General features: G+C 41.5%; 1 protein-coding gene and 1 long non-coding RNA gene across 2 annotated transcripts; one reads left to right on the top strand and one right to left on the bottom strand.

The window, feature by feature from the left end:
- Nucleotides 1-63585: 63585 nt before the first annotated feature.
- On the top strand, nucleotides 63586-64584 carry LOC126417181 (uncharacterized). The gene is made up of 2 exons (XR_007575535.1): nucleotides 63586-63841; nucleotides 64141-64584. It is a non-coding gene; the product is annotated as an uncharacterized LOC126417181 (long non-coding RNA).
- Nucleotides 64585-90023: 25439 nt separating this feature from the next.
- On the bottom strand, nucleotides 90024-243483 carry LOC126416966 (signal-induced proliferation-associated 1-like protein 2). The gene is made up of 21 exons (XM_050084847.1): nucleotides 243359-243483; nucleotides 229422-229718; nucleotides 195701-196063; nucleotides 191502-191770; nucleotides 170844-170971; nucleotides 170531-170655; nucleotides 165637-165875; nucleotides 165113-165216; nucleotides 155536-155693; nucleotides 155333-155439; nucleotides 154650-154784; nucleotides 153495-153774; nucleotides 147190-147439; nucleotides 143836-143951; nucleotides 137835-138096; nucleotides 118951-119238; nucleotides 116086-116209; nucleotides 106053-106351; nucleotides 104770-104975; nucleotides 103504-103785; nucleotides 90024-92859 (listed from the first exon to the last, which is right to left on the bottom strand). Exons 1-21 carry the CDS (start codon nucleotides 243481-243483, stop codon nucleotides 92655-92657), a joined length of 4362 nt encoding a protein of 1453 aa, XP_049940804.1. The 3' UTR covers nucleotides 90024-92654.
- Nucleotides 243484-255722: the final 12239 nt, after the last annotated feature.

The raw sequence follows: 255722 nt of genomic DNA, 5'->3' as shown, positions 1-255722 counted from the left end.
ACATTAAAGAAAAGCATCGATACATTCACCATTATAATCTACACCTAAACTAATTGGTGTGAATCACTCAAACAACTGCTGATGCCTGATAACTGATCACAATAACTCGTGAAACGGTACACGTTTCGCAGTACACCCACGTGAACACATGGTTTGTGGAGACGCAATTTCTAGGTATCGTGGCCAAGTTGCAACAATATCGCATAACACAATCATGAACAGTTAAAATTCTTTAAAACAAACATGAGACCGGACAGTTAGTGATGATGGTAGCCCAACAAACTCTAATGTTCAACCACGTGGTCGGCTCCCCACGGACGAAAGATACATAAAGCAAGGAAAATTTATGAGAAGGCAAAGCTATAAATATTTAGAAAAATGAAAGCTTATACAGGCACAGCTGAAGGCAAACAGACATTCATACAGGAGCGAGTGCTCACTTCTTATCGATACCTTTGTATGGCGCTCTTCTGGTGGATCCAAGTCTGCTATAGAAATTTACTAATAGAAAAATCTGTCAAAGTTTTTGCATTCCTTGCTGCGACAAGGCAAAGCAATCTTTCAGAGCTGAAAAGCGATACCAAAAGCTAACAGCTCTTCCGTCGCCAAGTAACAACGCGCCACGCGGTCAGTCTAACTCACCCTTCTTCGACTGGAGCACAACTGTGGACGCTTCCCGTACCGGTGGCAGGCTGCTCCCTTTTACATCTCCAGCCTCCTCCACGCTCCGCGTGGCCCGGAAAACCCAAGGATGCCATTTCCGCCACCAGCCTAACGCAGGTGGATTTCTCACCAGTAGCGCAAACCTCTTTGCCTACTTGACCACTACGAGAGTTGGCTATTCTGTACAATTGCTGCTGAATCTGTGTCACTATCGCAGACTTTCTGCAGCAGACTACGCCCCCGTCTAGCAGCGTGACACACAACCACATTAGTTCAATCACACCAGTATGAGTTATGAGAAAATATAACAAGGAAAAGAAAGAGAAATGCTAGTGAAAATGGTCTACCGGACTAATGAAAGGTGGCTACAGGACCCTTTCATAGTACACTTCACTGCATTTCACACGCGACAGCCTCGACTGTACCTAGCAACATTCTAAAGGATAATTATTCAAGTTGAGTAGGCGCGCCTCTCAGCCATTCTGCCAAGTCAACAACAATCTTAAACTTTGTATAGAAATTTCATTAGCGAATCCTATCCTTGAGAGGTAACTTCACATTTCGAAACGAACCAGGATATAACTTGTTCAATTCATAACTAAATGTGCTATTGTGATTTCTCAGAATTTTTGCAAAATAAATTATAACTTTCGTCAGTTTCAAGTTTTTCTTAACACTAACTAGCACTACTCCAATACCCAAGTATCCCACTACATACGTAAGAAATTTTGTGAACTTCTGTGTCATTTCCTTACAGCGGACGACTCCAGAAGGTATTTATTGCTGAAGGTTTTTCAGGCATTTCTCTTTAGAACGTTAGGAGCGTCTGTCTGACTTCTGTAGTAGTGTGAGGGTGGAAATTGCATCTTGCAGGAGCCACAGGGTAAAGGGTACATCTCAGATTAATCCATTGCGCAGAATGACAGAATAGCACCCACACGCTCACAGAAAATGGCGACCCTGCCAGGATGGGTAAAATAGGTAAGCTACCAGGATAGGAAAGTGTCAGGATAGTTAGGTATGGCAGGTCGCAGCAGTACCACTTTGAAGAACTTTCTTTCATGTATTAAATAGCTATTTGCAAAGATTGGGATCAGAATAGATACAGGTAGTGAAGAAAACAGAATTGTTAGGAAAAGGGCGTGTGTTATTGTGTTGGAAAATTTTGCATTTTTTTACTATTTTTGTGTAGCTGTTAGACATTGAATTTTCAGGTGATAAGCACAGACGCAGAGTGAGGCAGAGACGCAATGTGACGCAGCATCATATAAATTAGAATTAAGAAGTAACATTTTTCTCCCTTTGCAAGCGCACAGGTAGAGATTGGAGACTGTAGCAGAGCAGACAGAGCATTAGCTGAGAAGTCACGACGTTGTTGTTGTTGTTGTTGGTTCAACCAACTGGTAAGTGGTCGTACAGTTTTATAGATAGGGTTGTGGTGTGTTGAAAGAATTTCCATGTTAACGAGAGCACAAGCCAAAAGGTCACGTGAGAGACAGCAATTACATAAGATGGGGGAGAATCTACCAGATAGACAGCAAGGAAACGAGCTTATTGAGAATAGGATAGAAGGTGAACCTGAAAATAGGACAGACGGTGAATCAGAGAATAGGACAGTCGGGGAGCTGCAGAATCAGCAGGCTCAGTTAGACTGGGATAAAATTGAGACAGATCAGACAGATGGGAATCGAAGGGATGAGAACATCGAATTTCCAGAACACGAAATTCCAGGTAGGGCACATTCTGAGCCACAAATAGACAGCCGACGTAGGAAATAGCAATTATTAGAAGCGAAACGAGCACAGGAAACGCGTTTGCTTGCCGCATATTCAGGGACAGAATACGCGTCAATACAGTCAATGAACCGGCAGTTAGCTAACGTTCAAAGAGAAGTAGACAGTAAGGAAGAGGGGGAACATTTAGAATACGTCGAACCTATCGTACACATTCTAAATATGCCCCAACAGCAGACACAGAATTTTGCGGAGTTAACGAGCGCCACGAAAAGGTTCCGTAACAGACGCAACTGTACCTGCAGACACAAGACATACACAACAGAGAGGGCAGAATGCGGAGTTGTTTGCGCCACGTAATGGTTCAATGACAAACGCAACTAGTCCTCAACACAGGCAGCATGGGTTATTGCAGTTATCAAACTTAGAAACGCCACAGCATAGCCCAGTAAACGACGTAACTGACCGAATGGATAACAATAGATCGAGAATACATAGTTCAGCAGAAGCTAGTGTTACAGGACAGGACGCGATCATGGAGATGTTACAAAAAATGAATGCTAGTATGACGAAACAGAATCAGGATATTAATAATATTAATACACAGATGACAAAACAGTATCAAGAACTGAAACAGGATAATCAGGAATTGAAACAGGATAATCAGGAATTGAAACAGGATAATCAGGCTGTTAAGACACAGATCGAACAGGATAATCAGAACTTGAGACAAGAGATTAAGACACAGATCCAACAGGTTAAAATCCAAATGGATCGCCAGAATTGATAGTCAGATCACTCAGATAAACAAAGACGCGAAAGAATCTAGAGAAAGAATTCAGGTACTAACACAAGGTCAGCAGCAATTACCCATTGACGTGGACAAGGTCCAATTGGACATCGTAAACGTTGACAAAAAGGTGGAACGTTTTACGAAAAAAGCCACTCGAACAGCAATACAAATTTTGGAAGAACAAGCAATTCAAAGCAAGGTCGCAAAGGTTGCACTGAAAAAATATGATCAGCGGATCAATAAAATAGAACATAAAAACAAAGATCAGTTTGAAAAGCTTCGAACAGAGTTGATACAAACTACCGAAGAAAAGATCGAGACTGATTACACCCGTAGTGAAACAACTGACGCATCAAGCATTAATTCAGTACACGAACACGCGCCGTCTAAGAAAGTTCTAGTAGAACCAAGGATAGACGTAACACTCGCGCAGAAATCGACACACAAAACCCCGATTAAAGAAATACATGACATGTCATAGGACCAGGCACAGTACCTAGAAAAACGTAACACATACATTCAGCAGATACCAATCGAAAGACGGGCAACTGAACCAATAAATCCAATGACACAACATAATAGCAGCACAGGTACTACATCATGAACGACGAGAGTAGAAACACACGAACAACACTTTTGTTTACCAATGCTACGATATGACGCGGATATGAGTCAGGAAATTGAGAATAGGCAGACAGGCAGTAGATTACCAGAGAATAAACACGACGACACAAGCAGTGGCAGATTATTTGAGTCCATGAATCAGCCACAAACCGGAGTAGATATGATACAGACCACTTCCTTACAGTTAGAAAATTTCAACATTTCACGGAAGAAAGCGGTAGCTTGCATGCACGCACATTCATCGATCAGTTTCAAGTAGGCTTACCAAACCACTGGAGCGTAGCTCACAAACTTGACTTCATTTGTGCACACATGTCAGGGACAGTAGCACAGGTGATGCAAAAGATTGCGGCTACCTGTACGTCTTACCTACAGTTCAGAACAGCATTTCTCCAAAGATATTGGACCAAGGACGCACAAAACAAAATTAAATACGAGTTACTTCAGATGACACCATATGAGAACCCAGAAGAGAAAAGCGTGGTAAAATTCTTTGATACCATGGACAAAAAGAGTCAATGCCTAGACAAACCATACAGTAACGGAGAGCTGATACGTCTGTGTAGAATGAAATTACCGGTAAAGTATCAACAGGCGACAGTAGGAAAAAATGAAAATACCGAAGAATTCAAAGAGGTTTTAAGGGAACTTGAATTTATGTTTAAAGAAGACGAGGTGAAAGAAAAAAGAAAGGAAAGGGAACAGCAAAAGGAGAGTACTAGGAACGAATATTCCAATAATAATAATCGTAACCCTAACACCAATAATTTCAGCCAATTTAACAGACAAGGACAGTGGCACAATGGAGACAATTGGCATAAAAACGATAACCAGAATTAATGGTACCAAAATAGGAACGGTAATGGAAACTCACACAGTGGCGGATATGGATTTAGGTATCAAAATGCCAACGGTCAAGGGTACTTTGAAAGAGGTCACGATGTTAGAAACAGCAACTGGCGAGACTAGGGCGCGAATAATTACCGAGGAAATTATGGTCCACAGAGACAAGAACAACACAGCAAAGGGAAACCAGAAGTAAAAATTAGGCCACCAAATCCTGAAAAACGTAAAGATTGACGGGAAAATCCGGAAGAGGTTAGGCAAACTGACGTCCATTCATTAAAACAATCAAAAAGGACATTCATGTTTGAAAGTAGCTAGATCAAAATTAGAAAAAACTGAAAAAAGCCGAAATTCAGACAAACAGGGACTTAGGAAAATTTCTGATAAAGTCAGCACCAGATACACTTGAATTACGCTACATAGCCTGGGAAAGCAGCATAGAATGGGAAAACTCTGAAAGCGAGGATGAACTACCACCACTTCCGTGTATTAAAGAATTAAGCGATGAAGAATTGTTAACCGGGCTTAGCAATATATTTGATGAGAAGCAAATAAATGAACGCGATAAAACAGGGCAGAGTATCCTAGATAGAAACAAAACACAGACGCCACGAACACAAAAGACGTATAATGTATACAACATGGGTGACTATGAGGAGATAGAGTACATTCGGAATGTTTGGAAATGAAGGAAAAGGAGAGACAGGAGCTGGAAAACAGACGAAAAGAGGTAGATAGGTCGCAAACGGTTTTGCTCACGGAGTTAACACCAAAGCAAACACAAACACAAAGGGAAGGTACAATTATCCACAGGTTAAGCTATGAATCTATAGCAGAGGATTTGATGCAAGAAAAGGAAATCGTAACATCCACAATTATACAACCCATATAAAAGACAAACATTGGTGAAATCACGACACAAGCAATCATAGATAGTGGGAGTCAAGTGACGGCTATATTAGAAAGCCTATTTGAAACGTGCAATAGAGAGAAATAATTACCGATTTTAAGGACAAAAAGAATAAGAGTTTTTGGAGGCGTAGGAAAAAATGCAACAGAGGTGAAATACGAAACACATCTTTCATTCAATTGCCAAGGGTACGAATTTGAAAACAATTTTATAATCGTACCAAAACTTACGGCTGATGTGATAATCGGTGTAGATTTCATTAATGAGCGCAAGGTTCACATTGGCATACCACAAGGCTTCGTAACAGTAGATGATGTAATACTATATTTTATTCAAACTTTGAACGATGAAAAAGAACAGGGAAAAGTAAAGCAATTACATTTAAGTGAAGAAGGGAATGAAATAGAGGAGGAGAGACACCCTAGATATAAGTTCGAGGAAAACCTTGACCCACTCCCACCAGAAATAATAGAAGAAATTCATCAAGAAATTAGTAAGAAGATAGAGGAAATAGATGATATTTCGCTCCACGATAAAAAAAAATTAGAAGGCATATTGAGATCACATGCAGAGGTATTTGCACCAAAGACAGGTAGCATTAAAGATTTTCAATACAAATTTGAAGTCAAAGATCATAAACCCTTTTGTGTTCCACCTTATTCCATACCATATAGTTATCGAGAGCAAGTATTTCTTGAAATCAGAAAAATGTTGAATGATGACATAATTGAACCCGCCAAGTCAACATATAATTCACCCTTACACGTTGTAAGTAAGAAGGATGGGAGCAGACGTTTGGTACTCGATTCAAGATATATAAATACAATTATAATTTCGGAAACAGATAGACCAGAGAAATTGGATGAGTTGATTCAGAAGTTTCATGGAGTACAGATTTTTTCATCCATTGATTTGCGTTCAAGTTTTTGGCAAATAGAATTGGAGCCTTCATGTCGAAAATACACAGTCTTTATCGTCTTTGGCGTTGCTACGAATTCAAACGTTTACCGTTTGGCCTCAAAATTTCGTCTATACTAAATCTCGACATACTTCAGAAAATTACTTGCTATGTGGACGATGTTCTTGTGGCCGAGGCAACTTGGGCAGAACATAATTATATACTGGATAATTTCCTACAAATTATGAAAAAACATGGGGTCACCGTCAACATCACTAAATCGCATTTTGGAAAATCAGAAATTATAATTTTAGGACATAACATATCTACAAAGGGTACAACGCCAGACGAGAGGAAGATATACGCTATTCGTAATCCGCGCGACCGCTACGGTCGCAGGTTCGAATCCTGCCTCGGGCATGGATGTGTGTGATATCCTTAGGTTAGTTAGGTTTAAGTAGTTCTAAGTTCTAGGGGACTTATGACCACAGATGTTGAGTCCCATAGTGCTCAGAGCCATTTGAACCATTTTTTTTTTTTTTTTTTTTTTTTTTTTTTTTTTTTGCTATTCGTAATATTCCTACTCCCTACAACAAGAAAAGTCTGAGGGGATTCTTGGGATTGATAAATTTTTATAAAAAATTTATATGGATAGACACACTTGAATCACCGAGACTGTGTGCACTGACAGGAAAAAACACACCCTGGATATGGGATAAACAAGCAGATGAAGAATTTCATAAGTTGAAGGAGGGTTTGAATAATGCTCCAATTTTATCACACCCAGATTTAAGCCAAGAGTTCTGTCTAGTACTATTTCAACAAATTGAGGAAGACGGTAAGAAAATACATAAAACAATAGCCTTTGCAAGTAGAGTACTATCGAAAGCAGAAAAGAATTATTCCATAACAGAATTAGAAGCTCTAGCCATAGTATGGGCATTTCAAAAATTTCGACATTTTCTGTTTGGCAGAAAACACAAGTATATACAGACCATAAAGCATTAGAGTCTTTAATCTCCTCCAAATTAACCCACGCACGTTTGGCAAGATGGATGCAAATACTGCAGGAGTATTACTTTTCAATCACATACATAACAGAACCTGAAAATATTCTGGCCGATGCATTGTCTCGTTCACCAGAGAGAATGGCAGAGGACCAGAAAATCGACATTGAAGATGAAGAACGGACTATCTATTATATAAAAAACGTACCATTCGAAAATTTTATCACAAATTCTTCAAAAAATTTATCTGATGAACAAAACAAAGATCAGACCCTCCTCAAGATCAAACACCAATTTACCGATAAAACCAACACAGAAATTAGAAAAAATTACATAGTAAAAGATAATATCCTATTTTTCAAACGTAATAATGATACTGCACAATGGTTAGCATGCATCCCGGACGAACTTATTAATAAATACATTTGGTACACCCACATTAGCAGTGGACATTTTGGACCCAAGAAATGGTATCTAAAAATGAAACAAACAGTACACTTCCCAAATATGGAGCGACCTATGCGACGCGTTCTTGAAAGTTGTAAACAATGCATACAGTCAAAACATGTGACATATCAGACCAGATCCCCAATGTTTCCTATTATCCCTGATAAATTAAGACAGATTGATGCAACCGATATTTATGGTCCAATTCCACGAACAAGGAAAGGCTTCACCTACATATTAGTTGTAATTGAACTAGCATCAAAATACACTACACTTACACCCTTAAAGAAAGCCACTGAATTTACGATTAGTAAAGCACTTCAAAAGGACTTTATACAACAAGTTGGGAGAGTGAAAAGAATCATCTGAGATAATGGACCCCAATACAGATCAGTGCATTGGAAAAACACAATAGACAAATTAAAAATCAAACCCACCTTTATTTCCAAATATAAACCAAGAGGAAATCCGGCAGTACGTACCATGAAAGTTTTGGGAACACTTTGTAGACTGTTTTGTAGAAAGAACCATTGTACTTGGTACCTATATCTACGAGACTCCCAAGAGGTAATTAATGAGACACCACTACGACTTATTCACCAATTACAGTATTAAAGAACATAGATCCACCAGAAAAAATAAAAGAAATCATTAAATTTCCAGTTATTCCCCGAAAGCAACATAGACGAATCGTCGCTTCTGCCCTACAAAACATTCGCTCAGCAGCAATGAGACGTAAAATCACTCAAGACAAATCTACCACAAAGAAACGCTTCACACTGGGCCAAGGGTTTTCGTAAAAAATTATTACCTTTCACATAAGAGTCAAAATAAATGCAGGAAAATTTTTTGCAATCTATAAAGGGCCAATGATAATTTCCAGGCTCACTCACGAAAATCCCGTAGAGCTAACGAATCCAAAAACAGGTAAAAGTATTGGCATCTACCACGTGAGCCACCTAAAAGAATGTGAATTAAAGAAATGGTAAAAGAGAAGAAAGGGAAACAGACAGAGGGGCAATCGCAAATCGTGTACTAACCACTAAATCAAAAAAATTAATTAAGAATCAACAAAATAACACATTAATTAAAAGAAAAAGAGACACAATACACACTAACAATTTCTTGTAGTATCAAGTACACTACAACATGCACACAAACAATAAATGGTACACAACAATTAAAAGAATTAAGAAGTGGTAGGACATAATTAGAATAAAAAAAGAAATCATATATATACAATAATTTTTGCCACTATCAGAAAATTTTTGCATTATATAAAATTAGAGTTTTTTTGTAAATAACAAATATATGTAAAACAAAAATTGTAAATATTTCTATGCATCAGAGGGACATCGGCATCAACACCAATCACCAGCTCCCTTAACAACAGATGCTTCCAGATAGCGACGGAGAGGGTACAGACATGTTGAGAAAGCACTTAGGCGAATAAAAACAACATGAAGACCAACGCCACACTGGAAGTGCAGGTTCAAGCAGGTTGGACTTCAGGAGGACAACGCGCAGCACGGACATTTCATATGTCACGACACGGCTATACAACAGAAGAGCGTGGGGAGAATCATAATATGACGAGACGGCAATGAAGGTACAAAAAATTACTAAGATCTACAAACTCATCAAGTAACAGTTGGAAAGGCAGTCAGATCCTACAAATCCTATATCACTCCTACACTAAAATTCACGTATTCCTAGCCCAAGAACAACAGAAGAATGCAAGAAAGAAGAGAAGAACAGAAGATGCAAGATGAAGAAGGGCAGAAGACAGCAAGGTACCTTTCTCTCCTATCCTACAAAGCAAATTGCTACAAACGTCTTTCCATGAACTTTGAGGCACGGCAACTACTACAACGACCGATCCAAAAATAAACCTTGAATCGTCAAACAAATACACTCCTGGAAATTGAAATAAGAACACCGTGAATTCATTGTCCCAGGAAGGGGAAACTTTATTGACACATTCCTGGGGTCAGATACATCACATGATCACACTGACAGAACCACAGGCACATAGACACAGGCAACAGAGCATGCACAATGTCGGCACTAGTACAGTGTATGTCCACCTTTCGCAGCAATGCAGGCTGCTATTCTCCCATGGAGACGATCGTAGAGATGCTGGATGTAGTCCTGTGGAACGGCTTGCCATGCCATTTCCACCTGGCGCCTCAGTTGGACCAGCGTTCGTGCTGGACGTGCAGACCGCGTGAGACGACGCTTCATCCAGTCCCAAACATGCTCAATGGGGGACAGATCCGGAGATCTTGCTGGCCAGGGTAGTTGACTTACACCTTCTAGAGCACGTTGGGTGGCACGGGATACATGCGGACGTGCATTGTCCTGTTGGAACAGCAAGTTCCCTTGCCGGTCTAGGAATGGTAGAACGATGGGTTCGATGACGGTTTGGATGTACCGTGCACTATTCAGTGTCCCCTCGACGATCACCAGTGGTGTACGGCCAGTGTAGGAGATCGCTCCCCACACCATGATGCCGGGTGTTGGCCCTGTGTGCCTCGGTCGTATGCAGTCCTGATTGTGGCGCTCACCTGCACGGCGCCAAACACGCATACGACCATCATTGGCACCAAGGCAGAAGCGACTCTCATCGCTGAAGACGACACGTCTCCATTCGTCCCTCCATTCACGCCTGTCGCGACACCACTGGAGGCGGGCTGCACGATGTTGGGGCGTGAGCGGAAGACGGCCTAACGGTGTGCGGGACCGTAGCCCAGCTTCATGGAGACGGTTGCGAATGGTCCTCGCCGATACCCCAGGAGCAACAGTGTCCCTAATTTGCTGGGAAGTGGCGTTGCGGTCCCCTACGGCACTGCGTAGGATCCTACGGTCTTGGCGTGCATCCGTGCGTCGCTGCGGTCCGGTCCCAGGTCGTGCACCTTCCGCCGACCACTGGCGACAACATCGATGTACTGTGGAGACCTCACGCCCCACATGTTGAGCAATTCGGCGGTACGTCCACCCGGCCTCCCGCATGCCCACTATACGCCCTCGCTCAAAGTCCGTCAACTGCACATACGGTTCACGTCCACGCTGTCGCGGCATGCTACCAGTGTTAAAGACTGCGATGGAGCTCCGTATGCCACGGCAAACTGGCTGACACTGACGGCGGCGGTGCACAAATGCTGCGCAGCTAGCGCCATTCGACGGCCAACACCGCGGTTCCTGGTGTGTCCGCTGTGCCGTGCGTGTGATCATTGCTTGTACAGCCCACTCGCAGTGTCCGGAGCAAGTATGGTGGGTCTGACACACCGGTGTCAATGTGTTCTTTTTTCCATTTCCAGGAGTGTACAAGCGAATGGCAAACAGAATATTAAGTAGTATCAACCAACATTATCTAGAATCTAGATTCAGCAAAATAAACAGCATTCTCCCTACCACATCATCAAATTGCTATACCGAACTAGGTGTGAAGTACCAAGACGTCACAACACCATATTGGGTGACGATCATCGGTAGTCAACTACAATCATCGAACTGCCGTACCGTCCCAGGTGTGACAGCAAAGGAGTACCAAGACATCACTGTTTATGCAGTAAACCACAGTCATCATCATCGGTTAAAAGTACCACTCCATGATGACAATGTCAATACCTTAAACCTTTTGTAAAGAACCTTAGTTAGTATAGTTATATAATCTCACAAACTCATGGAAAGTCTACTTATTTCTTTTATATGTAAAATTAGAAAAGGATTTGTGCAGGATTTTTCTTCTTTAAGTAACATTCAAAAACACCTTTTCAATGTCGATTTTCTGGTCCTCTGCCATTCTCTCTGGTGAACGAGACAATGCATCGGCCAGAATATTTTCAGGTTCTGGTATGTATGTGATTGAAAAGTAATACTCCTGCAGTATTTGCATCCATCTTGCCAAACGTCCGTGGGTTAATTTGGAGGATAGAATTAAGAGGAAACGCTTCTTCATTCTTACAAAAAAAAAGCAGTGACGCATAAAGAAAAAGATAATGCCTAAATAAATAAAACAAAGTAACACAACAAAGCTTTTGCGAACATTTACACAAGCTTAACTAAAGAAAATACATAAGCACACTAAAACATGATACACTGTACACTTACGAGTTTAGAAAAATTAGTATTGTAAAAACAAATTTTTGGAAATGAAAAAGAAAGTCAGTGTTGTATGAATTCATGTAAACGATATCAAATAACAAGTAAGTGCACCGTGGTTGAAATACTCGAGGCTGGCGTACACACATACATTCCGGACACGACAGTCACAGGAGCTTTTAGTTGGAGAGAGGTAGACCACACACCGGAAGGCCGGTCTCTTCAGAGGACGACCCAGCCTTTGTCGGCCAGTGGCCGCCCGTGGAGCGGATGGAGCGGACAGCGTGGGCCCGAGTGAAAAGGGGGAACGACCCCGTGTTTGGCTTAAAAGCAAATTCCGCTACATTGTGTGGGACCGGCCAGCCTATTCATTCTTTACACATAGCACGTAGTTTCAGAGATTTTCACAGGGAGGCAGCAAACGCCAAACGCCAATGCTACAGGTTTCCGGAATGGTCGCCTTAAACGAAATGTCATTCTCCCGTTTTAGAAGAGCAATGCCGATTGGCAGACGATATTTCTGACACCTTGAGCTGAAGGAGTAATGGAAGAGACCGAAAGATATACGCTGTTAGGATAAACGGCTGTTCCCCAATTTGGGTCTCAGATACTCAGCGTAACTGTCTCAATGCAGGGTCGTACGCTGCTTGAAAAACTCTTTTACAAGAACAGTGACTGTGCACCAGTAGTTCTGCAGAAGTTCTGGGCATTCGAGGGTACGAAAAAGGCTGTTGGTCCGATGGTCTGCCAAGGGTCTAGAGTAAATGATAAGATATTCGTGAAGAAATTTTCTGCATTGCTTGGGGACTCGAGTACTGGTGTGCAAACATCGAGTGCACGGGGAATTACCCGAAAATTGCACATATCTGTGAGACCAATGCATAAAATTCTACGAAACATCCTGCATTCCTATCCACATAAAGTTACCCATGTTCAAGAGTTGCTTCATGCTGGCCTGGAGTTAGACTATCGTTTGCTCTAGAATTCCTCACTCGCATGGCAGTGTACAATGAGCGACCATGGAACAGTCTGTAGACGAAGCTCATTTCCATTTCCAAGTATCTGTCAACCGGTGGTACAAAGCTCCTATAGGAGTAAAAAAAATTCGAATATGTTCCTGTTTATTTAAAGGACTCTTAACTGAAAAGCAGCATACCAACTGTATCATTTTACTTTACTCAGTACCTTTAAAAGTTTTCCTAAAAATTGTGTCATGCGAACATACGCCGGCTTTTACTAACATGCAGCTTACTTCAGACTGCCACAAGCTCCCCTAACTGTTACTCACTCACACACACCAGACCATCGCTGTAAGTTGCTCATACCCATCCATTCCCAGTTGCCCTTTCTCACTCGCTCATTCAGCCCAACTCACTATCAGTGTCTCTTTGTGTCCCTCTGTCATTGTCTCCTGTGTCACAGCCACAGTCCCCTCACTGTCTCTCCCCTACTCTCGATTACTGCTAATATCGCGTTCCTTCCTTCCCACTGCTGTTGTATCTTCTCATTGTCATTATCTCTCTCTTCCTCGATGTCAATGTGATATAATCCGGCTTGCACCCAATTCCACATTCTCTTTCCCTTTATTCCTCCCCCATGGCATTGTCTCCTTCACTCTTTTTCTTACGCAGTTCTGTCACTGTCAACTATGTTCCACTGCCATTTTGTCTCTCTCTGTTTTCCTCACACTGTTATTCCCTCCTTCCCTGTCTCTGTAACACAACTACTGTCTACTATCTTCCATAACTTATTACTTTTTCGTCTCTTTGCTTCTACCAATTTCTTCTTCTCTTTCAGCATAAATACAGGGCGAGTCAAAAGTCCTTGGACACCTTCATAAGTTGGAAGATTAAAGGGAAAATTGAAATGTGATGAGGGGAACATAGGTTTGATGTGGGGCCGCAACTTTTGGAGTGAATGTCATTCATGGCCGTCATCTTCAAATCCGCCATTTTGGATTCAAGTCATTTTTTTTTAAATGGGAAGGGGGTGTATGGCACATCAAATAACACTCGCTTGAGCTCTGGAATTTAGTGGTGTAATTTGTTTTTGTCTATCTTGTGCCGTTTAGAGGTTATTAATGTTCAAAGTTGGGAAATTACCTTCATACCGACTGCTACAACACATGGTCTACGTGTTCTCCATTCCAAGACAAGAGACGGTATCAAGATAACTTTGAACATTATTAACTTCTAAACTGTACAAGATAGACTAAAACAGATAACACCACTCAATTCCAGAGCTCAAGCGAGTGTTATTTGATGTGTCATACATCCCCCTTCCCATTTTAAAAAAATGACTTGAATCCAAAACGGCGGATTTCAAGATTGCGGCCATGAATGACATTCACTCCAAAAGTTGCGGCCCCACGTCAAACCTACGTTTCCAACATCACATTTCAATTTTCCCTTTAATCTTCCAACTTATGAAGGTGTGCAAGGAGTTTTGACTCGCCCTGTATTGCAACTACGTTCACGTATTTCTCCTTGTTACGTCCATTTATAAGCTGCATTTTCGCCTCATAACGTGATTTTAGTTGAGTATTTTATGTGTAAAAGTTTGGTAACTTTTAACGTCTGAAACTTCGAATCAGATAAAAATATGAAGAAAATTTTCAATGGTGTTCGACATCGGGATCGTAGGAATGCATCGTAAAAGTTACAGTCATTGACGTGCACACCCGTCTCTGAGTCCTCGGCTGGGTTTTGGTCCTCTGTTGTCAGCGAAGACATAGCAAAGAGCTATTTTTGTGGGGTTCTCCTAGGAACCTCCCCTGAACTAATGGTGCCTCCATGAGTCCCCTCAGGCTCACAGCAGACCACTTAAATGCAAAAAGAATCAACCGATTTGCTCCATTTGTCCAAGCAGGAGGAAATATGTAACATTCACACTGTGGCCCTGTACTGTAGGATAGTGACACGGAAACGCTCCTCCTGTTGGATGTGCAAATGGTCTGTAGCGCAACGGCTGTCCAAAGCACTTGACCCTACCTTTTTACACTACTGGCCATTAAAATTGCTACACCAAGAAGAAATGCAGATGATAGACGGGTATTCATTGGACAAATATATTATACAAGAACTGACATGTGATCACATTTTCGCCGGCCGCGGTGGTCTCGCGGTTCTAGGCGCGCAGTCCGGAACCGTGCGACTGCTACGGTCGCAGGTTCGAATCCTGCCTCGGGCATGGATGTGTGTGATGTCCTTAGGTTAGTTAGGTTTAAGTAGTTCTAAGTTCTAGGCGACTGATGACCACAGCAGTTGAGTCCCATAGTGCTCAGAGCCATTTGAACCATTTGATCACATTTTCACGCAATTACGGTGCATAGATCCTGAGAAATCAGTACCCAGAACAACCACCTCTGGCCGCAATAACGGCCTTGATACGCCTGGGCATTGAGTCAAACAGACCATAGATGGTGTGTACAGGTACAGCTTCCCACGCAGCTTCAACACGATACCACAGTTCGTCAAGAGTAGTGACTGGCGTATTGTGACGAGCCAGTTGCTTTGCCACCATTGACCAGACGTTTTCAATTGGTGAGAGATCTGGAGAATGTGCTGGCCAGGGCAACAGTCGAACATTTTCTGTATCCAGAAAGGCCAGTACAGGACCTGCAACATGCGGTCGTGCATTATCCTGCTGAAATGTAGGGTTTCGCAGGGATTGAATGAAGGGTAGAGCCACGGGTCGTAACACATCTGAAATGTAACGTCCACTGTTCAAAGTGCCGTCAATGCGAACAAGAGGTGACCGAGACGTGTAACCAATGGCGCCCCATACCATCACGCCTGGTGATTCGCCAGTATGACGATGACGAATGCACACTTCCAATCTGTGTTCACCGCATTGTCGCCAGACACGGATGCGACCATCATGACGCTGTATATAGAACCTGGACTCAACCGAAGAAATGACGTTTTGCCATTCGTGCATCCAGGTTCGTCGTTGAGTACACCATCGCAGGCGCTGCTGTCTATGATGCAGCGTCAAGGGTAACTGCAGTCACGGTCTCCGAGCTGATAGTCCATGGTGCTGCAAACGTCGTCGAACTGTTCGTGCAGATGGTTGTTGTCTTGCAAACGTCCCCATCTGTTGACTCAGGGATCGAGACGTGGCTGCACGATCCGTTACGGCCATGCGGATAAGATGCCTGTCATCTCGACTGCTAGTGATACAAGGACGTTGGGATCCAGCACAGCATTCCGTATTACCCTTCTGAACCCACCGATTCCATATTCTGCTAACAGTCTTTGGATCTCGACGAATGCGAGCAGCAATGTAGCGATACGATAAACCGCAATCGCGATAGGCTACAATCTGACCTTTATCCAAGTCGGAAACTTGATGGTACGCATTTCTGCTCCTTACACGAGGCATCACAACAACGTTTGACCTGGCAACGCCGGTGCACTGCTGTTTGTGTATGAGAAATCGGTTGGAAACTTTTCTCATGTCAGCACGTTGTAGGTGTCGCCACCGCCGCCAACCTTGTGTGAATGCTCTGAAAAGCTGATCATTTGCATATCACAGCGTATTCTTCCTGTCGGTTAAATTTCGCTTCTATAGCACGTCATCTTCGTAGTGTAGCAATTTTAATGGCCAGTAGTGTATGACCAATAGACCTCGATGTATGAGTACCGGAAAATCCCGATTTCATGCGTAGCGTTTTAGAACATTTTAGGTACGCATGCTTTCTCATGCATACTGATACAAAAAACTGCAGAATATGGGCAACGGAAAAAAGAAGGTCCTTAGCCGTGTGGTTTAGCTGACAGTATTGAAATACACCCATTGCAATAACATCTGTTTGGTTCTTAACACAATATTAACGAAGTATTGCTTTTGAGGACGAATTTTCGTCGAACTGGCAAGGAGAAATGAGCATAAGGAACGACACGGTCCCACGAGGCTGCGAGGTCGTGAGCAGTCACTGTTGAGCAGCATGGATCTGTGACGACACGGTCCCGCTACGACTGAGCGGTGTGGTCGTGGGCAGTCACATGTAGATCATGCGATGCAGTGCCCTCGGGAGTGGCTGACGGAAGTCATACGTCGAGCGGAGCTCACGGCGACGGTGAGCAGTCACAGTGCGATGGGTCGCAGCTGCGGCCCGTTTCGGATAAAAAACGGTGACTCGTGTTGGCTGAAGCCCGGAGCGTAACCAACCCTCTGAGGACGGACGCGCGGCCTATCATTCGCGACGTATCGTGCGGGACTCATCTGCGGAAGGCTACATGCGCGGTGTCACGTGGACACGTGACCACCCAGATATGAATAGATACCCGCGACTGCAGCGCCTGTACTACGAGTATACAGCGATCTGCACGCCCTCTGACGATGTGGAGGTTGCAAGAGGCTTCTATATCTACATCTATACTCCGCAAGCCACCTGACGGTGTGTGGCAGAGGGTACCTTGAGTACCTCTATCGGTTCTCCCTTCTATTCCAGTCTCGTATTGTTCGTGGAAAGAAAGATTGTCGGTATGCCTCTGTGTGGGCTCTAATCTCTCTGATTTTATCCTCATGGTCTCTTCGCGAGATATACGTAGGATGGAGCAATATACTGCTGGACTCCTCGGTGAAGGTATGTTCTCGAAATTTCAACAAAAGCCCGTACCGAGCTACTGAGCGTCTCTCTTGCAAAGTCTTCCACTGGAGTTTATCTATCATCTCCGTAACGCTTTCGTGATTACTAAATGATCCTGCAACGAAACGTGCTGCTCTCCGTTGGATCTTCTCTATCTCTTCTATCAACCCTATCTGGTACGAATCCCACACCGGTGAGCAGTATTCAAGCTGTGGGCGAGCAAGTGTACTGTAACCTACTTCCTTTGCTTCCGGACTGCATTTCCTTAGGATTCTTCCAGTCTGGCATCTGCTTTACCGACGATCAACTTTATATGATCATTCCATTTTAAATCACTCCTAATGCCTACTCCCAAGTAATTTATGGAATTAACAGCTTCCAGTTGCTGACCTGCTATATTGTAGCTAAATAATAAAGTATCTTTCTTTCTTCTTAGACTCTTGTCTACATTGAGATTCAATTGCCATTCCCTGCACCATACGTCAATTCGTTGCAGATCCTCCTGCATTTCAGTACAATTTTACATTGTTGCAACCTCTCGATATACTACAGCATCATCTGCAAAAAGCCTCAGTGAACTTCCCATGTTATCCACAAGGTCATTTATGTATATTGTGAATAGCAACGGCCCTACGACACTCCCCTGCGGCACACCTGAAATCACTCTTACTTCGGAAGACGTCTGTCCGTAGAGAATGACATGCTGCATTCTGTTATCTAGGAACTCTCAATCCAATCACACAATTGGTCTGATAGTCCATATGCTCTTACTTTGTTCATTAAACGACTGTGGGGAACTGTATCAAACGCCTTGCGGAGGTCAAGAAAGACGGGAACCCGTGTCTATGGCCCTCTGAGTCTCGTGGACGAATAGCGTGAGCTGTGTTTCACACGATCGTCTTTTTCGAAGCCCATGCTGATTCCTACGGAGCAGATTTCTAGTCTCCAGAAAAGTCATTATGCTCGAACATAATACGTGTTCCAAAATTCTACAACTGATCGACGTTAGAGATATAGATCTATAGTTCTGCACATCTGTCCGACGGTAAACAGCTCAATGACCATTCAACTGACAGACAACCTCCGAGGTGAGGCAGGGGCTGTAACTGGACCGCGAAGCTTACATGTAAGTGTGGTGGCCGAATATACAGGTGTGCAGCCCTGAATACACGGCAGAAAATCCGCTCGCGCTTCAACCGATACCGCTTCATAATGCTAAGATAACTGTCTGCTGTGGGCTGTCGGCATCGCTTACAGTAGGGCCTTATGTTTTCGAGGATTTGGGTCCACTTACAACCAATGTCCTCAGTTATTTGCTGGACGTATACCAATCTCAGTCTTTCTCTACTAGGTGCGCAGGATTCCTTAACTTCATTGTGATCCCATAATTCTGGTGTTAAATTTCTCACGGCTCTCCTTTCTGCCACTTCTCATTACTTTCATCTTTCTTCGATTAATACTCAATCCTTACTCTGTACTCATTAGACATTTCATTCATTCAACACACCCTGCAATTCTTCTTCAATTTCACTGATGGTAGCAATGTCAATCTTATCACTGACAGTTTTTCAACTTGAATTTTAACCTCACTCTTCAAACTTTCTTTTATTTCCGTGGTTGCTTCTTCGATGTATAGATTAAATATTAGGGGCGGAAGACAGTATCTCTGTCTTACACCATTTACTTCTTCATCTTCCAGTCTTATTGGTCCCTCTTTGTTCTTGTACATATTATATATTATCCGTCTTTTCCTACTCCTGTATTATCCGTCTTTTCCTACTCCTGTTGCTTTTTCCATAACGTCATCAGAGAAGTCCTCCCTCTTACAGAGGCCTTCGATGTAATCTTTCCACCTATCTGTTCTCACCTTTTCACTTAACAGTCGGATTTCCATTGCGCTCTTAATGTTAACGCCCTTGCTTTTAATTTCATCGAAGGCTGTTTTTACTTTTCTATATTCTGAGTCAGGCCGTTCGATATAAATTCATTTTCCGATTTTTCTTGAAGTCATTTCACCTTTGGTTTCCCGCTTTTCCTATTTATTTTGTTCCTAAATCGTTTGCATTTCTGTACTCCTGAATTTGCCTGAACATTTTTGTATTTCCTACTGCCGCCCATCAGCTAAAGTATTTCTTTTGTTACCCATGGTTTCTTCGCAGCTACCTTTCTTGTACCTAAGTTTCTCTTTGCAGCGTCTATGACTGCCATTTTTAGAGACTCCCATTCTGCTTCAGCTGAACTGCCTACTAGGCGATTCATGATAGTAGTATCTTTAGCCTCAGAAAACTTCAAGTCTATATCTTCATTCGTTAGTACTTTCGTATCCCACTACCTTGCGCACTGATTCTTCCTGTATAGCCTTTTCAATATTAGCCAACTCTGCATCATTACTAAATTTCAATTGTCCTGAGCCCAAGAATCGCATAAAAAGCAACAAAGAAATTGGTTTTTAACTGTAGAGCGACTGGCGCCAAGACATGTTCAAAATGCTGCCCACCGTTTTCTGCACAAGTTGAGTCTGAGAGACAGCATGTTCCGCAACAGACCGGAGTATCACAGGGGTCACGTTCAGAACGTGTTGCGCAATTTGTGCCTTCACTTCAGATAATTTCGTAATGGGAGCACTGAACACAACATCTTTCAGATACCTCCGCAACCAGATGTCCACCAAGAAAACTAGTTTTGGTTCTCTTGTGTTTATATTGTTTATTTTTGGCGACTGCACTTTAAACGTGACTTAACTCAGAATCATCAAGTCTTTACATGCATGGCGTCAAAAAACTACTTGCGCATTATCACTTTCGTTTTCAATAACGAGGTAAAATATATTGTTGACAATTTCTCTTATATTTGTGTCAATTTTGTTCAATAACCTAATAGGAAACATTGTTAATATTCACTACGCTAATACAACTGGTGTCTCATCATAGTACCATCCAATCAATGTCTCAATTCGGTGTGAAGTCTTTCGTCATACGTAGCTTTATCGGACTAGGGCGTAAATACAAAAATGGCTGTGAGAGTAGTTGCTGAATGAAACATAGTTAACAGAGTATTCAGTGATACGATTTCGTTAAGAGATTTTATATTTTCCAGTATTTTACGTTTCTTGCCCATAGTTCGACTGGTCACTGAACGTAGTGAGACTTCTTATAATGACAAAAGTTCTAAAGTTGTCGTTCTGAGTTTGATATAGCTGTTCCTATCTCTGTCACAGAGGAGATAAAGTGTTTCTCTCGCTCCAGTTTGGAACTGAGACCTACTGCCTCCTACTCTGTACAGTGCGACGACATTTTTATGGAGCAAGCGACTAACTGAAGCGTCCATCACATCTTTATTGGCCTTCTGATGGCTGGTACAAATAATTCGCTATGTAGACAACGAAATTAATTTCAGTTGGTGCATGAAAGTAATCTCTCCTGTCTGTAAATATTTATTTGATAAGTCGATGAGACACTAAAGTGGATTCATTCAGAATGTTTGATTGGTATACCATAAATACGCTACTGGCCATTAAAATTGCTACACCACAAAGGTGTGCTACAGACGCGAAATTAAACCGACAGGAAGAAGATGCTGTGATATGCAAATGATTAGCTTTTCAGTGCATTCACACAAGGTTGGCACCGGTGACGACACCTACAACATGCTGACATGAGGAAAGTTTCCAACCGATTTCTCATACACAAACAGCAGTTGAACGGCGTTGCCTGGTGAAACGTTGTTGTCACGCCTCTTGCAAGGAGGAGAAATGCGTACCATCACGTTTCCGACTTTGATATAGGTCGGATTGTAGCCTATCGCGATTGCGGTTTATCGTATCGCGCACGACATTGCTGCTCGCGTTGGTCGAGATCCAATGACTGTTAGCAGAATATGGAATCAGTGGGTTCAGGAGGGTAATACGGAACGCCGTGCTGGATCCCAACGGCCTCTTATCACTAGCAGTCAAGATGACAGGCATCTTACCCGTATGGCTGTAACGGATCGTGCAGACACGTCTCGATCCGTGAGTCAACAGATGGGGACGTTTGCAACACAACAACCATCTGCACGGACAGTTAGACGACGTTTGCAGCAGAATGGACTATCAGCTCAGAGACCATGGCTGCGGTTACCCTTGACGCTGCATCACAGACAGGAGCACGAATGGCGAAACGTCATTTTTTCGGATGAATCAAGATTCTGTTTACAGCATCATGATGGGCGCATCCGTGTTTGGCGACATCGCGGTGAACGCACATTGGAAGTGTGTATTCGTCATCGCCATACTGGCGTATAACCCGGCGTGATGGTATGGGGCGCCATTGGTTACACGTCTCGGTCACCTCTTGTTCGCATTGACGGCACTTTGAACACTGGACGTTACATTTCAGATGTGTTACGACCCGTGGCCCCACCCTTCATTCGATCCCTGCGAAACCCTACATTTCAGTAGGATAATGCAGAACGCATGTTGCAAGTCCTGTACGGGCCTTTCTGGATACAGAAAATGTTCGACTGCTGCCCTGGCCAGCACATTCTCCAGACCTCTCACCAATTGAAAACGTCTGGTCAATGGTGGTCGAGCAACTGGCTCGTCACAATACGCCAATCACTACTCTTGATGAACTGTGGTATCGTGTTGAAGCTGCATGGGCAGCTGTACCTGTACACGCCATCCAAGCTCTGTTTGACTCAATGCCCAGGCGTATCAAGGCCGTTATTACGGCCAGAGGTGGTTGTTCTGGGTACTGATTTCTCAGGATCTATGCACCTAAACTGCGTGAAAATGTAATCACATGTCAGTTCTAGTATAATATATTTGTCCATTGATTACCCGTTTATCATCTGCGTTTCTTCTTGGTGTAGCAATTTTAATGGCCAGTAGTGTGTGTATATCAAGCGAATCTTGCAAGATAACACTATCATTCCAGGAAGTAACAAAACCATTACAGTATCACCAGATATGGTGCACTGTGTTGTCATGTGTCTACCATAGCTGTACCAGGACGAATATGTTTCTACAGGCAATGTCTTTCATGTGTGGACTAATAATTTAGGAGCGCCTCTTGTGTATCAACGATGCAAAGGCTTAATTACTTTTCGTACGACATCGTGAGAAGTATTCCAGTATTCATGGTGAGGGAGAAAGAAGGAGAGTTGCACAGACTAGTGGTCGCTTTACCGGTTCCGCTGCCACATGCCTTGAAGGGTTAAAGCGATCATATCGCACATCCCACTCTGGCAGGAACCACGCAGTGTGCGTACGAGCCTTACGAGATGTGGACAATGGTGATGTATGGAAGTTGAGTCAGTCATGGAGGCGTGCACAGATAGCCGAAGCGATTAAGGTGACCGCTCTCGCAAAGTGGGAAATACGGGCTCGAATCCTGGTCCACCGCAAACTTTCACGTGTCACCAATAAACACTACAGCTGCAGTCAATTTAGATTTGCAGTTTATGTCTCAAATTTCTTAACACTGTGTAATGTGGTGGTTAGTACTATTTTGTCGTGCAAACATTGCCATTGCCGGCCTACTTCAGTACCCACGTTTTCCCATTGCACAAGCCTGGAATTTTACAACAATATCCTATTTGGCTGAGTTCTTTCCTAAGCAGAATTTTGCGCGTCATTGCTGTTGCTTTCTTTGTCTTCCTTGCTACAGGTGGCGCATATATTTAATGGATGGTTGCTATATTTGGGTGGAGGGGACCAAACAGAGAGGTCACCGGTGCCATCGGATTAGAAAAGGATGAGGAAGGAAGTCGAAATGCCCTTTTAAAGGAAACACCCCGGAATTATTTGCATTCGCTGCCTGTGCCCCTGCCCCTTCTAGCTGGATAACAGTAGATAATTTCCATTGTGTAATCAAACATTTCATTCAGTTTTCAAACGCATCAAAAGAACACCCAGTTTTACTTATATATGACAACCATGATTCACATCTGATTGTTAAAACCATTGATCTGGCAAAAGCAAATAATGTAACTACTCTGACATTGCGACCACATTGCAGTCATAAGGTTCAGACTTTAGATAGAACTGTGTATGATCCATTCAAAAAGTTTTCTAACAATGCCTGTGACAGTTACATGTTGATGAATCCAGGAAAAACTATGACAATACTTGAAATTGCAGGACTTGTAGGAAAGGCATACGCATTAGCATTTACTTCAAAGAATATTGTTTTTGGTTTTCACTATACTGGTATTTGGCCATTTAATGCTGATGTTTTCTCTGATGAGGATTTTTTGGGCCCATATGTTACTGACAGGATAGAAGAGAGACAGGTCATATATGGTCAACAAGGTGCAGTAGTTGGAAGTGTACCAGAAAATATCGTTGATGATGCCAATGGGACAAATATAACAGACTGCAAGAATACAAGCACTGTTCTAGCAGTAAGACTGCCTGCAAATAGTAGCAGTTCAAGTACGTCAGGCTCCTTGGTATCACCAAAGGTAATTCGACTTCTTCCAAAAGCATCCATCCGTAAGACACCTCAGCATGGAAGAAAAAGAGGAAGGAGAAGAATTCTTACTCACACCCCAGAGAAGCAGGAGCTCCTAGAATCTGAGAACATTAGGGAAAAAAGAAACAAACCAAACTCTACAAACAAAACAGCCCAAAGCCCATTTTTTAAAAAGTCAGAAGGCAACTTCAGCCAGAGAGTAGCTCATTAGACAGTGAAGGCTCTGCTATTCTTCATGTTATTGGTAGTGATGATAATTTGAGTCTTCACAGTGAAGAAGAATTTAACATGACTTTGTTATTGTGAAAGTGCAGCCGGCCGAAGTGGCCGTGCGGTTAAAGGCGCTGCAGTCTGGAACCGCAAGATCGCTACGGTCGCAGGTTCGAATCCTGCCTCGGGCATGGATGTTTGTGATGTCCTTAGGTTAGTTAGGTTTAACTAGTTCTAAGTTCTAGGGGACTAATGACCTCAGCAGTTGAGTCCCATAGTGCTCAGAGCCATTTGAACCATTTGTGAAAGTGCCAACGAAAGGAAAAGAAATACCATTTCGCTACTTTGTTGCGCATATTAATTCAATGAATAAAAATGAAGGCGCTGCAATTGTGACTTATTTGCGATAGCCACGTAAGTTTGACAGACATTTTTCACTTCCTGCAGGTGCAGAAGCAGGTGAAATTTGTTTAACAGATGTCATTTGTAAATTACCAAAGCCTTCCGCAGTTGGCGGCACAAAACGAACAGTAGGAATGTTTGTATTCCCCATTGACATGATTGTATAGTGTAACAATTCAATGTACCAAATAATGTTTAGCAATAAAATAAATGTTTTCAGCATGTGTGAGGATGTTTTTACTAGTGCTCACTGTGCCCTATACCAATGCTCACAGTGCCCCATGATGGGGGCACAGTGGGCACTTTTACATGTCTTTGCTTTCATTTATTTTATATGTAAAATTTTTATCAGAGTGAAACAATTAAATTAATTTAGACACTAGATGATTTAGGCTTCCTGCCAGACAGGAAATTATCCAAAAATATATTCAAATTTCATCACAACAAATACCTGAAAAAAAGTGCCCACTATGTCCCAGTCTCCCCTACTTCCACAAATATATGTAACACTTGGGCAACAAACATTCAGTAACACGTGAACAAACTACTTCAGCGAAACAAAAGTAAATACTAGCAAAGATAATCATTTACAGACACTATAAACCTGCACTGTTACCAACATATACAATGTATCATAAGTATAATTGCTGGAAACAGGAAGATCACAGTTCTTTTCGAAATAATACTAATTTCTGTAACAGAAATAAAGGGGGCGTGGTGGCATACATGGCCATAACTTTAAAATTTGGTATATATAGGTCATTTTTCATTCGAAACCCTGTAATGTATGTACCAATGTAATCAGGAAAGACTATAGAATTTAATAAAGTCATAAAAAATCCATTTTTCCACCATTCATAAGTACCCTGTATCCTTAAGTTTATAGTTATAGCTATTCCTTCTTTCTTCCTATATGTATATATTTTTTATAAATATGTGTGTGAGTGAGTTGCGTTTAATTGCGTTAACTGGCGACCGTTTATGTCACTCAGAATTCTAATAATTAAACCTTTTGGCGGCCGGAGTGGCCGAGGGGTTCTAGGCGCTACAGTCTGGAACCGCGCGACCGCTACGGTCGCAGGTTCGAATCCTGCGTCGGGCGTGGATGTGTGAGATGTCCTTAGGTTGGTTAGGCTTAAATAGTTGTAAGTTCTAGGGGACTGATGACCTCAGAAGTTAAGTCCCATAGTGCTCAGGGCCATTTGAACCATTTTTTTGAAACCTCTTGCGGCCGTGTTTACAACCGCATGCGCTGGAGTTGCTTTCACCTGGACTGCTGACGTAGCTCACGGCTACGATCACACTACAGTGCTCTTCTCTGCTTCGCCGCTCTTCGCTTCAAGCGAAGCGCCGTATCGTTTAATATCCCTCTTAATTTCACTTGCCCGTTACTTTATATATCAAGATACAAGTAAAAATCTCTTATATCTAAACGTGTTTCCTTAACACTAGTATTCCAAAGAAAACAGAAATTAAATTACTATTATGTACAGTCATTTTCTCTCTCATTTGGAACAGACACGCCCCTAAACCCCGGAAGAGGCGTCTGTGGACACACAGAAGTCCTCCATATCGGTGTGACTGGTGTGCGGACAGTTGCCACGCCGGACATTTGCCACGATTTTACATGTTCCAAAGGGCTGGATCCCTTGTCTCCCCCTCCTCCTCCTCCTCCTCCTCCTTACCCACCCGCCCAGTTTGCTTTCGAAGTTCCTAACGTGACCTTCAGTATGGAAGTTATTACAACGAACAAGGGCAGGCCTCCTGCTAATTACAATGGTTACGCGTATCTCAAACAGAGGGAATCTAAAGAAGGTGTTGTTACGTGGATGTGCTTACGACGAAAAGCGGATCGTTGCAAGGGAAAGCTGTTTTTGAAGAACGGATAAGTGTTGAACGTTTTAGAACATCTCTGTGGATCACCTGACGATGCAGCTCTGGACGTGAGAAAGCAAGTGGAAAGGGCGAAGAGAAGGTCTCGAGAAGAAACTACACAGTTTTCGGAGATATACGAGGTTGTAATGGGAAATCTACATAATAAAGAATTTATAACTTTATTACAGTGATGCCCAATTCAGAATCTATGAAGAGAACCATGCGTCGTCGATGGAGTCAAGCGCGGGGAAACCAACAAGAGCCTAAGAACTCTTATGAAATTGATCTTCATGAAGATCTATTAAAAATTGAAGATGACAGTAGTTTTCTTCTAGAAGACGATAGATTAGAGGAGAGAATAATAATTTTTAGTGCAAGCAATGGAAAAGAAAGTTTAAAAGCATGTTACCATTTTTTTATGGGTGGAACATTTGAGAGCTCCAGCAAGCAGTTTGCACAAATCGACACCATACACGTAGACTTAGGAGGCCCGATTAAAAAAAAATGGTTCAAGTGGCTCTGAGCACTATGGGACTCAACTTCTGAGGTTATTAGTCCCCTAGAACTTAGAACTAGTTAAACCTAACTAACCTAAGGACATCACAAACATCCATGCTCGAGGCAGGATTCGAACCTGCGACCGTAGCAGTCGCCCGATTAAAGAAACAAACATTCTTCCTACTGCATTTGCACTGCTCCCTAATAAGAAGAAGCACATATGTTCGTCTGTTTCGTCTGATAAAACAGGCAGTCCCTGAGTGGTGTCCTAAACAAGCGAATGTCGATTTTGAGGCAGCTCCGATATCGGCCATTCGTCAAGTTTTTCCCACAATTGGAATAAATGGATGCTATTTCCATATGAAGAAGAGTTTATGGAGAAGAATTCGAGTTCTCGGTCTAACTGGGGAGTACCGCCAGAACGAGGATTTAAGACCTCACGTCAGCATGTGTGCAGCGCTGGCGTTTGTAAAACCGGAGGACGTAAGCAATAGATGGATTGAGATTCATGCAGAAGCTCCTGCTAACGGAAGGCTCTCTCAATTTTTTGACTACTTTGTAGACAACCGGCTAGATATTAAGGGGGATATCCCAGTAGAAAAGTGGAACTGTTACAGAAAAAGGCAGCGAACGACGAATGCTGTTGAAGGGCGGCACAACAAAATAAATAGTATTATTGGAAACCCTCACCCTAGAATCACCTATTTGGTGGAGTGCTTGAAAAAGGAAGCAGAGCTCATAAACCGCATGCACATGAAATTGGAAATGAATCTTGAAAGTAAGAAGAGGAAGAAGAATTACTTGAAGCTGGACGATAGGATAGAGAGAATCGTAAAGAATTATGAAGAGACTGGCAACATTAGGCCTTGCTTGATAGCCATTGTCCACATTCAGAAACCGGACTAAAATACGTTAAAAATAATGTATTAAAAACTATGAAGACCACTGAGTCCTCGCAGATTACTGAGTTAAAATTATTAAAACATCGAAGCAGCATTATCGGCGCTAATATTAAGTTGTAATTGTAAATAGAATGTACATTAGTTCAGCCTGTTTAGGCTGATTTTAAAAACGCCAAAATGGCAAATGGTCTTTCATCATTTTGACGGTCCAAAGCCTGTGCTAAGTGTGATGGTAATCAGCCTTTAATCTAAAAATTAAAGAGTGTTTCAAGCCTCACAAAAGTATCGCTATTTTGCCACCTTAAGATAAACTTTTTCTACCTTCCAATATTATGGCCATACTATTAAATAATTGTGAGTTCTAAAATTATTTTCTGAAGCTTCAGAGTCGCAACTATCACCTAAAATATCATGGTTTGTTAAACTGATAGTATACGCTTTTGTAAAAGAAAATGGGGACTGAACCTTTGAATTGCACCTAAAATTGACATCCCAAAACTGATCTGATCCTAAGGTTGACAATTTTGGCACTTCAATATTTTTTTAATTTAAATTTAGCTGCAAGCATTTATAGTAGATGTAAATCTACTTAATTACATTTAGATATAGTCCTTTAAAAACTAAAATTCCTTACTTAATTGTTGATTATATTTAAACAGGCCAGTAAAAGCAACTGAAACTAGGCAAGGAGCTTACTACTGAAAATCAATTGTTACTAAAGATCATTTCCTCTATCACTGACAGTTCAGGCACCTCTGCAACATCAGTTATTTGATAGTGTAATTTGAGTTGCTTTGCAACACCAGGAATATCTACTTCTATATTATGTTTGCAGCTGTTCTCATTTCGAATTCTGGAATATTTACTTCGTCTTCTTTGTTGAAGGAATTTCGGAAAACTGCATTTAGTAACTCCACTTTAGTGGCACTGACATCAGTAACATTACCGTCGCTGTCGCGCAGTAAAGGTACTTACTGAGCCTTTACGCTGGTTTACTTAACATAGGACCAAAATCTCTTTGGATTTTCCGCCACATTTCTAGAGCGAGTTTCGTTGTGGAAACTATTAAATGCATCTCGCATTGAAATCCGCACCAAATTTCGAGCCTCAGTAAAACTTCACCAATCTTGGAGTTTTGCGTTCGTCTAAATTATACGTACCTTTTTCGATGCTCCTGCAACAGCTTTCTGTGTTTTGTGTACCATGGGGATCAGTTCCGTCTCTTATTAATTTATTTGGTATGAATCTCTCGAGTGCTGTTGATCCTGTTTCTTTGAACTTATGCCACATATGGTCTTCACATACATAGTTTGGAAAGGCGTCAACCGAATTTTTAGCTGGTTTTATAAATAGATATATTTCGCTTTTAGTTTTGGTGAATTTCTTTGTTACGGAATTGAGCCTCGCTACGAATGTGTGTTCACTAATCCCTGTATTCGTCGTGATGCTCAGGATTATTTGTGGCTAAGAGGTCAAGTGTGTTTTCGTAACCATTTACAATTTGAATGGCCTCGTCAACTAATTGTTTAAAATCATTTTTAAAAAAGCATTTAGAACAATTACGGAAGTTGTTTTCTGTTTACAATAGCGCCTGAAAATGTATTTTTGTCAACATATGGAAGATAGATTGAAGGCACTGCCCACTATAATTCTATGAGTAGTGTACCTATTTGTGATGAGACTCAAGTTTTCTTTGAACTGTTCAGCAACTGTTTCATCTGAGACAGGGGGTCTGTAAAAGGAGCCAATTATTAATTTATTCTGGTTCTCGAATATAACCTCTGCTCATACTAAGTCACAGGAACTATCTGCTTCAAAGTCGCTTGAGGGCTGGAACACACGCTACATTATTTTTCCTTAAGTTGTGCTTCTTGTTTCTGTTGTAGTGCAGATCATTACAATTACGGCTTTTCCTTCCAAAACCCAGGATGCTCTCTCTGTGACCCAGTAAATACCAGAGCTAAACACTGAAGAACAACAACGTACGTTACAAGCATAGCATTCTGTATTACTTCATTTCCTTATTTCTAACATTTTAAAATTGTACGTCGACTTTAGATGACATGTCAAGTATAGACGTTCTTATCTCTATTTAGTGAACGTATTTTCAGTCATGTTTTGAACATTGTCCTGCTACACTTTAGTTAATAATGTTTCACCACAAGGGCTATCTGATTTTAGAGAGTAAATTAATATGGAGTATGTCGTTCTTCTTTTCAAACATTCACATACCCATTTCTTCTTTCCTTATTGTCTTTTGGGCATGGAGTTGTAGTAATTAAAGTAGGCACAAGTGCAGTGATAAAAAAGAAATGATTAGCGTACATTCTCTTCACATCGTTCCTTTCTTGTTGCTCCCACGGCGATGGACTGTTTCTATCGCAATCAGTAAGCGTGAAAGGAAGCTACCGTACAGACAGAGAGACCTATATTTATACTTGGCAGAACTAATTACATACCGACATAATCGTCGGTATTCCTTTCGTTCCCCAAAAGTTATAAATATTTCGATTTCGGAAAAGAAGCTCTGTATTTCGCCAAGATGTCGAAAAAGAAGGTCCCATACGTACTGGTATCGAGTAAGATGTGGAGACGGCGGTTTGAAAGCGGAAAGAAGAAGTACGAGGAAGGGCGTCCCTTACCTGAGGGATCCCTACCTGGCGAAGGGGCAAGTGTGGCAAATGTCCGGCGTGGCAAATGTCCGGCATTCATCATCAAATATCCCATTCCTTGGACGAGAAAAGAGTCATTGCTGAATGCAAATATGCACAGTCACACAAAAAGTCTCATGTGGGCAAACATCCATCTTGTATTGCTAATCCTTGATAATTCCGGTTTGTTTTCCAAATACATGTGCATACTTAAATACCAGATCTGCAAGTTCCTGTTGTTCCTGTTCATTTAGGGTGCTGGACTCACTTACCTTTTGCTCTACCATTTCATAGTCTACATCTGATTCCGGCACTTGTTCAGTGTAGTGAGTGTTTACAAATAATACAGTAGGAAATACAAATTGATTTGTCACATCAGACTCCTTCTGCTTGACGTTCTTGTCTGACGTTTTTATTAAATCGACAGAAAATACCTGTTCGTTTACACTGATGTAGCAATTGCCACTTCCTATGTCAATTTGCGTATTTTAAGCTCTAAATGTGCCTATCCCAAACAAAAAAATTACTATTAATTTGCCAATGATGAGGAAATTACATTTGACAGTAAAGAGTCCTATTTTCTATGGAATAAGTGCTTGTAACCTAACTACTTTTGATTTGCTTCCAGTGTCCATCTGTATTCTACAATTCTTCCCTGGGGACTTGAGAATTTTACCTCTTTTCTTTAACTCTTGGAAAAATTCAGTTGACATTAAGTTAGTCGTTGCACCGTATCTAGAACTAAGTGTACTTCCATGTCAAATATGGTTGTTTTTATAACTGAATGTACCTGTTCTTCGTACAAGTTTTCTTGAACTTCCTCCTCATGCCGGTATAAATCTTCTTTCATGTCACCTTATTCATCGTATCTCATAAAACTTGTGTTTATAAGTATATTGCCACCACTCCCTATCTGGTCAGCAGTGTGAGGCCTGCGACCGGTTGCAGTTTTCCCCCAGTGCAGGAACATTGACCTCAGTGACCTGAATAATTGCAGCGTGCTGTACAGCGTGTGTTATGTTACGCCAATTCGTGTCATTGGCTGCGCTTGAATTATAGTTCGCGCTATTATGTTGACCAAAGATTGGCTGCAACATAGCACGCGGCATTCGATTGTTGCCAACCGCTTGCCACTGCACCAACTGGCTGTTACCACTTACGGGAGGCGGATAGCTTTGTTCTGGCGGACAGTAGTTCGCTTGCCCGCTGTAATTGTTCCTGTTGTTTTGAAAACCTCTCTTAAATCTTTTGTTTGTCCCATTTCCATTCCCTTTTTGTATGTACTGTGTCGGATATGGTTGCCATGCTTGTTGCGTAGTAACATTATTATTTAAGGTTGGTTTCCGAAAACGGGTTGAGGTGTTTGCTTATCTGCTGCTTTATGTCGCCGTGGTGCCTCTTTGTAAATCAGGTCTATAGAATTCAAAACTGACAAAAAGTACTCATTGTCGTGTTCTGGTGTGGTTATTGATTTTTCCTTTGTGTGGCGGAAGACGGCTCTTTAATATCTTCAGTACATCCATCTGTGATCAGGATTGGTCCAGTATCTGGTCTTATTTATATACTTTTCGAAATAACTCCGCAAACTGCCATGCTTGCTATTTAATGGATGTGGGTTAAAGACTCACGTCTTTTCTCTCTTGAACAGCTTCCGACCAGTATTGTCTAAGAGAGCACGTTCAAATTGCTCGTAACTGTGACAACGTTCTGCCATTTCAGTGGCCCACGAAAGAACGTCACCTTGGGTGTAACCAACAACGAATCTTATCTTTCGAGCCTCTGACCAGTTACGCGGAAATACGTTGCGGAACGCACTGATAAAAACTGTCGGGTTCATCTACTTCCCATCTGTCGAATACGTGGGAAACTGCCTATGTCTAACCAACCCTTCATCAGCGAATATGAATGATAAACGAGCGGCATTATCTGACATCGGTTTATTGTTTCGAAGTGTGCTTAGCACTGTGTGACAATTGCACATGTGTTGTAGGTACTGCTGTAGGTAAATTACGAATTTTACAATCTTCCCTTGCGCTCGCATCGGACTTGTCAGAAGATGTGGATAACTACTACACGCATCCATCTCGGGCACAGGTAGTTGAATATTAGCAAACTGACTTAATTCATTTGATGATTCGGTTTCCCTTTTCTTCATGGCCTCTTCTAACGCGTCTACATACACTACATGATCAAAAGTATTAGAACACCTGGCTGAAAATGACTCACAAGTTCGTGGCGCCCTCCATCGGTAATGCTGGAATTCAATATGGTGTTGGCCCACCCTCAGCCTTTATGACAGCTTCCACTCTCGCAGGTATACGTTCAGTCAGGCACTGGAAGGTTTCTTGGGGAATAGCAGCCTATTCTTCACGGAGCGCTGCACTGAGGAGAGGTATCGAAGTCGTCGGTGAGGCCTGGCACGAAGTCGGCGTTCTAAAACATTCCAAAGGCGTTCTATAGGACTCAGGTCAGTACTCTGTGCAGGCCAGTCCATTACAGGGATGTTATTGTCGTGTAACCACTTCGCTGCATTATGAACAGGTGCTCGGGCGTGTTGAATGATGCAATGGCGATCCCCGAAATGCTCTTCAACAGTGGGAAGCAGTAAGGTGCTTAAAACATCAATGTAGGCCTGTGCTGTGATAGTGCCACGCAAAGCAACAAGGGGTGCAAGCCTCCTCCATGAAAAACACGACCACACCATAACACAAACGCCTCCGAATTTTACTGTTGGCACTACTCACGCTGGCAGATGACGTTCACTGGGCATTCGCCATACCCACGCCCTGCCATCGGATCGCCACATTATGTACCGTGATCCGTCACTCCACACAATGTTTTTCCAGTGTTCAATCGTCCCATGTTTACGCTCCTTACACCAAGCGAGGCGTCGCTTGGCATTTACCGGCGTGATGTGTGGCTTATGAGCAGCCGCTCGACCATGGAATCCAAGTTTTCTCACCTCCCTCCTAACTGTCATAGTACTTGCAGTATTGGACTCGCATTCGGGAGGACGACGGTTCAATCCCGCGTCCGGCCATCCTGGTTTAGGTTTTCCGTGATTTCCCTATATCGCTCCAGGCAAATGCCGCGATAGTTCCTTTGAAAGGGCACGGCCGGCTTCCTTCCCCGTCCTTCCCTAATCCGATGAGACCGATGACCTCGCTGTCTGGTCTTCTCCCTCAAACAATCCAATCCAGTCCAATCCAGTACTTGCAATAGATCCTGATGCAGTTTGGAATTTGCTGTGTGATGGTCTGGATAGATGTCTGCCTATTACACAATATGGCCCTCTTCAACCATCGTGTCAGTCAACAGACGAAGTCGGCCTGTACGCTTTTGTGCTGTACGTGTCATTTCACGTTTCCCTTTCACTATCACATTGGAAACAGTGGACCTAGGATGTTTAGGAGCGTCGAAATCTCGCGTACAGACGTATGACACAAGCGCCACCCAATCACCTGACCACGTTCGAAGTCCGTGAGTTCCGCGCAGCGGCCCTTCTGCTCTATCATGATGTCTAATGACTACTGAGGTCGCTGATATGGAGTACCTAGCAGTAGGTGGCAGCGCAATGCGCATAATGTGACAAACGTATGTTTTTGGGAGTGTCCGGGTACTTTTGATTGCATAGCGTATACGTTGCGTTCAGATACTATCTTCTGTGCTAATGTACTACCTTGATCTAAGGTGCCTGCTTCTGCTCTTTTGGTTACGTCGTCTAAATTTTTCCCTATCTCAGTTCGCCTGCTTAGCTGAGTGGTAAGTGCTTGCCTCCTACCCACTGGGCCCGGGTTCGATTTTCGACTGGGTTGGACTGGGTGTTGTGTTGTGCTCATCATCATTTCATCCTCATCATCGGCCGCAAGTCGCCCACTGTGGCGTCGACTGAAATAAGACTTGCACTTGGCGCCCGAATGGGACATCCCGGCCAACAATGTCATAAGATAATTTCGTTTCTCTATCTGAGTTCTTTCTCCTTTGGCACATTCAGACTCTAATTCCAAGCTTTCTGCTCTTAATGTTAGCTCCTATACTGCAGTGGTAAACCTTCATAGTCCTTGTGTAGCTTGTTGACAGTAGTGGTTACTTTATTCTCTTCTTGTCCAAACTATTTATCGTCCATGTTTCACTTCCATACATGGATACACTTCATACAAATACTTTCAGAAACGAATTCCTGACACTTTTATTCATTATTAAACCTACTCCTGCATTACCCCTATTTGATTTTGTATTTATAAAGCTGTATTCACCTGACCAAAAGTCTTGTTCCTCCTGCCACCGAACTTCACTAATTCCAATTATATCTAACTTTAACCTTTCCATTTCCCTTTTTAAATATTCTAACCTACCAGCCCGATTAAGGTATCTGACATTCCACACTCCAATCCGTAGAACGCCAGTTTTCTTTTTCCTGATAACGGCGTCCTCCTGATTAGTCCCCGCCCGGAGATCCGAATGGGGGACTATTTTACCTCCGGAATATTTTACCCAAGAGGACGCCATCATCATTTAATCATACAGTAAAGCTGCATGCCCTCGGAAAAAATTACGGCTGTAGTTTCCCTTGGCTTTCAGCCGTTCGCAGTACCAAAACAGCAAGGCGGTTTTGGTTAGTGTTGCAAGGCCAGATTAGTCAATCATCCAGACTGTTGCCCCTGCAACTACTGAAATGGCTGCTGCCCCTTTTCAGGAACCACACGTTTGTCTGGCCTCTCAACGGACACCCCTCCGTTGTGGTTGCACCTAAGCTACGGCCATCTGTATCGCTGAGGCACGCAAGCCTCCCCACCAACGGCAAGCAAGGTCCATGGTTCATGGAGGTAGACCCACTTAATATTTACCAAAAATGTGGGTATAGGCTTGAGTTTAGAACGACACTTCTCCTCTAGCACATCCGCAGCTCGTGGTCTAGTGGCTAACAATGCTGCCTCTGGATCATGGGGTCCCCGCTTCGATTCCCGGCCGGATTAGGTGTCTTCTCTGCCCGGGACTCGGTATTTGTGTTGTCCTCATCATTTCATCATCATCATTCGTGACAGTGAGTAGATTGGACTACGAAAAAAAATGGACAGTGTAAAAACTGGGTTTTTGTACGGGCGCTGATGATCGCGCAATTGAGCGCCGTACAAACCAAACATCATCATCATCATCATCCCCTCCAACGTTCGGCATTCCCATACAGCACTCTGAGTGACCCCCCATCTTTGCTGCTCTCCCCTCGCTTCCCCAGCCGACTGCTCATCTAGCGGTCATGGCATTTTGCACGCACTTTAGTCCCTCCTGTTTATATTAAATCTTGTATTTTTATTGCTTTGGTTACAAAAAATAATGTTGCACAAACCTCAGTTTCAGACAGTATCTGGTAAAAAAAAAAGATTTCGCGATGTAAATTTTATCACAAGTTTTCTAAAATCGCAAGTTGTGATTTTTATGGCTGGTGGGAGGGGGGAGAGAAAAGAGTCTTGTATGGTTGAAGAGGTGCATTCTTTCACCTAAAAGTGTATAAATTAAGTACTAGGACAGAAGTTTAGAATAAATGAAGAATGAAGAGTAATACATTATGTTTTTGTTTACTTAAAGATATGGTTAACATTAGGATATTTTTTAGCTTTCTTTGGGAGGAGGGCACACGGTTTTAGCTGTGCTCACGTCCGTGACAGATATAAATTTGCAACTGTCTTCTATAGAACGTTGTCGTCCATCAACAACGGCCATGCGTTTCTCTTCGTTTGCTTTAACCTCCAAGCATTAATAGTGCACACTATGTATCATAACGTATATCATCCTCACTACTAGATATAATGTAGCAATTGATGCGATTACCCTACAACACAAATTTTCAATTCGAAACTCTCAGTACATGATGCTGTTCTCTCTTTGGCTCATTTTTTCTTCTTTGCTCCGTGGTTACTGTTTAGTGTTACGTAGATTATGTGGCCCAAAAATTCTAATTATCTTCCAATGTGGTACAGCTAAGCTAAAAGGTTGGAAACTCCTACTGCAGACGATGCAGATTGCTACGGGAAATATCTGCCACCAGTGGGAGCACAGGCTAAAAACATAGTCCACACCTCGTATCTGTTCAGGGACAGTCCCGCAACGAAGAGTCGTGCCCACACTACAAGGGGCTGTTCCGCTAGAAACGTCTCGGGAACTAAAGTCTGCGTCATCTAGGAAGGCGGCCCAATTTTCAGCCGTTCTGCGAATCCCCCTCTGTCAATCACTGGCAACCAATATGATTCGTTCTCTTTCCGAGAGAACAGCAGCGAGTTACAGCTAAAGCCCGCATCAACTTAGACGGTGCTTGCGTGCATAGAAGCGGAGGGGAAAGGAAGCATAGGGGAAATGAGCACTGCGCATGCGCGGCAGCAGAGAGCGGGCAAACTAAGTCCACATTGCCGAACTGCATTGCTGCAGATAACTGTCAGGCTCGTTTGCATACAGTACATTGTATTACCCGTTCAAATCAATGACGGGAATAATAAATACTGAAACCAATTTCGATCGATTGTCATGAGATAAATATTAATTCACTTCATTAACTTACGACCACTGCTCCACAGGTTTACTCTGCATGACGCTGGGAGGCGAAAATAGCTGACACAACTTTCTGAAGAAATGAAGCACAATTTTTCTCAAAACGACGTTGTTACTGCTTGCAATAATTACCATTTATTGTGATCTGAACTGCATTATAAGAAAAAATTTAATACACTACAAAATTAATTTCAATCATAAACCAAAATCATTATATTTGCTTGACAATTGCTTCTGCTCAATAGAATTGTTAAAAAAGTGTAAGGTGTGTGTGTGTGTGTGTGTGTGTGTGTGTGTGTGTGTGTGTGTGTGTGTGTGAGTGTGTGTGTGTGTGTGTGTGTGTGTGTGTGTGTGTGTGTGTGTGTTTGACGATAGTTAAGTGTAATCACTGGGTGTAAAAAAGAATTTGTGGTTCAAAAGACTAATGTAAAAGACTATCATAAAAATGGTCAGTAAATTGTCATATTTTTCGCTGTTAAAGGCCATTATGAGTGTAAACTAACATGTTCGGTATTACAGTGAGAGGCCGCATTTATAATCCATTAAACAAGCAAACAATTAACCGTTATCTGTGAATAACTCCAGAGAATCTGACCGATAATATCGAAAACTACCGATATGTCGATAAGTAACAGTTACTGTCATTTTAGGGCCTTACCCAGTTCATGCCTTGAAAATGACAGAGGTTTACAACATGGTGGGAGAAGCTTAACTTCTCCTTGGGCAATATGTTGAACATTATAGAAATTCTTCCAATCCGTACGTGGCATACAGCAAACCAGTGCTTAACAGTATTGGTTAAAAACAGTCATGGTTGCAATTTTAGTTTTTTTTTTATTTTTCAACGACGCACTTCGCCTTATTTAGGCATTTTCAGGTTATCTTTTCTAGATGGACGCGAGATGCACCAAGATCTGAATAACGCGTTCCCGTTCACAGGAGCGAGTAACAGTAAGATGGGAGGCTCAGGTAGTAACCATAATGCGCCACAGCGTCGTTAAACTCGTTATGCAGATCTTGATGCCTCTCGCGTCCATCTAGAAAAGATAACCTTGAAGATGCCTAAATAAGGTGAAACGCGTCGTTGAAAAATAAAGAAACTAAAATTTCAACCAAGACTGTTTTTAACCAATATTGAACATTATAGTCTGCATAATTAAAAGGATACAAAGTCTTAATCAAAAAGGCTAGGAAGTTCTCATCATTATGTATGCAACTGATAAGTTGAGAAAAACATCTTTAAACCATGAGTGTTTAAAACTAAGAAATATTATTACTTTGTTACTAAGAATACATCATAATACCATCGTCACTTCTGTTTGAATCTGTTTTCGAACAATCTGATTTTAAATTTAAGATGATAGGTTCAAGGCTTATATCCGTCATCACTTCCCTGTCATTCTTCTTTCTGAAGCTTTTCAGCATGCCACACAGTCTGTGCCCACGCTACAGGTGGGATGTTGTCTGTTGCCTCATTGTCTATTGCCTCATACACAAGGGATTCACTGAACATTATCTTGAATGTTTTTGTTTTTCCTCCCGCATAGCCTTAAAACCCTTTGCCCAAATTAATTCCATGGGGCTGACAGTGACACGTGGGTAAATGCAAACCTGTGTGATCCCATTCATGTGCGAGGAAGTCAAGTTTGTACGTTCTGTCACGTGACTTGTACAGTATAAATAAACGGGCTGCAAGAGATCGGCACGAATCTGGTTTATACAGTGCTTAAAACTATTATTTTTGAGCCAGGGAAAAATATCCGCTTTCCTGGTGTTAGTACTTGATTTTTTATCTATAAGAGTTGAATTGTAACTGGCAATGACCAAATTCGAAGCAACGTATGACAAGAATCGTGAATTACGTCACGAAACTGAGAGCGTTCATTGCCAAATGGTAATCACTCCTGTTTTTCTTGCATGTAAATACAAATCTATTCTCAGACATCAAACCAGACGAAGTCAGCATGCAGAATAATTATCCAAGAACCTATCCCTTTGAGAACTTTCACCTGGGTCACTTCTTTGAACTAAAAACTCTCTTCGTAACGTATCTGTAACCAACGTCTTTTAAAATTCTTTACCTTGGCGAAGCGCTTACCGTTGAAGCCTGCATAACTGTAATACGTTTTTGTTATGTCAGGCATTCATCATTCACATGGAATACTTTAAAATACCCTTCTTAAAACTATAAATTTGTGTTACAGGTTCCTTGCGATTTCGACGCTTCCCAGGTGCCACGAAACCAACTGTTTCTACGGTTCCTACAGCTCTGACACTTTAGAAAATAAACAATTTTTTTTCAGCCTTCAGTTGCAAGGTAATTTTTACTCGTTTACCTAGGTTTCGATTCCAGTAATGGAATCTTCTTCAGATCAAAAAATTAAATTATTTTGAGAGCCAAACACTGGCCATGTCACAGATTAAAAATTAAAACAATAAAGACGCATAATCATAAGATTATGTCTGTCAAGATTAAAACCGTTAAGGCGAACGTAATCAAAATAATTTAATTTTTTGTTCTGAAGAAGATTCCATTACTGGAATCGAAACCTAGGTAAACGAGTAAAAATTACCTTGCAACTGAAGGCTGAAAAAAATTGTTTATTTTCCATACATTTAGGGTTGCTGACGCGCTGCATGATGTTAAAGATTTGTAAACTCTGACATTTTCCTTTACAGTTCTCTTGGCCGACACCACATGGTTCTGGAGTCCGTTCTTGTGCTTTACAATGTCAACAGTAGTAGACCTGTTTTTAAATTCATGTTTGAAAAAAGTTATAAATGAGGTCAATAATCCGCCTCAGCTGCTTGTGAAGTACTTCACATTTATTGCCATCACCTGACTTTTTTTTAAATCGCACTTAAACATTTACAAGATACACATTCACAGCTATACTGCTGCAAGAAAAAAAAGAAACAAAAAAATTAATAGCAGCAGAAATTAATGCAACAGAGTGGTGGTCAGAAGAAATAGAGGTCCTCGTTAGAGAAAAACGAAATGCCTTCCTTCAGTGGTTGAATGATAAATCAGAAGAAACAAGATTAATATACAAGGAAAAGAAGAATGAAGTGATGAAAAAAATAAGGATGGCAAAAAATGAAGCATGGGAAAGAACATGTACAAAGGTGAATAGCAAATTAGGATTTGGGAGAGCAAAAGAAGCACGGTCAGTATTAAAAGGGCTTCGACAGGATACGAAAAGCAAAACCAATATCCAACTGATAACACAAAAGGAATGGGAAGAGTATTTCCAAAAATTATTAAATGAGGACAGAGAAGAATATCGAGAAGAAGGAACAGTGGAAGAAAAAGGACATGAAGATGATGAGATCCAGGTTTTGGAAAGTGAAGTACGTCAGGCTTGAGAACAGGAACGAATGGTAAATCACCTGGACCAGGCAATATCAATCTGGAGTGTCTGAAATATGGTGGTGACAAAATTGTGAAACTGATAACACAACTCTTCAACAAAATGATACAGGGAGATTCAATACCCAACGAGGTGAAGCTAGGTTACATTAATACGATATTCAAGAAAGGGTATCGCAAAATTTGTTCAAACTATAGAGAAATTTGTGTTACAAACACATTAATGACAATTTTTGCGAAAGTAATTAAAAACAAACTGGAAAAAAATTTTAGAACTCAAGAAGAACAATGTGGATTTACGGCTGGGAGATCACATGTAGACCATATTTTCACATTACGACAGATTTTGGAGAAACCTAGGGAAAAATCAAAAAATATACTATTAATTTCCATAGATCTAGAAAAAGCGTATGATACTGTTCCAAGGAAATTACTTCGGAGAGTACTACATATGGCAAACATAAACCCTTCCTTGATTAAAATAATACAACAGATGTATAAAGATAACATTTGCCAAGTGAAAGTAGGTAATAAACTTCCACAGAAATTTAGAACAACCAAAGGCCTTTTACAGGGCTGCTCATGTCACCATCATTATTTAAAACCTATTCAGATATTAGCCTTAGAACATGGTCTCGTAAATGTAATAGTATGAGATTAGAAATAAGAAATGGAGTTTACCTACATCATTTATTGTTTGCTGATGATCAAATAGTCGTAGCACAAGATGGGGAGGATGCTAACTATATGTGCAATCAACTAGCAGTAGCATACGAAACTTGGAGTTTGAAGATTAATTGCCAAAAAACAAAATACTTGACTAATGATTCAGATGAGCTGTACATTGAAGGAAAGAAAATCAAAAAGATAAACACTTTCTGTTATTTGGGATCCATTTTAGAAATCGAGGGAAAATCAGAGTCAGAAATCAATAAAAGAATTAATAGCGGATGGAAGGTCATTGGGATGCTTAACTCAGTCTTATGGAGTAGGAATGTAATGAGCAGAACTAAAAAATTAATGTACAAATCCATATTAGAGAGTGTGATCTGTATAGAACGGAGACCTGGACAATTAACCTAAAGCACATTAAAAAATTACAAGCTCCAGAGATGGACTTCTGGAGAAGATCAGCAAGAATCTCCAGGAAAGAAAAGATAAGGAACACCGAAATAATAAGGAGAATGGAAATAAAAGAAAGAATATATGACGTAATGGATAGGGAGAAATTAACAGTGGTATGGGCATGTAAAACGAATGGAGAAAGCCAGAACACCAAAATTGATACTGGAGTGGGAACCGGAGAGGAGAAGAAGAAGGGGACGACCTATGACCACGTGGCTCCAAAATGTGCAGCACACAATGAGCAGAATGGGCGCAGAGGAAGAGGATACACAAGATCGAAACACCTGGAGGAATATTTTGAAAATATAGTTTAAGAGCGTTTATTCTTTGTATCGTAATTTCCGAGTAAATTATTGTGTTGTAGATAAACCACTTGGTTTAAATCTTCATGGAGTCCATCCCTCCAACGCTTCTCGGGTCTCCCTGGCGGTCTCTTTCCTGTAGGTGTGAAATCCAGGAGCTTCCGAGGCCATCTGTGATCCTCCATCCGGGCCACATGGCCGGCCCACTGCATTCGTTTGGCTTTGACAGTTCCTGCTATGTTGGGCTGCTGGTATAGTTCCTCAAGTTCTTGGTTGTATCTGATCCTCCATTCCCCTGTATCTGCATCCAGAACCGGACCGAAGATCTTCCGAAGCACTTTTCTCTCAAAAACAAGGAGCTTATGGAAGTCCTGTTTCCGGATACTCCATGTCTCACAGCCATATAGAACAACAGGCTGGATCAGGGTTTTGTACAGTCGAATCTTGAACTGTCTGGAGAGATATTTGGACCGAAGCAGTTGTGCTAGGCTGTGGTAAGATCTGTTTCCTGCTTGTATTCTGGCATTGATCTCTGCTTCATATGACGAGTTCTCAGTGAAAAGTGCCCCTAGGTATTTGAATTCTTACACTCTCATGTAGGACTGGTCCCCAACCTGCAGTGATTGTAGATGATCAGCAGTCTGACAATGACCACGCGTCATAGCGAGGTACTCTGTCTTGGCTTCGTTTATGGTTAGCCCAAATTTGCTGGCAGCCTCTTTTAGTGCTTTGGTCATTTGCTCCAACTCCTCTTCCGACCTAGAGAGTTAACAGATGTCGTCTGCATAGGCTAAGTATGCCAGTCTCTTTCCTTCGATTTCAATCCCTTCGTTCTCTTGGAAGGCCTGGCTTACGATCTTCTCGAGGGCAAAGTTGAACAGGATAGGGGACAACCCATCTCCTTGTCTGAGTCCTGTCTCAATTTCAAACTCCTCAGTTACGCGATTTCCCATCTTAACCTTTGCACGTGTTTCGTTCAGACAGATCTTTATCAGATTGATGAGTTTCTCTGCTATGCCAAACTCCCTTAAACAGTTGAGCAAGCTCTTGCGATGTATGCAATCATAGGCCTTCTTAAAATCAACAAATAAAATATGCAAATCTTTACCATATTCACCCAGTTTCTCAGTGAGCTGCCGGAGACTGAAGATGTGATCTACTGTTGACTGTCCTGGCCGGAAACCTCCCTCTTACTCCCCAATCACCGATTCTGCCACTGGCTGAATTCTATGTATGAGGCAATTGGACAGGATCTTATAGCAGACGTTAAGCAGGGCGATTCCTTGATAGTTGTCACATTTCAGTTTGTCGCCCTTCTTATGTATTGGACAAATCAGAGCTGTTTTCCATTCTCCTGGTAGTTCTTCTTTGGTCCATATTGCCTGTATCAGTCGGTGTATTTTTTCTGCAAGTCTCTCTCCTCCTGCCAGGATCATTTCAGCCTGTATTCCATCTTCACCTGGACTCTTATTCTGTTTAAGGTGTCTGATTCTGGTTTTTATCTCATCCAGGGTAGGTGGGGGATAGTCTGCATCGTTTGTAATTGGGTACTGAAATCAAACTGCAGTTCAGGTTCATCACAATTTAGCAGCTGTCGAAAGTACTCTTTCCATCTCTCAGCTATGTCCCTATCGTTCGTCAGGATCTTATCATGGGAATCTTTGACAAATTTCTGCTTGGCCTGGTGACCTTTGCAGAGGTACTTCACCCTCAGAAACACTTTCCTAGTCTTTTGTCCTCTGAAGTCTGTTTCTGCTTCAGTGATGATATTCCTTATGTATTTCCTCTTTTCTCTTCTCAGAATTGCTTGTGTAGTCTTTCGGACCTCCTCAAATTGTGCTTTGGCCTGTGCCAGATTTGTCCCCTTCTGCCATTTGTTCCTGGCTTCCTTCGCCTTTCCAGGGCATCTGCACATTCCTTTCCAAACCAGATCTTCTTGCCCACTGGGTTTCCCATGAGTGTTTCCTTTGCTGTATCCCTAACTGAGCTCTGGAATTTTCTCCACATTAGTTCGAGGTCCTGATTTGCGTCCATTTCACTGAGTGCTTCAAAGCGGTTACTAAGTTGCAACTGGTATATCTGGTCTTCGTTGCCTCATCTTACAGTTTCTCCACATGGTACCTTTCCACTCTTTGTAACTTAGGCCCCGTTCTTCCTTTACACTGTATGTTTAAACGGCCTCTGACCAGGAAATGATCACTCCCACCTTCGGCACCCCGCACTGTCTTAACGTCTAACACCCATCTCTTGGCTCTGAGATCAATGGCAACATGGTCTATTTGATTTACAGTTCTCCCGTCTGGTGATACCCAGGTCCTTTACGTATGTTTTTCCGCTGGAAGTTTGTGCTGGAGATGAACAACCCTAGTGACGTGGCGAAGCTGATTAACCTAACTCCACTGTCATTGCTTAGGTTGTGTAGACTGTGCCTACCTGTTGTGTATTGGAATGTTTGTTCTTTCCCAACCTTGGCATTCATATCACCAAGGAGGATCCTCAGGTGTCCATTTGGTATAGCGTCCATCACTGCCTCTAGCTGTGAATAGAACTCGTCTTTCACTTCACATTCGCTCTCCTCCGTGGGAGCATGACAGTTCACAAAAGTCGCCTTAATAAGCTTTACGTCCAGTGTTAGAACAGATATTCTTGGGTTGACTGAAACGAATTCTGAAACATTACTGGCCAACGTCTTACTGACGCAGAAACCAGTGCCTAACGCAAAACCTTTTAATTTATTTGTAATATGCCAAAACAACTATGCGTACAATTTCAGAACCTTTGGATGTTGGCAACCCGTGCCAACTTGCATTGAAACATGTCAGGTTGGTTGTACTTGGTAAGAAAGGCGAAAGCGCGCGCCTTCGTGTCGGAGTGTCCCTAACGTTGTTAGTCTAAATTGTTATCAGTAAGTGAAAATGTCAGTGGAATTACGTAGTAGTTCTAAAACGCGTATTTTTTTAATAGGTGTGGTAAAACATCAGATAAAAGGTTCAAAACTGCCATCTAATGGACAAGTTCTAGCAGTTTTATTTTGTAATATCCGGGAAGTGAATTTAACTGTCAGTGAAATTGCAAAAAAATGGTTCAAATGCCTCTGAGAACTATGGGACTTAATTTCTGAGGTCATCAGTCCCCTAGAACTTAAAACTACTTAAACCTAACCAACCTAAGGACATCACACACACCCATGCCCGAGGCCGGATTCGAACCTGCGACCGTAGTGGTCGCGCGGTTCCGGACTGTAGCGCCTAGAACCGCTCGGCCAGCTCGGCCGACAGTGAAATCACAGATCTCACTGTTCGAGAATGTATGATATTTTTGGAAAAGGCGCGTATACCTACCAAATCTGTACCTAATTGTGTGAAGAAATAATGAACCTATATCAAGTTGCAAAACAAATGCACAAAAACCCAAAAGGTATTTGAGCAGCGCCGACAAGAGTTGTCAACAAGTTGGATGATTTGTTCGACATTGCATATGCCGATGCACTTCAGTTAATTAAAATAAAGAAGATAAAAATCTTTTTACAGCGACAGAGAGCCAGATCGGCCTGGTCACTTAGCTGGAGTGGACAAGAAACTGGCTAATAAAGAGGAAAGGTCGCGCATCAGAACTATTGAGGAAGAAAACCGACGTGCTAAATACTTTTCCACGTCAGCTCCTTCGACAGAATCTTATGAAGCATTACGAAAGACTCAATTTCAGATTGTAATGAAAATGAGATGTGTTTGCAAGAAAATTTCCCAACTGTGATTGAGAATATAAAATCTGGAACCAGTAAAACAACTATGCGGATAAATTTCATTACTCCAAAATTAGTAGCAGCACTAGATAGGTGTCAGTTGAATGTGAGAGATTCAGTGTATATTCTTGAAGCTACCATTGAGGCACCTGGATATAATACTGATGAATTTCCTATGATTAAGTCCTCGATTCAAAGAATTCGTACAGAGAAACGGAAAGAGCGTGCGGAAGCTATAAAAGTTAATTTTCAAAACGAGGTACCAAATGTTGTGACTGTTCATTGGGATGGCAAACTGTTGCCTGCTACACATGATCGGGAATCAAAAGAAGAACATCTTCCGATAGATATTTCATATAGAAATAAAGAGCAACTTATTGCTGTGCCAAGGTTGGAAAATTCTTCAGTATGTGAACAGGCGAAAGCTGTTTAGAACGCGATTGTGGACTGGAATCTCGAAGACAAAGTGCAGTTTCTTTGTTGTGATACTACGGCTTCAAATACAGTTCATATCAATGGAGCCTGTGTGCTACTTGAGCAAAAACTTAACAAAAGTGTCATTCTCTTTCCTTGCCGCCACCACGTGTATGAACTAGTGTTGAAAAACGTGTTCCAGGAAAAAATCAGTTCAGTGACAACAAGTCCTGATATTCCACTCTTCAGAAAGTTCCGAGATGACTGGAAAAGTGTAGATCCCGATAACATACAGTGCTATAAAGAAAATGTGCAATGCACCTGACTGTTTCAGAAATGGACAATCTGCTTGAGTTTTACCGCTGTGAACTGACAAAAGAAATAATCAGAGATGATTACCGAGAGTTGATAGAGCTTTCTGTTATATTTTTAGGTGGAGATACAGACAGAAAATTCAAGATACGGCCTCCAGGTGCCATACACCAAGCTCGATGGATGGCGAGAGCTATATATTCCCTAAAAATATCATTACTTTGTGCTCAGTTAAAAATTTCGAGCAAGGAGAAGGTAGCGCTGTTTGACGTTTGCCCGTTCATCGTGACATCCTACGTCAAGCCATAGCTCCAGTGTATTTTGACAGTAAAGGCAAGACTTATGCTTTTTAAAGTCGATACCGGCCGGTGTGGCCGAGCCGTTCTAGGCTCTTCAGTCTGGAACCGAGCGACCGCTACGGTCGCAGGTTCGAATTCTGTCTCGGGCATGGATGTGTGTGATGTCCTTAGGTTAGTTAGATTTAAGTAGTTCTAAGCTCTAGGGGACGGATGACCTCAGAAGTTAAGTCCCATAGTGCACAGAGCCGTTTGAACCATTTAAAGTCAATGAAGACGTACGAAAAAATAGATAAAGACGTCTCAAAAACAGCTCTACAGAAGATAAGCCAGCATTTATGGTACTTGACTGATGAAGTTTCTGTCTTGTCACTGTTTGATGCCGGCCGGAGTAGCCGTGCGGTTCTGGGCGCTACAGTCTGGAGCCGAGCGACCGCTACGGTCGCAGGTTCGAATCCTGCCTCGGGCATGGATGTGTGTGATGTCCTTAGGTTAGTTAGGTTTAATTAGTTCTAAGTTCTAGGCGACTGATGACCTCAGAAGTTAAGTCGCATAGTGCTCAGAGCCATTTGAACCATTTTTTTCACTGTTTGACGATGATGTGGATCTAGAAACAAAAGTAAAAACGGTTGAAAATTTGCTGTTTGAGGCTCTCCCGGCGCTGCATCTGCATTTTTACAATATTATCCGGCGTAATTCCTGGGAACCTATCAAAAAGGGAAGTAGGAGTAATCCGCTGAATTACAGACCTATATCACTAACGTCGATTTGCATAAGGGCTTTAGAACATATACTGTATTCGAACATTATGAAGTACCTCGAAGAAAACGATTTATTGACATATAGTCAGCACGGATTCAGAAAATATCGTTCTTGTGAAACACAACTAGCTCTTTATACTCATGAAGTAATAAGTGCTATCGACAGGGGATGTCAAATTGATTCCATATTTTTAGATTTCCAGAAGGCTTTCGACACCGTTCCTCACAAGCGTCTTCTAATCAAACTGCGCGCCTACGGATTATCGCCTCAGTTGTGCGACTGGATTCGTGATTTCCTGTCAGAAAGGTTACAGTTCGTAGTAATAGACGGAAAGTCATCGAGTAAAACAGAAGTAATATCCGGCTTTCCCCAAGGAAGTGTTATAGGCCCTCTATTGTTCCTGATCTATATTAACGACATATGAGACAATCTGAGTAGCCGTCATAGATTGTTTGCAAATGATGCCGTCATTTACTGTCTTGTAAAGTCATCAGGTGATCAAAACGACTTGCAAAATGATTTAGATAATATATCTGTATGGTGCGAAAAGCGGCAATTGACCGTGAATGAAGAAAAGTGCGAAGTTATTCGCATCTACATCTACATCTACATCTATACTCCGCGAGCCACCTTACGGTGTGTGGCGGAGGGTACTTATTGTACCACTATCTGATCCGCCCTTCCCTGTTCCATTCACGAATTGTGCGTGGAAAGAACGACTGCTTGTAAGTCTCCGTATTTGCTCTAATTTCTCGGATCTTTTCGTTGTGATCATTACGCGAGATATATGTGGGCGGTAGTAATATGTTGCCCATCTCTTCCCGGAATGTGCTCTCTCGTAATTTCGATAATAAACCTCTCCGTATTGCGTAACGCCTTTCTTGAAGTGTCCGCCACTGGAGCTTGTTCAGCATCTCCGTAACGCTCTCGCGCTGACTAAATGTCCCCATGACGAATCGCGCTGCTTTTCGCTGGATCATGTCTATCTCTTCTATTAATCCAACCTGGTAAGGGTCCCATACTGATGAGCAATACTCAAGAATCGGACGAACAAGCGTTTTGTAAGCTACTTCTTTCGTCGATGAGTCACATTTTCTTAGAATTCTTCCTATGAATCTCAACCTGGCGCCTGCTTTTCCCACTATTTGTTTTATGTGATCATTCCACTTCAGATCGCTCCGGATAGTAACTCCTAAGTATTTTACGGTCGTTACCGCTTCCAATGATTTACCACCTATGGCATAATCGTACTGGAATGGATTTCTGCCCCTATGTATGCGCATTATATTACATTTATCTACGTTTAGGGAAAGCTGCCAGCTGTCGCACCATGCATTAATCCTCTGCAGGTCCTCCTGGAGTACGTACGAGTCTTCTAATGTTGCTACTTTCTTGTAGACAACCGTGTCATCTGCAAATAGCCTCACGGAGCTACCGATGTTGTCAACTAAGTCATTTATGTATATTGTAAACAATAAAGGTCCTATCACGCTTCCCTGCGGTACTCCCGAAATTACCTCTACATCTGCAGATTTTGAACCGTTAAGAATGACATGTTGTGTTCTTTCTTCTAGGAAATCCTGAATCCAATCACAAACCTGGTCCGATATTCCGTAAGCTCGTATTTTTTTCACTAAACGTAAGTGCGGAACCGTATCAAATGCCTTCCTGAAGTCCAGGAATACGGCATCAATCTGCTCGCCAGTGTCTACGGCACTGTGAATTTCTTGGGCAAATAGGGCGAGCTGAGTTTCACATGATCTCTGTTTGCGGAATCCATGTTGGTTATGATGAAGGAGATTTGTATTATCTAAGAACGTCATAATACGAGAACACAAAACATGTTCCATTATTCTACAACAGATTGACGTAAGCGAAATAGGCCTATAATTATTCGCATCTGATTTATGACCCTTCTTGAAAATGGGAACGACCTGCGCTTTCTTCCAGTCGCTAGGTACTTTACGTTCTTCCAGCGATCTACGATAAATTGCTGATAGAAAGGGGGCAAGTTCTTTAGCATAATCACTGTAGAATCTTAAGGGTATCTCGTCTGGTCCGGATGCTTTTCCGCTACTAAGTGATAGCAGTTGTTTTTCAATTCCGATATCGTTTATTTCAATATTTTCCATTTTGGCGTCCGTGCGACGGCTGAAGTCAGGGACCGTGTTACGATTTTCCGCAGTGAAACAGTTTCGGAACACTGAATTCAGTATTTCTGCCTTTCTTCGGTCGTCCTCTGTTTCGGTTCCATCGTGGTCAACGAGTGACTGAATAGGGGATTTAGATCCGCTTACCGATTTTACATATGACCAAAACTTTTTAGGGTTCTTGTTTAGATTGTTTGCCAATGTTTTATGTTCGAATTCGTTGAATGCTTCTCTCATTGCTCTCTTTACGCTCTTTTTCGCTTCGTTCAGCTTTTCCTTATCAGCTATGATTCGACTACTCTTAAACCTATGATGAAGCTTTCTTTGTTTCCGTAGTACCTTTCGTACATGATTGTTATACCACGGTGGATCTTTCCCCTCGCTTTGGACCTTAGTCGGTACGAACTTATCTAAGGCGTACTGGACGATGTTTCTGAATTTTTTCCATTTTTGTTCCACATCCTCTTCCTCAGAAATGAACGTTTGATGGTGGTCACTCAAATATTCTGCGATTTGTGCCCTATCACTCTTGTTAAGCAAATATATTTTCCTTCCTTTCTTGGCATTTCTTATTACACTTGTAGTCATTGATGCAACCACTGACTTATGATCACTGATACCCTCTTCTACATTCACGGAGTCGAAAAGTTCCGGTCTATTTGTTGCTATGAGGTCTAAAACGTTAGCTTCACGAGTTGGTTCTCTAACTATCTGCTCGAAGTAATTCTCGGACAAGGCAGTCAGGATAATGTCACAAGAGTCTCTGTCCCTGGCTCCAGTTCTGATTGTGTGACTATCCCATTCTATACCTGGTAGATTGAAGTCTCCCCCTATTACAATAGTATGATCACGAAACTTCTTCACGACGTTCTGCAGGTTCTCTCTGAGGCGCTCAACTACTACGGTTGCTGATGCAGGTGGTCTATAGAAGCATCCGACTATCATATCTGACCCACCTTTGATACTTAACTTAACCCAGATTATTTCACATTCGCATTCGCTAATAACTTCACTGGATATTATTGAATTCTTTACTGCTATAAATACTCCTCCACCATTGGCGTTTATCCTATCCTTGCGGTATATATTCCATTCTGTGTCTAGGATTTCGTTACTGTTCACTTCCGGTTTTAACCAACTTTCCGTTCCTAATACTATATGCGCACTATTTCCTTCAATAAGAGATACTAATTCAGGAACCTTGCCCTGGATACTCCTGCAGTTTACCAATATTACGTTAACTTTTCCTGTTTTTGGTCTCTGAGGACGGACATTCTTTATCAACGATGATAATGTCCTCTCTGGTAAGCCGTCAGGTATTTTATCGTTTCGCCCAAGGGGGGGTCCCTCTAACCTAAAAAACCCCCGTGTGCACGCCACACGTACTCTGCTACCCTAGTAGCTGCTTCCGGTGTGTAGTGCACGCCTGACCTGTCTAGGGGGGCCCTACAGTTCTCCACCCAATAACGGAGGTCGATGAATTTGCAACCATTATAGTCGCAGAGTCGTCTGAGCCTCTGGTTTAGACCCTCCACACGGCTCCAAACCAGAGGAGTACTAAAAGAAATCAGCTAAATTTCGATTACGCGATAAGTCACTGCTGTAAATTCAACTAAATAAGGTACTTAGGGATTAAAATTACAAATAACCTAAATTGGAATGATCACTTAGATAATATTGTGGGTAGAGCAAACCAAAAACTGCGATTCATTGGCAAACACTTAGAAAGTGCAACAGGTCTACCAAAGAGACTGCTTATACCACGCTTGTCCGCCCTATTCTGGAGTATTGCTGTGCGGTGTGGGATCCGCATCAGGTGGAACTGACGGATGACATCGAAAAAGTACAAAGAAGGGCAGCTCGTTTCGTATTATCGCGAAATAGCGGAGATAGTGTCACGGACATGATACATGAATTGGAGTGGCAAACATTAAAACAAAGGCGTTTTTCGTTGCGACGGGATCTTCTCATGAAATTTCAATCACCAGTTTTCTCCTCCGATTGCGAAAACATTCTGTTGGCACCCACCTACATAGGGAGAAATGATCATCACGATAAAATATGGGAAATCAGGGCTCGCACCGAAAAATTTAAGTGCTTATTTTTCCCGCGTGCCGTTCGAGAGTGGAACGGTAGAGAGACACCATGTAGGTGGTTCATTGAACCCTCTGCCAGGCACTTTATTGTGAATAGCAGAGTAATCACGAAGATGTAGATGTAGGCGGTTGAAAATTTAACCAAAGATAATTTATCAGCTCATGCTAACCGTTACATCCCTTCGAAGGAAGAACTTCGCAGTCCATTGTACACTCCTGGAAATGGAAAAAAGAACACATTGACACCGGTGTGTTAGACCCACCATACTTGCTCCGGACACTGCGAGAGGGCTGTACAAGCAATGATCACACGCACGGCACAGCGGACACACCAGGAACCGCGGTGTTGGCCGTCGAATGGCACTAGCTGCGCAGCATTTGTGCACCGCCGCCGTCAGTGTCAGCCAGTTTGCCGTGGCATACGGAGCTCCATCGCAGTCTTTAACACTGGTAGCATGCCGCGACAGCGTGGACGTGAACCGTATGTGCAGTTGACGGACTTTGAGCGAGGGCGTATAGTGGGCATGCGGGAGGCCGGGTGGACGTACCGCCGAATTGCTCAACACGTGGGGCGTGAGGTCTCCACAGTACATCGATGTTGTCGCCAGTGGTCGGCGGAAGGTGCACGTGCCCGTCGACCTGGGACCGGACCGCAGCGACGCACGGATGCACGCCAAGACCGTAGGATCCTACGCAGTGCCGTAGGGGACCGCACCGCCACTTCCCAGCAAATTAGGGACACTGTTGCTCCTGGGGTATCGGCGAGGACCATTCGCAACCGTCTCCATGAAGCTGGGCTACGGTCCCGCACACCGTTAGGCCGTCTTCCGCTCACGCCCCAACATCGTGCAGCCCGCCTCCAGTGGTGTCGCGACAGGCGTGAATGGAGGGACGAATGGAGACGTGTCGTCTTCAGCGATGAGAGTCGCTTCTGCCTTGGTGCCAATGATGGTCGTATGCGTGTTTGGCGCCGTGCAGGTGAGCGCCACAATCAGGACTGCATACGACCGAGGCACACAGGGCCAACACCCGGCATCATGGTGTGGGGAGCGATCTCCTACACTGGCCGTACACCACTGGTGATCGTCGAGGGGACACTGAATAGTGCACGGTACATCCAAACCGTCATCGAACCCATCGTTCTACCATTCCTAGACCGGCAAGGGAACTTGCTGTTCCAACAAGACAATGCACGTCCGCATGTATCCCGTGCCACCCAACGTGCTCTAGAAGGTGTAAGTCAACTACCCTGGCCAGCAAGATCTCCGGATCTGTCCCCCATTGAGCATGTTTGGGACTGGATGAAGCGACGTCTCACGCGGTCTGCACGTCCAGCACGAACGCTGGTCCAACTGAGGCGCCAGGTGGAAATGGCATGGCAAGCCGTTCCACAGGACTACATCCAGCATCTCTACGATCGTCTCCATGGGAGAATAGCAGCCTGCATTGCTGCGAAAGGTGGATATACACTGTACTAGTGCCGACATTGTGCATGCTCTGTTGCCTGTGTCTATGTGCCTGTGGTTCTGTCAGTGTGATCATGTGATGTATCTGACCCCAGGAATGTGTCAATAAAGTTTCCCCTTCCTGGGACAATGAATTCACGGCGTTCTTATTTCAATTTCCAGGAGTGTATGTTGACTTACATAAATGAATAGAGACGTTGTTTCTTTAGTTTTCTGTTTACATCACAATTTTGTTAACTGGTTTGCACCCTCTTAATTACAGAGAAAAACGTCTACTTCATTTCAGTCAGAAGCAAGTCGTTGTTCCAACGTCTTAAAACTAATTTTTCTCCACCACGAATGTCCTACCATGTGGTCAAACAATGCTTCCTCTCAAGAACCCAGAAAGAAGGTTTCAGCACTGAGAGCAGTGAGTGATACAGCAGAAAGAGCGGTCAAGTTGATGCAAGTCTTTCATGGTTTAATCTCGGTTGGGGAGGAACAAAAACAATTTTTGTTACATTGCGTACAAGAACACCGAAAGATTTACCCTGACTGCAGAGAACAAACTTTGAAACGAAAATTTAGAAACTAATGTTTTTACATGTTAAATAGTGAATAAACACGACTTGGGCAATTTGGTGTTTTCTTTACCAAACAATCATTAAGTTCCAGAATCCCTCCATTCCCACATAGTAAAAATTTTCAAGTCTCATGTATAGCGTGAAGTCGGCACGTGTTATAGTAATTTAATTGTAATAATATTTAGTATGTGAGTTATTAAGGTCAAATAGAAAAAAATAGAGGGTATGCGTTTTCGATTTCACGAAAAAATATCCCCATTATATCTTGGGACACCCTAATCTGTATATGTTTTAGTGCGATTAATGAAAAAATCAGGTGATAACAAAAAGCATGAATTGCTTCACAAGCAGGTGGAGGGATTATTTATGGCATTTATAACTTTTTCAAACGTGAATTTGAAAGCAGGACTCATACTGCTGACATTGTAAGACTCAAGAATGGACTGCAAAAGCATGCGGTGCCAACAAGGGGACTGTAGAGAGAACTGTAAACGAAAGTGTCAGAGCTGTAGAAACTTTAGGAAAAGCTGGTTTTGTGTCACTTGGAAAACATCGAAATCGCAAGAAACCAGTACCGCAAATGGATGGTTTGAACAACGATTTTTTTAAAGTGCCCTTTGTAAACGGTGAATCCCTGACATCACAAAAACTTCTTACAACTATGCATGAGAATATTGGCTTCGGAGTTAGCGCTTCGTCAGTGTAAGAATTTTAAAATATATTGGTTTCAAACTTGTTAAACAGAGAAGTTTTAGTTGAAAGAAGTGATATAGGTACGGAAGAGCCACATCCCTTATAAAGACGCACGATACAAAAGAAGGAAGTAGTACAACATTGTATTTACTTGATGAAACATGGGGTGAATCAGTATTATTCCAGCAAGACCTGCTGGAAAATGATTGTGCTACTGGCGGTTTTAAAATTCCAGTAGGAATAGGTTTTTGGACAATTGTTCTGCGTTCTGGTTCTCCTTCTAGTTTTGTTCCTGTGAGTAATCATATATTTAGGTGTAACAAAAACAGCAGTGACTACCATTTGGAAATGAACACTGTCAGTTTCATGAAGTGGTTCACTGAATAATCTTGCCATAGCACGCTAGTTATCACACAACTGTTACCGATAAAACACCAGGAAACCGGATATTTTGTCCTGGCTTAAAAATAAAAGTACTTCATACAGTATGAACCAGACTCGTGTCAACGCCTGCAGTTTGTTAATTTATATAAGTTACACAACATAACGTACAGACCAGATTTTCTTGCACATGGATGTGGTCATACAGCTTTGCGTTTACCCACATATCACGGTCAATATATGGGCGCTGATGACCACGCAGTTGAGCGCCCCATAAACCAAACATCATCATCATCAATGTCAGTATAATTCCGTGGAATTCATTTCAGCGAAGGTTAAAAGCTATGGTGGGGGAAAACCACAAATCATTCATGATAATAGACAATGAATCGCTTGTGCATGAAGCAATAGACGACATCCCCCTTCAGCGTGGGCACAGTCTGTACGGTATGCCGAAAAGCTTCAGGAAGATGGCTTTGCTGGTGAGGTGAAGATGGATAATAAGCCTTTAACCTATCATCGTAAATTTACAGTCAGCTGATTTGGATATAGACTCAGCAGACAGCAGTGACTGTGATATTATGAGGTACTCTTAGGAACAAAGAAAAATAATAATATTTCGTGGTTTTAAAGACTCATGGTTTAAAAATGTGTTTGTCAACATATCTGTTGCAAACGTAGCGTATGAGAACTTCCTAGCCTTTATTGATTACGAGTCTGTATCCTATGTAATATGCAGACTATGTGTCCAATATATTGTCCAAGGAGAAGTTAAGGTTTTCGAAGCGTGTTATACGCTCTAATAACTTGCAAGAATGTGGTCGGATAAATTCGTCATTTTCAAAGCATGAATTGGAAAACGCCTTAAAATGACAGGGACGGTTAGCTGTTGAGAAATCGGTGGTTTTCAATGTTATTGGTCAGTATTCCCTCGAATTATTAGCAGAAGATGGTTAATTGTTCGCTTTTTCAGTGTATTATAAATGCAATCTCTCACTGTAACATCGAACGAGTTAGTTTACACTCATAACGCTGTTGACAGTGAAAAGTATTGCAGCACATTGACAATTTTTGCAATAGTTTTTTATATTAGTCTTTTCTAATAGTAATTCTTTTTTACACACAGTGATTACTCTTAATTACAGTCAAACACATTCACAATCACGCCTTATACACATTTTTAAAAATTCTATGGACTAGAAGCAGGGGTTTTGCTTGAAGTTTATTTTGTCGTGTATTACATTTTTACTTACAACACAGTCCAAATCGCAATAAATGACTATTATTGCAACCAGTTTCAATGACCTTGTGTTTAGACAGTTGTACTTTCGAGAAAAATTGTATTTGACGTCTTCACAAAGCAGGGTCAGCTGTTATTGCCTTCCGACACTATGTGGACCAAAGCTGTGGAGCAGTGGACGCAAGACGTGAAGTAAGATTTCTCTAAAGACGATTGATTGAAATCGGTTTTAAAATTTATTATTCTGGTTATAGACTTGAACGTGTAATACGATGTACTGTAGGCGAATGGACCTGATTTTTGTGTGCAACAACACAGTCCGGCAACGTGGGCTTTTGTCTGTCCATTCTCTGCTACCGCGCACACTCAGATTTCATTCCCTCCACGCTTCCCTAGCATTCTGCCTCTATGCGCAGAAGTGCCATCCTACCTGATGCGGGCTGTAGCTTATGCAGGTGTCTCTGTTTCACGTTTATTTCTGATCGAAATAAACAAAAACGGAAAATATGGTGGATACGGAAGCTATTCAGTTCTACCAGTGAACCATGCCATGATCTCCTACATACATTAAGACTGGAAGATGGCAATAGATTGATCAGTTTTTAAGGATGATACCAAGTGATTTTGAACACTTTCTATAGATGGCTAGATGTCAGTTCAGTAATCAAACTGTCACCTGAAGGTTCCGTGCCTTGGCAGGATGAAAAGATTTGAAAAAAATATACACGCACTACCTTTTCCTAATTCCTGTTCTGCATTTCTAAAAATAAGATATGTCGTCTTAAGTTCATAACAGGTATTAATTTTGGAAACCCTATATTCTTTTACGTCAATGTTAACGACTTCCTCTTGATTGATTGGCAGGTAGGAGAAACTTGAGAGGTTTGAACTACTAATATGTTTTTTAGTATGTTTCACCGCCAGACACCACACTTGCTAGGTGGTAGCCTTTAAATCGGCCGCGGTCCGTTAGTATATGTCGGACCCGCGTGTCGCCACTATCAGTGATTGCAGACCGAGCGCCGCCACACGGCAGGTCTAGAACACTTCCTAGCACTCGCCCCAGTTGTACAGCCGACGTTGCTAGCGATGGTTCACTGACAAATTACGCTCTCATTTGCCGAGACGATAGTTAGCATAGCCTTCAGCTACGTCAATTGCTACGACCTAGCAAGGCGCCATTATCCTTTGCTATTTATCTTGTGATGCATGTACCGTCAGACCGATGTTCACCAATTATGGATTAAAGTATTCCAACAGCTACGTACTTTATTTGCTAGACTCAAGTCCTTTAACTGTTCCAGACCTCACGCCAGCCTGCGTGAGCTTAAACGCGTGCCTTTCGGCTTCACCTCCTAGTGGCTTGGCTGTCTTGCCAAGTCACAACACCCTCTACTCCTGCTTTCTTCTAATTTCTTGTGCTCCCATCGGAACTGCATGTTCAAAGTGTGATTCTCTTTTTTTTTCTGCTGCTGAAACGCCGAAAAATTTAGTGCCTGTCCTCGTTTGTCGCGGTTCCTGTACCCGAATATATGTGATATCCCACTTCATTTGAAGATGTTTATTTAGTTTCAAAATAGCTTCAGTCAACCACATATTTGAAAACATTTAATACAGCCACGTCAGACGAAGGCAGTAACACTGACGACTATATACCACATTTAGCCAAATTTCCTCTGAACACGTCTAAACTTTCAGTGTTGAACAATATTTTTTCAGAGAATCCCATTACGTTGAGATTCAATTCTTGTATCACTGTAGACCCCCAGTACTCTTCGGGAACATTAGAGTACGTTTGTAGTCGGAATCAGGCTCGATTCAGCCGCGCATCAAACACGCGCAGTGGCTTCACCCTGAAGTGGTATCATGGCGTGCGTCAGACTCCACAAGTTTACTATTCATTTATGCAATACTGTCCTAACTTATTAATTGTTTATTGGCCTCAGCTAGTTACAACATCTCTCTCCAAACATATGAAAGCGAAATATCACAAGAAAATTAACAATCAAGAAGAAAATGCAGAAAATAGGCAAGAGATGTTCCGAAAAAGTGGACTTCCCTGAGTTTCTCAAAAATCAAGAAATAAAACCTTTGTTAGTAATCCAGTGCTATGCCAGTTTTTCTTACACGGCCAAGAATCATAAACAGAAACAAAACTGCTGGAAATTTTGAAGAATAAATTTACGTTACGATGTTAACTTTAAAATTTTTTAGAGGACACCGTGCAAGCGCTGTATAAGTACTGGGTCCTGGTGTCTGTTATACATACAGTCTTTAGCGTATATTTCGCCAGTTTTCCAGACAGGTACATCCGAAATCTACACCGAACACCGAAAGGCAACAGCATTTCATCAGTACACATAACACAGCCTGGGGAGCAACACTGCAGACAGTTCACAACAAATCCGTTAAAAACGATTGACACTACACCACTCACATCTTCTTCTTTCCTTTCTGTCCTGTCATTTGGATTCTCAAATAGAAGAGCTACCGATATGAACAAACGCTTTTTCTTACAGTGCTATAAAAAATAATACGTCCGGTTCCACCCACTGAGAAAAAATTATCTACGGATTCATTGCCAGATTTAGAGACTGCTGTGAATACAAGTAGGCCAAAAGCTTTCAGTTCAGTAACATCAGTATCGTGTTGCAAAGATATGTTCTTTTGAGAATACCTTTGATTCACCGATTTTATTCTTCGGCCACTATAAAATCTCATCTAAAATTATATGTTGAAAGTAGACCGCATAATTGTTTAGCATCTGGATTCCTACCCGAGGCATTAACTTTAAGTCTCAGAATAAGAATCTGCAACACTGTTACGTTGTCTTGTTCTGGTATTTGTGGGTAGTTGTGTTTTCTGTGTTTGAAGCAGTTTGGTTCAAATGGTTCAAATGGCTCTGAGCACTATGGGACTCAACATCTTAGGTCATAAGTCCCCTAGAACTTAGAACTACTTAAACGTAACTAACCTAAGGACATCACACACACCCATGCCCGAGGCAGGATTCGAACCTGCGACCGTAGCAGTCCCGCGGTTCCGGACTGCAGCGCCAGAACCGCTAGACCACCGCGGCCGGCTTGAAGCAGTTTCCCCTACCGTAAAAGTAGAAATCACAGCGATATTTGTGTTTTTTAATCAGATGACATTCACCTGTTTGTACGTTCCCTGTTCCATAATCATCACCATCCTCATCCACTTCCTGTTTTAAACTCGTATCGTCATCAGTTTCTATCTTGTATTTGGATCAATATTACTGTCTTCCAAAACTTCATTAATCATTTCTTCCATATGCATTTCGATGGACCTTAAACAGGCTCCGTACCATGTTCATTAATTACAAGACACAGTGAGTAATAACCATAACATGTTACACCAGATTTGTCACAATGAATGCGGAACGTTGTTAAACACGTCTGGCGAATAATAATCACGCAGTTGGTCTGTGAGACGTCACGGCGACTTTAATTTGGATCAAGTGAAGCTCAAATAGCGCGATCAGCACCCCACTTTCACAGGAAGAAGCCAGTACTGAAACTGAAAGGTACACGGAGGGAAAAGGCGAAGCGACCCAAAAAGTGGAAGGAACGTCCACCAGAAAGTCCGACAAGCGTCTCACAGACGTATAGCATCAGCTCAGGATCAAATATGTTGCAAATACAGAGAGAGTTACGTCTGGCGGTAAATGGACATGAGCGTACGGCATTGTGGGCCGGGAGCCCCCATTCGGGGAAGTTCGCCGAGAGCAAGTACTTATTGCATTCGACGCCACATTGGGCGACTTGCGCGTCGGAGATGGGAATGAAATGATGATGAGGACAACACAACACTCAGTCCCAGAGCGGAGAAAAATCTCCTGCCTCAGCAGGGAATCGAACCCGAGCCCCTTGGCGTGGCATTCCGCCACGCTGACCACTCAGTTAACGGGGGCGGACTATGTCTGGCGGTGTCGGTGCATTTCAAAGTAGGGTTACCAGACGTCCGCACTTACGCGGACATGTCCTCATTTTCGACGTGAAATGTAGCGTCCGCATACATTTTTGCGATTTCTGTTAAGGTCCGCATTTTTCGATATACACTGTCCGTGTAGAGTCACTAAAGAATTTTTGTCATTTTGTCGAAATAGAGTACCAACAACTTCTCAGCCATAGCAAGACTCGATGGCTGTAACTATTTCTAGCCATTCCCGCTCTGAAATCCTTCTTTCTGTCACAAAACAAACCTCCAACAGTCCTGAAGAATTTTTTATGGACGCTATCAATGAGCTATATCTGTGGAATATCTAATCTTTAGTTGGCATTTTTCATAATTATGTTAGTATCTTAGGAAAGGAAGAAAACTCTCTTATCGATGTCATGAATGTACTGTATTCCCTTCGTGGTGTTCTTCAGCACAGAAAAGATGAAAATTTTATATGTTTGAGTGTGAAAGAAAGATTGTTTCAAATGGAAAATGATGGTTATGCTTTGAAGGTGAAGGATTTTGGTGCCATGTTTGGAGTACCTGAATATGTCGATCGAACCATTTTGTGAATTTTCTTGTTTTAAGTGGCTCGATTTTTCAGATATATCGTGGTCTTACGTGGAAGAATCAATCAAATTTTTGTTGAATAAATATATTAAAATTGACGATGAAAAGTGCTTTGATCAGTTTTCGAGTTTACAAAAATTCATAGCTACATATGATGGAAAATCAGAACCGGCGCATAAGAAGTGGTGCAAGTATGTTCAGTCGTGTAGCAGTGAGGAACAGTTTAGCGAGTTAATTAAAACTGCACAATTCTTCTTCGCGTTGCCAGCACATAATGCTTGTGTGGAGAGGTTGTTCTCCTTAACAGAGGTCAGTGGACAAAGGAGAGAAATAGACTCACTATTGACACTGTAAAGGGGATTGCAATGGTGAAATTTAATTTTAGAAATTTGAATTGCAAGAACTTTTTTAAATATTTGTGCCACGAAAAGGAACTTTTAAAAAAGATTCAGTCAAATGAAAAATACGTAGGTGTGTGAGATGTGTGTAATGTTTTTATTTTTTTCTTATGTAATAAATTTAAGAAATAGAAAGTGTCCTCTTTTTTCATCCTAAAATATGGAAAATGTCCTCTTTTTGGCATTCCGAAATTTGGTAACCCAAAGTTCAAAGTAAACAATGTTTCTGACCAGCTACCACATATCGTCGCTACCCGCTCGGCACTATACTGCCTGATCATTTATAAAACCTACAAACTGCGGGGATTCCTGACTGGATATGCAAAACAAAAGATCCTATCAACGGGTGTCCGGAAATACACCGTTGCCACTGTAAATGGCGCTGACGAATGGATATTCGTCTGATCACATGTCGTGCGTTCCTTGTGTGCTGCCGGCCGCAGTGCCCGAGCGGTAGTAGGCGCTTCAGCTCGGAACCGCGTGACTGCTACGGTCGCAGGTTCGAATCCTGCCTCAGGCATGGATGTGTGTAATGTCCTTAGGTTAGTTAGGTTTAAGTAGTTCTAAGTTCTAGGGGACTGATGACCTCAGATGTTAAGTCCAATAGTGTTCAGAGCCATTTGAACATTGTGTGTTGCAGACCGTGTGATCGACGCAGCGTACTGTAAGCAACTGGACCAGTATTTACGTCGGAAACAAGCCGAGATGGTGTTTGTGTATGGCCAAGCAGTTGGAAACGGTCGAAAGGCAGCACTCCTTTACCACAACAACAGACCCCAACAACATCATACAACATTTCAAGCCCTACTTGGGCGTTTGATCATGGGTCCTTTGAGACAGTCGAACGTGCGAGGGGGAGGAGGAGGGGGCTAGCTTATACCAGATTTGGAAGACCAGGTTCTACAGGGTATTGAGACGAACTCTAGTAGCAGCTACTCTCCCTATCACTTGCAATCCAATGGAGGCCACTTTGAACATCTGTAATGTCATGGATGCGATGCAGCTCTGTGTGTGTTTCGGGACGATTTGTTTCGTAGCACGCACTGTCCATTTCCGGTCACAAGTTCATAGGACCTTTTTACTCCATTTCCAGTCAGGTATCTGACCCTGCCGTTTGTCAGTTTTATCCATGTTCAGTCTGAGTAAGTCACGCATGGGCATACCCACCTGCAAGGGGGGGGGGAGGGAAGGGGGTGGAAGGGGGGGTACAAAGAACGTAGAGATCAGCCTAAAGTGCCCCTACGATTATCTGTAGGGGGAGGGGGTGTAGACGTGTGGGTACTGAGTATTTTTAATATTTTGGAAGACGAATGGCGTCTTTTAAGTAGTTGTAAAAGAGTTCCAGTCCCGACCCTGTTAAAAATCTGCGTAATACCGACTTTTAAATCATTTTATTGAAAGAAAAACACCTGACTACACTCTATTTTTTCCTTTCCCTGAGATCTAGGATGAGCGCCCATGGACCAGGCCCCCTTTTCCCCAGGAAAAAAATATATCTTCACGAAATGAGCTCGCATTGCTTACAGAGGGACAGGTCAGTTGAATATCAATTTGAAGAAAGACGGAACATATAATGGACACTGGACTAGCAAGTGTGCACAAAGTATTTGTGGTGGTATCTCGAAGGGTACTTCTCCATGCATCGCGAGTTTAATACGAGTTGCTCTGTAGGTAGAATCTAGGGTGACCAGATGCAATTGTTTAAAAAAGGAGGTCAAAATGCTTCAAAAAGAAGGACAAAGGAAGAAAAAAGAGGACACATCACACGAGTCAACTGCAGATGAGGATACCACCCGTCAGCTTTGGACAAGTCACGTAACTGCCGGGTTCAAAAATGGCTCTGAGCACTATGGGACTAAACATCTGTGGTCATCAGTCGTGACTGCCGGGAATTACCGGTAAAACTAGTAGTTAATTTTTAGTGGTGGTCAACTGGTGATTACCAGAACAATATTTTTTACGAAAATTTTAAATAATTGATATTTGTATTCGCTTATAGGTTGATCAACGATAACATTGACGATCCTGGTGCCACCTACTAACACCACCTTCGTGCGTCTTTATCACGAAGGCTGTGCCAATAGTTAAAGTATTTAAGAAAAGAGCAATAGAACGGGGCGAATTGTGGATTTAACTGTATTACGCTCAACTTTGCGAAAAAGCCGGATACTGTAAAAATCCGCCCGGACTCCGGACAAGGAGCTAAAAAGGAGGACATGTCCGGATTAAACCGGACGTCTGGTCACCCTGGGTAGAATCCAGAATGTTATAGCAAATGGAAATACTTGTGAGATGCAAGTTACGTTGCACGTATTGTACACAAGCCATTTACATTTCTATTAGGTTTGTTATCTTTCTTCTTATACAGATTTAACAGTGACTACAAAATGAAGATGCAAGGGAGACAAACTCGGGAAGAAAGCAGTTATAACACTGAAGAGCAGACCACAGCGTCTGGAGGCTTTGTGAATTTTGCAGAACAGCACAGGGAAGTGAAACAATCCCAGGAAGGATGAAGTGTGCTATCAATAGCCACATTACTGTCGCAATCTTACCGGGAAGAGAAAAGATGAGTTCCTGCCCACACGTATGTTAGGAGCAGGGCATGAGGGAATCAAGACTCATACTGTCATCGTTTTCTTTATCTAACTTCCGCTTACCCAATGGTTAGGCATAAATACGGGCTTTCAACTGCCACGCAAAACAGTCGGTCGTCAGGAAGATGGGGTTAAGCGGTGCCTTACTTGTACTAGCTGTGTTCGGTGCCCTAACCCTGGCTTTGCCACTAGATCATGTTAATAACAATGGCCATAACGACATTGATGAATCGAACCAGACACACGGGTACGTACAGTTTTCTTTCGTTCTTTTTTCCTTTCTTTGCACATAAAATAAGTTGTCTAGATGAAAGCCTGCCCAAGTCAACCAAAATACGCGTTTACCAAAAGAAGCGAATTTAACAGTTACGAGTTGTGGAATCGTCTGGAAAACATGTTTTAGTGCAAAGTTCTTATGGATAATGGCACAGACGAACCAGTTTCTGTCGCTTAATTTTGTTTGTATTACTTCTTTCATATCATTAACTTTACAGTTTAGCAGAAGCACATGATAATAAGAACGTGATGTATGCATTTTCTGCACAGATCAACTGGTCAGAAATTGTCAGCAGCACAGATCCCGTATGAAACAATAGAGGTCAGTTGGTCTCTACGGAAGGTAATGGCTCGGCCATTTCCTATTGATTGCTACCAACCACAACAAATTGGCCACTGTAAGCCTGGTTATCAGGCAATAGGCGACAAGTGCTGCCACTTTGACGAACTATGAAGTACGGAGCCAGTGATTTTGAGGAGTGCTGTATTGTTTTTGGCCCTTGGATTTGACTTACTGAAAGCAGAGGATTTACTTAAGAAAACTGTGTGAGAGCAGGTTTTACGGACTGGTATCATATTTCGCAAAATATTGATAACTTGTTGAAGGTAATTAGATTTCAAGATCTCTTATTGTAAAAACAAGACTGTAAAATCTTTTGCAACTATTTGTAAAGTTTAATAAATAATGCATGGAAGTGCACCAAATAACTAAAAGTTGCATTTTCGTTCAAGATAATTTACCTGCAGTGAAGAATTAACAGAAAGGTTCATGACATACTATTTACTGAGTCAGTTACAGCACAGTACCATGAATGTTGCCTCCACATATGATGTTCTTATTACTGCTTAGAGAATACTATTAATTTCTTTATAATACTGTGTGAAACAAGAAATAATGGGAGACACTTTGAAATAAGATCTTTAAGTAGCCAAATTAATGCCTGATAATTTCATACATATAATATTTAATAGTAACAGGAAATACTGTACTTTGACACAGGAATTGATACAATATGTCGATCCTATAATATTTAGTAGTAACAGGAAATATTGTACTTTGACACAGGAATTGATACAATATGTTGACTGTACCACAGTCGTAACAGCAAACAACATAGCAACCCATGCTGAATGTATAATGCATTCCCCAACCTTCAGCATTCACAATTTGTGTGTGTCACAAAGCTTACACAAATGAAAGGTAAGGGCAAACAGAACTGTATGTAAGATCACAACTCCACTATATGGTCTCAACAGTTATATTTACCTAAGAAAATTAAAGATTTAAGCAGCATGTAGTGCGGACTTGCATGTGCATGTTGTAGGGTGAAAATAACTGCAGAAAACTGAAAATATATACTTTTGATGCATTACAAAATGCAAAAAATTAAAGCCATAGTAATGCTAGTGACACATTTCCCCACTTCCTTTACAAGTATTATCATCATTGTTGTTGTTATTTGTTATTCGCCTAAGTTGTTGATGAAATATAAAAAAAAGGTAACACAGTTCCTCATTTTATCACTTCACAAAAATAGCCCCAATTTGTTCTTGTATCCATTCTGGTTCAGTGGGCAAGTGTCACCTGAAATCCAAAACTGTAGGATCTGATCACTAGTTAGTCCTTTGACTTTCTACAACACTTAACTTGATTTTCACCTCTGGCTGTTTTATCACTACCCTGTCGAAGTATGTGCAAAATGAATAATTTTAGATATAATTAACACAGCATGGTGATTCACAGCACAAAATCTATAAATGATGACGATAGAAATGCTAGAGATAAAATTAAATTGAAATATTTATTTTTTGTAGCAAGATGTAATGGTCTGGGATCTTTTGCAAAATAAAGTGACGAGAAATGCTTTCATTTTCTGTTTACGGCACAGGCAAAAATATACAGTCAGTCATCACCATTTCAGTCCTAAGTCACAAAAAAGTCTTTTAGAATGTGCTGGTGTTCACGATGGGATCGATAAATAACAATTACGTCATCCATACTACTTCTGTTCACACAATAGCATTACGTCATACACGCAGGATTACAAGAGAACAACAACAAAGATAACCCACTGCCTTGTAGACAGTTACAGCAAAGATGACATAAGGTGCCAGATTACCAACATACTAACACTACCACTCATTCTGTCAACAATTTCAGCTTATGGGTAAGATATATGTGTTGCTTTCTAGCAAGTGGTTTAGTTAATACAAAAGCAGGCATTTCCTTTGACTGCAAGCACTTACATTGTGTAATAAAATGTCTTTTAGCACAAATATGTTTCAATCTAAAATGCAGCACAGGATTTTGTGACAATCTAACAGAATTTGTTGTGAGGAATTATAATAGGAATTTCATGCATATTATTTAACAATTCTCCTGTCAGCCTCCTTGGTTGCAGAATTTAAACGTGCATATTCAGCTTTAGTGATTGATGTGGCAACAACCGTCAGTCTTTTGCTTTCACAGGAATTATATTTTTCCCCTTCGTAAGTTTAATACACCCAGTAGTTAAATCATATACAAATATTAAGTTAACAAAACCAGTTACATACATTTATTTAAAATCCCCTTTGTAAAACAGAATGCCATAGTTCATAGTACACTTGAGCTACTGAAGGACTCTTAGTGCTGTCCTACGCACAGTTGTAAACTTACAGTTATACTGACTTAAAATACTTGCTTTTTAAGATATGTTAGGTCTTCTATTAGTACTGATTTACAACTAACTTCTCACACTTCCATGTGTTGTAATTAACCCTGTCTTTCAGTTTCTCTACCACTAGAGTGGTGGATTTCATCAAACTTAAATTTGAGTTTTTTTTTAAACATTAATTCTCAGGAATCACATAACTGATTTCTTCAAGGGAAAAAAAAATCAAATTAAAAGCGGATGAGTCTGATGATCCAATAAACCATTACAAGTGTCACAAGCAAGTTGCTTGTTCAGTTATTTACATTTCTTAATTGATAACCAAAAGTGCCCATTGCCTACCAAAAATCATATAACAATGCCAAAAACCCAAAAATACAATCCACAGATCGAGAAATTCACATGTATTGGATCCTTTATTACATCCTAGTATCGAGTGTGTCATTGTGGCTTGACTGAGATGATTACATTTCAGAGTGCACTAATGTGATGAATGCTGAACTTAACAGTTGTTTTGATTCTGATTTAGAGCTCTTAGTCAGAGACATTCTAGTAGCATTTGAGGACCATGCGCACACACAGGTAACCTTATGTGATCTGAGCAAAGCTTTTGACTGTGTTGACCACTCACTTCTGCTCTCTAAACTTGAGTACTATGGAATATGTGATAAAAGTTTAAAACTCATCAAATCATACCTCAATAAAAGGAAACAGGTGGTAAGTTCAGGAAGTCATCTGTCAAACACACTCGAGGTTCAACACGGAGTGCCCCACGGATCTAAATTGGGACCACTTCTTTTCCTTGTACACATAAATGACTTACCAGGAAATATACACTCCTGGAAATGGAAAAAAGAACACATTGAAACCGGTGTGTCAGGCCCACCATACTTGCTCCGGACACTGCGAGAGGGCTGTACAAGCAATGATCACACGCACGGCACAGTGGACACACCAGGAACCGCGGTGTTGGCCGTCGAATGGCGCTAGCTGCGCAGCATTTGTGCACCGCCGCCATCAGTGTCAGCCAGTTTGCCATGGCATACGGAGCTCCATCGCAGTCTTTAACACTGGTAGCATGCCGCGACAGTGTGGACGTGAACCGTATGTGCAGTTGACGGACTTTGAGCGAGGGCGTATAGTGGGCATGCGGGAGGCCGGGTGGACGTACCGCCGAATTGCTCAACACGTGGGGCATGAGGTCTCCACAGTACATCGATGTTGTCGCCAGTGGTCGGCGGAAGGTGCACGTGCCCGTCGACCTGGGACCGGACCGCAGCGACGCACGGATGCACGCCAAGACCGTAGGATCCTACGCAGTGCCGTAGGGGACCGCACCGCCACTTCCCAGCAAATTAGGGACACTGTTGCTCCTGGGGTATCGGCGAGGACCATTCGCAACCGTCTCCATGAAGCTGGGCTACGGTCCCGCACACCGTTAGGCCGTCTTCCGCTCACGCCCCAACATCGTGCAGCCCGCCTCCAGTGGTGTCGCGACAGGCGTGAATGGAGGGACGAATGGAGACGTGTCGTCTTCAGCGATGAGAGTCGCTTCTGCCTTGGTGCCAATGATGGTCGTATGCGTGTTTGGCGCCGTGCAGGTGAGCGCCACAATCAGGACTGCATACGACCAAGGCACACAGGGCCAACACCCGGCATCATGGTGTGGGGAGCGATCTCCTACACTGACCGTACACTACTGGTGATCGTCGAGGGGACACTGAATAGTGCACGGTACATCCAAACCGTCATCGAACCCATCGTTCTACCATTCCTAGACCGGCAAGGGAACTTGCTGTTCCAACAGGACAATGCACGTCCGCATGTATCCCGTGCCACCCAACGTGCTCTAGAAGGTGTAAGTCAACTACCCTGGCCAGCAAGATCTCCGGATCTGTCTCCCATTGAGCATGTTTGGGACTGGATGAAGCGTCGTCTCACGCGGTCTGCACGTCCAGCACGAACGCTGGTCCAACTGAGGCGCCAGGTGGAAATGGCATGGCAAGCCGTTCCACAGGACTACATCCAGCATCTCTACGATCGTCTCCATGGGAGAATAGCAGTCTGCATTGCTGCGAAAGGTGGATATACACTGTACTAGTGCCGACATTGTGCATGCTCTGTTGCCTGTGTCTATGTGCCTGTGGTTCTGTCAGTGTGATCATGTGATGTATCTGACCCCAGAAATGTGTCAATAAAGTTTCCCCTTCCTGGGACAATGAATTCACGGTGTTCTTATTTCAATTTCCAGGAGTGTAGATGTAAAGACATATATGTATGCAGATGACACAACTTTTCTATCTGTAAACCATGTACTTGATAAGCTTGTAAGTGATATGAAATTGGCAAAAGAAAATGCAACATCATGGTTTAATGCCAATGGTCTGCTATTAAATGAGGAAAAGACCCAGAATATGTGGTTCAGTCTATCAAAGACTACAAAAATAGAAAAACAAAAGGCAAAGTTTTTAGGTATTGTACTTGACGACAGTCTAACATGGAACTCTCATGTTGATCACATAGTGGTTAGGCTGTCAAGAGTTATATATTTGTTGAAGAGACTGATGTGTTGTGTGACATTTGAGTACGTAACGACAGCGTACTTTGCCTTTTTTCAATCTGTATTAAGGTATGGGATAATACTCTGGGGAAACAGCAGAAAAATAAATGAAATTATGGTGATCCAGAAGAAAGCAATCAGAGCTAAGGTAGATAATAGAACACATTGTAAACCATTGTTCATTAAATACATAATTTTAACAGTAATTAATTTATATATTCTTGACAATGTTAACTACATATTTGCTGAACTACCTAATTTAAGTGTAACAAATGAAAGGCATGGCTACTATACAAGATCGTGTACTTCTCTGCTGTTGCCACAAAATAGATTAGCTAAAACTAACAATAGTCATAATTATATTGCAATTAAAATATATAACAAATTGTCTAAAAATGGGTTAATCAAGCCTGACAAATTATTTAAAGACAATGTTGATAACTCCTTGTTAACTAATCCATTCTATTCATTAGAAGAATTTTTAGAAATGCCCAATATCATCTTAAATGTGTAAAAATTTATTTTGTGAAATTAATAGGTTAAGTGAACTGATGAAGTCTATTGTATGTAATAATGCTGAATGACTAATAAAGAATCTGAATTATTTGTTTACCTTTGCCGTGAGGTAGGTGAGCTGGTTCTGGAGCTGTAGGAAGGCAACAGCATACTATCTCCAATGTCAATGAAAGCAATGTGGTGTTCAAACTTACTTTTAGGTTGATGCAGCATTACCTTTTTTGATATTTTCTGATACCCTATGCAGTACTTCACATCAATGTTATGCAACATAAATGGATATTGGCTTTCAATAAGCAAAAACCCTTTAGCAAATAGTGTGAAATATAAATAAAGGAGTGAGAAATGTGCACATTATAATTACACATAAATAAATGATAACCCATTAAAAGCAAAGATAACTGTTAATAAAATGATCAGATTTAATACTAAGTACTGACTTCAATATTTCAGGAACTATTTGTTACATCTACATACATACTCTGCAAACAGCTGTTTTTTGTGTGACAGAGAGTACTTAGCATTGTACAACATGTTTGGGTTTCGTCTCATTCCTAATACAAATGGAGTACAGCATGAATGGCATGTTGCAATTAGTTTAATCTTGTCTACTCAGTCCTTATGAGATCAGTATGTAGGGGGATGAAGAATATCTGTAGATACTTTGTAACTAGGCTTTTGCTAGTTAATTGGTGCCTATCATCAAGCATCTGCCTGTTTAGGTTTTCCAAAATTTTTGTACTTTCAACATTGCAGCCCAGTGAGCAATCGTGATAATCTAATATATAAGAAACTATCAGCCTCGATTGCAGTAATGAAACCAACCCTTACCTAGGTTTCTCCTCAAATAATTGAGCCTTCTTCAGAATTATGCCTGAATCTATAATTTGTCTAAGAGGGCATGGTCTAGAAATAAAACTAAAACAGCCTGAATAGGCGTAGTCACATTTTAAAAATGCGGTACATAAGTACTAAGTCAACACCAAGCTGTAACTTAAGCTCTGGCGTGCACCTTGTCTCCATGGACGCCGTGGTGTGGGCCTCGAGAGCTCACATGAAACTAAGTGGGACTAGATAACACACTGCAAAACAACATGGTGGGGAACATTGTGCATGTCTAACTGAGACCATGACTGTGAAAGATAATTTCCCTGAGACTCTCTTAAGAACCAAACAAATCTGGCACCATGTGTGCCAGCCCACTTTGTATATTTTCAGTATCCCCTGTTAGTCCTATAAGGTAAGCATTCAGTATACTTCAGAAATATTCAAAGATTGGATGCACAAGTGATTTGTAAGTAGTCTCCTTCTTAGACTGATTGCTATATCCTTCCAATGGATCAAAATTTGTCACTTGCCTTACCTAGGTATTCGATTTCATATTCCCCCCCATGAACCATGGACCTTGCCGTTGGTGGGGAGGCTTGCGAGCCTAAGTGATACAGATACCGTACCGTAGGTGCAACCACAACGGAGGGGTATCTGTTGAGAGGCCAGACAAACGTGTGGTTCCTGAAGAGGGGCAGCAGCCTTTTCAGTAGTTGCAAGGGCAACAGTCTGGATGATTGACTGATCTGGCCTTGTAACAATAACCAAAACGGCCTTGCTGTGCTGGTACTGCGAACGGCTGAAAGCAAGGGGAAACTACAGCCGTAATTTTTCCCGAGGGCATGCAGCTTTACTGTATGATTACATGATGATGGCGTCCTCTTGGGTAAGATATTCCGGAGGTAAAATAGTCCCCCATTCGGATCTCCGGGCGGGGACTACTCAAGAGGATGTCGTTATCAGGAGAAAGAAAACTGGCGTTCTACAGATCGGAGCGTGGAATGTCAGATCCCTTAATCGGGCAGGTAGGTTAGAAAATTTAAAAAGGGAAATGGATAGGTTGAAGTTAGATATAGTGGGAATTAGTGAAGTTCGGTGGCAGGAGGAACAAGACTTCTGGTCAGGTGAATACAGGGTTATAAACACAAAATCAAATAGGGGTAATGCAGGAGTAGGTTTAATAATGAATAGGAAAATAGGAATGCGGGTAAGCTACTACAAACAGCATAGTGAACGCATTATTGTGGCCAAGATAGATACGAAGCCCACGCCTACTACAGAAGTACAAGTTTATATGCCAACTAGCTCTGCAGATGACGAAGAAATTGAAGAAATGTATGATGAAATAAAAGAAATTATTCAGATTGTGAAGGGAGACGAAAATTTAATAGTCATGGGTGACTGGAATTCGAGTGTAGGAAAAGGGAGAGAAGGAAACATAGTAGGTGAATATGGATTGGGGGACAGAAATGAAAGAGGAAGCCGCCTGGTAGAATTTTGCACAGAGCACAACATAATCATAACTAACACTTGGTTTAAGAATCATGAAAGAAGGTTGTATACATGGAAGAACCCTGGAGATACTAAAAGGTATCAGATAGATTATATAATGGTAAGACAGAGATTTAGGAACCAGGTTTTAAATTGTAAGACATTTCCAGGGGCAGATGTGGACTCTGACCACAATCTATTGGTTATGACCTGTAGATTAAAACTGAAGAAACTGCAAAAAGGTGGGAATTTAAGGAGATGGGACCTGGATAAACTAAAAGAATCAGAGGTTGTACAGAGATTCAGGGAGAGCATAAGGGAGCAATTGACAGGAATGGGGAAAATAAATACAGTAGAAGAAGAATGGGTAGCTTTGAGGGATGAAGTAGTGAAGGCAGCAGAGGATCAAGTAGGTAAAAAGACGAGGGCTAGTAGAAATCCTTGGGTAACAGAAGAAATATTGAATTTAATTGCTGAAAGGAGAAAATATAAAAATGCAGTAAGTGAAACAGGCAAAAAGGAATACAAACGTCTCAAAAATGAGATCGACAGGAAGTGCAAAATGGCTAAGCAGGGATGGCTAGAGGACAAATGTAAGGATGTAGAGGCCTATCTCACTAGGGGTAAGATAGATACCGCCTACAGGAAAATTAAAGAGTCCTTTGGAGATAAGAGAACGACTTGTATGAATATCAAGAGCTCAGATGGAAACCCAGTTCTAAGCAAAGAAGGGAAAGCAGAAAGGTGGAAGGAGTATATAGAGGGTCTATACAAGGGCGATGTACTTGAGGACAATATTATGGAAATGGAAGAGGATGTAGATGAAGATGAAATGGGAGATATGATACTGCGTGAAGAGTTTGACAGAGCACTGAAAGACCTGAGTCGAAACAAGGCCCCCGGAGTCCCATTGGAACTACTGACGGCCATGGGAGAGCCAGTCCTGACAAAACTCTACCATCTGGTGAGCAAGATGTATGAAACAGGCGAAATACCCTCAGACTTCAAGAAGAATATAATAATTCCAATCCCAAAGAAAGCAGGTGTTGACAGATGTGAAAATTACCGAACTATCAGCTTAATAAGTCACAGCTGCAAAATACTAACACGAATTCTTTACAGACGAATGGAAAAACTAGTAGAAGCCAACCTCGGGGAAGATCAGTTTGGATTCCATAGAAACACTGGAACACGTGAGGCAATACTGACCTTACGACTTATCTTAGAAGAAAGATTAAGGAAAGGCAAACATACGTTTCTAGCATTTGTAGACTTAGAGAAAGCTTTTGACAATGTTGACTGGAATGCTCTCTTTCAAATTCTAAAGGTGGCAGGGGTAAAATACAGGGAGCGAAAGGCTATTTACAATTTGTACAGAAACCAGATGGCAGTTATAAGAGTCGAGGGACATGAAAGGGAAGCAGTGGTTGGGAAGGGAGTAAGACAGGGTTGTAGCCTCTCCCCGATGTTGTTCAATCTGTATATTGAGCAAGCAGTAAAGGAAACAAAAGAAAAATTCGGAGTAGGTATTAAAATTCATGGAGAAGAAATAAAAACTTTGAGGTTCGCCGATGACATTGTAATTCTGTCAGAGACAGCAAAGGACTTGGAAGAGCAGTTGAATGGAATGGACAGTGTCTTGGAAGGAGGATATAAGATGAACATCAACAAAAGCAAAACAAGGATAATGGAATGTAGTCAAATTAAGTCGGGTGATGCTGAGGGAATTAGATTAGGAAATGAGGCACTTAAAGTAGTAAAGGAGTTTTGCTATTTGGGGAGCAAAATAACTGATGATGGTCGAAGTAGAGAGGATATAAAATGTAGGCTGGCAATGGCAAGGAAAGCGTTTCTGAAGAAGAGAAATTTGTTAACATCCAGTATTGATTTAAGTGTCAGGAAGTCATTTCTGAAAGTATTCGTATGGAGTGTAGCCATGTATGGAAGTGAAACATGGACGATAAATAGTTTGGACAAGAAGAGAATAGAAGCTTTCGAAATGTGGTGCTACAGAAGAATGCTGAATATTAGATGGGTAGATCACATAACTAATGAGGAAGTATTGAATAGGATTGGGGAGAAGAGAAGTTTGTGGCACAACTTGACCAGAAGAAGGGATCGGTTGGTAGGACATGTTCTGAGGCATCAAGGGATCACCAATTTAGTATTGGAGGTCAGCGTGGAGGGTAAAAATCGTAGAGGGAGACCAAGAGATGAATACACTAAGCAGATTCAGAAGGATGTAGGTTGCAGTAGGTACTGGGAGATGAAGAAGCTTGCACAGGATAGAGTAGCATGGAGAGCTGCATCAAACCAGTCTCAGGACTGAAGACCACAACAACAACAACATTCCCAAAAATTGTTACACCTAGATATCTGCACAAGTTGACTGATTGAGAAGTGGTAGTGACCGGGTACCACTTTTCCGCATTTTGTGAAGTGCACATTTTTCCATTTCTCAACATTTATAGTAAGTCGTCTGGGCTTTGAGGTTGTACTTGAATCACTGGTCGATAATAGCAGCATTACTCATGGAGCTTCAACAAAGTTCATTATCTGCAACATTGTCCCCAGAATAGATCATGGCCCCCTGGTTCTGACTTGAGTGAAAGGCTTGAAGCAGACTTCAAGAGTTCTGCTATAAGCTAGGTTGCAACTTCCTAGACTTGTGCCATAGGGTTTTGAATTGAGCTAGATGTGCAGTACTCATCAAAAGCTGCTACCCATGTAATGACTGTGTGTAGAGTGCACACTCTCCATCCAGTCCAGATAAGGATAGCTATAGGAGACCTGGAAGTATCAGTGTAAATTGAAAGAATGCCACCCCCAGGTGAGAGTATTAAAATCCTGGTGGTTATCTACTGAAGCATTCGAGCAAACTGTCATAGTTTGAAGCACCCCTAAAAAGTAGTGAAGCTCACATAATACTAGGTAAGCTGGTTAAAACCCACATTTGACAACAATGAAATTTTTTGATAAAATGTAAGCGCATATAAAGAATAGGTTAATGGAAAATGGAGATGGTGTATTTGTTGCAGTAAACCAGAAATTTGCATCTGCCAATATAAACTGAAGCTGTGTGAGAGATTGTTTGGGCTAGACTATGAGGGGTGGGCATAATTCATAATTGGGTCCTTCTATCAACCATCAGATTCACCTCCTGATGTGACCACAAACTGGGGAGTAAACTTCATTCCCCAGCCATACTGTAATCATCTGAGGAGACTTTAATTATTGAGCAGTCAATTAGGATAATTATAGTTTTGTTAGTGATGGGTGTGACACAACATCCTGTAAAACATTAATAAATGCCTTCACTGAAAGCTATTTATAATTGACAGTCCAAAACTCCATTCGTGATGGACATATATAATGGCAACAAATAGACTGACATATTAAAGGATGTTCACATGGAAGCTGGTACCAGTGACAATTAAGCAGTTGCAATCACAATTATTACCGAAATACAGAGGGCAACTAAAACAAGTAGAAAGATTTATAAACTGGATAAAGAAGCAGCAAGGAAATTGAAACTTTTAGTTATATGGAACAGATTATGAAGGGTAGGACAAATGGTCACAGGTTTGTTTGACCCATGGGAGACGCTGAAGAAATTGAACTTGCAGACACTTGAAAATAGACGCAAACTATTTTGTGAAAGTCTTCTTACAAAATTTCAAGAACCAGCTTTAAATGGTGATCCTAGGAATATACTATGACCCCTTACATTTTGCTACCATAGGGATTACAAAGACAAGATTACACTAATTATAGTGCACACAGAGGTGTTTAAGGAATCACTCACTGTGCCCTCGTTAAGTAAATGGAGTGAGAAAAAGCCCTAATAACTCGTACAATGGTATGTACCTTTTTGCCATGCACTTCACAGTGGTTTTCAGGCTATAGATATACAGGGCATTCAGAAATTCCCATTACAAACTTGTAGAGGACTTGAAATAGGAACCCATGCCAGGAAATGTTATCCAATGATGCTACAGAGCATCAAAGTTATAGACATTGGCACTTGTAAATGTTTGTATATACAGGATAATTCTGTGATGATGTTACAAACTTTCAAGGCTGATGGAGACAAGAAATGTATCAATTTGAGATAAGGCTCTCTAGTTTGAAAATGAATGAGTCAAAAGTTACAAGTGAATTTCATTACATTACCTCTTGACAGTGGAATACATGTACCAGTACTGCTAAGATTGTAGGTTATGCAACTTTCAGAGATATAATATGGACCAAAACAAGAAAAAGTATATAATAAACAGGGACTCTAAAAGGCGTACCCAAGGATCTATGAGCACTTGTTTATCTTCACTAGTGTTTATCTTCACTAGTGTGAAACACACCTCCTCTATTGAAGAAATGCTCACAGTTTTTAAGGTATACATTTTAGAGCCTATGTTTACTAGACATTTTGTCTTCTTTGGTTCACACTACCACATCTGAAAGTTTCCTACCCTACAATCTTAACAACAACAGTACTGATACATGTATTCCACTGCCAAAGGTATCAGAAAGTTTTTTTTAAAAAAGGCTGTCCTCATGTCCTCATCTTATAAAATTTTGTTCTTGAATTGTTTACTGTCCTGTTTCTTGGCACTGGACTTTGAATATTTAGACAGCATTGGTGTAAATTTTCTCACCATGTGCCTAAGTGACACATGCCCAGTCAAACCCCTATTCTTGTCACTTCTCAATTACCCATAAAAGGGAATAAAGAAGACTGTCTACTTTTATTAAAAAGCAGGTTGTAATTCATGCTGAATTTATCATGCTTTCACTTCAGAGAAAGTCTTGCTATTATGTCTTAATTTCATTTTCACAGTTACAGTTGATTTCGCCACTGCATTCAGATTTAAGGAGGTCACCATAAGGAGTAGACTGTTCTTTCTACAAAATTTGAAACTAATGTTTATCCACAATTATTACACTTTTGTCTGGTGATTGCATACATTGCGTTCGCCACCCAACCCACTTGGTAAGCTCACCCAGACGCAATTCTAGCAGCTGCCCACTATAGACGGACTGAATATTTAATTTTGTTTGAACTAATATAGAAGAGATATTAATCCACAAATATTAATTTCCTCACAAAATGTTGCTCACTTCAATGCATGATTACACGCACCCGTGATCGACGCTGCAGGCTCACTCGTAGTAGAATGACTCATTTGCGTCTGCCTAATCATACATTAAACTGGGATAGTAGAGCATCCCCACACCATCTCTGCTGCTCTGGTTTGGCACAGATAAGTAAGGGCCAGAATTGAAATATAGGACAGTACCAGTATTTCAACCTTTACATGGTTCAAAAAATAATACATTTTTGCTGTTAATATACAGCTACTCATTTACTTAAGTAGCTTGCATTTTGCCTGAATCTACATTTTTTTGTTAACTAAAGCATATATCTACAGAAATATATTACCTAGAGCAATACATCAACAAAAATAATCAGTTTTTGAAAATATAGCTTAATTGGACACACAAAAAATCTACTTCCCAAGTGGCAGCAGGAGAACACACATACAAAGGTGTTAAAGTTTGCAAGCTTTTGGAATCATTGGCTCCTTATAGCAGAAGGGTTGAAGGGGAAGGAAAAGGACTGATGAGGTTTGGGAAAAGTGTAGAGTTTAGAGAAGTCACCCAGAACCCTGGGTCAGAGGAGATTTACCAGATAGGATGAGAAGGAAAGACTGATTCAAAGCAAGTTTTCAAAAGGAATCAGTGTTATATGTGATTGGACAGTCTGGAATGTTAAAGATGGTGGGAGTGGCGAAAAGGAAAAGCAGAGGGTGGTAAAAGATAGAAAAAAAAAACAGAAGAAAAGCAAGGAAAAAGACGGGAAAACTTCCTAAGAAAATAAAGAGAACAGTCAAAGGGTTAACAAAAGGTAATGAGTGGATGAGAATTTCTCACAAGAAATGCTGCCTTTGTGACACAAAAAGTTATGATCGGGAAAAAAATTCAATCGGGAAGGCGTGAAAATGGACAACATTTTAAAAACTGGGCAGACAGAAAGATGAAGTAATTTGGAGAAAATGTAATCTACTGTGTTTAGCAAATAAAATAATGTAGCAAATGGCAGTAAAAGTTGATCAGGGTGGTTTGGTGAAAAACAAATGCTCAAAAAGAGAAAGAATCACATTTAAGCAAAGTAAGTGGAGGATGGGAAAGAAAATGGCTGTCAAATACGCAAATAAATTGGCAAACGACGATCTGCAGAATGCCCTCCATTGTAGTGAACCATAAACAGATTGTTAGGTGCAAATTCGTAAATAACAACAGATCCATCTACATGCACAGAAATCGGTACTAGAAAGATGTAGGAGTAAGATGTTACTTAATATAGATGGTACAGATAGATAAACAAGTGAACTAGCACATTTGGTAGAAAACATATGACAGTTTGAAAAAGATAGACAACAAAGACTGACAAAAGGGTTACACAAGAAGGAATTATGGATGCATCTGGTAATACATCTATGAGAATAATCAATTTTTTAAAAATATAATGTAATTGGATGGACAAAAAATCTATTCCCCATGTGGTGGCAGGAGAACAAACATACAAAGGTATTGAAGTTTGCAAGCTTTTGGAGCCAGTGGCTCTTTCTTCTAGCAAATGGGTTGAAGGAAAAGGACTGGTGAGGTTTAGGAAAAGGGGTAGAGCTCAGAAATGTCTCCCAGAACGCCGAGTCAGGGGAGAGTTACTGAATGGGATGAGAAGGAAGGATTGAAAAGTAATTTCCTTTCTAATGGCCACATTTAAGTCATCAACACACCAATATCTGCAGTGCGAAGATGTGTGGATCCGAGATTGATTGCCATTATCTGTACTTGTATCTGAAGATAGAACTAGTTGTGGCTTTTGGCTGAAGGCAACACGTGTACAGCTATGGGTTGATTAACCAGGCATAAGACAAATTTTCCTTCAGAGTATCTACCAGTGAGTTCTCCTCCATCAAGAAACAACACCTAGTACACAGTCAGCTACGAGGCTGTCAACAGTAAGGAAGATGTTTCACAGCATGTTCCTTAAATTTTCTAAAAGCCTGCAGCTTAACAGCATTGCTTTATGCACCTAAAATCCTACATGCATTAACAGGCAATGTACCTTTTGTGTTTAGAAGTCCTTCTGACCAAAGAAGTCAAAATTAAAGCCATTTCAGTTTCACAGTCAGGTCATCCTTTGTCTGTCTTTAATTCAGGACAGTCTTCAGGATTCCACTGCAGATTGTCAAATGTATATGCCATCATTATACTGCTGCATATTTACATCAAAATCTATGTACCCACTGGAGCAAACCTGTGTGGTCGCAGTTAGTTTTCCTGTGTATTCAGTTCACTGGCCTCATTGGACTGATGATCCTTGATTCCTGATTGTGTGCCCTACTTTGGTAACCTGGTGGTAGTGCCTGTTTATGGAGTTCTTCCAACACCCAGTATTATTGTGAAGCAAATTGCTTTCATTGTTGTTAGACTTGCCGAACTTCCTCACTCAGCACATTTTCACAAGGCAGCAGCATTTGGCAATCACAAGAGCTTTTCTCGCAAACTTTACCTGTTCTGCTTCGTCTTTCTACAGTAGCTTTTTTTGTTGTAGTTATTCTGGGTTTGAGAATTATTTTTGGCAGAATGCCCAACTTCTAGGAAACCTATTGTGTCAGTTGCAGATAAAGTTCATCTACATCACTATCAAGAACAGTTTTTAACTTTTCCTGTTTACTGATTGGATGTTTTACTTTCAGTACATTTTGTATGTCGGTGGGAGACATTTCCTGTTCCTAGTATTTGGTGTTATTGAGGTATTTCTCAAAGTAAGGATGCAAACTGCCTTGCTTACTGTTATATGTAGCTTGACTGAACAGTTCTTTGTGTATGCATTTGTGAAAAGGTGGAATCACATTTCCAGCTGTATGGCTTGGTAACAAAGCACCCACTACCATACTTCCTGCCCTTACCCTGCCTAAGGCATTAGCTTCATTCTTACTGCAGGTGTGATTTGACTTTTTTCTGCATGATGACAAGGAAGTAGTTCTGAAATGATGATAGATTAATGGTAGGAGGGGGTAGCACAGCTCTATTGAAATAAGTCAACTACAGATTATATGAAACAGGTGTAATTTGAGAAAGGAAAGGCAGCAATTACATCAGCAATGGAATTCATACTAGAAAAAAAAAACACTGAAATCTGTGGCAAAGGTGCCATGATGCAAGACAGACAATACAGGATTGAGAAATAATGCTAGATCAGTCGAAACAAGCTGTACACACATTTATTAAAGAACACTTAACAAAAGGTAGAAATAGAAGACATAACTGAGGGCAAGCCATAGAGAGTGAGACTAATGATGGCACATGGCAGCAGCACAATGTTGTATATCTTTTTGACTGCATGGAGGCATTGATGATCCACTGGCAGTTACCAGTAACCATTGTAATTCCAGATAGCCAGTTTGTCACAACTAGTAATTAACTAGCCTATGGATTGATTATCCGAATAGTTGGTAACATCACAATGACCCCTGGTGCCTCTAGCATTCAGTTATCTATGGCCACATGGCACCTAAATAGGAGCGTGTGGTTTGGAGATTGATTGTGCCAGCCATAGAACACATCTAGACTGCACAAGAAATTTGCTCCAAATAAGGCTGAGCTCTTACTTAACACCTTGGTTTCAGTGAAAAATCATTGAGTATGCCAAGATTCTACTTTTTATAGCCAACATAACAGTGCTCATTTTCACAGGACGGCACAGGCTACAAAGTTAAGTTAGATTCACTAGCAATGACTTCCTCATGCTTCTCTGGCACCCTCAATGCATCCATGGGCAAAGGGCCATTCAAACTACACACAATGAAAAACACCATCTTGGTGAACATTAAAGGGTTCCCTTGGAACAGAAAACACCATCATGGCGAAAATTATCAACTCTTGAATTTATAGGAAACACAAGCTGTAAAACTTGACAATACTACTGTAAGGTGGTATCATCCATGTCTGTTTAGTATCACTCATCCAAACCCAGCAAAAAAAACACACACACACACACACACACACACACACACACACACACACACACACACACACACACACACAAAACCTAGATTTGGCAATAGTTTGCCACTACAGAGAGGGGACGGCGAGACTGTTAAGAAAGCAATCTCAGAGTCATTGCATGCGGTACATTTTTCTTGTGTTCTAGCGACCAAAAGTGTAAAATCGCCTTATATATCTCCTTCTGCAATCTTGACATTTCACATGTCATTCCAACTACTGCAAATGAAGTCACTAAATGGCTTTCTGAAGACAACAGGTTGGATATGCAGTCATCCTGGTGTGAATGTAAAAAAAAAAATTTCCTTTGCCTAAGCATGTTTACTTCCATTGTGTAGGCAGGGAAAGAAGGATCTGTCCAATAGGATAATACATTTTATGTATTTCACTATTTCTCAGCATATTAGCACTGATTGGACTATGATTTATTGTATTGCAGTTTTGTCTACTTACGATAGACGCACTGTCCTCATTGAAGACAGATGTGCCTGCATCTAATAACTAAGTTGTTCCTTACTTCTGTTTTTTCTTGATACATAGTACTAATTTCTTTTTGGAAAAAGTCAGCACATTCATTGTGATTAACTCAGATTTTATTCATTTGTTTATCCATTACTTCAGACACATACAATGAGTACTTACATGTCCGTTCAGAAGGAGGAGGTCCGTCTAACCTTAACAATAAAGAATGCTTTCCCCACACATGAGGAGTTGTTGAGTTCTCAGTTTGTGTGTGTTATTTATAGTTTTGTTTACATGCCTTACACTATTGTATGGTCTACTCTAGCTGTAATTTTTTATTTCATTATCAACCAACAGACCATAAATAGAAGAAAATTTAACTAAAACATGACTGGAAATGGCCATTACAGTAAAGGCATGGTTGTATATTGCCTCTGTAAATACAATTCACAAGAAAATGGGGAAAAAAAAATTGAAACTTTGATTTTCTGGGGTACATTTTACAACCCTGCATTGGAAATACTGAACATTTAAAAAAAATTGTTTCATTTAGTTGTAAGGGCATGACAGTTTAGAGAAACTTGTGCTGGAATGGTGTATCCAAATGGCCCATGTAGTGAAGCAGCTGTTAAAGTCATCAGTATTGTGGTGTACATTATTTTTGGTAACTGGACGGTAAAGTTTGCAGTTTACCACAGTTTGGCAGTAGCTACTCATGCAAGGCAGCAGTTGGTGTTCTATTAAATGTTTCTGTATGCCACATGCCAACCCCTCTACAGATAATTGGTTGCCTTTCCTTTATTTTACCCATTTTCCATCCAGGAATTTCCATTATTGTTATACGTTGCCGATTTGGCTGCCTTCCAACCTATTCGCCTTTACCTTTTTTTTACTGTATTTCTTTACTTTCCTATAACCCAGTTGTCCATTCTTCATCCCTTACAATGTCTATACTTTCTTTTTCCTCTATCACCCTCTGTTTTATAACCTGAATGCCCACTGATGTGATGGCTCCCCAGGTTAATAAGTGCTACAATTACTCATTCTCACAACTACTGCCGCTTCTTGAAATTTAATTCCAGGGCTTTCTCCACTACCACTTCAGGCTGCCCAACTTGACTGTTAGCTGATCATGCACGATTTATTACTGTTGCACTTGTAAATTTTCCATCGAGCGTATCTATTTATGAATGCCGCTGTTACCTCCTGCTTCTTCAAAACATTTTCTGACCTTACACTTCCTACATAGCTTTATATACTGTGCCTATTATTTATTTCTGTTATAACACTTCAGCCATAAGTTTTCAGTCAAATTTCAACTTTTTCCAAGTCACACTTAGCCCCCAACTATGGTACCATGAACCCCTTCTCATTCTACCAATGCCAATTTCTAAAACTCTCCTTTTCCCTAGTGAAACTGAGCACACACCCCCTTTTTGAAATCTGGTCTGGAATATGGTATCACACACAATGGGCTTAAATTGGCATCTCTGGCTGTCACTTATCCTACTGCAGGAATACATTTCTCCAATTCCATCAGTCTGTCACCCTCATCAATCTGGTCCTTCATAATCATACACTTGAAGCTTAAACTGTGCTTGACCGTCTTACTCATTTCACAAAATCATTTTACTCTGTGACTATAACTTCATAATTTTTATTACTGCAACAGACTCTTGCCCTTCAACATTTGGAACAGTATTCTCATCATCATCTGAGGAAGCTGTCCCAGCTACTCTTGTCCTATGCCCTCATGGGATTATCTACAGCCAAGAAATAGCCTACCCCTCTGATGCAACCTCCGTCAATCCGTTACTGAACCGACCATGCCTGCTGACTTTAATCTGCCTTCCATATTCCCAAAACTTCCTTCCATCCCTCCATGAAATACACTGCTCCTACACATCCAACCTGTATCACTGTTGTCAGTCTTTCTGCCACAACTCTGACCCCTTCAGAAGTCTCGGTATATTCTCAAGACCTCATCTTTAGAATAAAACAATTCAATTATGTTGGGTTAATAAATGACCTTTCCTTTATTTGCTCCTCACAATGGAAACACACATTCGCCACACATCACACTAACAGCAGCCAACCGAAACCTCACATAGAACCTTGCTTAAAGCACTTTTATCATACCCCCAACTATGATCCTCCTCCTGTTCAACCCAGTCATCCCTTGGTTATCTTTCAGGAGTTCTTCTCTTCTAACCTGGCCTCATCTTTCTTTCCTAAATCTCTCCCCAGTGAGTTCAACAGCACTCCTAATGAAACATACAGCCATCCATAACTCTAAAACCAATCCAGACATTGTCATCCTTCCTGCACACAAAGATTCCAACACAGTGATCATGAATCATACTGACTAGTGGCTGAGAGTCTCCACCAACTTTCAGACACCTCTGCATACATACCTTACCACCATAATCCCTTCTCAGAAGTCTTGACAGTGTTGTGCAACACTTCAAGGCCCCAGGTCCATTTCAAAATCTGACACCTAAACCCATCTCCTTCCTTGCACCAGCAACCCCCTCACACCACCACCTTTTCCCTACTCCCCAAACCCAACCCTACAGGTCTCCGCACTGCTTGTGCCATTGTGACTAGGTACAATGCTGCCACTTTGTTGACAAAGGCCTCCAAACCATTGTCCCTAACATCTGATCCTACATTCTGAACTCTGCTCACTTCCTTCAATGCCCTTCCACACTTCTTGTCGCATTACCACGAGACACTCTGTTGGTCACTCTGGATGCGATATGCTTATACACCAACATTCCCCATGCCACTGTCTTCTCCAATATCATCCCAATACCAAACCTACCACCTCTTTCGTAATCCTCCTAGCCAACCACATCCTGACCTCCAATTATTTCACTTCTGAGGCCAATTTTATAAACAAATTATTGTACTGCCATGGGTACTCCCAATGCACCATCCTATGTCAACTTATTTATGGGCCATACAGACAAATCCTTCCACTCCAGTCAACACCAAAACCTCTTGCCTGGTTCAGATTCTTTTATAACATTTTCATGATCCAGTCTCAGGCAGACAACCTTTGCTCTTTCCTCCATAACCTGAACACCTACTCCCAAATCTGCTTCAATGGCTCCACAAATGTGTGTATTCATATCAAGCATACCTACCACCAACAGTATCTCTACTCCTGACAGCTGTCACCCATTCCATGTCAAAAAGTCTGTTCCAAGCAGCCTCACCAACAGTGGATACCGCATGTGCAGTGGAGAGCAGGAGATGTCAAAACATAACGATAACTTTACCAGAGCTTTCACCGACAGACAATATCCTATCCAGGTCATCCATAAATAGATCTCCCATGCCACCTCCTTCTGCCACTAGTAAGACTATTAAACAGCCACTGACCAACACTCCTCTAACCATACTGTCCAACGTTGGCCTTCAACAACGTTCTTCAACAGGGCTTTGACTACCACTTGTCTTGGCCTGAGGTGGGAGATATCACACCCACATCACCCAAAATAGTGTTCCCGATGCCCACCCAACCTACAGAATATCCTCGTCCATTCCTACTCCAACACTGCACCCCATGGGCCACCCCTGTGGTCAATCCAGGTGAAAGACCTATCCCATATCCAAACAAACAGGACCTCCTACCACAGTCCAGTCGTGTATCTCCAACACGATAAAAGGCTGGTTCACATGTGACAAGAGCCATGTTGTAAATCAGCTGTGCTGCAATTACTACACAGCATACCATACAAGCTTGACAAGTAACCAACGTCCACTTGAATGAATGGCCACCAGCAGATTGTGGCACAACTGCAAACTTGACCATCTGGTTGAACATGCTGTGGACCACAACATTAACGACAAACTGCTATCACACAGGTCATTTTTACACTCCCTTACAACCAAGTATCTCTGAACTACACAGGGGGGAATGGTCTTTCCAGCATATCCTACACTCTCTCAATGCTCCTGGACTAAAGCACTGCTAACTTGTTTGGTCCTTACCTTTCCTGTACCACCTCCTGTCACACCACTCCTTCCCCATCTACATTGTATACTGCCTACTGTCCCCACTCTCCCGATGCCGCCGTCACCCCCCCCCCCCCCTTTCTTCCACTACTCTCCCCACATTCTGAATTTTTGTCTTGTTGTGTAACTGCTAAGTCATCTGGCGAAAGACCTGCCTCATACGACCCTGCAACCCCCTCCCCATCTTCAGACACTCAGAAAACTGCTTTCAATAATTGATATTCAACAATCAATCTCACCGTCACTGCAAGCATGTACATTTGGTCATTTGATTGTGTGTACTCCTACTAGAAAAAGAGCAAAAGCTAGAGTTAATTGTTTTTTATTACGTGTTTGTGTGCACCACACACCAGTCCTATATAGGTAAGTATTTGCCTTTCGCTTATTTTATATACTATTTTTATTTTATTTATTACAGTAATTGGGTTGTTCTGCCTTGTTACACTTCCAGTACACATGCATAATATTATTACAGTGGACCTCTGCTATTGTTTTAACAAATTGTAGCTATTAGATCCTGGTCTCGGGGTAGCGTCTTTGATTCATAATAAAACCGTCTTCGGTCCCGGGTTCGATCCCCGCCACTGCCTAAATTTTGATAAATAATCAGCATTGGCGGGTGAAGACTTCCGGCATAAGAAGTCAGCCTCATTCTGCCAACGGCCTTGTCAAACAGAGCGGAGGAGCGGATAGAGGTTCAGGGCACTCTTGTCCTAGGGGTGGGAAATTGCCCCTAAAGGTGGAAGAATCGGCAATGATCAACGGCATGAGGATGCAGAAGGCAATGGAAACCACTGCATTAAAGACAAGTAACGTGTATCCACAGGACATGTGGCCTGCAATTGAAGAAGTGTCATTATGATCTCTCCATTGGCAAAAGATTCCGGAATAGTCCCCCATTCGGATCTCCGGGAGGAGACTGCCAAGGGGGAGGTTACCATGAGAAAAAGATTGAATAATCAACGACAGGATGACAGGATAACGTTCAACGAGTCAGGGCGTGGAATGTCAGAAGCCTTAAGATGGTAGGGAAACTAGAAAATCTGAAAAGGGAAATGCAAAGGCTCAATCTAGATATAGTAGGGGTCAGTGAAGTGAAGTGGAAGGAAGACAAGGATTTCTGGTCAGATGAGTATTGGGTAATATCAACAGCAGCAGAAAATGGTATAACAGGTGTAGGATTCGTTATGAATAGGAAGGTAGGGCAGAGTGTGTGTTACTGTGAACAGTTCAGTGACCGGGTTGTTCTAATCAGAGTCGACAGCAGACCAACACCGACAACGATAGTTTAGGTATACATGCCGACGTCGCAAGCTGAAGATGAACAGATAGAGAAAGTGTATGAGGATATTGAAAGGGTAATGCAGTATGTAAAGGGGGACGAAAATCTAATAGTCATGGGCGACTGGAATGCAGTTGTAGGGGAAGGAGTAGAAGAAAAGGTTACAGGAGAATATGGGCTTGGGACAAGGAATGAAAGAGGAGAAAGACTAATTGAGTTCTGTAACAAGTTTCAGCTAGTAATAGCAAATATCCTGTTCAAGAATCACGAGAGGGGGAGGTATACTTGGAAAAGGCCGGGAGATATGGGGAGATTTCAATTAGATTACATCATGGTCAGACAGAGATTCCGAAATCAGATACTGGATTGTAAGGCGTACCCAGGAGCAGATATAGACTCAGATCACAACATAGTAGAGATGAAGAGTAGACTGAAGTTCAAGACATTAGTCAGGAAGAATCAATACGCAAAGAAGTGGGATACGGATGTACTGAGGAATGACGAGATATGTTTGAAGTTCTCTAACGCTACAGATACAGCAATAAGGAATAGCGCAGTAGGCAGTACAGTTGAAGAGGAATGGACATCTCTAAAAAGGGCCATCACAGAAGTTGGGAAGGAAAACATAGGTAGAAAGAAGGTAGCTGCGAAGAAACCATGGGTGACAGAAGAAATACTTCAGTTTATTGATGAAAGGAGGAAGTACAAACATGTTCTGGGAAAATCAGGAATACAGAAATACAAGTCGCTGAGGAATAAAATAAATAGGAAGTGCAGGGAAGCTAAGATGAAATGGCTGCAGGAAAAATGCGAAGACATCGAAAAAGATATGATTGTCAGGACAGACTCAGCATACAGGAAAGTCAAAACAACCTTTGGTGACATTAAAAGCAACGGTGGTAACATTAAGAGTGCAACGGGAATTCCACTGTTAAATGCAGAGGAGAGAGCAGATAGGTGGAAAGGTCTGATGTGATAGAAGAAGAAACAGGAGTCGATTTAGAACAGATAGGGGATCCAGTATTAGAATCAGAATTTAAAAGAGCTTTGGAGGACTTACGGTCAAATAAGGCAGAAGGGATAGATAACATTCAATTAGAATTTATAGAATCATTGGGGGAAGTGGCAACAAAACAACTATTCACATTGGTATGTAGAATATATGAGTGTGGCGACATACCATCTGACTTTCGGAAAAGTATCATACACACAATTCTGAAGACGGCAAGAACTGACAAGTGCGAGGATTATCGCACAATCAGCTTAACAGCTCATGCATCAAAGTTGCTTACAAGAATAATATACAGAAGAATGGAAAAGAAAATTGATCATGCGCTAGGTGATGATCAGTTTGGCTTTAGGAAAAGTAAAGGGACGAGAGAGGCAATTCTGACGTTACGGCTAATAATGGAAGCAAGGCTAAAGAAAAATCAAGACACGTTCATAGGATTTGTCGACCAGGAAAAAGCGTTTGACAATATAAAAATGGTGCAAGCTGTTCGAGATTCTGAAAAAAGTAAGGGTAAGCTATAGGGAGAGACGGGTCATATACAATATGTACAACAACCAAGAGGGAATAAGAGTGGACGATCAAGAACGAAGTGCTCGTACTAAGAAGGGTGTAAGACAAGGCTGTAGTCTTTCGCCCCTACTCTTCAATCTGTACATCGAGGAAGCAATGATGGAAATAAAAAAGGTTCAGGAGTGGAATTAAAATACAAGGTGAAAGGATATCAATGATACGATTCGCGGATGACATTGCTATCCTGAGTGAAAGCGAAGAGGGATTAAATGATCTGCTGAAAGGAATGAACAGTCTAATGAGTACACAGTATGGTTTGAGAGTAAATCGGAGAAAGAAGAAGGTAATGAGAAGTAGTAGAAATGAGAACAGCGAGAAACTTAACATCAGGATTGATGGTCACGAAGTCAATGAAGTTAAGGAATTCTGCTACCTAGGCAGTAAAATAACCAGTGACGGACGGAGCAAGGAGGACATCAAAAGCAGACTCGCTATGGCAAAAAAGGCATTTCTGGCCAAGAGAAGTCTACTAATATCAAATACCGGCCTTAATTTGAGGAAGAAATTTCTAAGGATGTACATCTGGAGTACAGCATTGTATGGTAGTGAAACATGGACTGTGGGAAAACCGGAACAGAAGAGAATCAAAGCATTTGAGATGTGGTGCTATAGACGAATGTTGAAAATTAGGTGGACTGATAAGGTAAGGAATGAGGAGGTTCTACGCAGAATCGGAGAGGAAAGGAAAATGTGGAAAACACTGATAAGGAGAAGGGACAGGATGATAGGACATCTGCTAAGACATGAGGGAATGACTTCCATGGTACTATAGGGAGCTGTAGAGGGCAAAAACTGTAGAGGAAGACAGAGATTGGAATACGTCAAGCAAATAATTGAGGACATAGGTTGCAAGTGCTACTCTGAGATGAAGTGGTTAGCACAGAAAAGGAATTCTGGTGGGCCACATCAAACCAGTCAGTAGACTGATGACAAAAAAAAAAAAAAAAGTTATTAGGATTGAAATACTTTGAGCAGTATTTTATCACTGACAGTGAAGAAGTATATATGATTGCAATTTTATACGATTTTTTTATGATTTTTGTGGATCTGTGTGTTGGTATTTGACATTCCATCACCACTTGCATTAAATCAACATTAAGGAAATTCTCTTGAAAATTAAAGTCAGTCTGGGCAGCCCACAATTTATTGAAAATAGCTTCAGGGAATGAAGACACTTAACTCAATAGCACATTCGGTATATTCTTGGGAATCTGAAGTTTGGAGAGTAATTGTTGTTGTTGTTGTTGTTGTTACTGTCTTCAGTCCTGAGACTGGTTTGACGCAGCTCTCCATGCTACTCTATCCTGTGCAAGCTTCTTGATCTCCCAGTACTTACTGCAACCTACATCCTTCTGAATCTGCTTAGTGTATTCATCTCTTGGTCTCCCTCTACAATTTTTGGAGAGTAATAAGTAGTCAAAATACAATATACTACCGCTGATGATTTCTTGGAGGGAGGCAGAGAGGGGGAGCGAGAGACCCCTCTTCACCCCCCCCCCTTACACACACACACACACACACACACACACACACAGCAAATGTGCTCTGCAATTTTAAGTCAGTAGGCACAAAAACAATGCCAGAATTTTGAACAATTGAGCAAAAATGCTCGTAATGATTTCTCTTTTACCAGGAAGAAAATTCACAACTTTACATTCAGAGTCATTAACATATATTTACAGCACTTTACTTCTCATTGGTATAACTTTTTCAGTTTGATCAATAATCTATTTACAGCACTTTCAATATGCACATAGGTACATCACATATATTTTGCAAAAAAAAGCATCTGAGGAAATTCAATTTATTTCCTTACAGTTATTGACTGAGTTGAGTGGATGCAATGAACAAAAAGTGAGAAGATACAAATATTTTGTTCACTAACTTAATGTTAAGTTGGGAATATCTGCAACATTATTACCAATAACCTGGAGTGTAAAAAGAGGAAAGTAAGTCTGAAGATAATTTATACACTGTCACTTTTAGAAGTTTTAGTAAATGGTAACAGATGTAAATTGTCCATATTTCACTATCAGTCTTGATTTATTTGAAATTATGATCTAATAATTTACGAAGGATACATGGTATGTCAAGTACAGTGGCTCCACTTTAAGGGAGATGAGATAGCCACACTTCAAATACATTACTCGTTACTTAAATGGAACACACAACAAGTTTCAATATGAGAAACAAACAGCACTTAATGCAAAAAAGGAATGCTTTCTGTGAAAAGTCTACATACTAGTGGATATGACAGAAGCTAAAATTTAAACTCATTCCAAGAATACAGTGAAACATTGTTCTGGTCCCATTCCAAGTTATCTTTGTAGAATATTATTAGGAAAAATTATGAACAAGAACTATTTGGTAACTTCAGTGAAACTATGACTTCTTATGACACACTGTGAAATGAGAATGAGAAGTGCTGTTATTGTTTAAATGGTGAATAATACAAACAAACGCTCCACTGGTCAACAACCTACTAGAATAATTAAATTTGTACATGTCTTCTTCAGTAACTGAGATAAATACTTAATATGTTCTGCCTACAATAATACTGCAAAATATTACTAAATTAATGTTATCACTTTACACATTAATCAATAAAGGGAATCACACTTTCATGTAACGATTGATACATTTGACAATTGCACATGAGTAACATTTTATAATACACTATATACATAATGGCTTATTTTATATAAAGAGCTTGTCATATTAAGGCACCAACAATTTTAGATGAAATGACATACCAGCTGGATTCCAGTACTGTTCCACAAACAAATATTTACTACTTATTTGCAACTTGCATATATATTGACAATCTCAAGCAATTTTCTCACAAGTTTGTTTTAGAAGAATGCTTTGCTCCACATGGTACAGTCTGATAAATTACTAAACTGTCAATCCAAAAATAAATATATGAACAGTATTCCGTCCTCCTTACAAAAATTATTGATGAAATTATTTATACACTGATGAGTTACATGTATACACTACTTCCCTTGTATGGGCAAATGTAATAACTCCCATCAATAAACACTTAGTATTAAAATAAAGTATCAAATTCACATTGTTTCTGACTATATGATTACTTTGGCTAATGTTACACATCATTCTGACTTTGCATCATTGTTTCACCCAATGATCCACGGATTAACTTTCTCGTATCTTTAAAGTGATTCATACCATCCACATGACAAGCACAGTTCACGCCTTTCAGGCACTGCTGATTCTAAACAGTAAATTAATGCACATTAGATATTTTGTGCGTATATTGTAACAAGGAGATTAATGAATGTAAACAGTCTTTTCCTACCTTTCTAGAACTCTGCATAATTTGGTTCATTTTATGTGGACATAATTTAAATATCATTAAACAGTACAACAATACATATAAGGATAGATTTTTGTGGATAAAAAGCTGCTTAAAATTACTAAAAAAAGGCAAAACTTCAAGGTAACTACTTACAATGAGATACAACAATGTCTGTACTGTAAAACCTGTCAGATGTTTTTAAACAATTGTGATGTTACTGCATCCTTTTCTGATAGACCTTCATTCCTGCACTAACAGTGAACAATCTACACATATCACAATATATAAGGCATATATCAGTGTGCCAGTTGTTCCAAATGATGACACCAGCAGTCGCCTAAGTCAGCTTATCTTATGATTTTAGGTATTTTGACATGAACACCTTATTTCATAGAGGGCTGCCAACAAAGTAATATAATTAAAATCTAGTGCAGTGTGTCATTCAGTGAAAGACCTATCATTCTAATTATTAAATTACAATAAAATGTATGCAAAACATTTCAATGTTACCCTATATTTCTAATTTTCAGTAAGAGATCTCAATAGGAAAATACAGAAATAAGATGTAAATTTATAGGCAGTTCTATAGCTGGAAGATCTGAGTACTGAAAGTACAACTGACACAACACCTAAGCTTTCTGCTCATATATTTGTGTTGAAAAAATTCAATTGAAATTTGTAACTAAATGAGGTGAAAATGCACAAGATGTTTAAATATATCATACTTCTGAAATAACATGACAGGCATTAAAAGTCACTGCATGGCCCACATTTATGTTTTAGTGTGTAAACTGAATTTGAAAATGGCCATTCAACTGCTATATAGCATGTTCAATTACTTGATACCCATCAGTAACCAAACTGTTACATTCTTATACTCCTCATGAAAAATACAGTTTCTGCTGTAACTCTGCCATACAAACACAACAAAAATAGCTGCCACTTCACTTCACACTCTACATCTGATTTGGCTAAAGAAAATTTCCAACATGAAGCTACTGTCTTTCTAGAGTGTGGAAAAACCACTCTGTGAAGCGACGTAGCTGTTGTGCAGCTGCATGTGACTCCTCTTGTAACCGCCTATTTTCATCCCGCAGTCTCCGATTTTCATCACGAAGTCTACGTACTTCATCTTCCAATGATAGTCTACGTCTGTGATCCTGCTGAACTGATCTTCCCTGACGACCAGCACTTCCAGTTCTGCTTAAAGGACACAATAAATTCATCTTTATGTCAAATGTATTTGATAAAGGAATAAAAGGAAAATTTTAATATGACATCAAATAATGGAAAATTCAGAATGGAATAACAACAATATGGGAAGGGTGGACTGCTACTCACCATAGAGGATTGAGTCACAGACAGGCACAATGAAAAATAATGCTAGAAATAGTCAGCTTTCAGACAAACAAGTCCTTATGAGGGATTTAATCCAGCAGCTGAATATTTTTAGCATTCTTTTTCATTATGCCTGTCTATGGCTTAATGCCACCTTTTGTAGTGAGTTTGTTCTTACCATACTGTTCTTAAAATCTTACTGTATGAAGATTTGTAAATATTACTTGCCCTAAACACAGGATATATTAATAAAAGTATCTATATTAAAAGAGCACACTTTCACAACAATGAGACTACTCCTACAAACAATGTGTACTAGCTATGAAAAACCAGTACAACTTAAATATTGCATTAATTACCTATGCATTTTCTGGTTTTAAATGGTAAAATGTAATAGGTTGAACAGAAAAACCCTTTTTAGGTCATCATCTAAAAGTGCCCCCAGTAAGGATTGGTGTACAGAGCTCTTACAGCTCTGTCAAAGAATACAGATGAAAATAGAAGAGGCAAAAAAATTTATAGCACAAATGAAATAATTAAAACTTTAATACAAATACTAGCTACTACACATTGTGGCAGTAAAACAGGTAGTACTGTTAATATACATAAAACCCAAGAGCATAAATTTCAAGTGTCGGGGATGATAAAAAAAAGAAGACTCTTCCAACTTCTTAGGTGTACATGTAGACAGCAAATTAAATTAGTCCTGCCATATTCTGGCTCTGGCAAAAAGATCTAGTTCAGCATTGTTCTTACATGTATAGTTTGTGCAATTACATAGTCACGGTTGCTTTCTTTGGAACTCCCACGCATTGTCGTCTTATGGCGACATCTTTTGGAGTAGCCAGCCCCTAACAAGAACTGCACAGAAGACAGTCCACATTATGGTGTCAATCCAAGACACAATTGAAGGTATCAGTGCCCCAAACTACAGATTTTCACAGTGATGTGATATGTCATATCTTCTCCCTTGTATATCACATCAGTAGGACAACAATACAAGGTAAAATCAGTACTTACACAGCAACAAAATTAACTTCATCTTTGCGCAGAAATGACTAGCTTACTCCAGTATGAGAAACCAAAATACAAAAGAAAATTGAACAAATACCTCTCACAGAGATCACGTTATTCCACTGATAATTTTGTACTGAGATGTCTCATTGTGTATGCATGAATACGATCTCTTACTTTTTGTTGTAAAATATACGTCTATTTCCTTGTTTCACAGTATTACTTCAGTCACTGAGTACCAACACTAATGTCTCAGACTATTCATCAACATAAATTCTTGTTTTCATGCACAAAATAAAATATTTTTATCAGTATTTACATGTCCACTGATCTAAGTGATAACATGAATCTATCAAATTCTGCTATTATGTATTCACTATTTTAAGTTTTGTAAATATTCATTATGGTAAATTTTGTAAAAAACAGTCTCTTTCCATACTCTAGCAACTCTACTGCTACTGACAAATGGCATTTGTATACACATAAGCAAGGCTACTGGTTTCAGTGTAGTTAGTTTTTATTTTGGCTGGACCAGTATCAGGCTACATGCCCACCTTCAGAGGTCTTGCATAAGATACACAATACATTGTTGTTGTTGTTGTTGTTGTTGTTGTCTTCAGTCCTGAGACTGGTTTGATGCAGCTCTCCATGCTACTCTATCCTGTGCAAGATTCTTCATCTCCCAGTACTTACTGCAACCTACATCCTTACTGCAACCTACATCCTTCTGAATCTGCTTAGTGTATTCATCTCTTGGTCTCCCTCTAAGATTTTAACCCTCCACACTGCCCTCCAATGCTAAATTTGTGATCTCTTGATGCCTCAGAATATGTCCTACCAACCGGTTCCTCCTCCTTGCCAAGTTGTGCCACAAATCATCTTCTCCCCAATGCTATTCAATACCTCCTAATTAGTTATGTGATCTGCCCATCTAATCTTCAGCATTCTTCTGTAGCACCACATTTCCAAAGCTTCTATTCTCTTCTTGTCCAAACTATTTATCGTCCATGTTCCACTTCCACACATGGCTACACTCCATACAAATGCTTTCAGAAACAACTTCCTGACACTTAAATCTATACTCGATGTTAACAAATTTCTCATCTTCAGAAGCGCTCTCCTTGCCATTGCCAGTCTACATTTTATATCCTCTCTACTTCGACCATCATCATCAGTTATTTTGCTCCCCAAATAGCAAAATTCCTTTACTACCTTAAGCGTCTCATTTCCTAATCTAATTCCCTCAGCATCATCCGGCTTAATTCGACTACATTCCATTATCCTCATTTTGCTTTTCTTGATGTTCATCTTATATCCTCCTTTCAAGACACTGTCCATTCTGTTCAACTGCTCTTCCAAGTCCTTTGCTGTCTCTGACAGAATTACAATGTCATCAGCGAACCTCAAAGTTTTTATTTCTTCTTCATGTATTTTAATTCCAACTCCCAATTTTTCTTTTGTTTCCTTTATTCCTTGCTCAATATACAGATTGAATAACATTGGGGAGAGGCTACAACCCTGTCTCGCTCCCTTCACAACCACTGCTTCCCTTTCATGTCCCTCGACTCTTATAATTGCCATCTGGTTTCTGTACAAATTGTAAGTAGCCTTTCGCTCCCTGTATTTTACCCCTGCCACCTTTAGAATTTGAAAGAGATTATTCCAGTCAACATTGTCAAAAGCTTTCTCCAAGTCTACAAATGCTGGAAATGTGGGTTTGCCTTCCCTCAATCTATTTTCTAAGATAAGTCGTAGGGTCAATATTGCCTCACGTGTTCCAACATTTCTACGGAATCCAAACTGATCTTCACCGAGGTCGGCTTCTACCAGTTTTTCCATTCGGCTGTAAAGAATTCACATTTGTGACTTATTAAACTGATAGTTCGGTAATTTTCACATCTGTCAACACCTGCTTTCTTCGGGATTGGAATTATTATATTCTTCTTGAAGTCTGAGAGTATTTCGCCTGTCTCATACATCTTGCTCACTAGATGGTAGAGTTTTGTCAGAACTCACCCTCCCAAGGCTGTCAGTAGTTCTAATGGAATGTTGTCTACTCCCGGGGCCTGTCTTTCAGTGCTCTGTCCAACTCTTCACGCAGTATCATATCTCCCATTTCATCTTCATCTACATCCTCTTCCACTTCCATAATATTGTCCTCAAGTATATCACCCTTGTATAGATCCTCTATATACTCCTTCCACCTTTCTGCTTTCCCTTCTTTGCTTAGAGCTGGGTTTCCATCTGAGCTCTTGATATTCATATTCATACAATACATAATAATATATGGTGTGTGTGTGTGTGTGTGTGTGTGTGTGTGTGTGTGTGTGTGTGTGCACGCAAGCCACATTTCCTTATAAACCTCTGGATCTATTTCAATCAAACTTGGTGCACATATCATTTACTATCTGGAAAGAAACCCAGCGTGATTAAGAAGTACGTACCTTCCATAAGGCTGGGCGTGGGAGCACAAACAGAAGCATAACGTAGTAATGTCAATGAATTTCAACCACATTTTACATATACATAGGGCTCATTATTTATATAAAAATACTGTATGAGTAATTCAGTCTTACTTGCCACCCATATACTCGTGGGTGGGGATAAGAAGCCCAGATGTGTAAAAATATTTAGTAAAACTCACAACCTGGGAAAAAAATTGATGTTATGCTAAGCCACCCATCGCACCACTTTGGCGGGAAGGTGAGGGTGGGGGTGTTTGTGAAAAAGGGTGACAAAAGCATACGGTAACTCAGGGATGCTTGAAGCATTTTCAACATAATTTGTATACAACGAGATTCATTTTTCCATAGAAGTACTGCGAGAATGAGATATCCCTACCACAACTATGGATGAGGATGAGAAGGGGGCGATATGTAAAAATGTTCTTAAATGACCTTGTAGTGTTTCAAGAATTTCCGCATAACCACTTGGCCTTATACCATCTCGAACACACAGCATTTTAAATATAAGTGTGAGAGAGCCTATTTACTGCGCATCACCTGTCTGTGTGTGCAGGTTTGAAGTTTATCATGAGACAATTTTAGACACAGTGGTCAGACGGCACTGACAAGTGTTTGGCGGTCACACCATGGAAGCTGTTGAGAAAGAACAAGGAACGTTTATGTATTCAGTGCTGTTCTGTAACTTTGATGATTATAGTGAAAAAAGAACAACGGAGTTGGAAAGAGACTTACTTAATGTTCATTTAGGGCATGGAGAGGATAAGACATGTTCAAATGCAGAATGAGAATGTACTTCGGTTTTAAGCCAACCCTTTCTTATGTGTAAATAAACTCTGTTTTTAACCTTTGAACACAAGAAGTGACTTACTTGACAGTGTGTTTATGTGGAGAATCAGTTTTGTAAAAGTTTGATGTTCAAATATACGTTGTGAAATGAAGTGAAACTGCTTATGTCTGCTTATTTTTATAAGTAGAAAGAGTCTTGAGAAATTTCTGTTCCTAGCATATATACTTCGGAGAAGAGGAAAGGAGGTTGCAGCAGCAAGCTAACCAGCAAGGAAAGTTGGCTGACGATCTCAAGTAAGTTGTATCGTTACAGAAGTAGGATTTTGCACTTAAGTTGTCCAAAGCGCTAGAAAATGTTCGCTTTTGTTTCATGTATTTAATTCCTTGGAATACATTTAAAATATGAAATGCAATTTGCCTCTTATTGTGCTGCTCAGTGTGTCAACCAGGTCAGAGACTGTGCACTACAATGAGTCAACAATTTTGGCGCGTTTCATGACCAGAGGTCAAGCCATACAGTTGAGTACCACAGATAAATTTAACATCCTCTCTGACGTCTTTTACTGTGTGAAACAGAAAATCAGACAAGTAAATGCAATGTAAATAAAATATGTGTAAATATGCAAAGCTGCAGATAAAAGCCTAGTAGACAACAAAACAAGCAGCCTTTTTTTTATCTACATAAAAACAATGTGCGAATACATAGAAAGAAGGATGCTTTATTGTATGATTATATGATAGCGGAACAAACACTGGTAGCAGTTACTTCTGTAAAATATGTGGCAGTATGCGTGCGGAACAATTTGAAGTGGAATGATCACATAAAATTAATTGTTGGTAAGGCGGGTACCAGGTTGAGATTCATTGGGAGAGTCCTTAGAAAATGTAGTCCAACAAAGGAGGTTGCTTACAAAACACTCGTTCAACCTATACTTGAGTATTGCTCATCAGTGTGGGATCCATACCACATCGGGTTGACTGAGGAGGTAGAGAAGATCCAAAGAAGAGCGGCGCGTTTCGTCACAGGGTTATTTGGTAACCGTGATAGTGTTACGGAGATGTTTAGCAAACTCAAGTGGCAGACTCTGCAAGAGAGGCACTCTGCATTGCGGTGTAGCTTGCTCGCCAGGTTTCGAGAGGGCGCGTTTCTGGATGAGGTATCGAATGTATTGCTTCCCCTCCTGAGGAGATCATGAATGTAAAATTAGAGAGATTCGCGCGCGCTCGGAGGCTTTCCGGCAGTTGTTCTTCCCGCGAACCATTCGCGACTGGAACAGAAAAGGGAGGTAATGACAGTGGCACGTAAAGTGCCCTCCGCCAAACACCATTGGGTGGCTTGCGGAGTATAAATGTAGATGTAGATGTAGATATAGATGTAAAATGTTATTCATCAACTTCATACAGGCTTCAGCACACCGTGAATACAAAATGTCTACTGCTATTATGATCAATGGAACTCATAGAATAAATACTGTAATTTCTCTAAGACGATCCTGTAAGTAAGGCTTATTTTAAACTTAAGCGTCATTTAACTGTGCCGGTTTGCAACTTAATGTTTCCGTTGTTTAATTTTAAACTTAGGTCATTTATCGACAGTCCACATTTTGATAATACAAGGAGAAATAAAATAAACAAAAAGATATGGTTCACATTGATTTTTATCTTCACTAACTTTTTTTGGGTTTTAAGTTTGTCAACTCTGGTATCACCATCTTTAATTACCACCACCCTCCTCCTAATAGCACAGCTGTGAAATGTTTATCTTTGTTGCCACAAATATTTCACAGTTTCTTCAGAGTATGTTGCAGTTTCTGAGGCTGTGGTTACAGTAGAACCTGAGAATACAGCTGCCTTTTTTTTTTTTTTTTTTGCTGAGAACATAACACATTTCACTTCTATACTGATTTGAGAATGTTACATTGTTCCAAACATATCATCTGCCTGCCACTCTCTCTTTGGCTGTGTAGAACCAGTAGCTGATACACACACTTTCGTTCCCACTCATACCTTGTGGTGAGCATCGACAACACTGCTGCAGGAAACACGGAAGTATGCCACTGGCCCCTGTCTAGACTTACTGCTTCCTCTAGAAATATGTATCGCTGTTGTGTATTTGTCCAAATTTAAAATTAATTCAAATTGATTCAGCCAAACTGCTGTTTAAACGAGGTAGAAGTTCATAGAAAGCCAGAGTGTGCAGTATTGATCCCATAGTAGTCAACACAATGTAACTTGCTGCCTGCTCACCACTCCCCTTCCCACACTCAACCTAGTTCTCAGCCAAGCTGGTGTTCTCGTTGCCCCTCTAACTCTTCCTTCCCAGAGTTTTGTGTTTTAACAGTTGTGAAACATAGACTGCAATATCTTCTAGGGTAAACGTCATATGTAGCATCACCAACTAATAAACAAATAAAAGATCACAACTAATTCAGTAAAAAGTCTCACTTTCACTCATCCCTTGATCTAGTGACATCTGTTAATACTACCTCTTTGATGGGTCTTGCTACTGTAATTTATTTTTGAGATAGCAATTACAGTCAGACCAATATAACTTATTTCATTTTTTAGACATTTCATTCTGGATCAATTTTCTTTCTTGGTTCATGTGTATTCACCATCTCATTCTGAAGCTGACTAAAAGCGTGAACATTTTTAATCATTTTTCTAATACGTGAACACCAATCAAATTTCTCATTTGCAACCCACTTGTTAAATAATTATGGTATCTCATAACCAAATAAAATATTTACTTGCATTCAGAATCAAACAATGTTTTTTGAAGGACAACACTGTCATCTTACCTTTACTTAAAAAGCACCATAAATGTTTGCATACAGTATCCATACAAATAAGACAACTTTTATTGCAAACCTGTTCAAATACAATTAGAGTCTGTAATATGATAGAATTTAATGCCATGTCCTCCGGTGTTCTACGAAGTGTCAGATTTTAAACAGAGCAAGACTGTTGTGGTGAATAGTTCATAGTTTCTAACATATCACTTGCACCAGCACCGCACAAGTCAAAGGTCCTGTGACTGACTGAGCAAAGTCAATACTGTATTGAACACTTCAGTATATCATGAAATCTTGACTCTGTCTAAGCACAATTATCACTTGCCCTACCCACCCTTCTGAATTCTTCAAAATAAATCTGCACTTGATCTCAATAGCCAGTAAGACGACACTATTAACCAATGTAAAAATGTTTACCTCAGCAGCAATGGTTTAATACTTGAATATAAGAGGACACTGTAGTTTTCGAATGATGAATCTGGGAAAAAGTCGCATTTTATAATTGAATAAATACAGGATAAGTTTGTAACATGTAGAAGATCAAATTAGAAGTTCCTCCTCCAGCAAACAAAGATGAAAAAGTGGAAAGGATAAGTAGAACAGAGCAATACACAGGAAGTAAGTCAACATGAAGTAAACTTACTGTTTACATTGAGAGACAGAACTCAGACACTAATGAGCAGCTATGTGAAAAAAAGTGCCATACATGAACTGAAAGAAATATACCATCAATCACTAACTGAAGTAGAAAAACTATGTAAAGAATGCCATAACAAGAATCTGAATTGCACCACTTCTGTAAATTAACTGTAAATTAAGACAGAATAATCACAGTTTTAAACAGGACTCAAAAGTTTTACATTGTATAATTTAATTATAATAATGTACTACACGCTTCAGTGAGTTAAAATGGCAGCCAGCAACCATCAGTCACAGCTATTTTTCGAGCTTCATGTGTTTCATATGGAAGGAAAGTGTAGAGTGAAATACTGAGGGATTTGGTAATATATGATGTGACTGAGCAAATGAAAAAAAAAAAAATAGTTTCTTGGTAAGCATTTTACTTTCAATAAAACAATTAAGAACCAACATTTTCAGTTTTGAAAGTTTCCTTTGCCACATAGCCTTTCAAATGATTTCTAGGTAATTATCTGCTAGAAAAAGATTCCTTTGAGTCTCATAATGGCTTGGTAATGAATTTTTCATCTTTATGTAGGAAGTCATTGCTAATCTGACATTCAAAATGTGGTAAACTATAGTACTTGGAGAGTGTCTCATCAAGAAAAGTGTGACAGCTGGTTGCTTTCTCCAAACTGGAGCACAAACATATTTCATATAGACAAGGTTGATAACAGCAGGTTGAACCCAAAGGTGTTTTATGGTTCACATTTCTCTTTTATGCATGATCATGAAGTTTGGATTTCATTAATAGTTTCAACTTTGTTTATGAATTTAATACAGACCACAACAAATACACCAACATATCCACCTATTAGTCAGTCATCCCACTGACTCCAGTCAACAGGATTTAAACCCTAATAATCTACTCTTGCTTATCTGCAGAGTAAAACTTTTGTCCTCAAAGCATTCAGTAACTGTCAGTGTTAGTATTCACAATCTGAGTGCCATTTATTCATTAATGGCATAGCTTTTGTTCACATTTCTCAATGTTTTTAAGTTCATTTGACAGAGTTAATTTATTGATTTAATATTTACTGTTACATTTTCATATCTTGTCAGTCATTTTTAAACATGTAATTACAATATTCACATGTACACCCCAATCACATTCCCTGTTGGCACCATATCTATACCTTCTCAGTCACTAACAAAGATGAGCACGCACACTTGCAGGTTTTTTTTTTTTTTTTTTGCGTGACACTAGAAACAGCTTAGTTTACTTTTAGATGTACTAAAATGTGCCTGTCTGCCACATCCCAACATCCCCTCTATGTGGTGAGTAGTCGGGGATTGTCATGGCTACGGGAGTGTGTGTTTGCGTGTTGTGTTGCTAGTGAAAGAACTAGTGCTCAAAAGCTATTGTGAATGCTGTTTTCTGTTGTGTGTTTCTGTGATCCACGTATCAATCCACTATAGCTGAGTGGTTGCTTTTCCTTTATTTTACCTATATCACTGTCATTATTCTATCCCTACAGGGGCAATATAAATGCGTCTGAAGAATATCTCTAGATTTGAAAGCTGTAACTTCCTAAAATCATGCCCTGAAATGACATCAATTCTGTGTGAGAATATGCCCACTACACCCAGAATAGATTTTTGTCGCCCTCCCGATCTCCACAATATCCATGTCAGACCCTATTCTCCTTGTGCACCTATCTCCCTACCCTATGGCTCCTACCACTGTGACCACCCCTGATGCAAGACTCATCCTATACATCCTCCGACCACCACCTATACCAGCCCTGTAACTGGCAAAAGAACATACATCACTATCAAAGAGAGATGATGATGATGGAGGACGCTCAACTGCGAGGTTAACTGCACCCGTACAAATCCCCAACCTTTGCTCAACCCAATCTCACCACCTTCATGAATGATGAGGAAACAATGAGGACAACACAAACACCCAGTCACCTCCAGCCAGGTGAAAATCCCTTACCCCACCGGGAATTGAACCTGGGACCCAGTGCTCGGGAAGCGAGAATGCATCCGCAAGAGCACTAGCTGTGGACTCAAAGGGAGAGCCACCTCTGAAACGACACATCGTGTAACAGCTGTTATGTAAACACTATTAGGCCTTTTACATCAGCATGACTACCACACAGAGGCTGAACGGGCATAGGCAAAGGGTGTATATAGGCAACACACAATATCCCGCTGCAGAGCATGCTCTACAATGTGACCCTCATGACCTTGGTGCCTGTTTCACTACATGCGCTATCTTGATTTTTTCCACAGACACTAGTTTCTCAGAACTCCACATGTGGGAAGTAGCACTATAACATGTCCTTGGTTCTTGCCACCCACCTGGCCTTAATTTACATTAATTCCTTCTGCCTCATCATTTCATCACAGTAACTACTCCTTTCTTCAGTCCATTTTACTTTTGTACCTCTGTCATTTCCTGACCTGTCTATTTTTCGCTGTCCCCCTGTGTGTGTGTGTGTGTGTGTGTGTGTGTGTGTGTGTGTGCGCCAACATCGGCAACAAATCTGAAGCAGTTAATGTCTACTACATCACTAATATGCAACACACACAACAAAGGTCCCAACGTAATTCCCTGGGGGCATGCTAAAAACTTGTTATTGCTCTTGGCACACAGCACTTTGTGCCACTTGGGACAACTGCCCCACCAGCACTGGCATTTGTCTATCACAAACTTATTTAATCAATCTATATCAATTAGTTGTTTATTTGTCAATACATTAATTGTCTATTGTTTATTTATAGTACTAAGAAGCTGTAATATCTTTTTGAATACAAACCTCACGCTGTCTAGGCCAAGTCTTTCAGCTACATCATCCACCCAATGCCCAAGGCTCTCACCATTGCGGGCTGCTTGTAGTTCTGCACCGGCACCAACCCCTACTCCTACACCACCTTCTGAAGGTGGCAAATGCAGCATGGCCCTTGTTGCTGTATCTACTAGACTCGGCCAGTCCATCTGACGGGCATCTGGCAGTGGTAGCGACAGGGGCTCCGTTTTTGATCCACTACCAGTGCTGACTGTTCCTCCGACAGTTATCTGGCGTCGATACGCTGGAACGCTACAGTGATGACAGCTATTAAGGCATACACAGTAGCATGAGAGAAATCAACATACATTTTAATTACATTAAAAAGTAATTTCACCTTCTCACTTTCATTAATGCGCCAAAGGACTCTTTACAACAATTTGTGTAATTTGTGGCTTCAAAGAGGAAACAAAGTAAGAAATGCATCAGAGACATATCATTCATCAGTTTCTCACATATTGTTGTCACCTAATGTGCAGCTTAGAAAAACAATGAACACTGCATGAAAATTTTGAGTTTTTCACATGCTTCTCATGTTCTCTAAAGCACCCATGGAACCCCCAGTTTCCAGCAGTACAGCATCCGTCCAATGGTAAAACTGCTTCAGCTACCTTCAGGACAACATGTAACTACGTAAGATGTCAGTAGTTCATTCAATGAACAAACTGAAGACATGAGTGGAAATAGATAGCAACATAAGGATATTGTGCAGCCTGAAGCAGAAGTTCTGGTGCGTGGAGAGAGAGAGAGAGAGAGAGAGAGAGAGAGAGAGAGAGAGAGAGAGAGGAGGGGGGCTTAGAATGGGGCTGACTTTATTTGATGTCTCTGATGTGTTTCAGATAATTCACAGACAAATGTTTCACCATCTTTAACATTCACTAAAGAAAACTATGGAAGAAATATACACTAACCAAAGGTGCCATATTTCAAGATTGTTGTTGGTTCCTACAACATTCAATCACTGTCCACCAACAGTGTGTGGCAAACCAGCACTAGTTTTTGTTTCACTAGCTACAAATCTAGATTTCACATGTCATATGTCAAAATAAAAACACTTAAGAGATTGTACTATTAGCTCTCCAATGAGAGAAACTCATGGAGAACCATATATTTATCATCTAACTGCAAAATATTATTATTATTATTATTATTATTATTATTATTATTGTGTTAGAGACTCGTCTAACAAACTAACTTTTTTATTACTATTCTTTTTGTCTTTGTTTCGGGGCATACCTGTCATCTCTATCGCGGGGAATGATCTTGTTGTCAGTCGGTGCTGGACTTGACGCTGTACTAGCATTCGAGATAACTGTAGCTGGTCTTGCCGTGGTAAGTATTACTTCACGTTCACGTTCTCGGTCTCGGTCACGACTGTGGTCACGATCTCTCTCTCGTTCCCGTTCACATTCTGGCTCAGCTTTGTTTACACAAAGCTTCTCCTGGTCATCAACAAGCAGTATGAATGCACAGGAAACATAAAATACAAACCACAGTATGAAATAAAAAGTATTTTTGAATGGAGCGTCTAATTACTTGGGGGCCAAAAAAGGAACAATTTGAGACTTGTTGAGAGACAAAACTTCGAAATTATATTCAAATCTCTCACTTTTATAATTTTAAAAATACAATTACCTAAGGAATGAAAACTACAGGTGAAAAGCTAACACTAGCCTACTTTTCCATGTATTGTGCTATAGGAATTTTTATACATTTCAAAGACTTCAGTGTGTTTTCAAATTTGCATGCTTTCAAATTTGCATTTCTGTCAAATTTGACCTTAAAGTTACTCCTCTAGGGAGCCAGAAAATAGATATCAATCTTGTACCAGTGATATTTTTTGCAGTCATTTTCAACAAGTGATACAAAATAAGTATTCATTGCGATACGCAGTGGCTAATTTAAAAAAAAAATATATTATTTCTCGAAATGCCATATGTTTACTTTTCCCAAGAAAACACCTGGTATACTACTTGATGTGGAAATTTTAGGACAGGAAGCAATATGCAGCACAGACAAATTATACTGAAAAACCATAAACAGTATAATAAGTCAGTGTTTGTAAATTTAAACACTGATGTTTATCATTAACAATTCCGTTTACCTTCCTCATATATAGTACAGGCCAATCTGAAATGAATACAACAATTACCAACAAACGTCTGTACCAATTTAATACATTGCAATATATCGATATGAGTTACAGAGAATGTAAAAGAAAATTCAAAATTTTGATTGCTGTGCAAGACTGAGCACTGCCAAATTGGGGTATGGAGGGTTGTACATTTTTAAATCAACATCTTTCAACCCACTGAATTTGGCCATCTTCATCTGTGGAGCTAACAGCCATGGATACATCATCATCATCATCATCATCATCATCATCATCATCACCACATCTGCTACTACTACTACTACTGAACAATAAAACATGGTGGCTGCAGTAATAGTACAAAGTTGCTTCAACATATTATTATACAATGTCAATTGCACACTTGAGGTAGATAAACTGATTATACCTTTTCAGGATTATCTTCATAGTCTGGATTAATTAGCCTCATTAGTTCTTCTTGCAAAGAACTTGAGGTAAGACCAGAACTAGCACGGTGCTCTCTGTCTGTCCGAGACCTTGGTGTTACTCCAGGCCTGAGCCGTGCCTCTCCAGGGCCTGGGTGGTTCCCAGCTGCATTTGCTGGACGAGGGCTGAGGTTTCGACTGCTTCCACTGCTGGCATTGGTTTGCTGAGACTGCTGCTGGCGCCGAGGAGTGCGACGAAGACGAGGTGAAACTCCATCGCTGCCACCACCGGACAGGTCATCTGCCAAAATTCATAACCAATCGGAATCATAAACCAGTAGTGAAAACAAAGATGGAGACTTTACATGACAATGTATGATACATCAATTCATTTAATGTTAATAATCACTCCACTAGTGATATTTTTGAAATGATCCATAGAAAAATCAATTATAAAGCTCCAACACAAAGTCCACCTTGTGATAAAAATAAATGGAAACATATGAGGCATTTGTCACTGAAGCATAAATTATATTGTGTGTATCTGACAGGACTTATTTAAGTAAAATAATTTTAGTCAACATACAACACAAAACAAGAAAAAATGAACCCCCTCACACTGTCTCAAACAGTACGCCTAAGCTCCACAATATAGGGTAATGAAAATTAATTATAAATTAAGAAGGAGGTTAATGTTGATGATAAGTATACACTGAGAAGAAAGCTATAGAAAGCACTGGCAGTGAAATACTGCTACAAATTGGATGAATGAATACAGGATTAATTGATAACTTAAGCTGAACAAAACTTGTTAGGTATCCCACTAATCATATACAGCTGTACATATAAGTACCATTTTTCTGTTATACTTTATTGGTGTAAAAATTATTGTAAGTACAGCACTATCTGACAAATCTTCTGTACACAAACCAGACTCATTGTAAATATGTATCTTGAGATGAATAAATCACAATTCACTCTCAAAGAACTGTAGAAGAAAATGTTAAACAGTTTAAACATAGATTTTGATTTCTAGAACCTAGAGTTTATCAAGACACTTCAGTGTCCATATATTGGTGAATAAACAATTCTGCTGACAAAGTAAGGAAAACTAAATTTCACAATAATTGTCCCCAATTTATTTTCATTTTCCCTCCCCTTAGAATAGTTTTCCATGGCTTGTTGGTCTTACGAGGAAATTATCTTTCATAATTCATACAATGATTTGATCAAATCCTTCAGTTTTATAGTTTCAACAGTGTCGTGTACCTATGCATTCCCCATTTTTTATGACTTTGAATCTTTATGAAAACACTTATAGAAGTAGCAACAATGGGAAACAATTGGTGGTGATCACACGAATATGAAGAGCAAGAGAAATCACTAATGAAAGAATTTCTGACAATGTAAAACTTTTGTCAAAACTGTGACTGAAAGCTGTTCTTCTACAATGTGGGGGCACTCACAGTGTGTAGAGAATATCACACAGATTTCTGCTCTCACAATATAAAAAAAATTCCACATAATAAAACTTCAGACTTTACAGACAGAGCTGAAAATATAGAAGGGCAAACATGAAACAATCATTCGCCATTACTGCCCGGGGGAAACAGTGTGAAGTTGTTCAGCCACCTGATGCAAGTCTTTCTATTCGATGCCACTTTGGCGGCTTAGCGCAAAACAAGCACCTAGTCCCCAAGCAAAGAAAATTTCCAACCCAATCAGGATCTGAACCTGGGACCCCATGATCTACAGATATAGCAACGCTAACCACTAAACCACGAGATTCTGATTAAATGAAAGACTGACAGATTTTCCATCATCAAAATTTTGTGCACACACTCTGAGAAAGCTTGTTTCTGAATATCAAAGCTGTTGCAATATACTGGTGATTGGTGGAGCGGGGACAGATAAACATTTAACTTTTGAGACACTAATACAATTTCCAGTTCTCAAATCTTCCTCCTTTAATCCAAGTAGTTACATGCATCCAGATCAATCAGCATCAAATGTCACTAATGCCAGAATATATGTTCATAAGCAATTACCCATATCACATAAGAATCAAGGTGATTGACACCACTTGCTCTGGTAGGCAACCCTCATCAGGGAACTGCCACTAGATGCCTCAGAGGCAGTGTAATGATTAGTAAAGCTAAAATTCATAACCAGTTCTATAAAAACATATCCAGTGTTAATTGTAAATTACATTATGTTCATTTTAAACAATGTGCAACATGACCTTTGGAACTTCTATAAACAGTAATGGTGGAAGCTAAATTGAGTTAGAATGGCTTCAGTTTTGGGACCAGTCTTATGGGATATGGTTAGGTGAATATAGGGTTATAAGAAGACTGAGGCGCCAAAGAAACTGGAATATGCGTGCATATTCAAATACAGCGATATGAGAACAGGCAGAGTACAGCGCTGCAGTCAGCAACATCTATATAAGATGACAAGTGTGTGGAGCAGTTGTTAGATTGGTTACCACTGCTACGATGCCAAGTTATCAATATTTAAGCGAATTTGAACGTGGTGTTGTAGTTGGTGCATGAGCAATGGGACACAGCATCTCCGAGGTAGTGATGAATTGGGGATTTTCCCTGTATGACTCTTTCACAAGTGTACCGTGAATATCAGGAATCCAGTAAGACATCAAATCTCCGACATCGCTGCGGCTGGAAAATAGTCCTGCAAGAATGGCACCAATGACAACTGAAGAGAATTTTTCAACATGACAGAAGTGACCCTTCCACAAATTGCTGCAGATTTCAATGCTGGGCCATCAACAAGTGTCAGTGTGCAAACCATTCAATAAAACATGATCAATATGGGCTTTCGGAGCCAGACTGCATGACACAAAGCTTTATGCCTCGCTGGGCCCATCAACACTGACATTGTACTTGTGACGACTGTAAACATGTTGCCTGGTCAGACAAGTCTTGTTTCAAATTGTATCGCGTAGATGGATATGTACGGGTATGGGAACAGCCTCATGTATCAATGGACCCTGCATGTCAGCAGGGGACTGTTGAAGCTTGTGGAGGCTCTGTAATGGTGTGGGACATGTGCAGTTGTAGTGATATGGGACACCTGATATGTCTAGATATGGATTTGACAGGTATGTAAGCATCCTGTCTGATCACCTGCATCCAGTCATGTCCACTGTGCAGTCCAATGGACTTGGGTAATTCTAGCAGGACAGTGTGACACCCCATAAAGCCAGAATTGCTAACAAGTGGCTCCAGGAATGCTCTTCTGAATTTAAGCACTTCCACTGGCCACCAAACTCCCCAGACATGAACATTATTGAGCATATCTGGGATGCCTTGCAACGTGCAGTTCAGAAGAGATCTCCACCCCCTTGTAGTATTATGGATTTATGGACAGTCCTGCAGGATTCATGGTGTCAGTTACCTCCAGCACTACTTGAGACATTACTCGAGTCCATGCCATGTCATGTTGTGGCACTTCTGTGTGCTCAGCTACATGATATTAGGCAGGTGTAACAGTTTTTCTGGCTCTTCAGAGCACAAAGTCAAACAGGGGTAATGGAGGAGCAGATTTAATAATGAATAAGGAAATGCAAAGTGGTTAAATGAATGGCATGTCGTCGTCGTCAGTCCGAAGACTGGTTTGGCGCAGCTCTCCACGCCACTCTATCCTTTGCGAGCCTCTTCATCTCGTGGGGAAATACTGCCACTTACATCCTTCTGAATCTGCTTACTGAATTCATCTCTTGGACTACTACTATGATTTTTACCCCCCCCCCCCCCCTCCAATACTAAATTGGCGATTCTCTGATGTCTCAGAATGGCTCCTATCAACAGATCCCTTCTTTTGGTCAAGTCTGCCACAAATTTTTCATCTCCCCAACTCTACTCAACACTTCATTAGTTATGCAATCAACTCATCTAATTTTCAGCATTCTTCTGTTAGCACATCTCTAAAGCTTCTATTCTCTTATTGTCCAAACTATTTTTCATCCATGTTTCACTTCCATACATGGCTTCACTCCAGACAAATACTTCCAGAAGAAACTTCCTAACATTTAAATATATATTTGAGGTTAACAGATTTCTCTTTTATAGAAATGGTTTTCTTGCCATTCCCAGTATACATTTTATATCCCCTCTACTTCAGCCATCACCAGTCATTTTGCTGCCCAAGTAGCAAAAGACATCTACTACTTAAAGTGTCTCATTTCCTAATCTAATTTCCTCAGCACCATCTGATTTAATTCAACTACATTCCATTATCCTTGTTTTACTGTTATTTATGTTCATCTAATATCCTTGTTTCAACATACTGTCCATTCCGTTCAACTGCTTGTCCAAGTACTTTGCAGTCTCTGACAGAATTACAATGTCATCGGCAAACTGCCACGTTATTTATTTCTTCTTGCTGAACTTTAATTCCTATTTCAAATTTTTCTTTGGTTTCCTTTACTTTCAATGTACATATTGAATAGTATCAGGGGTAGGCAACAACCCTGTCTCACTTCCTTTCCAACCACTGCCTCTCTTTCATGCCCCTCGACTCTCATAACTGCTGTCTAGTTTCTGTAGAAGATATAAATAGTGCTTCACTCCCTATATTTTACCTCTGTTACCTTCAGAATTTCAAAGAGAGTATTCCAGTCAACACTGTCAGAAGGTTTCTCCAAGTCTACAAATGCTATGAATGTATGTTTGACTTTTCTTAAACAATCTTCTAAGATAAGTCAGAGTCAGTATCAACTCGCGTGTTCCTACATTTCTCCAGAATCCAAACTGATCTTCCCCTGAGATCAACTTCTACCAGTTTTTCCATTCTTCTGTAATGAATTCATGTTAGTATTTTGCAACTATGACTTATTAAACTCATAGTTGAGCCCTAAGAACAGCATAATGAATGCATTATCATAGCCAAAGAGAGACACAAAGCTGACACCTACCACTATAGCACAAGGTTATACATCACATTGGTCTGTAGATGAAGAAGCGATTGAGAAAATGTATGACGACATAAAAGAAATTATTCATGTAGTTACGGGAGACAAAAATTTAAATGTGACGGGATACTGGAATTCAATAGTAGGAAAAGGGAAGGCAAGGAAAAATAGTAGGTGAATATGGACGGAGAGAATGTAATGAAAGAGGAAACTGCCTGGTAGAATTTTGCACAGAGCGTAAATTAATCACTGCTAACACTTAGTTTAAGAATCGTAAAAGAAGATTGTATACAGTGGAGAGTCCTGGAGACATTGCAAGGTTTCAGAATGATTAGACAATGGTAAGACACATTTCAGAACCAGATTTTAAACTGTAAGATATTTCCAGAGGCAGATGTGGACTCTGGCCATAATTTATTGATTATGAACTGTAGATTAAAACTGGAGAAACTGCAAAAACGTAGGAAATTAAGGAGATGGGACCTGGATAGTTTGTAAAGACAAGAGATTGTTGAGAGTTTCAGGGGGATCATTAGCTAATGTTTGACTAGAACATAGGAAAGGTATACAGTGAAAGACAAATGGGTAGCTTAAGAGTTGAAATAGTGAAGGCTAGAACATTCGAATAGGTAAAAAGACAACTCCTGGTGGAAATCCTTGGATAATACAGGGGATATTGATGCAGCTCTCCATGCTACTCTATCTTTTGCAAGCTACTTCATCTCCCAGTATTTACTGCAACCTACATCCTTCTGAATTTGCTTAGTGTATTCATCTCTTGGTCTCCCTCTACGATTTTTACCCTCCACACTGCCCTCCAATACTAAATTGGTGATCCCTTGATGCCTCAGAACATGTCCTACCAACCGGTCCCTTCTTCTCGTCAAATTGTGCCACAAACTCCTCTTCTCCCCAATTCTATTCAATACCTCCTCATTAGTTATGTGATCTACCCATCTAACCTTCAGCATCCTTCTGTTGCACCACATTTCAAAAGCTTCTATTCTCTTCTTGTCCAAACTATTTATCGTCCATGTTTCACTTCCATACATGGCTACACTCCGTACAAATACTTTCAGAAACAACTTCCTGACACTTAAATCTATACTCGATGTTAACAAATTTCTCTTCTTCAGAAACGCTTTCCTTGCCATTGCCAGTCTACATTTTATATCCTCTCTACTTCGACCATCATCAGTTATTTTGCTCCCCAAATAGCAAAATTCCTTTACTACTTTAAGTGTCTCTTTTCCTAATCTAATTCCCTCAGCATCATCTGGCTTAATTCGACTACATTCCATTATCCTCGTTTTGCTTTTGTTGATGTTCATCTTATACCCTCCTTTCAAGACACTATCCATTCCGTTCAACTGCTCTTCCAAGTCCTTTGCTGTCTCTGACAGAATTACAATGTCATCGGCGAACCTCAAAGTTTTTATTTCTTCTCCATGGATTTTAATACCTACTCCAAATTTTTCTTTTGTTTCCTTCACTGCTTGCTCAATATACAGATTGAATAACATCGGGGATAGGCTACAACCCTGTCTCACTCCCTTCCCAACCACTGCTTCCCTTTCATACCCCTCAACTCTTATAACTGCCATCTGGTTTCTGTACAAATTGTAAATAGCCTTTCGCTCCCTGTATTTTACTGCCACCTTCAGAATTTGAAAGAGCGTATTCCAGTCAACATTGTCAAAAGCTTTCTCCAAGTCTACAAATGCTAGAAATGTAGGTTTGCCTTTTCTTAATCTAGCTTCTAAGATAAGTCATAGAGTCAGTATTGCCTCACGTGTTCCAACATTTCTACGGAATCCAAACTGATCTTCCCCGAGGTCGGCTTCTACTAGTTTTTCCATTCAGCTGTATGTATGTAGTAGTTTGCAGCCGTGACTTATTAAACTGATACTTCGGTAATTTTCACATTTGTCAACACCTGCTTTCTTTGGGATTGGAATTATTATATTCTTCTTGAAGTCTGAGGGTATTTCGCCTGTCTCGTACATCTTGCTCACCAGATGGTAGAGTTTCGTCAGGACTGGCTCTCCCAAGGCTGTCAGTAGTTCTAATGGAATGTTGTCTACTCCCGGGGCCTGTCTTTCAGTGCTCTGTCAAACTCTTCACGCAGTATCATATCTCCCATTTCATCTTCATCTACATCCTCTTCCATTTCCATAATATTGTCCTTAAGTACGTCGCCCTTGTATAGACCCCCTATATTCTCCTTCCACCTTTCTTCTTTGCTTAGAACTGGGTTTCCACCTGAGCTTTTGATATTCATACAAGTGGCTCTCTTTTCTCCAAAGGTCTCTTAACTGACAAAAAAAGAAAATCCAAACATGCAGCAAAAGAAGCACGTGAATACAGATGTCTAAAAACTGAGACTCATAGGAAGTACAAAACTGCTATGCAGGAACTTCTAAATGACAAATGTACAGATTTACAGGCATATTTCAGTATCGCATAGATAGTTGCCATATACAGGAAAATTAAAGAAGCCTTTGGAGAAGAGAGAAGCAGCTGTATGAACATCAAAGACCTTTCAGATGGGAAACAAGTCCTAAGCAAAGAAGGCAAACAAAGGCTGAAGGGGTATATAGAGATTCTGCACAAGGGAGATGAATTTTAAGATAATATCATTGAAATTGAAAAGGACATAGATGAAGATGAGATGGGAAATATGACACTTTGAGAAGAATTTGACAGAGTACTGAAAGACCTAAGTCGAAACAAGGCTCCAGGAACAGACGACATACCATCAGAAATGCTGACAGCCTTAGGACAGCCAGCCGTGACAAAACTATTCCATCTGGTGTGCAAAACAACAGACATTCAACACCTTGTGGATTTCTTGATTATTACCTTTGAATGCTGTTGAACGTAACATATGACAGATATGGCACATAATCTACCACGCTACTGCTCCTCTAGACTTTGTGAAACTTGGAAACTGGGTCATGAGCATACCTTCAGTTGTACATGTTTTATGATGTTTTTTTTATGCCCAACTCACCTGACGTAATTGTCTTACAGGCCAAATACACACGGATTTGATAAAAATGTGTACGGTTCATGATGTGCACAGGTAGCCCTTACTGTTCAGCTAAAAGTTTAAATCAGTGCCACCAGATGGTAGCACACTGTGGCAGAATTTTATCCCCATTTGCTTGGCAGGAATCCTGTTAGATAGCACACTCCTCAGGTACACTAATTCACTCACTATATAGTAAAAGTGTGTGGAATGTCAGATCCCTTAATCGGGCAGGTAGGTCAGCAAATTTAAAAAGGGAAATGGATAGATTAAAGTTAGATGTAGTGGGAATTAGTGAAGTTCGGTGGCAGGAGGAACAAGACTTTTGGTCAGGTGAATACAGGGTTATAAATACAAAATCAAATAAGGGTAATGTAGGAGTAGGTTTAATAATGAATAAAAAATTGGAATGCGGGTAAGCTACTACAAACAGCATAGTGAAAACATTATTGTGGCCAAAATAGTTACGAAGCCCACACCTACCACATTAGTACGAGTTTATATGCCAACTAGCTCCACAGATGAAGAGATTGATGAAATGTATGATAAAATAAATTATTCAGATAGTGAAGGGAGACGAAAATTTAATAGTAATGGGTGACGAACTCGACAGTAGAAAAAGGAAGAGAAGGAAACGTAGTAGGGGAATATGGAATGGGGTTAAGGAATGCAAGAGGAAGCCGCCTGATAGAATTTTGCACAGAGCATAACTTAATCATAGCTAACATTTGGTTCAAGAATCATGAAAGATGGTTGTATACATGGAAGCAGCCTGGAGATACTGGATGGTATCAGATTATATAATGGTAAGACAGAGATTCAGGAACCAGGTTTTAAATTGCAAGACATTTCCAGGGACAGATGTGGACTCTGACCACAATCTATTGGTTATGAACTGTAGACTAAAACTGAAGAAACTACAAAAATGTGGTAAATTGAGGAGATGGGACCTCGATAAACTGAAAGAACCAGTGGTTGTAGAGCGCTTCAGGGAGAGCATTAGGGAACAATTGACAGGAATGGGGGAAAGAAATACAGTAGAAGAAGTAAAGCTGTGAGAATGGGTCGTGAGTCATGCTTAGTAGGTAGGGCACTTGCCCGCGAAAGGCAAGGGTCCCAGGTTCGAGTCTCGGTCTGGCACACAGCTTTTATATGCCAGGAAGTTTCATATCAGCACACACTTCGCTGCGGAGTGAAAATCTCATACTGGAAACAGAAAAGAAAATTACCAGGAAAAGTTAGCTGCAGACCAACTAGGGCTTCCAAGAGCAGATTTAGAGAGTGACAAAATCAAATAAGTGTGACTACAAGCGAACATTTAACAAGAAAGCGTACATTTAGCACAGGTTATTGTGTGGGTGCAGCCTAAGAATATTTGATTTTCAGCCTGGAGCTAATACTTCCGTTAAGGATATTTTACTTTTGCCTGAAAAAATGGAAAACCACAAAAACTCCTGCTTGCACAAAAATACTAAACAGGGAGCTGTAAAACCTGACATTATTTTGTTATTGCCCTAAACTGTACTTAATTATATACAAAACAACAAAATTCCACAAAGACAATTCTTTCTTTCATCAGATAAGTTATGCATCTATTATTATTATTATTATTATTATTATTGACAGTGGCTGTAATCATATAAACTTGTTGATAGGCACAACTGTTACACAGCAGATGCTATTAATTTAAGACACTCAGATTTATCTGAATCTGAATATTTGTTAACACCCAAAATGTATACTCAAGAGCCGCCACTGCTTTCAATGCTATTAAGGCTATTTGTTCATGTAACGCCTATTCTACGTAACTGCTAAGTGGGCTTCCTTGCATTTCCAGTGGTATAGCAAATGCTTTTTGTTGACACTTTATTATTAACTGGGTAGGAAGCACAAACATCATCATTAAAGTTCTGACACCCTCAAAAAAACTGGCAGTGTGTAATTAAAATCAAGGCCCACTGAAAATTACGGTTAATTTTTTTTTTTTGTCTTTATGTTACAAAATTGTCAGACAGCCCTTGGAAGTGATTTCCTGTGATGAATACAAATAATCAGAACAGACAAAACAAACCTTCACTTGGAGCCCCAAACAATCGTTCGCTGGCAGCCGAGCTAGTATCCGTGGAATGTCCGTCACTAGGAACTCCCGTGAGAAGAGGCAGGGCAGGTGGAAGACTACAAGTCATTACTTCTACCTGTCACAATAAAGCCAAAACTTGATTTTAAGTTAACAGGAGTATTCAAAAGCGAGACATCAACAAAGCTAAAAATTTTATATTTTATGACTATGTTCAATGTAAAAGCAATCTGTATGGAAGAGAATTATTATTTGTTTAGCAGATTTGTACTTTTTGTTCTGTAAACACTTCATAATGTGCCTATGGCACAAATTCTGTCAATTTTTGTTTGACTATTATTAAGAGACAATAGACAAAATGACAGTATGTATGAAATTGACACCATAAAGTCACGAAAAACATATGAAGGGAATAACAGTTAGTTTAAAACACAACCTAATTAGTTTATCCAGCTTACTACTTTTAGAATTAACCTCTGATAACTGCAGGACTGAGTTACATTACAGCTCACCTTAAACTCATTCATTCATTCATTCATTCAACAAATAACTGTCAGAGAAATATTATGAGGTCATATTTAACTCTCCCTCCCCCCCCCCCCCCCCCCACACACACACACACTAAATATTCTGAATTTACTCAGTGATACATTGCTAATTAGTATATAACAATTTTACTTTGATACCTCAAAAGGACCTGCACAGGCACACTCATATTTTAAGAGCAATACATGTTAATTCATACACACTCTATGAAAGTATTTTTTCTATCATTTATCATTTTTTACACTTCTGAAAATGATCCGTTAAATGTGAAAATGCCATGATGGAACATGATGTGGAGTCTACTTGAAACCGAGCGAGGTGGCGCAGTGGTTAGCATACTGGACTCGCATTCAGGAGGACGACGGTTCAATCCTGTCTCCGGCCATCCTGATTTAGGTTTTCCGTGATTTCCCTAAATCGTTTCAGGCAAATGTTGGGATGGTGCCTTTGAAAGGGCACGGCTGATTTCCTTCCCAATCCTTCCTTAACCCGAGCTTGCGCTCCGTCTCTAATGACCTCGTTGTCGACGGGATGTTAAACACTAACCACCACCACCACCAGTCTACTTGAAACTCTAGGTCTCTTCACAGCTGGCTGGGTAGACAGTTCAAAGGTCAGAGGAAGGCAAGACAGAGGATGGAGGCATTCGTCAAAAGCTTGGAATTTTATTCTAATTTGATGCAACAAGGAAACCAAGAACTTTTTACGCAAATCACTATGGTGTTCAAACTGAACTTCAGATTTATGACTGCTTTATTTTCTACACTACAATGACAGAAAAAATCTAAACTCCTTGCATAATTAAGGAAGTACTAATTGTCATACATTAGTACAAACTCTCTCTCTCTCTCTCTCTCTCTCTCTCTCTCTCTCTCTCTCTCTCTCTCTCTCTCTAATTTCCAGCTGTGTCCTTATGCTATGACGACTTCATCAAAACTGACCACATTGGTGGCAGTGGATGAGCAGTTTGCCACAGCCATATTCTTGGACTCTGACAGAACATAAGGAGGATGCACGCTCCTGTGCAGTCCCATAGCAAATGGCACACAAAACCATTTTGAGGAACAGAGAGCACAAATGCAGATGTTTGTGGACTTAAATAAATCCTCTAATTGCAACTAAATGTGTTTGGCAAGAAAAATTTGCAGCATCAACCTCAATGCTTTTGTATCAGACCTCTTGTACAAAATTTACTGATGGTGCACAAGAACACACTTTGGTAAACTATTCATATACTGCTACTAAGGTGAATGAGCAAGTTGAAACTTTTTACTGTATATCATTCAGATTCCAAAACTGGTTTTATATTATGAACAATATCATGAATAGGATAGATTCCTACTCACCGTAAAGATGATACACTTGAGACACAGACAAGCACAACGAAAAGTCTGCTACAATTGGGCTTTCAGCCAAAGCCTTCTTCTGAAAGGAGAAACAAACAAACAAACAAAAACACACACACACACACACACACACACACACACACACACACACACACACACAAAAGCAGCCATTACATGACTGCTAACCTATTATTCTGGCAGGGTATAGAGTGAGTGTGTGTGTGTGTGTGTGTGTGTGTGTGTGTGTGTGTGTGTGTGTGTGTGTGTTTGTGAGGAGGGGGCAGACACACTTCTGCATTTCTGAAGAAGGCTTTGGTCAAGAGCTGAATGTGAAACAATCTTTTTGTTGTGCCTGCCTGCAATTCAATGTCATCTTTATGGTGAATACCAATTGATCCTGATAACATTGTTGATATTCCAACTTGGACTTTTCATTGTTTAAAGTACCATGAGAGATAGTTCTTAGTAATATAAGCTACTTCTTTTGAGTAGCATCAGTAATTTAAGTTATTTTTTATGTAGCACCAGATTACCAACATAGTTTCTGTTAAAATGTCCCGTAGATGGTGGGAGAATAATCTGAGGAAGGAAGTAAATTTCCTTCACCAATAATTAATTACATTTGATACAAGACTTGAGGCTTTTCCTGTCATCACCTTTAATTCGATTACAGGTATGAAGCCTTGTAAAAGGATGATACCAGTATTAATCATTCTTAAGAATCATAACTGGCCAACGAAACTACACAATGCAAATATGAACTCACAGAATTTTATGATTGAACTTCATAGAAATATACAAACAAGGAAATTTTTTTATACGTGTTACAGCAACAACACTTGTCTTTCATTAATTGTTTCAAAAGTGCTTCTCATTCTTTTATCAAAAAATTTGCCAGTGTTACCTGTGAAGTATTATTTAATTTACATTTTAAATACCTTACAGTTTCGTTTTTGTATTTACTTACCTTCTGTGGTGAACGCACAGTCAAGCAGTCCAAAGTGTGTGGTAGAGAAAAGGGTGCATGGGAGTGTGAATGGGAATGAGAATGCGAATGATTCCCTCGCTGCTTAACTTGCTGGAAGGCACTGTTACCACCCGATCCCAATCGTGCTGGCAGTGGAGGTGGTGGGGGAGAGTTACCCCCATTTGGCACTTGTGCATCTAACAAAGGTGTGCCAACATTTTCTGGCTCCGGAACTTCGTACCATCTGTCATCACCCGAGTGGCCTGATGATGAACTTGTCAAAGTACCCTGTGGAAAGGATATAACTGTACTCACAAATGAACCACCTTCGAAACTGATTCTTTCACATTCTTCAATTTCTCATTTAGAAATTTCAAGGCAGGTTCCAAGTTACAAAATGCATATTCTTACCTCCAAAACTTTCAAATTACACATAGTCCTACCGCAAACAACATGCACAAGTCAAAAGAGGGCACAAATATTCAACAGCAACAGCACAAACACAAAGGCAAGCCTTTTTTGCAAGGATCTGGTGTGCCATCTACAGAACTATGTTTCCACCTTCATGTATGATCGCTCGTCAAATATAATATCATTTAAAACAATTGTCCACAGACAATAGTTCTGAGAGACTTAACTAACCTCTAATGTTTAACTCAAGTTTTGTTTTTAAAAATGCTGTTAGGTTTCTGCATGTTAGTTTCCCCTCCTCCTATTCAGACTGTTGTACAAATTGCCTAATAGCACTTTTATGCATGTGATTTTGTTATATTACTGTCACATACAGTAGGCCCATATAAACTACTTTAGCAGGTACAGCTGTATCATATGACGACATAATAAATGCAATAAGGGGGAAGGCATTTATAAATGTCAAACTATTGATAACCTTGCACAGAGGCTTGTGGCAATCCAATGCTAAACACTAGAATGATAAAAGGTGAAAAGTGTCTTGACTTCTTTCATTTCCACAATAACAAATTGAGTTTTTAACATCTTTCCACCAAACAAAGCTGGTTGAAGCCAGAGATAAATTCTGCCGAAATATTTACAAAGGTACAGACGGTGTTTAGAAAGGATAGATTGCATGCAACCGGTGGTGGAGTGTTCGTCGCTGTTAGTAGTAGTTTATCCTGTAGTGAAGTAGAAGTGGATAGTTCCTATGAATTATTATGGGTGGAGGTTACACTCAACAACCGAGCTAGGTTAATAACTGGCTCCTTTTACCGACCTCCCGACTCAGCAGCATTAGTGGCAGAACAACTGAGAGAAAATTTGGAATACATTTCACATAAATTTTCTCAGCATGTTATAGTCTTAGGTGGAGATTTCAATTTACCAGATATAGACTGGGACACTCAGATGTTTAGGATGGGTGGTAGGGACAGAGCATCAAGTGACATTATACTGAGTGCACTATCCGAAAATTACCTCGAGCAATTAAACAGAGAACCGACTCGTGGAGATAACATCTTGGACCTACTGATAACAAACAGACCCGAACTTTTCGACTCTGTAAGCGCAGACCATGGAATCAGTGATCATAAGGCCGCTGCAGCATCCCTGAATATGGAACTAAATAGGAATATAAAAAAAGGGAGGAAGGTTTATCTGTTTAGCAAGAGTAATAGAAGGCAGATTTCAGACTACCTAACAGATCAAAACGAAAATTTCTGTTCCGACACTGACAATGTTGAGTGTTTATGGAAAAAGTTCAAGGCAATCGTAAAATGCGTTTTAGACAGGTACGTGCCGAGTAAAACTGTGAGGGACGGGAAAAACCCACCGTGGTACAACAACAAAGTTAGGAAACTACTGTGAAAGCAAAGAGAGCTTCACTCTAAGTTTAAACGCAGCCAAAACCTCTCAGACAAACAGAAGCTAAACGATGTCAAAGTTAGCTTAAGGAGGGCTATGCGTGAAGCGTTCAGTGAATTCGAAAGTAAAATTCTATGTACCGACTTGACAGAAAATCCTAGGAAGTTCTGGTCTTACGTTAAATCAGTAAGTGGCTCGAAACAGCATATCCAGACACTACGGGATGATGATGGCATTCAAACAGAGGATGACACGCGTAAAGCTGAAATACTAAACACCTTTTTCCAAAGCTGTTTCACAGAGGAAGACCGCACTGCAGTTCCTTCTCTAAATCCTCGCACAAACGAAAAAATGGCTGACATCGAAATAAGTGTCCAAGGAATAGAAAAGCAACTGCAATCACTCAACAGAGGAAAGTCCACCGGACCTGACGGGATACCAATTCGATTCTACACAGAGTACGCGAAAGAACTTGCCCCCCTTCTAACAGCCGTGTACCGCAAGTCTCTAGAGGAACGGAAGGTTCCAAACGATTGGGAAAGAGCACAGGTAGTCCCAGTCTTCAAGAAGGGTCGTCGAGCAGATCCGCAAAACTATAGACCTATATCTCTGACGTCGATCTGTTGTAGAATTTTACAACATGCTTTTTGCTCGAGTATCATGTCGTTTTTGGAAACCCAGAATCTACTATGTAGGAATCAACATGGATTCCGGAAACAGCGATCGTGTGAGACCCAACTCGCTTTATTTGTTCATGAGACCCAGAAAATATTAGATACAGGCTCCCAGGTAGATGCTATTTTTCTTGACTTCCGGAAGGCATTCGATACAGTTCCGCACTGTCGCCTGATAAACAAAGTAAGAGCCTACGGAATTACAGACCAGCTGTATGGCTGGATTGAAGAGTTTTTAGCAAACAGAACACAGCATGTTGTTATCAATGGAGAGATGTCTACAGACGTTAAAGTAACCTCTGGCGTGCCACATGGGAGTGTTATGGGACCATTGCTTTTCACAATATATATAAATGACCTAGTAGATAGTGTCGGAAGTCCCATGCGGCTTTTCGCGGATGATGCTGTAGTATACAGAGAAGTTGCAGCATTAGAAAATTGTAGTGAAATGCAGGAAGATCTGCAGCGGATAGGCACTTGGTGCAGGGAGTGGCAACTGACCCTTAACATAGACAAATGTAATGTATTGCGAATACATAGAAAGAAGGACCCTTTGTTGTATGATTATATGATAGCGGAACAAACACTGGTAGCAGTTACTTCTGTAAAATATCTGGAAGTATGCGTGCGGAACGATTTGAAGTGGAATGATCATATAAAATTAATTGTTGGTAAGGCAGGTACCAGGTTGAGATTCATTGGGAGAGTGCTTAGAAAATGTAGCCCATCAACAAAGGAGGTGGCTTACAAAACACTCGTTCGACCTATACTTGAGTATTGCTCATCAGTGTGGGATCCGTACCAGATCGGGTTGACGGAGGAGATAGAGAAGATCCAAAGAAGAGCGGCGCGTTTCAGCACAGGGTTATTTGGTAACTGTGATAGCGTTACAGAGATGTTTAACAAACTCAAGTGGCAGACTCTGCAAGAGAGGCGCTCTGCATCGCGGTGTAGCTTGCTGTCCAGGTTTCGAGAGGGTGCGTTTCTGGATGAGGTATCGAATATATTGCTTCCCCCTACTTATACATCCCGAGGAGATCACGAATGTAAAATTAGAGAGATTAGAGTGCGCACGGAGGCTTTCAGACAGTCGTTCTTCCCGCGAACCATACGCGACTGGAACAGGAAAGGGAGGTAATGACAGTGGCACGTAAAGTGCCCTCCACCACACACAGTTGGGTGGCTTGCGGAGTGTAAATGTAGATGTAGAAATTTGTGAGTTTACTCATTTCTCCTATTTTTAACAACAGTGCACTGTGATTGCTGAATTTTCAATATTTCATGGAGTATACCTAGAACTGCCATAGCGATCAGTAGACTCTAGATAACTTTTTTTTAGAATATTGCTGTTCTCATAATTACGAAGGTACCTGCATTACATTTTGGTTTGGTTAACACTGCTGCCTCGATGACATAGGCATTGTCAGAAAGCTTTCCACATTGGAGATTGTCACTTTTCATTTGTATGTCATGTGTTGCTACTGTTACTTGCAATCATTAGTGCTTTTTCTTCTTTCCCTGTAACAGGTATTTTCAATTGTGCAGCATCAGCATAGTCTTATTAATGAAGATGTTTTGCATATTCTGGAGAACTCTGTATCGAATCAGAAAGCGATTTATTGGACTCAGATGGCAATAACTGATGAAGACAGAGACTGAAGTAAAGATTCTATGTCAGTTCTCTCCACAAGTGTCTCATGAGGAAACTCGCACAACAACGAAGGCAGTAGCTAGAGACGGTACAGAACGGAAAGTCGTTAACATGCTGTCATCTGGAAGAAATGTCCTGAAAGAGACAGACTGCACAAACAAACAAGAATTTAAGCCAATGATTGGTATGATTTATGCTAGAGGTCCTTTTTCTGCTAAAAGTGTTGCCTTGGATGATTTCTTCTTCTTCTTCTTCTTCTTCTTCTTCTTCTTCTTGGGGGCCTAATTTTATCATGGATAAAATAACAAGATATAGGTTCTGTGAACTTATCAGACACCTCCACTTCAAAGAGAAGTCATCCCCAAGTTAATGCATCCCTGCTGATAAGATTACCTCTCATTTCTTAAATTTGGAAAAGTTAAGCAAAACTGTTTGTGCTCTTACTGCCCTGGTGAAAATATTAGAAATGATGGGTAATTATTCCAGAACAAAGCAAAGGGCAGGTTTACCCAGTTGAAACCAAACAAAACTGATAAAAACAGTCAAGATTTATATAGCTGCAAAGAGACTTGGCATACAAGTACCTATGCAATTCCTTCCCACACCATGGCATATAGGAAGACCAATCAACGTGCTGTTGGGTGAGAGTGTTTTTTGTCTCATGAAGCCACAAAGCAAGGAAGAAATGCAACAGACAACTTCTTCACATTCCTTGAGCTCACCAAACAACTTCAATAGAATAAATCTTTTGTTAGTGGGAAGATATCCCCAACTGCATGAAGAACAATTCTGACTTACATTCCACTACCACCTTGAAACAGATTGATAATTTGTAGTGGATCCAGACAACATACAGGGAAAGAATAAGAATGTGTGTGTTCTCAGCACACTACATCCTGAAGTAGCTATGAGCAAAGAATTAAAGAAAAAAGCATAAACTTATCTTCTATGATGCCACAAAGTATGATGATTATCAAGTGATTCATGAATATTCAATTGATGTTTCTTGCAGGAGAGATCTGATTGCATGTTTTTACAATGTCCTAGACAAGACAGCAATAAATGTTTAGATTGTCTACAATCAAATAATCAAAAAGAATCTTAAGAAATAGTAGGCATCTATTCTTCAGCTGATAAATGAATTCATGAACAGGAACCAACAAATATGGGACAGGAGCAAGGAAGCCAATCCAATGAAGAAAAGGCTGGAGGATTAGGCAACTCAAAAAGCAAAGTAAGTGCCAAATTGGAAGATGCTAAAGAAGCAAGACCAACAGCATCTAAGACAAATGCAAGAAAGCTGTCCGGAGAACATGTGTACGAAAAGTAACAACTTAAGCGAAGTGTGATTACAATGTTTAGAAAAATACAATTGAAACAAATAAAGCAATGTTAGGAACTCTAGAAATAGGTCACATTTCTGTGTAGACATGTAACACTTTGTACCCAAAACAGTAATCTACAAGAGTTAGAACTTTTGAGGTAAAACTTTGATTGAAGTGTGTATGGAAAACATGAACAGAGAAAATATAAACCTTATTTTAACTATATTGTGGAATTTTAATGCAAATCACATTAAGGATCAAATGACACCTACAAGCTATTCCAGGGGTATTGTATTTTCAGTTGTTCTATTGTTGAAGATTAAACTAGCACTTCATCTGCATCACTAATGTTTTTCTCTGATTTCACCTACTTAAGTAATACTTTGTTACATCCCTACTCTTCCATGTAAACCACAATAGTCTGATTTCCTTATGAGAATTCTGTAATCTACCTAAGTCTTTCAGTAGACTGCATACGATTCCAACTAGACTTCCATCGTTTCCAAAATATGGTCAGTAAAGCAAAGTATGGCACAATTTGCTGGCATGTCTTTCCAAGAACAAATGAGATGTCTATTCAGAATGATGTGGCTATTAAAGTATTCTACAATGATCATTAGCAGCACATTCTTTCTGACCTGAGAGCAACTATTTAGCAGGTATCCGAGAAAGTCTCCAATCTTGAATACTTTTTTTAAAACAGTTTGTTGTAATCATTAGCTGAATGGATTTAGCAGTATAGTCTGATAACTGAAGATCGTGTCTCTGTCTTTTACGGTCTCCCAAAGCATGTTTTATCCCTGCCCATTCCATAAGCTGTCAATGCTCAGAATTTATGAACAAGAGTGAAGTTATGAAACTTTAATTCTGGCACCTATGTTCTAGAGTAAACCACTGAATAGAAGTTGTGGCTGATTTGGTGCAATTTTCAAATACAGCACTGACCTACAAATTTCCACAAAAATAGCTACATAGATAAGCCATAACACTAAAACAGAATTAAGACAAATGTTTTAACACATAAAAAAGCACTTTTTTCCTTCCATTTCCTTCCACATATGAGTATTGACAAAATACAGAGAAAATGGAAACTGTTTTAATCATTCACATTCTCACTAAATCAGATTGTTGGTCATCTCCTTTATACTTGGTATATGATGCACATACTAGTAAATGGTTCAAAATATTGTTGGAAAGAAATGACTTCTGCCAAGCATCACACTGTGATGAACACTGGCAGAAAACTAACTATGCCCAGGAACACTGTCTGCTATCTTTCTGCTCTGCTCAAACACAAACTTCTCATTTTCCAGACTCTCAGAGTAGAATAAAATGTTTATATCAAACATATTAATGTTTATTGAGAGAGAAAAATTCCACACACTATCAAAGCAGAGAAAATTAAACATCATTTACTGGAACAAACTTTGTCTTTTTGAATGGTGTCAAATACAATTCAGTCACATCACAAAAACTGAATAAATAAAGTAGCTCCTGTCAAATTCTTCAGCTTTTAACATACTCCCTTATTTCTGAATACATTTATTGACCTGCTGTCTTGAGAGCATTTTGTATTTATAGAATATAAACAACCTTTCTGTTGAGTTTCACTGACCAGTCTTCCATATTCATAGTAGATCTTGCAACCTTCTTCACCAAAACTAATATTTCTATCATTTTCAGTGAGATACCTCATAGACAGGATTTCAGGTCAATCTAAGGCAATGTAAGTGTATTTTTAGTGACAAATTCTTTAGCCAAACCTTCATTTTTAATTATTTTAAACCTCACTGTACATTCCCACATGGCCTCTGTTTTCTGCTACCAGCTAGGGTTATGATTTCAGCTAAATTATTTTTATCAGCAGCTGAAAAGTATTGACATCTTCAACTTTTGTAGTCCTGCCTTCCTCAGTTGTGTGTAATATTATGGTATATTGATAATTTTTACTTATGGACCATCTGACAGCAACTGAATAAAACACTATTTTAGTGCCATACGCGTTTCGCCTTTATTTCCTGCAACGCATCATCAGTGGAAGGCTGCGTGGACAATTTCTTACATATTACGCTCCTGTTGCATTTTTGGTGTTTTGTTCTTCTTAGGAATGCCAATTTGTGGTTTTTTCCCCCAATTCCACAGCACTATGAACTGAACGCTTGTTTCAATGCAATGAAAATAAAGGCGAAACGCGTATGGCACTAAAACTGTGTTTTATTCAGTTGCTGTCAGACGGTCCATAAGTAAAAATTATCAATATACCGTAAGCTGAAAAGTAGTTTTCATTTGGAATCCACTATCTCATCATCACTATTCACTGTAACTATGTCACAGGAAGAATTCATACTTTTTTTTTTGTTTTTTTTTTTGTTTGTGGTTTTAGGGCGCAGAACTTCTATGGTCATTAGCGCCCAGCCCGTGACGTAGAAAACAGGAAAAAAAACGAAATTTAAAATCAGCAGCAATGGGAACAAAGTCATAAAATTTGGGAAACTAAAGGCAGAAGGAATGCTTAAAAATCCACTATAGAAAGGGGTTGGTTGTCCCCCAAAAAAAGCTTCAAATGACTGACGTCATTTCACTGTCACTAATAAACTGTAGAACGCGGTCAGCTGAGCGCGTGTCATCTGCTAAAATCGACGATAGATCAGGCGATAGCTGTAGACGGGAGCGTAACGGATTAAAATAGGGGCATTCAATTAAAAGGTGTCTGACCATCCACAGCTGAGAGCAGTGGGGACAGAGTGGGGGAGGATCACCGCTTAAAAGATGTCGATGACTAAAAAGACAGTGCCCTATCCGGAGTCTAGCTAAAATTACCTCCTCCCGACGACGCGTACGGGAGGAAGAGGTCCAAGCGCAAGGAAGGGCTTTCACTTCCCGCAATTTAATATGGGGAAGTGTTGACCAATGCGCATACCATAAATGAGCGACTTGGCGACATAAACCGCTCCGTAGATCGGTAAACGGAAGAGACTGAATAGCTGGCTGAGGAAGAGAGACTGCAGCCTTGGCCGCTATATCGGCCGCCTCATTTCCACAGATACCAGCGTGTCCCGGGAGCCAGAGGAACGCCACTGAGACGCCCCCCAGGTGGAGCAAGCGCAGACAGTCCTGAATCCGGTGGACCAGAGGGTGCACAGGGTAAAGAGCTTGGAGACTTAGGAGAGAGCTGAGAGAATCTGAGCAGATTACGTACTGTATCCGCTGATGGCGGCGGATGTAGTGGACAGCCTGGAGAACAGCGTAAAGCTCCGCAGTATAAACCGAACACTGGTCGGGAAGCCGAAAGTGATTTGGGGTGTCGCCAACAATATAGGCACTCCCTACACCTAACGATGTTTTCGAGCCATCGGTGTAAATAAATGTGGCTTCCGTCATTTGTGCACATAGAGCAGCAAATGCCCGACGGTAAACAAGTGTAGGGGTACCATCCTTGGGAAATTGACATAGGTCGCTGAGCAAGTCGATCCGGGGACGGAGCCACGGCGGTGCTGTACCCCAAGTTGTCAAGAAGGTTTTAGGAAAGCAGAAGGAAAGAGAATGGAGCAGTTGATGGAAGCGGACTCCCGGGGGTAGTAGGAAGGAGGAGCGGCCTGCATACCCTACATCAAAGGAGGCGTCGAAAAAAAGGTCATGGGCTGGATTAGCAGGCATGGAAGACAGATGGCTAGCATAACGACTCAGAAGGACTGCCCGCCGATTGGACAGCGGAGGTTCAGCAGTCTCAGCATAAAGGCTTTCCACAGGGCTGGTGTAAAAAGCTCCAGACACTAAATGTAATCCACGGTGGTGGATAGAGTCGAGACGCCGAAGAATAGACGGCCGAGCAGAGGAGTAGACTATGCTTCCATAATCCAATTTCGAGCGCACTAAGGCGCGATAGAGGTGGAGAAGGACCACTCGGTCCGCTCCCCAAGAGGTACCATTCAGGACACGGAGGGTGTTAAGGGAACGCAGACAGCGAGCCGAAAGATAGGAAACGTGGGAGGACCAGCACAGTTTTCTGTCAAACATAAGACCCGAGAATTTAGCGACGTCGGAAAACGGAAGGTTGACTGGACCTAGATGTAAGGAGGGCGGAAGAAACTCCTTACGTCGCCAAAAATTAACACAAACGGTCTTACTGGGTGAGAAACGGAAGCCGGTTTCGATGCTCCACGAGTGGAGGCGATCGAGACATCCTTGAAGACGTCTTTCAAGAAGGCTGGTCCGTTGAGAGCTGTAGTAGATCGCAAAATCGTCCACAAAGAGGGAGCCCGAGACATCAGGAAGTAGACAATCCATAATTAGATTAATGGCGATGGCAAACAGTACAACACTCAGCACGGAGCCCTGGGGTACCCTGTTTTCTTGGGAGAAAGTACGGGAGAGAGTAGTGTTCACCCGCACCCTAAATGTGCGCTCTGCCATAAATTCGCTAAGAAAAAGGGGCAGCCGGCCTCGAAAGCCCCAAGAGAACAGTGTGCAGAGGATGCCTGTCCTCCAACAGGTATCGTATGCTCTCTCCAGATCAAAATATATTGCTACAGTTTGGCGTTTCCGGAGAAAATTGTTCATGATATAAGTGGAGAGAGCAACAAGATGGTCAACGGCAGAACGATGCTTTCGGAATCCGCATTGGGCTGGTGTTAAAAGACTGCGGGATTCCAGCCACCAAGCTAAACGGTAATTCACCATACGCTCCAAAACCTTACAGACACTAATCGTGAGAGAAATGGGGCGATAGCTAGAGGGGAGATGTTTGTGCTTTCCAGGTTTCGGAACGGGAACGACAATAGCTTCCCGCCATCGCCTGGGAAAGGTACTGTCGGTCCAAATTCGATTATAAAGGCGAAGGAGGTAACGCAGGCTATGGGTTGATAAATGCAGCAACATTTGGACATGGATACCATCCGGTCCTGGGGCGGAGGAGCGAGAAGAAAAGAGTGCATGTTGGAGTTCGCGCATGGAGAAAACAGTATTGTAGCTTTCACGATTTTGAGAGGAGAAAGCAAGTTGTCGCACTTCCGCTGCACGTTTCTTCGGGAGAAACGCTGGCGGGTAATTTGAAGAGCTCGAAATCTCAGCAAAGTGCTGACCCAATGAGTTAGAAATTGCGACGGGGTCCACTAAGGTATCATGCGCGACAGTGAGCCCAGAGACCGGGGAGAAACTAGGCGCGCCTGAGAACCGTCGAAGCCGACTCCAAACTTCCGAGGAGGGAGTGAAGGTGTTAAATGAGCTAATAAAGAATTTCCAGCTTGCCTTCTTGCTATCGCGGATGATGCGACGGCATCGCGCACGGAGCTGCTTATATCGGATACAGTTGGCCAAAGTTGGATGGTGACGGAAAATGCGAAGAGCACGTCGCCGCTCACGTATTGCGTCACGGCATGCCTCGTTCCACCAAGGAACTGGGGGGCGCCGGGGCAATTCAGAGGTGCGTGGTATTGAACGTTCCACAGCTGTGAGAATAACGTCGGTAAAATGTGTGACCTCATCGTCGACGCTGGGAAAGCGACGGTCATCAAATGTCGCTAGAGACGAAAAAAGTGTCCAATCGGCTTGGGCAAACTTCCAGCGTTGCGAGCGCATATATGGCAGTTGAGGCTGCAGTCGAAGAACACATGGAAAGTGGTCACTCGAGTGTGTATCATCAAGGGCGAACCATTCGAAGCGCCGAGCTAGCGGAACAGTACCGACCGCAAGGTCCAAATGAGATAAATTTGCCGTGGAGGCAGACAAAAATGTGGGGACCCCAGTGTTGAGGCAGACTAGATCCGCTTGGTGGAAGACGTCTAGCAATAGTGAGCCACGTGGACAAGGATGTGGAGATCCCCAAAGCGGGTGGTGGGCATTGAAGTCCCCAACCAGCAAATAGGGGGGTGGAAGCTGATCAAGAAGATGAAGGAGATCAGCTCGTGCCATTGGTGTAGACGATGGAATGTATACCGTACAAAGAGAGAACGTGTATCCAGAAAGGGAAAGAAGGACGGCGACAGCTTGGAAGGAAGTGTTTAAGGGGATTGGGTGATAATGGAGAGTATCATGGAGCAGAATCATGAGTCCTCCATGGGCTGGAGTGCCTTCAACAGAGGGGAGGTCATATCGGACGGACTGAAAATGAGGGAGAACAAAGCGGTCATGGGGACGCAGCTTTGTTTCCTGAAGACAGAAGATGACCGGCGAGTAGGATCGTAAGAGGATCGACAATTCATCCCGATTGGCGCGAATGCCGCGGATATTCCAGTGGATAATGGACATAGGGTGAACAGAAAATGGAGGAACGTGACCAAGGGTGCTGTCAACTCAACGACTGCTCAGAGCTTGCGACCGACAGCATGGAATGGCATGCAGTCGAAGGCAGAAGATCCTGATCCATAGGTTGGTCAGGAGCAGCTCCTGCCACCAACGATCGGCCAGTTGACCGGCCACCAGCAGTGCGCCTCGGCGACACAGAAGATGGCCGAGGGCGATTTCCGCCAGGTGGTGCTGTAGATGGGACACGCCTTGGCGGAGAAGGAGAGGAACTGTGTTTCTTCGTAGCCTTCTTGGAGGTATGATGTTTAGATGAAGGAGGAACCGATGGTTGTGAAGTTGCAGTACGTAAAAACTCTTCACGAGAATGCTCTTTTTTCGAAGACTTGGCGTCTGACTTTTGGGCTCGAGATTTAGCAGAACCCAACGAAGGGTGAGCCAGAGAGTGGGCAGGCGAAAGTGGTGAGGTTGAACGGGCGATCTTTGCGCTGGCCGATCTGACGACCGTGGTACTAAATGTGAGGTCGCAAGTCTGCGTGGCTGCCTCCTTTGTTGGCCGAGGAGAAGCAAGTGCTGTATTTTCCTTTCTGAGGCACGGTGGGCTGTCGACTGGCGAGTAACTTTCGAGCAGCAAAGGTCAACACCTTTTCCTTCACTCTTATTTCCTGGATCAGCTTTTCGTCCTTAAAAACGGGGCAATCTCGAGAGGAAGCAGCGTGGTCACCCATACAGTTGATGCAGCGAGGGGATGGAGGTGGACAAGCACCCTCATGGGCATCCTTGCCACACGTAACACATTTGGCCGGATTGGAACAGGACTGGCTGGTGTGATTGAACCGCTGACATCGATAGCAACGCGTAGGGTTTGGGACATAAGGGCGAACGGAAATTATCTCATAGCCTGCTTTGATTTTTGATGGGAGTTGAACTTTGTCAAATGTCAAGAAGACAGTGCGGGTTGGAATGATGTTCGAGTCAACCCTTTTCATAACCCGATGAACAGCCGTGACGCCCTGGTCAGACAGGTAGTGCTGAATTTCTTCGTCAGACAATCCATCGAGGGAGCGTGTATAAACGACTCCACGCGAGGAATTTAAGGTACGGTGCGATTCCACCCGGACAGGGAAGGTGTGGAGCAGAGAAGTACGCAGCAATTTTTGAGCCTGGAGGGCACTGTGTGTTTCTAACAACAGGGTGCCATTCCGTAATCTGGAACAAGACTTTACAGGACCCGCAATTGCGTCGACACCTTTCTGAATAATGAAAGGGTTGACCGTGGAAAAGTCGTGACCGTCAGACCGAGAAACAACAAGGAACTGTGGCAACGATGGAAGAACCGTCTGTGGCTGAGACTCAGTGAACTTACGTTTGTGAGCAGACATAGTGGAAGGTGAGGAAACCATTGCGGAAGAATCCCCCATGATTACCAGCGTCTCCGATGGCGCGCTCCTCCCTTGTGGGGGCCCTCTTGGAGGGCACACCCGCCTTAGGTGATTGTTCACACCTCAGGTCACACCTCCCGACAAACGGACGGAGGGACCAATCGGCACTTTCGGAAGGTATCAGCTCGGGTAATCACCCTTGCCTGGGCCTGGCCATTACCAGGGGGTACGTACGTGTCCTACCTGTCTACCCGGGGCGGGGAATTACGCGTTACCCCGTCACCGGCTACGCATGGAAGTGCGTGGGTCGGCCTTCAGACACGCACAGGGAGGAAAAAAGAGAAAGGGAAAGGAAAGAAAAGGGGGTCTCAAACGCCGCAGCGGAGAAAAGGGCAAGGAGAAGAGGGAAGGAAAAGAGAAGGACAGAGGAAGGACGAGGACTTGCAAGTGTAAAAGCAAGGAATTTGGAACAGTTTCGAGCGTCCGTCTCCGGACGTAGGCACAAACCATACTCCAGAGGGAGAGAAAGGGAAGGAAAGAGCCAGAGGTGAGGGGGGGGGGGGGGGCGAAGATGGGGGGGGGGGGGGGAGGGATGCGGAAAGGGAAGGGAAGGTATGCAGCCCGGAAAGGAAGGAGGGCCACATTAGCTCGGGGTCCCGTGCTCGCTACGCACGTGTCCACAAAAGAGTTGTGGACCCCCTGGGGGGCGAGAATTCATACTAACACCACCTTGTTCCTTTTGATTTTTTTTTTATTTCCCCCTTTCAGGGCAACTTTTGGGTGACTGTGTCAACTGCAACAAATAAAAGTTTCTTTTCATGTTGCTCCTTTCTTTGCTTGTCCCTGACCTTTGCCACATCGTTCCACAAGTGACATTTTTCAGTATCTTTCATTGCTGGTATTAGCTTTCTCTATCTTCATTACATTCGTGACATCTAGCATCTGTGCCTTTTTTCATTTGTTCCTGACCTTTGTCACAGTGTTCCACAAGTCACATTTTATGGTTCATTTCATTACCAGTGTTAGCTTTCTTTGTCTTCACTATATTCATGACATCTAGCTCTTTCCAGAAATTGTCATCTTTTAACTGTAGCACACTTAATATCACTATCTGGCAAATTGCACAAATCTGTAACAACTGCAACCCACTCATCTAGAAGTCCACACAGAATTATCATCTTCAATTTTCTCACCAATATTCACTGGATCTGCAACAGTTTTGTTCATCGAGCCTAGATAACTTTCCACATCTCTGCACAATTCTCAATTTTTAGCAAATACAATTTCCGTCTGAGTTGCACACTGTGTGAAATTTACTATTCTTTGGGTGTATAATTTTCTTAATTTCTTCCCTAACTGTTTTTGGATTTGTAAAATTTTGTGTACCCATTTGCTGCTCATCGAATATGGGAAATACAATTCTTACACTGCCTTAACTTTATGTGATATGTAACTTTTTTATCAGAAAGCGAGACACCATCACCAGGTTATATCTCTCCAGGCTCAATTAGCCCTCACATCCATGTATTAGAATCATTTTCATTTAGTGCAACCAGGAGGTGTAATTCATTCTATTTAGTTTCTCAATGCTGTGTCTGTTCTCCATCATCTCTGTATATTTCACTAATCATGACATTATTATGAAAAGGGTAGATTGCTATTCACCATACAGAGGAGATGTTGAGTTGCAGACAGATAAAAAGATTGCTACACATTTGAGCTTTCGTCCAAAGGTCTCCTCCTAAAGTAGAAAACACACACAGTCATGTGTGCGAGTTGCACTTGCATGGATACACTCTACTTTAGAATAAATGTATAGCAATCTCTTTGTTGTGCCTGTGTCTATGACATCTGAAGCCAAACTATGAGCAGCAGCAGCAGCATCAGCAGTGCATGATGGGAGTGACAACTGGGTGGGGGTAAGGAGAAGGCTCAGGCATGGAGGGTGAGGGATAACAGGGTAGGGGGTGGGCAATGGTGATGTGCTGCTGCAGAGCATGCAGGGACAAGATGAGGACACGGTAGGGCCGCTAGGTGCAGTTGGGAGGTTAGATGGAGGGTGGGAGAGAGATGGGGAGGGGGTGGGGGAGTTGCAGAAAAGGAGAGAAGTAAAATGACTGTGTGCCTTGGTGGAATAGAGGGCTGTGTAGTGCTGGAATGGGAACAGGGAAACGGCTAGACAGGTGAGGATAATGGTTAACGAAGTTCGATGTCAAGAGGGTTACGGGAATATAGGATATATTGCAGCGAGAGTTCCTGCCTGTACAATTCAGAGAAGCTGGTGTTGGTGGGAAGGATCCATATGGCACAGGCTGAGAAGCAGTCTCTGAAACAAAGGATATCATGTTGGGTGGTGTGCTCAGCAACAGGGTGATCAAGTCGTTTCTTGGCCACAGTTTTTTGTGGCCATTCATGCGGACAGCCAGCTTGTTGGCTGTCATGCCCACATCGAATGCAGCACAATGGTTGCAGGTTAGCTTTTAGATCACAGGACTGATTTCACAGGTAGCCCTGCCTTTGATGGGATAGGTGACGTTAGTGAATAGACTGGAGTAGGTGGTGGAAGAATCTATGGGACAGGTCTTGCATCTAGGTCTATTACAGGGATATGAGCCATGAGGTGTTTGGGAGCATGGGTTGTGTAGATGTGGAGAAGTATACTGTGTAGGTTCAGTGGATGGTGGAACCACTGTGGGAGGGATGGGAAGGATAGTGTGCAGGACATTTCTGATTTCAGGGCATGACAAGAGGTAGTCTAAATCCTGGCAGAGAATGTAATTCAGTTGCTCCAGTCCTGGGTCATACTGAGTTATGAGGGTTATGCTCCTCTGTGGCCAGAAGGTGAGACTTTGTGAGGTGGTGGGAGACTGGAAAGATAAGACAGGAGAGATGTGTTTTCATACAATGTTGGGAGGATAATTACAGTCTGTAAAGGGCTCAGTGAGACCCTTGTTATATTTCAAGAGGGACCACTCAACAGTGCTGATGTGATGGCAGGGTGTATACACGGACAAGGAAAAAAATTCCTGGATTTTTTTCGCCCATTTCCCAGTTGAAAATACACTTTCTCCTGGGTGAAAATACACTTTTTCCGTGTAAAGAGACCGTATACTTTTCCTCGGCACTGTAAAACTTATCAATCCTTTGAATGTTTATGGTTTTATATACTGACGTAGAATTTCCCGGCATTTTAGAAAACTAAACTCAGAGGGGGAAAAAAAACACGATTTGGAAAGATCTTTGATGTGCAGCAACAAGTACGCTACGTATTTTCATGTTACAAAGGTATAAATTCGAATTCCATTAAACACCTCATGTTGCTTTCCGAAGCATTGAAATCGAGATTGCTATGCACTTTTGTAAGCCAATCATAGCTCATGTTACTTGATCTCGCTGATGACACCCACCCAACACTTTACAGAAGAAAAATCAAGCATATGTATAACATCATATTCTCCATAACTCAGAAAATATTAAAGCAGATAGAATGATTTCAGGAAAATGAAAAGTGAGCAACACCATTACCTATAAGAGGTCCAAGAGGTCTGAAGCCGAAGAACAAATCAATTTTTCTCTTGCAATTTCTACTGTCCTTAAACATACAAACCATTTCTCATCTGTTGTATAGTTTTAAAGCTTGCTGTTTCAATAGAATAGAATAGAATAAATTTAAAGAAGGTTCAAATTGAAGTCAGGGTTTAATGACCGCTTAGCAGGAACTTATTAGTAAGAGAACACAATGGACAAGGAGGGAGAGTGAAATTGGCAGTCTTCTTTTTCCGAGCAAACCATTACGAAATTCGTCTTGTGGAATTTAGGGAAACCATTGGAAACTTAAATCTGAATGATCAGATGGGTGTTTCAAGCACTGTTCATCCTGAACTGAGTCCAGGGCCTAAACCATGAAGTCACACCTCACTTAGGAAAATATTTAATAATTGAAGTACACACTTCATTTCAGAATGACAATGAAAATGATATACTGTAATGACCCAAATAGACCCACATTTTTCCCCCAAAATTTCTTCTCGAAAAATTAATGAGCATATCTTCTGCACAATCCTACAAATCCTGGTACATTTTTATATAATCGAAAATTGTGCTGCTCATTCCTCTGTTCAGAGTGGTGCAACAATATCACTAGAATTTGCAAATTAATAAATGAGGAAACAATATAGCTGCCTTTGATTGTTGACATTTCATTTAAAGAAACGACTACTGCAATATTCACAATTTTATTATTTTATACAAAAGGAAAGGCATAATTCTGTTCTAATTGAACAGCAAAATATAATTTCATCAATGAGTGGTAACATCAAAAGAAATTCACTAACAAAACTCTGACATCATTCCTTATTATACATTGTACATGAAATTAAGAAGCTGTAAAAAGGTTTGGATGAATCTGCACTGGAGAATAAGCTGAAAATTGATGTTTAATCATGAAAATTCAACATAGGGCAAACGGCTGGGTATTATTCTGAACATGAAGCTGGGGTTCTTTGCTTTAAACAAGAAAGAAACAAAGGCAAATGGATACATCTTCTTGACAAAGGATCCAATTAAAAGGACTTGGAAACTGAGAATAGAAACATACTACACACAGAATTCCATAGGAGTATTGGTTGCTGCCTCAGGTTTATGCATAAAAGTGGCCTTTCTATCCAATGAACTATTTCACTAGCACAGACACTGCAGGAAGAGTTTTACAGAAAAATTCCAATTCCAGAGCAGCATAACCCCAAAGTGGCAGCAGCACTCTTGTCCTCTACATCATGTCAACAATGCCTACACAGCATGTGTCCTTTGGGATACACCAAGCAATACAACAATGGACCGTAAACAGGAAAATAGAATTTCATTAAGGACAACTGAAAAAAGAAAAGCAAATTATTTCCATGATGTTATCAGTTACTGCAGAGGAAGAAAACTTGCCACTCTCCCCCCACACCATGTTATTTTTAAGTACAAAGCTTTAGCCAAAGTAAATTGCCCTAAAGAGAGAGTATTTCATTGCCAAGAAAAAAGCTGGATGACAGATTTAATGATGGACTGGCTAGCCACTGTTTGGAATAGCATACCTGGCACATTGTTCAGTAAGACAACTATACAATTGTTGGACGCCTTTATAGGTCTCCTCACCTTCACGTAAATAGTTAAACTGTTGCAGCGAAGACAAATCTAGTCATTACACCCTTTTAATTGAAAACTTCAGTTACTTGTCACTGGAAACAAGCAATTTGAAGACTACCTCCCAGAACACTATTCAGGTCATCTTTTCGGAGGAGCTCAAGCATTCACTACATACAGGAAAATTAAAACATTCATATGCCTTACTTGAGAGAGCATTCTGTCTCCATGGTGCAATACCACCAGGTTCTGTCATCAAATGGTTCAAGAAGTGCTACGTATCCAAAGTCCTTTGGGTGGAGAGTGGCAAACATATTACAGTGAAAGGACAGATACCAGTACAGAAGTTAACAGTGGCATCAATGAAGACTTATTATAAGTCAGGCATTTGTGTGTAATTTTTCTATATTACGAGACTAAAAGTGACACATATGTGAACAGTTTTTGCGAATGGCGAATAGGTAATGTGATATGAATTTCTCTCCCCCTCTGCCTCTCCTCCTCTGCCCCCCCCCCCCCAAAAAAGAAGAAATTATAAAATAAAATAAACGGCAAAGCTTATATTTGAGTGCAGCTTATACTCATGACAATACAGTGAAAGATCAATAGCAACAAATATTTGAAAGCAAAAATCAGATAAATAAAATAAATGCATCTTGCAAACCTCTGGATTTGAAGGAAAGCGTGAAGGATCACCAAAAGAACGTCCACTGCTGCCCGTGCCGTAGCCCGAACTGGCTGACGACCTGGGCGGCGAGAAGCTGCGTTCCGGTTCCTGCTGATCATAGCGCCGCCGGTGGTTGCCAGGTACTGCTGGTTTACCTGTCCCTGGGCAAGGGACATTCTCGTAATCTCCTTCAGCCCCTCCACTTCCCCCTGCACCATTACCTCCAGCGGAGGTGCGGCAGTTGGGCAATGAGCACCCTCTGGAACAATTGTTTCTGTTGGTTAGCATTAACTGCAGTAGTATCTCCCCATGACACTGGGCAATCTATACTGCACAATACAGTAATGATGCACATGATTCCTAGCACTGAATTCACTCAAACTATAGCAACAATGCTTTTCTCTTGATGAAGAGATAAGATAAATTTCCCAAAAATAATGTGATGTGTACTATTAACAAAATATTGATGAAAACCCATGAAAATGAATGGCAACTAACAAAGGTTCCACAATCCCTATTAATAATGGATTTTGGTGACCCTTAGGTATGTTGTAGAGAGACCAGTCCCGATTACCTGGCTAGGGACTATGCAAGCAATGACCCCAAGATTCCGAGAAAATCCAAGTTGAAGTTTTATGGGTATCTCCTAAATCTATACATTTAAATAGGTTTTGACCAAGTGAGCACAGCACAGAGGCTAAGACACATGGCTGCCACACTGTCAGTATAGATTTAAACACTGCCCGTGTACACTTCTTTCTGCCCCCCCTCTCCTTCCCACAATCTATTTCATCATGCAGAACATCTGTTAGCAGTGTACCTCAAGCAAACTTATTAAAAACAGTCATTTTTGAGGCAGTAATTTGTTTACTAAATCAATCTTACAGAACACTTTCTTCAAATGTTTATTTTGTTTGTGGTCAAAATTCCAGAATATTTGGACTGCTCCAGTATGAAGTGTTAGCAGCTGTGGACCAATTCCAGATGCTGACAAAAGTACTCACCCCATATTTTGACTTCAATTATGCAACTAATCTGACAAAACTGGCTGCTGGTACCAATCTATGTACAATAGATACCATGTGAACCACAGAGCAAAAACTGATTTGAACAAGATTATTAGTTATTACTTCACAGCACACTATACTCTAACTGCATCAGGCAAGATATTTTCTTATGTTTTCTTATGTATGCAAGAGCCGTCTGGGGAATTTGGTCGGACTGTTCTAAAGAGAGTTGACAAGCTCACTCATGTCCTGCACAAAAACAGGGAATTTTCCAAAGTACTGTGTGAAAAGTTTTCAAAATATGTCATTCTTCAGTATGAGAGACAAAAAAATTTCTTTACATAACTGATTTGTGGGAAGGGATGACTAATGAGACACTTTACGATCAAATCTTTGTAGATCAAAGAAAAACATGTACCTGCACTATAAAAATCATCCCACCCAAATGTATTCCACTATGCCAAATCTGTGATGTTTATTTTTTGAAGCAGTTTAAAATTTATCCAAAAGAAATTCAAAATGTTCCTGACTTGCTACAGACTGAAAGAAATTATTTCAGAGGAAGATGTCATAAAAATACTTTAATTCCCCATTAGTTTAGTGCATCTGATGTCTAACGTATGAAGAAGTATGCATAGTTCACACTGAAGTTGATCTAAGTAAGAACAATCTTTTTTAATCCTAATGAAATGTTTTTTCTGGTATAGCTTCTGAAAACTCTGTGTGCCTTCATTCTGTTCCAGTACAGTAAGTGATAGCGAGCAAGGCGGTTCTGTAATCTATTCTGTAACCAATCGAAACCACATTTGAAGAAAGTTTGCTGTAATAATTTGTTTATTAATGAAATTACTATGACAAAAATAACTATTTTTGAATATTTTGCATGACTTACCATTTAAATACATTTTATACAATGAAATCAAAAACATTAAATAAAATATAAAAAAGAAAGATGTACATGGGCAATATATCTAAGATACTGCCAGCATGGCGGCCATATAAACTTTGGCCAATGCGCTAGACTCACTCATGTGAAGGGAAACTAAAGTAACATGTATGCCTTAAACTTGAGCACTGATTTTCCCTGAAACTAGAAGCTATCACATGAAAATCTGCTATCCAGGTACTCAAGAAGCGGTCTCTCAACAACATACTTTTGTTATAATCAGTTATTAACAGGTCTGATGGTCCCCTTGTAAGAATCTTTACAGAAACATGCAGCACCTTTTAAAACAAATATTAGTTGGCTATATGGACCAAGTATCATAAAGCAAAAACCCCTTTTGTACCTTTACTTATATTCAAAACAAAAATTTAGAAAAATATTTTCAACTAAATTTAAAAAGTTAGTCTAGACTTTAGTTCTGTCAAATCTTTCCCACTGTGTTGCAATTCAACACAGCACAAATCATGGAAACACTAGACGACTAGAGCTGGTGATGAACACTTGTGTAAGATGCTCTGCAACATTCATTTCTTCGATTATATTGGTCCGTCCTGTACTCCATTAGCTTGGATGTGACCAGATGTGTGATTTTTGCACACACTGTTTACCTGATAGGTTTCTTAGTTCCTAGTGTCCTCAATACATCCCCTCACATACCAAATACCTATCACCACTCCGTAGTTGCAAAACCAGATTAGATATATCTAGTATCTTGGCTGTACCTATGTATCAGACTAAACTTTCTCCATCTCCTCCTTCAGTTCAGCCATGAGGCTGTGGAACAAATTACACTGTAACCTGTGTCTTATTCAAAACCAGTCTGCATTCAAGAGGACATTATCTTTTCTTATCAGCATGGTTTCCCTCTCAGCATACACAGACACACTAATGCGACCACCTGTCGAAAGACTGTGTAATCACCAACTGTACTGCAAACTGCTGCAAGACATGCACGAAGAGTCAGTGAAGTTCTGGAACATACCAACAGGGAGGTGGAGCCTCGCCGACTCCAGTGCCGTAGCCAGCTGCACCAGGTTTCTCGGTTGAGGATTCCAGAATGATGAGATCACCTAGCAAGTGCCACAAAAATATTCCCCAGACCATAATGCTACCTCCTCCAGCCTGGATCCTCCCAATAATTGGTGCAGAGAGTTTGCTTTCAGACATTTCACGCCAATGGAGCACAAAACATGACTGGTCTGAACAGGCAGCCTGTCACCACTCAGCAGAGAGATCCTGGAGGACCTTTTGTTAGTAGGTGAATAAACATGCGTAAATAAATAAGTCAGGTAGTTAGTTTCATTGCGCAGTTAATTTCTTTGTCAGCGACAGCTGGTTTGTTGATTTATTAGATGACTGCATATTCTACTGATCACGTGCACCACAAATTTTTTTTTTTTTTGATGATGTGTGTGGAGTTAATCAGTTCATAAAATACATTTTTCCAGCATTTTTATAGCTGCATGCTAAACAATTAGATGAACACCAGTAAACTTCAGCTTCTTTAAAGAATCTAACTCTCATGTATAAAATAGCGTCCAGCTTATATTACTTTACACACGAGTTTCTGCTTATGCAGGTCATTCACAGAGCATTTTCCAAGCTTCTCTTCCTTCCACAGCCTGTCATCAGCATTTACCCCCATTGCAGTCCTCTTCCACAGACATAATCCTTCACCTGGTCTCCATCTTGTTCATAGTCCTCCAATTGTTGTTCTTGCACAATCTTTAGACTCTAGAGCTCCTCTTGAAAGTATTTCCTGTCCCATTCTTTCAGTGTTGCCAAAACATTTAAGCTGATTTCCCTCCACAGCTTTGTTTATAGGATGGATTTGAAGGGTGTTTTGTACTTTTTCATTTCTTATCCTGTCCTCTCTTATCTTACCCAGGCTACCTCGTAGAAAGTGCGTCTCTGTCATTTGTTTTCTGCTCATGTCTTTCTTTGTCCAGGTCCAACATCCTGATCCATAGATCAGATAATATGACTTGTATATCATCACCTTTGCTTTGGCACCTATTTTCCAATTTCTGTCTGGTATACAGTAATAAAAATTTTGAAAAATTTTCTATTCTCTCCAAAATTATATACTTAATGTTTCCTCTCTTGGTTACCTAACTTCCTGGATATTTGAAAGCATCTAATTCTTTAACCCTTTTAGTGCCAAATATGATCTGATCGTGATCCAGATTTTCGGCGAAAAATGCCAGTAACGATCTGATCGTGATGCCTTTCTCATTCGCTAGGAAATACTAATAACTTTGCCTTCAAGCGCGGAAAAAATGAATGAGAAAGGCATCACGATCAGATCGTTACTGGCATTTTTCGCCGAAAATCTGGATCACGATCAGATCGTATTTGGCACTAAAAGGGTTAATAATTTTTCCATTACAAATTACATCCTTCATTTTTCATATTTTCTGCCAATTTTCATTACTTTTTGACTGCTTCTTCAATTACTCTCTGCCATGTATTTAGTGGTACTTCCAGTTTCTGTTAATTTTTTCACAAATCATCATACCATTTCCATATGCTACGATTTTCATATCATCTACTGTTGAGCCTTGGTGAACTTTCCTTATTATGTTTTCCCTAACTATATTAAAATGTACTGGAGAGAGCACAGCTCTTTGTCAGATTCCTCCATTCTGATTTCTTGTCATCTACTATAACACAATTCAGGTATTTGTTATACATGTTTCTGATTCTGAGTTGCATTCCTCTTGAAAATTCTAGTGTATTCAAACACTGCCATCTCTCTTCCCTTTTAACAGTGCCTACACCTTATTTATACCTATGAACGCAACTATGATATCTTTCCTGAATTCCCATTTTTTTTCTATCTATCTGTGTAGCTGGAGAAGTGGCATCTATAGTTGATCTTCCAGATCAAAATTCTTATTGTTTTCCTAATTGTGGTTCTATCTTGTTCCTGATTTTTTTGTAAAATTATCTTTCCATAAATCTTCAGGCAGTGGCACATAACGGTATACCTCTGTAATTCTCACGCAGCACCTTATTACCTGTCCTAAACATAAGTATGATAACTGCCTTTGTTCAATCATCAGAAATCTTTTCACAAGTCCATACTATTTTCATTATTTTGTACAGCCACTGAATTTTGGTAGGTCCTGCAACTTTGATCCTTTCTACTGTGATATCTGCTCCAGGAGCATCACCATTTTTCATTTCTAATACAGCTCTCTCATTCAACATCTGCAAATCATCATTTTCTATTTCCTCCGAGTTGACGGGTTAAATGTTTGACATTAAGCAAGTAAGTGAGAAAAGTTTAATAAAGGTTTGAAGTTATTACAGGTATGTGTAGAGTTAGTTTGAAGTTGCTAAGTACTCTCAATCTCAAATACTGGATGAAAATTGTATTTGCGTGCCAACAGTTGTGTTGCCTCAAGACACACACAGTTCCTGCCTTTAATACTCGCCTTCCTGTGTTAAACCCATAATTATACCTCTTAAAGAGTAGATTATGACAGCATTTTAAATTTGGTAATTAATTATGTACATTACTGAAAGTCAGATTCTTGCTGCTCCTAGAAGTTGTTAGACTGACAACCTCCACATTGGACTGGGTTACATGCCCTAGGTTACTTGTTTGGTAATACAGATATGTTCAATGTAACTCTAAACATATGATTCAAATTAACGGTATGTTATATATTGATGTCCTAAGAATCGTATTACTTCTGTGTGAGCAATCATTTAACATCACAACATGAGGTGGTCAATAGTAGAATGTGACTAATTTACAACTGTGGTTACCAAGTTACCAAAGATTGTGTAAATCATTAAACAGGTGGTTGTTCTCAGACACAAAAACCATCTACATCAAGAACAATCTAAATAAGGCAGAAACTGTCCTCCTAGGAGAAAAGCACTGCATTAGAGAGAAAATAAATACAAAGTTATCATGAAAGAAAAACAATTAACACAACACAAACTAATTGCAGGTCCCAGATTAAACATTCCTCAAAACAAGAATAAATATTTAAAACAGCAGACACAATAATCCAAATAAATACAGATTTACCTGCGTGGAGTTCCATCTGGTAATGGAGGTATAACAGTGACAGTAACAGTGACTGAGGTCTTTAACAGGTCCACCATTTGGTCATGTGACAGTGTTGACACCGCTACCTTGCATATCTGAAATTATCAGAATATTAACTGCAGTATCAATTAATTCCAAATCATAAGACATTACAGCTTGAAAATAGAAATAAAATCACTAGCATTTCACCATTATATTTATAATACAGAGTTACTTATTTTCTGTTTACTAACACCCACATTCATGCAATGTTTTAGAAATGAATACATAATATGATTGTGAATACATGCATTACATAACAATCCAGATGAAAAATGTAATTTCTGAATGAGATATATGGTGGTTTAATTTCTGTAACACATTTTCTAATTGACAATCTGTTATAACAATCACTTTGACCATTTTGTGACTTAAGTGGTGCTTCTGGGTGATTGGCTAATCACTCTCCCCTTCAGTTCAGTTTATTCTGAGCTCTTCTGAAAGTCATTTATAGACCTGAATTTTTTTGTGATTACTATATGTGATGTAGGTTGCATGTGCCTTTCAGAGGCCAAATTGCCTGATATGTTCACTTTATTTCTAATCAATCATATAATCTAATTATATCTAAAAACAAATATGATGTGACATACCAAACGAAAGCGCTGGCATGTTGATAGACACACAAACACAAACATACACACAAAATTCAAGCTTTCGCAACCAACGGTTGCTTCGTCAGGAAAGAGGGAAGGAGAGGGAAAGACGAAAGGATGTGGGTTTTAAGGGAGAGGGTAAGGAGTCATTCCAATCCCGGGAGCGGAAAGACTTACCTTAGGGGAAAACACACACACACACACACACACACACACACACACACACACACACACACACACACACACACAGAGAGAGAGAGAGAGAGAGAGAGAGAGAGAGAGAGAGAGAGAGACAAGCATCCATTTGTAAAGGCAAAGAGTTTGGGCAGAGATGTCAGTCGAGGCGGAAGTACAGAGGCAAAGATGTTGTTGAATGACAGGTCAGGTATGAGCGGCAGCAACTTGAAATTAACGGAGGTTGAGGCCTGGTGGGTAATGAGAAGAGAGGATATACTGAAGGGCAAGTTCCCATCTCCGGAGTTCTGACAGGTTGGTGTTAGTGGGAAGTATCCAGATAACCCGGACGATGTAACACTGTGCCAAGATGTGCTGGCCGTGCACCAAGGCATGTTTAGCCACAGGGTGATCCTCATTACCAACAAACACTGTCTGCCTGTGTCCATTCATGCGAATGGACAGTTTGTTGCTGGTCATTCCCACATAGAAAGCTTCACAGTGTAGGCAAGTCACTTGGTAAATCACGTGGGTGCTTTCACATGTGGCTCTGCCTTTGATCGTGTACACCTTCTGGGTTACAGGACTGGAGTAGGTGGTGGTGGGAGGGTGCATGGGACAGGTTTTACACCGGGGGCGGTTACAACAGTAGGAGCCAGAGGGTAGGGACGGTGGTTTTGGGGATTTCATAGGGATGAACCAAGAGTTACGAAGGTTAGGTGGACGGCGGAAAGACACTCTTGGTAACCTTCGTGGGGGAATGACCAGCAACAAACTGTCCATTCGCATGAATGGACACAGGCAGACAGTGTTTGTTGGTAATGAGGATCACCCTGTGGCTAAACATGCCTTGGTGCACGGCCAGCACATCTTGGCACAGTGTTACACTGTCCGGGTTATCTGGATACTTCCCACTAACACCAACCTGTCAGAACTCTGGAGATGGGAACTTGCCCTTCAGTATATCCTCTCTTCTCATTACCCACCAGGCCTCAACCTCCGTTAATTTCAAGTTGCTGCTGCTCATACCTCACCTGTCATTCAACCACATCTTTGCCTCTGTACTTCCGCCTCGACTGACATCTCTGCCCAAACTCTTTGCCTTTACAAATGGATGCTTGTGTCTGTGTATGTGCGGATGGATATATGTGTGTGTGTGTGTGTGTGTGTGTGTGTGTGTGTGTGTGTGTGTGTGTGTGTACCTGTCCTCCTTTCCCCCTAAGGTAAGTCTTTCCGCTCCCGGGATTGGAATGACTCCTTACCCTCTCCCTTAAAACCCACATCCTTTCGTCTTTCCCTCTCCTTCCCTCTTTCCTGATGAAGCAACCGTTGGTTGCGAAAGCTTGAATTTTGTGTGGAATTTTGTGTGTATGTTTGTGTTTGTTTGTGTGTCTATCGACATGCCAGTGCTTTCGTTTGGTAAGTCACATCATCTTTGTTTTTAGATATATTTTTCCCATGTGGAATGTTTCCCTCTATTATATTCATATAATCTAATTACACATGTTAATTCTCATTTCCGTTTTTCTAATTTATATTCGAGTACATAATAGCATGTTCTTTGTCTACTCCCACTCTGTGATTACATGTTCATAACAAAATTGTATTCTGAAATTTCTTCTCATATGCCTTTCAACCAACCTACCACTGGGAGACCCCACAGTGCCCACAAGCCTATGAGAAGAACAGATCAGCAACAAACCATATTTACAGTGCTATGCCGAATAAACAAGTATCACACCACCACTGTGCTGAATCAACCAGCAACATGGGTCTACAGATAGCTAATAGAAGGAGCGACAGTCAACACTCACTGTTTCCCGCTTCAGACTGAGCGGATGGCTTCTTGCCATCTGCCTCCGTTTCACTTGTTTTCCATCTTTTCTACGGAGTAAGATAGCTTCAACTATCTGCCCCTGCCTCTGGTTGTAAGGACCAGCCACCAGCTAACTCCCCACTGAACCATCTAATCTCATACCTCCTATTTCCTTAATTTTATTCGAACAGCTACACTGGTAGTTGTCCTCTAACTTTTACAGTTTTAATAAGATATTATTAGTGATTTTAAAGTTCATTGATATTCTGTTATACATAGTATACCTGCTATTTATTACGTTTAAGGATTTAGGGAAGCATGGGATCTCATTTAACTTTGTTTCATTACCATGGTTAGGTGGCATTCATTAATTTATTACTGGGCCATAAACATGTTTATTACAAGGAATAGTTTAACAAATCCAGGGCTCAATGGTTCTTCTTATAGAAGTAGTCACATACACGTGCAATCGATAAATCCCCGGAATGGATTGTACTGCTACCCAAGTCGTGCAAAATCACAGCAACCACAGACAAATTGATTCACAAGATTTTCCTAATTTCATGCAGAATTTGAGTATGCACCAAACAGAAAAACATAAAATATTGAGTATCCTAAAGCACACATGCACACAAAGATTGTCGTTAGCATCATTTCCATTTCCACGTAAGTAATTGAAGAAAATTTAACCTTATAAAAATAACACACCTCCACGAGCCTGGCTCCTTGCCGGAGGCCAGCCTGCCAAGCCAGTCCGGCTGCCTCCACCTGTGTCACAACCCCATCAGGTTGTACGTGGAATCCTAATTGTCCCAACGCATTTCGATGCAGAGTCAACTCCCTCGCTTCTGCCCCAGGTGTCACTGCCCGAAGTCGTGCAGACAAGTCCGTCACATCTTCTGTCTCACCACGCATTTGTAGTGACACACATTCGCCCGTGTGATGGTACAGTCGCACACTGTTCAACATGCAGAAAAATGTATATAAAGTGAACACTTAAAGTTTGCATTCTCTGGTAAAAAGTGAAATTCTCAGCTTAACAGAAACCTCTTAAGTGTCTTTCTTTGGTCATAGTAGAAATGAATCAGTGACTAATTTTGTGGGAATGGGAAATGAATAGTCTAAGAAATAAACACTAACGTTCAATTCACACCACCCAAGATACATACAAGGACTGCACTAATTATGTTGCAGCTTTGATAAATTTCTAACCATAGCAAGCTTGGAACTGGGACGGAAAGAGGGGGCGATGACACAGGGCTCATGAGGGACCCTTTCTTAATGTTCCTGAAGCATCTGTATTTCAACAAAAATCAGTTTCCAAATTTCTCTTATAATTTCTGGAGAATTAGTAGTATGAAAACCAAGAGTGTGAATACTGACAAGGAACACACACACACACACACACACACACACACACACACACACACACACACACACACCACTGTCTCTGGCTGCTGAGGCAGTAGTAGAGTAGGGGTTTTTGGGTGCACGACAGCAAGGTCTTCAGCACCCGTTCAGTAACATAGTGAGATGGGTGTCAAGAAAAATCCCAGAACAGGAATATAAAATGGAACATAAAACATGGGTAACAATCGTTGAAAAATATGTGCTCACCCACACCGAAGCGTGGGATGAAGCAGGGTGTCAGCAGTAAAACATGGACAACACTGGAAGAAAATGATAGAGGGAGCTAAAACAATGTAGCAGATGGAAGTGGCTGGCTGACCGCAAGGAAAAAAGGGGAGGAGTCAGCCACTCTGCAATACACTAAAACCTCCAGCCTAAAAGTTTAGGCCAGAGTCCAGACACATCACAAAACTTAAAAACCCTAGACACACACGTCTCATCATTAGCTAAAACAGAAGGCAGATCCCCATCAACTTGTGCTTCTGCCCTTGCATCACAGTATAAAATGCAGTCTGTTAAAATGTGCCGGACAGAGATGTGCACACCACAAGCATCTCAAAACGGAAGATCCTCCCGCCGTAATAAAAAGCTATGTGTGAGAGGACAGTGCCCGATCCGAAGACGTGTAAGGGCCACCTCTTCCCGCTGCTGAGGCAATTCAGAGGAAAGGAGAGAAAGAGAGAGAGAGAGAGAGAGAGAGAGAGAGAGAGAGAGAGAGAGAGAGGAGGGGGTGTCTATTTCTGATGAAGGCCTTGTTGGCCAAAAGCTTACTTTTTCAGATTCTTTTTGTTGTACCTATCTGTGACTCAGCGGCTCTGCTATATGGTGAGCAGCAATAATCCTTTTCGTAATATTGTCATATTTCATCCTAGATTTTCCAGTGTTAAACTATAAATTACTTTTCACACATGATACTTTTCAGGTTCTAGTCAGAGGACTTGCCCACATTGATGGGCTTGCAGCTGGACTGTATGCAGTTATTCTTCCAGCAAGGTAAAGGCACCCATTCAAAAGTTGCCTATACCAGCTGCCAACAACAAATCTGACAGGGTTTGCGAGTTCACAGGTAGAACCTGCAAACCACAGGACATTCAGTAAGGCAAGAAAAGAAATGAAGGAAGGAAGGACAGAAATACTAATTAAGCAGAAAAAACTGAAAGAAACAATGTTTCCCAGTTGTATGCTCTAATAACCATATCCTGCAGAGCTGCGTTGTTGATCATAATGCTAAGTGAAATACTGATAATAGTGAGTGTACACTTCAATGTTGTATTTTATTATTATTTTCTCTAGGCTGACAATTTGGGCATCACAGTGCAAAGAAGAACCTTTGAGGAAGTATAGATAAAGTTCGAAAAAACATTAGAAACTATGAACCTTTGAGGAAGTAAAGTTAGAGAATATACTAGAAGCTAAGCCAACATACAGTATTACGATAACTATCTCAGACCAAATCCCATTAAAACAAAGGTTTGTGCTTTTCACCTGCACACATGCCCAGCAAACAGAAAGCTGCACGTTAACTAGAATGGGTCTAGCCTTGAGCACACAGACCAGCCAACACAGCTCAGTGACAGTTGACAGGTCCCTCACATACAAACATTACTTTAAAAAACTCAAAATAACATAGCTGCAAAGAACAATATACTTAGAATGCTGAATGGAAGTAAGCGGGGCATCAAACCTACTGTTCATAGAACCACCGCTTTAGCATTTTGCTTTTCTGCAGCTGAGTAAGCATGCCATGTCTGGTCTACATCGGTGCATGCAAAGAATATCAACATAAACTTTAACAAAACCTGCGGGCTAGTCACAGGATGCATGAAGCCCACTCCATCGAAAAAAGACCAACCAAGCTTCAGGTTACAACAGTCCCAAATCTCATAGGGTAGCTAATTAACATAATGAGCAGTTCAAAGAGGCATCCACTGTACAGTAGCCTTTGTGGTCATGAAGACTAAAATCAAGATACTTTGGATGAACCCCCTGTCAGCTACCCTATTTCAGAACATTCACCAATAGTGTTGACAAACAGCAGGTCACTAAAAATGCTAAACCATTTCAGAACTGATGAAGCCCGTCAAAATCCAAATGATAAAATCGAGTCTATTAGAATCTGAAGATGACAAGTGCAACTGTGGAGAAATAAAAAACATAGAACATCTTCCAACATGCCATAACTGTCTCGCATATTGCTCTCTAGACAACCTCTGGCTAAGCAAGCCCAAGGCTTTCCACTTAGCCCAGTACTGGGCCAAAAATCCGACAGCTCCAGACATGAAAAAGTAAAGCAATTGTTTAAATTATAATCGACACAGGAATGAGAATTCTACTATTTTAATTTCCAAACTAGTTCCTTGACACCCGTAAATCTCAAATTTTCGGCTGAATGTGTTTATCCAAACTGCTATTTTCAGATGTCAAAGCAATTTACTAAGCACTGATGTAAAAAGTTATATTACGTTACTATATAAAATCACCACCACCACCACCACCACCACCACCACCACCACCACCACCAAACTCACAGGCATCTGTGGCATGTTAAAAGAGAAGATGGGTCATGTTTCAATGGGTTATTTTTTGGGGAGGGGGTTGGTGTGAGTGGTAGAGTGCCAAGTAATAAAGAGACCCCCCCCCCCCCTCCCATCCCCAGGACAGAGCCCTGGATCCGTGCCGGACGCAACCACATGAAAAAGGTAACACTTGCACCTGCATATCTCCAATGACAAATAACCAAATTGATGTAATGTAATAAAATGTGTGTCTTAAACATATTATAATAATACCCATTGTTCAAACAGTTAGCTTGGAAATGTTGCACAAACATCTTCAGTGTACACACTACTGTGCCAGGGCCATATGCAGAGCTTTGACGTCTCACAGCTGCTTGTTATTCTAAGCAATTAGAACCAATTAGCTACATATTGCATGCAAAGGAACACGCAATGAGTAACTGCCAGTCACTGAGCACACTGACTGACTGTGACACACACACACACACACACACACACACACACACACACACACACACACCTTTAAACCTACTCTTTCTCTGTCACCCCGCCCCTCCCTTCCTAGTGACACAGCTACTGTATACTGTGGCCATTGTTATTCCTGCAAACACTAGTGTCAGCCTCCAATATTAGCAGCATCTTGTCTTACATACTGTAGTGACAAACCAGCACATTTCAGTGCTTCCATGTGTACAATAATGGGTTCCTCGATATCTTGTCTTCGCTATCTTACTCTGCTGAACATACATTGTTACCAAGGCACTCAAATCACAGTCACAAACATCACTGTTTAACCACCGGTTGATGTTTTTGTCACCTACATCTTCACAACTAGGAAACTGTATTCTAGACAAAAATATTTGTTATAATAACAGATCACATCACGTACAGATTTCTGCACTCATATAATTGGGAGTTTGCTATAATTACATAGAGGCAGTACTTGTTTTTCAGGAGGTTAAATTCAAATGCTACTGATAAATACATTTAGAAGAGAACTACTAGATTCCTTTCATAAAGGAAAGAGGAAACAAGTTGGAAAAGGTTAGAAAGAAGTAGTAGTTCATTAACTCATCCAGTATAACAACACACCTGTTGTAAAGACAAGGGTGACTTTTTCCTCCAATACAATGAAACTATACAGATTGTTATAGTCATACAGAGAAGATAGTGATCATTCTATGCTAAGTTCATACAGTGTTGTCCCATAACCCCTCACTGTTGCAGAGAACCATCTTCTACTGACTGGCACCATACACCCATCATTGTGGATGCAATGATCTCTGTATCAGCCGAAAGTCAGGGTACAATAAACCCATTTTCCAGATGGCAATTGTTTGTCCTCTTATGAACCAACTCACATGCCAGAATTGGACACTTTGTTGTTGATGAGAGATACTGGTGTTTGCTTTTACGTCTTCACTTTGACTACTCTACACCGTGAGCTCACTAACACCAATCACTCATTGTCCGTGTAGCTAATGGCACTGCTGGGGCTATGTGGCAAAATAAGGAAAGCCCTGAAATGATTAAGGAATGACAACACAGTCTTAACCAGAGATACTGGAACAGAGCAGTCAAAAACTGAAACAGCTCCTCTTAAGAACTGTGAAAATCTGAGAAGAGGAGGGAATGTCACTACTGTGCAAAGACTACATTATACATACTCTTTACAAGAAAGGAAATCAAATGGAATGTGAAAATTATGGAGGAATACTATTCCTAAACTTTGGGAATTAGATGTACCCTAACCTCCTGTTTGACTGTCACCTTCCAATCATCCAACAAGAAACCGGTCCATGCCAATGTAGATTTCTCCCAAGGAAATCAGAAGTACACTAAATTTTCACCCTACGACAAATCTTAGATAGAAAAAAACTGAATTTGAAACTGATATACATCACACATTCATCCATTCTAGATCTGTATATTATGACGTGCATAGAGAGAAATTACATGCTGCCATCAGAGGAACGGGCATGCCCAGGAGGCTAGTGAGGAAAACCGTGAGCAAGATGAGAAGCAGCCAGTGTCAGAGGAGCATTATAGCACTGGAACATATAATGTGAGAAACTAATGAACTGGCGCAAACAACAATCTTTGACAAATCTATAGAAATATAAGCCTGCACTAATAATACATACAGTTCTTCCAGGGCAATGGGCAGAGTTTTTTTATTGCATTAGAACAAGTTGCTAAGGGCATGGGGCTGACAATCAATTAGTCTAAAAGTAAAAGAGCATCCATAAGACACAGTCAAAGTCAGTGACTATCTGATTATGAATTGAAGAATGCTGAGTACCTGAAATACCTGGAGGTGACCGTGACCTACAATGATACCTTGTGCAAAATTAAACAAGAGCTAGCGGTAGCCGATAAAGCTTATTTTGTCCTAACTAAACTACTTTCTTCACAGCTCTAACAAAACTATCTTCTTCAAGGCACTAACCTCGCATTACTAATTTAATTGTCTTAGAAACATTTACGAGACCAGTGCTCACACAGTCCTTAGAAACCTGCCACAAATAATAATGGGTACCAACATTCTGAATGCTTTTGAGAGAAATAATAAGGTGGCATTGTGAAGGAGTGAGGTGTAGGAGACAGTATAACAATGAGCTGTATACCAGTTAAAAAAGCCACCTATGAGAAAAATAGTATTCAGCAAGACTGAGGTGAGATGGGCTAGGTATGTAGCACTGATGTGTGATACGGAGGTACCAAAGAAGATACTAACTGGAAATCTTGCCCAGTAAAGGGGACATGGCTGATTAAAATTCACATTGATAGATGGTGTCCAAGATCTATAGAAAATGAGATACAGAAATTGGAAAGCACTCCTGGCAGAAAATTGTTGAAGAGGTGATGGTACACAATAGAATCTTGGGCCACAGAAGAAGAGTAAACTAAGAAGGAGAAGAAAGAAGATGCTAAATTACTCTCTCTGTAGTTTTAAAAACTTATTGCAGGTACAATGTTCTACAAACATTAGCTTGGATTCATAAACATCACTCTTTCTGTAAGTTACAGTTTTCATAAATTTTAGTGTATATAATAGAAGTGCTTTTATCATTGTTTAATGCATACTTATTAGAACTTAGCTGCCAGCCAAGTATTGCTTTGCATGGGGTGACAAAGACGACATCCCGGGACTGCTCGTCGACCAGCAGTAATGTATCAGCGGAAACACCAAGTGAACACGGAATGACGGTAACACCTGCAGAAACTTGCTGTCCACCGCCATCCTCCAACAGCACTGGCCAAGCAACAGCTCCTCGCTGCCAAGCTGAGAGAGATGTCATAGGACAACCACCAGCATTATTGCCACTGGCTCGTTCTTTCTTCTTACTGCCAAATGACAGCATTGCTGAAAAAAAAAACACATTTCATCGATAATACATTGATTTTCTTCTTCGCTAAAGCCAATATTCTTAGATGTAAAGAGCAGTGTCCACATGCAGCAAAGACACTATTAAATTTTAAAAGTGTAGCCAACAGTGATCAACATTGGTTACAACTGTAATATTACAATACATGATTAATCATTTTCAGATGAATTTGTCATGACAGTACTTAAACAAAATTATTTCTCATATAGTCATAACTAATAATTCCAAGTGATTGAAAAGAAAGTATTTGATGAAACAATTAAACTCTTTCTTGATTCTGTTACAAAAATTTCATTCTCTTAAAGCATGAATTTTGAGAAGCAAGCTTATTTTCCAGTGTAATACACACAATTTTATACCAGCAGTAGCTCAAAGCTGTTTAATTAGTTGCATCACATGCTGAAGTCATTTCACTACTAAACATTCACAGGCTCTCCACGTATCAATGACCCTTAACATAGATGTTTCAGTTTAAACAGTTTTATTTCCCCCCAGGGTATACAATACATTTGATAAAAAAAACTGCTATATTAAAAAATGACACAGCAAGTTATTTATTATGCATTAATATCAAGTACTTTTTCTCTATCTTAAACAGAACCATATGATGATTTAATATAATTCTTCTATACAAGTATATAACAGACATTGCAAAGTTAATGCTCAGAATGTCTTCTAACTCAGACAGATTGAATTCATAAACCAAGGATGAATATAGTTGTAGTACGTATACTTCAGCACAAACTGACTTTCACCTGAATTGTGAATTGTTTGCTTGTAGAAGATACAAATATGTTATTCTTTTAGTAAGCAATGAGTAAAAAATAAAAATAAATTGAATGGAATTACTAACAGAATTTTTGACCAGATTCCACAACAGTAGTAGTAGTGTAATTTGATGCCAAATCCTTCAAGTACTCTTGTCGTGTGCGAGTTGCCATGGTTGCAAATTTCTCTGAACGATGGGCTGCGTTTTCTGCGTTGATTACTGTAATGAAAAGAACATATTCATTTACTACACACTACTAAATATAAAAATATTACAACATTTTTAACTGCAACTGAGGATGTATTCCAGAATGGCTGAAACAAGTAACTAAAGTAGGGCTGTGATATTTCATCCAAGGGGAGGGAACGATAGTAAAAAGTAAGGGAAACCCAAACACACTAACACACTAAGAAATTTCTACTTCATTTATTTGGCCATTCAGATCTTCTCCTATTAGAAACCGTTTCCCAATGCCAAAGAGATTGGATCTGGCCATCTTACAAATACTTAGTTCCTCACCATCGTCTTTATCATAAAGAAGGATTTTTCAACATGCTACTTTGAGTCAATATGAAATGCAAATGCAATTTTATTAATCTTATTGTTTTTCTGTCAAACCGTTCTTGAAATTCATACAATAGTATGTTAAATAAAAACTTTTTCTTACTAAAATTTCTTAACTTGTATGCTCCAGAGTGGAATATCTTTACTTAGATACCACAATGTATTCATAGGGTAGCAAAATTTTACTCAATAATGCTATGTACCTTTGGCTAATAAAAAATCCCCAAAAGCTTTGGACTTAGGAAATGTAGCTCCATCTTGGATTGGTGGTCCAAATGGAGGTACTTCTTTGGATCGGCTCACAGCAACACTGCAAAAGGAAGCATAAATTAAATATATATGGAAATTTATGAGTCATGATAAGTTTATTATATGATTCTATCTCCCTAGTGTATAAGACACTTACCGGTACTGTGTGTTCTCTGTACAAGGATTCACAACTCTCACAACAATAAAGACATGTTGGAACTGAGAACGAATATTCTTTGGTGTGAATGGCTGAGCACCAGGCTCTTGGAAGACTATAGTTACAATGTCATTCCCAATATGCCTCTTCCTTAACAGCTGTTTCAAGGGAAAAAACACGAGTCAGGATTACATATATCATAGTATTTTCAATGTCCTAAAAAAAGCAGCACCAAAGGGTGCATTATGCCAAACTATTCTAAGAAATGCACCATTCTCCAAGTAGTACTGCTATATGCTATGAGTTGCACATATTCTAAAGTATTGCCACTTTCCATTACTGATGACAAATGTAAAATCATGAAGGATGAGAAGAACATTTGAACAGGCCTGCCATTTGTGCTGATAAACTTTGGAATCAAACTTAACAATCACCACCCAAAGATCCTTAAATGCACACCAGTCAGAGGTCCAACTTTGTCACCAAAGCCTCAGTGATTTTCAAACTGCAACATGCAAACAGATGGAAGCAAGCTGGAAAGAGGTTTAACACATTAAGATCTTTTTATATTGTACCATCAGGTTTTCCACAATGTGAACCTTCCCTCCTCTCAAATGTAGGTCAGTGTGTGCTCCATCTTACCCAATTCCCCCCCCCCCCCCCCCCCCCCCCTCTCTCTCTCTCTCTCTCTCTCTCTCTCTCTCTCTCTCTCTCTCTCTCTCTCTCTCTCTCTCTCTCATTTTAGGGTGCAAAAACATCTAGTGTCATACATGCCCATGTTAGAACTGTAGAACACGAAGACAAAGAAAGGAGTTAAAGAAAATGACTGTACGTTAATCCCAAATGACATAAGAGAAGACAGCTAAAGCTGGGACATGGAGAAAGGTCTATAAAAAAACCCACAGAGAAATGGAACTCCTCAACTAAAAATTACATGGCCTTCGCCATATTGCTATAATAGATAAAAAGTAAATGCAGTTGACAGCTCACGTGTCGTTAATTACAACAGCAAGTAACTCAGATGGCAAACACAAATGAGAATGTAAAGGGTTAAGAAAAGAGCATTCTGTCAGGAAATGGCTGACAAAGGTTGAGTGGAGTGAGTGCAAAGTGGTGGGGAAGCACCACTTAACAAATGTTATGGCTAAAAAGACAAGTGTCCGATGCACAACCTAGCCAAAATGGTCGTCTAAGCTGCTGGGAGAGGCTTAATGACCAGGAGCTTGTTCCTGTGAAGGAAATCTTACCCAATGATTGTAGTCTTATCATAATACAGAATAAAACTGACATATTAATGCTATTAACTGCAAAATGCTACGTCCAACATTCTAACAGATCCATGCAATGATCAGTACTGAGCTGCATAAAACATTTTCATTTTTGCAGCTGAATAGATTCCTGCTGTGTCTGATCTGTTGATGTTCCTATTTGGTTGGTTGGTTGGTTGGTTTGTTTGTTTGTTTGTTTAAAGGAAAGAGGAGGGGAAAGAGACCAAACTGCTTGGTCATCAGTCCCTTGCTCCTATTAAAAGAATTCCACCAGGAAAAGAATAAAACAAACAAGACTGCAGCACAAAACTGTGGGAAAGGAAAAAATCACAAGAAGGACAGAAGGGCAACAAACACTACAATGGACCAAATAGGACAAGAAAACCACAGACAGATGGAAGAAACCGGTAGAAGGTATTGAAACAAGAGAGCAGATGACTGTGGCTGGCTGATCACCAGAATAAAAAGGGTAAGGCAGCCACTCTGCAACACATAAAAACCACCAGCCTAAAACCACAGACTGACAAAGGACATGCGCTAAAACTTTGATAGAGTGATGAACCCCCCCCCCCAAATCCCCACATACAAAACGTCAGCCAGTGAGGCGTTGTCAGCTAAAATTAATGGTAACGAATCCGTTAACTGAAGATTATGTTGCAGGGCATCAAAAGTATGACATCGCAACAGAATATTGGCCAATCAACCGGGCACCACACTGACACTAAGCTGGGTCTTCACGATGCAGAAGATAGCCATGTCTCACCCAAGCATGGCCAATGCGGCACCAGCAGAGAATGGACAGTTTGTTGTTCATACTGAGATTATGCCATTCCATCTCCCAAAGCCAAAAAACATGCGGCGTAATAATGAATGCAGGTCATTTCCAGAGGTGCCGATCTCCAGAAGTAGTTTCCGTGTAGCCTGTTTGGCCAGCCTTTTAGCAAGTTCAATGCCAGGGATTCCAATGTGTGGTGGGTCCAGACAAACACTACTGAATGACTAGACTGTTCCAGGGTATAGACGGACTCCTGGATGGTCACTATCGAAGGATGGCGAGGGTAACACTGGTCAATAACTTTTAAGCTGGTCAAGGAGTCACTACAGATAAACGACTCACAGAGCACAAACAGATATGCTCAAGAGCACAGGATATGGCCACCAGCTCTGCAGTGAAACACTGCAGCCATCCGAGAAGGAGCGCTGTTCAGTATGTACTCTGTGAGCATAGACAAAGCCAACATGACCATCAGCCATGGAGGTATCGGCGTAAACTACTTCGAAGCCCCGGGACGCATCAAGAATAGAGAGGAAGTGACAGTGGACAGCCTCGGGAGGAACTGAGTCCTTATGGTCATGCGAAAGGTCCAGGTGCAGCTGCTGCCTAGGTATACATTATGGTAGCGTATGCGAATGGACCCTATTCACACAGAAGGGATCGGGCACAAACCACATTTGTAAGCCCTGACCTGGCCCGCCGACTTGGTAGATGAACCACTGTGGTTGGGAAAAGGAGATGGTAATTTGGATGCTCAGGAGAGTTATGAATGTATGTGACGTAACTCATGAGCAGTTGTGCATGCATGATCTGCAATGGAGGGACTCCACGCTGATTGCTGGACTCATCCGAAAAGCTCCTGTCATTAGTCTAACTACACAGTGGTGCACTCGGTCTAGTAATTGCAATGCTGAGGGTGCCACTGAACTATAAATCATACTTCCATAGTCAAGATGAGGTTGAATAAGGAATCTGCACCCCAGGTGGCGTTGTTCAGACAGCAGAGGGCATTAAGGTACTGTCAGCACTTCCGCTTAAGCTGAGAAAGATGAGGGAGCCAAGTCAATCAGGCATCAAAAACCTGTCCAAAGAATCGACATGTGTCCACTACAATGAGTAGATCGTCATCAAGATAAAGTTCTGGTTCCTGGCGAATGGTGTGGTGCTGACAGAAGTGCATGACATACAACTTCGCAGCTGAAAACTAGAAGCCATGGGCTAGAGTCCACGACTGTGCCTTGTGGATGGCGCCCTAGGGGCACCACTCAGCAGCACCAGTACTGGAGGAGCAGTAGGAAATGCGAAAGTTGTCTGCATACAGAGAAAGTGAGGCAGATGGCCCCATAGCTGCTGCAAGACCATTAATGGGCACTAAAAATAGACACACACTCAATGCAGAGCTGTGCAGAACCCCATTCTCCTGAATATGGGGAGAACTATGGGAGGCACAAACTTGGACAGGGAAAGTATGGAGCGAAAGGAAGTCTTGGATAAAAATTGGGAGCGGGCCCCGGACAACCCACTCATGAGGACATGTCACCAGTTTGTGTTGCAAGCATTTCTTAAATCAAAAGAGACTGCAATCAGCCGTTGGCATCTGGAAAAGGCTGTTTGGATAGCAGACTCAAGGGACATTAGATTATCAGCAGTAGAGTGACCTTGGCAGAAACCACTCTGGCATGGAGGCAGTAGGCCACGTGACTCCAGGAGCAAACACAAGCGCTGACTACCATATGTTCTAGCAGCTTAAAAAGAATGTTGGTGAGGCTGATGGGCGAATTGCTATCCACATCAAGTGGGATTTTACTAGGTTTAAGCACTGGAACAATGGTGTTCTCCCACCATTATGACGCAAATATGCCATCGCACCAGATGTGGTTGAAGATGACAAGGACATGTCACTGGTAGGCCAACGACAGATGTTTCATCATCTGACTGTGGATTCGATCTGGCCCAGGAGCTGTTTTGGGGCAATGTGCAAGGGCACTGAGGGATTCCCACACAGTAAACAGAGCGCTATAGGGTTCACTGTGGCGTGCAGTGAACGAGAGAAGTTTTCCTTCCATCCACTGTTTTAGGGTACAAAAGGTTGGGGGGGGGGGGCTAATTCTCTGATGCAGAGAGACGAGCATAGTGCTCAGAAAAGTGCTTGGCAGTTGTGTTTGCATTAGCAGATAACACTTCAGTGATATTAATGCCAGGGACACCTGTCGGGGTCTGATACCCAAAGACATGTCCGATCTTTGTCCAGACTTGTGAAGGCGACATATGGTACCCAATGGTTGAGACATGCCTTGCCCAACACTCCTGTTTCCATCTTTTTGTGAGCTGGCAAACACAGGCACAGAGTTGTTTAAAGGCTATTAGGTGCCCCATAGCTTATGTTGCTGTAGAGCTCGTCTATGCTCTTGAATGACCACAGCGATTTCTGGCGACCACCAAGGCACTTTCTTCCGCTGAGGCACCCTACGAAACAAGGGATTGCATTTTCCGCTATAGAAATGATCATTCTAATCACTCATTCAACCACCACATCAGTGTTACCATGTGGGGGAGACTCAATGGTGATGGCAGAGGTGAAAGCTTCCCAGTCTGCCTTATTTAAAGCCATCTAGTAGGCGACTGGGGAATGATGCTGGGTGAGTGACAGGAAGCTGGGAACGTGGTCACTACCACACAAGTCATTGTGGGCCCTCCAGTGGGCAGATGGAAGAATTCCTGAGCTACAAAGTAATAAATCAATGGTAGAGAAAGTACCATGAGCCACACTGCAATGTGTGTGTGTGTGTGGGGGGGGGGGAGGGGGGGGGGCAGTATTTCAGAGGCAGAGGTCGAGTTGAGACAGCAAATTTTCGACATCTCGGCCACTAAGCATGGTGCACCCTACAAGGGGATATGGGCGTTAAAATCTCTCAGAAGTAGATAAGGTTTAGGGAGTTGATTAATCAGTGCACCCAATATGTTCAAGGGTACTCCACCATCTGGAGGGAAATATACGATGCAGGCGGTTATTTCCTGCATTGTCCTTTTCCTGACAGCCACAGCTTTGAGAAGAATTTGAAGGGGCATTGGTACACTACACACCGAGTTCAGGACAGACGCATACTCCACACAACACACTATGATACTTGCCATGATTTTTGTACTATCCTCTATAGTGTGAAGAGCAGGGATCCGCATTGCTGGGAACCAGGTTTCCTGGAGGGCAATGCAGAAAGAAGGTGTAAAGCCTAACAGCTGTCATAGCTCAGTCAGGTGGTGGAAGAAACTGCAGAAATTCCACTGGAGGATGATGTTACCATGAGGCTGGGAAGGCATGAAACTATCAAGGAGACAGTTTACACCTCAAGGTCACCTGCTGCCACCAGACTGAGTACCTGTGTGATCAACATCCATTGTGTCAGAGGATCCAGTGAGATCTCAGGGGGCACCAGAAACTCATCTCATCCTCAGGCGGAGGCGTAGGCGCAGAGCTTGTAGGGAGTGGTGGTGGTGTAGGTGCCACCGCAATGTCTTGGTTCTTGGGTGCCATTTTCTTTTTAGGTTTCTCTCACTGCTCCTTAGGTTTCTTCAGCTGGGAGGGCTTCACTGATTTAGTCTCAGACTGGGGAGGGTCATGAAGCCCTACAACCAGCTAGCTGCCTGTGGGCACTTCAGCCCCTGACAGGTTTCCTCTTTCCCACTGGTAGGAACATGGGACAGGAGAGACCCAAGGGGACCCTTCCTGAAGACTGACACTTCTCCGGCTGAGAAGTGGGGACTGATGGTTGGGGGGCATTGCTCCCAAAGTAGGCAATTCGGGAGCAACAGGGATAGAAGTGCCCCCCACCATCAAGGGCACAGGTGTAGTCATACAGCTTTGAGAGCCAACTATAAATGGCGGAACTGATGGGGCTCAAATCGTTGTGGGGCATAAGATGGTGTCATACGCACAGTATGGAGCCTTCCTCTTTAGCCTCAGGGTAGGTCAGCCGGTCCAGGATATTTTATTTCACGATTTTCCTTTCTTTCTGGAGAGTCCTGCAGTCCAGCAAGGGGAAGGGTGCTCTCCGCAGTTGACACAGTTGGGAGGCGAGGCTCATGGAGTATTAGAATGTGAAGGTCGTCCACCTCCAGCATTTAAAGCGCCGCATCAAAAGAGGGATATACAGCGTTACATCATGGCAGTATACCATCACCTTGACATCCTATGGTAATGTGTCACCATCAAAGGTCAAGATGAAGGCACCTTTGGACCCCTATGGACGCGCCAGACGAAATGAACGCCTTGTCGCTCTAAGTTGGTGCGCAACTTGTCATCAGACAGCAAAAGGAAGTCCCTGTGGAATATGATATTCTAGACCAAATTTAAGCTCTTATGGGCTGCGATGGAAACAGAAATATCCCCCAGCTTCTCACAGGCGAGTAGTGCCTATGACCAGGCAGAAAATGCTGTTTTTATCAGAACTGACCCAGATTTCATTTTGGACAATCCCTTCACCTCCCGAAACTTATCCTCTAAATGCTCCACAAAAAACTGAGGCTTCATTGACACAAAAGATTCCCCATCAGCTCTCGTACATACAAGGCATTGGAGCGAATAAGGTTTGCTGCCATCCTTAGCCTGACATACCTCAAATGGTGTGGCCAGGGAGAGGAACGATTTGAGGTCATATTTCCTTGTATTAAAGTGAGATCTTGAACAGTTAAGAGACTGCTATTGTTTGACCACCAGCAAGTGGTGGTGATGTATGCTTCATGGCATGTCATCTGCCCCGATGCCACCCACTCCGACCAGTGGCCCTCCCCACAGTGGCAACCCAGCCTCAGGAAAGGCCACATGGCAGGATGACCATTGCCAGGAGTCTCGGTGTCCCAGGGAGATGGGCATCTACTCCTTGGCATACATGGAGAGTTAACAGTGCAGGCATCAGCAGAGTGATACCTGTGTAGTCCGGGGGCTACAACCCCCAAGAGGTTACATGGCAACCCCACCACAATGGACTGGCTACCAAGCTGGAAGACAGGAGCAAACATGCAAACAGGTCCATTATCATCGTCTGCGCAAAAAAAGAAATAAAATTAAAAAAACTGCACAGTGGATGGAGAATAATACATCCAGGAGGGTGACCTCACCCAACAGCTGGAGAATGAGCGGAACTGCAGATCCACGACGACGAAGGACACTAAAGGTCTCAGTGCATGATAGAAACGATGCACCACGTAAGGCGACCTTCCGCAATTGGCTCACTCTTCGGAAAAATTTTGGAGACTAGAGGTCAAACCCTACAGGGGACCCTCACAGAAAAAAACAGGTGCGAACACGAAGAACTCATTCTGAATTTTAATCTGAATCCAAATGAACTATCATGTTTCCTGGCAATAAAGTACATGATGGAAAAATTTGCTGTTTGTCAGTGTGAATATTTCTAATTTTCAGGAGAGATTTCTGCTTGTTCTTTCTGAATAACTTGGATGGACAACTATTAAAATTCAGATCATTTTCTTATTGGAACTGAAAATTGGTGCACTGCTTACCTTAAAGTTGAACCATAAGACAGCAATGAATAAAAGAATGCCTGCAAGCAGCTTTGTTAGTATCTTTATCAAATAATGGAACTAGATCTAAAGCAAAGGTTGCTCAGCTGTGTAAAATACTTTGTGTATTTGTTGAATTCTACATTTTAATGGTGTTTTCTCTTGTTCCTTATAAAGCACACTGTATTAATGGATCATGAATGCAACTCTACTTACTATAGCTTTTGCTTCCTGAATTTTAATATTAAATTGTGTGAAGTTCTTTCCTTCTCATCCCGTATGGTAAGTCTCCCCCGACCTGCAGTTCTGGGTGACTTTCTCAAAATCTGCCCCTTTTCCTTGACCTCTCCAGTCCTTTTCCTTCCCCTTCAACCCTTCTGCCTGAAGAAGGAGCCACTGGTTGCACAAACTTGCCAATTACAACAGTCTTATGTGTGTGTTCTGCCACCACTTGGTGAGTAGATTTCTTTCACGATCCAATTAAATAACTGTGTGAGTATTCTTTTTATTTTTAAAATAAACTACTTATCCATCAGACTGACATTAGTTTACATAATCTACAAACACAGCAGGTGACACGTCAGCCATTTCCTACCAGTTCCAAAAAAGAAATTACCAAAATTTCGTTCATGGCAATTGAAATGAGGTTGATGTCATTTATTGACATATAAAACAGACGACTTAGCATGGAATTGCAGTAATTCAATGCTTAATATGTCCCACTCCAGTAAAACTGGCATAGTATTTGCATCAAACGTGCTTTTCTCCAACTTCTATTACTTAGATGCAAATTAGTCGACACATCTGTTCTACTATGTAAACAATGGTTTGCTTTTGTTAGGAGAGTGTCATGATCTAAACATTTCAAGTCATTTGAGTAGATCACAGGAGTTTCCAGAACATGAACACTAAAGAACTACAGTACAATTCGCTGGCATGTCTGTCTGGGAACCAAATGAATGTCTATTTAAAATGGTGTGGACTTTTTAGGTTCTCTATGTTCCCCATATCCATCAATTTCTCTCTGACCTGTGAGGAGCTACCTTGCAGAAAGCTTGTGCACTAGTCTGAAAAATTTGTTTTATCTCTGTTCTTAAATAATTGTTTCACAACAGTATATTTTAGTATTTATGGGACATTTGCTGAAACGATTTACAAACAGACAATAAGGGACTTGACAAAAAAAATCTTCAAGTATATTTGAAGAAATATCCTCAGTTGTTGGAACAGGGGCAAAAATTCGGACCTGAACTGTAACAACGAACGTTTTCTCCTTCACATCCACCACATTGCCAATACTACACATATTTGTTGTCTTCTAAAGTATTATTGTCCAATATGACCAGATAAAACTGACAGAAGAAAGTAGTATGGTTAATTGTGTGTTCTCATAAAATAGGGGGTAATGTGTCATGGCTATGGTAAGGGACTTGGGTTGAGTATGATTAAAAGAAATGTGGTTTCCACCATAGCAATATCCCTTCAAAAAGTTTCACACCAATTTTTTCTCAGAATGCCAAAATATTCTGTTGCTTTCCAATCACAGAGTGAGAAATCACGATCATAATAAAATAAGAAATCACGACGCACTTTCAGGAGTGAAATCTGAAAATGATGTCTTGCACCATCTGCCAAACTTAAGTGTGAACTACAGATAATCATGTCAATATTTGTGCCACTAATGGTAAGCAGTTAGCCACCATGGCAGAATGGATGATTTATGCTACTACATGTTAAACAGTGCATAGTTTTACCACTGTCTCATCCTCCAAAAAGTACTGATCCACTGGCGCCTGTGTAGTGACAAACTCAAAAACATTTGAAGACCTTGTACAGTGGTGTGTTTGTGTTATTTTATTGTTATCTATGGAATTAATCACTCTTAAGCAAAACCTGAATGAATGTCTACTTTTACAACAATTAAACAAATGGCATAGTTCATCAAAAACTGATAAAACAAAAAGCATTATCAAGATCAATTAAAACTTTTAACTATTTGAATAATCATTTATCTTACCTGCTGCCTATTGTTCGGTGTGAAGGGCAGTAATGTGGATACGTGGAACATTATTTCACAGTCTTGATACTGAGCATATACGGAGTAGAGACCGGTCGAGTCCGCTAGAAAAAAATAAACATTTACGTAAAATATGACATGGAACATTGTTCCCTCTTAAATATTATAGTCCTGGAGGAATTATCTGGTTTATAGGTTAGTAACATGTCATATTGCTAGCAACACATCAGGAGATACCATAGCAAATTTTAAAATGGAAACTCATGAGGAAGTGTCACCACATATACATGGAGGACAGCTTGTATTGCAGTTTGATAGTTCATTGTCAGTTACTCTAAAAAGTTTACATAATATACATGGCATTTATTAATGATGTGAAATTACATACATCAATACACCAAGCACATTTAAGTCACTACAACAAATTGCATTTTAGGTCTCGAGAGTTTTTCCTTAAACAAAATGAGTAACAAGGGCCTTTCATCAAATGTTGATGACAACACATCATTTCACAGAGTACTTACTCTTGTTGTCAAGTCCAGCTCGATATTTGTCGAAACCACGCAGTCTTACTCGCTGACCTACAGTGTCGAGGAACTCTACCAGCGCAGGACCTGCATCCTCATTATTGTACATGTCTTCTTCAGAAGACTGCCCTGCTCGGCAATAAAGCACACCAACTTTGTAGTGTCTTATTAATGCCTGTTCATCGAGTTTCAATAGCTGCGCTTCTGTCTGAGGCGATGCAATCCCAAGACGCAGGCTGTAACCGTAGCAAAATAATATTGTTTCAATAAAGTAATTTTCCAATATTTTTGTACATTAAAATGAACTATGTTCATTCATTAAATTCACACTGAATTACATTTGCGTTGTTTTAGAAACCACAAGCACAGTTTTGAATGTCACAATCTATATCTCAACTGTAAAGCAAAGGGAAAAAGAGATAAAATTTTAACTTTGAACACAAATGACTGAACAGCAAAGAAAAATTAAAAGACTATAAACTATTTATACACTACAAATGAGAATGTAATGTTTAACTTAACAAGAATCCACACTACAAGCCATTTACACACCCATGTCTCTGACTGTAAAATACTTGCTTTCTCCCCATCAAGTGTTGCTGTTCTTTCTGAACAACAACAAATTAACAGAAACTTGCATAATAACTAAAGTTTTTTGCACCAATATGGTTGTACAACTACCATCTTGTCTTTCTGTGGATAGCATTTTAAATAGAAACAACGGTTACCAATATCTACTGGCAAGCCTAAGTGTTTCCTTCTAATTCACCTGCTGCAGTCAACGTTACAGTAATTCAATTTTGATATGTTTCATGCCATAAGTACAGGGCATTTCAAGATGAATATTTATTACAAAGTATTATGTTGTCAAAACTATCCATCACTGTGCCACACCTCTGTTATTGGAGGGATGAAGACATCATCTAGTTTATTTTCACTCAATGTCCGTTGTCTTATGGTTGTTTGGTTACCATCACACATTGCAAAACTGCTACACCACAGCAAAAATACTCTGTTGTTTGTGAAGTGTAATTCTATGACTACAGTGCAAACACATTTCAGGCTGAGGTACCAAATTGATCCTCCAAATGGATGGCACATATGCACTTGGTATCAACAATGTGGACACGAAATGCTTATGTGAAGGAAAGAATCCTGGCTGCCCTCATGTCTGACAAAAATGAGATATATATTCAAATTTCTTTCCAACATAGTCTTACAAAAAAAATCAACTCCTCATGCGAGGCAGGAAATACAACTGCCTACAACAATTTGGCATGTTTTGAGACATCGATTGGCTATCAACCATACAAGTAAGGGTTGTTACAGGCTCTACATCATGATACCAAATGCAAAAATGTAGCATTTTCTGGTGAGTTTCAGAATGCTATTGACAATAACACTTTCATGCAACTTATAATTTTCAGTGATGAAGTGACTTTCCACCTTAGGGGAAAGTAAACAAACACAATGTTCGAATCTGGGACCTATAGAACCCATATGCACATATATGAGATTCACCCAAAGTCCATTTCTTTTTTTGTGCAATATTCCACTCTTCTGTTTATGCCCCATTCTTCTTTGATGGAAATACAGTTAACTGCCGGCATTATCTTGTTTTGTTACAAGTTGTTTCCAAGGCTGAACGAGGACAACATTTTTCAACAAGCACCGGCTCCCTGAAGTCACCAAGTGGATGAATATTTGACAAACTCCGCCAATCTGTTGGACTGGTTGTCAAACAGCCAGCGACTTAGCACTTCTCAGCTGGCCTCCACAGTCACTGAATTTGACACCTTGCAATTTCTTCCTACAGAATTTCATTAAGGACAATGTTTATGCACCAACACCACGACAGAACCAAGAAATATAGATGTGAGAGTTTCGTAAATGTGTGTCCCAAGTTTCCTAGTCATATGCATTCAAAAAACACACATTCTCTGACACACCCTATAGGTTTGTAACTTATGTTGATGCATGGGGGTGTGGAATGTCAGGAGCTTAAATATTATAGGGAAACTAGAAAATCTGAAAAGAGAAATGGAAAGAAGACAAGCATTTCTGGTCAGATGAGTATAGTGTGTTATCAACAGCAGCAGAAAATGGTATAACAGGGGTAGGATTTGTTATGAATAGGAAGATAGGGCAGAGGGTGTGCTACTGTGAACAGTTCAGTGACAGGGTTGCTCTTATTAGAGTCGAAAGCAAACCAACACCGACAATGATAGTTCAGGCAGACGTGCCGACATCGCACGCTGAATATGAGGATGTAGAGATGGTTAATACAGTATGTAAAGGGAGATGAAAGTCTAATAGCAATGGGAGACTGGTATGCAGTTGTAGGGGAAGGAGGAGAAGAAAAGGTTACAGTAGAACACGAGCTTGGGACGAGGAGGTAGGAGAAAGACTAATTGAGTTGTGTAATAAATTTCAGCTAGTAACAGAATACTCTGTTCAAGAATCAAAAGTGCAGGAAGTATACTTGGGAAAGGCCAGGTGATATGGAAAGATTTCAATTAAATTACATCATGGTCAGACAGAGATTCCAAGATCAGATACTGTATTGTAAGGCGTACCCAGGAGCTGATACAGACTCAGATCACAATGTAATAGTGATGAAGAGTAGGCTGAAGTTTAAGAGATTAGTCAGAAAGAGTCAATATGCAAGGAAGTGGAGTGCGGAAGTGCTAAGAAATGATGAGATAGGCTTGAAGTTCTCTAAAGGTGTACATACAGCAATAGGGAATCACTCAGTTGGCAGTACAGTTTAAGAAAAATGGATGTCTCTAAAAAGAGCAATCACAGAAGTTGAAATGAAAAACACGGGTATAAAGAAGGTAACTGCAAAGAGACCATTCTGTCGATCGATGAAAAAAGAAAGTACACAAATGTTCAGGGAAATTCAGGAATACAGAAATACAGGTCACTGAGGAATTAAATAAACAGGAAGTGCAGCGAAGCTATGATCAAATAGCTGCATGAAAAATGTGAAGAAATAAAATAAAAATAAAAAAAAAACAGATTGTTGGGAGGACTGACTCAGCATATAGGAAAGTCAAACAACCTTCATAGAAATTAAAAGCAAGGGTGGTGACATTAAGAGTGCAATTGGAATTACACTGTTAAATGCAGAGGATAGAGCGAATAGGTGGAAAGAGTTCACCGAAAGCCTCTATGAGGGCTAATATTTGTCTGATGTGATAGAAGAAGAAACAGGAGTCAATCTAGAAGAGATGGGGGATCCAGTATTAGAATCAGAATTTAAGAGAGCTTTGGAGTATTTAAGATAAAAAAAGGCAGCCGGGATGGATAACATTCCATCAGCATTGCTATCATTGGGGAAAGTTGCAACAAACGGACTATTCAAGTTGGTGTGCAGAATGTACGAGTCTAGTGACATACCGACTGACCTGAAATAATTTCATCCACACAATTTCTAAGGCTGCAGGAGCTGAGAAGTGTGAGAATTATCACACAGTGAGCTTAACAGCTAATCATCCAAGCTGCTGACAAGAATAATAAACTGAAGCATAGAAAAGAAAATTGACGGTGTGTTAGATGACAATCGGTTTGGCTTTAGGAATGGTAAAGGCACCAGAGAGCCAATTCTGACCTTATGGTTGCTAATGGAAGCAAGACTGAAGAAAAAAAAAAATCAAGATACATTCACAGGATTTGTCAACTGAGAAAAAACTTTTGACAATGTAAAATGGTGCAACATGTTCGAAATTCTGTGAAAAATATGGGTAAGCTACAGGGTAATATACAATATGTACAAGATCCAAAAGGGAATAATAAGAGTAAGAGTAGATGACCAAGAACAAAGTGCTCGGATTAAAAAGGGTGTAAGACTGGGATATAGTCTTTCACCCCTACTGTTCAATCTGTTCATCGACGAAGCAATGACCAAAAAAACACACCAGAGTGGAATTAAAACTCAAGGTGAAAGGATATCAATGATACAATCTGTTGATGACGTGGGCTATCCTGATTGAAAGTGAAGGAGACTTACATGAACCACTGAATGGAATGAACAGTCTAATGAGTACAGAATATGGACCGAGAGTAAACTGAAGAGAGACAAAAATAATGAGAAGTAGCAGAAATGAAAACAGTGAGAAACTTGTCAGGATTGATGGTTACGAAGCAGATGAAGTTAATGAATTCTGCTACCTATGCAGTAAAATAATCAATGACGGACAGAGCAAGGAATACATCAAAATCAGACAAGCACTGGCAAAAACGGCATTCCTGAACAAGAGAAGTCTACACTAGTATCAAACATAGGCCTTAACTTGAGGAAGAAATTTCTGAGAATGTACATTTTATGGCAGTGAAATGTAGACAGTGGGAAAACTGGAACAGAAGAGAATCTAAGCATTTGAGATGTGATGCTACAGATGAGTGTTGAAAATTACGTGGACTGATAAGATAAGGAATGAGGTGGTCCTGCATGGAATCTGAGAGAAAAAGAATATGTGGAAAACACTGACAAGGAGAAGGAGGCGGAAGATAGGACATCAGTTAAGACATCATGGAATGACTTCCATGGTACTAGAGGAAGCTGTAGAGGGCAAAAACTGTAGAGGAAGACAGAGATTGGAATACATCCAGCAAATAACTGAGGACGTAGGTTTGCAAGTGCTACTCTGAGATAAAGAGGTTGGCAAAGGAGAGGAATTCATGGTGGGCTGAATCAAACTAGTCAGATGACTGATGACTCAATGAAACCTCTATCCTTACCATACAGTTAAGATCCATGAATGCCTATTGCAGCAAATTACAAGATTACAATATAGCTGTCTATGTATTATTGTAGCAATCACTAGATGTGTATTTTCTTACACAATGTCAGAAAAGAAAACTCAATGAGTATAAAATTGGTTCTTACCATGACAATTGTATTTCAGGTGCTATGTATTCCAGTACTTCCTTTGTACACATTCCCTTGTTACTATTTGAAGGTTTAATGTTTGGTATTGCATCTTCTAGAACAGATCCTCTCAGTGTTAGGAGCTGCAAAGAAAGAAAAATATAACTTACATGAAACATTTGTATTACTAACAATTGTGTACCCTCCTATGTGTATGAATTAATGAAACTATATATGAATCATACACTGAAGACAAACTTAACAGAAAAAAAATATTGATTATAACTGGTGAAAGAATTTTTTCCCAGTAAATAACATTATTTTTGCTTACCTCAGTTGTCCTGATAAGCAGCCTATAAAGATACGTAGGTGATGTTTCTCCCCTCTCTAATCGTTCTCTCCTCAGACTTACAGCAATTGGTCCAAGGTTCTCATCCACACCAAACCAGTTTTGATGCTCTGAGAAAAATAAGAAAATTAGATCACTTATGGTCATTACTCTGTTATTGGTGGGGAGGGGGGGTGGGGAGGGGGGTGGGGGGAGAGAGAACTGTTTTGAAGATTAAGAGCAAATTTGTCCAAGTGATAATAGCAAAAACAAACTGTTTTAAGATACTGTCATGCTGTAATTCATTTTCAGTTGTTGTGATTAGTGAAAGCGAAATGAAAAGTTCTTAAAACACACAAAGCTAACTGAATTCAGCTGAACATCATGTGGATAGCTCAAGCTGGATCCATCTCACAACCCTGCCATTCACCAGATCACACACTTAGCCAATGGCCAGTGACTACCAGAAGATAGGACTGGCATTCCAGTGGTAATGAATCACTGCAAACCAACTGCATTGTGGTCTAAGAAAAAGGTCAGAACTCATCTGTCAATCAAAAGATACAGATTACTGTATAAAGCCAGTGAAAGTGATTTTTAGTAGGTTGTCGTCGTCGTCGTCGTCGTCGTCGTCTTCTTCAGTTCAGAGACTTTACATAGTGCTTGTTGTTCACTCTCAGAATCTGAAATATTAACAAAGGATGAGTTTGTCAGACTCTTGCAACACTGCGATAGTCTCAGCCACATAGATTGAGTGGTTTTCGTCTGCAGTCTGTATCATGTCCGGTTCAGAAATATTTTCCCCACACAAGCGATTTATTTGATGCGACCCCCGCCTCCCCAATTCCTCCATACACATTCCGCCATGTCAGTTTTAGCTACTTGTGATACGCACTAATATACAAATCTTGTGCTTGGGAACCCTAAATGGCCATTTCCAATTTTGATACATGTTAAAAACTGCATTATTCAATTCACAGCTGTAACGGTATATTTTAATAGAGACAATTGATTTCGGTCAGATCATCAAGGGTCCAAAAACCGTTTCAGCTGCGCGTCGCTTTGTTCAGAGAATGATTATACCCCACAAACACACGTATGAGGTTAAATGGACAGAACAATGTATTTACAGCCAGTATAAAAGATGGGACAACGTACATCTGATAATCATTGTGCCAATTACGCAAATGCGTAACTGCGATGGTTTCTGTACCCGATGGTGGTCTGATCCTAGAGTGAAATTGATCGTCCCTAACGAGATTTACAGTTACAGCTGTGTATCACATAAATCAGTTCGTAACATTTACTAAAGCTATCTAACACCATTTCCATAAAATAGTTTTGTGTTATGTCCTGTATATTAGAAATCTTTAAGTTGTGTCAACTCTGGCAGCCCAAATGGCGGCTTGTGTTTGTTGGGCCATAAACCAGCCATTGTGTTTATCCCATGATCCTCCATTTGCTTTTGCAATTCTTTGTTTATCCCCAAAAAATCAACCTAAGAGAACATAAATATACTCAATTTATCGGAGAAACTAGTGGCAACTGTTTTGACTTGAATTAGCTACGAAACATTTTACTGCAAAATATACACAGTCTGGCATAAAAAATGCGAAATGTCATTTAATTATCTCTTTAACTGAAGGATGGCACTTTATATTTCTAAAGGAGGTACACTACTGCACGACAATTTTTTGTAGGAGCTCGTGGATGAAGCTTGGTCTGGTTTGAAGCCCCAATTCCAATCCTATAGAGCATGTTTGGGGAGAAGAGCTTGTCAATGCTATTCAGAGACCCAATAGCACATTTTAGCATCCATCAGGCGTGTACCTGTAAGGTTAGACACACTAATTGGTGTAGAACGAGGATGAGAAGATACACTTTTGAAGATGTGAAGACAGGGCTGTGATTGTTCAAAACTCAAACAGATGCATTACATCTATGAGCTTCCTCAAAATTAGCTTGAAGTGTGAAACCATTTGTGTTATTTCCGTACTTCCGCCAATGTTTTTAATAATCTTTTTCATTATTACATCACACCTAGATGGGACCGTACCATAATATTTTAACGTAAAATACTAGATTAGTGTCGTAAAAAAGGTAAACTTCAAAAATTAAGAAATTGAAATGTTGCGTTTTTCGTGACAGCGTAAGGAATGTTTCCATGAGTTAACATAAACAAACGTATTCAAAACAAATTATACCATGGAAGTCATTTCAAATGCCCATTCAATCACATACAGTACAATGGATTGTTATCTACCCTCTGCCATGTACTTCACATTGATATACAGGGTACTTTTGTACCAAGCAGTTACAATTAAAGTGCAGCTACTCACGGAGCTCCAGTGTGTGCTGTGATTAGTTTATGGCAGCGAAACTTTGAAGATATGCTAATGCATTAATGTGAAACCGATTTATCCTGAAAAAAATGAAATAAAATAAAATAAAAAAAAATTTGTTCCAATTTCGGTCAGCAGGTGCAAATCTGGTGCTGTACACTGTGTGGTAAGATGATCATACTGCCATTTGACAATCCATAATGTGAGTTAACAATATGGCTATCCAGAAGAGAGACAGTGAGCTGTTAAGTGAAACATTATATGAACAGCAGCAATTACAATGCTGCCTTGAGAAAGTATAGCCGACTGATAGGTCTGAGGAAAAGCCTGATGTCATTAAATGGTTTAATGAAAATAATGGAATTCAAAAATGCGGGTCAACTTTTGTGGCACCTGGAACGCCTATCCCGGTGGAAACTATGTTGCTGTAACTGTCCATACAGCGCGTGCCCCGAATAGTGCTTATACACATGCAGTGTCACGAGAACTGTCCACCCCATGGTCAACTGTATGGAAAGTTTTGTGGTCTGTTTTACACTAATACCTGAAGAAGAACCAGACGGTGCAGCAAGTCGAATCTCATGATCTGCAGCAATGTTCAGAATTTGCTCTTCAATCTCTGGCACAGACAGAAGCTTATGAGATTTGGCCAGGCAATATGGAGAGACGAGGCACATTTTACACTACAGGGTGCAGTGAATGCACAGAACTGCCGAATTTTGGGTAGGTAATGTTAAACCACTTGGTGTGCGTGAAGAGCCATTATACTAGTTATGTGACTATGGCGTGAACTCTCAGGAATCTTTTCCTCTGTCTGCTCATCTTTGAAGATAATACACCTACAGGGCCTGTCAGGTGTGACGTGACATCGGCACGTAATCGAGACTACCTTGTACATCACGATTCCTGTTTTGGAAGATTGCTACTTTGAGGAAACCACTGTTTCGGTGGAAGAAGGGGTAACACGTCATGTCGCCTGCACAGTGAAAGATCTGCTTAATGGAAACTTCCATGAAATTTAATCTTCATAGGTTTTCTGGTGCATGGCCTGCAAGATTACCTGATCTGAATCCCTGCGACTTCTGGCTCTGATGACATCTAAAAGAAAGTGTTTACCGCAGGGACAGACTAGGTCTGTACCTGGTCTGAAGGCCAGTATACAATAACACATTATTCAGATTCTACTGTGAGCAACTGCTGATCATGTCATTTTATGAATGCAGTATCTTGTCAACATTTCCACTGCCCATACTGAACAAATTACGTAAGTGGCAGTTAATAAAATAATCAACATTAAGCCTCTCATTTGTTTGACCTCTTCTGCCCACATCCTGTTCCTAATGCATTACATATGGAAATATTTCTACACTCCTTCGTTGCATTCACAGCGCCAAATCTGCACCTGGTCGACAAAATTGGAACTAATTTTTTTCGAGCGTACACGCATTAACACATTAGAATACCTACCTAGTTTTGCTGACATATACTAATTACAACCCACAATGGACTCCTGTGAGTAGCTGCACTTTTATTATAACCACTCAGTAGTTTAAATTGGAATTAAGCCTAGTGTTTACGTAAATATGAATATTTGTACGTACGTACACTACAATGCCAAATGCATTTTTATTAAACATGCATTTTAAATCGTCTGGCAACTGTAACAGTTTATTCCCTTTTAGCATTTACCTTTTCGACTCGCTTATTGGTCGATTTACATGTTCTCTTTTAATCTTATTTTGTGTTAGTAATATGAGAATACGCGTGCCACTCTATGTATGCATGTAATGGCCCTTGCAGTGTTTAAAACAATGGCTCATACGCCTGGCTGACCTCTGCAGACGCGCACCAAAGATAACGCAAACAGCCGGAAGCAGCCTCTAGAAGGAAATCTCGAGTCGGAAGCTGTGCTATCTCTTTCAAGCGACAGAGGAAATAAAGAGTGACAGCGGAATAAAGTCAAATGGTGGTCTGATTGCGTTCCGCACTAGTAGTTGGGAGGAGGCTGGCTCATCAGCCGCTGCCTGTGCCGATTGGCGGTTTAGTAGCGCGCTACAGGGTCTCTCGGAAGTCGCGTCGCGAGGTCAGCATGACTCAGAGCTCGTATAACGTGACTGCTGCTGCTACTACTACTCGAACCCGACCTGCTCTCTCGCCATCCCACGCAGGATCAACCTTGAGCACTTGTAAATCAGGCTCCGCTGCCCGCCCTGCAACAGATCGGCTGGTCGACTCTACTTGAGAAACACGGTGTTCCGGTGTTCTACACTAAGGCTGCAATGGTGACATTCAGCCGCAACTTACGTTTTTTAATAGTCGATCCACGAGGGCTACCCGGAAAGTAATTTCTTTAAGGCCAAAAATAATGGAACAATTAGAACAAATTTATTAGCAAACACTTAAAACGACACATTTGTATCATTTTTCTTATTACGGTCACTGCAAACGAACAAACGATTTGTCAGACTACACGTCCTTGACAAATCATTTGGCAGTGTTCTGTTTACTCTAACGTGTTTGCCAAACACAGCGGTGTGTGAGAAATTTCGTTGCCATACCGGTACCGTAACGGAAGATAACACAAAAGGCCTAAATACTGAATTCGGTCTTCCGAAACTGTTGCACAGCGAAGGATCGTAATACGGCTCCTTTCAACCACGGTACGAACGTCGAAGTGGCAGATGATGTGATAACCAAAGTAGTGGAAAAGCATCAGTATAACATGAGCGTTCCGTCCCGGGATCTTGTGGTCGGCAGGAAAGCGTTACAGAGAAGCAGCTCTAAACTTCAGTGCCAGACGCTACAAGAAAGGCGTTGTGCATTACGCGCAGATTGAAATTTCGACACAGCACTTCCCGGGAGGAGTCGGAGAATATATTACTTCCTCCCAGATACATCACTCGAAATGACCACGACAAGAAAATTTGAGTAATTAGAGTTAATACAGAAGCCGCTACCGACAATCACTTTTCTGACGCGACATTCGTGAGTGGTACGGGGAAAGAGGGATCTGAAGTACCCTCTGCCACACGCCGTCAGGTGGCTCGCGGATTGCAGATGTAGATGTGAAAGGCCGATTTGGCATACAAACACCACCGTTTATGCTTGCTTTTGTCAAACAATAGCCAGTTGCTTGCCAGACTACTAGTTACAACTCTGAGATATCATGCAACTGGAGGAGATTTCGAAGATTATGAATTTCGATCTTGCATCGCATCACGTACCATTACCTACTAGCGTCGAAAGTACTTCGCGATGCGATGCGATACGATACGATACGATACGATACGCATGGTTGCGTCGAAAGTGAGGTTAAATTTGACATCCAGGCGGGTATGTCCGCGAGCTCATTTGACAAACACGTGGATAGTAAAGAGCGAATTTGACAAACAAGTTCGTTCGTTTCAGGTACCTTTACATACTAGCTGAAAAAGACGTGCTTCATTTGTTTTCTGAGACCATTCCAGATCAAATGAGCACTGTAAAAATGAACATTAAAAAAATTATCAAAATGTTAGTATTTCACGCTCGAAAACATTCTCGGATGCTCAAAAATACTCAAGTCCACGTAAGTATTAAGTAATACCCTAATTAGAAAGAAAATGCTCTGTCATTCATTCTGGTGGAGACATTTCCAATGCTGCTACGATACTCGAGTTTTTCCACTCAGAACACTGAACTACTTAGCGCCGCAGAACTGACACACATGAACCAGTGACATGTTTGTGTTACTTGTATTCTTTAGTGGGTGCATAACGAAATGCTTCACTTGGCAGAATGTAATCTCTACTACGTCTGCTTTGGACTTCTCGTACACTGTTTTGCTCATGCTCTTGCGATCATTGTCCTGTACGAACTTAACTAATTGTAACCCTGGTTAGTTCATTTAGTAATCTTGTTTGTGCAGCAGTTTCTCCGTTTCTGCTTGCCGAGTGTCTCACTCGTTCCTGTCATCTAACTTCATCCTGTTGTTCCTCTATTCCTTTTTTCCGTTGCGAAGCTGAGCGTGGTTCTCGCTCTTCTTTCTGTTTCCTTTTCATTGCATTACTAGCAAGCTCTCTTATTTTACGTTTCGGTTACATGTGACGTAGAGTAATATTAACACACTAAAATTCCACTGAATACACTATTCACTACCGTATGCAATTCATTTTCACTTGAATTTATGTCACTATCATTGTCACTTTTGTATTCAGTTACCTAACGTTGTTCTCCGAATTTTAATCGTAACTTTACGCAGTGTATTGTAAACAAAATCACAGCTACGTCAAATACCTGTGCTTGGCGTTACCCCCGCAAAGCCGGAGCAGGTCGCTAGTTCTGTTATAATTAGAACGAATATTCACACTCAGAATACACTGTTACGCATGTGGCTCAATTTTTATCGTCAGAAGACAATTTCCTACTTCAGAAAATATGTGGGGGCTCCACCCTTGTAGCATGTGCAAGCACTATCGTCTATCAACATGACTGGCTCTCCCTTTCCGTACAAGATTAAGGTCGATAATTTCCAACTCACATCATCAATGGCCAATTAAAATGATTCAAGTTTTCTTCCCAGAAGGCTCCCTCCACAATTATTTGCTCTGTGTCTGTACAAAATGAAAGCACGCTGTTAAACATTGCCTCAAGGAATGCACTGCTGATGGCACATTAATAGCGGCTGGTACATTTCAGTAATAGTGCAGCTTATAAGAATTCTTTCATACCAAGGGAATTAGCGTCGATCCCTTTGGTGTGGAAGGATCCAGATTCTATTTTTTCTCCTATAAGTCCCACAGTCACAAATCACTCCTCTCACTTCCTCACAGGCAGCAGTCGGCCATTCAAAACAGGCCGAGACCTAATCTGTGAGAAAGTTTCTAAAATAGGGGAAGGGGGAAGGAGGGCGGGGGAAAGGGAAGGGGGTGAAAAGGGGGGAAAGGGGGGGAAAGGGGGGAAAGGGGGACGGGATTACTGATGCCAGCTGCATCGGGACATCACGCAGAATCAGTGGCGACCAGACCGGGATTCAAACTCGGATCTACTGCTTACTAGGCATGTGTATTAACCACTGTGTCATATGAGACACAGTGTAATTTCAACTGCACAGAGTATTTCAGTACACCTCAGGCCAACCAACATTACCACCGAACGTCACATATCTGCAGTCCCTGTCCATTTCCTCCATGGTCACTACTCAGATTCCTGCAGGAGATTGGATGCACATATACATCCACAATGAAGGTGAATTTACTGTTCATCTACGCAAATCAATTATATGAATGAATGGTGTCTTTTCTTTTGGGCATGTCTGAAAGAACAACACCACACATTCCTAAACAAAAATCTACATCTACATGGATACTCTGCAAATCCAATCTCGTATAAAGTGCGGAAAGAATGAACACCTATATCTTTCCATAAGAGCTTTGATTTCCCTTATTTTAATGTGGTGATCGTTCCTCCATATGTAGGTCGGTGTCAACAAAATACTTTCGCATTCGGAGGAGAAAGTTGGTGATTGGAATTTCTTGAGAAGACTCTCTCGCAACGAAAAATGTCTTACTTTTAATGATTTCCAGCCCAAATCCTGTATCATTTCTGTGACACACACTCGCATATTTCACGATAATACAAAACGTGCTGCCTTTCTAGGAACTTTTTCAATGTACTCAGTCAGTCCAACCTGGTAAGGATCCCACACCGTGCAACAGTATTCTAAAAGAGGGCGGACAAGCATAGTGTAGGCAGTCTCCCTAGTAGGTCTGTTACATTTTCTAAGTGTCCTGCCAATAAAACGCAACCTTTGGTTAGCCTTCCCCACAACATTTTCTGTGTGTTCTTTCCAATTTAAATTGTTCATAATTGTAATACCTAGGTATTTAGTTGAATCTACAGCTTTTAGATTAGGCTGATTTATCATGTCGCCGAAGTTTAACGAGTTCCTTTTAGCACTCATATGGATGATCTGACCCTTTTCGTTATTTAAGGTCAACTGCCACTTTTCACACCATTTCGATATTTCTTCTAAATCATTTTGCAGTTTGTTTTGATCTTCTGATGACTTTATTAGTCGATAAACGACAGCATCATCTGCAAACAACCAAAGACGGCTGCTCAGATTTTCTCCCAAATCGTTTACATAGATAAGGAACAGCAAAGGGCCTATAACACTACCCTGGGAAACGCAAAAAATCACTTCTGTTTTACTCGATGACTTTCTGTCAATTACTACGAACTGTGACCTCTGACAGGAAATCAGAAGTCCAGTCATATAACTGAGACGATATTCCATAAGCACGCAATTTTAATACGAGCTGCTTGTGTGATACAGTGTCAAAAGCCTCCCGGAAATCCAGTAATACGGAATTGATCTGAAATCCCTTGTCAATAGCACTCAGCACTTCATGTGAATAAAGAGTTAGTTGTGTTTCACAGGAACGGTGTTTTCTAACTGCATGTTGACTGTGTGTCAATAGACCGTTTTCTTCGAGTTAATTCATAATGTTCGAACATAATGTACATTCTAAAATCCTGGTGCATATATACGTTAACGATACGGGCCAGTGTACCCGTGGTCTAGGGGTAGCGTCTTTGATTCATAATCAAAACGTCTTCGGTCCCGGGTTCGATCCCCGCCACTGCCTACATTTTGATAAATAATCAGCATTTGCGGCCGAAGACTTCCGGCATAAGAAGTCAGCCTCATTCTGCCAACGGCCTTGTCAAAGAGGGCGGAGGAGCGGATAGAGGTTCAGGTCACACTTGTCCTAGGGGTGGGAAATTGCCCCTAAAGGCGGAAGAATCGGCAATGATCAACGACATGAGGATGCAGAAGGCAATGGAAACCACTGCATTAAAGACACGTAACGTGTATCCACAGGACATGTGGCCTGTAATTGAAGAAGTGTCATGATGATCTCTCCATCGGCAAAAGATTCCGGAATAGTCCCCCATTCGGATCTCCGGCAGGGGACTGCCAAGGGGGAGGTTACCATGAGAAAAAGATTGAATAATCAACGAAAGGATAACGTTCTACGAGTCGGGGCGTGGAATGTCAGAAGCTTGAGCGTGGTATGGAAACTAGAAAATCTGAAAAGGGAAATGCAAAGGCTCAATCTAGATATAGTAGGGGTCAGTGAAGTGAAGTGGAAGGAAGACAAGGATTTCTGGTCAGATGAGTATCGGGTAATATCAACAGCAGCAGAAAATGGTATAACAGGTGTACGATTCGTTATGAATAGGAAGGTAGGGCAGAGGGTGTGTTACTGTGAACAGTTCAGCGACCGGGTTGTTCCAATCGGAATCGACAGCAGACCAACACTGCCAACGATAGTTCAGGTATACATGCCGACGTCGCAAGCTGAAGATGAACAGATAGAGAAAGTGTATGAGGATATTGAAAGGGTAATGCAGTATGTAAAGGGGGACGAAAATCTAATAGTCATGAGCGACTGGGAAGGAGTAGAAGAAAAGGTTACAGGAGAATATGGGCTTGGAACAAGGAATGAACGAGGAGAAAGACTAATTGAGTTCTGTAACAAGTTTCAGTTAGTAATAGCGAATACCCTGTTCAAGAAACACAAGAGGAGGAGGTATACTTGGAAAAGGCCGGGAGATACGGGAAGATTTCAATTAGATTACATCATGGTCAGACAGAGATTCCGAAATCAGATACTGGATTGTAAGGCGTACCCAGGTGCAGATATAGACTCAGATCACAACATTGTAGAGATGAAGAGTAGACTGAAGTTCAAGTCATTAGTCAGGAAGAATCAATACGCAAAGAAGTGGGATACGGAAGTACTAAGGAATGACGAGATACGTTTGAAGTTCTCTAACGCTATAGATACAGCAATAAGGAATAGCGCAGTAGGCAGTACAGTTGAAGAGGAATGGACATCTCTAAAAAGGGCCATCACAGAAGTTGGGAAGGAAAACATAGGTAGAAAGAAGGTAGCTGCGAAGAAACCATGGGTGACAGAAGAAATACTTCAGTTGATTGATGAAAGGAGGAAGTATAAACATGTTCCCGGGAAAATCAGGAATACAGAAATACAAGTCGCTGAGGAATGAAATAAATAGGAAGTGCAGGGAAGCTAAGACGAAATGGCTGCAGGAAAAATGTGAAGACATCGAAAAAGATATGATTGTCGGAAGGACAGACTCAGCATACAGGAAAGTCAAAACATTTGGTGACATTAAAAGCAACAGAGGTAACATTAAGAGTGAAACGGGAATTCCATGTTAAATGCAGAGGAGAGAGCCTCTATGAGGGTGAAGATTTGTCTGATGTGATAGCAGAAGAAACAGGAGTCGATTTAGAAGAGATAGGGGATCCAGTATTAGAATCGGAATGTAAAAGACCTTTGGAGGACTTACCGTCAAATAAGGCAGAAGGGATTGATAACATTCCATCAGAATTTCTAAAATCATTGGGGGAAATGGCAACAAAACGACTATTCACATTGGTGCTATAGCGTCCCCAGTGCCAAATTTTTTTCATGTAGCCGTAAAATAATAATTTCTCTGTGTAGGTTTAGATTGCAAAGAAATAATTTATGACAGAATGATCTAAAGAGACGACAAGATACGCTCTTTTGTTAATTTTTTAGTCGACTTCACTTCCTCTTTTGTCTTGAATGTGTCTAGAGGGACATCTTGCGTGTGCTGACGATTTAAGCATATTTGTATGAGTTAAGCATATAATATACTGATTTAATATTATTGTGCACTTTTAATTTGTAAGAGGTGATCCCGATTTCATGTCCGCCTTCCTTGAATTAACCTGCATTCAAGTAATTCACAGCTCAACAATCGCAGCGGCCGATGCAGCCAACGACGCCATTACGTGGCGATATTAACTTACGAAAATTTAACGGAAGCTGAAAACTCGCCCGCTATTAGAATAATATCAATTTTTCTCCACAGCCGCACGAAGTTGCAGAAATACGAGTACTTAGCTTTAAGATTCTTATTTTCAGTACCATAGCTGAGAGCCAGAGCCAGGACTCCGACTACAATACAATGGTCAACGGAGGTAAGAAAAATACTCTCGCGCGTGTGTGGGCCGCAATTTTAATTAATAACTAAAGATTTCTTGCTTTAAAGTGAACTGACTAGCCGAGGAAAGTAATATGAAAAGTTTATTACATTGTTCAACTTAAATATCATTTTTATTAAGGCCCACCACGTAAGTCGGCAACAATCAAAAAATAATAATAACAATAATAATATATACATTAAATTACGACGGCCGACGGACGCGAGAGTGCGTAGAATATATGAGTCTGGCGACATACCATCTGACTTTCGGAAAAGCATCATACACACAATTCCGAAGACGGCAAGAGCTGACAAGTGCGAGTATTATCGCACAATCAGCTTAACAGCTCATGCATCGAAGCTGCTTACAAGAATAATATACAGAAGAATGGAAAAGAAAATTGATCATGCACTAGGTGACGATCTGTTTGGCTTTAAGAAAAGTAAAGGGACGAGAGGCAATTCTGACGTTACGGCTAATAATGGAAGCAAGGCTATAGAAAAATCAAGACACGTTCATAGGATTTGTCGACCAGGAAAAAGCATTTGACAATATAAAATGGTGCAAGCTGTTCGAGATTCTGAAAAAAGTAAGGGTAAGCTATAGGGAGAGACGGGTCATATACAATATGTACAACAACCAAGAGGGAATAATAAGAGTGGACGATCAAGAACGAAGTGCTCGTATTAAGAAGGGTGTAAGACAAGGCTGTAGCCTTTCGCCCCTACTCTTCAATCTGTACATCGAGGAAGCAATGATGGAAATAAAAGAAAGGTTCAGGAGTGGAGTTAAAATACAAGGTGAAAGGGTATCAATGATACGATTCGCTGATGACATTGCTATCCTGAGTGAAAGTGAAGAAGAATTAAATGATCTGCTGAACGGAATGAACAGTCTAATGAGTACACAGTATGGTTTGAGAGTAAATCGGAGAAAGACGAAGGTAATGAGAAGTAGTAGAAATGAGAACAGCGAGAAACTTAACATCAGGATTGATGGTCACAAAGTCAATGAAGTTAAGGAATTCTGCTACCTAGGCAGTAAAATAACCAGTGACGGACAGAGCAAGGAGGACATCAAAAGCACACTCACTATGGCAAGAAAGGCATTTCTGGCCAAGAGAAGTCTACTAATATCAAATACCGGCCTTAATTTGAGGAAGAAATTTCTGAGGATGTACGTCTGGAGTACAGCATTGTATGGTAGTGAAACATGGACTGTGGGAAAACCGGAACAGAAGAGAATCGAAGCATTTGAGATGTGGTGCTATAGACGAATGTTGAAAATTAGGTGGACTGATAAGGTAAGGAATGAGGAGGTCCTACGCAGAATCGGAGAGGAAAGGAATATGGTTGAAAACACTGATAAGGAGAAGGGACAGGATGATAGGACATCTGCTAAGACATGAGGGAATGACTTCCCTGGTACCAGAGGGAGCTGTAGAGGGCAAAAACTGTAGAGGAAGACAGAGATTGGAATACGTCAAGAAAATAATTGAGGACGTAGGTTGCAAGTGCTACTCTGAGATGAAGAGGTAAGCACAGGAATGGAATTCATGGCGGGCCACATCAAACCAGTAAAAAAAAAAAAAAAAAACACTCCTCCTACTACCTTTCTTGAATATTGGTGTGACCTGTGGAACTTTCCAGTCTTTGGGTATGGATCTCTCGTCGAGCGAATGGTTGTATATGATTGTAAAGTATGGAGCTAATGCATCAGCATACTCTGAAAGGAACCTGATTGGTATACAGTCTGGACCAGAAGACTTGCTTTAATTAAGTGATTTGAGTTGCTTCACTACTCCGAGGATATTTACTTCTATGTTACTCATGTTGGCAACTGTTCTTGATTCAAATTCTGGAATATTTACTTCGTCGTCTTTTGTGAAGGCATTTCAATTTTCCTAACAATCAAAAGGGATGAGAAATTACAGGTAAGTTATACATCAGGAATGATATTTATTTTAATTTGTTACTATCAGCTGTATTCAGCACATTTTGTAGGCAGTCTCCACACATACCACTGAATGTACTATCAAAGTTATATCACCGCATTGAATGTACTATCAAAATTATATCACTGTCCAACATCGTTCGAGAGGTATGTCAAACACTGAAATGTGCAATTTCCAAAAACTAACAATAATTTCAAACCTTTTTCTCTTTTAAATGCTTAACATTAAATATTTAGCACATTAACTCCATTTGTAGTGGAAGCTCGAGTTTTTGAAGAATGGGGGTGCATAGGGTTTACTGGTAATACAGTTGGTAACAAACTGTAAATATATGATCAAGATATTCACAATATAAAACTGTTTCAGAGATACATCTTTCTCGAAGTGGAAACTAGTGAAAATTAATGGAATTACTGGTGTAGGTTGGGTTGGTTAGATGTACAACAGTAGTGGTTTAAAGGATGCCCTCCTGTAGATGGCATGACCCTTGAAGACTGGCTTTATCCAATAAGACACTGAGTAAGGTTTGCCTAAAATTTGATGCCTGGCGTGCTTGACTGATGACCAGCAGGGAAGATGACTACCTCACATACTGAGCTTCTCACACAGTTAAGATTCATTACAGGAGCTAGCAAGCTTGCTTTACTGTGTGGATGGCAATGCACATCAGCTAACTGATCATCAATCCTCCTCAAATTTCAAGCATCTTCTAACTCGATTTGTCATCTTCACAACGAACTGCTTGTCATTTCGTTAATGGTCATTCTAACTGTGATATTTCTAAATCAAACAAGATACTGCAAGAAATTCTAATAGTTTACAATGGAAAAAAGGAGTTATTGAGTTTGTGTTTACTGCATGTTAGGTCATACATTGCCTGCAGGTAGCATATCTTTGAAGTTGGGAGGAGATATATATAGCTTTTCATTCTTGAGAAAATGGGTTGTATGTAAAGCACTCCATTCCACTCATGTGCCCAAATGTATGGTGACACCGAAATATTCACATTTCATTTTTTCCATAAAATAAGACATAATATTTTGAAGTTCATTGTCAGCTGGTGAATTAGAGTTGCTTTGGCTTTTGCAATAAAAAGTGAATAAATTACTTGCTTTTTTATTGGAGAAGGGGCTTTTACATAAACTACTGCCCTCTCTAGCTGTCAGCTGTTACTTTAGTAATACACTGCTTCAGGAGTGTCACAATTTCAATTACATTAGAATGTTAGTGAGGTGGATCCTCAAACTTTTGCATTCTAGCAAAAAAATCAAATTACATAGCAACAAGAGAAGTGTAGGAGTTACTCAGAGGAAAATAGATCACCTCTTCTGTTGAAATTTCACAGAAGCTTACATCCCAGTTTATTTTTATTAATGCATTAATGGACATGAAACTTGCCAAAACGATTTTATTTCTATATCTGAATGATCTGAGAAATATAAAAACAATTCACAGCATTATTTTGTTTACGTAAAAACCTTTACTCAGTGTAAAATTACTGTGTAATTCAGTGTAAAATTACTGTGTAATTCATTCACTTCTGATATTTCGTAAGTCACAGATATTCTCTTTTTAACAGCTGTCCATGGCCCTTCAAATATTGCACTATTCAATTGAAAAAATCTGTACCTATTTGTATATTGCATCAGACAATGAAGTTTTGTACAACCACCATATGGCAAAACACTCTCCTTATTGTGTGGTATCATTCGTCAATACCTTGTTTTGATCTCTCAAAATTTTTTATAGGATGTGAAGGATATTGTAAATATTTCATTCTCACTTCATCGTTCGGTCCCACAAGAGGAATGGAGTACTTTACATATAACTGATTTTTCTCGAGTATGGAAATCAATATAGATCTCCTCCCAACTTTTAAGAATATTTCAATATGCTACCTAAACTGCGTACACTAATGTATTACCTACCATGCACCAAATGCAAACATAGCAATCCCAATTTTTCATTGCAAACTACTCTAAATTCTTGAAGCAGCTTCCTCAATTTAGAAATATGACAATAACTATGACCTTTACTGAAAGAACAAGTCTGTGTGACTCAATGCCCTAGTGCAAGCCTCTGAACTGCACACCACTTCGGTGACTTTGTCCCTAACCTACGCCAGTTGTCCAAGTGGAGAAAATGGACACAGTTTTATGTGGAATCCAATCACATGTTATTTCTGGCGACTCCTCACATTGTTGAGATGTGAAGGCTGGGTTAAAACACAGACTAAAAATCCGCAGTGACTGGGTTTCTGTTTTGGGCATGTGCTTTACTGCTAGACCACCAAGCCCAATATTACCGATATGAAAGAGGGTTCATTATGAAGCTGACAAATGAAGGTATAAAATGCATGAAAATCTTTTTTTTACTGAATGGTTTCTTTAAAATCATTTGAGAAACATTGCAGATTGACCGGTACACACATGACATTGTGTTTTGTCTCACAGGTGCACCAGCATTCTCCATTAGTTCTTGCCTTACAAGATTTGAGGCATAGGTACCATTCAGGAAACCTTACAAGTAAAACAGCAACAGAGCTATCACAGACAACATACGGAGCTCCCTGTAGGGTAGCCAGATAGACGATGGATTCTGCGAGGCAGCCTTCACTTGAACCAGTAAGAAAGCTTAAAGAAAATCTTAGTCCAGCTGAGACTGTTTTTACACCACACGTGAACGAGCATCAGCAAATGATAATTCTCTTTGCTGTGAATGGTAGGCATGCATGAGTCGACAGCTTACAATTGTGTTTGGTTTACATTCACTGGTGCTCATTCATTTTCCACTGTGTGTTGGCCTTTTGCACCCTCTCCGATTTGGTGCTAGCAGCATCACAGATTAGAGGGCTTCTATAGCTGAAGGCTCTGTACACGGATCTGATCAGACAAATACAGCATAATATCAACGGCAGTGGTAAATGGTGCAACAAGGGTAGGATTCATTATGATTATGAAGGTAATGCAGAGTGCATTACTGTGACGCATTCAGTGAAATGGTTGTTCTCACCAAATTCAACAGCAAGGCAACATGACCAACGTTAGTTCAGGTACACCTGCAGATGTCACAAGCAGCAGCTTATCGAGTTCTGCAATAAATTTCAGTAAGTAATGGCAAATATGCTATTCAAAAATCACAGGCGGAGAAGATTAAACATGGGAAATTCAGGATGGAATGTAACAATATTAGAGAAGGAAAGTGGACACTCACCATATAGCACAGGTGCTGAGTTGCTATAGGCACAACAAAAAGATTCAGACAATTATAGCTTTCGGCCATTAATTCCTTTGTCAACAATACACCCACACCCCCATTCCCACCCCCAACCCCGCAGTCTCAGACAACTGAAACCACACTACAAGCAGCCGCAACAGTGCACGATGGGAATGGCGACTGGTTGGGTGTAAGGAGGCTGGTGCAGGATGGGGGAGGGATAGTATGGTAGGGGTGCCGGTCAGTGAAGTGCTGCAGTTTAGACAGGGGGCAGGGGAGAAGTGGGGAGGGGGGGGGGGAAGTAGCGGAAAGGAAAGAGATAAAAAGTAATAAAAAGACTGGTTGTGGTGGTGTAATGAAGGCTGTGTAGCGCTGGAATGGGAACGGGGAGAGGGCTGGATGGGTGAGGATTGCGTATTTCACTGCAGGCATCAGGAACTGTCCTAGATCTAGCAGCTATCAAAATGCAAAACAATTACTAACATCCATATTGAAAGTTACTAATAGCCAGAATGTAAATGCCAGCCTTTGTTCATGTTAAGTTGATCACTGGTAACTAGTGTACTGCTTTTAAATTCTCTTCCCAACTGTAATGGAAAGCATCTGAAACGTATCGACCAACATTTATGCAAGTTTTGGAATCGTGTTAAGGAAGGCTGGAGCTGTACTTCAGTGTTTAAGCACACTACCACAACACATTTCACAATTATGTACAAATTCAGATACATTCATATTTCTATTCATATTCCATTTTGCATGCTTTGTCAAGCATGCTCTCAATGCAAAATAATCATGTTTAAATACCATAGCTCTACATTGTAGACTTAACTAGTATTGTAAGAGTGTAAAATTGTGTGAAGGTTAATAATGCAAAAAAATCATATAGCTTTTGTATGGTTGGCACCAAGGAAGTTAGAATCTTGGCACACTATTTCTCTCATGTCCTCCGCGATCTAAATGCTTGTCCACAGGTAGGAATGAATAGTAACCAACACTGGCAAATTGTCTGCAAATGGTCATTCACTTGTGTCTGCTTCCATTCACACTGGTTAAATAAGGACTGCTTTTGGGTCTCACTTGAAGAGGACAACAAAATGGAAAGCACTGATCGTTGGATCAGGATAACAAAGTTATTCACATCTAGTTGCCTAAGGGATGTGACCCAACAACCAGTCAATGAATGAGCAATGGCCACAACTCTTGTGGTATTCACCATTGTCAAAGTGCTCCATTAACTCAGATACCAATTGCCACAGTCAGTGCCAGATGATTGTTATTTGTTTTTGCTGTTTGCATTGTTTTTCTGGGTGTTGTGTTTATTTTAGGCAATAGATTATCCTACACAAGTTGCAAAAGTGCACAGAAAAAAAATACAACTACTACCACCCTACGAACAACAGTCAGTACCATACATTAACAGAAAGTGTGAATGTATCCAGAATGGACATAGCCTGCTGTCAGTTGTACACCCATATTGTGTGCACAGACATCACCCTTCCCATGCTCAGCTGTCAAATCACTTTTTTCTTTTAACAGAGCTATAATTTGCAGCTGGGACATATTCATTTCATTGGAAACAATTAACACAGAGGCATTCTGCCGAGTATCCAATTGTTACACTGCACAAGCTGTGCCACCGTTCCAACACAGAAGCTGTGAAACTTGTGGGTGTTTCAAGTGTGTCGTAAATTCAAGTACACTTCTGTATTCTGATATTATGCAAATATAATCTTCTGTAGAAATATGAAATACAGGAATTTTTTTTTTTTGTGTGTGTGTGTGTGTGTGTGTGTGTGTGTGTGTGTGTGTGTGTGTGTGTGTGTGTGTGTGTGTACTTTTCACCAGTACCAAGGCAGAATCTGTAGACACATTTTTATGTAACAGACAGAAGTAATGAAACTGCACCATGCTTTGTTTAACACTATTTCAAAGCAACTGGCTAACCTGAGTAAACAATTGAAGTTAAGGCACCCAATAAAAAATTATCACGTGACAGACAAAATGCTACAGTAACGTGACATTTTCCATGTTTGAGTGTTCTTCACAGCCTACATGGAATCTATTAAATAATTAATAGGAATGTGGAACCTACTAACTGGTTAGAACTGGAATGTTCTGAATTATTACTAATTAACAGTGGCGGATTGTGGAGGTTTTTTTACGTGTTCACAGGAAGATGAACGAGAAACTTCCATACATCATAAAAAGGCCAAAAATAAATAAAATAATTGCTATAAAGAATGACACTTCCTTTATGATGAGTGTTTGCAAGAAAATCCCATTCTCCTCTCCTTAAGTGCAGAGAATCTGTCAACAACACATTCACTGAAGTCTAGGAAACCATACAGAGCCTCCTTAATGGGAAGCGCTGCTAGTGCTACGAGCCTCTCTCGACTCTTAGTACTTCACAGAAAAGTACTTATTCCCTTCATTCTGCAAGTAATAATAGTAGCTAACTTACTTGCAAGTAGGAGGCACAGCGGCCACTTCATAAAGATAAGTTAGGTTTATTTTCTTTTTAGAAATAAAGTACTGTAATAATTTGAAAGTTTAATGTACAGATCATTTCTGGATTCCTGCTGCCAGCCATTGCAACTTGTCTTCTTCCTTGTTTGTGTTGGTGCCGACTCCCTCAGTAGCTGACAAAAATGGTGGGAGTAACTTCAATTTACAGTTGACAAAAATTTAAAATAAAGTTATGCTCATTATAAATATTTCCTCTGAAAATCTATCTTCTTAAAGTTGTGGATGAACTACCAATGTTGGTGAGTGAACAGTAAGGCATAATCTAGCAGTGTGGAAAGAAACTGCCTTTGTGAGAAGCAAGAAAGCAGTAATAAAACCACCTCTGCAGAAAGGTGCAATGTAACAGGGACGTTCGGAACTTTTTCCTCATTGGGAGTTTTCTGGTGTGGTGCAACATCCTAGAACACACACCTACAGCAATTCTAACTGCTGTTCTCCATGATGACCAGTGTTTCCAGATACCCATTGCAGAAAAAGTTCTAAGAGCCCTGTCAGGAGGTAGCATCTTACAGAATCTCTATTAGCAGCAGGAGTAGGAAATGGCCTATGAAACTGCCTAAATTTTGCTACCGTTTTAGATTTTCTAGATGGCCTGAAAGCAGAATAATTTTGTGGAGCAGTTTGGAGCTTGCAAAATCTAGGAGTATCAGCAGCTCTCATGGCATGTGGAAGCTGTGTGCCCTCTGGGGCAGAGGTGGTGTTTTCATCTTGTACTTCGAAGTACAGGTTATCCTTCGAGAGTAATTAAGTTACTTAGTAAAAAATGGAAGGTAGAGAATCTGAAGTGCTTTACCAGGTGGTGTGGACTTCTGCTTAGGCACTGTCCTGTTTTCTCTGCAGTTGCTCCAATTTAGTGAGTATGGATGGCTCTGAGCACTATGCGGCTTAACTGCTGAGGTCATCAGTCGCCTAGAACTTAGAACTAATTAAACCTAACTAACCTAAGGACATCACACACATCCATGCCCGAGGCAGGATTCGACCCTGCGACCATAGCGGTCACGCAGTTCCAGACTGAAGCGCCTTTAACCGCATGGCCACACCGTCCGGCTGTGAGTATGGACTTGTTCGGTAAAAAGGAGACCTCACAGTAGAGCATGGAGCTAGCTGGAGGTGGCGGTGATAATGTTGCACTTTGATAGTTAGTTCATGGCATGTGTTAATTAATAAATTTCTTTGTTCCCTATTGAATGAACTGTACTATTGTTTCGTTGGGTGGTTATTATTGGCAGAAGTAGTTAGTGGCCAGTTGGATGCAGTGGAGTGAACAGTCAATGGTGAAAATATTCCAGTCAAGTGGCCCGATGTATTCTTTACTGAAAGTATTTAGGTGGCTATAGGGCTTTGACATTTGGAGTTGTGAGAAATTTAATCCTGTCTCGGCGTCAAAGCAAGCCTGATGACCATGATTTAGGTAAATGTAATGGAGTAACTATGCAAATTTAATTCCCCATCTGCTGACAAAGCGTCATCAGTGAGAGTACAGATTGTGGTAGCAGCTCCAAATGTGATTGCGTGATGCCACAGAAGCTCTGACGTACAGCCAAATACTTGTGCAGGAATTGCAGATTAGTGGCGCAGACGTAAAGACATACCCTGGTTGTGGAAGTAGTTGCGGTAGTAGAGTGCGCCACGGTCGACCCCCTCGATGGCTGCACGCTGCCGGCGCAGTGGACAGGCACCGGACCGCCAGTGGGACTCGCCAGCCGGGAACTCCAGCACACTGACCCCTGCGGCCAGTGGCGGACGGTGTAGTGGTGGCGCTCGACCACCTCCACCACCACCACTGCTGCCACCACCACCTCGTGTCAGGCTCACAACACGCTCCGCCTCGCCACCCACTTCATTCCGGAAGAATGGGCAGCTACAATGTAACACACCAACTCCGTTGTAATCCTCTCTCTGCACAAGTCATTAACCAACTATTGACTGCATGGACCCTTTTGTTCTCTTAGAAAAACTTATGTTTTAGGGAATTCATGGGTTTATAAATAACTGGTTTGAATCTTTCTTAAACAGAATGTAAAAAGTTGAAGTGAATAAATCTAAAGATGTCGGAAGAAGAGAAAATTTTAGTCACAGGGGAGAAATCAGTTAGTGGTTAGATTTTGGGTTGCACTTAACATTCATCAAACAGAAATGGTACTTTCTGTATTCTAATAAATCCCTCTAGAGAAAAAGCATAGAAGTGTTGGTTATGATAACTTTTAAAGAATTATTAAGTAGTTCTCTCACAATAGACTCTCCCTTAATTTTGAGAGAACACAGTATTCCGGTCTGTACAAGAAATACGGAAGGTAGTTTCACTATAATGACATGATGCACACTATATCAACTGCGCCATTTTGTTTTGTCTCCTCTAATGGTATACTTCAGTATTGTGATCCACATATTTTTATGTACAACAGGACTGCAGACAGTCAAATTAATTACATAATTTTATTTCTTTAAATTGATCATTTAAACTTTGTGAATGCCTCTCATATATTAGGAACAATTTACATGTTCCTCGAAGAGCAGGTTTAAATGAACGTGGAAAGCCACATATGGTTAGATGTGCCACAAAGTGGACATCAGTACTACATGCACAGAGAACAAGCAGTGTGCATAAAGTGCTACAAGGAAATGATCAGTCTTTGCTTTCACTGCAGGAGGTGCATTAGTATGTGCAGTGAACAACATGAAAAGATGATTTCTGTCACTGTGGATGAATAAATGGAGGAGGGAAAGGGCAGTATGACATTTCTTAAAAATGTGACTTACTTTCGAGGATGAATACTAATTCTGAAACTGACAGTATGCAAGGATAACTACTGATTCCTGCTGAAACTGTGCAACAGATTTACAATGGAGACACTGATAAGAAAAACAATTTTTTCCAAGAAGTCAAGATTTAAGATTTCAAGTCACTGGTGAACCAAAGTCTGCCAAAAGCTTTTGCCATGTACAAACCACTGTTACCATGAATTGTGTTCGAGGTTTCAATGACATGTCTTTCTTGGCAGCACTGTGAAAACAGGGTCTCTCTCTTTTTAATTTTCTGCTCTGCTTTCTGCTGCCTACATCCTCAACATACAGCACATTTCATTTAATACTTTATTATGTCTGTTTCTGCTGTGTTAATCTTTACTTCAGTAGATCTGATAACACACACAACACTAAACACATATCCAACACAGTGGATCACATGGCATACGAAGAGGTTATTCAGGGTGTCTTCTCTCTCAGTGGACATGTATTTTTCCACCACGTACAAACTCTAGGGACTGATCAATGAGAGGTTAGGGAACAAAATATGTCTGGAAATGCATGGTTTCCCAATCGTATATTGTTTCAGAGATTGCAGTCTAATATATGCTGTACCATGCAGCCACAGTTACAGTATGTGCTAAAATGGTTTCCATGTGCCTCGATACACGCATGTACGTGCCGTAGAGTGTTCTGTCTCATGCATTCACATCAGCTACACTGCATCCAAACAGTGCAAAGACAGCATAAATATACTGCTCCAGTGTCTCCACATCTGGAATGGGCTCTGCATACATGATATTTTGAGATTATCCCATAACCAGAAATCCCAAGGGTTGGGATCGGTGAACGAGCAGGCCATGCAACTGGAGCCCCTCATCTAATTCATTGACTGGGGAAGACACTGACTGAGATATGTTTGGACATTTAATGGTCAAGTGTGCTGGAGCATCATCATGTAGCAGCCACTTAACCCTCCAATCATCAATAACACTTCTTCCAGCAGAGGAGGCTAAGTCACCCCACAAGAAATGCTGATAGTTTTGGCCTGTTAGGCGATGTGGGAGGAAGATTGGTGCCAAAATACAGTCGCCAATTATCCTGGCCCACACATTCCAGCTGCACTGATCCTGATGATTCGCCATCACTGTACCATGAGAATTCTGCATACTATCTCACAGATGACTGTTAAGAAAGTTGAAGATACCACTCCACATAAAGATAGCCTCATCTGTGGATAGAATGGATGACGCAAAGGCCGGAATCGTGGCTGCCTGGTGAAGTGTGACAAAACTGTTCTTGCAGTCTAAAGACTGTTTCTAGTAAGCCCTGCACATACTGTAACTGATAAGGATAGTAACAATTGTCATAGAGAATGTTCCACAAAGTCATCTGGCTTACCCAGTACTGGTGGGCCAACTGCCTGGTACTGACGTGGCAGATGCCTTCCACAGTATTCATCACATTTTTCTCCACGTCTGGTCAAATTTTTCGGGTATTCCTTCATGATTTCCTGCTTCCTGAAATGACCCTGTCTCAGACAAACAACAAAACACTGTTGCAAACATTGAATGCTGTGGTTATTATTGGCAGGGATAGGTCTCCTGATACAACCTTGGTGCCTGCCACATGCTGCAATTTGCCTTTCTGCAAGTAAACACCATGATGGCAAGCACTCAATCTGAATACGGAACCACTTTGTAGAGTGCTGTATCACATCCACTACAACGTGAGTCAGCAAAAGAACTGAATTGGACACGACATTACCGATTACTATGGCAGGAGAGGGTGCTAGAACAAGACCTATGAGGAACAGTACCAACTTGTAGGAAGAAACCAAGCATGCTGTAGCTACACGGTACGACGCATATTAGACTGCAGTCTCTGTTAAAAGTATGATTGAACAAATGGTCTCTAGCATGGAAACCATGTATTTCTGGGGATAAGTTCACTAGACCTTTTTTGCACAATATTCTCTCATCAATCAATCCCTGGAGTTTGTACACTATGGAGAAAAAAATCACTCTGTAGAGGAACTTGCACAAGACAGAAGCCCTACTACTTCAACTATATGGATTACCAAAGATCTATATGAATAATGTTCCATTAAGACTGACTGTTAGCATTCCTGGCTGACCGACACACAAACTGGCAAAACACTTGTCTATCTGCTCCAGTCACTTTTGGGGAAACCTGACATATACATAAAAGACTCAGGACATTTCATTGAGAAGCTGAGGAAACTAAAACTAGGGCCTTCCAAACACACTTGAACAGCCTCTATGCCAACATAAAATCTACCATGGAAGTAGGAAAGGACAAATAGCTACCCTTTCTAGATGTGCTTGTGACAAAGGATGGTGGAAGCCTGGGACACAGCATGTATCAAAAACCAACACACACTGACCGATACCTGCACAAACTCTCAAATCACATCCAGGCATGTTTTCATTTTCCTGAACGTTATTTATTAGTGCCCGTGTTTCACATATTAGACGATGACTGCCAAATTTTATAAGTTGTGACACTATCCCATCTCGACCATGTGCATGGTTATTTTACAATTTATATATATCACTAACTCCACTCCCTCCATTGTTGGTATTTCTGCTTCATCCCTTTATCTTCTCCTGCCTCTGAAACAACGCTTAGCATAAATTTAACAAGGTTATAAATGACTGTTACGGATAATGTCTCATATTGTTCAGCTGTTCATGATAGAATACCAATTACGGCAACAGAGAAAGACAATTATTCGGTGGACGTAAAAGACGGGGTGTGGACGTAAGAGACGGGGTGTGGACGTAAAAGATTTGAAGCAGACTGAACTGCTCTAAGTTGTCACACAAAAGAAACCCCAGCTTCCAACAAATTACGGAAACAAATATGACCTGCACGTTCTCCTCAGTTTTTGTTCTCGCTAATCGAATACCTGAGTACTAGCCACAGGGCGCCTGAAGCCACGTATGATAACAATGCCACCTCGCTGCGCGAGCTATCAGTACCAATCATTCGTCATTTCCCTTTCTCCTCGGCACACACGCACCTCTCTAGCAGGTCGTTGCAGCGGCCGTCGCCCGGGTCGTGCTCCTCGGGGGCGGCGTCGGGCCCCGAGTCGGCGGGCGACTCCGGCGTGGCGGCCCTGGCCGCCGCTGCCGCCCCCGCGCCGCCGCCGCCCACGCCGGCCGCCGCCCCCGACGCGGCCGAGGCGCCGGTGGCCGTGTTGCGGCGGCGCGCCAGCTGCAGGCCGCGCAGGCGCAGAGCGGCGCAGCCCAGCGAGCCGGCCGTCAGCGACTGCACGTCGTGGTGCGCGAACTGCAGCTGCCGCCACCGGCACCGCCCCTGCTGCTGCTGGTGCTCCGCCGAGTCGGGGGTCGCGCACCCAGAGTCGTCCGGCGTAGAGATTTGCCTGAGAGGACACACATTCCTTCGGTCAGGTGGTGACAAACGTCGACATTGGCTACGCAGGATTTATTTTAAATTTTGTGACTGACCAGGTGGCTATCCTCAGCGGCACAACATACGAGGGCGACAATGACAATTCTTACAAGGGAACCTCCCCATCGCACCCCCCTCAGATTTAGTTATAAGTTGGCACAGTGGATAGGCCTTGAAAAACTGAACACAGATCAATTGAGAAAACAGGAAGAAGTTGTGTGGAACTGTGAAAAAATAAGCAAAATATACAAAATGAGTAGTTCATGGCAAGATAGGCAACATTCAGGACGCTGGGACCGCAGCAGCGCCGTGGTCTCGTGGTAACGTGAGCAGTTGCGGAACGAAAGGTCCTTGGTTCAAATCTTCCATCGAGTGAAAACTTTAATTTTTTATTTTCAGTTTATGTGACAAACTCTTATGTTTTAATCACTTTTTTGGGAGTGATTATCACATCCACAAGAAAACCTACATCGGGCAAGGTAGAAGAATCTTTTTACCCATTCGCCAAGTGTACAAGTTAGGTGGGTCGACAACATATTCCTGTCATATGACGCACATGCCGTCACCAGTGTCGTATAGAATATATCAGATGTGTTATCCTGTGGATGAATCGGTTGACCTATGACCTTGCGATCAAATGTTTTCGGTTCCGATTGGAGAGGCACCACCTTTCGTCTACTAATAGCACGGTTTTGCGATGCGGTCGCAAAACACAGACACTAAACTTATTACAGTGAACAGAGACGTCAATGAACGAACGGACAGATAATAACTATGCAAAAATAAAGAAAGTAAAATTTTCACTCGTGGGAAGACTTGAACCAAGGACCTCTCCTTCTGCAGCTGCTCACCCTACCACGGGACCACGGCGCTCCTGAGCTCACGTTCTCCTTTATGTTGCCTATGTGGCCAAGACTGATGACCAGTTTGTATATTTTGCTTATTTTTTCACAGTTCCACACAACTTCTTCCTGTTTTCTCAATTGATCTGTGTTCAGTTTATCAAGGCCTATCCACTGTGCCAAGTTATAACTAAATCTGAGGGGGGTGCGATGGGGAGGTTCCCTTGTTAGAAAATCAAGTAATGATTAGTTTTTAAAAGTACTGTAAGCTAGCCAGTTAATTTTTACAATTTCGAAGAAAGTATTTGTTTTTTAACGAATTCTTCTGCCAGATTCCATAAATGTTTTAAATTTTTCAATTAAACCTAACCCGAAAATTTAAGTCTTAGTAATAGATGTCACTTTCCCTAATGGATGTTATATTCAATATTTTCGAGTTTATAGACATTCCTTACACATCAATATCTCTAAAAAAATTATATTTTGTGCAAAAGTCAGCAACAATTATTTGAAACTTCCTGGCAGATTAATACTGTGTGTCGAACCGAGACTCGAACTCGGGACCTTTGCCTTCCGCGGGCAAGTGCTCTACCATCTGAGATACCCAAACAAGACTCACGCCCCGTCCTCACAGCTTTACTTCTGCCAGTACCTCGTCTCCTACCTTCCAAACTTTACAGAAGCTCTCCTGTGAACCTGCAGAACTAGCACTCCTGAAAGAAAGGATATTGTGGAGACATGGCTTAGCCACAGCCTGGGGGATGTTTCTAGAATGACATTTTCACTCTGGAGCGGAGTGTGCGCTGATATTGAACTTTCTGGGGTAGCTCAGATGGAAGAGCAATTGCCCGCGAAAGGCAAAGGTCCCGAGTTCGAGTCTCGGTCCGACACACAGTTTTAATCTGCCAGGAAGTTCCATATCAGCGCACACTCCGCTGCAGAGTGAAAATCTCATTCTGGAAACAATTATTTGCATTTAATAAATTCTTTTCTAGGGTGGCCATAAAGTAGTCGTCGTCGACGTTCCCACCCCCCTCCCCCTCATAGTACACTCTTAGCAGCATACACCATAGATGTCTGAGGCTTTAAAGTGCACTGATACTGTTAAGAGTGCGCCGAAAGATATTTTCAGGCTCTGGAACCTATTTACACATCAATATCTCTCTATAGTGTATGTTGTTAATATAAGTAAACATTAACGAATTTTTATTTAGAGTGGGCGTAAAGAACGACCCCCCCCCTCACCCTGGTAATGCGCATTATGAAAAATGCGTTGATATAGCGAGGATTATGGTCTCACGTCTAACTGTTGTAAAATGTCTTCGATTTTACTCATACTAATGGCCAAGGCAGCTCGAAAGAATTCGTGAGATGTTGGTCGATCTCTTTCACAATCGCTGAAAGATGAAGTTCCATGTTCTGGCACTAGACGGGCCAAGAGATCCTTTTACCATTGGCGTCGTTCGATGCGGTAGGGAGGGGATCTTGTCGGCACACTGCTCTCCCGGGCGTTTCTTGACCTTGGAACCACTACTACTCGATCAAGTATCTACTCAGTTAGCCTCACGCGGCTGACTGCACCACGTTCCAGTCCTCCCACGTAGAAAAACATCTTGTGGCAGTATCGGGAATCGAACCTAGATCCTTCGCTTGACAGCTACGCTGGAGATTGACTTTGAATTCGGTGTACCAATTATAAATTATATACGCAGATTGAAGCGACAAATGAAAATTTGTACTAGATCAGGATCTGATCCCGTCTCCTGCTCACTAGGCAGATGTACTACGCCACACCGGCAGAGTGACTTTGCGTAACTCCACACACTAATGCACTTAACCACTACGCCCCACTGGCTTTGCATTCCCTAATTCCCATTCACACCTCAACTCACTTGGTATTCCCCCTAAACTTGAACAGCATACATCACAGATGTCCGAGACGTGAAAAGGTCTCTGGAACCACCATTCAAATATAAATTGTCTTAGATGGGGCTTTTTCGCCAAATGCATTTTTACTCCGATCTTCACAATGTTTAGGCGTTAATGATTATTAAAATCGTAAACAAAATCATAGCCCAGAAGTGTTCAGTTAGATTCATTTTTCGGTTCATACAGAATCTTTAAATGACGATAATGAACAAAATATTACAGCACACCTAACGAAGTAGATGGCAATCGACTAGCTAAACGCCTGAAAGTAGTCGTCAAATATAAACAAGTTGGTATTTGTTTTTGGAACCATGGCAGTCTAAAATCTTTCAGTGTTTTACTAACACATATCGTATTTATTTAGATGTACGAGGCATTTTCAGAATAATGATTTAACTAAATTGATGACACTTTTTTTAACCAGACTAAAGGATAAAATTATTTCTCAAAGTTCCGTACAGATTCCTTACTCCATAAAGAGATTTCTGAAAATCTGTGGTTATGAATTTTTAATAGCTATGAAAATGTTAATTGTCAGACTTACAAAGAAATCATCGTGCATACATAACACGTAACTCATGGATAAATAGTTCACCTCCAAACTCATCTACTGCACGCACAACACGTTTTTCTTACAAATCTAACAATTAATATTTTCGCAGCTATTAAAAATTACTGAAATACTCTTTCAAATTCTGAAGGTGGCAGGGGTAAAATACAGGGAGCGAAAGACTATTTACAATTTGTACAGAAAGCAGATGGCAGTTATAAGAGTCGAGGGGCATGAAAGGGAAACACTGATTGGGAAGGGAGTGAGACAGGGTTGTAGCCTATTCCCGATGTTATTCAATCTGTATATTGAGCAAGCATTAAAGGAAACAAAAGAAAAATTCCGAGTAGAAATTAAAATCCATGGAGAAGAAATAAAAACTTTGAGGTTCGCCGATGACATTGTAATTCTGTCAGAGACAGCATAGGACCTGGAAGAGCAGTTGAACGGAATGGACAGTGTCTTGAGAGGAGGATATAAGATGAACATCAACAAAAGCAAAACGAGGATAATGGAATGTAGTCGAATTAAATCTGGTTATGCTGAGGGTATTAGATTAGATTAGGAAATGAGACGCTTAAAGTAGTAAAGGAGTTATGCTATTTGGGGAGCAAAATAACTGATGATGGTCGAAGTAGAGAGGATATAAAATGTAGACTGGCAATGGCAAGGAAATCATTTCTGAAGAAGAGAAATTTGTTAACATCGAGTATAGATTTAAGTGTCTGGAAGTCGTTTCTGAAAGTATTTGTATGGAGTGTAGCCACGTATGGAAGTGAAACATGGACGATAAATAGTTTGGACAAGAAGAGAATAGAAGATTTGAAATGTGGTGCTACAGAAGAATGCTGAAGATTAGATGGGCAGATCACACAACTAATGAGGAGGTATTGAACAGAATTATGGAGAAGTGATATTTGTAGCACACCTTGACTAGAAGAAGGGATCGGTTGGTAGGACATGTTCTGAAGCATCAAGGGATCGCAACAGATTCAGAGGGACATAGGTGGCAGTAGGTACTGGGAGATGAAGCTTGCACAGGATAGAGTAGCATGGAGAGCTGCATCAAACCAGTCTCACCACAGCAGCAACAACATTAAAAATTTTCAGAACTATCTGAGGGGGGCTAAGAATCTGTGAGACAAAGAAATTATTTTTTGGTTTTTAGTCCAATTTAAAAATGTATTATACTAAAATTTTTATTTAAATAATTATTTTCTGCTTCTTGGATTATTGTAACTGGGACTCTGACAATGACTGGGAACGACTCTCACAACCAGAAGATTCTGGCCGTCACCTGAGTATGAACAGTACGACAACAAACAAGAGGGGGTTACGCCAACACAGGGCACAGTAGCACAACGAACAGAGGACACAGTAGCATACAAAGTTCAAAGAAGTAGAGCAAGAGCGAAAACGTAAGTCGTAAACGAAGCAATGGCGCGTAATGAGAACGATAAGAGAGCACAGCGAACACACACCTGAAAGAACTGTGGCGCTCCTAGCTATTTATGCGGCCGCCAATACCAACTGGGCAGCGAGGTGGCGACGGTAAAGCGACCCTGCCATGGCAGCACTGCAGAGACGGTGCCGTCTAACGCCCGTTATCTAGTTCCACATACATCCCCTGGCTTGCATTTCAATACAACCCGCACAACATGGTGGTCCTGCAGGGCAGCTCAGATGTCAAGGGTTAACCCTTTTCACCCCCATCCCCACGGCAGCTAAGTCGATCTGACAGACAAGACAGCGAGTTTATATTGCATTGTCATCCAGTTCTGAGTAATGTTTAGAATTTCGATACTCTAGTTGACTGGCGAGTTGGGTCATAAACAATTGCAAAATTCCAGGATGAGATTTTCACTCTGCAGCGGAGTGCGTGCTGATATGAAAGTTCCTGGCAGGTTAAAACTGTGAGCTGGACCGAGACTCGAACTCGGGACCTTTGCCTTTCGCGGGCAAGTGCTCGATCGACTGAGCTACCGAAGCACGACTCACGCCCCGTCCTCACAGCTTTACTTCTGCCAGTACCTCGTCTCCTACCTTCCAAACTTTACAGAAGCTCTCCTGCTAGCCTTGCAGAACTAGCACTCCTGAAAGAAAGGATATTAAGGAGACATGGCTTAGCCACAGCCTGGGGGATATTTCCAGAATGACAATTTCACTCTGCAGCGGAATGTGCGCTGATATGAATCTTCCTTCATTCTGGAAACATCCCCCACGCTGTACTCGGTATAGCGTGAGAACATGACTCCAATTGAGGTAATAACGAACGCGCAATTTTTTTTTTACTGTCGCGTTAAACGTACTAGGAACACTACAGTGCTGTTTTCTGCCTTTGACGATGCAGTTGGGTTTCAGACGCTGCAGAAGAGCTACCCGCGGTCTCCGCCGCTAGGACGACACGGGTCGAGGGTCAAAGCAGGAAGTTTCTTTCCGCCTGCCATCCCCGCGAAATGGGACAGCGCTAACGTGATAAGCCGAAAGGCGCCCGGGGACAGCTGAGTCAGTTGCACGGCGCCCACGCCGTCCCGGGCCGCAGCTACCCTACTGCCATTTCACAAAGACTTCTGGCACACGACATTGTATCGAACCACGTGAGAGAGATTCAACATTGCTGTGATGATATCCCAAATTGAATGCTACCCTGGTGCCTGGTTCACGATGCCATTCAGCATTTGTAGTTTACTTGCTGCAGTGCCTTGCCACACAAAGTGACACAGGACCAATTATTTTTAATACACTTCAAACAAATTTTCGCACTTCATATTTTCTCTGTATGGAAAGATGATTAGTTGCACCAGCTATTACATTTTGCAATAAGTTTTTGGAGAATTAGTCTATTGTTTCAGCTCAGTTTTCACTGTTTCAAGTAGGGCTGTGTTTGAGCACGTCTAGATCCGTTCGAACAGTTTACGTCACAGTTCGAGAATCACTGGTTTTGTTCGATCTTTTGATCGGCACGCGATCTAGTTACTTTTGTTGGTACTATATCCATGACCCGCCTTATCGTTCGTATGGCACTGTGGATTTTCGTAATAAAAATATGAAACAAACCATCTTTTTGAGTATATGTCTAACAACGGTAACTAACCAATAACTAATCGCTCGTCCTGCGATCTAAGTCTGATGGCAGTATTTCCAAGAGGGATATTGCCGCTGTAATTTATTCTCGCAATAGATATTGCTGTCCATCACTATATATTTGGTTTCGTAGGCATCACAAATTGAGGTAAATCGTACAAGAAATTCTAGGGATTTTTGGTAACAACCTTTCCCCATTATATATCACATATATGTTTCAAGTCAGATTACGAAATATTATGTAGACAAGTCATCTACTTCCTGTGTTTAAAGAAAAGTGATCTCTTGGCTACGCTACAGGTAAACGTCACAATCTCTGTCAACCGTAGATTGCTAAACCTTCGTAAAATTTACTACTGTTTCAGCAGGGTGTGAAACAGGCATCTTGAACTTAGTTTTAATGTAACAACCCCCCCCCCCCCCCAAGGGCTAGACTGTATGCTGGTCAAATCCAAACATCAGTAAAAGTTTCTTCAAAAACCTCCAAAAATGCTCTCCGGACCAAGCTACAACAATTTGTACGAACAAACTTTTACTCGGTGCATGCTTTAACGCCCCCCATACACACTGACTTTTAGTTCGCGTGTGGCTGCTGTCTTGTGCTAGTACTTCCATCGCGGAGGGTAAACCGTGGAGCACAATACACAATCTACTCCTCTTCGAGATAGTAAACGCCCCATCCCTCGGAAGGATAACCGCCAACACTGTATGAAAGGCTACGGAGAAATCAGGAATTGTTTTAACGACGGCCGGATCTGCAACCGCAAAACTCTAGTTGCAAACATGTATCAGTAACTTTCAAGGTTAGGTCCGGAATTTAGTACGATACGACCATCAGTGACGAATCCCAAACTCTGATAACGTGCTCTTTTCACAGGAAACATCCGGAATTTGCCTGGAGAGAATCAGGGAAATCACGGAAAATCTAAATCTGGATATCCGGACGCCATTTTGAACAGTCGTCCTCCCGGATACGAATCCAGTGTGTTAGCCACCTCGCTCGGGCACGTTTGCTGGTTATGAAGTTTTTTTTCCAATAAGATAGTATTCAGTACTTTCAGATATTTTTGTGGCTAATATTCTCCGTTTAAGTTACAGTATTCCGTAACAGCACTTCATCGTGCTCATGGCAATTTAGTTTTGGAACATTCTTTGTCATCAACTGATTCTATTTGTTAGGTTTTAAATTGGGCAAAAGTGGAGTAGCGTCATAGACTATAATAACAAAAGCATTGGTATCAGTAATTTATAGTCATCCGTCGAACAAACACGGAAAGCCAAAGACTAAATGTTCCACCATATACTGTTTTTCGTAAGCACCATCATGAACGTTTGTGAACAAATTAGTCTGACAGTCCTTTTAATTTAACAATGGTCGTAGCTTTTGAACATGCCACCAGAAATGACATGGCAAATAATTCGAATGTTCCGCTTTGAAGGACATTAGGAAAATTCCAAATACTGTAGCAGTCATCAGCTACTATGAAATTATTGACGTTTGCAGTTCTAATTGACAATTCTAAACACTGTCTATATAATTGTAGTTCTAATAGTTTTAACTTCAACATGAAAATAAAAGTTAAGAGTTTTAACGACTGGACAGTAGACATCAATGAGTCAGTAAAGCAATTGCGTTTCCTTCACTTATCGTGTATTTATAGCTAAATTGTGCTTTTCTAACGCGCGAAGTATTGTCAATTACGTATTTTTCGGTTTTCAACTTCGGTACGAACTGTAAATGCTTAAGTCAGAAATATAGGGCTACTTTGGTTTTCATTCCAAGACGATAACTACACTGCTCAGCAGCCAATTTCACGCTGTTATTGCAAACTCCCGTCGCAACACCTATATTACTTAGCTATCATCACGCAACAAGTCGCAAGTTGCCAATCTGACGGCAACAAAAATCTGATTTTGAACATGTCGCGTAACTTATCGATTTAAAAATTAAAATGTTACTAATATATTCACTAAAAGATGTAATCTACGTTGTTGTTGTTGTTGTTGTGGTCTTCAGTCCTGAGACTGGTTTGATGCAGCTCTCCATGCTACCCTATCCTGTGCAAGCTTCTTTATCTCCCAGTACTTACTGCAACCTACATCCTTCGGAATCTGTTTAGTGTATTCATCTCTTGGTCTCCCTCTACGATTTTTACCCTCCATGCTGTCCTCCAATGCTAAATTTGTGGTCCCTTGATGCATCAGAACATGTCCTACTAACCGGTTCCTTCTTTTTGTCAAGTTGTGCCACAAACTCCACTTCTCCCCAATTCTATTCAATACTTCATCATTAGTTATGTGATCTACCCATCTAATCTTCAGCGTTAGAAGACATAATAAGGGAAGTATTTCAGGTAGAAACTCTCTCTCGAGGCAGCATAACTATAGCCGAGCAACTGCATGGACTTAAGTCTTCCAGTATTTGAGAATGACAGCACTTAGCGATTTCCAATAAGCTTTACACTTAATTTGAAACCGTTATGAAACTACTTCTCATGGAGCCCCCCCCCCCCCCCCCCCCCCTACAACATACTGAACGTAAAAAAACTGATCGCGTACTCAAACTTTATCAGACATGAAGATTAATTTATTAATTATTTAGTACAAGCACTATTCGCAACACACACTGCGGGCGGTATCCACATCTATCGCTGAATGTACCTGCAAAAGTGTACATTTAGATGTGCGGAAAAACTTCGGCTTGAAATAGAGCGCAAATCACCCAGACTATATTCGTCGAATGTTTGATAATTGGTGCACTCAGCACTAACTAAGTATAATTTCAAACCTGTTCTAAACTTTCCTTGCATGTTCGAAAACTTTTAACATTTTGACTCATTTAGGTAAAGTTAGTAGAAAGTTTCATAGATAGAAATTCCGATTTTTCAAACTTTAAAGAATCGGTGGTTTACTGGTAAAAGCGAAGAGCCACGCTTTACTACGGCCATTGCTCGCGTCGACGCTCTTATTATTTATCACAGGTCCAAAATAAGCGCACCATAAGCAGCTACGTACCGGAAAAACCGGCGATGAATGCAGCACGGTACCACGTGCAGCAATTCGCGAACTGGGCTCATGTACTAGTACCAACAAAACAACAGTTGTGTGGAGCACGCAAGTACAGTCCAAGCTCCTAAACAACCCACACACGGCGTCTTACATGGCAGTGACACGTAACGAGCATACAGGGCGAGATGGCAGCACCGGTGCACGGCAGCGGTCCCTTGCGAGAACTCGCCTGAACACCAAACATCACTCTTCTGTTACTGTAGGTTATCTGTCTTGAGCTGACTGCAGTCTGATTAAAAAGAATTAAACCAGACGCGTTTCACTTTTATTTAAAATCGTCTTCTGTGGTTATTCTGTAATTTGGATATACACGTTTGTGCATTTTTTATTGTTTTAGGTTTAAAATAGCAGTTTTTTTAAATAAACTTCGTCTGCAGGCCACTTACGGTGTTTCTTTACATAAACGAAAACAAACGAATAGGCATAAACACTGCGGCAGTGAAGAATGAAAAACAGTTAAGAAAGTCTGTTGTAAAAGTGCAGCACAAGAAATAATGCAGAATGCCAAAAACTGCCAAGTGCAGATGTGAAATGAAGACTAACACCGTAAGTAGCCTGCAGACGAACTTTATAAACCGTGCGACCGTTACGGTCGCAGGTTCGAATCCTGCCTCGGGCATGGATGTTTGTGATGTCCTTAGGTTAGTTAGGTTTAAGTAGTTCTAAGTTCTAGGGGACTGATGACCACAGCAGTTAAGTCCCATAGTACTCAGTGCCATTTTTTTGTTAACAGCTGCTGCGGAAGATGGCCACGCAAACAAACGTATCACTCTTCTGATACGCCTGCATCACTACTATATGCGACACGACTTTCGAAGGTGAAACCCGAATTTCGGAAGCTGTTATTCACCGTCGTGTTTACATGTTAATGTCTGAAGCGGTTCCTCAAGATAGGTTAAATTTCGGCCTTCCGGTCGTCAGTTGTTTTACACAAACGGCGTCTGGAATTCAGCTGTTCTTGTTCCTCATTTAGTCAGCTCAATGGCTGTTTCTCTACAAATAAATATTAGAGGTAAACAATTTCAAGTTCAGTCTGATATTTCCAATTCTTCTTCACTGCACAAAGAATAATTGTCTTGACCAGCCGAGTTCTTTTTAAAATAAAAAGATGTAACCTGATAACCCAATCACGTTTCAAAATGGTTGTGTGTTTAGATGGGAGCGAAAATCGATATAATAGTATTTACAGGACCAACCAGTAGCGGTATTGGAAAACTGTTTACGAAATCCTGTTCAGGGACCCCTATATAATCATAGTGCGCCTACGTACATATTCTGCAGATCGGCGTACATTCATAGGTGTCCGCAAAGGAGAGGAAGAGGGCGCAGTTGCCCTCTGCTGAAATTTGGTGTAAAGATTTTTAATTCGTAACAGATTTATTATGATGCAGTTCTAGAAATAGTTCTCTGCGATTCTGCTAAACCACAGATGTTTAGAGCGCAATAAAAATGTTGCGGCTTCAGCAGTCACTGCAGAACTTCGGTCTGCTTAACATCTTCAATTTTCGTAGTCCTGTCTTCCTCAGTTGCGTGTAATATTACAGTATATTGATAATTTTTACTTTATGGACCGTCTGACTACAACTGAATGAAACACAATTCTCGTGCCATACGCGTTTCGTCTTTACTCTCTGCAAGGCATCTTCAGTGACCTAGAATATGTTTATATCTTTGCTCGTATTTAGTTTACATGTTGGTCAATGCATCTACAGGTTACAAACAGTTCTGGCGGTTGGTTTTTGCTTTTATGTAGTAATATTTTGAACTGTAATTACAGGTTGCGTGACGATTTTCTACAGTTCAAAATATTACTACACAACATCAACAACCAACCACCAGAACTGTTTATAACCTATAGGTACATTGACCAAAATGTAAATAAATAGAAAAAACATGTACATATTCCAGGCCACTGAAGATGCCTTGCAGAGAATAAAGGCGAACGCTTATGGCACGAAAATTGTGTTTCATTCAGTTGTAGTCAGACGGTCCATAAAGTAAAAATTATCAATCGGCCGTAATATTCGGTCTGCTTGTGTGTCACGTTGCTCAGGTGAAATAGCGCCATTTTCTTGGTACGGCAACTGTTTCGGCGCTGCCCTGAAGTTAAGGTTGATGAGAACTTTAACATAGCAAAGCCGAAATAGTCTCGAGTCTTTCCTCTGTCGCTTTCGTGCACAGCCCATATCGAGCTGCTGGAAAGGGCTGGTCCAACAAACCCGGCACGAGACTGCTCAAAATCTCTCCTCTTTCAACAGGACAATATAAAGATGGCTAGCGTACAGCTGTCCAGTATCTGTCGCAACATCCACAAGAATACTCGCCCTCTTTTAATATCTCATGTTTCCCGCCATCCATATTGGTAGATATAATGCCATTAAGGGAACCCACTCACGAGCTAGCAATGGATCGCCGGCGACATCTATTTTTCAAACATAGATCTCTCCGTGTTTAACGAGCAACAACTCATAAGAATCATTCTTAATCCTGCGGTTTTTATATTCCCATAACGCTGGTGTTTATTTGTACATTTTGTTGTCCGCAAATTCCTCTTTCTTCTTGTTCAGAAATCACTTCACTAGATAAACACATTAGAGAGCAAAAAGAAGCTCAAAGACGCGGACGCCTAGCACGGATATTGCCAATATTTCCCTACGGGTGGTAGAGCAATAGATTTCAAAAGTTTTTATTTGACCACTATTATTGCACAACCTCTCAGCCTAACCCACATACGTTCAAATTATTGCACATTCAGGCATACAGAGCAATAATTTGATCATCTAGGAGCCGCTTAAGAAAATTTTTCTAAATTACGGAATATGCCTCATTCAGCATCAGGATTGGCTCCAGAGATTTTGCCGCCTAGTGCTATATTTTCAATTGCCCCTCCTCCAACCCCCTCCCCCCCCCCCTGCCAAGGTCTCCCTGCATTTTCAGACTAATCAATCTTTTTTACATTGTCTTTCATCCACGACGTCTTATTTTTACATACCACACTTACTCATACGTCTTCTTGACGTGGATATGTCTTTAAGGTCAGAATCAGATTGGATATGGGGCACTGATCAGTGAAACAGCATTGAACGTTAACAGTGTAATACATTTTGAGCCATTACTCTAAAATTAATTACGCAACCAAAATTATGTTAAGACCCTCGCGGAGAATATGACTAAAATCTGTTCACTTTTTTCTAATTTCCTGGGTAACGGAAGCGTGCTCTGTAAGACCCTTAGTAACCAAATGTTCAAATGTGTGTGAAGTCCGAAGGGACTAAACTTCTGAGGTCATTGGTCCCCAGACTTACACACTGCTTAAACTAACTTACGCTAATAACGGAACACACACCCACGCCCAAGGGAGGTTCGAACCTCCGGCGGGAGGGGCCGCGCAATCCGTGCCACGGCGCCCAAACCGCGCGTCCCTTAGTAACCAGCACACGTTCAAATGGCTCTGAGGGCTGTGGGACTTAACTTCTGAGGCCATCAGTCCCCTAGAACTTAGAACTACTTAAACCTAACTAACCTAAGGACATCACATACATCCACGCCCGAGGCAGGATTCGAACCTGCGACCGTAGAGGTCGCGCGGTTCCAGACTGTAGCGCCTAGAACCGCTCGGCCACTCCGGCCGGCTAACCACAGGTACCGTACAACGTGGGAGGTCGCAGGACAACGAGTGACTTACATGTAAAGGCTTTATTTGTTGTTTAAAGTTTACAAATCGCCAGTGCGTATTTAGTGCGTCCCTAATGCATAAAGGAAAAACGGATGTGGTCGAATGTCGAGAAGGCGTGCTGTCTGAATTGACACGGCCATGATTTATGGCTGAAAACAAGCAGTTCTGTAAGCATCTCCATTTTTATAGGGAAAGGTAAGAGTTATATGCTAAGTATACGAAGTTATAGAACGCAAACTGTCAAGTAGGATGAAATTGAATAAACAGTCCCTGCGTTTTAGTTGGCTCAGCCCCAAAAAATGGTTTTACATGTGTTGTTCCGTGTTATCTTAAATATTAATATCTACCGATTATAGTTTCATCAACGAGAAAAAAGGGAATGGGGGAAAACTTAAAAGAAGTTAGTGACTAAACAGGAAAAAACTGAAGACCGTGAGTAGAAGAGGAGCAATGTAAATGGTATTAATGGCAGATTCAAGTCAGAGGTAGTATTAACGGGAAGCTGTCATTTATCTTTCCACGTGTAAACGCCCCTTAATCACAACGTCTGGATTTAGAAGACTGTGGAATGTGATGGGCACTGCATAGTTATTTTTTTCTATGCATTACAAAATATTTTTCTAAGCGATAATCCCACAGGTATTTAAGAAATTGTTAGGTCATCATATGCTGACATTTATCTTTATTATGAAGTTGTTCGCTTCTGAGGGTGCTTCCAACTTGACGCAGGTGCATGGTAGAAACAAGTTGCCAATACTGCCGGTAGCAATCTTTGCTATTTTGAAAGACGCAACCAGAGCGGTCAACTATAGCGCTTGCTTTGTTTCAAAACACCGCTAACATTTTCCAGTAAGACAAAAAATTTTATGGATAATTTGAATGTACCGCTTGTTCTCGTACTTCTTTATCACTATAAAACCGTGCGGCTGATCCCTGCGGAGGTTCGAGTCCTCCCTCGGGCATGGGTGTGTGTGTTTGTCCTTAGGATAATTTAGGTTAAGTAGTGTGTAAGCTTAGGGACTGATGACCTTAGCAGTTAAGTCCCATAAGATTTCACACACATGTGAACGTCACTATAAAACTTTCATTGTCTCGTTTAATTCACTCTTCTGAAGCCACACTAATATTTTTAAATTTTAAGATTTTGTCGCCCCCCAAAACCTGCCGCCCTGGGCGGTGGCATGGTTCCTTCTCCCCCCCCCCCCCCCTCCTCCTCACCACCGAGTGCTATCCTGTTCACCATATGACTGACAACGAAACGACAGAGTAATTACAGTCCACTACTTCGAAAGTTACCATCACTTCTTACTTCTTCCAATGTCGCAAAGCCCCTTTTTACCGTCGCCTGCGACTTCCGTCATGGTATGCAAGAACAGTGTATGAGCACAATCGTTGTCCGTTAGTTTTATTTGGCCACACAAGCACCTTAAAGCGCATAGACAATTCTCACATGGACATGCTCCGAACTATAACGCTTCTCTGTGGTGGGAGGTGGCAAGTTGATCCACAGCTCAAGACAATGTAGCTTCGTGATGCTGGGAGCGGATGAATGCTATCAAAAGATGGTTCAAATGGTTCTGAGCACTACGGAACTTAACATCTGAGGTCATCAGTCCCCTAGAACTTAGAACTACTTCGACCTAACTAACCTAAGGACATCACACACATCCATGCCCGAGGCAGGATTCGAACCTGCGACCGTAGCAGTCGCGCGGTTCCGGACTGAAGCGCCCAGAAACCCTCGGCCACCGCGGCCGGCGATGCACGCTATCCCTACGTCCCACAACTACTACATAAATTTGTGTTTTTACGGAACAGGTATGACAAAAGGAGAAAACGATCGTTTATAAAATTTTACGCAGTCGAAACTCAAATCACGTTGCTATAAAATCATAAAAATTTTTGTTACTGATTGGAAAATATTACAGTAGTTCATATTAGTACTGAGGAAAATATTGCTGAAAGAAGTTAGTTCTATCCGCCATCACTGATACGTCCGCTCCCAACATCGCTACGAAAAGTGCCAAGTTATATTGCACGTAACGTACTACCGATAACCACGACAAGCTCAGTTGCGATTGATTTACTTCTTGACAAACCACGACCGATTTCAGCCCCATACAAGGCCACTATGGGGTGTGTTCACAATTCGGAATAAAAAACTACGCCCGAAATCGATCATAATTTGTCAACAAATAAAACTTACGCTGTCACGTTCGTCACATACTTTGAACAGTCGTAGTTACAAACAAAAACAACGATCATTCATGTTTCAAAACGCGCACTCATCGAACTACGCTCATTCTTCATTTTCAGCATGATACGGCCGGAAGTGCGCAGAGTAGTAATTTGCTTTGAAACTGAACAGAAAACACTGACTGAATATTTCATGCTACTCTACAAAACCAGCGTGTTCAAATATATACACAGGTATATGACGAGAGAGATATACAATAAAAAGAATATAGCCACAGAGGCAAAGATAAGCCACTACAAGGCAACAGTGAGGAATGCAGTATTATATGCTGCTGAGACGATGACACTAGGAAGAAATGGGGCAGAACTACTAGAGAAAGAAGAGAGAAAAATACTGAGAAAATACTAGGTTCCAAAAGAGGTGGAGAGAGGTGGATGCGAAGACCTAGGGAAGAATTGTGCCGGAACATGAGAACAATATCCGGGGAAATAAGACTCAAAAGGGCACGGTTTGCTGGGCATGTAGTTACGATGAGTATGGACAGAATGGCGAAGAGAGTGTGGGAAACAACAGGGAGGACAAGGGGAAAGACAGGAAACAAGTGGATTGTTGAACTTCGGAAGGACTGGTTGGAATTGGGGATCAAGGTCGAAGGAAAGGAAAATTGGAGGAACAAATATACAGCGACAAATATGCCGGAGATCAATGACAGAGAAGAATACAGGAAAAGATTAGAATGTCACCAGTGGAGCCGCCAGGAGAAACGGAAACTGAAGGTCTCGGAAGAAGAGCGGGAGAGAAGAAGAGAAAGAATGAAGAGGTTCTGGGGAGGAGATGAGGAAAATGCAGTCCACGAAGGGGCTACCCGTGGTCCTACAGAGGCCGTAACGCAAAGAGAAGAGAGAGAGACAGGTATATAACCCACCTTCGTCTTTGTGTAGACGAGGAAATCTCAGCCATGTGGCAAATTCTGACCCGCACGATGCACTTACTATCACACATTGGAAAATGAATCTCGGTGCAATAGGCGCAGTCCACACACAGGTGGCGCGGCGCGGGCGCCTGGTGGCGGCGAGGTAAAGACATGTCGCGGGCGAGACGTGACCTGTGCGCACTGGAAGGCGGCTGTCGCAGAGAGAAGCAGGGCGATCGCGCTACCATTGTCGAAACACGAAGTTCTTTGTTGCGGCAAACAACAAGCTGAGCGCAAAAGCCGTTAAATAACGTAAGGAAACGTATAAAAATGGTTCAAATGGCTCTGAGCACTATGGGACTCAACTTCTGAGGTCATTAGTCCCCTAGAACTTAGTACTAGTTACACGTTAACTAACCTAAGGACATCACACACATCCATGCTCGAGGCAGGATTCGAACCCGCGACCGGAGCGGTCTCGCGGTTCCGGACTGCAGCGCCTAGAACCGCACGGCCACTTCGGCCGGCAAGGAAACGTAGAGTTAACATTTATGAGTAGAGGGACAATAAACGCAAGCCACTGAGGGGGTGGATGCTGTTATCCTGGGTGATTCGGTGATGAGGTTGCAAACTTTCAAGGGTCAAAAATGTATCCGTTGGAGGTAAGAGAAGGATCCTTGGTCCGGAAACGACCGAGTCTAATGTTATAGGCGAAAATCGTTCTGATACCTCCAATAGTGAACCTCTGGAGCAAGCTCTTTGCTTTCTGTATTTAAGGAGGATGTAGAATGGACCAAAACACGAAATAAATGCCCAGTAAACGCGGGCACTAAAATGCATGCCTCAAGAGCTATGAGTTTGCAATAGAACACGTCCAAATCAGAGGTATCAGAACGATTTACTCATATACATATAACTTTCCACTCAATCGTTTCGGACCAGTGTCCTTTACCTTAGATCGATATATTTACCCTTCTCCATCATCTCTTAATATAACATCATCGCGGAATTACGCAGTGTATCGAAGAGAAATGTGCTCCTGGAAAATCGCCACCTAATTATGTGACTGGAACAATGTTGTAACCGTAACTCGTAATGAAATAAACTCAAGATTAGCGTGGCCACAAGTTTTAGCTATATGTTAAATTTTTGCATAGTTCTAATACAGTGTGTAACATACAGACGAAACTGGAATGGACCACAATTCCTATTTTGCATATGATTTTCATTTGAACGTATGCCAAAATATGTCAAAGTTTGTACGAAATGTTCAAAATATTAGGATGCTTTCCACTATTAATATCCGTCAGAGGTTCCACTGCTATAGACCAAAAATTCCTCAAAAGAGCCTCCATGAGATACGAGATTTTGCCCTTATAGAGAAGTACGAAAGATCCTTTCAGGTGTATCACCCAGACGACTGGATTCCAGCCACTGCCAAATGCCAAGGACAACGCATTTCTTGTCTGCAAGAAGGAACCAGAGAATTTCGGGTATCTTAGTGCACTAGACCAAAGATTACACAGAGGCTCATTCAAAATAACTCAGTATGTCTGGCTGTGGATTTCACCTGAAGACACTACTACACCAAGGGGGTGAAAAAGTCGTAACGTTCAGCAACAGTGGGTTTATCAAAACGCTGCAAAGAAGCCGAGAGGTGCTGGGAAACGAAATCTGCTGCCATTTAACATTTCAGTTTTTCCTGTTTTGTATGAGGTGCTTCTGCCAAACGAAATATATCAGGAAGAATGTCTTACTTGATATGTGACAGCTGAAAAATGGAATTTCTATGAGCAACTACCAAGTGAATAGTGGACTTGCACGTCTGTCTTGCAAAATCCATTGGCTGATGACAGAAGAAGTTAAGCTGCCTGTGCATGTTCAGTGTAATTGCAACAAGAACAGTGTCTAATGTCACATATCTTCTGCTGCTTCTTATAAAAATTTGTACTGCAATAAGCATTATGCGTGTTGACCTGTGTTGTATCTTTCTCGAAATAAGCTTTCTACCTCTGCAATAAAATAAAATGATCGTAGGGCATTGTAGGCCAGGAGCAGACTAGGAGGTGGGGGCAGGAGGGATTGCGGGCGCTCGAGATTTGGAAACCCTCTACGACCAGACCATGAAAAATATAAACATACCTAATAATACAGGGTGATTCAAAAAGAATGCCACAACTTTAGGAATTTAAAACTCTGCAACGACAAAAAGCAGAGCTAAGCACTATCTGTCGGCGAATTAAGGGAGCTATAAAGTTTCATTTAGTTGTACATTTGTTCGCTTGAGGCGCCGTTGACTAGGCGTCAGCGTCAGTTGATGCTAAGATGGCGACCGCTCAACAGAAAGCTTTTTGTGTTATTGAGTACGGCAGAAGTGAATCGACGACAGTTGTTCACAGCGTGCATTTCGAACGAAGTATGGTGTTAAACCTCCTGATAGGTAGTGTATTAAACGTTGGTATAAACAGTTTACAGAGAATGGGTGTTTGTGCAAAGGGAAAAGTTCTGGACGGCCGAGAACGAGTGATGAAAATGTAGCACGCATCCAGCAAGCATTTGTTCGCAGCCCAGGAAAATCGACTCGCAGAGCTAGCAGAGAGCTGCAAATTCCACAATCAACTGTATGGAGAGTCCTACGAAAAAGGATGGAGCGCCACCACTTTGGCACTTATCTGTCCGTAACTACCTGAACGTCAACTACCCGAGGCGATGGATCGGCCGCCAGGCAGCCCGTGACATCACTGGCCTCCATGAAGCCCTGATCTTACCCCCTGCGATTTTTTCTTATGGGGGTATGTTAAGGATATGGTGTTTCGGCCACCTCTCCCAGCCACCATTGATGATTTGAAACGAGAAATAACAGCAGCTATCCAAACTGTTACGCCTGATATGCTACAGAGAGTGTGGAACCAGTTGGAATATCGGGTTGATATTGCTCGTGTGTCTGGAGGGGGCCATATTGAACATCTCTGAACTTGTTTTTGAGTGAAAAAAAAACCTTTTTAAATACTCTTTGTAATGATGTATAACAGTAGGTTATATTATGTTTCTTTCATTAAATACACATTTTTAAAGTTGTGGTATTCTTTTTGAATCACCCTGTATAAGCTTACCTGTTACCAGGCCATGGCAATTGTCAATGGGTCAGTTCCGAAGTTTTAGAATTTTTGTGAAGCATTGCATGAAATTTAAGAATAGTAGAACGATAAGTAGATGTCTGCTGAACGCAGTTATTCTGCACGAAGGGTTTTTCTGAGACCTATGCCATTTACACAGCTGTACTGTAAGTATAGTTTACAAATACGAGCGTAAGTGCAGTGAAAAGCATACTAGCGATTCATTAATATTTGTATGAAATAATATATTTTAAAAATTACTTTTTCAAAGGCTATACATATTATTACGTTAGTCAGATGTTAATCCTAGCTGATTGCTATACTTGGGGTTTTAATATTGGTTTTTCTCACTTTAGAGCATATGGTTTTATTATCTCTCCATGCAACGCGAACCTATGTAACTATAACTTATTGTGATGAAAGATACCCTTAGTTGGTGTCGAAACCAGATCAATACAATAAAGTTTGTGCAACCTAATGTCTGTTTTTATCCTTCAGAAACAATATTATTATTATTTACTATTATTATGTAGTTTGCATTATGCATACGAAAATCAACTGGATGAACTGGAGCAGTGGTCGGCAAACTGCGGTTCGCGAGCCACATGGGGTTCTTTGGCCTCTTCCACAAAATGCCGCGTGCAGGCGCGCAAGTGCAATTCTAAGATTTTAATCGTTCCTCACGTAAAGAACTTTTTGGCTGAACTGTAGAGCGAGCGCGGGGATCTTCTGGTGCATAACTTAGTACACTGGTTATCAAAAGGAAACGTGAAATGTATCGTTTGGTTAATGAAAGAAATTAAAGTATTTTTACTTGAGAAGGGTTATCACTATCCAGAGCTAAAGAACGATCAGTGCATCCAAAAACTTTATTTCATGCTAGACGTTAAGTTTCACCACAATCAGCTTAATCGTAAACTACAAGAGAAAGGAAAAAATATTAGGAGTTATTTCACTCGAAAACAAATTAGGCCTACCCTTTTTTGCTCAAGATTTTGAAGCCTGTTGAAATACCGCCAAGAAAATCATTCTGATACTGACGTTCGCTATTTCAAAACAACACTTTTAAATATAAGGGAAGCTTTTCTCTACACGTTTCAGGAATTCCGAAGCTTGGCGACGTTGGACTTTGTTAAAGAACCTCTCGAAGCCACTGCAACAGAATTAAATTTTGCTTCCTTTGATACTGACATAGACAACTGTGAAATGAAATTGCTGGATTTAAAAAACAATGATTTGTGGAGCTAAAAATTTGAACGTCTTTGTATCAATAAAGAATCATTGGAGGAAAAAAATGTGAACTTAGTTTACAGTACAAGTGGTCTACTTTGATCGATGGAGAAAGGAGGTAAGCTCATTTTTAACATATGGAATAGAATTCCTGACATATTGTCAGCCGACAAAACTAGCTTCGTTGTTGTTTCCTTATTCGGGTCTGCATATGAACGATCATTTTCAAGCATGAACCTTATCATGAGTAAACTGAGAAGTCATCTTATTGACGAGAACCTGCAGTCGTGTCTAAAATTGAAAACAACAGCAGCAAACTTTACTTATCAAACTTTCCAAGGAGATACAAAACCGCCGTTCACGTTAGTGCTTGCCAGTCATTGTTATGATTTAATTTTGTGTTTATATCACAATTTATTTTGAACAATATGTAATATCTTGAGTCTCATATCAAGTTTTATTTAGCGAACCTACAATTTAACCAAGACTTAAAACTTTAATTGAAGTTTGTTAACTTAATCTTAGAGAACGTTGTGGAGTGAAAGAATATGTAGCGCTGAATATTCGGAAAGATTGTTGAGATGGTTCGGATATAGAGAGGATGAACGAAAGGAGAGAGAGCACTGTGGATTGGAGAGAGCGAGGGGGAGGGAGTGCCTTAACGAACTTATCTCAATCAGATTGAGATTTTTAGAACAGGATAGCTTAGGAGTACCCTAAGTAGCAGTTTACTTTTCTATATAGTTTAAGTTTAAATAATTTGTGTTTCAAAAACAATTTCAGTCGTTGCAGGCCTATTATTGATATTTGGCTCTGTTCACTAATGAGTTTTCCCATCACCGAACTAAAGGACGTGTCAAAAGATAATCAACAGCGGCTGGAAAAAGATGAGTTGAATTTTGCGTTGTGCGGGGCTCGAGGTTATGACAGTGCCGCGTCGATATCAGGAGTTCATGCAGAAGTACAATGAACAATTCGAGAAGTCAGTCCAGCAGCACTGTTCATTCGCTGTGGTAATCTTTCCTTAAATCTTTGTGGAATTAATGCAGTCCCATGTTTTGTCCATAGCGTCCTCTGTTTCGGAACTGTTGAGAATTTCTATTCACTCTTCTTGTCTTCTAAATATATATGGGAATTACTTATAGAAGAAAAAGGAGGAAAAAGTATGGAACGATTCTTTGATGGTACTCGCTGGAATGCTCATTACATATAAGTTTAAAGACATAGAAGAAAACGTGGAAACAAATGTGAACACTTTGGAAGACACGCGAGATCCGTCTAAGGCAAACCTTGATACTAGATGTGCAACAAGCTTGCTTCTTTCAGCTAGGAACGAACTACAATTATTATTGTTATTATTATAGAAAATACTAATACTTTTGGGACTAAAAATGCAATGATTTGGGGCCGAGGAAGGAGAGAAAATAGAAAAATGTCGCGTGAATTAGCTAATGACCCTGGGTTATCGATTGAAGTAGTAGTTTATCGATCAATGTTTGAATGCACAGACAGATTTATACAAGGGATGTCACAACGATACAAAGCCACGAGAGAAACCACCAAAATTTTCCAAACTGCTGAAACAAAATTTGTGTTTGAAGCTTCGGATGACTCCCTGGGCGTAGGACTGCAGAATCTGCCGGAAATTTACGATGAGACTGATAACGAGCAAAGATATCGTAGGCATCTACGTGCAACCGACACGAGTACGGGCGTTGCTGCTAGAAGGACAGCCTAAGAAATCCGTCAGTTTCTAATTAAATAGGACTTAAGCGAAGCATTGCCCTGTGCATCACTTATCGTCCGGTACTTCTTGACCACTTGTGTCTGAGACATCATGCGAGGGAAGTTTTTCTGAACTGATACTAACTAAAAAAAAATCTCCACTCTGTGACAAATCAAGAACGACTAGCCAGTCTGTCCATTTTATCAACTGAAAAAAATTTCAACTATGTTATTGAGAAGTCAATAAAGTAAAGGCACGAAAAGAAGTACTACAATAATTTGGATAATAACTACTATCTCGTACTAAGGTTGCGAAACTAATTGATATAATTTTACAAACTTTGCCCCCAGATATATAAAATAAAAGGAAATCTTTTTCTGTTCTTTATTATTTCTTGCACTCGACCTGTCGGTTGCTGTGCTAAAGGCTGCATCGTATTCTAGAAGTTACTCACCTATTTTGCAATTACTTGAGCGTAGAGTACGCACAGTGTAGTTAGTGATCTTTTTTCTCAGCCATTACTTCTATATCACTAATATTCTGTAAAAGGTACACTACAGATTACAGGAAAATTAAATAGGCCATTGGAGAAAATTAAAGGAAGGAAGGATAATTGATTTTAACGTCCCGTCGACATCCAGGTCATTAGAGACTGACACAATCTCAGATTGTGTCAAGGATGGTGAAGGAAATCGGCTATGCCCTTTCAAGGGAACCTTCCCCGTATTTGCCCGAAGCAATTTAGAGAAATTACGAAAAACCTGAATCAGGATGGCCGGGCAGGGGTTTGAACCGTCGTCCTCCCGAATGCAAGTCCATTGTGGAGAAAAGAGAATGCAGCTGTATGAATATCAGGGGTTCATGTGGAAAACCAGTAAAAAAGAGAACGCTGAAAGGTGGAAGGAGTATATAGAGTGTTTATACAAGGGAGATGATTTGAAAGCAATATTACAGAAAGGGAAAAGGACGTAGATGATGATGAGACGGGAGAAGAATTTCACAGAGCACTGGAAGACCTATGTCAACATTCCGTCATAACTACGATCCAGAAATAACAAAACTTTTCCATCTGGTGTGCAGGATATATGAGACAAGTAAAATACCCTTAGACTTAAAGAAGACTGTAGTAATTCCAATTCCAAAGAAAGTAGTTGCTGACAGGTGTGAAAATTACAGAACAATCAGTTTAATAAGTCATAGTTGCAAAAATACTAGCGCGAATTCTTTACGGAAGACTGGAGAAAGTGGTAGAAGCTGACCTCTGGGAAGATGAGTTTGGATTCCGGAGTAATATGGGTACACGCGAGGCAATACTGACCCTAAGACTTATCCTAGAAGATATGTTGAGAAAAGGCAAACGTACGTTTATAGCATTTGTACACTTAAAGAAAGCTTTGGACAATATTAAGTGGAACACTTTCTTTGAAATTCTGAAGGTATCAGGGGTCGAAATACAGGGAGCGAAAGGCTATTTACTACTTTTACAGAAACCGAACGGTTGTAATAAGAGGTGAGGGGCATGAAAGGGAAGCAGTGGTTGAGAAGGGAGTTGAGACAGGCCTGTAGCCTACCCACAATGCTATTTTATCTGCACCCTTGAACAAGCAGCGAAGGAAACCAAAGAAAAATTTGGAGTAAGACAAAGGTCAGGGAGAGGAAATAAAAACTTTATGGTTTGCCGATGACATTGTAATCCTGTCAGAGACAGCAACGGACTTGGAAGAACAGTTGAACGGAATGGATAGCGTCTTGAAAGGAGGATATAAGAACAACAACAAAAGCAAAACAAGGATAATGGAATGTAAATGTATTAAATCAGGTGATGCTGGGGGGAAATAGATTAGGAAACGAGGCATTTAAAGCAGTAGATGAGTTTTGTTCTCTGGGCAGCAGAATAATTTATTATGGCCAAAGTAGAGAAGCTATAATACGTAGACTGGCCATGGCAAGAAAAGGGTTTCCGTAGAAGAGAAATTTGTTAATGTGAGTATAGATTTAATTGTCAGACAGTCTTTTCTGAAGGTATTTGCCTGGTTGTGACCTTGTATCGAAGTGAAACATGGACGATAAATAGTTAAGACTAGAAGTAAATAGAGGCTTTTGAAATGTGGTGCTACTGAAGAATGCTGAAGATTAAATTGGCAGATAGAATAACTATTGAGGAGGTACTGAGTAGAATTGGGGAGACAAGAAATTTGTGGCAAAACTCGATTAAAACAAGGGATCGGTTGACAGTACACGTTCTGAGACATCACCAAAAATGGTTCAAATAGCTCTGAGCACTATGGGACTTAACATCTATGGTCATCAGTCCCCTAGAACTTAGAACTACTTAAACCTAACTAACCTAAGGACATCAAACAACACCCAGTCATCACGAGGCAGAGAAAATTCCTGACCCCGCCGGGAATCGAATCCGGGCGCGGGAAGCGAGAAAGCTACCGCACGACCACGAGTTGCGGACAGACATCAACAGATCACTAATTTTGTACTGGAGGGAAGTGTGGAGTAAAAATTGTAGAGGGAGACGAAGAAATGAATATGGTAAGCTGATTCAAAAGAATGCAGGTTGCAGTAGTTATCCGGAGATGATGAGGCTTGCACAGGACCGAGTAGCATGGAGAGCTGCATTAAACCAGTCTTCGGACTGAACACCACAACAACGAACATCAATTTCGAAGCATACCGAAAGCTTCATTTAGTTTGGCCAGCGCGGGTCTCTGACAGGTTGCCTCGTTTGTTAACATGGAGGCGGCTTGAAACTGCGCCACGTCGCCGCCTGACGTCCACTCCACGCCTAGAGTTGCCAGGTCCAAGAAAAATGAGATTATATTTAGCCGAACATTCTGCACTAAACGCCGGACTACCTGTTTTAAAGAGCAGGAGAGTTGATTCATTGTTACACAGCTCGAGCACTCAGAGCTCCGCGGAGTATTGTCGCTGGCCGTGAACAATCAAATGGGCTGTGCTGCGAACCTTTTGATCTGCCGGCGGCGCCTTACACGATAGCCAACCTCCCAGTCCTTACTGCTACGTCGAGAAAATAGTAAGTTCAGGAAAAAAGTAAACAACTGTTTTATAAGTATTCAGTGCGTTTATCAGGCTTCGAACTGACATTTTATTTTCAGAAAAGGAGCGGAAAAATCTGGCGTCAAAGAGTTCATGATAGGATGATAGTTGTCGCGTCCTGAAGGAAAGATCGTTCCGTGGCTTTTATTTTCTTCACTGCTGAGAAAAGCTGCTCACAACAGTATGTACACCTAAAAAGAAACATGATCTGTGTGTCATTTTTGTGTAGCTTGGGAAATTATATTTTGCTGCACTGAATGTCACCACCGTGACAAATTCGGCGTGTTGTAGTATCTGCCTTGCAGCAACGCTGAATTTTGCAAATCTATAACTTCTATCTGCAGTGACGGTAATAAATCATCGGGTGCAAACGAGACAGGAGTGCCGAAGTACTTCATTTCCCTTTCCAAACTGGAGGCCTCTTGGTTTTTTTTTTAATCATAAGATATGATGACTGGTTTGGTAATCGCCGAAACTGGTAGGTTCAGATAGTTTTTAAAAGACCAGACGATTGAGGAATGTTAAAATTCCGTCATTCGTTTGCCTCTCCAACAAACGTAACTGTTCTCTGGACGCTCTGTTTTTGTCGTGGATGTCATCTATTAGCTTCTCTTTGTCCTGCAATGACAAATGTACGAGTAAGTTGTGCATAGTTATGCCAGGCACGAATGTTAGGCCTGGCACCCATTTTAAAATTGTCGGGCAATGTATTTCTTCTCGCTTTCGTTTCGATAGAGAGAGATTTTTCCTCACGAATGAAAAAGAAAGGATCTAAACTTTACCCCAACTGAGCCAACGAACTATATCCCCATATTCCGCTTTCATCTGCAGGATGAGTCAGGAGGAAAGTTACATGCTTTGAGGGGTGTTAGTATTGGTGATTGTAAATAAAAAAACTACAAACAAACATATTTTCTTAACCGTATCCAAAATACAGCAGTTGCTAGTATTGGTGATTGTAAATAAAAAAACTTCAAACGAACATTGTTTTCTTAACCGTATCCACAATACAGCTGTTTGAAAAACATCGCAAGCGACAGTCGCATGTCCACCTTCACCAGCACTCACTCGCGAACACAAGCAGAGTTACATTAGGCTCCGCAGATGTTTGTTGTCTTTACTGACCATTTCAATGCGCACTTCACTTGCGCATAGATGGCGACGAGTCCGTGGAGTCACTTCATGCCCACCGTGGTCACCCGGTCTTACTCCATTAGATTACTGTTTGTGGGGTTGGTTAAGAGCGAAGTCTACAAGCGCACAGTGGACACAGTGGAGGAACTTCTCGCTCGTATTTCACATGCGTGTGCTCAAGTAAAGGATGATTCGATCCGGGACAGGATCGTCTTCCCGAATGAGCTCAGATCAGCAACACAGCAGCTGTTGTAACAGCTGCAAAATGCGTAGTGGTTGACGGTGGGCTTCTTGAACATCCTTTGTGAGACAATGTATACAATTAAACAAAACGTTAGCTCATAATGTTTCACTTACTACCACCTGCAATTGTCCTGTTCCCCACTGTTTCCATTAGCTTGCTCGGAAACAGTTCACTATGTACACTGTGATCAAAAGTATCCGGACACCTGGCTAAAAATGACTTACAAGTTCGTGGCGCCTCCATAGGTAATGCTTTAATTCATTATTCGCCTTGATGACAGCTTCCATTCTCGCAGGCATACGTTCAAGCAGCTGATAGAAAGGTTTTTTGGGGAATGGCACCCCATTCTTCACGGAGTACTGCACTGAGGAAGGGTATCGATGTCGGCAAGAAGTCGGCGTTCCAAAACATCCCAAAGGTGTTCTATAGGATTCAGGTCAGGACTCGGTACAGGCCAATCCATTACAGGGAAGTTATTGCCGTGTAACCGATCCGCCACAGGCCGTGCATTATGAAGAGGTGCTCGGTCGTGTTGAAAGATCCAGTCGCCATCCCCGAATTGCTCTTCAGCAGTGGGAAGCAAGAAGGTGCTCAAAACATGAATGTAGACCTGTGCTGTTACAGTGCCACGCAAAACAACAAGGGGTGCAATCCCCCTCCATGAAAAACACGACCACCCCATAACACCACCGCCTCCGAATTTTACTGTTGCCACGACACACGCTGGCACTTGACGTTCACTGGGCATTCACCGTACCCACACCCTGCCATCGGATCGCCACATTGTGTACCGTGATTCGTCACTCAACATTTTTTCCACTGTTCAATCGGCCAATGTTTAAGCTCCTTACACCAATCGATGCGTCGTTTGGCATCTACCGGCATGATGCGTGGCTTATGAGCAGCCGCTCGACAATTAAATCCAAGTTTTCTCACTTACCGCCTAACTGTCATAGTATTTGCAATGGATCCTGATGCAGTTCGGAATTCCTATGTGATGGTCTGGATAGATGTCTGCCTATTACACATTACGACCCTCTTCAACTGTCGGCGGTCTCAGTCAGTCAACAGACGAGGTTGGCCTGTACGCTTTTGTGCTGTGTCACTTCACGTTTCCAGTTCACTATGACATCGGAAACAGTGGACCTAGGGATGTTTACGAGTGTGGAAATCTCACGTACGGACGTACGACACAAGTGACACCCAATCACCTGACGACGTTCGACACCCGTGAGTTCCGCGGAGCGCCCCATTCTGCTCTCTCACTATTTCTAATTACTACTGAGGTCGCTGATCTGGAGTACGTGGCAGTACGTGGCAGCACAATGCACCTAATATGAAAAACGTATGTTTTTGGGGGTGTCTGGATAATTTTGATCACATAGTTTAAGTCCACAATGACTTTTTTACTCAAGATCACTAATACAATGCATTTCCCTCAAAGCATGTACCTTTCTTCCTGACTCACCCTGTATTTTAAGAATCCTTTGAACTTGCGGTGATTTACACCATGACGTCGCACAAAATTCACAGACGTGACCACAACTTCCGTTAAATCTATCCGCCTGCCTTCTTAAATGAGTGATATTCTATTCGCGTCTTTCGTTGAGTGGGCAGCGGGTGTGACTGCCACGCTTCGGACCCGGTTTCGATACCCGGCCGGGGCAGGGTTTTTTCCGCTCGGAGATTGTGTTTTCTGTTGCCTTAATCATTATTTCATCATCATCATCGACATGCAATGTGAGGTCAACCGAAAATACTCGCAATTTTTTTTTCATTTTATTCGTTGTTAATCGTTGTGTTTGGTCGTTGCGGACGTCAATGACATCCGTTAAAGTTCATTTGTTGATCCTTCCACTCTTTTCTTTCAATTACAGAGGCTAAACAGCCCTCTGACCGAACACGCTGAGATACCGTGCCGGCAGCTCGGCTGTTCAACTTCCCCAGGCCACCAGTGCACAAACGATCATTTCATTACATAAACCAGCTTCACTATTTCACAACACAGTGCCTCTTGGTAAATGAAGCAAATAACAGCTGAAACATTTTTCCCGAATCCAGTTTATTTTTTAAACGAACAGCGAAACCCTGATGACGCCCAATCATTTGTGGTGCATCCTCTGTGGCTGCAGAATGGAGCATGTTCCACGGCGAATTCGTACTTCTAAAAACTGATCCACAAGCGGCTTCAAAAAATATCAAGTCCTCTTGAGGTGTAATCGAGAGGTACCAGATTCAAAAGCTCCTCAGATATTTGCAGCACCATATCGACACCACGAACAAATATTGAAAGCTGAGCATAGTAAAAAATAGGAAACACCGCCAGAAATGCCTGTCCGAACACGAATGCAGATGTCAGCTAAACGTGCATATTGCGCTGCTGTATTTGACCACGGACGGCACGTGTGCAATGTCCTTCGTACGTTGCAAGTGTGAGGCGTGGTGGTCACAACAGTATTCCGTGTGCTTGTGAGTGCATTATGGCGGAGTACAATGCATTCGGACGTGGGCAAATGGTTGGTGCTCGTATTGTGGCTACTTCCGTAACGCCATGAGTCGAAGTGTTTGGTGTTTAAAGAGGCTCCGTATCGAAGATTTATACCGCATACAGGGGAAGCGATAAACATCATCAGCTAGGATACAACGCGGACGAAAGTGTGTGTTGACTGATCGTGACGAACTGTCACTGAAGAGGAGCAAAACCACTGCAGAGCTGAATGTCAAATTCGCGAACCTTGTCAGGACCAAAACAACACGAAGAAAGCTCCATAAGCAGGAAATTAAGGGTGCGCTGGGATTCCAAAACAACTCATCGGTGACTCAAATGCCCGTAACAGGAAAACGTGGTGCTGAAGTCTTACAGCCTAGTCTATGGAGTGTACAGACTGTGAGAGATTGCGTTCGGCTTGCGCCTGACAGATACCGATCAGGTAATTGCAAAACGTCAGCTGAGTTCGTGCGCCGGTCGCACGGAGCGCTGGCAATTGTCTGCTCTTTGCAGAGGCGCAGACGTTCCGTGCAGTGAACTTTTCTTTACTTCTTACTTTTTTTTTTACTTTTGCTTGGTTCTTGATGGACACTGTACACGCCGATTGCATTTAATTGAAAATTATACATATCAAAAAAAAGTTTTACTCCGGTTCCCAGAACTCCTGAAGATAGACGTTGCTTTGGATATTGTATCACAGACACAGTCCCTTTGACTGTTGAGAGATATCACTAAAACCGCCCAAAGATGTAAACAACCATGCATGAGCAGCGCCTATTAGACGGAGGGGGTCCGACAGCCGATCAGTTCCAGTCATTCAACCAGGAAGGAGGTACACGGCTCGTGTTGTCTGTACTTCAACCATGCCTACACGGTCAACACCGCGGTTCGAAACGTCCGCATTGCTACTTTGTTCCAGGAAGAACTCTCAACAAGGGAAGTATCCAGGCCGGCAGGAGTGACCGAGCGGTTCTAAGCGCTACAGTTTGGAACCGCGCGACCGCTACGGTCGCAGGTTCGAATCCTGCCTTGGGCATGGATGTGTGTGATGTCCTTAGGTTAGTTAGGTTTAAGTAGTTCTAAGTTCTAGGGGACTGATGACCGTAGATGTTAAGTCCCATAGTGCTCAGAGCCATTTGAACCATTTTTGAAGTGTCCAGGCGTCTCGGAGTGAAACAAAGCGATATTGTTCTGACATGGAGGAGATACAGAGAGACAGGAACTGTCGACGACATGCCTCGCTCAGGCCGCTCAAGGGCTACTACTGCAGTGGATGACCGCTACCTACGGATTATGGCATGTTGAATAATACTATCGTGCAGCCACAGGACGTCGTGTTACGACTCAAGCTAAGCGTAATAGGCTGCATAATGTGCAACTTCACTTCCAACGTCCATGGGGAGGTCCATCTTTGCAACCACGCCCGCATCTCGTGGTCGTGCGGTAGCGTTCTCGCTTCCCACGCCCGGGTTCCCGGGTTCGATTCCCGGCGGGGTCAGGGATTTTCTCTGCCTCGTGATGGCTGGGTGTTGTGTGCTGTCCTTAGGTTAGTTAGGTTTAAGTAGTTCTAAGTTCTAGGGGACTGATGACCATAGATGTTAAGTCCCATAGTGCTCAGAGCCATTTGAACCATTTGCAACCACGACACCATGCAGCGCCGTACAGATGGGCCCAACAACATGCCGAATGGACCGCTGAAGATTGGCATCACGTTCTCTTTACCGATGAGTGTCGCATATGCCTCCAATCGCACAATCGTCGGAGACGTGTTTGGAGGCAACTTGGTCAGGCTGAACGCGTTAGACACACTGTCCAGCTAGTACAGCAAAGTGGATGTTCCCTACCGTTTTGAGGTGGCATTACATGGGGCCGATGTACGCCGCTGGTGGTCATGGAAGGCGCCGTAACGGCTGTACGATACGTGAATGCCATCCTCCGACCGATAGTGCAACTATATCGGCAGCATTTTGGCGAGGCATTCGTCTTCATGGACAACAATTCGCGCCCCCATCGTGCACACCTTGTGAATGACTCCCTTCACGATAACGACATCGCTCGACTAGTGGCCAGCATGTTCTTCAAACATGAACCCTATCGAACATGCCTGGGAGAAATTGAAAAGGGCTGTTTATGGAAGACGTGACCAACCAACCACTCTCACGCTGGCAGATGACGCTTCCCGGGCATTCGCCATACCCACGCCCTGCCTTCGGATGGCCACATTGTGTACAGTGATTCGTCACTCAACGTTTTTCAACTGTTCAATCGTACAATGTTTACGCTCCTTACACCAAGCGATGTGTCGTTTGGCATCTATCGGCGTGATGTGTGGCTTATGAGCAGCCGCTCGACCATGAACAAAGTTTTCTCACTTACCGCCTAACTGTCATAGTACTTGCAGTGGATCCTGATGCAGCTCGGAATTCCTGTGTGATGATCTGGATAGATGTCTGCCTATTACACATAACGATGCTCTTCAACTGTCGGCGGTCTCTGTCAGTCAACAGACGAGGTTGGCCTGTACGCTTTTGTGCTGTGTCACTTCACGTTTCCAGTTCACTATCACATCGGAAACAGCGGGCCTAGGGATGTTTAGGAGTGTGGAAATCTCGCGTACAGACGTATGACACAAGTGACGCCCAATCACCTGACCACGTTCGAAGTCCGAGCGTTTGGCGGAGTGCCCCATTCTGCTCTCTCACGATGTCTAATGACAACTGAGCTCGCTGATATGGAGTACCTAGCAGTATGTAGCAACACACTGCACCTAATATGAAAAACGTATGTTTTGGGGGGTGTCCGGATACTTTTGATGACACAGTGCATATGAGCTCAAATATTACAGAACATATACTCTAAGGCAGAAAAAATGCGATGCACCACGAAAGAATTGTCTGATTGGGACGGATATCTGTAGATGTCATGGATATGTACGGCCAACAAATTATTCCAGTGTCAGAACAATTGGATCATTTATTGGAGAGAAAGACCTACACAAATTGAAGAAGTCAATAACGCGTTGGTCCATATCTGGACCTTATGCAAGAAGTTATTTCGCTTCTCCACGATTGCTAGAGCTGAGGGATACTGTGCCAAATTCTGTCCAACTGGCGAGTCAGATCGTCAAAATCTCGAGCTGGTCGAAGGGCCCTTCCATTATATTAATAAGAAAGTCCAAGAAACTTTCATAAATACGAAGGGAAAAAATTGAAAACAGCTGGTCGCGAACCCGCTACTTTACACTTCATAAATCCAACGCATGATTACTACACCACGATGACCCGAGGCAACTTCACACTTTATGTTGTAACTTAGATGTAATGATAGAATTAACTGCTGATACGTCATTATGTTACGTTTAATCATACAACTCATACCAAGACCGACGTGTTTTTATAAATCTTCTATGTGGCGTTGCCTTGAAGCGGCATACTTTAATTACACGCAAATTATGATAAGGAAATTTTCAACTACGAAATCCATGATAGCGACCCCCAAGTACCCCCTCTCGATTTCCGGGCGGGACGGAGCGCCTGGTCCCCGGCACGAATCCGCCCGGCGGATTTGTGTCGGGGTCTGGTGAACCGGCCAGTCTGTGGATGGTTTTTAGGCGGTTTTCCATCTGCCTCGGCTAATGCGGGCTGGTTCCCCTTATTCCGCCTCAGTTACACTATGTCGGCGATTGCTGCGCAAACAAGTTCTCCACGTACGCGTACACCACCATTACTCTACCACGCAAACATAGGGTTACACTTGTCTGGTGTGAGACGTTCCCCGGGGGGGGGGGGGGGGGGGGGGGGGTCCACCGGGGGCCAAACCGCACAATAACTCTGGGTTCGGTGTGGGGCGGCGGAGGGGTGAAATGGACTGCCGCAGTCGTGGTGGGGTTGTGGACCACTGCGGCTGTGGCGGGGACGGAGCCTCTCCGTCGTTTCTAGGTCCCCGGCTAAAATACAATACCCCCTATCGAACACTAACGAGAGTCGATATCAGTTCCTGCTGTCTTCGATACTTCATATGACGTCGAAGTGACGTCACGTGTACGCCTGCGACGGAACTCACCTGCTGGGGGTGGACTTGGCACCGTTGGTGGCGGACCAGAAGCGGTGCAGCTTGAGGCGCGCGCGGGGGCTGCGCTCGGAGGCGGCACCGGGGGACGCGGCCGCTGCGGCAGCGGAGGCGGCGGGGGCGGAAGGCCGCTCGTCGACGAGGGCGTTGGCGGCGTTGTCGCGCTGCGGGGGCGGCTCGACGCGGCCGCGCAGGTACTCGGCGGGTCCCGGGCTGCGCTGGTCCAGCACCGGCCGGAACTCCTCCACCAGCGCGAAGAAGCTCTCGCCGCCGCCGCCGGCGCAGCCGTTCCTGCGGATCACACACCTTGTAAGTAGGCTGTTTAGGTTTGTATGTTGGTGACGTCACGAAGCGCTCTGTATGAAAATCACTGGCTGTGCTGTGTGCTGTCTGTGGCTGGTTTGCATTGCTGGAATATTTGCTATTCTAGTGTTAGGCAGTTGGATGTGAACAGCGCGTAGCGTTGCGCAGTTTGAGGTGAGCCGCCAGCAGTGGTGGATGTGGGGAGAGAGATGGCAGAATTTTGAGAGCGGGCGATCTGGACGTGTGTCCATTAGAAACAGTAAATTTGTGTATATATATATATATATATATATATATATATATATATATATATATATATATATATGATGACTTTTGAACATTATTAGGGTAAATACATTGTTTCTTCTTTAACAAAATCTTTCATTTGCTAACTATGCCTATCAGTAGTTAGTGCCTTCAGTAGTTAGAATCTTTTATTCAGCGGGCAGTATTGGCGCACGCTGTATTGCCGTAGTTTGAGTAACTAAGATTTTTGTGAGGTAGGTGATCCATGAAAGGTATATTAGGTTATTGTTAGTCAGAGCCATTTTTTTGTAGGGATTATTGAAAGTCAGATTGCGTTGCGCTAAAAATATTGTGTGGCAGTTTAGTGTTGATCAGAATAAGTGAAGAGAGAAATGTCTGAGTACGTTCAGTAACTGATAAATTTTTCTAAGGAGATGTTTCAACCTACACTGTAGCGTCGATGTTAATGCTCCCCCACAGACAGTTTAATGCGGCAGTTTCAGCTTTTTTTCCCTTTAACGTGTAAGACGTGTATATTTCTATTGTTTATTGTCAAATCATAATTTATGAAAGGTGTTTATATTTTATTAATAGGATTAAGTATGAATAATTAATATTTGTCATGTTGGAAATAATTGTGGTAGCAGGGAATGTCTGCACCAAAGTATTGTTGGCAAGAGAGACCGCACATTGATATAATTTTAAAAAGGGCGGGAGAGACCGCGTACGGATACATTTTAAGAAAAGAGCGGGCAAGACAGGAGAGACCGCACTTTAGCGTTCGTAGGAAGTCAGTAGTAAGCGAGAAGTGAAGCGAGTCGGTAGCAGGTCTGAAGCGAGAGGTTGAGAGGAGCTGTGTGCCTGCCAGCCACTAGCTATGATTTACAAGAGATTATAAACGGATGTACAGAGACATCAGCTAACTATTATAATAAGAGGAACTAATATTATTGAATTAATTTTTTGGAGAAACTCAAGACTACTGAAGGTATGTTTGCGCATTGCTAGTTGTAAGATTATTGTAAAAAGTAAGTCTCATTTGAACGTTTGTAAAATCATTTCATTCAGAATATAATTAACTTTTGCCAGCAATATTGCATTTCTAATTATAATCCATCCCAAAAACCATCAACATAAAACTTTGCAAAATTTTTATTGTTGTCAAGAAAAAGTTTAACTATGAATTACGTAACTTCAGTCAAATTAATTAAAGAATAACGTCTTATTTGATAATAAATACAGCCACTTATTATGAAAGCCCACCAGCAGCTAATAGAGTATAGTAAAACAGAGTAAGTATATTCATGTCGCAGTTCGATGTAGCAGTCAGATGGGGATCCAGTATTTGTTATTATTAAGCAAGAGAAAGAAATCCTAAGAAAAGGTTACATAGTTTGTTGTAAATGGGAAGGTTATCAATAACGCAAGAGGTAAAGAGGAGACGGAGAGGTTTCAATTGTTATTTCATCCTCTCGCCCGATATGGGCGGGGGAATGGCTGTCAGCTGTCGCCGTTCTTCAGTCCTATGATAGTTATTTTGAAACATATTATAAAACTGGACACGGTGGTTGCGAAAAATGAATGTTTCACACAATAAAAAGACAGATCGTCAGTCGCATATTTAAAAAAATAAGAGGCTGATTGTTGATTACTTAAAAGATTGACACGGACGGAATGGAAAATAAATGTTTTACAAAATTTCAAAGACAGATTGTTGCACATGTTAAAAGGTGAAAAGACGATGTGTTGACTGATTAAGATAGACACATACCCGTGTGAAGTGATGAGTGGTTGTAGACTGCCAGAGAAAGGGGACTCAGGGGAATGTAGCAGTCGAGGTAGTGCGTAACACGGTGTTTGTGCAGGTGGATATTTGGAGGAGGTATTTGGGACAGAGGAGAGGGACGCTGTTCCGCACCAAACCTTAGGTTGTGGGTGGAGAGGAAAGGGAGCCCTGACCAGGGAAGGAGGGGTGGACTCTTTTAGATCGGTTAGGCTTCGTATATATCAAGGCGGATTTCATGGTCAGGTAAGGGAAGGCGATTAAAGTTTCGTTGGGAGAAGATGTGGGGAGTGTGAAGGTGCAGTATTGGGGAAATGTGGTGGTACGGGCAGGGCAGAGTACCAGAATCAGTGAGCAGGGGGAATCTAGGGGGTGGGTAGCGCCAAGTTTACGAGTAACGTACGATACTCGGAGCTGTTCGATATACAACAGTAGGTCGGGGGACTTTGTAAGTTAGCAAAGGATTCGGGTGGGGGAAAATAAGCAGATCCGGAAGGCTTGGCGCAGTACATGGCGTTCGAGCATCTGGAGGACGTGATGAAAGAAGGGAGGAGTGGAACTAAATGCCACATTTGCACAGCACGGGATGGGTCGGACCAGCAATTCAGGATCGTGGAAGGGTGTAATCTCCATGTTCGGCAGGGTAGCAGTTTTAGTAATTTTTGTCTGTTGTGGGCTTACTATTGAATAGTTAGCAGACGGGGCTTCCATGTTAGTCGGCGATAAAGTGTTAGTCCGAGGTATTTTATTGTGTTAGTGGCAGTTTTAAGTAGTAGAGCTGTTTTTATCTATGGTCGCATAAGATAACGGCAGAGGTTTGGCCTGAATTACCACATTTCCGACACGGCTAATCTCAGCAGACATTTGTCCTACAGTCGTGACAGAATTCTTTGCGTAATTAAACCTTGAGCAGTGCTTTGTGTCTCAAACCATTATTTTATTAATTATTTGGAGTAATAGAGCCTTTCGAATGAAAACACCGATGCTGTTCAAAAACACACACATCAAGTGGTACACTGTGGTACTTCCACGAATGTAGTGCATTGTAGTAGTCCCACCGTTCAAAGATTTTTTTTTACATTGTGATAATTGACAGTGAAAGTAAGTAAAGGCGCAGTTGACACTGAAACAAAGAAGGAGTACAAATCTAAAAACACCGATTCTCTTAGATTTTGCCGTAAGCAGTATTTGAAGCTTGTGCTGAAGAAGCAGAAATTCTTGGAAAGTACGTATTCACAAAATACTGGGCTGCATGTGACGATTTTGGGTTGTTCATGAAACAACTAGACGCACTGCTACAGATTATAACTTCTAAAAAGAATGAAGAGATATTAAGTGGGCATTTTAATTAAAATGACTAGGGTACATCTATTCGACAGCTATATTGAAGTCCCTAGCGATTTCATACAATCTGACTCTCGCTCACACAACTTACAAAAATAATTCTGGAGGAAACCATGGGTGCTGCTATTCGATAACATTTCTACAGACACATCGAGACTGCGAAGCCATTGTACAAATATTTGTAGTTAAATTGCAAGACCAATACATGCAAAAGGAAGAGAAAAACTTCAATATGTATTTGCGAAACAGACTAGAAAAATGTACATAACACAACTGGCGTCAATGAAAATTGTAATGTATTTTGTAATATGGCCTAAATTTCCCAAGAAAAGCGTTCGGATTCCGTTCGGATTCCGTTCAAATTTAATAACTTTCAATTTCGTCTGTTATTATTTACAAGTATTAATCGTCATATGTAGTGACGCACAATCTTGTTTCTTTTTATTTTATTTTATTTTATTTTACTTTTTGAGGGGGAGGAGGGGGGAAATTGGAGAAAACCCAAACCTGCTCACTGGTTATTGGGCGGAAGCGGGGGAGGGGACGGAAGGGGTCTAATGTCAATTAGACGTAAATCCATTAAGCAAATATGTATATGGATAGTGCGGGAAGGTGTTATGCAATCAGTGCTATGTTATTCTGCAAAGAAGAACGACTCATCGACATTAAAAGTCGTGAATATGGGCCCAAATTTATACGTTCTGCGCCTTGAAAACAATTTAATTCCTTTAATTTTGAAAAAGACTGCACAAACCTGGGAAGATATTCGTTGTTCTTTCCTCTGAGACCACTTACAGATATTAGTTCGGATTTACAATCGGTCATTGAAAACCTATTATTACTATTATTATTATTATTATTATTATTATTATTATCATCATCATCATTTTTGAACCAGAGTTCTTAGCATATTAATGGAAAAAAGAAAATCATAATTTCAAAGAGGAAGAAGAAGGCATTTATTTTGTTCCTTTTAAAAATTTCAAAAAATTAACCTATAGTATCTGAAAGCAAGTTTACCATTCCACAGTTCGGGAGTAGATAAGTGAGTCTCGACTGTCTCATGGCTGATCTGAGGGAAGTTTTAAGATGTCACAAGGCTCAGAATAACCACTCAGAGGACGCTGGCGATACCGGAAAAGTTATAATCAAAATAATGAGGCAAATAACTTCATGAAGCAGTTCTTTAACACTACCACGCTCAGCCATAAATTGTCTTCCAATAAAGGAAGTAATAAACGGTTGTACGGCAGTCATAAAGGTCCGCAGCATTTCGAGCTGAACATTAAACCTGTCCAGATTAATGTCCGCTGTGTGTACTCCAAGTATCTCTTCCAAACGGTGTGTAGATAGGAATTGTTTGTGAGGACGTAACAAGTATCTTTTTAAGAAGGGATAGTTGCTTAGATCCTCTTAGTTGAACCTTCAATCAGTCTGGTTCAGAAAGAGATCAAGAATTTCAAACACATATTTATTAAATCTTCGCTCACGATACAATTCTGCAGGTACTGACTATGTTTTCGTGTGTTAATCCCGCCGGTATTTTTTTCTTGCCCGTGAGATATCTGCATCTTTCAGATTAAGGTTCTTAGAATAATCTTCGGTTTTCCCTAACAGCGTATCAAAAAACCCTTCGACAGTCCAAAGATTCACAAGAGCTTCTTTTAGAACCTTTCTAGAACACTTCACTCCGGCTGCATAAAATTTGTATTCTTTAGAGATCTGGTCACTTCTTCACATAATACAAATACGTCAGTGGCGACTATCACGTAAAAGATAATCTCAGATTTTCGAGCCGCTTCGCGTAGCACCGCATGACTGCCCGACTTTCGTCTCTAATTGAGCCCTGCCCATTCAAAACTTTGTTCTCTGTTTCATGGACCTGGTCATAGTTTCCCCTGAAAGGTTTCAAAGATTTTACTCTTGGAGCTCACGGGTTGGGCACATTGGTCTTAGGTATTCAACTTTCGGATTTTTTTAGTGGTCGGCCTTGAAGGATTTCCTTCACACCCTTGTTCCGCCCAGACGTATTACCTGCACCTTCGAAATAATGGGAGTCCTAGTGTTTACTGCTAGTTGCGAGCGTTTGTGTCTCGACGTCTGGCGGCGCAACAAACACCGAGTGAATTGCATCTGGCCCGCCACTTCTGTCACTGAATCTCCCATAATTTGTAAAATGGAGATTTTTTATTTTTTATTTTATTTATTTATTTATTGGTGCACAGTGTCTCACTGGATCATGTTAGTCGTTATTTCCAGTACTTTGTTTTGCATCGCTGACACCAACCACGTGTCGCAAGGTATCTGCCAGATCTTCCAATTCTGGTGCATCATTCTTCCTCTAATGGAGAAATGTCATGAATCATGACATTTTCTGTGACCGCTTCATGACCTCTCACTGCGTTTCTTTCTCGATCCAGGAATCTGAGTGAACCACTGCAAGCCAAGTGATTCTAGTTTCCTCCTGATCGGCCATCCAATATCGTGCGAACTGGCTGATCAATGTGCTGTTTTCACGTTTATGAACTATTGCGACACACTGTCGATGAAAAACGCTCCTTTTGAGTATTTTCAACTTTTATGTACCATTTTTGCTGGTACAGAAAACTTCGTCAAGAAAAATCATTTTTTTCTGTGATCTTCTATTACTCACTATGTGGATAGACCTAAATGCAGTCATAGTAGAACATAACACATCTCTTTTCTTCGTAGTGTGGCTACGGATAAGACACAAACCATTCCGATTTATAAGATCGAAAGTCCTTTGCAGAAACTTAAGACAGAGTAGGACAGATTGTAGTTGGAATTGTTGTTGTTGTTGTTGTGGTCTTCAGTCCTGAGACTGGTTTGATGCAGCTCTCAATGCTACCCTATCCTGTGCAAGCCTCTTCATATCCCAGTACCTACTGCAACCTTCATCCTCTACGATTTTTTGTGGTGTCACCGCCAGACACCACACTTGCTAGGTGGTAGCCTTTAAATCGGCCGCGGTCCGTTAGTATACGTCGGACCCGCGTGTCGCCACTGTCAGTGATTGCAGACCGAGCGCCGCCACACGGCAGGTCTAGAGAGACGTCCTAGCACTCGTCCCAGTTGTACAGCCGACTTTGCTAGCGATGGTTCACTGACAAATTACGCTCTCATTTGCCGAGACGATAGTTAGCATAGCCTTCAGCTACGTCATTTGCTACGACCTAGCAAGGCGCCATTATCATTTGCTATTTATCTTGTGATGCATGTACCGTCAGACCGATGTTCACCAATTATGGATTAAAGTTAAGTATTCCAGAAGCTACGTACTATTTTTGCTACTATAAAGACCTTGTCCTGTTCCAGACCTCACGCCATCCTGCGTGAGCTTAAACGCGTGCCTTTCGGCTACCTCCTAGTGGCTTGGCTGTCTCGCCAAGTCACAACATTTTTACCCTCCACGCTGCCCTCCGATGCTAAATTTGTGATCCCTTGATGCCTCAGAACATGTCCTACGAACCGATCTCTTCTTCTAGTCAAGTTGTGCCACAAATTTCTCTTCTCCCCAATTCTATTCAATACCTCCTCATTAGTTATGTGATCTACCCATCTAATCTTCAGCATTCTTCTGTAGCACCACATTTCGAAAGGTTCTGTTCTCTTATTGTCTAAACTATTTATCGTCCATGTTGGAATTATACGGCGTTTAACATTGTGTGAAAGATAGTAGCTTCAAGGGTCACACAGTTTGATTCAGTTATAAGTAAAAATTGCTGTCAACCAAGATACTGATCACACATTTGCTGACGTGCAGCATACTTATTTCGCTGGTCTGCCTGCAAATGACGTATCGCGCCCCCACCCGCACCCCCTTTTTCTCCACAACCACCCCACCCGTTAGACATACGGGGAGCAACTGCCACTGCCACTAAGCATAGCAGTTCATTATCCATAGCAGAAATCCACGACGGAGTGGCTTTCGAAATACTGAGTGAATAGGCTTGGAAGATTCCTTGCATGTAATGGGCTCGTAGGAGCGATTCTAGGATATATCGTTGGCGATATCGCCAGCGAACTGTGGCTAGTGTGTGGCTGCCGCAAGCCACCGTGCTGGGTATCCTAACAGCAGAACGCTAATAAGGTTTATGCTTTGTGATGAAGTGGTCTGGTTGTGAACGAAGGACAAACAATATTTATTGTTAGTTTAAGATATTTTGTGTAACTGATTTTAAAATGTAATGTATCGGTGCATTTTCTGTAGTATTAAAAAGTAATAAGTTTGAAATTAAGTAAGAATGCGTCTGTAGAGGATGTTACGCATTTGGAGCAGGGAGAGAGATTTCTGCACGTCGTTAAAACGCGCCTTGGTGATGCGTGGGAGGAGGACACATTATGATTGGCTTACCCTGTTCAGTTTCTTGGGCACGTTTTGAGAAGAGAAGGAGATAATTGAGAAAATCTGCAATTCAAAATCGAAAGCAGAATACCACAAGGAAGAGGAACAAGTAGCTGATTGGCTCGAGCGAGAAAGATTACCTTCCTACCTCTTTATATTACATTAAGGAAAGCTGAAGATCACTACGGGCGGGGATGTCTAGTCGAAGATTCGATAACATACGAAATGAATGCAGAACTGACGACATTGAGCATAGTGTAAACCGATGGCCCTGAACGAACTAATTTTTAACTTGCACCCCTTTCAGGAGAGGCCTTGCAGCTGGATGTCTGTGCAGTTTCCTGCAGCTCAAGGCACGTAAAAAGACCTGCTGGTGATCCTGGGCGCTCAGACCTGAAGTCTAGTTGAAGTGCCGCTTCTTGTCGGCGTCTTCTAGAACTAATCGCAAGTCAGTCACAAAATGTTTCGCATAGTCATACAGTAAATACATTTAGGTGACAGAAGTCATGGGATAGCGACATATAAAATACTTCTGACAATTGCAGTATATGCTTGAAAAAATAAACGATTGAGTCGCTAGGCAAATAAGTAAACTGTACCCTAAACCATTTTTGTTCGCGTCACGTCAGCATCTACCGAAAGCGAAATATTTTATTTATTTAGCGTATGGCTTACAGAATTATATTTTACAAGTATATACAATTACGTGGACATAAGATAAAATGATATAAATCAGTACAAGCAGATATACAGGGTGTAAATTTTAAGTTGATAAACCAGAATAACTCGAAAAATAAAGTTCACATGAAAAAAAGTGTAGGATCCAAAGCTGATTATTTTCGAGGGGGACATTTGCTGGTGCTAAAATTAGGCCTCCTCCCCAGCCCCCTTTTGCGTGGAAAATGGTTACGGATAACTAAAAAATACTTATTTACTTCGTAAGGATGTTTGGTTAGTTAGCTAGCTAGTCAGATGATTTGTTTGATAATTTAAAGTTGTGTGGCCTCATGACCACCAAACAAACAAAACTTATCCGAATCTGCGGAAAAAATTAATATTTGGGCCAACATATGTAAAACTCTAACTCCTCTCTCTCAAACCCCGCCCTACGGGGAGAGATGGAGAGTTTTAGTTCTAATGAATCACAATTTACGAAGTAAATAAGTATTTTTTATTTATCCGTAACCATTTTCCATGCAAAAATGAGAACATGGATTTTCTTGAATTACAGCGCCAACTACCAAGAATCAAAGCAAATGTTTAACACAAAATGTAAGTAGTTTTTTTTATCTAGAATCTGATTCTGCAATAAAATATGGGGGTCCGAATTTGAAATTTTAAAGTTGTCTCTTGCCCCACCCCCCCAGGGGGCTGGGGTTGTGGGCTAACTTTAGCACCAGCAGATTTCCCCCTCGAAAGTAATCAACTTTGGATTCTACACATTTTTTCGTGTGACGCTTATTTTTAGAGTTATTCTGGTTTGTCAACTTAAAAAAAGGCAATCTTTAGGGACAGGGTTCTTACACCAAAACAAGGAAAAAATGTTTAGTAAGAAAGCCCTAAAGCGCATACTTTGGTAGATATGACCACGTGTTCATCTTCGATACTATCAGCCACATCTCTTCTGCTGCAAGCTCTTTGCTTTTCACATGCCCGAGGGAGGACTGGAACCTCCGCCGGGACCAGCCGCACAGTCCATGACTGCAGCGCCTTAAGCCGCTCGGCTAATCCCGCGCGGCAGTGATGTTTCCCACTGTCTCGTTTTCACAGCACAGGAATTCTATGACAGCACGTTGCTTCTGACGAACGTCAAGTGTAGCAGCCATCTTGAAGACATGCTGTGACGGCGCCACTCACGGGAACACGTTGAACTAAGTTTGAAAACAAGCGGGAAGGATGTATCTACACACTGTAAAACTTTCACACATGCAGAATGAAAACTGTATTTTTACAAAAGTAGTGCGCATTTCTTTTGGAGTGACCCTCGTAATAGCCTTCTTCCAGTGTAGCCCACGTAAGGTAAAGCCTGAACACCACTGGTATACAGCGAGTAGCGGCGATTCGACATGACTACAGGGAGCCGACAACGAAGCTAAGCGGCTCTCAGGTCAATGGGAAGATTCAATGCAAAGCGAATCGCTCCAGCTCTCTACACAGGGACGCTAGGCCTCCCGTGTGGAAGTGCCACTGAAGCCGATCCGTGACAGGCACGTGGGTTCAAATGCCTCTAAGCACTATGGGACACAACATCTGAGGTCATCAGTCCCCTAGACTTAGAAACTACTTAAACCCAACTAACCTACGGACGTCACATACATCCACGCCCGAGGCAGGATTCGAACCTGCGACCGTAGCAGGCGCGCGGTTCCGTTGAAGCGCCTAGAACCGCTCGGCCACCGCTGCCGGCAGGCACGTGGGTCCATAAGTAATTTACATCAGTCGGGAGCGACGTAAGCGGTGAAAACCGCGCGCCAGACGGGCGGAGGCGACGACATGTGGCCCGAGGCTGCCGAATTCCGGGTCCGCCTCAGATCCAGCGCCAGGTGTAATCTGGCCCGCATAATCGCACTCGCCGCGCCACAAATCAGCCGCGCAGACGGCCGACGCCTCTACACACGTACGAATTACCAGCCCTCCTCCTCCAGGTCCAGCCACACGGCCAATCACGCTACGCGCTCGCACATTCGTCCTGCCTTCCTTTTTTCCCACTACATATCATAAATTTTTACTGCACACACTGCCAGGCCAGCAACACTCGGCCGCGTAATCTGATTACCAGGTTCCCCGCACATGTGCTCTGGCCACTACTTCTTTTGCCAGAGCTATTAATGATAGTTTATTACTTATCTGCACCGACAGTCCACAATATAGCTTGAATCCAGGGTGTTTTTATGAGGTTCTATCAGCTAACCTCGAACTCCATCTGTGGTATCGATAGCTACGATGCCACGGCGTATGTGCAAGTTCGTAGGTTGGCACTACGACACCGACACAGACGACAGCGCCCTCTAGCCGGCGCTGTGCAGCTCTACGAGCGTAGCTCCAGATTCAGTCCATTTGATGCTGAGCAGACGACCAAGTAACATTGTTTTCTATTTAATAGTGGGCGAGCCACTGCAGAGTTAGCCTTCGTACAAAAAAAAATGGTTCAAATGGCTCTGAGCACTATGGGACTTAACAGCTGAGGTCATCAGTCCCCGAGAAATTAGAACTACTTAACCTTACTAACCTAAGGACAGCACACACATCCACGCTCGAGGCAGGATTCCAACCTGCGACCGTAGCAGCAGCGCGGTTCCAGACTGAAGCACCTAGAACCGCACGGTCACACCTGCCGGCTAGCCTTTACAACTTGATGTACATCTTCGCACCTATGCGTTTCGTCACAGGGTTATTTGATAAGCGTGATAGCGTTACGACGATGCTCAGCAAACTCAAGTGGCAGACTGCAAGAGAGGCGCTCTGCATCGCGGTGTAGCTTGCTGTCCAGGTTTCGAGAGGGTGCGTTTCTGGATGAGGTATCGAATATATTGCTTCCCCCTACTTATACCTCCCATGGAGACCACGAATGTAAAATTAGAGAGATTCGAGCGCCCACGGAGGCTTTCCGGCAGTCGTTCTTCCCGCGAACCATACGCGACTGGAACAGGAAAGGGAGGTAATGACAGTGGCACGTAAAGTGCCCTCCGCCAAACACCGTTGGGTGGCTTGCGGAGTATAAATGTAGATGTAGGATGTAGATGTACGTGCTCATCTCAGCCACAGTTAAGTAAAACCACTTGTAATTGCCGTACCAAGAGTTCTACCTCACTTGCTCCTCCTTGCTTCCTACATTCGGCCTACCCTTCAGTTTTCAGGAGCAGACCCCACGCGCCGCCTTCCAGGTGGGATACAAAACCACCGACAAAATTTCGGAGGTTACTCAGGATTATTTTCGAAGTATTTTGGTATGCTGTATCTGCCACGTGATACGGTAACACAGCGACATCCACAGTGGGTGCCACACGCCGGCACCACTCCAGCGTAGCCGGCCGGGGTGGCCGAGCGGTTCTAGGCACTACAGTCTGGAACAGCGTGACCTCTACGGTCGCAGGTTCGAATCCTGCCTCGGGCATGGATGTGTGTGATGTCCTTAGTTTAGTTAGATTTAAGTAGTTCCCAGTTCTAGGGGACTGATGACCTCAGACGTTAAGTCCCATAGTGCTCAGAGCCATTTGAACCATTTGTCATTTCCCTGAATACTGACCATCCCTCTTGGGACATCGTGTATATTTTGCGATTCTGCTGGTGGTCAGAATAAAAACTTCACCCTCTTTGCCTTCATGCATTATGTAATTCTCAATCAAATTAATAGCCTGAAGAAGATCGAAATTACGTTGCCTGTCCGTTGCCATGGAAACATCAAAAGATTTCAAGGAAATGATAGAAGCATCCAAGTGTAAGCAATCTCGTTTGACAGTGCTCAGCGATAATCGAGAAATGGAAAGCACTGTTTAACTCAAAGTGAGCTGCAAAATGTTCTTTAGAATCTCAGGTCAATAACATTTATATCATCTGAATGCACTCACTGCCGTATGCGGAAACATCAAACGACTTATCACGGAGGAATGCAAACTGGCGTCATAAGGACACCACGACAATAACAACCAGTGGAAGGACTGTCTGAACTGGCCACGCCTACTTATGTTTCACTTCAAAATTTTTTACTTGTCAAGTACACGACAGCTTTGCGTTTACCTCCTGTTTGCTGTAACCTAACTCAAACAACCCCGTCCTTTATTCTAAATCTCCTTCCAATACCTATACTAAAATATACAGATTTACAAAGCCTGATTAAGTTTTTCCATCCTGGTGCTGTGAAGTTCTTCAGTCAGCTGCTCCACAGCTAAACAGACGTGATATCTATAGTACTATCGCCGTATTATTACAACCGGACATTTGTTTGGCCGTGATTATTATGGAATTACTGGATCTGTTTCACTTGACTTACTCTTTCCTTCCCCTTACTAACAATAAGTGACGTTTGACTGTATTTTGGGAAATTCATTTATTCATTCTGGGAACACTCCGGAGGCCAATAATGATATTTCCACATTCGATGCACCCAATATGTTACATATTGATGTAATCACAGTTCAAACGTTGAAATCACTTTTCTCGCTTTTCATAAAAATTTACTTACCTGGTTCTTTCCGCTGGTGTTTCAAATTTACTCGACAGAATCTGAGTACATGGTATGGCGCAGGAAATACGGCCAACGGAAACTGTGTCCATCTTTTTGTATCACCGTGTGTGGTGATGATGAGGTCCCATACTCCGAGGAGCGTAGGGGACGATGCGGGAGACACGCACCGCCGACTACGCAAGATGCTAGCAGAGGTGGTTTGCCATTGCCTTCCTCCGACCGTAATGGGGATGAATGACGATGATGATGACGGCACAACAACACCCAGTCATCTTTTGTTCGTTTTCGTTCGTTGCATCTGCTCGGGGCGGACGTCGCTAGACACCCGTTTCTTCGTCGTTGATCCATGAACTCAGTTTTTTTATTACAGAGGGCGGCTAACCGTCTGACCGAACACGCTGAACTACCGTGCCGGCATCATATCGAGGCAGGGAAAATCCCTGACCCCGCCGGGAATCGAACCCGGGACCCCGTGCGCGGGAAGCGAGAACGCTACCGGAAGACCACGAGCTGTTTGTACTACTACAAAACAATGAAGGCCTCCGTTTTATGGCACAGTCGGGAGGCGGCACAAACACGAGGCAGTGCTTTACGCCGTGGGCCGTCACTTTTGTTGCAGCCAAACTGTACACAGCGGGAAGGGGCCCCCCGTCGCCTACCCTGTAACGCTCCCCTAGCCCTGCGGAAGAATGCGGACCAGTTGCGTAACGGGAGCAGGGGGCGCTGCTGCCGTCCACCACCTGTGGCACGGCATGCGGGCCGAGCCGGGCTGGCTGGCTGGCCTTTGTGTGGGCGCGCGCCCTGTCTGCCCGACCTTGGCGGGCGACATGAAGCACAGTGGGGTGCGGCGGAGCGGGGTGTATGCGCAGCAGAGGTAGATAAAATGTTACTTTCCGATGTCAGTGCTTTCGGTCAATGCTATTTTTCGGTAACTGCGATTTTTAGTTGTAATTTGTCACAGTTTAGAATGGCAGTTTACGAATCCACAGCTTGTCGAAAATCTATTACAATTTTTTACAGGAAAATTTGCGACTGGATTCGTGATTTCCTGTCAGAAAGATCACAGTTCGTAGTAATAGACGGAAAGTCATCGAGTAAAACAGAAGTAATATCCGGCGTTCCCCAATGAAGTGTTATAGGTCCTATTGTTCCTGATCTATATTAACGACATAGGAGACAATCTGAGTAGCCGTCTTAGATTGTTTGGAGATGATGCTGTCATTTACCATCTTGTAAAGTCATCAGATGATCAAAACGACTTGCAAAATGGTTTACATAAGATATCTGTATGGTTCGAAATGTGGCAATTGACCCTGAATAAAGAAAAGTGCGAAGTTATTCACATGAGTACTAAAAGAAATCAGCGATAAGTCACACAAATCTGAGGGCTGTAAATTCAACTAAATACTTACGGATTACAATTACAAATAACCTAAATTGGAACGATCACACAGGTAATATTGTGGGTAGAGCAAACCAAAGACTGCGATTCATTGACAGAACACTAAGAAGGTGCAACAGGTCTGCCAAAGAGACTGCTTATACTACGTTTGTCCGCCCTATTCTGGAGTACTGCTGTGTGGTGTGGGATCCGCATCAGGTGGGACTGCCGGATGACATCGAAAAAGTAGAAAGAAGGGTAGCTCGTTTTGTATTATGGCGAAACAGGGGAGATAGTGTCACAGACATGATACGTGAATTGGAGTGGCAATCATTAAAACAAAGGCGTTTTTCGTTGCGACGGGATCTTCTCATGAAATTTCAATCACCAGTTTTCTCCTCCGATTGCGAAAACATTGTGTTGGCACCCGCCTACATAGGGAGAAACGATCATCACGATAAAATAAGAGAAATCAGGGCTCGCACGGAAAAATTTAAGTGCTCGTTTTTCCCGCGTGCCGTTCGAGAGTGGAACGGTAGAGAGACAGCTTGAAGGTGGTTCATTGAGGCCAGCTGGAGTGGCCGTGCGGTTCTAGGCGCTACAGTCAGGAACCGAGCGACCGCTACGGTCGCAGGTTCGAATCGTGCCTCGGGCATGGATGTGTGTGATGTCCTTAGGTTAGTTAGGTTTAATTAGTTCTAAGTTCTAGGCGACTGATGACCTCAGAAGTTAAGTCGCATAGCGCTCAGAGCCATTTGAACCACAGGGTTCATTGAACCCTCTGCCAGGCACTTTATTGTGAATAACGGAGTAATCACTTAGAGGTAGATGTAGAAACCAGATGACAGTTATAAGAGCGAGTGACATGAAAAGGAAGCAGTGATTGAGAAGGGAGTGTGACAGTGTTGTAGCCTAGCCCCGATGTTATTCAACCTGCATATTGAGCAAGCAGTAAAGGAAACAAAAGAAAAATTTGGAGTAGGAATTAAAATCTATGGAGAAGAGAGAAAAACTTTGATGTTTGCAGATGACATTTTAATTCTGTCTAGACAGCAAAGGACTTGGAAGAACAGTTGAAAAGAACGGACAGTGTCTTGAAAGGAGGATATAAGATGAACATCAACGAAAGCAAAGCAAGGATAACGGAATGTAGTCGAATTAAATCAGGTAATACTGAGTGAGTTAGATTAGGAAATAAGATACTTAAAATAATAAATGAGTTTTGCTTTTTGGGCAGTAAAATAATTGATAATCGCTGAAGTAGAGATAATATAAAATTTAGACTGGCAATGGTAAGAAAAGAATTTCTGAAGAAGAGAAATTTGTTAACATCGAGTACAAATTTGGGAAGTCTTTTCTGACACTATTTGTCTGCAGTGTAGCCATGTATGGACATGAAACATGGACGATAAACAGTTTGGGCAAAAACAGAATAGAAGCTTTCGAAATACGGTGTTCCAAAAGAATGCTGAAGGTTAGGTGGGTACATCAGGTAGCTAATGATCGGCCGCCTTTACTTTCTAAATCGTCAGTCGTGTTATTTTTTGTGTCTTGTTTCTAAAGTACGTATATGTTTCCATATTTTGCTACTTTCTTGTCTGTACCTTTGTCATACTCGTATGTGACTTTTTTTTTCTCTCCGTTAAAATTGTGACATCATCTGCATATAAAACGCAGTTGAGAGTAATCTCTTTGTCTATTTTAACACATGCATGAAACTTGGCTTTCCGTCAGCGAAATGCGACACCCTTGTCTGGCCCCCATGTTAGTGATAAACGCTGCTGTCAGCTCTCCATTTCTATCTAACGCCATTGTTGTGTTTTGATAAAGTGAGTACCAACTTTTCTTCATTATCCTCCACATCTTTTCTGTATTAACTTTATCAAGGCTTTTTCAATATCAACTATCGCTAAGCGGGTCCTCCCATTAAATACTTCTTGTTTTTCAATGAACTGTTTCACCACAAATACTGCGTACGTTGTCGATTTTCCTCTACGGAGCCTTGTTAGTTATCCGCTTAGTAAACACTCTGGAACAATTTTCAATGGTTCAGGAACCTAGCGCAAGCCTTCTATGGTGCGTCCAGTGATCTAATCCCTCTGTAATTCTGGCAGTTATTTCTATCTCCTTTTTTTAAACATTGATACAACTTTTGGTTTTTCTATGAGCTTAGCATAACACTTCTTTTCAACGTATACAGTGTGTCCCAGGACGAATGGTCAATATTCATGGGTATGACACGAACAATCACTGAAGCGAAAAAGTCTATTAAACATGGGCTTCAAACTGCATACCTTAGGGGCTATGAGCACCTGATCATCATAAGTACTTCCAAACAAATATCTTCCACTTTAAGCTCTTTGCGTTCCATATTTTGGGAGGAGCTAATAGGAACCAAAACGAGAACAAATTGTCTAGTAAATGATAAGCTTTAAAATGCAATATCTTAAGAGCTAAGAACACTTATTCAGTAGAGGAGACTGGTTTTACACTAGCGAAGATGACCAAGTGCTCAAAGCTCCTGAAGTATGCATTTTAGAACACATGTTTACTGGACGTTTTTTTCTTGTTTTGGTCAATACTTCCTCCTCCCGAAATATGGAAAGCAAAGACTTCGCAGGCGAAGAGATTTGTTTCCCAAAGTGCTCATACCTCGTAAGATACGCATTTTAGAGCCCAAGTTTACTGGACTTTTTTACGTTCTTTCTGCGTAAGGAACCTGTCGCTAAGTTTGTCTATTTTTTTGTTGAGATTCTAATGAAAGCTGCAGAACCGGCAGTAGCTTGACGAAACTGAGATATCTCTATTTTCCATCATAGCTAAACTAAATGAAGTAAAACTTAAAATCCCGTGTAATGTCCATACTTCCATCGTGTTGATAACTGGCCGATGAGGCATAAGCAGCCCGTAGAGGCTATACAATGAAGTAAAACTTCATTGGTTCTATAAACTTGGTGTCTGTTGTTGTTGTTGTTGTTGTTTTCAGTGCTGAGACTGGTTTGATGCAGCACTCCATGCTACCCTATCCTGTGCAAGCCTCTTCATCTCTCAGTACCTACTGCAACCTTAATCCTTCTGAATCTGCTTAGTGTATTCATCTCTTGGTCTCCCTCTACGATTTTTACCCTCCACGCTGCGCTCCAATACTAAGTTGGTGATCCCTTGATGCCTCAGAACATGTCCTACCAACCAATCCCCTCTTGTAGTCAAGTTGTGCCACAAACTCCTCTTCTCCCCAATTCTATTCAATACCTCCTCATTAGTTATGTGATCTACCAATATAATCTTCAGCATGCTTCTGTAGCACCACATTTCGAAAGCTTCTATTCTCTTCTTGTCCAAACTATTTGTCGTCCATGTTTCACTTCCATACATGGCTACACTCCATACAAATACTTTCAGAAACGACTTCCAGACACTTAAATCTATACTCGACGTTAACAAATTTCTCTTCTTCAGAAATGATTTCCTTGCCATTGCCAGTCTACATATCAGTTATTTTGCTCCCCAAATAGCAAAACTCATTTACTACTTTAAGTGTCTCATTTCCTAATCTAATTCCCTCAGCATCACCCGACTTAATTCGACTACATTCCACTATCCTCGTTTTGCTTTTGTTGATATAAATCTTATATGCTCTTCCAAGTCCGTTGCTGTCTCTGACAGAATTACAATGTCATCGGCGAACCTCAAAGTTTTTATTTCTTCTCCATGGATTTTAACACCTACTCCGAATTTGTCTTTTGTTTCCTTCACTGCTTGTTCAATATGCAGATTGAATAACATCGGGGATACGCTACAACCCTGTCTCACTCCCTTCCCAACCACTGCTTCCCTTTCATGCCCCTCGACTCTTGTAATTGCCATCTGGTTTCTGTACAGGCCGGCCAGAGTGGCCGAGCGGTTAAAGGGGCTACAGTCTGGAACCGCACGACCGCTACGGTCGCAGGTTCGAATGCTGCGTCGGGCATGGATGTGTGTGATGTCCTTAGGTTAGTTAGGTTTAAGTAGTTCTAAGTTCTAGGGGACTTATGACCACAGCAGTTGAGTCCCATAGTGCTCAAAGCCATTTGAACCATTTTTCTGTACAAATTGTAAATAGCCTTTCGCTCCCTGTATTTTACCCCTGCCACCTTCAGAATTTGAAAGAGATTATTCCAGTCAACATTGTCAAAAGCTTCCTCTAAGTCTACAAATGCTAGAAACTTAGGTTTGCCTTTCCTTAATCTATTTTCTAAGATAAGTCGTATGGTCAGTATTGCCTCACGTGTTCCAACATTTCTACGGAATCCAAACTGATCTTCCCCGAGGCCGGGTTCTACCAGTTCTCCCATTCGTCTATAAAGAATTCGTGTTAGTATTTTGCAGTCGTGGCTTATTGAACTGATAGTTCGGTAATTTACACATCTGTCAACACCTGCTTTCTTTGGGATTGGAATTATTACATTCTTCTTGAAGTCTGGTGGTATTTCGCCTGTCTCATACATCTTGCTCACCAGATGGTAGAGTTTTGTCAGGGCTGGCTCTCCCAAGGCTATCAGTAGTTCTAATGGGATATTTTCGCTGCCTTGTTTCGGCTTAGCCCTTTCAGTGCTCTGTCAAACGCTTCACGCAGTATCATATCTCCCATTTCATCTTCATCTACATCCTCTTCCATTTCCATAATGTTGTCCTCAAGTACATCGCCCTTGTATAGACCCTCTATATACTCCTTCCACCTTTCTGCTTTCCCTTCTTTGCTTAGAACTGGGTTTCCATCTGAGCTCTTGATATTCATGCAAGTCGTCCTCTTTTCTCCAAAGGTCTCTAAAGAATTTTCCTGTAGGCAGTATCTATCTTACCCTTAGTGATATGTGCCTCTACATCCTTAGATTTGTTCTGTAGTCATCCCTGCTTAGCCACTTTGTTTGCACTTCCTGTCAATCTCATTTTTGAGACGTTTGTATTCCTTTTTGCCTGCTTCATTTACTGCATTTTTATATTTTCTCCTTTCATCAATTAAATTCAATATTTCTTCTGTTACCCAAGGATTTCTACTAGCCTTCATCTTTTTACCAACTTGATCCTCTGCTGCCTTCACTACTTCATCCCTGAAAGCTACCCATTCTTCTTCTACTGTATTTCTTTCCCCCATTCCTGTCAATTGTTCCCTTATTCTCTCCCTGAAACTCTGTAGAACCTCTGGTTGGTGTCTAACGGATGTTATAATATATCCTATCTGGTGTTATCCGGCCTAGCTCATTCAGCAGTCATGCTTTGTACATTTTTACAAGCATCTTTTGGGTGTACCCAACTATATTATGGCAACCCCCATTGTGGTTTGACTTTTAACGTGAGTAACTTCCCAGAAGCCGGGACTCCGTAATTGACCATCTACATAATGGAAATATAACCATTATAAATCCAAAAATGCGTCTGTACTAACCTGAAATGGGTAGCTGCGAATAAAGCACTTTCACGAAGCTATGTGGCTTTTGGAAACACATCATTCTTGACTTGTTAATTTTTCTAATTTTTATGCTAATTTGAATGGTTATTGAGTGTCGAGTGTTGTTATCGTTAATCATAATTTTTTGTGCCGGGTGTTAAGTTCTAAAATCCTGTGTATGCTGGAAACTGTGCACGAGCAGAAACAGGGGATGGTGTCGTCGTCGTCTGCTAGCATCCAAATTTGCGATGAATTCGCCCGTGATGTCGTAGTGGATTACTTCACGGCACAATTCAATTACCGCCCTCACTCGGCAGATGGTTCCATGGCAAGAGAAGTCTGCTCAATGCTGCAAAGAGTGCCATGGAGACTGAAACCGTTGTCGATGAACGAGAAGCTAGCATCCAAGGAGTGTAACTCGTTGCTTGTGACACAGTCGGCTTACTGGCGGGGCCAACGAGAAATACGGGCCACGCAACGAACTTGTGACGTCACACCAGTAACCCGAGCGCCCCCGAGAAAGACAGGCCGTGGCGCGTACGTCACATCACGTGACGCTGCAGGTCTTACGAGTGCCAGCAGCCGTCTCTGGTGGGGAGCGAGTAGCCATATCAGACGAATTGAATAATTCTTGAGTACGTGTTTAAATGCATGCAAGTTCTCGACAGCGCACGACAAATCTTAGATCTTTTCAATTAAATATTGGTTTCTCGTGGGCCCTGCACGGAACCAAGCGTCCGCGAAGTGTGACGGACAAGCCGACTAGTGTGACGTCACAAGTTCGTTGCAGGGCCCGTATATCCGACTGGCCCCGAGCAACACCTAGTCGCCTTATCCGCACACTTCGCTACCGCTCGGCTCCGTGCAGGGCCCACGGCGAATCAATAGATAATCGAAAAGGTGTCCAATTAAGTCAGCTTTTTCGTGTGCTATCAAGAATTTGCATGTATTTAAACGTGCAGTGAAGAATCATTGAACTCGTCTGAAATACACTCCTGGAAATTGAAATAAGAACACCGTGAATTCATTGTCCCAGGAAGGTGAAACTTTATTGACACATTCCTGGGGTCAGATACATCACATGATCACACTGACAGAACCACAGGCACATAGACACCGGCAACAGAGCATGCACAATGTCGGCACTAGTACAGTGTATATCCACCTTTCGCAGCAATGCAGGCTGCTATTCTCCCATGGAGACGATCGTAGAGATGCTGGATGTAGTCCTGTGGAACGGCTTGCCATGCCATTTCCACCTGGCGCCTCAGTTGGTCCAGCGTTCGTGCTGGACGTGCAGACCGCGTGAGACGACGCTTCATCCAGTCCCAAACATGCTCAATGGGGGACAGATCCAGAGATCTTGCTGGCCAGGGTAGTTGACTTACACCTTCTAGAGCACGTTGGGTGGCACGGGATACATGCGGACGTGCATTGTCCTGTTGGAACAGCAAGTTCCCTTGCCGGTCTAGGAATGGTAGAACGATGGGTTCGATGACGGTTTGGATAAACCGTGCACTATTCAGTGTCCCCTCGACGATCACCAGTGGTGTACGGCCAGTGTAGGAGATCGCTCCCCACACCATGATGCCGGGTGTTGGCCCTGTGTGCCTCGGTCGTATGCAGTCCTGATTGTGGCGCTCACCTGCACGGCGCCAAACACGCATACGACCATCATTGGCACCAAGGCAGAAGCGACTCTCATCGCTGAAGACGACACGTCTCCATTCGTCCCTCCATTCACGCCTGTCGCGACACCACTGGAGGCGGGCTGCACGATGTTGGGGCGTGAGCGGAAGACGGCCTAACGGTGTGCGGGACCGTAGCCCAGCTTCATGGAGACGGTTGCGAATGGTCCTCGCCGATACCCCAGGAGCAACAGTGTCCCTAATTTGCTGGGAAGTGGCGGTGCGGTCCCCTACGGCACTGCGTAGGATCCTACGGTCTTGGCGTGCATCCGTGCGTCGCTGCGGTCCGGTCCCAGGTCGACGGGCACGTGCACCTTCCGCCGACCACTGGCGACAACATCGATGTACTGTGGAGACCTCACGCCCCACGTGTTGAGCAATTCGGCGGTACGTCCACCCGGCCTCCCGCATGCCCACTATACGCCCTCGCTCAAAGTCCGTCAACTGCACATACGGTTCACGTCCACGCTGTCGCGGCATGCTACCAGTGTTAAAGACTGCGATGGAGCTCCGTATGCCACGGCAAACTGGCTAACACTGACGGCGGCGGTGCACAAATGCTGCGCAGCTAGCGCCATTCGACGACCAACACCGCGGTTCCTGGTGTGTCCGCTGTGCCGTGCGTCTGATCCTTGCTTGTACAGTCCTCTCGCAGTGTCCGGAGCAAGTATGGTGGGTCTGACACACCGGTGTCAATGTGTTCTTTTTTCCATTTCCAGGAGTGTAGTTACTCGCTCCCCACTTGAGACGGCTGCTGGGACTCGTAAGACCTGGAGTGTCACGTGCTGTGACGCAGGTACCGCTGCTTGTCTTTCTTGTGCATCTCGCTTACTGGGAATTGATGTCAAAATTGCTGCGGTCGCAGGTTCGAATCCTGCCTCGGGCATGGATGTGTGTGATGTCCTTAGGTTAGTTAGGTTTAAGTAGTTCTAAGTTCTAGGGGACTGATGACCACAGATGTTAAGTCCCATAGTGCTCAGAGCCATTTTGATGTCAAAATGGCATGTCACTCGATGTGACAGACGCCATATTGATTTCGTCGAATGTCACTGTTTCTTATGTAACAACATGCAGTACATCGTTTCGCAGCAATGGCATATGAAGATTTATCACGAACACACTGTCTTTGACAATATTTCTTATAATTAATGTCAGGTGATGACGCATCGACAGTACGACCTTCAAGATATACTAAATTGAACAACACTGAATTGAAAGTTGCTTGTAATCGGCGTAACGTAGTGGTTAATGTCATGGATTACGGAGATGAAGGAAGTACCGGGTGATCAAAAAGTCAGTATAAATTTGAAAACTGAATAAATCACGGAATAATGTAGATAGAGAGGTACAAATTGACACACATGCTTGGAATGACATGGGGTTTTATTAGAACAAAAAAAAAAAAAAAAAAAAAAAAAATTACAAAAGTTCAAAAAATTTCCTACAGATGGCGCTTCATGTGATCAGAATAGCAATAATTAGCATAACACAGCAAAGATGATGTTCTTTACAGGAAATGCTTAATATGTCAACCATCACTCTTCAACAATAGTTGTAGTCGAGAAATAATGTTGTGAACAGCACTGTAAAGCATGTCCGGAGTTATGGTGAGGCATTGGCGTCTGATGTTGCGTTTCAGCATCCGTAGAGATGTCGGTCGATCACGATACACTTGCGACTTCAGGTAACCCCAAAGCCAATAATTGCACAGACTGAGGTCTGGGGACCTGGGAGGCCAAGCAAGTGAAAGTGGCGGCTGAGCACACGATCATCACCAAACGACGCGCGCAAGAGATCTTTCACGCGTCTAGCAATACTTTTTTTTTTTTTTGTTCTAATAAAACCCCATGTCATTCCAAGCAAGTGTGTCAATTTTTACCTCTCTATCTACATTATTCCGTGGTTTACTAAGTTTTCAAATTTATACTGACTTTTTGATCACGCGGTATGTGCGTGTCCTGCTGTACACTAGTCTAGTATTTGTTTTTCATCTTACCGTTTTAACACATTCTGAGATGTGATACAAGTATGTTCTGCAAATTTCGATGTTATTTATCCATAAGAAATAGATTTCTTCTGTTTTTCGACTTCTGTCTGATTAGGAAACAAAAGACGAACTTACTGCGAGAGAAACGATCGGCAATGACATGTGTGTTCTTGCTTGTCACAAATACTTGGCCAATTTTTTCCGAATACGATGCGATTTCCGAGGATATGGTTAGGCAGCATCTTAAGAGGACAGCTTAAATTGCTGCGAGTGAAACACTTACCTGTTTTTTTTTTTTTTTTTTTTTTTTTTTTTTTTTTTTGTGCGATTTCCGAGGGTCCCCTCGCCCACGGGAGAAGCTGGAGCCTGGTATGAGTGTCACTCTCGGCTTACTGGAAATGTGCTGCCGGTCACGCAAACGTGATTACCGAGTAAGCCGACCGTGGATAGCTTTTCTGTCGCTGTGCGGGCGACTCTGGCCGGGAAGCCTGAAGCCAGGGCCATGAGCGGCTGCTGGCTGACAGCAGACGCACAGCGGCGTCGAGTGCACGGAGGACGCGCCGTTCGCGGTCGTTCTTGGTTCCCGCCAAGTCCGTCGTGCATTCTGTCGAGGCATGTGCCGCTAGTATGCTTTAACAGCCTCGGCCCTCCTTGCCAGCATCACATCAAAGATACAGCGTGTTGAAAAGTAATGCTTCCGATTCTTTTTTTTTTATTCTGTTCTCAATATCGGTTGAGGGATTACATGTCATGCATATTACTCGGTAGACTGGGCCACTTCGCTGAAGGAAGTTGTAACTAGTGATGGGGAGCTCGTGAATGAGTCGTTCAAATGAACGCTACACTCCAGTGAAGTGTGAACTAACCAATCAATTTCAATGAACTGGTACTTCAAACTCTTCACAGACAGCACACTCCACACTTTTTTCTAGTTCACTCACTCTCTTCCCCTCTCCCTCTACATCGCCGCTACGTCACTCATCCTCCCTTCACTTCAGTCCTCCCTCTACTGCCTGTCGACGAATCGCGCGGTGTTTGTTGGGAACGATAGGTTAATGAGGGGTTGTGGAGGTGAGGGGCGAGGGGAAAGCAGCGTCAGTTGCTTCCTGCGGTGCTGACATCATTACCCGTGACTACTTGTGCAGTTAAACTTCGCGTCTACGGGTAGCCTACCTTTGGCAGCGTTTGCAGACAAATGAATATATGAATATTAAAGATACAAACGAAGAGGCTGGCTATGTGAGCACGCACAGCCAACATGAAAATAAATGTCTGTTAATAACACTGAAAGAGGGATTTTACCTGAAATCGTACCAATGACTACAGGTGACAGTTAAAGTTTTGAATCTGGAGGGTTATTATTCTTAACAAAAATAAAATCTACAGGAAAACTTCTGAATAATTACTTAACGTAGGTATGTAGGCTTTGTGACAGTGGTAAATATACTCATTCTATTTTGGATTAAATTTTAAAAGGAACATAAAATTGGACTGCATTTCGTTGGTAGTCCTAGTTTTCAGTCCATGAATACAAAAAATAATGTTTCATTTGGCAGATAAAGACCTTTTTGGGCGCTTCATGAGAAAATGTGGAGCAAGATTAAATGTAATACCTTCTTTATATGTGACAGGCTTCTCTGTTTATCTTTCCTTTGTCCCCTTCGACCATGCTCTATTTAACTCAGACGTTATAAAGAGCGCAAAACGTTGCGTGCACGTTACTGCATAGTTCGGCCATCTGTTGGTAAAATTATGAAGTATTACGAAGCTTCATTGTACGAACGAGACGAAGCGAGCGTAGCCGCAGCTGAGCGGCGAACGGGGCAACTTCGCCAGGCTTCCGTACTTCATGAATGAACTACTTCATTTGAACGCTTCATGGCAAAGAGTGAAATGAATGAAGTAGTTCACGGGAATGAACGAGTTCGACCCTCTGCCGCTAGAGGGCTCTGAAGTGTAGCGTGTAATATGGCGTGTGTAACGGAACTATGCCGCAGACTGCTGTAATCGACATTCAAAAATTCGAAGAGTTCGTCACACATGGAGCACCGTCTTCTTCAGCATGCAAATGCCACCAGACTTTACACAAGCGTTGCGAATTCTGCGACAGACACCTAGGGTCCACTGTCAACAATCATCCACCCCTACAATCCCGACTTCCCCCATCCGATTTCCAAAACATAACTGCGAGAACTTCACTCTGATAGTGATTGAAGAGTTACAATAAATAATTTTGGTGCCAGACGGGATATTATGATCTCTGTAGAAACACAGTAGATATGTTAACGTTGACCTTGTTTTGTAACATTCTAGTATCTTTACTTTTTAGCGTTGTATAGAGCTTAGGCAAATGGGAGTATGTCCGTTCATTATCTCATAATAACCCCGTTCATTACCAAATGGTGACGATTCAAGTTAAGAAATCGGTGTTAAAAAATATTATTCTCCTACGGCACTTTTCACTGTCGAGAAGGCGAAGGAGTCTGAAGTTATTCGAGGCTGTTAAAGGAGGTAAGTTAAAACGAATTAATTTCTGGCTGGCTGCCACTGTGTCAAAATGGCCGCTTGCGCGGTTCGTAAAAAT

Source organism: Schistocerca serialis, chromosome 8 (genome assembly GCF_023864345.2).
Source record: "Schistocerca serialis cubense isolate TAMUIC-IGC-003099 chromosome 8, iqSchSeri2.2, whole genome shotgun sequence".
NCBI classification, from domain to species: domain Eukaryota; kingdom Metazoa; phylum Arthropoda; class Insecta; order Orthoptera; family Acrididae; genus Schistocerca; species Schistocerca serialis.
Note: the sequence above shows the minus strand (reverse complement) of the source record. Positions and strands in the feature narration are given on the sequence as shown.

Coding starts and splice junctions, on each gene's coding strand:
- LOC126416966 (XM_050084847.1), bottom strand. CDS start 243,483: ATGTCGCCCGCCAAGGTCGGGCAGACAGGGCGCGCGCCCACACAAAGG. Junction 153,775..154,649: donor GGAATCTGGTCAAAAATTCT/GTTAGTAATTCC, acceptor TTTTTTTTTCAG/CAATGCTGTCATTTGGCAGT. Junction 147,440..153,494: donor TGGCAGCTAAGTTCTAATAA/GTATGCATTAAA, acceptor CATGTTGAACAG/TGTGCGACTGTACCATCACA.